This window comes from Mauremys mutica, chromosome 2, assembly GCF_020497125.1.
Source record: "Mauremys mutica isolate MM-2020 ecotype Southern chromosome 2, ASM2049712v1, whole genome shotgun sequence".
NCBI classification, from domain to species: domain Eukaryota; kingdom Metazoa; phylum Chordata; order Testudines; family Geoemydidae; genus Mauremys; species Mauremys mutica.
In genome coordinates, this window is record NC_059073.1 from 34232322 (window position 1) to 34520679 (window position 288358).

The 288358-nt window shown below is 42.8% G+C and overlaps 3 protein-coding genes across 7 annotated transcripts; 1 reads left to right on the forward strand and 2 right to left on the reverse strand.

The window, feature by feature from the left end:
- Nucleotides 1–680: 680 nt before the first annotated feature.
- On the reverse strand, nt 681–47297 carry EBAG9 (estrogen receptor binding site associated antigen 9). Of its 3 annotated transcripts, none has more exons than XM_045007154.1 (7): nt 47173–47297; nt 26450–26547; nt 17549–17627; nt 17258–17416; nt 10836–10943; nt 9066–9157; nt 681–1236 (listed from the first exon to the last, which is right to left on the reverse strand). In XM_045007154.1, the coding sequence occupies exons 2-7, from the start codon at nt 26530–26532 to the stop codon at nt 1116–1118; spliced, it is 642 nt and encodes a 213-aa protein (XP_044863089.1). In that variant the 5' UTR covers nt 26533–26547; nt 47173–47297; the 3' UTR covers nt 681–1115. The 3 variants fall into 3 exon arrangements, with proteins under 3 accessions (XP_044863089.1, XP_044863088.1, XP_044863087.1); XM_045007153.1 differs by lacking the exon at nt 47173–47297 and adding an exon at nt 46845–47047; XM_045007152.1 differs by lacking the exon at nt 47173–47297 and adding an exon at nt 33585–33745.
- Nucleotides 47298–53185: 5888 nt separating this feature from the next.
- ENY2 (ENY2 transcription and export complex 2 subunit) lies at nt 53186–63850 on the reverse strand. 3 transcript variants are annotated; one of them, XM_045005332.1, is made up of 5 exons: nt 63422–63562; nt 60679–60774; nt 58566–58636; nt 56715–56789; nt 53186–55397 (listed from the first exon to the last, which is right to left on the reverse strand). In XM_045005332.1, exons 2-5 carry the CDS (start codon nt 60744–60746, stop codon nt 55321–55323), a joined length of 291 nt encoding a protein of 96 aa, XP_044861267.1. In that variant the 5' UTR covers nt 60747–60774; nt 63422–63562; the 3' UTR covers nt 53186–55320. The 3 variants fall into 3 exon arrangements, with proteins under 3 accessions (XP_044861267.1, XP_044861268.1, XP_044861266.1); XM_045005333.1 differs by lacking the exon at nt 63422–63562 and adding an exon at nt 62464–62509; XM_045005331.1 differs by lacking the exon at nt 63422–63562 and adding an exon at nt 63697–63850 and having other exon boundaries at nt 53188–55397.
- A 115-nt stretch (nt 63851–63965) lies between these two features.
- On the forward strand, nt 63966–218871 carry NUDCD1 (NudC domain containing 1). Its single transcript, XM_045005329.1, has 10 exons — nt 63966–64270; nt 80947–81101; nt 111174–111359; nt 125638–125821; nt 141304–141489; nt 144760–144964; nt 158320–158464; nt 168800–168925; nt 209811–209970; nt 217068–218871. The coding sequence occupies exons 1-10, from the start codon at nt 64153–64155 to the stop codon at nt 217358–217360; spliced, it is 1758 nt and encodes a 585-aa protein (XP_044861264.1). The 5' UTR covers nt 63966–64152; the 3' UTR covers nt 217361–218871.
- Nucleotides 218872–288358: the final 69487 nt, after the last annotated feature.

A 288358-nucleotide genomic window follows, 5' to 3' on the forward strand; every position in this document is an offset into this window, starting at 1 on the left:
TTAAAGTTTTCAGGAGGAGAAACATCTTCCCACACCCAATAGATTTATTGGGAGAATGTTTAGGAAGACTGAATACAATTAGCCAAGTTGGAATCTGCTTAGAACAGAGTGGTTAATATCCCATTGATCATATAAATAACCAGATATAGATACAGTGTCTGAACAGCTCACCAATACAGAAAGGTGATTAAAGAACCAATCATTCTTTTTCCCCAATAACATTACATAAATAAATGTGCTCCCATAATAGCATGCAGCATCAAATCTAAACTGAGAAAAGTATGCAAGTCAGACTGATATTAAAATGTGACCGTGCCAATCTCATCCACTTGAGACATTTCTGCCTACAATTACTGTACATTCCTTCCTTGGATTGCAAGTGTGACACTACTGAAAATGGTGTCAGCAAAATATAAAACCCACTTCATTTCCACCCCTGCTGGTCCCCAACCACAGAAAGCCTGTTTGCTGCTGTTATAAAAAAGAAAACAACGGTATGGATGATGATCAGCTCAACAGAAACAGAAGCATTATTCTCTCTTCAGTATAGGTCAATATCTTACATAGGAGAATGCAAGCATATTTTTAAAGCATCTTTCCCGATATAAATAAATAAATAAAGCAATTAGGAGTAGAACAGCAAAGGTGCATTTTCTGAAATTAAGCACAGAAGCAAAGAATTCTTTAAAATTATTTAATTACACGTTTCAGGTAAGCATAATAGATAATACAGTAGATTTCCCACCACTGAATTATTTACACCCTTTTTTCTTTAAGCTTCAACCATCTGTTAGAGTTTATGTCCCCATCATCAGACTGTCACTGCAGCAATCACTGTTCTTGTATAAGGGGGGTGCTGGGATAGGGCTATTGCAGGAAACATTGTTCCATCAAGGTATGATTTGCAGGGTCGGTGTTTTATTTTTAAGATCCAACTACTAATAGTTCAAGATACTTTATGGAAGAATTCTGGCTTCCAAGATGGCCTGAAGAATGCATTAAAATCAAGCAGTGAGTTGAGTTCTAAAAATACTTAAATCAATAGAAATGATGCTTTATGTCGTAAAACTGGAATTCTCCTTCCTGCTGGTACAGTCATCCTAGAACTGCTTGTGTTAGGATAGTTTTACACCAATTTTGTTCTGTTCTTTCTTCATTAGCCTTTGTGCCTCTTTCTCCATTTTCTTCCTTTGTTGTTCTGCTGCTCTCTTTTCCCTTTCTGCTATCTTCTGCAGCCTGCAATTTGAAGGGAGAACATCAGATTCACTCCTTTAGAAAACAGTGCAAGATCCCTTTTACACTGGCTGAAGCTAGACAATTCTTATTTACATGTTTTCAATAAATACGGAACTTCTTACCTCAGGAAAAAGGTAACTGTGAGCATTAAAGTATACTGAGCCTGCAAGCCACTTTAGCAACAATGCCTGGAATTCTGTGTTATTCCTGTGCTCCTAATTAGGCAGCTATCAGTTAACCTGCTTTTTGCTCATGCTCAGATTGTTTAAGCTTTAGTTGAAAGAGGGAATATTCTGCACTTTAAGTAAGCTGATGTCCAACTTTGCTTCGGTTAGATCTCTTACACTGCATTTTCCCCAGTGAAGACAAGGGTTATAGATCGTATCTGTTGGCATCTCTGTATCAGAATCCAGTAATTGTCGTACTTTATTCTTGAGCTGTATGATATCAATCGCTCTGGCTAAGCTCTTGTGTCCCACTTTTAAAAGAGACACACTTTTTTCACTGCAGAAACTGCTTCATGGATTTGATCCAAAAAGCCTACTGAACTCAATGAAAGATTCCCACCGATTTCAAGGGCTTTGGATCAGGCCCAGTATGAACATCTTAACAAGCTGAAGAATTTCATGAGATACAGGAAGAATGTAACTGATTCACTTACACATCCGTGAGAGACCCACAAGATCACTAGGGAGATATATTTGGAATGAGTTTGGGGGGGAGGGAGGATAAAATAATGTAGCATCCAAGACTTTTGTTAAAATGTTGGTTGGTTTTGTTGTTACTTTTCCATTTTTTATGTACAGTTTTCTATCATGCTTTTAAAGATAAGCAAGACTTTGTATACAGAGCTAGTGAAATTTCTTAGATCTCATGCAGTGACCTTTCTTCTAAATGCATTTCTGCAGTTATCAGTCCTCCAAACATCCACCATACACAGGTACAACTGGAATTAACTAGGGTAAATACAGTTATACAAACAAGCTACTTAAAAAAAGTCAGTCAGCCTTAGTCTAGAATCAGAACACTCAAAATAAGGACCTGAGGTTTCTAGACTGAAGAGTTTGCTTGCTTCGAGTTTCTCTTCTCTTTTGTGCCCCAACAGGAGTTTCATTTGCCTGCCCATTCCCTCAATACAAATGCTGGAAAAGGTTTTCCTTTCAACATCCTCCCTGAGACGCAGAGAGACAGACACTCCTGCCTCGCTTCCCACACCCTCTCTATTGTCAGTCAAGTTCTCATACATTGAAAGCAGCCTAGACAAACTCCAGCTGCTGATGCAACACCACTTGTTCCTCAATAGTGTCCAAATTTGCCGCACCTCCCAGTTGGGTTTATTCTCCACCTTAAACCTGGGCATTAACCATCTTGGTCAACGAGCCAGAGTACTAAGGGCTAATCTACCTTTTTAGATTTGTTTTCAGAGTTAAAGAACTAGTTAGAAAGTTAACAGAACTCCGAGCTCACACAGTAGAGTACCTGAGGGTGTAATTTTCACATTACAATGCACAACTGGATGCTATCACATCTCCTCACTCTGTATGGAGACAGTCTAAGGACAAGTACAGACTGACTGGGAAATACACATGGCAAATCCATGATGGTAGAAAACTATTTTTGCTCTGATGTCTCAAAGCTTTGTATCAGTGTGTAATTTTAAGTTTTATAGAAACTGTAAATTAAGAACACAGTCGGTAGAGTCTACTTTTTCTCAATTGTAATTGGTTAGATTAAACACTGGGATTAAGATGTTTACCATTACCTACAATTTTAATTTTTTTTTAAAGTTAGCTATTAGGTCACATAGCAGAACATAATTCAATACCCCAGATTTCTAAAACATTTTGGGCTTGATTATGCCAAACGCTGAATGCTTAGCTTCCACTGACATTAATGAGCAAGTCCTTATTCACTTAAAAATATTATCATGTCAAATTAAAACAACAGACATTGATTGAAACCACAAACACCAGACCTGAGAACCCTCAAACTCTGGATTAGAACATCACTGCTCAGCCCATATTTAATTTAAAGTAGTATGGCCTCTGTATCAGGTTGCCACTGGGATAGAAATTAAAAAGCAAAATAAACATCAACCTATTCCACACTGTCTATCCCTGAGGCAGCGGCTTCCTGCTATCGCTTTCAGAGCCCAGGCCATCACTGTCTGAAGGATTTGTTCAAAGGGTCAGCTCTCTGGTTGCCATGAGCACACAAAAATCATGTTTCTCTAGAAAATTACAAGATAGAATTTGTTCATTTTATTTTCCCCTCTGGTTACATTTTCCCAGGAGTGGGAGGTGAGTGGCACAGTAACAGTGACTGAATCCATACTCCAGTGAGGGACTGACGCCATCTTCTGTATTTGATAAGCAATAACAGATAAAGATGTATGGAGTATCCTGGATCCAGTATTATTCCATGCTTTTGTTAATGATGGTGGCATGGAATAGGCTACTTAATATGTACACAATAAATCTGCCAGCTCTCTTGCACGTTTTCTGAAGGCTAGTATTAAAACATGAGAGTTTTGATGAACTGGAAGATAGGGTAATATCAAAAAATGAGATTCAGTGATAGCAGAGCAGTTCATGTTGGAAAGAATAATTAGAATGGGGGAGTAAGGGTTAGGCAGTGGGGAGGATGTGAGGTTTTTAGTGAATAATAAATTAATCCATTTAAATAAAGAATGCATACTCACAGAAGTCCAATGTTATATTAATTGTATAGGCAGAATCAGAGAGAAAGTTGAGAGAAGACTAGATCATCTAATCTGACCTGTATAACACAGACCATTACATTTTACCCAGTTACCCTTGTAGGGTCCAATAACATGTGTTTGGCTAAAGCGTAACTTCCAGAAAGGCAGGCAGTCTTGATCTGAAAACATCAGGAGATGGAGAATGTACCCCTTCCCGCGGTTTGTTCTAATAGTTAAATCACTCTCACTGTTAAAAATGTGTACATCATTTCTAATTTGAATTGATCTGGCTCCAGCTTCCAGCCATTGGTTCTTGTTGTGCCTTTCTCTGCCAGACTAAAGAGCCCATTAGTACCTGGTATTTCTCCCCGGGAATGTTCTTGTAGTGTCCCTCTGAAGTGTCCCTAACCTTTGTTTGCCAGAAGCTGGAAATGGGTGACAGGGGATGGATCACTTGATGATTACGTGTTCTGTTCATTCCCTCTGAAGCACTTGGCATTGGCCACTGTCAGAAGACAGGATACTGGGCTACATGGACCATTGGTCTGCCCCAGTATGACCGGTCTCGTGTTCTTATATACAGCAATAAGGTCACCTCTCAATCTTCTTTTCGATAAACTTAACAAATCAAGCTCTTTACGTCACTCACTGTAAGGCATTTTCTCCAATCTTCAAATTACTTTTTGTCTCTCTCTTCTGCATCCTTTCCAATTTTTCAACATCCTTTTAAAAATGGACACCAGAACTGTTTTCAGTATTCCAGCATCACTCTCACCAATGTCTCATATGGAGGTAAAATCACCTCCTTACTCTTACTCCCATATATACACCCAAGGAGCACATTAATCCTTTGGGGCACAGCATCACACTAGGGAGCTTGTGCTGACTTGCTTGTCCATTATAACCCCTAAATCATTTTCAGAGTCTCTGCTTTCCTTGAGGCAGTTCCCCATACTGTAGGTACAGCCTGCATTCCTTGTGCCTAGATGTAGGAATATCACAAACATGAAGGCAGCTCTTCTGTCCTACATGGGCCAGCTTAGGAATCAAGAGAATAGAGATGAACATGTGCTTCTTTGAGGAACATTATCTGCATATGTGTAAAAGATGGTTGTAAAGACGACAGGAATCCATTACTTCCAGTCACTGAGGCAGAACAACTAATGGGTTTAAGCCTCAGGAGGATTACTAACAACTATTAGGCAAACTAACTTAGATCAGCTGAACAACAGATATGATGTCAAGAGACGCTGTGGAGCTATTCACCATCAGTCTTGTAGACTAGTACTCTAAATCCCAAGGGAGTGCCAACAGCCTGCATCAAGGATCTTTATTTTAAAATCTGCAGCTTTCCCTCATCCTAGCATCCTGAATAGCAGACATGCTGCTCTGTGTTTCACAGCAACAGCCTACTACTAACCCACCAAAAGGAAATTCTGGCGCAGTGATTTTGGTGGGAGAGAGAGGGAAAACGAAAGGCTGCGTGTGACGATACCACCTATGCAAATACTTCATACATGTAAAAATAATGGTATTTATCAAAGTCATGTGGAACTAAATATTTAGCACTAACGAGAGCTAATGGCAGCACTCAAAGGCTTAGTAATCACAACTACTGCCAACAGTTCATATGCTCGCTCTTTAAACTGCAAGTTACACAGAAAATTCCTGCCTGCACTAAGATTCTTAGGTGGTTTACTGCACCCTCTGCTGGCAAACCAAGCCATTTTTGTTTTGTAGACACCACACATGCAATAACATGCATGACGAAAAGGAGCTCTCACAAAGATGCACACATCAATGGTGAATTATTGTCGCCGTTATATCTCCTGTGATATTATAGCTATATCAACTGACTTTGCTGTAGTAAGATACAACTTTTTGCTGCTGTTTCAAGTTTACAGGTCACTATCTAGAATTTTAAATATTCTCTACCAAAAGAGCTTAAATGGTGGTGAATGATCAAACTAGTATAAAACTAGATATGGTAGGTAGGGAAAAAATATTTAATGACTGGCTCTTCAATTTACCAGAGAAAAGTAGAACACGACCCAATGTCCGGAAGTTGAAGCTAGACAATTTTAGATTGGAAATAAGAAGTTTTTAATACTGAGAATAATTAATCATTGGAGCAACTTACCAATGGTCATGAGGGATTCTCCTTCACTGACAATTTTTGAATCAAGATTGGATGTTTTTTCTAAAAGACGTGTCTAAGAATTATTTTGGGGCAGTTCTATGGCCTGTGTTATATATGAGGTCAGACTATACGATCACAGTGGTCCCTTCTGGCCTTGAAATCTATGAAAAGGTTAAAGAAGAAACAGAATCTGTTCGAGGCTAAGTTTGTTCCTTTTCTCATGAATACAGTGCCCACAACCTGCCAGAACCAAATCTGGATGCCCATAGTTAGGCACCTAAACCAAAATATAGATAATAAAAACAACTCAAGTTTCTGGGCACCCGCTGCCACTGACTTCAATGGGGACTGGAGGGAGGACAGTAGAGAGGAGTCATTTATCTAGCAGTCAGATTTGGAGCTCAGTGCCTAAGAACAGGCACCGAAGTTGGCCTAGGCACTTTACAGATGGAGATGAAGTCAAGGCCTCTGCCACAAAGAGCTTACAACTTAATCTGGGCAACGCATAGATGAAGTCAGGCAAGAGAGACTCAACAAAAGCAGAAAGAATGACCAGACAGTGAAAGCAGAGCAAACCTCTGGTGAATTCCAGCATTCCCTCTTATTAATCCCTTGCAAATTAACCCAGTCCAGAGGGGAGGATTACAGTGTGCAGGATTTTGGAGAAAAGTGCATATTCAGAAGTGACTTGAAGGAGGAGGGGCAGAAGCACAAAGGACCATATCGGCCAGAGGACTGCATGGAAGAAGACCCAGAGACTAGTATGGGAGGACAGGAAAGATTTTGACATGCATGTTGAGACAAAGGATGAAAATAAAATGTTAAAAATCTCTAATACAAGTCAACATTCAGCAGTATAATTGTTCTGCATGTACTGTATATACATACAACACACAGAAATCCACCTATTAGTGCATGAAAGTACTTTCAATCTATAAGATTTTGGAAGGACATTTTGATCTTTTTGCCTGACTCAGGGAAGATGATATTCTCCTTCCAGAAACAGCACCGCAATGTAAATGAGACACTAGGACAAACGTATGAAATGTATGCAAGATTCTGAGCAGTTTCCTGACCCACTACCCCAATCTTGCAGTGCAAATGAACCAGCAGGCAGCCAGATCCTCTTAGTTGGCTTAGCTCCCTAGCTCCTACATCACCCCTCTGCAGTCCTTAGCACCCAGGCAGGGAATTATTGGAGCATGGCTGGAGTGCACTGCAGTTTGGCAACCTCTGGCTGAAGAAAAGCCCGTTTTGAGACCATAGGGCCAGCTAATATGATATACTCCACAGCAGCTCTTAAGACAGGGACTGCATACACCCTACCCCAGAATTAAGGAATTGCAACTGGTTTCTTTGCAGCTCCCCCTCTCTACTGCACCCATGGAAACTGAGCACAGTGAATGACAATACGTTTGTTACAACGTAAACAGATGTGCTGCTGCCCTGTTATGAGAGCCTAGCAAAAACTGTCTCAATAGCTGCTGCAGTCAGAGAGGTGGATTCTCTGCCCTCCACCAAGCAGAAGGTGTGACATTCAGCCTAACTGGGATAGTTAGCTTTTGCCTTTCTCCATTTTTCTTTTTTAAAACAAAGGAAAACACGTCAGTGCACTGAGAAGTTTCCCCAATTAAAAATTAAGTCAGGAAATATAAAGTATCAACAGCAATGTTAACTCAGCCACGCTACATGTACAGACAATGTTCTCGTCAATCTTTTCCAGTTAAAATGTGTAGCTTAGTATTCTTGCTTATGGTATAAAATGCAGGAGGATAAAACAGAAAGACAGAAAACAGAGCCAAGTTAACACTGCCAATGGAAACCTTTACATTCCTGACTATGATATGAACTGTGCAGCTATAATAATGTATTCAAGCTGTATTTTTACATTTATTTATATTATACTGCACAACAATTAAATTGCCAGACTAGGGGAGTGCTGAAATTATTTTATCATAATTCAATATGGACAAAATGTAATTTCCAAAATCTGAAACTGGTATTGTTCAAAAATAATGTGCTTAACCCATTCTCTCAGTTGTTAAACACATGAAAAAAAGCGTTCCAAAAACAAATACTGTGGTGATGAACACAGTACAAGAATTTAAACAGAACAGTCTTTGAGCATGATTGCGCACGGACAGCCTTCATCACAAGACTGCAAAAGGATATAAATATCCTAAAATTGTGTATATTGTACTATATGCCTTGCCATTCCAGAGCTGTCACAGTGTCCCTTCTCCCCTCTGATTTTAATAAGTGTTCAGAAATTTTAATAAAATATTAATACTGACACTGTGTAGTAAACTAGTGATGTTTACAGAAAGTCCTATTTGTTATTTTAACTAAACTAGTAAGAATATGGTTGAGTCAGTGTGGATTCAAGAATTTATGTACTTAATATTTACGCTGAATTTTCAACTAAAAAAAACAAACAAACAAAATAAAAACCACCACTGATTCCTCACATACTGTCCTAAACTGTTGTCCAACATTTCCCATCTTTGAATTTAACAGCACACTGCTATGTCTGTATTCCGTAAGTGCTTCAGGAATCATCAAGTTGAAAGATGCTATTGGTACATCAAGGTTTCTAATTGTGATTTTACTATTTGTATACTCTAGTGACTCAAATTTTTTTTTAGTTTTAATGTAGCACTGTGCAGAGTACACTTTATCTTTATTATTTCTAGAATGTAAAGTAATTAAAACTGCTCCTTGCTATATAAAATCCCATTATTCTTATTATATAAACAAGTGTTTAACATGCCAAATTCTTGGCATGTGTGAATAAAGTCTTAATGGAAGAAAAGCGTATGGTATAAAATTTGTATATATTGAAGATGGGGGGGGGGGCACGGAAGGGGGAGAGAGTGAAATCCTATGTAATGCATGTTCCGCAAATAAAGTAGGATTGCTAAATTGGCTAAAATATGATTGTGCTAAAAATTGCTCGAGCCTGGTCAGATACAGAATTGTTTAAATTACCTAAGAACTTCTTCTGCCTGCCAGGCAGCATCTTCCTCTTCTTCCCAGGCATTAGTATTTTCCTGCCAGGTATCCAAGTCTCCCAATTCAGGCTGAAAACAAAAGACCAAGAATATAATAGACGTACGCAAACCATCTCCCCACCATATTTCCAGATAAAACTATGTTGAAACTCAGAAAGCAAGGCTATTTAGTGTTAAGGGTTTTATAAATCTGCTTTATGACAATATGGAAAGATCTTCTCCTAGTACCAGCCAGGATTGTTTTGAGTTTCCCAACCATCCCCCAACTAAAAAAAAAAAAAAAAAACGCACCCCAAAATCAAAACCCCCTAACAAACCACACTGAAGAAGTGAGAAACAGCTACTGATTTGATCGCAATGAAGACAAATACTGATGGAGCTAGCCTGCTTTCTTTAGAAAGAGGTACTAAAACATCTGCCTAGATTCCAGAATTTTCTAGATTCTAGCAAAGTCCCCACCCACTGCTACTCATCCACATACTATAGATTGGAAAGTGGGGGAAGTATCAATCATTATCTATCTTAGGTACTCATATGGCCTCAATTAAGGTAACGGGAAGCAATGTGATCCCTGAATAAGCCCCTAGTGTATATGCAGTTATATCAGCAAAACTGCACTTTTACTATTATTGCTTGTTTTACCCTTTGTGGGGCTGGTTTTACTCTACTGGTGCACAGTACAACTTTGCTGGTACAGCTGTGTCCACGCCAGGAGTGCTTTGCAAGTATAGTAGTATTCCTCTACTGATAAAATACTCCTAGTGTAGACGTAGCCTAAGTGACCTGTTGAAGGTCACACAGGAAGTCTGTGGCAATGCAGGGAACTGAACTCACATCTCCTGAGTTCCAGGCTAGTGCCCTTCCACCAGACCCTCATTCCTCATGACTGATACCCTCTTTTCCCCTTCCTCTCTACGCTGAGACAGTTTCTATGACTTTCTTATTGTTCCTCAATAGATATAACAAGAACCTTGATGCTTTCACCACTTCTCTTTTACCTTTTCAAGTTAACAACAGTTTTCACACAGACTGAAATTAGAACTCAAAAGTTTCTAGCGTCAGAAACCCTACCAAATGTATGTTATCCGTGTGTACTTTTACAATTCAGTGACACAGGTTATTAGAAGCAGAAGTTATGCAAGAAATAAATTTAAATATTTATAAAAAAACCTATTCAACCATTCTAAAAAGGTATCACTCATTTATAGAGCACCTTATATCTTCAGAGTACTTTGCAAACAAGTTAATCCTACCTACACTCTGAGTTAGGCAAGTATTACCTCATTTTACATATGGTGTTATACCCCACATTTCTTGTCCTAGTACACCTCTGTTATCAAGGCAAACATGGCCAGCATAAGTGCATGAAGATCAGTGCAAATTGTTCCCCTGCCCTTTCACTGTGGGATTCACATGTATTCTCCAAAAAGCCTAGAGCGCTCTGGTTTAGGAGATATGGTAATAGTCAGGATGTATCTCAGACTAATTTCCAGCAGGCTGACTTGCATTCCTTTCTGCTCATCTCCTCTTTTCAAGAGCTAGGCAGACACCAGGCAGACAGTACTAATTCAACTAATTCACCAATTCCAATTCAGCATCGCCTGCTCAAATAGCTCTTATTCTTTATCAACAATTCAGGTACTTTATAGATACTTAATATCCCTCCTACCCCCGCCAGACCTTTCTCTCTACTGAAGAGCAGACACACGGCCATATAAATAAGAATCGAAACACATAGCATACTTACAGACTGGTGAATAAAAGGAATATCTTGTGTAGCTGCTAATCTACTAGAAAATCCTGCATTTCCATCTGGGATCCCAAAATTTAAAGGTTCTCTTTTTTTAATAACAATCTGAAAGACAACATTGAAAAGGGGGAAAGAAGAAGAGAGAGGAAGTCAGAGTTTTAGACTACCATTGAGAGCTAATAAGAGCACAATACTCTTTTTTCAGTGCTATAATAAAATATATAGGTGTAGTGTAATAGACAAAATGCCACAAAACATCCCTTTAAATAATTTAGTGTCCTTCTTTTATTTATTTTTTTTCCAATGCCTGGTAATTTCTTTGTGTGTTCCACTTTTAGCAGTACAGATAGACACACATAGAAGTTTCTTCTTCTTGAAAGGCAAGTCAGTAAATGTAACACGGTGACTAAAAACAACGAGGAGTCCTTGTGGCACCTTAGAGACTAAAATTTATTTGGGCATAAGCTTTTGTGGGACATAACCCACTTCATCAGATGCATGGAGTGGAAAATACAGTAAGCAGGTGTAAATATACAGCACATGAAAAGATGGGAGTTGCCTTACCAAGTGTGTGTGGGGGCGTCAGTGCTAAGGAGGTCAATTCAATTAGGCTGTATGTGGCCCATTCCCAACAGTTGACAAGAAGGGGTGAATCTCAACAGAGGAAAAATTATTATTATTTTTTATAGTGACCCAGCCATCCCAGTCTTTTTTCAGGCCTAATTTGATGGTGTCGAGTTTGCAAATTAATTCCAGTTCTGCAGTTTCTCGTTGAAGTTTATTTTTGAAGGTTTTTTGTTGAAGAATGGTGACTTTTAAGTCTGTTATTGAGTGTCCAGGAAGACTGAAGTGCTCTCCTACTGGTTTTTGAATGTTACAATTCTTGATGTCTGATTTGTGTTCACTTATTCTTTTGCGTAGAGACTTTTTGGTTTGGCCAAGGTACATGGCAGAAGGGCATTGCTAGCAAATGATGGCATATATCACATTGGTAGATGTGCAAGTGAATGAGCCCTTAATGGTGTGGCTGATGTGGTTGGGTCCTACGATGGTGTCCCTTGAATAGATATGCAGACAGAGTTGGCAACGGGGTTTGACTAAGAGATCATGTGCCTTTTTAGTGGCTTACCCTCATACAAGTTAAGAGCCTACACATATTCTGTTTCTAGCATCTGAAATCCACAGAAATTCAAATCCCAATACAGGCCACCACTTTGTAATAAAACCACCATGATTCATCAGCAGGGCCTGAACCTGGGAAATTCAGTACCAAATCACAAGTCTCCACCAGCCAAGTGACTCCTTTAGCACAAATGATAGAGGTCTGTGCTTTTGGGCTGGAGGTTCAAAGTTCATACCTGCTGACAATCCATGGTGGTCATTCCACAAACAATAAGAATCTCAACTTTTGAGTATGCACCTCTGCTTCACCAGCTGAAGGATTTCCACACTGAAACCAAAGTATGCATTTAACAACACTACATGTAACTACAAATATGGACCAACCAACCAACCACAGACTCATTTCCTGGTACTGCTAGACCCAGGGACAGAGAAAAGACAGAATTACCAAGTTAAAATCTTTCTGTGCTCCAGCTGTCACCAGCACAAAGCAATGGGACCCAAATACCCCAGAGATGTTAAGGAAAAGGAAAAAAAGAGGCAAGTTAAACAGATTCAAGCCAAGCTATTAAATACAATCACCAAATAAACAGAGCTAGGAACAAAAAGCATGTACTCCTCTTTTCACGTTTCTCAAGGATGTGTCAGGAAAGGCCTATCAAGATATGGGGAGTTCCCCAAGTACTGCCCAGAAGACACGTCACCATTTGCAGAAGAAAGCAAACTAAAACAACAGAACTTTGGGTATGTCTACATTCAAGCTGGTGTAATTTCCAGCTGGAGGAGACATATCTATGTTAACTCTGATCAAGCTAGCGTGCTAAAAATAGAAGTGTAGAAGCAGCACCATGAGCAGTGTGAGGGAATAGCAGCCATGAGTAGGTACTTAGTGTCCTGGAGGGATCATACTAGGGGGATCTAGCTCCTTACTCTGCTTGTGCTGCCACAGCTACACTTCTGTTTTCTTCCAGGTCGAATGTAGACATACCCTTAGAGAATGTATTGACAGTATTGTCAAGTGCAGTTTTGTGCAGTTCTTCAACTGAAACACCTCCGTTTTTATCCAGGAGACCGATGTGGATCTAGTCAAATGTTTGATGATTGGACTATAAGGTGGATAGAAAGCTGGCTAGATCATCGGGCTCAACGGGTAGTGACCAACGGCTCCATGTCTAGTTGGCAGCCCGTTTCAAGTGGAGTGCCCCAAGGATCGGTCCTGGGGCCGGTTTTGTTCAATATCTTCATTAATGATCTGGAGGATGGTGTGGACTGCACTCTCAGCAAGTTTGCAGATGACACTAAAGTTGGAGGAGTGGTAGATATGCTGGAGGGTAGGGATAGGATACAGAAGGACCTAGACAAATTAGAGGACTGGGCCAAAAGAAACCTGATGAGGTTCAACAAGGACAAGTGCAGAGTCCTGCACTTCGGACGGAAGAATCCCATTCACTGTTAGAAACTAGGGACCGAATGGCTAGGAAGAAGTTCTGCAGAAAAGGACCTAGGGGTTACAGTGGACGAGAAGCTGGATATGAGTCAACAGTGTGCCCTTGTTGCCAAGAAGGCTAACGGCATTTTGGGCTTTATAAGTAGGGACATTGCCAGCAGATCAAGGGATGTGATCATTCCCCTCTATTTGACATTGGTGAGGCCTCATCTGGAGTACTGTGACCAGTTTTGGGCCCCACACTACAAGAAGGATGTGGAATTATTGGAAAGAGTCCAGCGGAGGGCAACAAAAATGATTAGGGGACTGGAGCACATGACTTATGAGGAGAGGCTGAGGGAACTGGGATTGTTTAGTCTGCAGAAGAGAAGAATGAGGGGGGATTTGATAGCTGCTTTCAGCTACCTGAAAGGGGGTTCCAAAGAGGATGGATCTAGACTGTTCTCAGTGGTACCTGATGACAGAACAAGGAGTAATGGTCTCAAGTTGCAGTGGGGGGAGGTTTAGGTTGAATATTAGGAAAAACTTTTGCACTAGGAGGGTGGTGAAGCACTGGAATGGGTTACCTAGGGAGGTGGTGGAATCTCCTTCCTTAGAGGTTTTTATGGTCAGGCTTGACAAAGCCCTGGCTGGGATGATTTAGTTGGGAATTGGTCCTGCTTTGAGCAGGGGGTTGGTCTAGATGACCTCCTGAGGTCCCTTCCAACCCTGATATTCTATGATTCTATGAAAGTAAGAAAGGCCCAGCCAAGCTTGTATGATTTTGATATGCAGTTTTATCATATTAGGTAACAAACCTAAACACTGGGGCAGAACAGAATATTTACAAAGACGACTAATTACTCAAAATAGCAGTGCAGCCTCTTTATAGTTTATAATTAGAGTTGTCAAGCAATTAAAAAAAGTAATCGTGATTAATTGCGCTATTAAATAAACCAGAATACTATTTATATAAATATTTTTGGATGTTTTCCACATATATTGATTTCAATTACAAACACAGAACAGAAAGTATATAGTGCTCACTTTATATTTATTTTTTATTATAAATATTTGCACTGTAAAAATAAAATAAATCGTATTTTTCAATTCACTTAATACAAGTACTGCAGTGCAATCTCTTTATCAAGAAAGTTACAAAAATAACTGAATTCAAAAATAAAACAATGTAAAACTTTAGAGCCAAAAGTCCACTCAGTCCTACTGCTTGTTCAGCCAATCGCTCAGACAAGTTTGTTTACATTTGCAGGAGATAATACTGCCTGCTTCTTGTCTACGTCACCTGAAAGTGAGAATAGGCGTTTGCATAACACTGTTGTAGCCGGCGTTGCAAGACATTTATATGCCATTCTAAAGATTTGTATGTCCCTTCATGCTTTGGCCACCATTCCAGAGGACGTGTCCATGCTGATGATGGGTTCTGCTCTATAACGATCCAGAGCTGTGCAGACCAACGCATGTTCTTTTTCATCATCTGAGTCAGATGTCACCAGCAGAAGGTTGATTTTCTTTTTCGGTGGTTAGGGTTCTGTAGTTTCCACATAGGAGTGTTACTCTTTTAAGACTTCTGAAAGCATGTTCCACACCCCGTCCCTCTTAGATTTAGGAAGGCACTTCAGATTCTTAAATCTTGGGTTGAGTGCTGTGGCTATCTTTGGAAATCTCACATTGGTACCTTCTTCCCGTTTTGTCAAATCTGCAGTGAAAGTGTTCTTAAAATGAACAACATGCTGGGTCATCATGTGAGACTGCTTTAACACGAAATATATGGCAGAAGTTGGGTAAAACACAGAGCAGCAGACATATAGTTATTCCCCAAAGATTTCAGTCACAAATTTAATTAGCGCATTGTTGTTTTTTTTTTAAAACGAGCATCATCAGCATAGAGCATGTCCTCTGGAATGGTGGCTGAAGCATGAAGGGGCATATGAATCTTTAGCATGTCTGGCACTTACATACCTTGCAATGCCAGCTACAAAAATGCCATGCAAACGTCTGTTCTCACTTTCAGGTGACATTACAAATAAGAAGCAGGCAGCATTATCTCCCGTAAACGTAAACAAACTTTTTTCTCTTAGCAATTGGCTGCACAAGAATTAGGACTGAGTAGACTTGAAGGCTCTAAAGTTCTACATTGCTTTGTTTTTGAGTGCAGTTATATAACAACCCTCCCCGCCCACACACAAATCTACATTTGTAAGTTGTGCTTTCATGATAAAGAGATTGCTTTGGTACTTGTATGAGATACATTGAAAAATACTATTTCTTTTATAATTTTTATAGTATGAATAATTGTAATAAAAATAATATAAAGTAAGCACTGTACACTTTGTATTCTGTGTTGTAAGTGAAATCAATATATTTGAAAAATGTAGAAAAACATCCAAAATATTTAATAAATTTCAATTAATCGACAGCCTTATTTATAATACAACTTCTGTATTAGACAGGCATGTCTGGAACTGTATATTTTCAACACAGACACAAATCTCTCATTAATTAAAATATTTGTGCACAAATCTCTTGATACCCAGTACTGAAAAATGTATTTCAAAATTTGATTTCAGTATCACTCCACGCCACCCATGATTCCCAGAATATACTCTGATGAAGGGACTTTCAAGTCACTGCTTGAATTTAAAAACCAGTAGGACATACCCACCTGGATTTCCTTGATGGAATAAGTTTTCCCTCCCACCCCACGTTCTTTGACAAAATCAAGATTAGCCCATATCTTCCTATCCCTTCTCAGTTCCACATCAGATAGCAGAATAAAACTGATGGAGAGAAGCCCAATCCAAATAGATATCTAATACTCTGGGGGTAATTCTGCACCACTGCGCAATGCAGAATTTTACAGAAATTAATGGTGCAGAAATGGGCTGCAGAGATGTTGGCTGCCACTAGGGACCACTGTACCTGGCAGAGCCCAGCTTACAAACAGAAGACAAAAGGTGGGGGGGGAGGGGGAAGGGAACTGGAGGGTTCCCAGCAGCTGCAGTTTTCAGCACACCCTGAAGAGAAGGCAGCGGCATGTGGGAAATGCCATGCAAGTCCAGGACCCAGCATCAGACTGTTTCTCCCTCTTGATCCCTGAGCTCTAGGAGTGTAGGGGGTGTGAGTGTCTGGGCTGGGGGTGGAGGCCCTGCAGCTGATCTCTCGGTGGGGTATAGGGTGAGACTGTCTGGGCCAGGAGACCCCCCACAGCTGGGCTCTGGAAGGATGTGTGTGGGAGGGTGAGTATCTGGGTTGTGTCTCTGCTCTAGGAGAGGAGGGAGTGTGAGTGTCTGGGATGGGGGGGTGTAGCTGGACTATGGGGGAGAGGACGTGTGAATGTCTGGGTTGGAAGGGGCCCATAGCTGGGCTCTGAGAGGGAGGGGGTATGAGTGTCTGACCCCCAGTCTGGACTTGGGGGGGTGGGGGGAGGAAGAGAAGGGGCAGAGAAACAGGAACTGAGTTTCTATAACTTACTACTCCTGGGGGGGGGGGAGGGAGGGAGAGGGAGGGAGAGAGTGAGTGAGTGCGTATTGTTACAGACGAACTTGCTGACAGGAATTTTGAAATAAATTACTAAAATAATTGAAACTGGCATGATTATAGAGTGTTATTTTGACAAATAAAACTTGCAGAATTTTAAAATACCGTACACGGAATTTTAAACGTTTTGGCGCAGAATTCCCCCAGGAGTAATCTAAGTCCCCAGACATATCAGTTAGGGTATCCAAATTAGATACCAGAAATGGGGCCGCTGAATTTTTGCCTGAAAGCCCTACTATTTATAATTGACCTACAAATTATTTCAAATTTCATAAATTGATTTAATAAGCGTATTTGCATGACTGAAACCTACTTTCTGTGTTTTCCTTATAGTTGGTGTCATGTCCTTAAAATAATCGGGCTCCAGTTGATCTGAAGCATTCTGTTGTGTGGCCACGTTCCCATTACCACCTTCAATCTTCACACTGGTTGGTGCTTCTTCATCCCATGAAGTCCAATCTTCTACTTCAGACTGAATACAATTGAACAACATCACTTTAGCATTTGACGTGCAAGTGAAAGATTATAACATATTTTACTGGTTCAACAGGGTTAGTAGAATTGCTGTTTTACTCCACATCACCCAGCCCTTTAGAGACATTACCTGTTTAGGAACAGATGAATAATCCACTGTAGTTGGCAAAGTTATTTGGTCTCCACTTAACTTTCGTCCTCTTCCAGACCTGAAAGAGAAATGTAGGATTCCTCCAAGGTCTGAGAACATGAGCACTACATTAGAAAGAAAAGAGCTGCTGAAGGCTAAATGAGCTACTGGAAGAAAGGAACCTGATGAAAATCATGGCTAAATCAGTAACTAACAGAAATAACCCAAGAAGTGGTTCTAATACAATGTTGATAATAGGACTAAAAGGGGATTCACTAAACAAAGTTAATATTGAAAACAATTCTTTTTTCAGTTTAATAATTTAAGGTGATGCTAGTAAGAAAATTTTAGAAGTTCAGTTTATTTTCCACTATTTATATGCTTGCTTTACACATTTTGCATTCCTCTCAGCTTGGACAATGGAATTTATAATCAATTTCACTTTCAAATCCTCAGTGCTTCAATGTTTGAACTAACAGGCTATGTTAGTTCAAAGACAACTTTTCCCTTACAATTTTTTTTTTAATTCCTTGGAAACACTTCTGTAGCTTTTAGGTTTTATAAAAAAGTTTTGAATTTTACAAATTTATATTTTGCGCTAACAGTTTCCCTGTAATGTGATAACTTAACAGAATGCTGCTAGATTTCTAACGTGAAGGATAGTAGGACAGGATTATATAAGATTCACCGCCTCTATTCAACATGTACCACCATTTTGAGTGTTGCAATTTTATCCTTCATACCAGGAAATTTCCTTAGAAGACAGAATGAAAAACTGTGACCATTTGGGGTTCAACTCATACCAGCGAAAGATTGTGTCAGCACCTGCCCTGTAACCCTAGATGCCTTATGTGCTCTGTTGCTGTAGCTCACTGCCCAGATACCAACAGCTAGCAGACAAGCATGCAGTTCCTTGAGGGCTGTGTGCTGTGCAGCCCGAGCCCAGCAGCCCGCCTACAACACAACAGCCCTACCCTGGTCTGCACCAGCCTTGGTTACTACTTGCAAGGTGACCCCCAACACACCCCCAGTCCTGATTTTCCCCAAAACCATCAACCCCGAAGTGTCCAGTCCTCTCCTGGAACACACAGAAGTAAAAAGATTTGTTGTCCCTTTAAAGAGACAAAAGCACTGCTTATTATTTTAACTGGCATCAACAATCACCAATTCAAACACAGCACTGGAATAGTTTAAGATTAAAAGTAAAACAAGTTTATTTACTCAAAAGTGGTTTTATGTGAGTTCAAGTACAAGTAAATGAAAGTAAAACACACTCTCTAGTGACTAAGATCTAACTCAACAAGCTACAGCCTTTGTTCCAGGTAGATTTCTTACCAATCTTTCCTCCTTCCAGCCAGGGCTCTCTCTTGGTCAGGAACTTCCACAAAAGTACAAGGTGGTGGTTTCCCTTGTCTTCCTAGGTGGAAGATGCCAAAATGGCTTTCTGTCTCTGCTTATCTGTCTCAAAATTCATTGACCCTGTTCCAAGAAGCATGAAGATCTCATCCTGTTCTTCCCATCCCCCTATGTAAATGGTGTGCCCACTGTTTTGATTCCACCATTCTTAATTTACATAGAAGACAGATAGCTGCCTTCTCTCCCGTCTGGGGAAAAAACTGTTTCCTTCCCTTTGTTTGGTCAGACTTTAAAACATAATATTACTGAGTATCCATAATTCCTCATGTAGTGTTCACAATGATCTTTGTCACCAGTTCACATATGATACTTAACAGAACCCATTTTATAAACAAACAGTGAGTTGGAGTATGCTGGGCTGGTCAGGTCAGCTGAAACTCACTGCTGAATACCAGGGAATCCCTTGCCACCTGGCATTGAGGTTCTCATAGGGTCACACCTCCCCCCTTACAAAACTGCGGGAGGGTTAGCCACAGGCTGACTCAGAGGAAGCAGGTCAGAACCATCTTTCCTGGACAGAGCATCTCCCACATTTTCTCTCCCCACCCCATATAGAAAAAAAAATTTGTCTCCTTTGCCTGTTAACAGTCTCCAAGGTGTAATATCAGACAGTACCCATAATTTCACTTGCAGCGTTGTTACAAACATTACACAGTGTGTTATTAGATTTCAAATAATATATTAGACATCACCTTAAATAAATATCACAACACCAAAAGTGTGAAATGTAGTGAGTATGTCAAATCTGACGAGAGTTGCTGACACAGAGTAGTGAACCACCACTGGGCCTCTATTTCACAGGAACTAGTGCCTTACAAGAACCTAACAGGAAACTAATGTTCCAAATGCATGCCTTGCATAAACTCGCTCTTTAAGAATGCCAATAAATCAAGTTAGGACAAATATACTGTGGCTGATACAATATATGTGATACAATATTATTTGGAAGGTTTGATGTTTTGGGGTGTTTTTTGTTTGTTTTTTTAATAAAATGACTCAACTTGTCAGAAGTGTAGGAACCTCATATCTTCCAAAGGCACAATCCTCCACAGTACAATCAAATCAATAGGTCTTGTCTACACTAGGATATTACCTTCACCAGTGGAAGTTACAGTTTAGACAGAGTTCCAGCTCTTTCAACACTGTCATCTAACTCTGCTCTGATTGTCTATATGGTGATTTAATGCACAGCAAGCTGGGATGTAAGTCTATAGCACAGCAGCTGGTGTGCAGTAGCTGGGCCAAGTGGACACTGCTGTCACACACTAATATATGGAGATATACCTATCTCATAGAACTGGAAGGGACCCTGAAAGATCATTGAGTCCAGTCCCCTGACTTCACTAGCACGACCAAGTACTGATTTTGCCTGAGATCCCCCTCAAGGATAGAACTCACAACGCTGGGTTTAGCAGGCCAATGCTCAAATCACTGAGCTATCCCTCCCCCCTAAATTCCATAGTGTGCTCTGATCTACTGCTGTCTGAAACTTCTACTGCAGTGGCTCTCAGCTTTTCCAGACTACTGTACCCCTTTCAAGAATCTGATTTGTCTTGTGTACCCCCAAGTTTCACCTCACTTAAATACTTACAAAATCAGACATAAAAATACAAAAGTGTCACAGCAAACTATTACTGAAAAACTGCTTACTGTCTCATTTTTACCATATAATTATAAAACAAATCAATTGGAATATAAATATTGTACTTACAGTGTATAGTATACAGAGCAGTATTAACAAATCATTGTCTATGAAATTTAAGTTTGTACTGACTTTGTTGGTGCTTTTTATGTAGCCTGTTGTAAAACTAGGCAAATATCTAAATGAGTTGATGTACCCCCTGGAAGACCTCCCAGTACCCCCAGGGGTACACGTACCCCTGTCTGAGAACCACTGTTCTAGTGCATGGCAGCAGCATGCAGATGGTCCCTTAGTGTGCAGCAGACTGGTGTGCTATAGATTCACATCCCAGTTTATCGTGCACTAAACTGAAATACAAACAAGCCCTCCTATTTACACTACAGCCTCCACTGTTGCACACCAGTGAAGAATTACAGGTCTGAATTTTCCTCACACTGACAGTAAAACATGGGATGGTGTGGAGTATATCTTTGAGCTATACAGTTTTTTCTTCCCTTTTCCGGTTGAGAGATCAGTTTCTGAAGTCAGCTGTATAGCACCTGAAAGCTCCAGGCCATTGCTCCTTTAGAAATTCTTTTCTAGTGCTGCATGGATAAATAGTTAGGGAAAGAGACCAAAGGACTCAATGAGCATTGCTCAGTGAATCCACATATCAGTCTGAAGACCCTCACTATAATACATGACTGGCAAACTGGGCAAAGACTGAAAATCCAATGTTTGTACCGATGGCCATGAACGGATTAATTTAGCATTCTGCAGCCAATATAGAGGTCATATTAGGGAACAGTCAAAGACACAATCAAAAGGCTTATAGCCAAGGAAACTATTTGCTGCTAGCTTGAGTGCTACATGCTCAAAGTTTCTGTTTCTATCCTTTATATGCAGGGAGTATATAGGCAACATTTTAGAAGAAAATTGTGCTGTCAGTTCCCACTGTAGTGTATTAAAATGGGAGACCACCAGCTTGAAAAGTCACAATGTTTTTGGATTGAAATTTATCTATTATTGGTACATATGCTCCTGAAATTACTTTAATAGAAAGACTAGAAAATATATCTCTCTATTTTTCTCCAATTTGTTTACTTTATGCATGTGACAGCATTATGCATTTAATCAGTTCCACTATTTTGCTGATAGTCATTTGCATTACTAATGTCCTGATCTGGAGAGTTCACACGTGTACCTTTCTCTAGGCACTGCAGGAGAGCATTTACCAGTAGCAGGGCCAGGCTTAAAACTGAAGAGACCGCATCTGATGTATGAACAGCGAGAAGAGAAAAGGGTGTTGGGATGGGCCCAAATATGGTTAATACTGTTGTTCTTCAGTTTGCCCAAAAGACCCTTGTGGCCATAGCAAGAAAGCAGAAAGATCCCTTATAATTTCTTTTAAGCACTCTACTTGAAAAACCCTCTATGAGAAAAGTGACTTTGTTTTAGTCCAGTTTAAAAAAAAAAATCAAGTTGGTAGTATCCTTTTAAATATAAGCATTAACATAACTTCTTCCAATGCTCTGAGCTCTCAGACTTTACAGTTAAGGTCAAATAGCACCTCCATGAGACACACAAGCTCCTACATATTTGCAAAAGATCAATTTTTTTCTCCAGTTCCACAAGCTTTTTATTTTGGGAAAATAAGTCTGCATTTGAAAGAAAAATCTGAAGTCTTGCCAGGAGCTTCCCTGTTTAGTAGCCACCAAACATCACTACAATCTAATTTAAACACCCTTCTAGACATACTTGTAAGTGATGGAAGTGCATCCCCATTTTCCAGCTTGCGTGCATTGGATTTCCACAAGGCCCGCAGGCTCAGCACAAATCCTGAGGGTTTTTCCAATTGAAATATCACTCTTAGATTACAACACTCTTGCTGAGAAAGTAGGATGGAGCGAAGGAAGAAAACATTTAAAGTGTACTCCCACCTACACCTAATCTCAAGTAGCAACACAGTACTAAAAGGAGTGACAAAAACCAGAGCACTGGACTCTTGACTTAACAGTATTACCAATCCATCCTTAATTGTGTTAGTGCCTCTTCAACCATTAAAAAAAAAAAACTTTAAATGTTAGGAGAGTTTCTTTAAATGCTTTGGCCATCTCTACGATCATCAGTGTATGGAATAATAGTTCGGATGAATGGTGAGTGGCCAATCTAATACTGTACATCCGGGGTAATAAATAGGCAGACAGCGGGTCAAATCCGGATGCCAGATGTCTTTTATTTACTTATTATAATCATCATCATTTTTGTATTATTTTCTCTGGAATCTGGACCTTGACAAAAATAATTGACTTTTTCTAATGTATATAATTAAGCTTGGTTTATGGAACACCAACAAAAATCCCACAAAATACACTGACTCTCAGTAAAACTATGTTAGGCCTCAATACTGCAAAGACAACTGAGTGGGATGGACTTCTGTCCCCATGCAGAGCCCCACCAACTTCAAAGGGACTCTGCATAGATGCAGGGGTCCACATGCATGTTTCTCTTTGCAGAATCAAGGCCTTAGAATTTAAAATGTGTTTATTTGAACTTGTATAGGTAGCTGCTCCCTACCATTCACAGCAGTTGGGTGCCTATGATCTGGGAAAACCCAGATTTACGGCTGCAGTAGCTTTCACAGTCTATTGGGAAAAACAATCCAACCCAATGGTGAAAATCAATGCACAGGAACTGATGAAGAAAGCAACAGTGGTTTCACCCATAACAATGATTAATTAACAAAAACCAAATCAAACCCCAACAACCCAACAGAGATAAGGTTGTGATAGATCAATTTCAATGTCACAGTTACAATTTTTTTTTTTAAATCAAGCTTTTGAAAGTCAGGAAACTACAACAAAGGCTGGAACTTGATTGAGCACTTCCAGACTTTCTGATATTTAGGTGTTTTTATTTAAAGAGTACCATCTGACAGAGTTCCAACTCAATTAAAAAAACCCAAAAAACTAAGGAACATTATATTGTTTTAAAATAACTACATATCTATTTACTTCCTTAAGTAGCTTAAAAGGACACCATCAATTTAGGCCTCAATCCTACAAACAAACACGTGCTTAACTTTAAAAATATGAGTAGTTCAATCAACTTCACTACAACACATATGCTTTAGAATCAGGGCCTTGAAAATCAACTTCTCTCTGAAAGAATTGCACCTACTATTGCTACAAGTAGCTCCTAATCTTACTATAAATAAATAAATTAAAAGATGTTATTTTTCCCCCTCTATGTTGACATGTGCATGTGAAAGCATTTTTGTTTAATTTCCCTTTTTATGTGACTCCCACACAGCAAAAGGAGAGAGAAAAACACTTAACACTAAACAAGCTCTTTTTGTACTGATTTTTTTTAAATCATATAGAATATCTTCACATACAAATTAAGGAATATATAAATCATCCCCCTAATCTGGGTTAAATAATGTGATCTATGTATAGACTGAGTAGCATTACATGAATTCATACATAGCAGAAGTGAATGGAGGGATTACCCAGAAGGTAACCACTTCGATCAGGGAGAAAATGGAAGTTTCAGCAGCAGTTCTACTCCTGCAGAATTCAGAAACATTTCTAGGCAGGTATTTAGCCATTTCAGGAGTTTTATTAACTTTGCATGAACCCCAATCCTAGTGGCTCTCTGGTCCTGCTATAAACCTGGCATGTTGAGAGAAAGACATCAGAGATTGTAAACTATAGAACCAGAGACTTTTGGCTTCATTGCCCCACTCTGCTCCTGCACAGCTAAAGGTCTGCATGAACCACAGCCAGGAATCCTATGAGATTTGTGAACACAGCGTGCTTGTAAAACATCATAAGTTTATTTCTTAAAAAAGATTTATTTCCTAAAAAGATTTTTTTTTTTTACTTTCCTTGAAGTTTAAATTTGCAAACTTTTTCCAAACTATAAAAGGCTCTGCTCCAAAAGATATAGGAATATAATCATTACTCTAGCTGGAGTCCTGGACTACTATCCTGTCTCTGACAGTGACAAGCATCACATATTTCAGAAATAGATGCAAGAAGCCCTTAAGACAGTGCTCTCAGAGACCATTTCTTCCTTACCTCATTGTCAGAAGTTGCCTCATGCCTTGAAGCATGAGGGTCTCTCTCTCTTCTGGTTTTCTTTATTTTTTACGTCCTTCCTAAAATAACTCTGGTTGTTCTTGTCAGTCATACACATGTCCAATCCTTTTTTGAACCCTGCTTAACCGTTGTTCTCAATGAAATAGGGTAGGAATGCGTTCCAAAGGCTAATTTTGTGTGGTGTGAAAGTGTTTCCTTTTATCAGTTTTAAATTTGCTCCCTATCAGTTCAACTGAATGACTCTCATTCTTGTATTAGGAGAAAAGGTAAACAGAAATGTCTGATCTACCTTCTCTATACCATTTGTTCTTTTGTATACGTTTATCCTGTCCCCTCTTATTTACTTCCTCTCTAAAGCACAGCCCGTCTTTCCAATCTCTTTTATATTAAAGTTTATCCATACTTCATCATTTTTGTCATCAATCTTTGATACCCCCACCACACACTTTTCACTATATTTCTTTTTAGCTATGGTGACCAGATATGAAAACTATTCCAAGAGGGAACATACTGAATATCTTCAGAAAAGAGTAAGGGGAGATTTGATAGCAGACTTCAACTACCTGAAAGGGGGTTCCAAAGAGAATGGAGCTCAGCTGTTCTCAGTGGTGGCAGATGACAGAACAAGGAGCAATGGTCTCAAGCCGCAGTGGGGGAGGTCTAGGTTGGATATTAGGAAAAACTATTTGACTAGGAGGGTGGTGAAGCACTGGAATGGGTTACCTAGGGAGGTGGTGGAATCTCCATCTTTAGAAGTTTTTAAGGCCTGGCTTGACAAAGCCCTGTCTAGGATGATTTAGTTGGGGTTGGTCCTGGTTTGAGCAGGGGGTTGGATTAGATGACCTCCTGAGGTCTCTTCCAACCCTAATCTTCTATGATTCTAGTGAGTTTCCCCCTCCACGCTTTCTATCCCAGTGCTGAGGCATCCTAACATTTTCTTTACTTTCTTGACTGCAAATGCATATTAAGCAGAGATTTGCATTGAACTGTTCACAATGAGATAGCCAGAAAACCTAGGTGTCATGAGGACAACAGAATAAGCCAAATTTTAAGTATCTAAACCATACTTTTTCACATATGACATTTCACAAAGAAACAACATTTAGAAATTATTTGAAGAAAAATTTAAACTGATTTTTTAGGCTCATCTCTTACAGACCTGTACAATTCATCCCCAAGTTTTAAGAAAGCCCTTAGTGGGCAGAAGGCAATTTGAGGAGCTTCAGATAGACTGGTTTGGTTTGGCAAACAAAAGTGGGAGGGTCACAATTAGGTTTATAATGGAAAGCTAGTAACAAACAATTGTGGACTTGATATTGTAATTTGAAAAATATCCTGAGAGTTGGTAAGTGTATACTCTGCTCTAAGGAGGTTTTCAGCTAAAGAGTTGTTTTTTTCTTTCAGAAATTCAGAGAACAGATTTTTCAGATATGTTTTTAGGAGACGACTTTCAAAACATGCTTTTAAAAAAAAAGTTAAAAATAGGGATAAGAGACAGCCAGTATTATTGTGTTATAAACCATACTGTGTATACATAGCTGTAGAACATAGTCCAATTACTCATATTAGAGCACTACATAATTTTGAATGTCAAATGAATATCAAGATGAAAGGTCTGAGTACAGTTTAACTATCATTCACCTAGGCTTTGTTCTGCAGTTAAGAACTATGCAAATGAGTAAGGGGAGGGGAAAAGATTAGAAGAAACTTGTATTTAAACAAAAGAGTAGACAGTTTAATACATGAAACCATGTTATTTACCTGCATATTAGCCTCTTAATGAAGGACAGCACTGCTGCCAGGCAAGTACAAATTTTAAAGAGCCGGAACTGTGTGATGGCCATTGCGAGAGACTTTGCCTGTAAAAAAAAAACAAAAAAAACCCAACAAAATAAAAATAAAAATATCCCAGATGCATAATACATCTTTATATAGTTTTTAGGCCTGATTAGCTTCTCACTTACGCATGAGCAAATCAAGAGCAATGCCACTGAAGACAATGGAGTTACACCAGTGAGGAGAGAGTCAATGCACTATACACACTATGTACATACTATTTGTCATCCATTATGACATTTTATTGACTTTGTAGTAGTTATATAACAAGTCCTTCAAATATATAAACAGAAGAAAGAAAGAAAAAAAAAAAAGGTGGGGCCCATGGTACTCAGGCAAACAAAAAATATATATATAAAATAATACAATCACATAAGTATGAGTGAACATATTTGTCAGTTTTCTGTCAGTTTAAAAATAACTGTACTATAATATATGTTGGTTGTATAGACTTAGATATGATTATTATTGCTACAGGTAGCTGCAGCCAAAACATGTAACCGGTTGCTCACACAGTTCCTATGAACTGCAATAGGGACTCTAATCACAGAAGTTGGCCCTTAGAGAGCATGATGTCACTTTGAGCAATTGACTTTATCATCATAAGAACAAACGATCCTAACAGGCCCCCCATTTACACTACAGACATGGATGTCCCTCTGGTAACTGCACTGTTAAAATATGTATTGTGGACAAGACTGTGCTGTAACCAAGTCATGTAACTGGGCTAGAGCCTTGGCATTGGCTAAAACAGTTTAAAACACCTCAGAAACCGTCACTTCTCAGAAATAGTACTAATGTAAGGGGGTTCTAGTCTCTCCAAAACCTCGAGACAGAGTATTCTAAATTGATCCTAACAAATCTCTTTTCAGGAGTTGCAGAATTTGGATTGGAATGAGCCACTACAACTCTGGGTATATGAGTATTCCCTAGATCCCTCCAGTCCCCCCGAAAAAAATATATTTTTCTGAAGAAAAACAAACTCAGGCCACACTGGAAAAAAGCCACAAAGATTTTATAAAACACAAACACATACTACGTAATTTGCTTTGGAAGCATATTTAGTCCTCAAAACAGAAAACAGTACACACGTGGTCCACGATTAAAAGCTTGTAATTCGTCTACTAACTAGTTATGTCCATCATTTTACTGTATCTGCCCTAGTTATCAGTACACTATTACAGAAGAACGGCCATACTGGGTCAGACCAAGGGTCCATCCAGCCAAGTATCCTGTCTTCTGATATCGGCCAATGCCAGGTGCTTCAGAAAGAATGAACAGAAGAGATAATCACCAAGTGATCCATCCCCTGTCACCCATTGCCAGCTTCTGGCAAACAGAGCTTTCTCAGCATACAGCCTACCACCATATTTTGGCCTACCCAATCCAATGTGTGTAAAAAACCACACGTGACTGAAACTGAGCTGGGTGGATAGGTCTTTTAAAAATTAACACCACCCTCAATGCAACTGTCCTGTCTTTTGTGATTTTCCTTAAACAATTCTCCATAATTTTATGCAATCAATTGTGGCCTCTTCCAAACACACACATTTGGGGTTGAAATTTAGATCTGCAGCTGTAATTGCTAATAAACAAGGAACAAAAACTCAGGATTATAGCTCAGTTTCTTCTTCTGTTCAAGTTTCACTTTAATGGACCTTTTATAATTAGGATCAGTCAACTTGCACGTACTTGACATCGAAGAACCCTCAAAGGAAGGAAAATGGCATGTCATCTTCCTCTGCTTGTACTGGTGAGGATCTGCCAGACAGAGAGGTTTCCTGACCCAGGAAGCTTCTATCCAGGCCCTGGTACTGACTTGCTGGGAAAGTCACCTGCATGTCCCTGCCAAAGAAAGCCAGGTGGGGGAACCACTTGGCATAAGAGGTGTCCATTTGTGGAGATAAGAGGTGGCTTGTCTGCATAGCATCCAAGAGCACGAAGACTTCACTGACAGGATGCACATGGAGATGTCTGGGATGGAGGATTCTACATGTGAAAAAAGTAGATTCAGAGGAGAAGCCCTACTCTCTGGGGAGGAGACTGGCTGCTTGCCACCCTGGGTCCCCTGTCCATCGAGATCAAGAACCAGTATTCTATACTAGTAACAGGAGTTGAGGAGCAGACCCCAATGGTTGAAGAGGAACCACTTGCTCCCAAAGGCAGGGAGACTCATGAACAGCAGACACAGGGTGGTGGTGGTGGTTGGGGATCCCCTTCTGCGGGGGATGGAGGCATCCATCTACCAACCTGAGATGATATTCTGCCTACCTGGAGTCCGCATCCAAGATGTTACTGAAAGGTTGCTGAGCTCATTTATCCCTCTGACCACTACCTCATGCTGCTCATCCATGTGGGCACTAATGGTACTGCCAGGTATGACCTGAGCAGATTAGAAATGACTACAGAGCTTTGGGAGCAAGGATGAAGGAATTAGGGTGGAAGGCTGTCCTTGCCCATCCTCCCAGTTGAGGGTAAGGACAGGGACATGTGCATCCTGGAGATAAATGCACGGCTGCGTAGATACAGAAGGGGAGGGCAGCATGGCCTCACAGTGGAAGAAGTTAGATACGGGGAATGTGGAGAAATTTAGGACATAAAAGAGCAACTGTCTACACCATGCTAAAAAGGCTTTTTTTTTTTTAAATGGTGGAGGAGTTTTATTTCATATATTACTAAACTGATTTCCTTCTTTGAAAAAATAACACATTTTTAGATAAGGAGAATGGAGGCCTATCTTATGAGAGGAGACTGATCTTGTCCTGTTTAGTCAGCAAAAAGAAGGCTAAGAGGAGATATGATTGCTCTCTATAAATACATTAGCAGGATAAATACCAGTGAGGGTGAAGAGCTATTTAAGCTTACGGACAATGCCTGTCATTACATTACCATCTAAAAAGACTGTCAAACAAAGAGGGGGTGATTCCTTCTTAAACCTCTCTCCAGGAAAAGGGATGTTCTTAAAATGAAAGCCTTAATACTTTCTCTGTTTTTCCCTTATTTTCTTTATTTTGAATAAAAGGTTAAAAAATTTTAATGGTGTATTTGCCATGGTGCTAAGCAGGTCTCTGTATACCAAACCTTATTTAACAATTTAATGTGGGACAGTAGCTGGGTTATATCAACACCTTTGGCCAGTTTATTCCATTGAAATTAGTACAGCAGCTCTCAAACATTTATAACTAATCCTTTTGGAAGTGTGTTATATTTTCTAGTGAAGCAAAAAACCCTCATGTTTGGAAAAAGAGAATTTGCATAGAGGCTTATATTTGCATTTTTGTTTAAGTTCAACCATACACCGTTATTTGTTGTGACCTGTAACGATGTGAGGAATCTGTAAAATTTAGTAATTCTGGTTGATATTTTGAAGTTGTTCTTATGAAAAGTACTGTATTGTAGAATGCCTCTATGTCTATTCACCACTGTTGACAAGCCTGTAAGCACACCTGTCCCTGACTAGATATAGCGAAGAGTAGTTAACCTTAATGACTGTAGTCTGACCAGTCAGTAGTATGCTAAAGTTGGTTGGACTGGGGAGAAGCCACTTCCTTCAGCTTGTCTGTATGGGGTTCAGATTTGGAGAGTGAAAAATTACCAACAGCAGGACAAAGGAACGAGGTATTGAGATACATAAACTTGAGGGACTTGGAGCCACTCAGGTAGCTTGGGTCAGGAGGGATGCAGAGACAGAAACGCTTTTGTAGCAGGGGAGGTTTGGTTTAGCTGTGGGACTAACCAAGGTCAAAGCAAGCTGACTGGAGTGAGGGGGTGGGAAGAGAGATAGAATGATGGAAATGACAAGCCATGTGCTGCAGCTGAAGGACGGCTCCAGAAGACTCTGACCTCCAGCCCAAAGAATGCTCTGGAGTGGTGAGGAAAACAAGTCAGGGAAATACATATAGGGTTTACTATTTTTGTATAAATCTCTGTATTTATCATACAACTAAGTAAGAGAAATTGTGATTCAGAATCCACTTGTGTATTGTATGTGACACCTATCACATGCCCTTGAAGAGTTAATAGGTAGGCCCAGAACACCCGCACAACTGGAGTTCTGGGGAAAGTGTATTGAATCTACAAGGGAACCTGAGGGGTCAGCACAGGTAACAGGGGCTAAACAGTGGGACTGGGAGGTCCCAACTCTCAGGAAGGAGTGCTAGACAGATGATCTGCACCTTGAGTGTGTGACCAGGGGGGACCCCAAAACAGGGGCAGTACCTGGATTCAGTTCAAACTCCATGATTTTAAAACACACAGGACCCAATCTGGTGAGTAGCCAAGAGCGGGCACTTGACTAGATCTGCGACATGACATCAAACAGAGAATTTGAGCTATATAAATAGTTTCTAAAACAATCAGCTACAGTTAGACTAACAACTTCTCTAAATCAACTCCTGGTAAGAAGAGAAAAAGCCTTGTGATCCCTCCTTCAAACCATTAAAGAGCAAAGAACAGCTGAAATTTAAGCCTCTTTTCCTAGATTAAAGCTTTGAACGCAAGGAATATCTATTAAAACGCACAGCACTACATGAAATGATCCAATACTGTACTTAGGATGACTGTAACCTACAGTAACAATAAAGATGCCAAGTGAGACACAACATAAAGACATTCAGAAATACCAAATCCCTTAGGAACTTATGTTCAGCTGCCAGATGAATGGCATGATTGACATGACAAATTGTTTGTAGTGTTATATAAACATTGCGAGGTGCTTGCAGTATGATTTTGGATCCAATCGAAATAAAAATATGCATGGCCTTTTGAAACTTATAGGCTCCAGAAGGCCATGTATGTTGGTTCAGCAGTGGACAAACCTTTCTGAAGAAAAGGTCTGTCCATTGCTAAAGAGCAGACATGGGACACTAACGTACAAACAGAAGATAGGTCAGACTAGTGAGCTGCAGTACAGGAGAAGTGGTGCTCCGGAAGAACCTCATACTTCATTTATGGGCTTCATCTCAACTCCCTATACTGAACTTGTCCGCTTCCCTATCAACAGGGACACCACAGCCCAAGAGATCGAAAGGTCCTAGAGGGAAACAGAAGGGGGGGTGGGGAGTGCCTTTTGCTTCAACGGTGGCCTGGAACAGGTCTCTTTTCCACAATCCGGGGAGGTGTTGGGCCACCCCTATCTCATTTAACACCATTGTTTTTGAGGGAGATGTGACGCTGACAGACCAGCTCAAGCCAAAGGCCAATTCGTTTGTGTATGAATATCAAAAAAGTGTTAAGTGTATTATGTATTCAGGAAAAATCAATTGTGTCAAATAATGTTCAAAAGAGATGTTAGTTGTATTGTTTTCACTTGTCTATATCCTGTTGTTTACTATTACATGACATTTACATTATGTATGCCCTAGTAATTAAATAACCCTAGATCAAAAGGTATGTTAATGTAAGAGTATATTCAGGTATTAAAAGTAATGGAATGTTACTTGTATTGTTTTTACTTATCTATTTCTATTATAATTAAGGCTAAGTTTATGTCACAGAGGTCTCGAAAAATCACAGATGCTGTGACTTCCAAAGGCCTTCATGACATTTTCTGCTTCAGTCCCTGGGGCATCAGCAAGCAGGTCCCTGAAAGGTTTGCAGTGGCAGGTGATAGCCTCCTCAGAGTCTCCCTGCAGGGTTTCAGCAACAGCCTCCTCAGGGGGCCCTCCTCAGGGTTCCAGCGACTGGGGACAGCTGAGCGGGGAAACTCTGCAGCTCCCAGCCACCACAGTGGCAGGGGAAACTATGGAGCCGCAGCAGCAGAAGTCACAGACAGGCCACGGCTTTTGTGAATTTTTGTTTATTGCCCGTGACTTTTACTAAAAATAGCCATGATAAAATCTTAGCCTTAGTGATAATGTAATGGCAGGCATTTATATTATGTATATCACTGTAACTCAAATACCCATAAAATGCAAATGGAGCTTTGGAAGTGTGAATGAAGAAGAGTGTTAACTTCAAAGCAAAGACCATTGTGTTCAACAATGGGAATTCACAGACTCAGTTTGCATTTCCTACTCATCACCAAAGGAAAGCCCACATGGGTAAAGACATTGTTCAGATTGTTTTCTGGAGAAGAATCTAGAAATACTGATTCAAGGGATGGTCCTGTACCCCTGGACTGTTTGGATTCTAACAGGGTAGAATAACTGAACAAGAAGATGGAGATTCCCAGAATTACTCTGGGTACCGCTGAAGAGACCTTTGGGAAACTGGCAAATTACTATCTCTCCGCTATCATTTTGGACTTACAAACTTTGACTCACCTGATATTATATTTTACCTGCTTTAGCTCTCGATGACTCTCATTCTTTTTCTTAGCTAAAATCTTTAGTTAGTTTACTAGAGAATTGGCTCCCAGCATTGTCTTTGGTGAGAGATCCAAAGTACCAATTGATTTGAGATAACTGGCTGATCCTTCGGGATTGGAAGTAACCTGAGTAGTGTGACCGTTATCACTAAAATAAATCAGTCTGGGTGGTGGGATAGGCTGAGGTGCCTAAGGGGACTGTCTGTGGCTCCATGGTAAAACTGATAAAGTAATACAGGACTGCTTGTTACTGGCTTGGTGAAAAGTAACAAAATATAACACCCGTTTGGGATGTCTGCCCTTGTTTTCTGACAGTCTCCCCTGAGATAGATATTCACAGTTGTGAGCCATTCCAGACAGCCTAACAAGAGGGACAGAATATATGCTTGTGCTATTCTTGCATATTTCCCTAGTCTGCTAGGGAAAGCCGTTTTAGGGCCTTTAATGAACCAGAAGAGAAGCTGAGTAATAGGAAAATGTACCAACAGTGTCTGAGGAGAGTGGAAGTTTGTGCTGGACAAAGGGGAAGGTATGTATTGAAAGAAAAGTTATGATTCAGAAAGAAGAAGAGGTGAAGTAACAGGGATGCTAGAAGTAGTTTTATTGAGTAAGGTAAAGCAGAAAATAGAATATAGAGATACACTGATTATGAAGTGTTGGAAAAAACTGTAAATGTAAGAAGTGGTTAGTTTAATGACAGAATTAGAAACCACCCTCTACCTGAAATCCCAACAGTGAAGAACTAATGTTCACCTGAGATCCATACAGAGATGCTTTGTCTTCCATCTTACTGACGGGCTTCAACTGACATTTACTGTCTATTGGCCAGTTGGGAGGAAGGTACTGAAGCAGCTCTGGTTGTCCAGCCTCCCCAGATTGTCACAACAGAGAATTTCAGGTATTTCCACCAATCCCTAGGACACATGGTGCAGAACGCAGAACTGTTGGGTGCAGCCATTTCTTCAAAGGCTTAGCTTTAGTTAATATTATTGCATTTTTATTACTAACAATCAGATATATCTGCAGATTAGAAAGTTTTTGCTTTTAACTCCTCAATATTACCACCACGTGTGGAGGGTGGGATTGGCATGCACCTACAACACCGCACCAACACTACCTAAGGTATAATATATTGCTCTATTTAGGTCCCCTCCAGCCTCTGCCCCCTTCCTCACAAAAAGAAGTCACACTTTAGAAAGGTTTCGGAAATTTGACTAGTAAGCCAACCTCTCTCTTCTCTTACTGAACTGTTTTGGATTCGTACAGATATTAAATCAGGGCTGTGAAGCCCCTTTAATATCCCTTGCTCAATGATAGCCACTGAAAAGGCCACCCTGTGTAGAGCATCCTCAAGTCGTGTCATTGCCACACGTTGATATACCTCATTATACTTTTAACTGTTTGGACGACATTACTAGCTATTCTCTCCCTTGACAACCCCCAATTTGTCTGTTCTACTTCCTTCCCAAAAAGTGTAATGTTAACATTTCAAAATTGTAGTGGGGGCTTTTTTGTATAGCCATACACAACCTTTGCATCACTTCCTGCTTGAAAGGAGAGACTGAGAGCACTGCCACGATACAAAGACAACAGTTGTCAGAACTGATCGTGTTCCAAATGAGCCACTGAAAATAGAAGACCTTAATATTCTTTTGTTTTCCTCTTTTCCCATTCATTTTTCATTCCAATCACCATTCCTAGTTACAATAACCCCCATTCCCTCAGCAGCTGTAAGAGCCAAACCAATGCAGAGTTCTAGCAACAGAAACTACGGACAGCTAACTATTATTACTGCAGGAAAGTGAAGGCTAACATGATAAGAAACATTAAAATGGTATTTCTGACAGTGACTTTATACTGCCAATTAGATTTTTTCAAAAAAGTCCCTCAATATCACCATGCACTGTAATACATTTTTGTATAACAAAGCTGACTCCTGGGTTATATTTGATTAGTAAGGGCTGGTACTTTAGTCACGCATCCCATTCAGGTACAGCCTGCAGGTGCACATAACAGGGAAATGCTTGCTTACTTGCTCTTGGTGGGGAGGCTGCTTGCCAATCAGTTTGTGTAGATGGAAAAACAGCAGGTATTAAAAGCCCTGGGTTATTTATAGAATTTCCTTTAAACTACTTGTTTGATGCATTTTCTTGCAGGGTAACAATGGAAATTCTTCCCTTCTGAAACTGTTCTATGGATTCATATGCTCAAGCAGCATTAACTTTGATGTTTCCTGCCTTGAATATATATTTAGTTTTTATATAATATCAGGCATATTAGGGGAGTTAGAAAGTGCTCATTCTCCTTTGGGGAAGAGATTTAGAGTTTATCAGACACCTACTAGATAGAGCAATATGATGGGACAGCTCCATGGTAGGAGGAATCCTCGTATCTTAACATTGCTTAGTAGCAGTGGGAAGAGTGAAGAGAATTGATCTTGTGGTTAGAGCACTGGATTGGGACTCAAGAGGTCTGGGTTTAGTTCCCTGTAAGTACGCGGGACTCACGCCTGCGGTGCCTCCTGCTGGTCATCTCAGGGAATTAGCTTTTTCCAGCACAGAGCGCCCTCTGCCGGCCAGTGTCTCGCTATCTGCTGGCCCCGCGTCCCTCCCGGACCCCGGTGCCCTTTTATCTGGGGTGCTGCCCCATGGCAATACCCCCACACTCTGCCTATGGGTCTCCCCTCACTGGGAACCCCAACCCTCTAATCCCCACCTTGCCTCAGTCTGGGCTACTGCCAGTCAGCATCAAGCCCCGGCTCTCTGAGGCAGACTGCAGTGTAAAAGCCACTCATCATAGGCAAAGGGGTTCAGACCTGCTGCCTTCCTCTACCTCCCAGTACCTCTACGGGTCTTGGACCAGGCCCTGCAGCCTGGGGAGTTGACAGCCTGGAGGTCCCCTGCTCCTCTGGCTTTCCCCAGCCCTGCTTCACTTCCAGTACCCTTTCTGCAGGCAGCCAGGCCCTGCTCTCTCCCAGCCTGGAGAGAGACTCCTCTTGGCCTCTGGCTCACAGCCTTTTTATACAGGCCAACTGTGGCCTGATTGGGGCATGGCCCAGCTGTGGCTGCTCTGCCAATCAGCCCAGCTTTTCCCCTGCCCCAGCCCTCTTCCAGGGCTGTTTTAAGCTCTTCAGGGCAGGAGTGGGGTAACCACCTCGCTACATTCCCATACAGCAACTCCTCACTTAAAGTTGTCCCGGTTAACATTGTTCATTATTAGTTTGCTGATCTATTAGAGAACATACTCATTTAAAGTCAGGCAATGTTCCATTGTAAAGTTGTTTGGCTTGCCCCATCCATTCAGCGCACCTGGTGCTCCTGCCCTGGAGCCTGGCCTGGGGCTTGCCTGCTTCCCAGCTGGAATGCCAGGCAGGTGGAGTGGGGTAAGCCTGCATCAGGAGTGCCAAATGGGAGGAGGGGGGCAAGCCCCCGCGCCCTGACCTCACTACGCCCCTGCCTCAACCGAGCTTCACAATCACCACTGGTGTGTACAGTATTGAATTGTTTAAAATTATTTAAATCTTATACTGTGTATGTATACAATGTCTTGTGTCTGCAAAAAAAAACCCTGGAACCTAACCCTTGCCGCCCTTCCCCCTCCTTAACATTAATTCTTATGGGGAAATTGGAGTCACTTAACATCATTTCACTTAAAGTAGCATTTTTCAGGAACATAACTACAACGTAAGTGAGGAGTTACTGTATTTGTCAGTTTTCTTGTGTAACCATGGGCAAGCCACTTAATCTCTGTGCCTGGGTTCCTCATCTGTAAAATGGGGATAATATTTCCCCCCTCTTTGTCTTGTCTATTTAGATTACAAATTTTTTGGGAAAAGGACTGTTTGTTTTCTGTGTGTATATTCGGCACTTAGCACATTGAAGCCCCAATTTTAACTGGGGCCTTCAAGTATTGTTCTAATACATATAATAGCTCTCATCTGGACAGTGGCTCCCATATATTTTATATCGATCAACATTTTCACAGCATGATCCACATCTCAATAGATGATCTTGTATATTATCTTTCTACTTTCATGATCACTAGGGCCACCTCTCCTCCCATTGGTGATCAAATAGCAGCAGTGACGTAACTACATCAATTGCTTACATAGCAAAGTAGTATTAGGCAACATTTGATGTACTAGGCTTCTTTCACTGTGAGTTATTAGTTGGAAACAAGAGTCGGCTGTACGTGAACAGCCAGCTCTCTATAGACAGACACGTTGCTGGGCTAGTAGGTTTAGTCCTCTGGATGTTACAGTAGGTGTCCGGGGAAGAGTGTCCCTGGATATTTAAGTGTATAAAAAAGGACTGATGAAATACATTAGATAAATATAGTATTGAATGAATACATTGAAGGAAGAATGGAGAGAACACAATGTAGAGATATTACATAAATATGAGGGCAAAAGAAAAGACAAGACAGTGAAGACTGCAGAGCTATACAGTATACTGACCTCTACAGTAAAGGAGAGAAATGGAGCCAGGAAGGGAAAGATGGTAGGACAGCAGTGGAAGAGCCAAAGTTAAACAAACATTAAATAGAAAGTTCACTGACAGAAGTAAACCCAGTACAAAAATTGGTCAAAACTGTTTCTTTACTTGGCTTGGAAGTCATGACATCTCACTTAGTTTTCATCATGGCTAATAGAGGCAAGTAAGTTTTCCAAGCCCAATTTCTCTCAGGTTACTATACTTGTTGGCCCTATTGTAGCCAACTTAGCTGCTGTAATACATATTTGGTTAATGAAAGGAAGTCACCTGATAGGACAGGAATTACCGCATATTGAATATGTGGCTGCCCAAAACAAGCACTTCCTCTTATCACATGCATTTTTTCTACATTATTTCAAGGATGAGGCAGAGCAATGCTGAGAATCTGTCAAGTCACAGCTTTTATGGTTACATCTACCAATCTGCCTTGATGGAGGCTTAATTAATGTTTGTCAAGTGCTTTAGAATGCCTAGGTAGTAGGTAATAATTCTACTACAGCAGAATCTCAGAGTGTGTCTGTGTGTAGTTTTTTATATCTATAAATAAAACTACTAAAAGAATAAAGGAAAAGTTAAAAAAAAGATTTGACAAGGTAAGGAAATGGTTTCTGTGCTGGTTTCATTTAAATTAGGATGGTTAAAAACAGAATTTTATTTCTGCATAGTAAAGTTTCAAATTTGTATTAAGTCAATGTTCAGTTGTAAATTTTTGAAGGAACAACCATAACACTTTGTTCAGAGGTACGAACAATGTCCATTTCCAAAGTGTTCGTAACTCTGAGGTTCTTCAGTCATTGTTTAAAAAGTCACCATAATTGTACACCTTCTCCTGCAGCTGCCCTAAATGCAAAGTGGTTAACTAAAGCGTGATTAATTATGCAAAAGAAAACCACCTAAACTAAACTGCATACCTACTTAGGTGTAAAATTTCATACATGTGAGAGCAAGGAAATAACTTCATATTCCAAAAGCTTATACAGTAAGTAACTCCTCGCTTAATGTTGCAGTTATGTTCCTGAAAAATACTACTTTAAGCTAAACGATGTTAAGTGAATCCAATTTCCCCATAAGAATTAATGTAAATAGGTGGGTTTGGTTCCAGGGAAACATTTTTCACCAGACTCTCTCTCTCTCTCTCTCTCTCTCTCTCTCTATATATATATACACACACACACACACACACACACACACACTTTTAAACAAACTGTTTAATCCTGTAAACAGAAATGATGATTGTGAAGCTTGGTTAAGGTTGTGGAGTCAGAGGGTGGGATATTTCCCAGGGAATGCCTTAACTGCTAAATGATGAATTAGCACTCGGCTGAGTCCTCAAGGGTTAACACATTGTCGTTAATGTAGCCTCACACTACAAGGCAGCACAAATGGAGGGAGGAGACACAGCATGGCAGAGAGATACAGTCAGTCACACACACACACCCCCCATGTGTGTGAGAGAGAGAGAGAGAGAGACGTGCATTGCCCCTGTAAGTAAGCAGACCCCACTCTAAGTGCACTGCCTTTTTAAGTAGATCAGCAAGTTGACAGCAGCGGCTGCCAGCAAGCTCCCTCCATCTTGAGCCCTGTTGTCCCCCCTGCCCCCTCCCGCTCTATGGAGATGGGTACAGGAGCAGGGGGACACCCTGATATTAGCACCCCTCTTCTCGCCCCCGCCCCTGCACAGCAAGCAGGAGGCTCCCGGGAGCAGCTCCAAGGCAGAGGGCAGGAGCAGCACACAGCAGTGGGGGGAGGGACAGCTGAACTGCCCAGCAATTGATAGCCTGCTGGGTGGCTGCCACACAGGGAACTTAGCGTAGCTGATGGGGGGCGCCGGTCCATCCTGGTTCCAAGCCCCCACCAGCTAGCTCCAACGGGCTGCTCTTTCTGCAAGAAAGCATCTGGTGGCCCAGATCTGGCCCACAATCCACTTATTGACTACCTCTGGACTCAACAGAACAAGTTCTGCCAGAATCACCTTGGACTACTCACTCAAATTCTTCGTCTCAGTTTCCCCATCTGGAAAAAAAGGAAAAAATAGTTCTGCGACTCAGGAAGCCCTTCAATGCCAACTTGCAGAGGGCCCACCTTACCATAATTCTCATCAGGTCTCACTCTCATTGCTTCAATTTGCTGTTGTCATAATCTGGATCTAAAAGGTGTTGTGTTAGGTGTCTTATGCAAACTGGTAATACACTAGTCATTATTATTGTGTGACAGGTGGTGTATAAAGAATCAGATGTGTGCTGGAAATCTGTTTTTAAAATGTGTTTGGCAGACAGTGCCTATGCACAGCCTGTCCTAGACAAAGGAATGTTGTTTCACAGGCCTGACTGTCTCTCTAACGTAAATTAAGGAAGGTGACACCAAAGACAATGAAAAGCACATTTACAGGCAAGGTAATCAAAACCATCAGGTGAGCAAGTGGGGAAAGACAACCCCTTAAACTCAGATGGGTGATGGAGATTGCACCCACAGGATGCCTCGTGAAACAGGGACAATGCATTTTGGGAGATATAACTCAAGGCAAAGGCCATTTTGGTATCTATCATTGAAGGGACAGCACCCTTCAAGCCTATGAAAGTTGGGCCCCGTGGTCTGGAGGGCTAAGGATGCTAATAACTTCATGTAAATAAGGAAACTGCTTAGGCAAAGATCGTAACTTGCTAGAATTAAGTTTTAGTCACTAGAAAACGTGGTTTGTTTTATTTGTAATTTTTCCTCTCTCTTACACTCTTATCTGAAATAACTTAAACCAGTGTTTTGTTAATTATTATTCTTACAAAGCCATCTCACTATGTTTGTATTAAGCTGAAGTGTGGATCTCCAACCAAAATAACAGGGTGGCGTATATTCTGTCTCTTTGGAGACAATGAACTTGGATAACTTCTGTGAGGGTCCAGTGAGAAGGACTGGACACTGCAGGGGAGACGATTTTGGGGAGACTTGGGATTGGAACGGCTGTTGATTTCACTCGGCAATGAATAACTAGGCTGGTGGAAGGCACGGTAAGCCCATTGTGCTGTGAGCATGCTGTCGGTGCCAGGACTTTGAGACAAAGCTACACAGCACAGAACCACCCAGGATTACAGGGCAGGTAGTAACACAACTGGTCCGGATGTTGTGACACTTTGAGACACTTTCATCCCTTCTGCCTGCTATTGTTGAACATTGTAAATACTCTAGGACAGGAACTGCTATCTTGTACATTGCTAATTATATTGACAATCTAGAAGACAAAAATATTTTTAAAAATAAATAAGTGATAAGTCACTGAAACATCTAAAAATAGTAGTAGTTACCTTAGTCTCCAAACTTTTTACGCCCAAGATCACTTTTTGAATTTAAGAGCAACCCAGGATCTACCCTGCCACTTCTCTGAAGCCCCGCCCTGTTCACTACATCCCCACCTCTCTCCGCTGTCTGCTGTCCCCCAACCTCATTCACTTTCACCGGGCTGGGGCAGGGGATTGGGATTTGGGAGGGGGTGTGAGCTCTGGGCTGAGCCTGGGGAAAGGGCTTGAGGTGCAGGAGGGGATGAGGGGTGCAAGCTCTGGGAGCGAGTTTGGGTGCAGGAGGGGGCTCTGGGCTGCGGCAGTGTGTTGGCGTGTAGGAGGGGGTATGGGGTGCTGGCTCTGGGAGGGGGCTTAGGGCTGGGGCTTGGGGTGCAAGAAAGGGCTGGGGCTTGGGGTGCAAGAGGGGGCTTGAGGTGCTGGCTCCAGAAGGCGTTGGGGTGCAGGCTCCCACCAGGGGGCACTTACCTCGGGCACTCCCGAGCGACGGTGCAGCAGAGCTAAGGCAGGCTCCCTCCCTGTCCCAGCCCCACTCAGGCACATAGGCATCTCCTCCCCATCACGAGCCGGGCCACCCCACACCCTGACAGCCAGTAGTGCATCATATGGCTCTCAGAAGGGGCCAACGTGCCCCTTGGGGTGGGTGGGTGGGCAGGCACGTGGCTTCACATGCTGCCCCTCTCTGCAGACACCGCCCCCTGCAACTCCCATTGGCAACAGTTTCCTGTTCCTGGCCAGTGGGAGCTGTTCTTGCAGGCAGGCACAGCACATAGAGACTCCTGTTCTCCCCTTCCTCCCCCGCAAGGGCATGCTGGTTGCTTCCAGGAGCGGTGTGGGGCCGGGGAAGGCAGCCCCACTGCAGCCAGAGATCGCGATCGACTGGGAGAGTCTCCAGGATCGACCAGTCAATCACAATCAACGGGTTGGTGAACACTGCCTTATTAAAAAAAAAAAAAAGTCTGGCAGGATAAATGTATTAATATTTTTAAGCACATGGAGATTTCTGGATAGAAAATACCATATAATTTCTAAGTACTATTATTAACAACATATCAGAGCCACATGAAATACCAGTCTACAACTGCAACAGCATCCTATATAGAAGTCCCCATCATTCTTCAGAACAATGGCACAGTTTCATGATGGGAATATTGCTAAAGAGGGCTATAGCTTTTTCAGGAAGGACAGAAGGGGAAAAATGGAGGTGCTGCTGCATTATACATCAATAATCCATTCACTTATTCTAAGGCCCACAAGAAGGTGAAAGGCAGACCAGATGAAAGTCTCTGGGTGAAGCCAGAAGGGGGGAAAACATCATGGTGGGAGTCTATTACAGAACTCCAAATCAGGAGGAGGAGGAGGAGAAGGAATTTCTAAAACAAATATTAGAAATATCCACAACACAAGACCTGGAAGTAATGGGGGACGTCAGCTACCCAGACATCTGTTGGAAAAATAATACACAAAACACAACATCTTCAATGAATTCTTGGAATTGAAACAAAAAATTGTCCCCAATCTAATGGGGGAGGAAGTAACGAGACACTATTTTAGAATTAATTCTGACTAACAAGAAGGAATTGATTGCAGATCTGAAGATTGAAGGAAACTTGGGTGAAAGTGATCATGAAATGAAAGACTTTGTGATTCTAAGGAAAGGAAGGACTGAGAGCAGAAGAAAACTCTAACTAACAACTGGTATGAAGATTCCATGGGAAAAAGGAGTTCAGGAGAGCTGGCAGTTTCTCAGAGAGACAATATAAAAGGCACAACAGCACTATCCCAATGAAAAGGAAGATTAGAACAAGACCAATAAGGCTGCATCGGGGGGCTCTTTAATGACCTGACAATCAAGAAGGAGCCCTACAAAAAAATGGAAACATGGACAAATTGCTAAGAGTGACCACAAATGAAAATAGCACAAGAAAGTAAGCACAAAATCTGAAAGGCTAAGGCATAAAATGAATTACATCTATCCAGGGACATGAAAGGCAACAAGAAGTGATATGAATGCATTAGGAACAAGAGAAAAATGAAAGAAAGTGAAGGTCCATTACTTAGCAGGAAAGGAGAGCTTATAAAGGATGACACCAAGACGGCAGAGGTGTTGAATTTATAAGAACATAAGAAAGGCCGTACCGGGTCAGACCAAAGGTCCATCTAGCCCAGTATCTGTCTACCGACAGTGGCTAATACCAGGTGCCCCAGAGGGAGTGAATCTAACAGGCAATGATCAAGTGATCTCTCTCCTGCCATCCATCTCCATCCTCTGACGAACAGAGGCTAGGGACACCATTCTGGCTAATAGCCATTTATGGACTTAGCCACCATGAATTTATCCAGTTCCCTTTTAAACATTGTTATAGTCCTAGCCTTCACAACCTCCTCAGGTAAGGAGTTCCACAAGTTGACTGTGCGTGAAGAAGAACTTCCTTTTATTTGTTTTAAACCTGCTGCCTATTAATTTCATTTGGTGACCCCTAGTTCTTGTATTATGGGAATAAGTAAATAACTTTTCCTTATCCACTTTCTCAACATCACTCATGATTTTATATACCTCTATCATGTCCCCCCTTAGTCTTCTCTTTTCCAAGCTGAAGAGTCCTAGCCTCTTTAATCTTTCCTCGTATGGGACCCTCTCCAAACACCTAATCATTTTAGTTGCCCTTTTCTGAACCTTTTCTAGTGCTAGAATATCTTTTTTGAGGTGAGGAGACCACATCTGTACACAGTATTCGAGATGTGGGCGTACCATGGATTTATATAAGGGCAATAATATATTCTCAGTCTTATTCTCTATCCCCTTTTTAATGATTCCTAACATCCTGTTTGCTTTTTTGACCGCTTTTCTATTTTACTTCCTTCTTCACCAAAAAGATTAACACAATTAATATTAACAACAAGGGGAAAGGAACACAAGTCATGATAGGGAAAGAACAGATTAAAGACTATTTAGATTAATAGATTCCATGGCTGGAAGGGACCATCATGATCATCTAACCCAGGGGTCCCCAACGTCTAAGTGTGCCCGCGTACTGGCCGGTGGACGAGCATCCACCGAAATGCTGCCGACAAGTTGCGTCATCCAGAGACGTTGCCACCGAAATGCCACTGATTTTCGGCGGTATTTCGGCGGCGACGCCTCTGCATGATGCAGTTTGTCAGCAGCATTTCGGCGGCGACGCCTACTGACGTTGCCGCTTGTCAGCAGAATTTCGGAAGATGCTTGTCTGCCACCATGGTCATCCGTGGCTCGTTGTCTGGTGCCCACCAGACGAAAAAAGTTGGGGACCACTGCTCTGAAGCATCTGCCATTGGCCACTGTTGCAAGACAGGATACTAGGCTGGATGGACCATTGGTATGGCCAGTCTTATGTTAGATGAAATTACTAAGGTAAATGCACAACTGGTTAAAAAAACCACGCTCAAAAAGTAGTTATCAATGCTTTGCTGTCAAACTGGGAGGATGTATCTAGTGCAGTCTTGCAGGGGTCAGTCCTGGGTCTGGTATTATTCAATATTTTCATTAAGAAGTTGGATGATGAGTGGAGAGAATGCTTATAAAATTTGAAGATGACACTAAACTGGGTTTCAAGCACTTTGGAGGACAGGATCAGAATTCAAAATGGCCTGAATAAATTGGATAATTGGGCTGTAATCAACAAGATGAAATTAAACAAAGACAAGTGCAAAGTACTATAATTAGGGAGGGAAAAAATCCACTGCTGAAATACAAGAAGGGGAATAACTGGCTAGGCAGAAAAGGCTCTGGTGGTTATAGTGGATCACAAATTGAACACAAGTCAACAACATGATGCAGTTGCAAAAAAGGTTAAATATTCTGGAGGAGTATTAACAGGAGTGCCATACGGAAGACATGGGAGGTAATTATTCAACTCTGCTTGGTGCTAGTGAGGCCTCAGCTGGAGTACTGTGTCCAATATTGGGCACCACACTTTAAGAAACTTGTGGACAAACTGGAGAGAGTCCAGAGGAGAGCAGTAAGATTTAGATTTAGAAAACCTGACCTCTGAGGAAAGGTTAAAAAAACCTGGTCATGTTTACTCCTGAGGGGAAAAAAAGACTGAGGGGAGAAACTGATAGCATTCAAAGGATGGTGATCAATTGTTCTCCATGCCCACTGAAGGTCGGACAAGAAATAATTAGCTTAATCTGTAACCAGGAAGATTTGGGTTAAATATTAGGAAAATATTAAGCACTGGAATAGGCTTCCAAGGGAGGTTGTAGAATTCAAAACGTTGAAGGTTTCTGAGCATTGTTTGGACAAACACCCATTAGGGATGGTCTACCTTTGGTCATGCCTCAGCATAGAGCAGTGGTTCCCAAACTGGGGTTTGTGAACCCCTGGAGGTTTGCAAAATGTTACAGGTGGTTCTCAGGAAAAAATTCCCTAATGGCCGACAGAGCTGTCCCTAGGAACACCAGGCAGCATGGGGCCAGCAACCCAGAGTCCCCGGACTTCCAAGAGCTAAGCAGATCCAAAGCAAGCCTATCTATCACACTGAGAAGATTTAAACGTCAAGACTTCTTATAAGAAATGGAAAGGGAGGCAGATTTTTTTTTGCTGTTTTTTAAATTATTATGAAGAACAAGTTTAAGCTTTGTTGTAAAGTGTGTTGTTTGCCTGGACTGCTCAAGACCTGAATGCTTGTGTAGGAGGAACTCTTTGAGTTGGCTTCTTAAATACCTTCATGCTGTTTCACATCTGATACTCCTTGATGAAACATAGGAGCTAGGTTTTATAACAGGCTTAGTCAAAGTGATACAAGCTACAAAAGTGAGATCCTAGAAAAGAGTTGCTGTTTTCATAATGTAATAAAAATATGTAATGATAAATAATAACTAAGAATAAATAGCATGTAATAAGCATGTCATAGAATATCAGGGTTGGAAGGGACCTCAGGAGGTCATCTAAGTCCAACCTCCTGCTCAAACCATGACCAATCCCCAACTAAATCATCCCAGCCAGGGCTTTGTCAAGCCTGACCTTAAAAACCTCTAAGGAAGGAGATTCCAACACCTCCCTAGGTAACCCATTCCAGTGCTTCAGCACCTCCTAGTGAAAAAGTTCCTAATATCCAACCTAAACTCCCCCACTGCAACTTGAGACCATTACTCCTTGATCTGTCATAAAAACAAATTTTATATTTCCAAGATCACTGCTTTTATAATTGATAGTAGGTAAAGGAGAAAATCCCTGGAAACATTCATTTTTAGGAGGGGGTTCACAAGACTTGACATTTTAGTGAAAGGGGTTCACAGGTTGTTAAAGTTTGGGAACCACCGGCATAGAGGGTTGGACGAAATGACCTCTCGAGAGCCCTTCCAGCTCTATAATTCTACAGAAGTATCAAACACCTGACCCAGCAGCCACATAATATCACTTGAGCTCTGTACCCCATATCCCGACTCTCCAGAATCAAAGCCTTCTTTAAACCAATAAATACATTAAGTTCTCCAGTTGACATGGTTGGGAAGGAAACCTATGAAACAGAAAATGATTGTACACGGAAGAATGACTGTCTTCCTACATCGGCAAAGAGACAGCCTGAAACAAAAGCTGCAAGAGGGGTGGCCCCTTCTATCCCCCTTTATTTAACTGGGGTGTAAAGTCTGCACCCTCATCATCACTGTAGTTTACAAGTCAACATTCACTACGCAACAACCGATGCCCGGGGTTTGCGGGTGGCACAGGGAAGGAGACCGGAACAAAGCCCAACAGGCAGAAATAAAGACACTCAATAACAAAGGGTGGTGGCAACCAAACACCTCGCGGTCACACGCTCCCTTGTCTCTCCACACAAGACCCCTGGCTATGCCAGTGGGAGCCCTGCTGTGGGCCACGGACCCAAGACCCCCGCGAGTCCCCGGGCTGTGCTCGGATGGCACAGGGGTCCAGCCTGCTCCCCGGGCTGTGCCGGGCTGGCACTAGGGATGCTGAGCGGGTGTGTGTGCGGGGGGGGGGTTCCCAGCCCGGCTGCCCCCAGCCCAACAAAGGGCACGTTCACCGCTGCATCGAGCTGCCCGAAGGCTGCAGCCGTTAAGGGGCGGGGCTAATGAGGGACCAGCAACCCCCCCCCCGGAAGAGACGGGCCTAGGGGCTGAACGGGGCACGCGAGCCGGGCGCCCCCGGCAACGGACCCGGAAGAGCCCGAGGCAGCGACGGCCACGGAACCGAGGAGACTGCGCGCGCAGCGCGTTCTCTAACTCACCTGCCCAGAAGGGGAGGGGACTCCGGGGGGCGCCAGGCAGCTGGAGCCGAGGGGGCCGCGCGCTGCCGCACCCAGAGCCGCTTCCCTCTCCAAGCGCGAGCGCCCCTCATTCAAAGCTAGGCGCGCGCTCCTGCGCCGCTGCCATGGCCCCTCGTGCCCGCCACCTCGGCCTCCTGTCACCTGAGACTGTCCCGCCCCTTCCGACCACGCCCCTTCCCCAGCCTCCTCCAACCGGCGCGAGCTGAAGGCGGGGACACGGCGCGGCGAAGGGGGGCGGGAGGGGCAGGAGATGGTATTGGAGGACCCCTGGCCTAAGGCCCTAACTCACCCTGGGCAGCTCGCGAGCTGCCTGACGCGCACCGTCTGGGGACGGCAGGCGCGTGCCCCCGCCATGGGCGCCCCACGTGGGGCGGCAGAGGGGCGGGTCCTGCTCCCGCTGCGCCTCAGTGGCGGGCCGGGCTGTAGGCGGGCCGCGGAGCAGCCTCTGTATCGCCCGCTGGCCGCTACGTAACGGGGCGGGGGGGGTCAGAGGCTGGAAGAGGCCGCGCGAGCCAGAGGAGGGACGCAGCGTTCAGCTCCGTTCGCTCTTGTGCCGCGGCGTGTGCTGGGCCCTGCGCTACCCGTCACCGCCCGCGCCGGGCTTGGCCGCCACGGGTGCGCGGAGCGGAGCTGTCCCGTGCGAACTGCCCGTTCGAGCAGCGCAGCCCCCTCGTGTGAGCGCAGCCGTAGTGGTGCTGGGCCCGCGGCCGCTCGTTGCCCTCTGTTTAAGGACACTGGCTGGGCCAGTATCAGGCAACTCTAGCGGTGTAGCTGCCCCCGCTCTGGGAATTGTACTTTGACTCGAGGTGTAATTTTAGAGAGAGCGAGCGGGTGTGTAAACTTACATGCAAATCGAGGCAGGTTCCCATGCTGCCGGCTAGCCGTTTCCCATTAATAGGATTAAACATGAAGTCACTAAAAGTTACGCTAATCAGAAACCTAAATTTCTGCAGTAGATGCCTTTAACGGGCTCACCTGATCCAGCATTAGAGCTTGCTGCTGTCTCAGCGTCCTCACTCATGGATCTCAGATCCATCCCATACCCTTGTGCAAGTCACAAATATCCCCTTCCCTGATCTAGGGTATTAAAACACAGTTCAACAAAACACATGTTCCACAACCTGACTCTGAGTTGTGTTCAACCAAAGACACTGTCCAGGACCCCATCGTCTGTTGCAGTGGTTCTCAAACTTTTTTTTCTTCTGTGGCTCACTTGAAAATTGCTGAGGGTCTCAGCAAACCACTTAATGATCTTTCTGAATGTTTGTACTGTTAGCTAACTATTGTAAAGCACTCTGGTCTATTGCACCCCACCAGACTAGCAGTCTAGTAGAAGGGGTGGACTGTCTCCTACCTTCACTGGAAGTCCGAGCCTAGCACCCTAAATAAGCACAAGTATCAACTCCTTTCAACACCCATTTGCACTATGTTGTGCATGCTTCTTCCACCTACAAATATCATTGCTCAAGGCTACTTCATTTGCTCTAAAGGGATTTTGCTCCTGGCAGCCTCCTACAGGTAGTTCCAGTGCAGTTGGTATAGGGCTCCCTATCTGCCCCATCATGGACAGCTGTCATTTCCTTACAACTCCATCTCTCACCACAGCTAAATAGAATAGGCTACTTCTTATAGAAAGCACTACTTTCCCCCACCCACCTCAACCCTACCATCATATGATGACTGGTCACCTGACACAACCACTATCTCAAACCCTGAAGGTAAAAAACTAAGCACAAGACGTCTGAGCCCAATTTCCCTTAAAGGGCTACCTCACTTTGACACAGAGAAATTTGATGCCATGAATATCTATAGAACCTAAAATGAAATTTTGTTGAACTTTTTATTCTGTGCTTTTCATTTCTCACCTGTACTTCCTTTTTAAAGCACAGCTATCAGGTATCTCTAACAGATGTTTCCACTAGCTATAATTAATTGATATATATTATTGCTTTTTTGAGTAAGTTTTTCATTAAGCAAGCTCCACATTTGGCTAATCCAGTTGGTTGTAGGCATCTAGACTTACATTTATTATGTTGAAATTCTTAAATTTTTAGTACAGTCGAGGAATGGAACTGTGCTCTTTTTCCATTATTGCATTCCTTTGAATTCCATGACATGCTTAAATGTTTTGATTAATAGGACGAATTGACACACATACTTCAAGTTAATAAAATATTTACATGCTCTGATGAATCAGGGCTTGGATAGGAAGTTAGACACAACGTTTTAGAAACAAAAGGTAACAGATACAAGGAGATAAATTGGCTAAGAAACACAAAGTGGTTGTTGGCTTTTCGTTTATTGCTAATCCCCATCCCTTTAGTAAGAGTAGTCTTGCTTAATGTCTACTCATTTCTCCCTTGAAAGGAAGTAACATAGCTCCTTCAAATTTTCCTGACTGCTCTTATAAGTTAGAGCAAGAGCTTTGAATGAGAGCATAACAAAAGCTCTGCAGAGTGCTAATCTTGAAGCCTGATCTAACACCTATTGAAGTAAATGGAAAAAAAATCAGCTTCTTTGACTCTACAGCAACTATGAAGTATAACTAGAGCAAAACTACGTCAGGTGACATTTAGGGCTTTTCTACTTGGCGAGTTAGTGCGCAGCAAGCGGTCATAAATCTACAGTGCACTGATCTACTCCTTTTTCAAATGGGAGTAGATTAAAGCACACTAGCGAACCTGAATGCAGCAGCAGGGTCCACAAGGACAGTTTGCCAGTGGCACTTACACTCTTGCTTTTAGCATACTAACTCTCTGTCTAGACAAGCTCTTAGAATAATCACCAACATCCATTGCTCCTGAGACAAGCTACCACGGCAACTTTGTGGGAAATCTAAAGACTGCAGAGATCAATTAGAATCTGAACTCGAACAAGGGTAGAGGCGCACATGTAGAAGGTTGCTTTTAAAAAAAGTCCCCTTTAAAAACTCAATATAGAAAAGCTACATGACCTATAATCTAGTTTTCTGTCTTGGGAAACAGAAATAAGGGCGGGGGGGGGAGATCATTTATGTATACACACATGCTGTTATACTGATCTGTAAACTCTGAGAAATAAAGTGGGCATGCTAACTGAGTGGCAAACCAGCAAGCAGGGCATATTAGGAATTACTGGCATTATGGCATAGCCAGTAACACTTGTTAGGAGTGTACAACCACTTAATGAACATTATAATCTGTGCTTACACATAATGGGAAATAGTTCACTTTGAGGATAAATCAACACTTTAAATACATGCAAACACCCAAATATTTTATAAATACATAGGCTCACCTTCACATTTTAAAACACAGAACTGTCTGTGATTGTCATATTAATGATGAAAAATCCAGGAAGTTTTGACAAGTCTGTAATATGGAATAACTACCATCGTTAATTTAAAAAAAAATCATGCAACTTCAAATGCAACATCTATATTTCGAGAAGGAAAAAAAATAGGTAAAGATGAAGAAAATCTATTAGTATCTACAAAAAAGCATCTGTTCAAAAACACCATTAACATGCTGTTTTTAAAAGAGAGTTCCTTTGGATCATTTGGTGAATAACAGTGGTGGAAGTCTTCCTAAAGTGAAGTCTTCTGATGTTTCCAAAGCCTTATGTCTCCCATTGCTACAGCAATTGCACTACAATTGCAATAAGCAACTCAAGTTCATCAGGGAATGAACTGGAAAATGCCAATTAAGACACCTACACTGTCCCTTTGCAGGATTTCTAATGCTTTGTGCAGTGCCATTTTTACGTGTCTAAAGCAATAGGACTTATCACTTAATTCAGAAAATTGTCCCACAGCCACTGGCAGAAAGTTGTTGAGTTTTTGTTTGTTTTGCTGACATTCAGATTCAAATTTACTTTCAGTAACTTCATTCCATTTCTCATAGCTATAAAGCCTGTATCTCCCAGATCAGGACCCGCTTGTTATCAGCCCCCAAATACCCCTGGACCAGGGACCAAGTGGCACCTATGGGGGGACATAGTACTTCTCTTCTGCCTTCTTGGAGGTAGGCGAAATGGAAGAGGGGGTCTGCCACATAGACTTGGCAATTTTATGGACCCCCGGGTGGATGGGCAATATGACACGGGCTGGGGTGGAGGAAGGTATAACATTAAAGAGGTCGGACTCCTCTGCTAGCTCCTCGACCTTCAAGTTCAATTTGGCAGCCACCCTTTTGAGGACGTGGTGCTCCTTGAAGTCGTCCGGGGGTCTGCTTGTTTGTGAAGGGCTCGACACCACTTCATCTGGAGATGAAGATGACTGCACAGCAGGGGAGGGGTGGCTTCTCCTTGCTTGTCCAGGGACAGCTCCTTGGGCATTGGGGCCCACTGTCACTCGCGTCAGATTTGGCACCGTGCTCAGAGCTGGATGCTGGCTGTGCCAGGGGCAACTTGTCCAATGTTGCCTGGGAGGAACAATGGGAGTATGGGACCGGCATAATAGGTAGTCCCCACAGGTTCCAGTACTGCCGAGAGGGCCATTGCCCCTGCCCCCATGCTGCTGCTATTCGCCTTTTATAGGCCAAGGGCTGAACTCCCCTTTAGGCTCGGACCATTGCCCTGACAGTGACCAGGGCAGAGCCGTAGATGCCTGAGTCTGCCGACTGACCCTAATAGGAGACTGGTAAGGAGAGGGTGAGGACCAATGCCTGCCCAAAGAGCAGTACCGGGGAGCCGTAAACTGGTGCTACGACCAGAAAGGATCCCACACTGAGGGGAGGGATTGATGCCTGGGAGACTGCATAGGCGATGATGATCTATGCCATGGCGAACTCTGGCAAGAGGCCCGACGGTACCATGGTTATGAGGATTCATCATCACAACTTAGCTGTTGGGTGCCTTGCAGGTGGAGACCTTGGCGTCAGGGACCTGTGTCTTCTAATCGGGAACCAAGGCTACGGTGCCGGGGTCCAGGACCGCAGTGCTGGAGACCAACGTCTGCGGTCCGAGGATCAGGGACACTCCACTGCTTTACGGGCCAGTTCCATAACGAGCTTGCCCATAGATGCTGGGGCCCTGACCAGATCTGTTGCCTGGCTTGGTATCTGCGGTGCCGGTTGGCCTGCTTGCTCTTTGGCCGCCGGGCCAGCTTTGGGCACAGATGACCCTACTAGGGGCCGAGACCCCCTGCCACTCCCAGGAGTTGAAGGCGAGTCCTTGGCTGAACTAGGTGGGCTGACCGCAGTGGTACCCCTGAGCAGCTCCGGGGCAGGCATATGGCCTGACATAGGTCCTCTGCCCGAAGCCTCCTTTTTCTGCAGTGCTGGCAGGCCTGTCGACTTTGAGCGCTTCTTAGGCACCAGGGAGGAGGAATGGTGCTAGGTGCACTGCGTGCCGATACACCAGGCGTGCAGTCTGACTGAGAGGGCAACAATGTAGAACAAAGTGCAGTCTCCATGAGGAGGGCCCTCAAGGAAATATCCTGCTCCATCTGAGTTTGAGGGTGAAAGTTTTTGCAGATCCTGCACTTATCTTTTCTGTGGGACTTCCCCAAAGACTTTAAACAGCTGCTTGTGGGGGGTCACATGGTTTAAAGCTTAGGAAATGGGGCATGCCCCGCTCCAAGGCAAAGTCCCAGCCAGAACTCTCCTAAACAACTACTCTAACACTTAACTTAAAGGTCTAACTAAGTATTTATCAACTAACAACAAAGGAGACAGAACAATGGACTGTAAGAACCGCTAATGCTCTTGTGATGCAAGACAAGGTGCTCTCACCAAATGTCACAGATGGTAAGAAGGAGCTGAGAGGGCACCTGAGCGCAGCACTCAAGAGGGCACTACAGCCAAACCTATGGGGTACCGCTAAGGCAAAAATCTCTGACTGTGTATGTGGGCACGCACACACCTTGAATGGACATGAGCAAGCATTTGAAGAAGAATAAGATTACTCTGATTACTTTTTTTTCTGGACAGCACTTTTAAGTCATCACAAACTGTATATTACCAGTTCATTAAAGTGCCAGTTGTGATGGAAAGGACACTAGGAACTTTACTGAGTCTACTTCTACTTAATTTCACGTACCAGCTGCTGAATATCTAAAATGGTTGCTACTCTCTGGGATCCAGATGTTTCCATTGCCCTTAACCATTCAGCCCCAAAGGCTTCCAACCCCCATGTTTTAGGATTTTTTAAAATGTATGCAGAAATCTAAAAGGAGTGGCACACCAAACATAGCAAAGTTATTTTGTGAGTAACTGAACCTAATACTATCAAGTTGCATGACAAGGAGCAAATTATAATGAATCCTGTAGTACACTGTCAGATATTGGCTGGCTGGGGCAAAGATGAAGAAACTTTGAGATGGCAAAACAATTTTTATGAACAAAAATGACATTTAGCATTCTATTACATGTCTACAATTTATACAATTGTAGGAAGTAGCTACCATTTGTTTACTTTCCCTCATTACACATTTGAAATGTGCCCATCACCAGAGTTTAGTTTGACACACATTTCTTTTAAAACAAAACCTCAATGGTATTTCATATTTAACAGCTAATCCTACTAGGACACCATTGTTGCTGGTTGCTTTAGCAGTGACTTGAATGACAAGAATTCCTTTTTCCAGTTCTCAGATTCATGTGGCTCCTCTTTATAAAAAGGAATTTGATCAACTGCCTCATTCATCTCCTGATTGCTCCTCCTCCATTCACTCCTATCTGATTATCTCCTGACTGCACTGCTAACTCAAATTGAACCTGGTAAAAGCCAAACACTTCTTCCCTCCTGCAAACCCTCCACACCATCATCCTTGCTCACAGTCATTTTAGTGTTTTATTATTGTAAGTTTTCTCTGCACTGATTTCCATGCCGTATTTTGCGGAGGTTTCATCCAGTCGTTTCACAAGGTTGGAAAGCTACGTGATGGGATCAGCTCACATATCACTGTCAGTGGGCAAGAGCTGGAGACAGTGAAACGGTTCAAGTATTTCACCACTGATGAAGGATCCAAGGCAGAAATTTGGGCAAAAACTGCACAAACAGTAGCAGCAGTGGCAAAGCTAAAGCCAGTTTGGAGGAATAAGAACATCTCCCTGGAATCCAAACTGAAACTGCTGCAGGCATTAGTCATCTCCATTTTTCTGTATGCATGCGAGACATGGACTCTTACGGCAGAACTTGAACGTAAAATACAGATAGTAAAGATGAGATGCTTCCATAAAATCCTGGGCATCTCTCACTTTGACCACATCACTAATGAAAAGGTCCTCAACATCATCACCCAATACGCTGGGTCATATGAAGACCTTCTGATAATCATGAAGTGCAAGCTGAAGTGGTACGGTCATGTAACAAGATCATCTGGCCTATCCAAGATCATCCTCCAAGGGACAGTACATGGGAAGAGAAGAAGAGGTAGACAGAAGAAGAGATGGATTGACAACATAGAAGAGTGGACAGGAATGGACTTCACAGAGGCTCAAGCACTGACATACAATCGTCAGGGGTGGTGACAATTGGTTGATTGCTCATCAGTGGTGGTGCCCCAATGACCAATGCGGTTATGGGAGTGACGATGATGACTAAGTTATTTCAGCACAATTATTTGTTGTTTCAATTTGTGTCTGTTCTAGTCAGAATTTTAGATTCACCAGCTTGATGAAAAAGAAAAAAATTGCCAGTATGTAGTACCTTTATCCAGAAGTATATGAAATATACGGACGCATATCTGGATCTCATACACCACTGGAATGCTGCAAGGGTGAAACACTGCACTTGTTATGCAGCAGTAGAGGCATTTCTTTTTAACTAAAGAAAGAAGTTAAAGCATCTTTTGGTAAAGTTGGAATGTGGATCCAGATTCAGTTATTATCCAGAACTCCAATAAATTATATACCTAAAAAAACTCCAAAGAAAGCACCTGTTGTAACTTTCTATCACCATATGGGATATTGGTTAAGTACTTGGTGGGAAGAATGTCATCAACAAAGTGTTGTACAGAGTCCTTATTTTCCTTGGTGCTATCCAACTATTAACCATACTAAATAGGATTTATACAATAGAACACTGTGTCCTATTGTCCAGATATTTACTTTTTTTAGATCTGCATTTCTATTATATTTACACACATTTTTGGAAGAGTGAATGTGTTTGTACTTACCAGGTTGATGTATTCAAAAATCATAAAAAATGTATTGACTTAATATAATGACGTAGTACAAAGTAGCAAAAGATGCCTGAAAATTAACATATCACCAGCTTAAAAATCACTCAATATAACAGAAGATAAAAGCCTTCAAAACACACATAACCACAAAAGTTGTTTTTTTTTTAATTAAAACAGCAAGTTTAAGAAATTAATGCAGCGTAATGAAAAACTTGTAACTAATCATACAAAAATGAACTTAAATTCTAAAACATGAAAAATGTATTCCAATTCCTGGCATGACTTACATAATACAGAAACACAAAGATACGGTACTCAGAATTAATGTCAATCTTAAAGACTGGCATGCTGGGCAAGGAAGGTTCTTATTCTTTGTAGGAGTTCTTTCTTTACACTGTCCGGTACCAAGGCTGAAATACAAATAAAAAAAGCAGGTAAGAAATAGGGAAAAAAGAAAAAGATATATGCAGCGCAATACATCATAAGTTGCCCCTGCAATTCTGTTGATGCATGATAGACTTTCCTAGAACGCCACCAAGCCAATTCAGCAGTCTCCTGTTGGGGTTGGAGAGCAGTCCAAAGAAGACGGAAGGATTTACATTTGGCAGTAGGTGGGATGCAATCAGCAGCAAAGGATCTGACTCACTTTCTACCCCATAAGCTCTGTTGTGAAACTGAAGAGCTAGGGCAGAGGTCCTCAAATTTCATTGCATCCTTCTGACAACGCGACTCCTTTCTGACAACAAAAATTACTACATGACCTCAGGAGGGAGTACCGAAAGCTGAGCCTGCCAAAGCAGGCGGGAGTGGGGGGCAAGAAAGGCCGAGGCCCATTGCCCCAGGCGGGCAAGCTGGCCAAAACTGAAGCCAAGGGTTTCCCTGGGCAGGGGGCCTGTAACCTGAGCCCAGCCACCCAGGACAGAAGACCTTGGGCTTCAGCCCCAGAGCGGTGGGGCTCGGGCTTCGGCCTCTGGCCCAAGCAAGTTTAATGCCAGCGCTGGTAACCACATTAAAATGGGGTCCCAACCCACTTTGGGGTCCCGACCCAGTTTGAGAACTGCTGAGCTAGGGAATTCTATCATGGTGAATCAGGGTCCGAGAACAGGAATTCAGAAGTTTCATTTCTGAGCATACTAAATAGGCTTTGTTTGTTTGTTTTTTAGCAGCTTTATCTTCTTTAACACTAGAGGTTTCCTAGATGGCCTGACTGGCTGTGGGGCAACTGAATGGACTGCAAAAAGGAGACTGTAACACAAAGCACTTTCTTCACGAGATGCAAATTGTCTCTCTTGCTGCTGCTCTTGTTACCTCCCCCCGATATTCCACTGCCATGTTAACCCAGCCTCACAGAGGTCTCCAGCCAAAACAACAGAGATATGAACACATCTCTCCCATACACCACACACACAATTCTACTACGGTCAATGAGACCACTGGAGGCATTTAATTGTTAAGCAGATTTTTCTGTCTTTTTAAAAGGAAGTTACATATAAAAAGATTTATTTTAAATACATGAGTCAGCGCAGAAACAATAAGGCTTTCATGGCAATATGAATTTACACATGTAGCCCATTTGTGATTACTAGTTAGGCTATTATATAGTTTCCTCTATATGCAATGTGGGCAACTTACTGGTGCTTAGACAAAGTTTCTAGACTATTTAAATGTATAAGCTTAGTGTGGCATTAATGGTTATTTTTTGCATTAAGTGACATTACTTTTCTTACCTCTACCTTTGGGAGTGATTTCTGCCACCAAGTCATCAACAGTAACATGCTCTAACCCCTTTTCTTTGATTACATCTAGGGAAGACCAAGAAAACCACTTGAATAGTTAAAATCCATTCATTAGAAAAACAGGCATATTCAAATATTATAATACAAAACCTGCATTTGTAGGTTAATCATATATATGTAATCCTATATATAATCCTATAATTAATCATATATAGATTATTCTACTGTGGATTAAGTCTAATTAATATTATGGAGTTCAGATTACTATATCAGTGGGCGTGGTATAAGAACCTGAAAAGACAAGTGCACAGATCAATAAGCTCACTTGACCACCATTTAGCAAATATATCCTGTGTATACCAATGACAGGCACTGTCTGGGCATGTAGCAATGCAGCAATTATTTACAAGTCTTTGAACTGCAGCCAGAACAAGACTGTAATTTCAGTTAAATATTATATGTAACATTAACCAGAAGCACAATTGTAAAGATTTGAAGACAATTAAAGAGATAAACACACTAATACTATACTGTCAATTGCTCAGGAATATAGCAGCAATTTTGAAAGTACTCCTTTAGAAAGATCAGGTCTATCGTAAACATGTACACAGTATTCTCCCTGCTCATGTTTCAGTGTGTTCATATGCATATTAGGATTATTTTTCAGAAAATCACTTTCCTTAAATATAGTAAATACTTTTGGGAAATGCAGAACCCAATGCAGAAAGGAATTTCAACTTTGATCAGCATAGTTCTGCACTGCTGGAAAGTGCTCTGCATTTGTAAATAATGACTGTTGTAACCAATACTGTAAAATGTTTCAGTTGAGAATAGAACTGAATAATCCTAGCACTATAAGCTACTGAAAAATGTACTGTGACTGCCATCAAAAACACCATTTGGGCACAGTAAGTCTTATCAGAAGAAACTTTAAATGTCAATAGTCAAAGTTTTCTTTTTTTTGGCTCTTAACGGGAAAACAATCATGTGCTGGTTTAGAAAGCTGCTAGCCCCCCGTGGAAGCTGACCATTTTGGTAATAAGAATGTTATCTAAATTTAATACATTCACTATTTACCTTTACTATTGACACTTGAAAACAAAATTTTGGTAATTAGCAGTTAATCTGATGCTGTTTTCCTTCATCTAAATCAGTGATTTTGTTTTCATGAAAATTTTTCATAAATAGAAATAATGCACAAGCACTCCTCCCTCCCATACAAACACATCTGCAGAAAATATCTTAGTTGTCCTGGGAGGTATCAATGGTTCTTAAATAAATTTTATCTAGCACAGACTATTGTTTATGGCATACCTCTCTGCTTGCTGCTTTTGCTTTTATCCTCTTGTGACATGAAAATCACTTGTCAAAATGAAAAACTGTATCAGAAACAGTTCTTTAGACGTTAGCAATCAAGCAGTCACACATTTTAGAAGTTTAAATACAACAGACCTTGGCAACTACAATGAATTCCAAATCAGAGGAAATTTCAAAAAGATGTGAAAGATGTGAAAATGCCAAAGATGTGAAAATGCATTTTGGGCTATCCAGGTTGCCTGAGAATTGGTGAACAGAGATACATGCAAGATGATTCCAAAACCACAAAACACCAATTTGAGTACAGGTGTAGTGAGAAGGAATCCCATAAGAAAGCATTCATACCCTGCCTTCCACATTTGTCCGAGATGCTCTCTTGCCCAACAGCATCATCTCTGTCTTATTCACACTGACCTTCAGGTACTCAAGCTTTCATCTGGAACTCTTATTTGGCTAGAAGTGATGCACCTATTTTCTTACCTTAGGCAATAACTAAGGGTGTTGAATGTAGTTAACCTTAATTACCTTTACAGTGTGCCTTCAACTGATCCTTCCAGCCACATTCAATTAATTTGGCTCTCAGCAGCTCTTTAAGGCTGTAAAGATGACAAAGTAAACTTACTAGAAGAAAAAGTGTTTTTAACAGCAAAGAAAGAATATTTCACTTCAAAACACTTTATAAAAAATACATCACTGTAAGCCTTTGTAGGCACAGCTGCACACTAATTCACGCTGGGAAATAAAATAAGCTACTGTATTCAAAGGGAGCCAAGATGGCCAGGAGTAAGTGTAAGTGACTTTCAGTGTAAGTGACGTGATTTCAAAGAAACATTTGTAACTCTGAATTTGAAGTATCCAAACTATGTTTTCATTGGAGATTTAAACTGGGCATTGAATATCCTACGATATTTTTATCATCAGAGAAGTCTGGGAAAGGGGGAATGTGCCTGGTATATAACCTCCTCTCAGCACAATCAACAAGTGCAGAACAAAACTGAAAAGGATTCAAGACAGTTTCACTCTATTTTGTTCCTAGCACAGTAGTAACCCTCCTTTACTGCCAGGGAGTACACTGGATATGGGAAAGCAGCAGACTAATACTTAAAGAGGTGAAGAAAAAACAAGTTAAAATAAGATGTGGTAAACTAGCATAGTGGCTTAGTAGCAAAAATTCCAGTCCTTTACTCCATGGGCTGGGAGCGCACTTAGCCTTCGATCATCCTGCTTTGCTCAAGCCATCCCCCATTTTTGAATGAAAGAGTTGGACCAACAGTCTGAAGTGTGAACTCTGGTCCTCTTTGACCAGTAGGATATTAAGAGGCAAGATGTTTGGATGAGGAAGGACAATATAGGGGACTCTGGAAGACCAAATTAAAACCAATTGTGGTTGCTTTGCTGTTTTGGATAAATTGAATTCAAGAAAAAAATTCTACTGCTCCACCATTGTATGTAACAGAACACAATCTTGATACTGTGCTTAGATTTTATTTGTGCAATAATATTTTAGGGAAACAATTTCTCTCCACTCCTTCTGCCAAAAAAGTTGATAAAACTTATTTTACTCTGATTTAAGAGTAAACAATACCTCATTATCCTTTTAAGCATCCTAGTCACAAGTGTGCATTTTTACAAAGCACCATTCCAAAATATATAATCACAACTAGGAGGGGAATAAGCGAAAAGAAACATGGCAGTGATTCACAGAATATGATAATGGGAAGAAAAATGTCCATGAGAGAGGACCTCTCTCTTTCAAGGGTCTCAGAAAATGAAGGAGTTGGAGATCCACTGATGAAAGGGATTTTAAACTTAGAACATTCTGACAAAGAGGGAGAAACAGTGCATATAGTATGAAGGGTGAAAGAGAGGGAGGAGGAGGAAGAAGAGAGTTGAGAAAGCAAAGAAAATAAATTCTAGCTTATAAATGCTATTATCCAGTCTGTTCTGGCTACCAATTCACTGTTAACTAGATAGCTGAAAGTCTAAATGAGAGATACACCTCTACCCCAATATAACGCTGTCCTCAGGAGCCAAAAAATCTTACCGCGTTATAGGTGAAACCGCGTTATGTCAAACTTGCTTTGATCCGACGGAGTGCACAGCCCTCCCCCCCCGGACCACTGCTTTACAGCATTATATCTGAATTCATGTTATATCGGGTCACGTTATATCGCGGTAGAGGTGTATTAATATTCTTCTCCCATACAGAAGCACGGGGGGAGAAATTTGAGCACAGAAAAAGGAAACTGCAACTCTCCCTCTTTGCCCGAAAAAAGAATAAATTGCAACCTCATTGTTTAACAGTGTAATTTTAGATCCAACAAAGATGTTTTCTCCATTAACAACAACCCTGGTGTTCACTTGGGATTTATAGGCCAACTTTCCCACCTCTTATTATTTTACCAGCTTTTTTGTTTTAGTTAAAAACTGAACGAGGGGGTTTATTTTTCCTTACTTTTGAATATTTTAATTAAGTCTTCTTTACTGGTATAATACACAAGATTTTCGCAACTGTTTTGCAGCATTTAGAATTATAGAAGGGATTTCACCTTTTTTACTTTTTAGGACATCCTTCATGCTACATCATTTTATGACATTTAATGAGCATAAAAACATATAAGAAAAAAAATCTACTTACCGTTCTCGCTCTCCTGTTTCTATTAGTTTTTGGTTAATAGTTGCTCTCATCTGTGCATCTTTATTCATGTTGAAAACCTAGATTTCCACAGCAAATCTATAAAATTATTAAAAAAGATTTTAATAGCATTGTTTACTAGTCATTTGCAACATAAGAAAACATGTATGTAAACAAACAATTAAATTTCCCTTTCTCTACAGTCTGTTAGGCCTGGTCTACAGTAGAAAATTAGGTTGCCTTTACTATGTCAGTCAGAGATGTGGAAAATCCACTTCCCTGAGTAGCATTGTTAAACCAACCTAGGTCCCCATGTATTCAGAGCTAGATTGACAGAAGAATTCTTCCGGCAACCTGGCAACCACCTCAGGGAGGTGGATTACCAATAGGGGAAACCCCTTGTGTCAGCATAGGCAGCACCTACACTGAAGCACTACACTGGCGCAGCTGCAGCATTTTGAGTGTAGCCCCCCTCCGTTTTTGGCATTTGTTTAATTTACAGAGTTAGCCAAGAGAAAGATGTTAACTCAACTTACTGAAGACAGTCACACATTGTTTATATCAGAAATACTGATTAACAGAACTCAGCAAGGTGATCACATATGAATGAACCTTACTGTCCTCACATACATTCAGAAACTACTGTTCACTCCTGATGACCCAAACTGTATACAATAACCTTTGCTTCCTGATTAACTAGTATTTTCTGCACATTCACCTCCACTTTAGAATGCTGGTAAAAAGAGGAAAAAAAACCTGCCACAATTCTTAAAGTTGTGTGCAGTGGTGCTGTAGCCAGGATATTTGAGTTGCAAGGTGGGTGAGGTAATATCTTTTGTTGGATCAATTTCCATTGGTAAGAAAAGCTACAGCCAAGAAGAGCTCCATGTAAGCTCAAAAGCTTGTCTCCATCACCAACAGAAGTTGGTTCAATACAGTAGAATCTCAGAGTTATGAACACCTCAGGAATGGAGATTGTTCATAACTGTGAACAAAACGTTATGGTTGTTCTTTCAAACGTTTACAACTGAACAATGACTTAATACAGCTTTAAAACTTTAGTATTCAGAAGAAAAATGCTGCTTTTACCCATCTTAATTTAAATAAAACAAGGATTCTCAAACTGCGGGTCAGGACCCCTCAGGGAGTCACAAAGTCATTACATGGGGGGGGGAGTCGCAAGCTGTCAACCTCCATCCCAAACCCAGCTTGCCTCCAGCATTTATAATGGTGTTAAATATATTCAAAAGGGTGTTAAATTTATTGGGGGGGGTCGTACTCAGAGGCTTGTGATATGAAAGGCGTCGCCAGTAAAAAAAAGTTTGAGACCCAGTGAAATGAAAGAAGCATAGAAACACTTTCCTTTTCTTTTTTATTAGTTTATATTTAATATAGTACTATACTGTATTTGCTTCCCCCCCCCCCCCCCGTCTGCTGCTGCTGCCTGCATACTTGCAGTTCCAAATGAGGAATGTGTTTGACCCGTCAGTTCGTAACTCCAGTGTTCATAACTCTGAGGTCCTATTGTAAAAGATATTATCTCATCCACCTTGTCTCTTTACAGTTATTAAATTCATGGCTCTAATAAGAGATTGCCTGATTTTGATGAAGGTATGTAGAAAACTTTTGCTCCTAAATACCAGTGCTGCCTGTGATAATATGTACACATGATAATTTCTCCACCACTAAAGGAAAGGGAGGACAGATAAACAATTATAGTTTAATTTTCATAAAAGGACTAACAGAACTCACTTGAGCCACTTCATACCCACAACTCTACCACCTTACCTCAAGATCTGGTATTTCAGCCCTGACTTGAAGAAAGGCTGCTATCTGCCCTGAACTATGGAGTGGTTCTATGGCATGGTCAAAACTGGAGACCATCAAATTCAGCTGTGCGTCAGTCCTACTGAGCTAAGTGCTCTCACCTCCCTGTGTAATGATGCAACAGCCGGCACTGGGACTGCAGCACAGATTTAGTCAAGTGGGGGTGAGATACTATAAGTTAGAAGAGCTGAGTTTCAGATAACGTTCAACCAGAGGGCCTTTGTACTCCCCACCCACCCCCATCCCCGAGCCTCCACAGGGTAGAGACTCCATAGCACACCCGATAGAGGGAAAACCAGCACCACTCCCCAATAACCTGCCGTCTCCCCACCCCCTGGCCAGACCCCCTTCCTCCCGGCTAGTGACCTGTCTTCTCCCTCCCTCCCAACTCCCACCATCAGCCAGTGACCAGACCCCTTTCTCCCTCACTTCCCCGCCCAGTGACCTACCTTCTTCCCACCCCCCACCCAGTGATCATCCCCCCCCGCCCCGGGCAATGACCAGACCCCCCACTTCTCTCCAGCCAGTGACCTACCTTCTCCCCACCCCCCACCCAGTGATCATCCGCCCCCCCCCGGGCAATGACCAGACCCCCCACTTCTCTCCAGCCAGTGACCTACCTTCTCCCCACCCCCCACCCAGTGATCATCCCCCCCCCCCGCCCCGGGCAATGACCAGACCCCCCACTTCTCTCCAGCCAGTGACCTACCTTCTCCCCATCCCTCCCCACCCAGTGATCATCCGCCCCGCCCGACCTACCCCCCAGGCCCTGTGGGTCGGGGCTAGGGTGACAAGACAGCCACTGTGAAAAAAACGGGACAGGGGGCGGGTGATTATATAAGAAAAAGTCCCCCAAACCGGACTGCCCCTTTAAAACCAGGACATCTGGTAGCCCTAGTCCGGGCTGCGCTACACCCACCGCGGGGGAGGGGTAGCCACAGCAGCATGGCGCCAAGCCAAGCCAAGGCTCGCGGCAGCCCCAGAGCCAGGCCAGTCACTCTGGCAGCCCTCCGCCCCGCGGCGTGGGGAAGCGCGGGCCTGGCCCCAGAGCCGGGAACCCAGCCGCGCGGCGCGGGTGGGGGCGGGGACTTCAGGCCGAGCCCCGCGGCTCCCCGCCCCCTCCAAGCGCGCCCCCGGCCCCTCCTGCGGAGAGTCGAACCCCGCGACCGGTTCGCTCGGGACCCCAGGACTCACCCCCGCGGCGGCGCGCCCAGCTCTGGGGGAGGAGAAGGCGACGCCGTCTCCCAGGGAGAACCCAGCCCTGCCAAGCTCCTGCCCGCCCCCTTCGCGCGGGGGACCTTGGGAAATGGAGTCCGGGACGACGTCGTCCCTTGCTCAATTTAAAAACTACAACTCCCAGTATGCCCTAAGGTCTGGGCGCTCGGACGTGCCGATTCCCTAGGAGGCTAGAACTACAACTCCCAGCATGCCCCACGTTCTGGGCGCCCCCGTGCGGCATACAACTCCCGACATGCCTGGCGGCTGACAGCCGCGGTCCCTTGCGGTTAGAGCCCTAAAACTACCATTCCCAGGGTGCTCCACGCTCCGCCTGCTCCTTGCGTGAGCCAGTGAGGCGGCTCGCTTCACGCGCACGGTCTCCTTCCAAACTTTCTCCCTCGGCGCAGGCGGTAACTCCGGGCCTGGCCGGGGATGGAGGCGGCGGCCAACTGCTCCCTGCGCGTGAAGCGACTGCTCTTGGACCCCAAGTTCGAGGGCTACAAGCTCTCCCTGGAGCCGCTGGCCTGCTACCAGCTGGGGCTGGACTCGGGTGAGGGGCGCTGGGGAAACGTGGCGGCGGCGGCCGCGGCCGGGCGGAGGGGGGGGACTCTTGGGACTCTGCAGTGGGGAGATGCCGCTGCTGGCAGGGGAGCCCCGGCGCGGCGGCAGGGGCTGGGGCTGGGTCTCTCCTCGCAGGAGCCGGCGTTTGTTTGCCCTGGCTGAAGCCTTCTCCCCGCCGCGGGTTGCTTTGCTCTGCCCAGGTGGCTGCCCGTCATGCCCGCCCCAGGTGGCTGGAAGCTGCCGCTGTTGTGCCCGCCTGCAGGGCAGGTGTTGGGTAAACGTTCTCCGGGGCCTGGGACACCCCCTCGCCGCGGAAAGCCCCGGGCCGGCTGGGGCGCTTTTAAGATGTTTGTTCCAGGTTTGGGGCATTCGCCTCTAGAGCCATGTGTGTAGTAGAGGCAGAGGTCGCTTGTGTGGTCAGTGCCATCCTCGGCTGATAGAGCTGTGCTGGCAGAAGTCTCTAGTACTCCTGGTGCAGGCCAGCGCTTTCTCTAGCGCCTCTGTCAGTCTGCAAGTAACTTCTGAGTTTTGTTGGCTTTGGGGGTTTTAGCATTTCAGCATTAATATTTAGGTAACACATGGTTGTGGTTGTAATAGTCCCCTCTCCCCATACGCCTTCATCAGTAGTATAGTGATGTCCTCGTGTAGTGTGGTCCTTGGGGCCTGCACTGGGCTCCATCTTTTATATCAACCTCTTCCTAATAGGTGTCCTGATGAATTTGAAGCCCTCAGATCGTCTGGTTTCTGTAAGGGAAGGAGGAGCCCAGTTTTTACCTTCCCATTCTGAGACTTCTGAGTCTGTTTGTCTCCCAGACTCCTATGGGTTGAGTTTTTTCTATACTTTTCCCTCCGCCTGTAGTTTTTGGAAGTCCTTGTTCCTGGTGAACAGTGCTAGTGTCTGTCTTTATAGCCCTTAAGACATGAACAGTCGCAGGTGAAATTTACATGTTCTTTGTTAGTTTCAAAGCTGCTCACAGAACAGTAGCTCTGAAACTGACCTTGAGGTCTTTTAATTTCACTCTCTCAGCTGCTTGGGGAAATTATGAGCAGTAGCAGAGATACAGGAGCTGCCTGTATGCTGACCCTAGTATTGCCAACCTTAAGTGTTTAAAAATCATGAACTGGACCTCAGCATCATAGGATTACCTTAAAAAATCATGAGATTTTAAAACATTTTTTTTTAATTTGCCTTTTGGTTTTTGCGCTTGTGTGGGTCATGCATCTGAAGAAGTGGGGTTTTTTTTTACCCATGAGAGCTTATGCCCAAATAAATTTGTTAGTCTTTAAGGTGCCACTGGATTCCTGGTTGTTTGTGTGGTTCATGTTTTCAAGCTTTGTCTCTTCAGCCATAAGGGCTAGAGATGTACTTTTTTTTTAATGGAAGCTAAGATTTTTATAAAAAATGGCCATAAGATGGAACTTTAAGAAAAACACTAAATGTTATGAGATTTGGTGGAAAAATTAAAATTAGAATCACCAAAACTCTCCAAGAGAATGCTGCATTGGTTTATGCTTGGTTTTGCATTTGGAAGGTTACCTGCACAATGAACAGTGCTGGGGATTTTTTTTTTAAACTTAAAGCTTGAATTTTACAGAATTTGATGTTTGAGGCTTGGAAAAATTGCCAGTTGTCATTGTAATACAGTTAACAAATAGTGTCTAGAGACCCGAGTTAGGGATCAGAGTACCCTTGTGCTAAACAGCAAATAAAAATAGATCCTGCCTCAGAGAGCTCGCAGTCTAGGATTATGATTGGACTCTTCAGGTGAAGAATAGAAGAAATTGAGGCATGGAATAGGAGGACAAGATGATGGTAAAGGAACGTATTTTGCATATTTCTTTAATTTTTTTTTACTATAAATGTAGCTTAGTTGCAAAGTTTGTCTGTGGAGGTTTCAGAAAACCTTTGATTTATTTTATAAATGATAGGTAAATTACTTTTCCACCCAGGTTACAATTTCTTAGTCCTGTATATAGTAGGGTCTAATTTTTATCACTGAAGCTCAATATCTGAGCCCAACATGTGGTCAGAAAGGAAAATGGCTTATTCAACTGATAGAGTTCTATTTATAATTAAAATCAATATCATTGTTATAATGCACTGTATTGTTTCATGTTTCAGGGCATGTCTTGTAATAAAACATTAATCATATTGTCATGGGCAAGACATCTTATTGATCAGTTTTGATTCCATACTTTGTAAATCTTTTATAAATAAGATGTTTTAGGACTGTAAAGTGCTTTAACTTTAAAAGCAAGACTTTAATGTTCAGCCCATGCAAAGAGCACATTAGACATAGCTGTAGTTTTAGTTGATGGTTTTGGAGTAGCTGAAATCTAAGTCCCTGTGTAGTTTATTATTTTATATTATAGTAATAACCAAAATGTGTTAGGTGTTGTACAATAGAAAGATGGAGACCGTGTCCTGAAGAAGTTGTAGTCTGAGGACTTGATCCTGCACTGGGAACCATGAGACTGAATCCTGTGCATGTGTGGAGTCCTATTGAAGTCCTGTGGTGTAATCACAGAGTTCAATGTGCTGTACTGGAGGGACCTAAGAGTATTGCAATAGTTAAGACTTCCTGACGATGCATGCAGAGATGTTTGCAGTATTCTATTCTGGCAGCACTTCTTAGATGATGGCAGTAATAAGATCAGTAAAAGAACCTCAAACCCTGATGTGTGGAACTTTATTACATTAGTACATTAGAACCTGTGTGCTGGCCAAAATCAGAGGCAGGAAAGTGGCCTAAATAGACCAGTTGTCTGATCTGGAATTCTTGCTCTTATGTATTTGTATTTATTCTGTGTTTTGGTTTACTGTACAGACTGAACCTTGGGGTAGTTTATTTGGTAAAGTCTGTTCCATCGGAGTTTCTTGTCCACTTTTCGTTAAACACTTATAATGCAGTATCAGTTTACATTGCTGTGAAGTTATTGATACAGTTATGTTAGTACTGTTTGACTTCATCAGGGTTTTTCTTTTACAATGAGTTTGATAAGAGAAATAAATCCTATTGTATAAGCACATGAATATAAGACTGCAGATGTACCATGAGCACAAACTGTTAAGACTATTATTAAGGTTGTAAAACTAAGCACTCAGTTAGCAAAAGCCAGAATTAAGGTTGCCTGTGCAACTTTAATTGGCCTCCTTTTGTGTATGCATTCTGATGGTCACATACAATTTTTTTCCCCACAGGGACCCCTAATGTATTAACATTTGTTGTGTGTAAATTGCAAGCTAGTTTAAAAAAGTAAACTGAAAGGACAAATTCCATCACATTATATTGACACTCACATGGTTCATCAATGGGGTTGGAACCTTCAGGTCCACTGCATAGACTTCTGCTAATGGAGTAACTAATAGCATTAGTAGGTTGGCATTCTCTGTGTGGACCAGCACTAGAGGTGGGATGGGACACTTGGCCAGTTAGTTTCACAGATATTTTTCTGTCAGCAGAGGAATGGTGAGACTCAAATCTTGGATTCCATTCCAGGCTCTGGAAGGAAGTGTATTCCAGTCGGAACAGATTGTTCTGTCCTAGTTCTGTGTCTCCCCCACCTCAGGCTCCTCATCTCAGTCCCATTCTCTTTCCCTAGCTAGTCCCAGTCTCCTCTCCTTGGGTTTCTCATCCTACTCCCAATCCCTGCCCATGGCTCTTCATCTGATCTCGGTCTTCCCTCCTTCCACTTTACTGGTTCACAGTCTCCCAACTCCTCAGTCCAATCCCTCATTCCCACCTCCAGCTTCCAGTTCCAGTCTCCACACCTGGTTTTATGTCAGTGATCCAGTGCTGGTTTCCTTCTCCCCCTCCCTGCCACACCCTAGTCCTATCCACAAGTCAGTTTCCTCTCTTGTTCCCTCTGCATTCGAATCAGGCAGCTCCTTTCTCCACTTTGATTGAGCTCAGCAAGGGGGCATTAAGAATACAGAAGAGACAGGCTCCCTGCTCTCCATTCAGGTGCCCAGCCTCAGACTGGAGCATGTTCAGTGTGGATGGGATCTTTAGTGAATTGAATTGCTAAAATATAAGACATCTTTCCTGAGCATGTGTAAACTGATTTTTACAAAGGCTTTTAACTTAACCAAATGTAGGTGGATTTTCACAGGGACTGCAAAAAGCACTTCTATAATGCAAAAGTCCCACCCACTGCCAAATTTTAAATCCCTGCTCCAAAGCATAGTGGCACTAGAACTGTTCAGAAAAGGTCTCCAGAATGTTTTAATGTGTACAATAATGTATTTTTCCTAGTCTCCCTCTCCGACATGGCTGAATCATTTTAGCTGAAATTTAAAAAAAAAAAAAAAAAGGGCCGGGGGGGGGGACAGCAGCCTGAGGCAGACTCCCAGCATGAAAATATCAGCCTAAACAAGTGTCCACAAGCTGACTTAAATATGATGATCCTGTGTCCAATATGGGTGCAAAAGAAAATACATTTAATTTTGACTGTATAATTTGCACATTAAAAAATAGTTGCTAATATTTTTTTAAGTATAAATAAATGGAGGTAAACATAATGACAGACTTTTTTTTCCTCCAGAAATGTCTGAACATGGATGAAGTGTCACCTAATTAAAAACATGCATTTGACATTTTCTTGATGATCCAACTGGTGTCATCTCTGAAAAATTACTCCTGAGGGCATTCTGTGCCAAAACCCTAAAAACTATGCGCACAATATTTTAAAATTCTGCAAATTTTATTTGTCAAATAAATGTGGAGGCTCCAGGATGGCACTAGGGAGCACAGGCCACTGGCTGCACAGAGGTGGGAGACAACTCTGATGGAACAGACTTTACCAGAGGTGGGAGACAACTCTGCAGCTCCCCGCAAGGACACGGACTCACTGGTGAGGCTGCACCCAACCCTGACATGGCGCAAGTACTGGGCCTGCCCCAGAAATACCCCAAGGCCCTGTCCCTCTATGCCAGGTGCACTAGGTGTGGGCAGGCAGGCTCAGCCCGGCAGACTCCAAGTATGGAGGGGCTTACTGTGAGGGGATCCAGCTGAGAGGGTTCTTTGTGGGGCAGTCTGGATGCAGGCAGCTCTGGGGGGGGTGCAGGGGGAATCTGGATACACAGGGGCTTATTGGGGGGGATTCTGGGTGCAATGGACTCTGCAGGGGAGAGGAGGTAAAGGTCCAGAGAAGGTGATTGAGGCTCAGCAGGGGAGAGGAGGGTCTGGGTGTGGGGGGGATAGAGCTCAGCAGGGGTGTCTGGGTGTGTGAGGGCCCCAGATGCTGGGGGAGTGGGTCTCAGTGGAGATCTGGGTGCAGGTGTCTTGTCAGGGTGGTCCAGGTGCAGGGGAGTGAGGCTTGGCAGGAGGCTCTGGATGTAGTTAGGTGGATGGGGGAGCAGCTCCCTATACAGTGATCCCACCCCCTGCAGCTTAGGAGTGATGGGCACAAGAAGTGGGGTGGGGGAGAGATTGCAGAACTTCCTGCAGCCTGGGGAGAAATCTGTGGGTGGGTCTGACCTGGCCCCAGATGCCGTGCAGAAGAGGCAGTCCTGTCTTCTCCAGTCCAGCTGGGACTAGCAGCTGAGCCTGGCACAGGGTAGGAGCAACCAGCCAGGTTTTCCCCAGTCCTGCCCCACAGTGATTTACCTCTGTCAGCTGCTCTGGGCACTCAAAACATACTGCTGGGGAGAGTTGCATGACTGCTCTTTCTGACAGGGAAGCCACAAGTCATTTTCCTGCACGGAAGCAAAGAAATCTGCAGGGGACATGAATGCTGTGCATCCATAGGGGCACAGAATTCCCCCAAGAGTAAAAAATATTTAAGGAAGTTTGTATGTTGGAGAGCCTAAGGTAATGACTGCTCTCAAATGTAAAGAAATCTTCCCATCTGCTGTTACAGCTCCAGCCTAGAAAATAAAAGGATGAGTCAACTCTTTAAAATAAATCAGTGAAGTTGGGAAATAATTTAACAGTGTTATTAAATAATATGGTTATTAATTAAATGTATGTTTATAACTTTTTAAAAAATTCTTTTTGATTGTGAGTGTTTTTTGTATATTATAACCATGTATGCACATATTATAAACCAGGGGTCCCCAACCCCCGGTCCACGGCCCGGTACCGGTCCGCGGCCTCTTAGAAACCGGGCCGCGAACCGACCCAGTGGAGCTTCCACAGGCATGCCTGTGGGAGGTCCAGCTGAGCCGCGGGACGAGCGCTCCCTCCGCAGTCGTGCCTGCGGTAGGTCCGCTGCTCCCGGGGCTCAGCTGGACCTCCCGCAGGCACGACTGCGGAGGGAGCGCTCGTCCCGCGGCTCAGCTGGACCTCCCGCAGGCACGCCTGCGGAGGGTCCGGCAAACGAAACCGGTCCCTGGACCTAAAAAGGTTGGGGACACCTGTTATAAACATTCTTTAACTTTGGTGAAAAGTGTTTCATTTGTAAAGGATTTAGAAATTAAGTTTTTTCATGACATGTTCTTTCTTTACTGTGCAAATTACTCTTTCCTTCATTCTGAATTTCAACTTTAAAAACACTTTTTTTTTTTGAAGATGCCTCTGCCAAGTGTCATTGTGTGGTAGGCAACAACAAAACTGCACAATAACACAGTCCAGTTTAATGAAATTGGTGTTCCTGTTACAGGGTTCAGAGGCACTGACAACTAACTCCAGTTCAAGTTCTTAACCTTTCATTATTGCTCTGAGGAAGAGGTATAAGAGAGAGGCTGATAGGGAAACAGAGAATCAATGTCAATGAATAGGCAGGGCTCTACACCTAGACTCATAGAACTGGGTTGAACCTCAGACAGAGGCAGGGCCAGCTCCAGGCACCAGCATTCCAAGCTGGTGCTTGGGGCGGCATTCTGCAAGGGGCGGCAGTCCCTATTGTTTTGCCCCCAAGCAGCGCGCCGAATTGCAGCGGCGGGCGGAGTGGGGGGGCAGTCCGCGTTAGGGCTGCACGCGCGTTTCCACGGTGGCGGCAATTCAGAAGCAGCAGCTTCTATGTTTAGCTGTCCGGGGCGGCTTCAGCTAAACATAAAAGCTGCCGCCGAATTGCCGCCGCCGCAGAAATGCGCCTGCTGCCCTAAGGGCACATGGACTGCCCCCGCCGACCACGGCGGCAATTCGGTGTGCTGCTTGGGGCGGCGAAAACTGTAGAGCCGGCCCTGGGCAGAGGTGTATTTTTCTGTCTTTTGTGTCACTTAATTTCTTGTCACAAAAGATATTCCGGAAGGAAATACTTACTGACAAGTTTTTTCTTTTCTACTTCATAATTCCATTGGTTTACATATATTTAATGCAAATTGCTCTTGCAATAGACATAAATTATTTGTGAATTAACCCTTAACATGTTTTCTTTCTCTTGTAAATTAATATCTGCTGTATTATTTAGTCTGTTTTGTGAGTGCAGTGCACAATAGATCTCGTTTAATATCTTTTTTTAGTAACTGAATCCAGTAAATAATACTTCACCAATCGGTATGTATTTTTCAGATGACCTTTTTTTCCCCCCAGCTGTTTTGTATGTGGCGTATGAATAAAGGAATACAAAATCCTGCTTTCCTTAATGGCATGCTCATTGCAGTGATTTAATCCTTACTGTCCATTCTTTCCATGCTGCCACAATCCAGTAGTACAGTTATTAATTTAACATTTATGCTTAATTTCTTAAAGCAGGTTTTAAAACAAAAATAATTATCTAGGAAAATACCTATGGTCAATAAATAGGGACTTTGTAGCCTACTTGGATCTTGGGAGGGTGGTCCTAGGCCCGCCTGAAACTCTAAGGCCTCAAACTCCCTCAACTGAAGGAGGGGCCACAGAACCAGGACACAACTGATATATTTGGACAACAAATGAGAGCTACGCAAATTGACACCTGCAGAGAGTTAATGATCTTTTTCCAGTGCAGTATTTCAATAAGTATACATGAAGTACCAGGTTTCATCCACAGGGTGGCATTGCAAAGCAAAGAATAGCAGTATATGGGAGCATGTTAAGCACTTGTCCAAAATGAAGGCAGATTTAATAAACAGTTTAAAAAATGTTTACTAGTAGTTTTCTCAACCTAGAATGTATTGAAGACAATAAAAATCTAGAAAAGCCCATGAGACAGTTACTTTGCTGCTGCTGGTTCATTGGACAAGGCTTATGATTACAGACCTTTATCAGATTTCATTTTTAAAAAATAACTTGTGGGACAATGTCCTATCAATAAAGAAAAATAGTATCAATTAAACAAAACAAAACAACAAAAACAAATACCAAAACTTTCTAAGGAGGCCCGGTTCCTTCTGAAAGTTCTTGATACTCTTCTTAAAAGGCAAACAAAAACACACTACAGTATTTAGTGCTGATGAAGAAGCTGGTTTGAGTGTCCTGGAGGAACTTTCCCATATTTAAGCCCCTTTGCTTTCAGTTTAAACCAATTTTGTTATACTGAAAAAATCCCAGGTTTTACAAAAAATATTTATTTTTTTTTTGTTTTGTTTTGAATTATTTTTCTGTAGAAACATTTCTTTTCTGACTGATCTGGTTTAAATTCTCAATCATTTTCCTTTTAGTCTAACCCTCTGTTCCTGATTTACCTCCTTTACTCTCTTGGCTCCCTTTTATTTTTTGCCTTCAGTTCTCTTGCTTTCCTGTTCATCTCTTAGGACTGCCAAGAAAACTTGAGCCTTGAGCACTGTGGAAAGAAAGGGCTAAACGTCCTCATTGTTTAGGCCCGTCTCCTATAAACACTACCTAAGCATTTGGTAAAATGACAGCAGATGGCACTTGTGCACAGGCTTCTTTTATTTGTAGAACCTACTTCATTTTATTTACTTAGGGCTGAAGACTTTAAGCAAAACTTTTTGGTATAACCTGAAGGACACTTATTACTACGTCTGGGGGAATTCTGTACCAAAAATTAAAAATTCTGCAAAATTTTGCATATTTGTCAAAATAACACCATATAATCATGCCAGTTTCAATTATTTTGGTAATTTATTTCAAAATACCTGTCAGCAAGTATGTCTGTAACAGTACAGACAACAAAAATGATACAGCAAAGGTTTTTTGACAAATAGATTCTTATTAGGCATATTAATACAGAGCTATGAGTAATAATTCATTTAAACTACAATACAGAAATGTATTTCCTTCACTGCTCAGAAGCAGTGCAAATGCTTGGGAGAGTCAGGATTAATAGAAAAGCCAAGGGAGAGGGAAGTAATTGCTGGGAAGGAGCCTGGGAGTGACCCAGGAGTGTTGCTGAGTATGGGTGGGGAGAAGTATGGAACAAGGTTTTCTTTCTTTCTTTCTTTCTTTTTTTTCCCTTTTTTTTGGTTGACTGAGAGGGCATTGTTAGGGAGTTGACCTCGGTGATGCAGTCCCTTGCCTGACCCTTAGCCTCTCCCATTCAGTCAGGCACATCTGCCTTGTCCCCATGTGTACCTGCACTCCCACTGAGCCCCTGCCCCAGTCTGTCCCCCCACTAGCCCTTCTGAACCCCCGTCTGTGACTCCCAGCAGCCTCATGTGCCATGCTCTGTCCATATCCCATGCCTCCTCATCTGGCCCTGCAATCAGGGTGCCATGAGGAATGCAGACTCTCCTCCTCTCTATCAGCTGCTGGTCAGCGAGTGGGCTGCCCTCAGTTCTGGTGTCACAGCAGCCCCTGGCAGGTGAAAGGCATAACTGCAGTGCTTCTTTGGCAGAAAGTATTTTCTATGGAGGAAAAAAAATCTTCAGGGGACATGAATTCTGCATGTGCGCAGTGGTGCAGTATTCCCCCAGGAGTAGTTTTCCATAATCTTATTTCAGTTATTTAATATAACCATTAATTTAACATTTAAAATAAAGTACAACATGAGACCTTAATTCCCACATTTGGGACCTGTTTAATAACATCTCAATTTCATACAATACCTAGATCCCATTAATTGATTTATATAAAAGTAGTTTCAGATGTTCAGTGCTTTCTGAAATTATTTCAGGAGGGAAATAAAACAAATTAGTCCAGTCACTGAAGCACACATCCAAACCATCCAGTATCTTGAGTAACTGGTCATTCCAGATCAATATATTATCTTTTTGTATGCTGCAAGAGCTCTATCTCCCATTCTCATAAGGCTCACCCTCGTTGATATAGCATAGCTTCACAGAAGTTGTAGTTGCATCAATGGACAATAAGGGAGAGGGAGAGGGGAGAGGTGTTCCATGGAGTGCTTTGAATGTTGAGACTAAAATCTTTAATTTAATGATGTTGTTCTAGAGGGAACCAGTGCAGAGAGCAGGATGTTCATAGCGCACACTGTTGATGAACAGGCAGATTGCTGAATTTAGAGCCAAGTGGACCTTTATCAGAATTGGTGGCTTCATTCTTAGGAATGATGCATAGCAGTAATCAAATTGTGAATGAGTGAACTGCTGTGGCCATATCAAAATCTTGTAGTATGAAGCACAGACTTCTGGCCAGTTGTGTCTTAGAGTTTTTAGCAGCTGTGACTATTTGTCTAATTTGACTATTAGTATGTAAAAGTAACAAGGAGTCCCAAAAGACCCATGATGACTGAATGGCAAATTACTATGATGGAGGAGGTTTATATATATATATATATATATATAAAAAATTCGTTGTAATTCTTCTTTTTCATCCATCATGCAACCTCTATCTTGCAGCAGTTTAGTTTTTGTCCTCTATTGATAGGGTTGGCAGAATTAATTTTTTTGTATAGTTTTGGTGGATATCTGTTTTTAAGCATTTTTTTCTATTTTGGTTGATTTTAATTTTTCAGTTGTGCAATATTATGGGTTTTAAGCATTGTTTTTCAATTTTCTGTTTAAATTTTCACAGATGCGTGATGTTATGGGTGGAGGTCAGACAACTTGCTGACAGTAAATGCTGAGTTTCAAAAAGTTAAAGCACAAATTGTCAACATCATGTGAAAGTATACAAAGTAAATATCCTTAAGTCTGTTTTCAAGAATCATTTTTCTTCCAATGCATAGCTCTAAATTTTTATTATCAATGGAAATATTTTTTTTGTTGGTTTGTGTGGTAAACTTGACATTTACTGATAATTTATCGATAAAAATCTAATCCTTCTAAGCCTCATCTGAGTGCTGATGTCTCTTAAGCATCAAGATAGTAGGAGTTAATGCTGTTAGCATTTGATGCTAGCAAAATGTAGAGCTGGGTGTTGTCTATGTACTGCTGGCATTTCTGCTTATGCTATTTCAAAATCTCCCCCTTCAGCTTCATGTAGGTGTTGAATTGAGTAGAAGGGGAGGATTGAGCCTTGTAGAACTCCACAAGTGAAGGTTCTAGATGTGGAGGAATAGCGGCCTTCAACCCTGTGGATTCAGTCTGAAAGGAAGGAATGGAGCCATCTGACTGTTTTGTTCATCCCTACTTTGTCTCTGAGACACAACAGGAGTATTGATGGCCAACATGATCAAATGCCATAGAGAGATCCAGCACTATAAGTAGTAGCTTAATATTTGTATCACAGTAGTGCCCAAAAGGTCCAACGAGGATCAGGGCCTCACTGTGTTTAAAAAATATGGTCCCCTCCCCCAAGGAGCAGTCCTATGCAGAGACTCCCTTTTCAAGATAGACTAACAGAAGCAAAATATGAATGGTATTTATCTTGTTGTTCATATTCCCCTATCTAGGTGCTAACATGTTGCACAATTGTTAATCCAATGTGCCTTTCTTCCATCCTGCCCATCCCTCAGAAATAATATTGGGCTCTGTGTGTGAGTGAAGCAGCCAACCACATGTTGCTTGTAGGGTTACCTAGGGATGTGGTGGAATCTCCTTCCTTAGAGGTTTTTAAGGTCAGGCTTGACAAAGACCTGGCTGGGATGAATTAGTTGGGGATTGGTCCTGCTTTGAGAAGGAGCTGGACTAGATGACCTCCTGAGGTCCCTTCCAACCCTGATATTCTATTACAAAGGTGCTTATATTACAAAGGATGGTCTTTTCCTCATATTTAATATGAAACTTCATACTTGCAATGGGTCCTCAGCAGGATAAGTGCATTTGATAAGTTTGATGAAACTTGATTTAGAATAAGTTTTAAGTGCTGGGGAACTGTGCACAAGCAGCATGTGAATTACCATGCTTTTTAAGCAATGCACTGAAGTGAATTAATAATTACATCTCTATGGGTTACTGCAGCTTTCCTACTAGTCCTTTGTGTTCTGGCAGTAAGTCTGAAGGGAAAAGCTTCACGTTTTATCTTGTTTTATTGTTCAATTATACTTACAAAAATGGTATTGGTATCTAATCTATGGAAAATAAATGTAATTTGTGGAGGAGCCCATCAAATTAGCATAAACAAGCTATGTTATAGAAGTTGATTAGGACATATTTATTGTAAATTGTGATTTATAATCCATTCCCTGGTAAACTTACACAATAGGGCTGAAATATTGTTTAATTTCATATATAATTTCTTTCGTAGCTGAGTGAATGTTCAATAAAAGGGACACAGAAATGGTTTACTACTAACCAGTTAGTCCATTAATATGAATTAAAATGAATCACTGTTAAGATCTACCTCCTCATTCAATTCACATGTACTCTTCAAACTTCCCTTGCCACTTCCATTAGTGCCCATTTTAAAGCTTTGTAAACAGTATTTCCCAAGAATGTAAAACTTGACCATTTAAATAGCTGGATCTTTTCTGGCATGGTTATTTTGTTTCATTTTAATACCTAAACTGTTCTTTATAAATTGATTTATATGTTTCTGGAATTTAAAGTGTTCTGGAAACACTAATATTTTATCAAGAGAATAATACACTTTTTTTTCAAGGATGAAATTTCTTTTGTATTATTATTCGGTACTTTACCAACCAGAAAGCTCTATAAACCGGCATTTTTTATCTTAATTAAAAGTCTGGTTTATAGTCCGTTTCGTGTGGCAGGCTCCCTACCTGGCTCCACGTGGCTCCCTGGAAGCGGCAACATGTCCCTGCTGCTCCTAGGCAGAGGCAGGGCTAGGTGGCTTTGCAAGATTTGTGTGCTGCCCCGCCCTGAGCACTTGGCCCCGCTGCTCCTATTGTTGTGTTTTGAAAAGCTTGTTACCAAGTATGACAATACCTATTGCTTTCTAGGTAAAAATCCTTTAAATGCTTCAGTGTGTGACTCCTACTAAGCCAAAAAATATTAGTTTTGTTAATATATCAGTACATGGAGCAGATGTTATCAACTTGGTTCCACTGAAATAATTGTCTTCGACTATCTTTCCTGTTAGTTTTTAATTAATTACAATATGTTCACCCTGTTCTCTGGTCTTCTCATTTTGGGGATTATATAGGGCTGGAAGGATCCTTGAGAGGTCATACAGTCCATCCCTCTGTGCTTAGGTAGAACCAAGTATACCTAGACCATCTCTGACAGGTGTTTGTCTAACCGATTCTTGAAAACCTCCAATGACTTGGATTCCACAACCTCCCTTGGAAGCTTATTCCAGTGCTTAACTACCACTGTAGTTAGAAAGTTTTTCCTAAACTACATTTCCCTTGCTGCAGGTTATCTGTTGTCCTATCTTCAGTGCATATAGAAAACTATTGATCACTGTCCTCCTTATAACCAACCTTAACATATTTGAATACTGTTATCAGTCTTTTTTCCTCACTAAACATATCCAATTTTTAAAAACTCATTAGGTCACAATAACATCTCTTTGATAAAGCTTCATTTCACAAACACATCTAAAGTGCCATTTGGCAATAGCTGTCTTTACGTGTTAACTATTGTAAAATATTTAGTTAAAATGAACTAAAAATAAGAAAGAGGCTTACTGATTCAATCATCACTGGTACGTTTTTTTCCCCTCTTCATTTTTGATACTTTAAGGAAATCCTTTTAAAGCTTGTGGAATGGGACAGTAACTTCTTATTCACTGCAGAGAAGCTGAAATCCATTGTACAATTCTGCAAAGCCACATGATTTGGGCTGCCATGGGGTTGATACTTGCAACTTAACAATTTCAACAACTATGAAAAGCCATGCTTACACAGTCATTTTATAAAGGTTTTATGTAAGAATATGACTGGATTTTTTCCCACTAACTTTCTAGGTCTAGACTGTGCTGTGGTCTGAAACCCAATGTCATGTGATGGTGTGTGCTTGCTTGTTGCTACTTTATCAATTATTTTTGTAGGAGTGGGCAAATTAAAACACCTCATTCAGAGAAGTGAACCTGCTAAACTACCCGGGGGGGCGGAGGTGGGTGGGAATGCTGAGAGGTCTTAAGGATTGAGTTGTTGTGGCTTTTCATTTTATTTATTTTGAGGATTGGATGGATGACTGTATTTTTCAAGGCAAGTGGTAGATTTACTTACCTGAAGGAGGTGTTGGTAACTTCCATTATCCGTGAATAGTTTGGTATTTATTAGCCAAGAAGGACGTTCTCAAGACTCCTTCAGTTTCAATGAGTGTGTTGAGACCATATACCACCAAATAGTGGCATGGTGGCTAATGTGGTCAACTCTGGTTCAGAGTTTTCTGCCTTTTAGTGGCTGGTGATTTGACCCCGTGGCTGAATTATGAAGTCCAAATTTCCAGGCGGAATAACCCTGCTGGCTGTGGTTTTGCAATTGTGATGGAGGTAGACATTTTTTTATTTTCATTACTATGGTGGTGTCAGAAACCTTTATGCACTTGATCAGTGGTCGGCAACCTACAGCATGCATGCCAAAGGTGGCATGCGAGCTGATTTTTGCCTGGCACTCGGCTGCCGGCCAGGGTCCCGGCCGCCAGCCCTGCTCAGCGTCCTGGTGGCCTGGGGTTCCATTCACTCAGCCGGCAGGAGGCTGATTGGGGCTCGTGGCCGGGACTCCAGACTGGCAGCAGGCGTGCCCGCCAGCTCCCCCCTCACCGCACTCGGGTTGTGCGGCTCCTGGGAGTGTGAGCCGCTGGGGCACAGGGCCCTGAGCCTGCTGCGGGAGGGGCGGCGGCTCACACTCCTGGGAGATGCAGAACCTGAGCACGGGGAGCTGGGGGGCACATGGGGACCGGCGCCCTCATGTATCCGCTCCAGGAGCCCCCTGGGGTGGGCAGCAGGCCACAGCCTGGGCAGGCGTGCCCCCCAGCTTCTCCCTCACCGCGCTCAGGTTCTGCAGCTCCCGGAAGTGTGAGCTGCCGCTGCCCCTCCCGCAGGTCCCTCCCTCGCACTGCCTCAGCACTCCACGTAGAGTTTTGCCTCAACGTGGAGCCAGCGTCTGACCAGCATGGGCATGGTAAGGGGAGTCCCGGGGGCGGTCAGGGAGCAGGGGGAGGATTGGATGGATTGGGAGTTCTGGGGGTCTTGTCAGGGGACGGGGAATGTTTGGATAGGACGTGGGAGGCTCGGGGGTCTGTCTGGGGGCACGGGTGTGGATAAGGGTTGGGGCGGTCAGGGGACAAGTAGGGGGTAGGGCCCTAGGGGGGCAGTTAGGGTGGGGGAGTCTCAGGAGGGGCAATCGGGGGCAAGGAGCAGGGAGACTTAGGTAGGGGGTGGGGTTCTGGGGGGCAGTTAGGGGCAGGGGTCCCAGGATGGGGCAGTCAGGGGACAAGGAGCAGGGAGTGGGGTCGGGGGTTCTGACGGGGGCAGTCAGGGTGGGAAGTGGGAGAAGTGGATGGGGGCGGGGCTAGGGCAGGGCTCTCCCCTCTTTTTTATTATGGTAATCCTAGGTGAGGGAGAGCTGGGGGGGGTGCATGGGGGCTGGTGCCCGCATACATACATTGCAGCCTGCAGGAGCCCCCTGGGGGGCGCAGGGCTGCAGCCTGGGCAGGGGGGGCACGGCTGCTCCCCACTAGCGGTGCCGCTGCCTTTGCAGGGCTGCTGCCCCTCTGCACTGCGCTGGCACCTCCATGGCTGTGGCTCGCTGCTGCTGCAAGTGGGATGCTCTGGCTCTCTGGTGCCTCCGGAAGGCAACTCCTCCCTGCCGAGCTGCTGCAGTGGCCCAAGCCCAGCAAAGCCAGTGAGAGGACTCGGGGCGGGGGCCACCGGGGTGGGGTGGGGGGGCTGTGCACCCTCCAGGGGAGTTCAGAGGGTGGGGAGGGGGGAACCTGGTCTGGGGAGCAGCCCCTGGGCACGGCTAGCCCCTGAGCAGGCTGGCCCCTGGGGTCTATAAAGGCTTGTTGGGATTTGCCCCTCAATGAACCCATGTGCGGGGCGGGGGGACCCAAGGTGGAAGTTTCGCCTAGGGCTCAAAATATCTTTGCACTGGCCCTGCCCCAGGGGGTGCGTGCGCCCCAGGTTAAGAACCACTGCACTAAACTGATAAGATCTGCATTTTAATTTAATTTTAAATGACGCTTCTTAAACATTTTAAAAAACTTGTTTACTTTACATACAACAATAGTTTATAGACTTAGAGAGAAAGAGACATTCTAAAAATGTTAAAATGTATTACCGGCATGCGAAACTTTAAATTAGAGTAAATAAACGAAGACTTGGCACAGCACTTCTGAGAGGTTGCATGTGTGGGAGAGGGACAGTGAGGAGCCAAGGCATGGATGGTAGCGGTGATCACATAAACATAATTCCTCCCATCCTCAGTCTCCTTAAGCCAGTCTGCATGCAAAAAACTTTAAAATCCTTAAGCTTTCAGCACAAATGTGGAAGGCACACCACCCAGCTACAGGCTCAAAAGGCTAATAATGCAATATGATTAACTGCATTTTTTAGTTGTTAAAATAGTCTTTCTGGCTTTATTTTTCAGCTGTAGCAGAAGTGAAACTTCGAGATGATCAGTATACCCTGGACCACATGCGTGCCTTTGGCATGTATAATTACCTACATCTTGATTCTTGGTACCAGGATAATATCTACTATGTTGATCAACTTGGAAGGGTTATGAATTTATCAGTGACTCTGGTAAGAATAACATTTATTTTAAAAAAATGAAAGAGGTATGGTGGGACCAATGAAAAGAAAATGAATAGTATGCAAGCACAAAAAAACTGAAGAGGGGAAAATCCTAGGAGGAAGAGTGTAGAAAGCGGGGGTGAGAGGGGGGAATCTACAAGGGAAGTTGAGAGGGAGTTCTGTGTCCTTTGTTATACCAGAGGTCAGACTAGATAACCACCCATGGTCTCTTCTGATCTTGGTATCTGTCACTTGGAGAAAGAGAGAAGGGTGCACGGTAGGGTGTGGGGTTTGAAACAAAAACCAAGGAAGTGATGGGTTTCAGTACTGTTTTCTCCCAGATCTTCCTTTTCTGAAAAGTGTCCTATTTTATTTTCATTCAGAAAGGAGAAGAGGAGGATGCTTAGTGGCTGGATGAAGGGAAGAAAAGAGTGGGCACCCTTTTCTAGTTGGCAAAATGGTCCTCCTTAATTCTCCTTGACACATGTTCTTTTTTTAATTTGAAAATCTCTTCACTGTATAAGCATAGGAAGAGAGGTTGTGAGGGGTGGGAGTTAGTGACCAGGGCATGTATCTCTGGCATGTACAGACCAAAAACTTAATTTGGGCCAAGTAGATGGGTGAAGGACCTTTGGGTTTACTCAGTGGAATCAGAGAAAATTAGACCAGTGGTTTTCAAACTTTTTTTTCTGGGGACCCAGTTGAAGAAAATGGTTGATGTCCGTGACCCAGTGGAGCTGGGGATGATGGGTTTGGGTGTGGGAGGGGCGAGGGCTGCAGGGTGGGGCTGGGAATGAAGGGTTCAGGGTGTGGGAGGGAGTCAGGGCTCTGGTCTGGGGGTGCAGGCTCTGGGGTGGGGCCAGGAATGAGGAGTTTGGAGTGCAGGAAGGGGTTCCAGGTTGGGGGTGGGGCTCAGGGCTGGGGCAGGGGATTGGAACGTGGGGTTGAGGCACAGACTTACCTCCGGCGGCTCCCAGTTAGCAGCGCAGCCAGGGTGCAGAGGCAGCCTTCCCGCCTGTCCTGGCACCTCAGACAATGCTGCGCACCGGAAGCGGCCAGCAGCAGGTCAGGCTCCTACGCGGAGGCGCGCAAGCAGCTTCACACGATTCTCGCTCGCAGGCATTGGCCGCTCACCTAGTTCCCATTGGCCGGTTCCTGGCCAGTGGGAGTGCAGAGCCAGTGCTTGGGGTGGGGGCAGCGCGCAAAGCCCTGTGGCCCCCCTGCCTAGAAGCTGGACCCACTGCTGGCCACTTCCGGGACGCAGTGCATTATCGAAACAAGTAGGGACTAGCCTGCCTTAGCTGGGCAGCAACACTGATAGGACTTTTAATGTCCCAGTCAGCGGCACTGACCAGCGCGACCCAGTGCCTGACATGCCATGACCCAGTACTGGGTCATGACCTGAACTTTGAAAAACGCTGAATTAGACTAAACCATAAAAGATGGTGATTCTGTGGTTTTATATCAGCATTCTCCAGTAGTAGAATCTATGCTCTATTTTGAGGCTGTTTTATTTGGATTAAACAATTTCCATTATATGGTAATTCTGTATTGTGCAAGGGAAAATACTACCTGGACACAATGTTTCTGATACACATCTAGTATTGTACTTAACAATAATTGTAATAAGCAGACATTGGGATTCATGGGGAATAGGAGAACATGTTACTGGTGATACTAAAATGGCATTTTCAAAGTTAATATTTTTAGTTTCGGACATGCCTGTCCCATGTGAAGTAAGTCTATATCTCTGACAATTGAGGCTTATATTTTATCGGCCAACCTTTCCAGGTAGCGTGTAAGAACATGGCTGAAAACTTGTGATTGACTCAACACTTTTCACTTGTCAATATGGATTTAAACATTTTCTTTTGGTCAGATAAACACGTTGTTCATAATTGGATCTAGTTGTTAATTTAAACAGCGGGGGTGCCTCATGCATTTTCTTGATTTAACATTTTAGGGTCAGAGGCAAAATAAAATGCTGATACCTCATTCACATGATAAGATTTTCTCTGGTAGTGAATGACTCAGGGCAGCTAATTCTGTTTTCAAAACAGTGCTGAATTTATATAACGTGTCAGTGGAATTGTGGAACATTGTTACTGCTTGAGGATTATAGAGACTATAAGCCTATAAAATACAAATTTCTTGTTTACTATTACTTTCCTGTTCCTTTCTCATATCTGTGTTTTGGTGGTGGCCTCCTTATTGAAATGTGGGATTTTTCCCAGGCTATGTTTGGGTTTGAAATGAAGGCCGTTAAAGATTTTAGGAGGTGGGAAGGGATATCTGTAATCACTTAATTATAATCTTGTAGATGTTTTGATGATTACATATACTTTCCAATTTACCTTGATTGAAAGCAAGTTGGCTGCAATGATGAGGTTGAAGAGTGGCATCGTTAGAGATAAAAATGGAGGGGAATCCTCAGGTGACTTAACAAAGGGGATGAGGAAGGAGATAGTCTGTCTTACCAAAAGATTATCCAACTACCCTATTTCACCTATCTTCCTTCAAATGGCCTAGACGATTTGCATATTGTTTTGTCACCTTAACTTTTAGATACACAATCTTCTGCATAGTTTCTTTCAGGACCATGCAGTCTTTTTACACTGTTATCTCTGAACTCTACAGAACTTGGTTTAACCCTGCTGTCATGTATTTAAGCCACAATTACACTTAGGGTATGGCTACACTGGCGAGTTGCAGCGCTGGAAAGCCTCCATCAGCGCTGCAATTAGTAAGTGGCCACACCTGCAGGGCACTTCCAGCGCTGCAACTCCCTGGCTGCAGCGCTGGCCCTACACCTCACTCGGCATGGGGAATAAGGATTCCAGCGCTGGTGCTGCAGCGCTGGTCATCAAGTGTGGCCACACACCAGCGCTGTGATTGGCCTCCAGGGTATAAGGATGTATCCCAGAATGCTTTTATAAATTACTCTTTCTTTTGTTATGCAGCCTCTCTTTGTTTTGTTGTGAACTCCGAGCTCCGTTGATCCCGGAGCTGTTTATCTACAAACACAGCTCCTGTTTGCTGTGATCAATCTGTGAACAATCAAATGAGATAATGAGGCAGGCAGGGAGTGAGTGTAGGCTTGACAGAAACAGCGGGGGCAGAGGGGAGAAAGGGAGTCGTGTTGGCTGCAGGCTGTTTGCAGTTAAGAGTTAAGGGTAAGGGATCGGGAACATGTTCTGATTTTTCAAGTCAGGAAGCTAACACAGTGTTGGCTCCAAAAATCCACACTCTCTCTCTCCCCCCGCTCCCTGTCACACTACACCCCATCCCACCCCCCTCTTTTGAAAAGCACCGTTGCTGCCACTTGAATGCTGGGATAGCTGCCCATAATGCATCACTCCCAACAGCGCTACAAATGCTGCAAATGTGGCCACACACCAGCGCTGGCCCTGCACAGCTGGACGACCAGCGCTGCAAGTACCAGCGCTGCAGATTTGTAAGTGTAGCCATACCCTTAGTGGCAGTAATGAGATATCTGACCCTTTAAGATTGAGAATGGAGTCTCCATGGCTATGCTAATCCATTTCAGTGATTGGACTGCAAAACAAATCTGTGGGATGAAGGAAACAACCACTGAGAGATTAAGTGGATCCACGGTGGCTGTTCAAGGTTAAGAGGGAACCCAGGTTGCTCATTCTATTTAGGACTTGGAACTGTAGCATTTTAGTATGTGGATGGGTTGAGGCTCCCCTCTTTTTCTTGAGCTAAAAGTGTTTACCCAAAGCTATTGGGCATGAAATACCCCCATCGTAGGGCTTTCTGAGAAGAGTGACACTCTATAAGCTGCTTTCCCTTTATAAGGTAGGGCTATAGAAGGAGTTGAGTCTCTCCTAGAGATACAGAAATTTTATCTATGGGTTTTGGACTTTGCCAAATCTCAGGGGACAGTCAGTATTCCTAGCAGAAATGTCAGGGAGAAAGAAACCTGTCCAACGGAAGCATTTGTGAAGAGTGGGTTTGCAACAGGGCCAATTATGTGTAGTTTCACTGTATTATAGGGCTGAGAAAGGAAGGGTTTTATGGATCCCATCACACTGAAGTCTAACTTTTTCATTTGTTAAAAATAGTGAAATACTCTATCCAACTATAATTTTTTTGAGCATTTAATCAAGAACATAATTGCCCACTTCATAAGAGACAGTAGTTGGCATCTGTCATATGCAGTTAATTGAAATCATATGGATATTCTTTCATAGTACAATTCACTGTACAGAAATCCCTTGGCAACGAATAGGGAAATATCACTAAGACTCATTAATATCCTCCCATGAGTTTTTTTGTTCTATTAAAGTCTGTGATTACTTGTCACATCCTCATATTCTAAGCAGAGAAATCACTTGTTTCATGACTGTTTTGTTTGAGATGGAGAGAGAACTTTTTAAAGGTATACAAATTAATTTTCATACAGAAACTTCAATAAGAGCACTCACTATGAGCATGCTTCACCACTCATATCTATCAAATGTATATCTATACAAGATAGTTTCCAGCCAGCGATACTCATTTATATCATGTAGTTAAATAGTATCACCATTGACTTAAGTGGCAATATCTATCAAAGTAAAAAGTGAAATGAAGAACAAATATATTCTAAATCCAGATTCGTTTTCCAAGGGGATAGATCTTGTGTCCTTCCTTCATTACTTATCAGATTTTTTAAAAAGCAGGTAAATACCTTCTCTTCTGCTAGGGTCTACAAGATATCTACTTCTGTAGCAACTTTCATCTGAGGATCAAAGTGCTTTACATACATCTGCAAATGTGATGTAAATAACTATTATAACTAGCTTATCGAAGATGCCATCCACAAATATAGAGATGAGTACAAGGAAGTCTTTGCCACTTTTTCAGATAACAAACATAAAATGAAAAAGATGAGAGATGATCATGTGCAATTGTTCTAAACGGCAATATGGTGTTCAGAACACTATTTAAACCTAGTTGAGGAAGAAGTAACATCTTAGCCAAAAGCACAGTGTGGAAATGTAAAAATTCTTCCACTCTCACATTCAGCCTCATGGTGGTTAAATGAAAGGAGGACTGATGCCTCAGTTTCTCAGTGACATTCAGTGGAACTCTTGAGAGTATTCTGCTTCTACATTTGCATCCAAGTATCATATGTTGAAATTTGCGTTGAGGTTGAGAAGAACTTTATGTAAAATTCATATTCTATTTTGATCAACTAACTGTGTGGAGCATTGTAGGGTGCTGTGAGCCCTTTGCGGGACTTTCAGTTGGAGGCCCTCAAAGCTGCCACGGGCCAATAGCTTGAGCTGTGAGCCATGCTCAGGGCTTGTAGCTGGAGGCTGTCCCCACTGCCAGGGGTTGACAGCCAACAGGCAATGTAAGTAATACAGTGTCTACAAAGATACTGTATCGCCCTAACTACATCGACCGAAGAGCTACATCTGTTGTGGAGGTGGAATTATTAGATTGGCGTAGTGAACGACTTAAATCGGCAGGAGCAACGTTGTAATGTATGAAGTAAGGTCGACGTAACCTGTAGTGTAGACCAGGTCTTATTCAGAAGTAAATTGATTTTAGTTCTTCTTTGAGTGGTTGCAGATGTGTATTCCACTCAGGTGTATGATTGTCTAGTGCACAGAGAGCTGGAGACGTTTTTCTTGTAACAGGCTCTGTTGGGGCGGCATGCATGCCCTATAGGCCTTGTGGCTCCTCTCAAAGCTATACGAGGTTGGCACTGCCCTGACCGCTCTCCCTACAGTTCCTTCTTACCACCTGCAGCCTGAATCAGAACTCCCTGTGTTGGTTTTCTCCTCATGGCTTTTCTTCAGCATCATAGTTTGTGGCTCAGACCTTAGTAATGTAAATTAGCAGCAGATAGTAGTTGTAGTGGTTTTAGTGTAGTGTAATTAGTTTATGTTCTGTTTAGAGTTCATAGTTAGTTTGTGCTGCCCACCACTGTAGGTTAAGCAGCACTCCATGGGCTTCAAACATTGCCCATCACGTGGGCTGTGACCTCCTGCTTATTGTGCCTTGGCAAAGGCCATTTTAAAGAAAAGTGTTAGGTCCTTTTTCTTAAAAGAACTCATGTTGCTGGAGATCTTCACTGAGGCTGCCTCAACACTGGGACTTCTTCAGACTGTTTGGTCTATTGTCCTCAGACATTCTCTACCTCTGTCAGAATAGACCCCTGGTCTCTGATTCCTCTTTCAAGAAGGGGAATGGTTGTGCATTGCCTCTGAATGTCCATTGTTCAGAGGACTCCTAAAACAGTCCTGAGATGCCTGAGATTGGAGAGGGATTTGTCCTCCTCTTCATATAGAACGGGACCTCAGTATCAGCAAGACTCAGGTTTCCAGGGTAGAGCTTGGGTGCCAACCCCTGTCTCTGGTGTACCAAGGCAGGAGGATCCTGGCACCATAGCGTCATTTCTGAAACCATCTGCAGGGCGGTTGTTGACTGGGTACCTATGAATACCATTGCAGCACCATTACTTTTGGTGCAGTTGACCATACCAGTTTACGTGGCAGCATCAGACTTGCTTTGTCTGTCTGTCTGTATGAGCATTGGCACCGGGCTGGTACCAGCCTAATTCAGGCTCTTCATCCTCTTCAGCTTTGGGACAGATTGCCTTCAGCTCTGTTACCATTGCAGAAGCAGGCACCATCCGCAGCTCCTGTGCCAAGTGGGCAGGTATTGATCCGCCCTCCCCCTTGGCACTGTCTGTGTCCACCAGTGTCCTCTGTACTGGTGGATCCCTCAGAGTGGGAACTGAATGTGTCTGGCCCCTTGGCATTGGTTCTGTACCCATGCTCTGTATGGGCCTTGCTGCAATGCTTGCTACCTCCCAAGATGTCTTTGCAATGTCAACCATAGTTTCCTCCACAGTACCAATGTTAACTTTCCCCATTGCACAGTGGACAAGTCAGGTTATCTCATAGTCCCTCCAGGATGGGCACCTCCTGTGCCCACTGATTATTCAGACAGCACATCAAATGCTGGGTCAGAGTCTTCCACCTCAATGAAAGAAATTGAGAAGGTCATCAAAACACCTAGTGCAACACCTAGGCTAAATGAGTACTGAGCATGGAGCCGTTCTTGTAGTAAGGACAGACCATGCTGACTCACTATGTACTGGCCTCCAATGCCATGTTGCATATCACAGTGTCCGCTCTGGGACTTCTGGGGTGCTTCTATGTTCCCACAAATGCAGATGCCCATACCGATTGGATGTAAGATTCCCCCTACTCACAGCTGGCCCAAACCTCAGAGCAACCTATGCCACAAGCACAGAACAACATGAGCTATCTCTTTTGGAGAACCCTTTGCCAAAGGATCAGCATATGCCCCAAAAATAACCTTTGGTTCAAGTGATCTTGTTCTTGTCCTCTCTGAATGATACAGTGTCCCAAGTTTCAGCTTTTCCAGTCCCAGAGGATTTCGGATCCTACCAGGAATTGCGCAGGAGAATGGCTGCAGCTCTGGGAATTCACAGACAAGTGGCCAGATGACTCCAAAGAGGAGTTCAGAGCCTTCTTGATGGAGGGCCAGGTGGAGAAAACCTTGCTCCAGTCAGCCCTCTTACAGATGCTTATGCCAGGGCTATCACCTCTGCAATCATAATGAGGAGGGCATCCTAGTTATTTAATTGCAGGATAGCAGCTGATATTCAGCAATCCACTGAGTGTCTGTCTTTTGGTGGACAGTTTTTATTTTTGGACAAATCAGAGGGAGTACTGCACTCCTTTGAAGACTCTCAGGTGACGCTTTGGGAATCTATCCCCAAGCCACTCAGAAATGCTTGTATAAGCCTCTGCTGTAACAATACATCAGGCAACACTTCTATCTTCCTAGACAATGACACTTCTAGGAGGAGACAGAGGCCTCAGAAAAGGAGGGCATCTAATACCAGCTCACCCCAATCATGCTTGCCAGCTGTAGGAAAACAACTCTTTTGAATTCTCTTCAAGGACAGCGGGGCAACCAGCAGGGATCTATCTTCCCCCTCAGTTTGTGGACAAATGGTCTCACTTTCTCAGTGCTTGGAAGGCAATAACTTTGGATAAGTGGGTCTGGGATATTTGCTATAATTCCTTTCCATCCCTTCTCCCTATGCTGTCCCTTCTGAGGGACCTCTCTTGAGCCTCATTTCAAGAGGCTTGGGCTCTCCATGTCCTGGGAGCTTATAGAGGAAACTATTCCCTTTGTTTCCTGATCCTGAAGTCCAATGGGGACTGAGACCTTTTTTGGATCTTCATGTTCTCAACAGGTCCGTCAACAAGTGAGATTCCACATGGCTTACCCTAGCATTGATCCTTCTTTCCTTAGATTGCAGTGACTGGTTTGCTGTCCTCCATCTTTCGTATAACTATTTTCATATAGTGCTGTGCAGCCACAGAAAGTTCCTCCAGTTTGTCATAGGGGGTCGCTGCTGTCAGTACATGGTGCTGTTGGCTTGTCATCGTCTCCGTGCGTCTTCCCTTACCTTAATGACTGCCTGGTCTGAACGTCCTTCCAAGATCAGGTTTGTTACCATGTGGAGTACATCATTGAAAAAACTAATCTACTGGATCTCATCCTGAAAAGATAGAAGTCAACAATCATTCCCTACTCAGAAACTTGAGTTCTTTGGGGCTTCGTTAGGTTTTATGACATTGACCCCTTCTTTTTTCCAAACAAAGATTTTAGATGTTTCAAAACTTATGTCCTTCAGGTTTCCCCAATCCACCACATCTCAGTCTTGCCTGAGATTGTTAGGCCACATGGCCTCTTGTGCCTTTGTGCTCTCTTCAGACTTGGCTAAAGTCAGTCTATTGTCCGAGCAAGCACCATTTGTACAAATTAGTCTGACTGCCACTCAGCTGCTCAAAGCTTTCTAGAATGGTGGATGAGTCAGGACAATATAAGTGCTGGTGTGCCCTTCTCCCACTCGATGTCAGATGCCTCTCTAATAGGCTGTGGTGCACACTTGAAGTTGCAAATGCAAGGGTTCTGGTCAGAATGAGAATCCAATTTACATATTAGTGTCGTCGAACTCTGGAAAAATCATAGAGCTCATTAAGACATCCTCCCTTGTATCAGGTTTAGCACTCCAAATTCTGACTAACAATACAGTGACAATGTATTATCTCAACAGGTGGGGTGGGGGAGGGTTTGTTCCAACAAGCTTTGCCAAGAGGCAATGAACTTTTGGGAGTTTTGCGTCACAGAAGACATCACTCTGATAGCTGCACAGTTCCCAGCTTCCAGCACTGGCTAGCTGACTTTCTTAAGAGGAGGTTCTTTCACAACCACAAGTGGTCTCTTGAGCTGTGTGCTGAGGCCCATTTTTTGCATGTGAAACATCCCTAAAGTTCTTCTGTTTGTTACAGAAGAAAACAAGAAATGTCACTGCTTTTTTTCTTGGTGAGTGAGCCTGGACTGTGACCCTCCCAATACCTTTGTTGGACTGAATCCAGGTTCTAATGTACGTTATCCCTAATCCATCAGATCTCACAGGTCGTTCACAAGTTGAGGCGAGACCATATCAGATTCATCCTGATTGGCCCGGCCAAGACAGTACTGTTTTTTCAGACCTCCTCAGTCTCTGTTCAGCGTCCTCTCCCTCTGCCCCCTTCCAGAGCTACTCTCGCAGCAACACAGTAGAATGCTACATCCAGATTTGTGCAGAGTCCACCTCATAACATGGTTTGTGAATGGCTAGATCGGGAGCAGTGGGCTGGTTCTTTTGTGGTTCAAGAGACTGTACTCAACACCAGAAGGCAATTAACAATGGTATACTTACCTGATCAAGTGGAAAAAGTTCTCCGTTTGGCCCACTTCTCATGGGATACAACCAGCAGAACAAAGCGCACCTTTTACGCTTGAAATCCTTTGGCCTTTTATTGAGTTCTTCGAGGGTGCACCTTGCTACAATCTCTGCTCTCCATTTCTCAGTACAAGAGGGCTTGGTATTCTCTAGTCCTACGGTGCCTAGGTTTCTCAAGGGAGTCACCCACTTCTATCCATCTGTTAAAGACACTATCACCTTGGGACCTCAACACTGTATTGGTGGCACTTATGGATCTGCTGTTTGAGCTCTTGGTTTCACCGAAGTCAAAAGATTGCTTTCCTCATGGTCATTATGTTCGAGAGAAGAGGTCTGGGCTACAAGCTTTGAGGGCAGGTCCTTCTTATACAATATTCTTGAAAGACAAGGCAGCCCTCCATCCTTACCCTAAGTTTTTAACTAAAGCTTTTTATTTGAACGGAACAACTTATCTCCCACTATTCTTTCTGAAACCAGATCCTGGTATAGAGGAGGAAAGTCTACATACCTTAGATGTCAGGAGGGCACTAGCCTTTTATCTTGACAGGATTAAGCCCTTCAGGCAGATCATGAAATATTTCTTTCCTGTGGTGATCATATGAAGGACCAGACTGTATCAGCACAGGCTATTTCTAGATGAATTGCTTCCTGTAGTATTATAACTGCTTATGGAATAGCTAATACCCCTCCTCTGCAAAGTTTCTCAGTCCATTCCATGAGGGCTCAAACTGCTTGTGTTGTCTTCCTCAGAGGCATTCCTATACTGGACATTTTGTAGGGCAGCTATTTGGTCCTCAGTGCATACTTTCACTTGACATTATGTTGTTACTGCCACTTCCAGATCTGATGTGAACTCTGATATAGCAATATTGCAGTCCTGGTTTAGACTCTTAATCCACCTTCAAGTTGTAATGCTTGGGATTCACTTGAAAATACACATCTGCAACTGGTTGAAGAAAAAACAGTTACTTATTTGTTCTGTAACTGTTGTTCTTTGAGATATGAATGTAGATGTGTATTCCATGACCCACCCTCTGTCCCTTCTTCGGAGTACTGAACATCATCTTTGGTGCGAAGGAACTGAAGTGCTGGGGAAGCACTGCCCTTATATAGCCTCAGGAGGTGTTACAAGGAGTTGTAGGGCATGCATGCCACCCTAATGGATACTGCTATGTGGGGGAAGAAGGGGGAAGGAAGTGTCTCTGGCTGGTGGTACACTAGATGCCGCACATCTGAGTAGAATACAAATCTGCACCTGCATTTCCAAGAACAACCCTTACAGAAGAACAGGTAAGTGTTTTTCATTAGAGCTTTATCCTCCTTCAGCTACAGGGAACTAAGGCCACACTACTTCTGGATGAGAGTTTGCCCACAGAGGTTTAGTACACTTTAACCAGAGGTGTGACATGAAAGAACATTAATTTGTCTTAGTTTTCCTGGGTGTCCCCCTTACAGAAGCAACTGAAGGAGGCTTGGGAGGCACTTGACAGAATACAAGCAGACACTACTGTTGCAGTCTCAGTGGAAATCTGGTTTAATCTAATTAATAGCAAGAATATAGAACTACATGAGGATGAGGACACAATCTAAAAATTTGAGAAGCTGTGGAATCTTTTAAATCACTTGTTTACATGGTGCGTTAGTGCGCACAAGCTCGGGTGTAAATTGTAGTGCACACCAGCGTGTCGTGTACTAACTATGTGGGACTACATCAACACTCACTAAGGAACTTCTAGTGTGTGCCAGCAGGGTCCACACAGACCATTAGTGTGTGACATGATGGTGTGCACTGGAATATACACCCCGGTTGGCGTTTACTAATGCACTGTAAACAAGCCCTTTATCCAACAAGACTGATCCCAAATACACAGATCGTAGATGGACCAGAACGGAAGAAAAGCATCATTGTCAGGTCTCATGATTTTACTGAGAATCTTGCAATATTTACTGTATTTTTTTTGAGGCCCCAGCTCCTGAAGATGGCATTACATGAGAATCTTGACTTTCTCATAAACAAACTAGGGAAATAAAACCTAGACGGGGGTGGCCAAACTTCTTGGCCTGAGGGTCACATCTGGGTGGGGAAATTGCATGTAGGGTCATGAACATAAGGCTGGGGCAGGGGGTTGGGATGCAGGATGGAGTGTGGGAGGGGGTGCAGTGTGCAGGAAGAGGCTCAGGGCAGAGGGTTGGGGTACAGGGAGGGGTGCAGAGTGCTGGAAGGGGCTCAGGGCAGGGGGTTGGCATGCAGGAGAGGTGTGGGGTGCAGCAGGAGGCTCAGGCTAGGGGGTCGAGGTGCAGCAAGGGGCTCAGGGCAGGGGGTTGGGGTGTGGGGTTCAGGAGGGGTTCAGAGTGCGGGCTTCTGCTTGGTGCCGCTTAACTTAAGTGGCTCCAGGGTGGCAGCGGTGCACAGTGGGGCTAAGGCAGGCTCCCTGGCCCCACACCGCTCCTGGAAGTGAACAGCACCGCGTTCCTGTGGCCCCTGGGGAAGGGAGGGGCGGAGGGCTCCGCGCACCGCTCTCACCTGCGGGTACCTCCACCGAAGCTCCCATTGGCCGCAGTTCCCCGTTCGCAGCCAATGGGAGCCGTGGGGGGCAGTGCCCGCAGGCGAAGGCAGCGCGCGGAGCTCTTTGCCCCCCCTCTTCCTCCAGGGGCCATAGGAGCGTGGTGCTGGGAGCAGTGTGGGGCCAGGGCATGCAGGGAGCCTGCCTTAGCCCTGCGGCAACACAGGGGTGGCAATCCTGCGGGCCAGATCCAAAGCCCTGACAGGCCAGGTACGGCCTGTAGTTTGCCCACCTCTGACCTAGGTGGAGTTACTGTAAAGTTGGTGCATAACTGCTTGGAAAAACATTCCTAGAGAGTAACCAGTCGTTCAGTCAAGCTGGAAGGGCATATCAAGTGAGATCCTGCAGAGATCAGTTCTGGGTCTGGTTCTGTTCAATATCCTATCTTCACCAGTGATTGAGATAATGGCAGAGAGAGTACACTTACAAAGTTTGCGGATGATAGCAAGCTGGGAGGGGTTGCAAGTGCTTTGGAGGATAGGATTATAATTTAAAAAGATCTGGACAAGCTGGAGAAAGGGTCTGAAGTAAATAGGAAATTCAATAAGGACACATGCAAAGTACTCCACTGAGGAAGGAGCTATCAGTTGCACATATACAAAATGGGAAATGACTGCCTAGGAAGGAGTACTGCAGAAAGGGATTTGGGTGTCATAGTGGCTCACAAGCTAAATATGAGTCAACAGTGTAACACTGGTTTAAAAAAAAAAATCATTCTGGGATGAATTAGCGGGGGGTGTTGTAAGCAAGACACTAGAAATAATTCTTCCGCTCTACTCTGTGCTGATTAGGCCTCACCTGGAGTATTGTGTCCAGTTCTGTGCACCACGTTTCAGGAAAGATGTGGATAAATTGGAGAGAGTCCAGAGAAGAGCAACAAAAATTATTAAAAGTCTAGAAAACATGAACTACAAAGGAAGATTGAAAAAAAAAAAAAAGAAATGGGTTTGTTTAGTCTGGAAAAGAAGACTGAGGGGGGACATGAAAACTCTATCAGGGATAGCTCAGTGGTTTGAGCATTGTCCTGCTAAACCCAGGGTTGTCAGTTCAGTCCTTGAGGGGACCATTTAGGGAATCTGGGGCAAAAATCTGTCTGGGGATTGGCCCTGCTTTGAGCAGGGGGTTGGACTAGATGACCACCTGAGGTCCCTTCCAACCCTGACATTCTATGATTCTAAGTACATAAAAAGGTTTTACAAGGAGGAGGGAGAGAAATTGTTTTCTTTAATCTCAGAGGATAGGCTAAGAAGCAATGGGCTTAAATTGCAACAAGGGCAGTTTAGGTTGGACAAAATCTTCCCAACTACCAGGGTAGTAATCACTGGAATAAATTGCCTAGGGAGGTTGTGGAATCTGTCTCTGGATATTTTTAAGAGTAGGTTAGACAAGGATGGTCAGGGATGGTCTAGATAATACTTAATCCTGCTATGAGTGCAGGAAATTGGACTGAAGACCTCTTGAGATCCCTTCCAGTCCTACAGTTCTATGGTTTTTTTTTTTTTTTAAAAAGTAAGTTTCTAGTCCCCATTGATGTGGAGAAAAGCTGGAAAATGTGACCAAAGTTTAGCTTAAAGGCTCAAAAACCACAAGACAAATCCCAAATTTATTCTTTTTTAGAAAGCTCATGTTTAAGTCTTGTGATTTGTGGGGAGGAGGACGATCCTAACTCATGATATTTGAACACTTGGAGTTGGCAGTACTGGAAGTGTCTGAAATCTGGCTGATGGAACATAACCCTGAATTTCAATTTTCTTTTCTCTCTCCTTCCAGCAGTAACATTTGGGGTTAAAATCTGGGCCTCCAATTTTGTTTGAAAAGGACATTTTGTGGCAGCTCATTTTGGTTAAATGCTCCTTTTAAGATAGGTACTTCCGAGTGGGAAGATTATTTTCCAGATTTTTTGCAATCTGTTTCTTTCTTACATTAAATCTGTCAGGTGCTATTTCCCTGTTCTGGTTGGAGGACCAGATTGGTGATGTCACACAGTTCGGAAACCTGAATGAGACTATTTGGACACTTAGAGTTAAGACTCAGTATTTCCTCTCCTCTCAATTGGAGGTTGAAAGATGTATGGTCTCCTGTGACATAACCTGAGCATAGCCCTGTGTCACTGCTGTATTGTTGACGCTTTTATTTCAGTTGTAGAGTATTACAGGGGTCAGGAAAGACCTTTCTCTCACATAGTCATCAGTGCACAACTTGCTAGATATAGGCTACTTCACCCTAAAGAAAATCCTATGTTTCATTGGAAGCTTAAAAATCGAGTCAAAATAAGGGAGCTGAAATGACACTTACTTCTTACTTCTGCTCTTGCTTGCTCTTTCACTCTGCCCTCCAATAAGCTTTTTAAATGAGTGGCATAGTTCAAGTTGGGTAGTGATGCACATGTAGCAACTCAGTATATCATCGTTAGGGAATTAATTTGCAACTACTCAGTTACAGGCTTTCTAATTGCCCTGACAGCTTTGTGTAATACACTGTCATTTCTAATCTGAGTTCGAGTAGGCCCAAAAGGCAATTGAGCAATATGTTCTTACATCTGCTCATCAGCCAGTCCATTTTGCTACTGCTTATTAAAATGGTACTTACCTTAAATCCAATTTGTTTTGTATACCCATGAACATATTGTGAATGCAGGCCTAATTTTTAATATCTGCAAGATATGAGGAGTTTCAAGTACCTTCAAAAATACAGTGTGTAAAAGGCAGACAAAGTCTGGGCTTTCACAAAAAAAGTTTTGACCCATTTTAAAGACCACTCTGCATATTGTATATTTTGTGGGTTTTTTGCTTCAAGCAGGTCAAGGAGTAGGTGGTGTGGTTTGGTTTTGTTTGTTTGTTTTTAATAGTAGGAGTGGAAACACCCAAAGCTAACATTTTGTTTCTTTCTAGTGTGTGATATCAGAATAAATAATGGGCAAAGGTGATGAGGTTCCATAAGTACATTCACGTTGTTTAAATAGTGTGATTGTGACTTTAGGATCTGTAATAAGACATTTCTCATTTATCGACAGTGCACTGTTTTCTTGATCTCCTGTGGAAACTTTTTATACAAAAAGGATGAATTTGACCTTGAACACAAGTAAAATGCTGGAGAAATTGTCCTTGTTTTTATAGGTACCATACTTCCCCAGGATTTTATTAAAGTGGCTGTAGCTTCCATTGTTGCACCAGAAAATATTTTGGTGACATAAGGGCTTCTCATTTTGAAATCTAGTCCCCTCCACCATTTTCATTATAAAAATATGCAGGCACTCAGTTGGCAGTACACCTCTACTGCAATATAACGCTGTCCTCAGGAGCCAAAAAAATCTTACCACGTTATAGGTGAAACCGCATTAGATTGAACTTGGTTTGATCCGCTGGAATGTGTAGCCCCCCCCCGCCCCCCCCGAGCACTGCTTTACCGCATTATATCCGAATTCATGTTATATTGGGTTGTGTTATATCGGGGTAGAGGTGTACTTCTTTTTTCCTCAATTTTTTTACTTCTAGTTATCTCCTTATTACATTTGTCAGTTCTTCCTTCATTCTTGATTAATTTCTTTGATTCTGTGTTGCTTACTTAGCGCTAGTCTACACTAGAAGTGCTACATCAGCACAGCTGCTGAAGATGCTCTATGCCGAAAGGAGAGAGTTCTCCCATTGCCATAATTACTGCGCCTCCATGAGAGACGGAAGCTGTGTCTGCAGGCGAGCATCTCCCTCCAACTTAGTGTTTGTGTGGACAGCGCTTAGGTCACTGTAATTTGCATTGCTCACGGGGTGGCTTCTTCACACCTCCGAGCGACATAAGTTATATCAACATAAGTGGTAGTGTAGACCTGCTCTTAGTTTGATCTCCAGAATCTTTATTTTTCTCATGTTCCTCTTTGTTTTTAGTATGTATTTTATTTCCTCCTTTTTCTTTGGTGTTTTTTTTTCCTTTTTCTATCAGCAGTATAGGATGTAGCCAGAATAATGCCTCATTTGAAGTGAAGCTGCTGTGATAAAACACCAATAATTGTCTAACACTTCACAGACTGTTATATTTTTAATGACTACTGAATCAGGGCTGTCATACCATTGGGTGTTTTGGGGAGTTCATTAGTCTCACATTTATATAATGTTAATCAGTCACTGGAGTTTTAGTTATTAAACTAAAAACCACAAATACTCCAAAGCAGAATTTTAAATATAAAAATCTTTTCTGTCTTGTTTGTTTGATGTCTCTGAATTCTTTTGATGTCATAGTTTCACTAGTTCTACCTTCACTAGTCTTTCAAAATGTAAAAGACTTGAATTCCTGGGCTGTGTCTTTATAAGGAGAACAAAATCTTTAACTCAATCTGTTTAACTCGTGAAAACTACAAACTGCCTGGTCTTCATTAGGATTTTTACCTCCAGTCAGTTAAAAATACACCTATTTTCCATAATCAGCACAAAACCCTTTTTTTTTTTTTTTAACACCCTTTAGTTAAGAGATTCTGGATGCCCTCTGTAAACCCATAAGGAAGCAAAAAAGGACACAAGCCAAATATTCTCTTATCCTCCCTGTACATTCTCCTTTGAGAGGTTTTTAGCCCAAAATAACTTTGTGTTTACTATGTATTATGTCTTGCTTATAAGATTAACACATTAAGAGTAACAAATCTTTCAAATTAATCAAGGTATAATGTGTTTACGCTTACTGTGAGCAGTGGTGATTGCCAACTATAAGTTGGTTTTAATTAGGGCTGTCAATTAATCGCAGTTAACTCACACGATTAACAAAAATTGATCATGATTAATTGCACTTATAACAATAGAATACCAATTGAAATGTATTAAATATTTTTGGATGTTTTTCTATATTTTCAATATTGATTTCAATTACAGCGCAGAATTCAAAGTGTATAGTGCTCACTTTATATTTTTGATTACAAATATATGCACTGTAAAAGTGATAAACAAAAATAGTATTTTTCAATTCACCTCATACAAATACTGTAGTTCAATCTCTTTATCATGAAAATTTAACTTACAAATGTAGATTTTTTTTCCTTTTTTTGTTATGTAACTGCACTCAAAAACAAAACAGTGAAACTTTAGAGCCTAGAGGTCCACTCAGTCCTACTTCTTATTCTACCAATCGCTAAGACAAACAAATTTGTTTACATTGATGGGAGATACTGCTGCCTGCCACTTACTTACAATGTCACCTGAAAGTGAGAACAGGTTGCAAGGTATTTACATACCAGACATGCTAAACATTTGTATGCCCCTTCATGTTCGGCCACCATTCCAGAGGACATGCTTCCGTGCTGATGATGCTTGTTAAATGTGTCAATTAAATTTCTGACTATACTTCTTTGGGGGAGAATTGTATGTCTCCTGCTCTGTTTTACCCACATTCTGCATATATTTCATGTTATAGCAGTCTCGGATGATGACCCAGCACATGTTCGTTTTAAGAACACTTTCACAGCAGATTTGACAAAACGCAAAGAAGGTACCGATGTGAGATTTCTAAAAATAGCTACAGCACTCGACCCAAGGTTTAAGAATCTGAAGTGCCGTCCAAAATCTGAGAGGGATGAGGTGTGGAGCATGCTTGTAGAAGTCTTAAAAGAACAACAGTCTGATGCAGAAACTACAGAACTCAAACCACCAAAAATGAAAATCAACCTTCTGCTGGTGGCATCTGACTCAAATGATGAAAATGAACATGTCAGTCTGCACTGCTTTGGATTGTTATCAAGCAGAGCTCATCATCAGCATGGAAGTATGTCCTCTGGAATGGTGGTTGAAGCATGAAGGGACATATGAATCTTTAGGGCATCTGGCACGTAAATATCTTGCAATGCCAGTTACAATAGTCCCATGTAAATGCCTGTTCTCATTTTCAGGTCACATTGTAAACAAGAAGCAGTCAGCATTATCTCCTGCAAATTGTAACCAACCGTGTTAGTCTGAGTGATTGGCTGACCAAGAAGTAGGACTGAGTGGACTTGTAGGCTCTAAAGTTGTACATTTTTATTTTTGAATGCAGGTTTTTTGTATATAATTCTACATTTGTAAGTTCAGCTTTCATGATAGAGATTGTACTACAGTACTTGTATGAGGTGAATTGAAAAATACAATGTTTTGTTATTTATAGTGCAAATATTTGTAATAAAAAATAAAGTGAGCACTGTACACTTTGTATTCTGTGTTGTAATTGAAATATATTTGAAAATGTAGTAAACATCCAAAAATATTTAAAATAAATAGTATTCTGTTTAACAGTCTGATTAATCGCGATTATTTTTTTTAATTACTTGACAACCAGCCCTAACTTTAATATGCATTTTTATGGGATTATATAGAGGCTGCACTGCAAATTAAAACATTTGTATGTGACATTTTTCCAGCTAGCTGTTTTTATAATTGAATTAAAATTAATGAGACAACATTAGTAAGGTAGTATGAAGCTCTGTCTGTCTAATCTGCTGTTTGTGATAGATAGATATATGCAGTCTCACGCTATAGCTGACAACTATGTATTTAGTTATTACTTGTTGGTATCAGTTAATACAACAGTAGCACAGCTATGTTTAATTTATGCTTGTTTTCAAACAGTTTCTAGGACTCATTTGGAGAACTTTCCTCATTGCTGGGTGAAAAAATACCTATGTTAGTGTAGTTTTAATATGAAGACTATAATGCTAATGAGAGTGAGGTAGCCACAGTTCAAGCTTTTCTGTTGCCCCAGTATTGCAGCTCATTCATACCAACGCGACAGATAATCCATGTCTTAAGCATCGCTGCTAATTGAGTGAAAAAATCTTCCCTTAAAGATGCATATCTCTGTGTAGCTCTATCCAGACTCTATGTTCGTAAAGTCACAGATCTCCAGCTAGGGATATGAAAACATTTTGGAGGCAACATCTGAGGTATGGATCTGAGAAGTTTTTCCTTGAAGCTTGTTGAACTGTATGTGAGCTGAGACTAATGAAAGGTTCCTTCTTGCTCTCTCCTACTGTCACTCTTTTTTCTTTACAGCTCTTTTGCTTCCAAATAATTCCTCCAATCACTTCCCAGAGACCCACCCTCCCTTTTTGTGAAGTGATCACATCTGTTCTCCTTGCAAATCTGTCTCAACTTCTTTGCACTCTGTTAAGGTCTTCCATGCTGTTCTAGTGTAGGGATGCAAGATTAAAATTTAAACTGAGATGTGGGCTTCCACGCCACACTGGGGGAGGACTGAAGAGTCTGACTTGAAGTGCAGCACCACTTTTCATCTGATGGCTCACCCCACTCCATTTGTCCTACAATTTTTTTCTCCTCCTTTCCTGGGGGCTTGCTGCCGTCACTACCTGTACCATACTGATATGGTCTGTTTATTTTTATTATGGTAGCCCCTATTTATTAAGTTTATACAAAATGAAAATGTTTAAAGATCAGGGTCCTGTTGTGCTAGGCACTGTACTAACAAGAAATGAAGAAGACTGTCTGCCTGAGAGGATTTACAATCCAGTTATCTGATATGAAACAGTCATTGGGCTCAGACAGAAGTTGGGGGTAGAGTTGAGAGCATAAGGTAACAATAAAAAAGTGGAAGTCTTGGCTCACATGTTGCCTAATCAGAATTGGTGTCTTGTTAATAGTACTGTTAATCTCTATGATTGCTCTTCTCCCACAGGCCCCTCCTCCCCCCAACACATACACCTTACTGCCTTTTCCTTCCAAACATAAGCATGATACTCCTTAACAAGAATATACTCTACCTTCATTGCCTGTTCCTGGATAGATCACTGCCTCTTGGACCTGTAGATTGCATATCTGTAGGGCTTCATCAGCTCTGTGGTACTAATATTATATATTGCAAGGACTCCTAATCATCTGGACATCTTTAAGACTGTATGCTTTTGGGGGGTGGGTACTGTCTAACTGTGTGTCTTTCACTGGCAAACAATGTTGTATTTCTCATTTGTTTGTTAACAGTTGACTATGCCACATTGTCCCTTTTCCGTGGCCACATTTTTTGTGCCATTGTACTCTGGCAGTCCAAACATTTATTCACAAAAGACCACTGCAAAACTAGACCTGCTTGGATAGAGTTTTAACTGATATTAGGATGTTTTCAGTGCAATTGTGTGACTATTGACAGGAATGTTTCTCAGTTGTAGTCAGTGCAATCTGCAGCTTGCCCTATATCCCCAACATGCAAAGGCTGATGTCAACAGGAAGAACACAGCTGAGGACATGAAATCCAGGGCTAGGGGCTGAAGAGTGTGGGTGAGTTGCCAATGTAAACACGAGCCTATTGTTGCAGACACTACTGTAGCTCCCTTCAGAACCTAGCAGCCATCAGAAGTTGCTACTGGAGCAACAAGATCATTCTTCCCCTGAAACAGAGTGCAACGGTGTGGGATATGTCAGAGTTCATAATTTCACACACTCTTGTTCTGTGTGGAAATATTGGCATTGACTGCACAAGCCTGGACATGCCCACAGACAACCTGTTTTACTGCATTCCAAACAGAGCCCTCCCTAAGAAGGACTATCATTAAGAGAAATCAAAGACCACAATCTGGGGCCAGTGATTTTGAGTGTGTGTTGACTCTTGGCCTACCCCCATGAAACAATGGGTTTTGTACTAGAGGCCCTTGAGGGGAAAGGGGAAAGCGAGTGGATCTATAACTTCCTAGGACTGAGGTGACCAGACTGAGCCTGAGAAGGAGACAGAATTTATCAATGTACATTGCCAAAGAGCCACAGTAATATGTAATGATTATATATGTCTACTGGCTAGGGTCAGTTACAGCGCCCCTTGCATTCAGGTCACGTGGCCTGGCGGCCAGAGTCAATATAACACCCCCCAGACACAGGGCAGTGCGGCCTTACGACCAGTAGCCGGTGGGGCTGCCAGTAGGTCAGGACGGTGGTCTGGGTAGGAGGGCTCAGGTCCACCCGACTCCACCGGGCCCCAACCCAGGGCCCTAACAATGGCGGAGTAGTCTGCCACTGGGTCAGTGGGGACTCCCACCGAAACACGCTGACCTCACTCGGGTGGGAGATACCACTCGTTCACCCTCCCTGGGTCATTTCCTACCGTGTTTCCTGAAGCCACAGTCCGTGGGGTATCGGGGTCTCTGGGCTCCTCAGCGTGGATGATTTCTGACTCTCAGGATCTCCGGCTCCCGCAGGCAAGGACTGGGATGGCTCTTCAAGGTTCTTCCCCTCTGGAGCTGAGCTGCTTCCTTTTATACCTAGTCTCCAGCTGGAGCATGCCCAGCTGGGCCGCAGGAGCATGGCCTCCTTGGCCCAGAGAGTGGCATTAATCCTCGCAGTACCAGTTCGTGGCAAGTGTGCCCTATCACATGAACAGATTTCAATCTGTCATCTTAACAAAAATTCTGTTGTTTCCATCTGGGATGTGTGACAAAGCTCCAACCTTGTCTCAGTGGGTCCCGCACTTCCAAGCGGATTATGCTAGCCTCATTGTGACCCTCCACGTAACCCTTCTCTCTAGAGGCAAGGGTCACGGCCTACTGAGCCATTTTCATCATAAGCCAGCAAGGGAGGTGGGAAGAAGCAAACCTCCTTCACACAGTCTCTGTTGTCTCACAGTCTCTGTGATTAATCGGGGAGAGTGGAGGCAGAGGAGGGAAGCCTGGGACCACCCTCTACTCCAGGCTACAGCCCAGGGACCCTAATAGTAACAGCTGTGGCAGTGAGCGTCTGTAAAGGATAGTTTTTCTGCAACTACAAACATTAATGCCTCCTTTAAATCTTGTCTAAAGTTCTGTCCTTTAGTGACACGATATCGAGGAGTTCTTCCCTTCCCAACATAGTCGTCAGACATAGTGTGGACAAATACTGATAACTGAGGTGTATCCTATACATTGCATGACTGATCCAAAGTGATGCTCAAATACTCTCACTGCTGAAGTCATGAGTGCAGTTGCAATTTGATGTCACTTTCCAGGTCACAGATTCGGCGTTCTGTTGTGTGGTGTGAAAGCTGCAGGCCAGAAATTTTCTTCTGTAGATTCTCGTTCTCTGGTGACAGGATTGAAATCACATCAGTGAGGCACGTTATTAAAAACTCGCCTTCAGAATACGGCTTTTTCGCACGGACTGTGTGCCAGGCCACATAATAGGAGGCTAACATTACATCCTGCGATTGGTTGGCAAATCTGATGAAGAACTGGGCTTCTACATAGTTTTCAGTTTTAAAGTGTGGTGTTCAGAACCTTGTGGGAATTCTTGATCCATATGTGCATGGCTCGAAGTGAAATGGTGCTGCAAGTTTGAAGATTTGAATTGAGAGCTACGTGTCTGGCAATGAAGACACATGGTCTTACCACTATGTTCAACGAAAAAGTATTTATTCTCCCAGTCCTGTTGGAAGCCTGGATTTTCATCTGTGTATTTTCTTTTCCATTTTCACTTGCCTTCCATTGTTAGATGGTGTAAGAAAAATTTTTGCTAAAAATTTCCATAGCAGCGCACACAATGTTTACACTCCCATATCCAAGTCCAAACTGAGTTATGTGCTCACCAGGAGCAGTCGCTTAATGTCACAGGTGTGATGTGACATAACGACTATGGAAGCGGCTCACCCTGTGCTTGTGCAAAGATTCAAGGAGACAGGCGCCCACTTTCCAAAGTGCCAAGGGGTGCTCGCCCCCCATCTTTGCCCCGGTGCTGCCTCCACTCCACCCCTTCCCGCAAGTCCCCAGCTCCACCTCGCCTCTTCCTGCCCCCCCATTCTGCCTTCTCCCCTGAGCGCCGCGTCCTTGTTCCTCCTCCTCCCCCTCTCTCCCCTGAGTCTCCTGTATGCCACGAAACAACTGATCATGGCAGGTGGGAGGCATGGGGAAGGGGAGGGGAAAGCACTGATCGGCGGGGCCTCCGGAGGGCAGGAGCATTGTGGGAGAGAGGAGGGGGCTGTTAGGGCTGCTGGTGGGCACTGAGCATGGAGACGGGGGAGGGAGAGGGAGGAGTGAGGATACAGTGCACTCAGGAAAAGGGGTGGGAAGGGGAAGGAGTGGAGTGGAGGCAGAGCCTGGGGCAGAGCTGGGGGTTGAGCACTCCCCAGCACATTGGAAAATTGGTGCCTATAGCTCTAGCCCCGGGGTCGGCGCCTGTGCCAGGAGACGCATGTTAACTTCTGAAGAGCTGCATGCAGTTCTGGAGCCACTGGTTGGCCACCCATGTCCCAGGAGCACAGGGAAGACAGAGGTCTGCTTAAGAGGGGGATTCTGCCTGTCTAGGAGGATTGACCATGTGTAAGCAGGACTTGCAGGAGAGAGGAGAGGCAGACTCTGCCCACCGTGACACAGAATCTCAGAAAGAGTGAGCTGAGACTGGGTGTGTGTGTTTGAGGACTTATAATGTTTTCAAAGATTGATAACACTCAAGTGCTTTAACAAAGTCGCTGTGGTTAAGAAATTCCTTTGCTTAGGCTTAGCTCCTTGCTCCTTTCCTGCTATGTCATCCCTGAAATCCTTGACCTTCCCTAAACTAGAAGCCCGGCATACTGATAGCCAAGGTGGAGCTATGAGAGAGCATGTAAGCAACTGAGGTGCTTGGAGGTCTCAGACATTGATTTCAAGGTCTAAGGCTGCTCAACAGTGGCTCCCTACATCCCAAGTAAGCGTGTCAAACCACAGGTCTGACCCTAAGAGTGTGCCCTCCCAGAGAGAGTCCCAGAGCTAGGAGGAATGACCAAAAAAAGCTACCCAGACCAAGTTGGCCTTGGAAGCATGTGGCATCCAGAAATTGGGTCTATGCATGACAGACTGGTTATGGGGCACTGGGCAAGGTTATCTCTTTGAGCATTCCCTGGCTTTTACTCCTAGGAATAAAAGATGCTTTCACTGAAGCCCCTTTCCTCCTTGCCCCCATGTGATAGCACATGTCACTACTGATGTATCATTGAGCCTTTTCTAAAGTGTTAATACTGATCCGTTGGTGGGTGAAAAATATTTTAAATAACGACTTGCCATATTCGTAGCCTTACAGAAGAACATCTTAAAATTGTTATAGGACCAGCCCACCGATCTTTAAAATGATACACCAGTGGGCAAATCCAAAGAAAAAATAATTGCTGATTTAATATTTGGTCTGGATGGGAGGAATGTGGGACAGTTTTTTGTAATTTAGCAAGGATAGAGGTGGTTGAAAAGATGTATGTCCGTGTAAACAAGTTATTGAATCATACATCGAGAGATAAGAGAAAAATTCAGTACACTGCTGTGGAGATTTCATGATTGGCTTATAAGACTTCTCCTTCTGTGAAACTGGCAGTACCCCAAAGAAGATGTTTCTGTTTCTAATAATTGTGCTTGGATGTGCTGCTTTAGTGTATCTCTACCTCCCTTGTTTATTAATAGCACTCATAGCTGAAAGGTTAGAGTGACATACTGATCTAACTGCAAACTGATTCAGGAACCAAGTCAGGAATGTATTCAGTGTGTTTGTTGCTTTACCCATAGTAAATGCTAACCATTCAGGCATGGTTACCTTGGAGATCTTGGTTATGAAACAGACCTTTAGATTTTAAGTAAATAGAAGCTGATACAATGATGGAATTGATTTTTAAGGGAAGAACACCTTCTGACCCTTGCCACCTTCTAAGAGAGCGTCTTTGATATTTTATATTAGTTAGTTGATATGCAGATCAAACTGTATTTGAAAGAAGGCCTGGCCATACAATTGAATAATTTAGAATGCCCTTCCCAATCCTATCTATTTTGTCTAGTTGCTATATAGCACTCATCACCATGGTGTCTTGGTGCTCGAGTATAGGCATAATATAATTTAAAAAAAATAAAGGCAACATATATTTCATCTTTCAAATGGGTTATGAGCAATTTTTCTATACTACTGCAGTTGCAAGGCTTTTTATGTAATTTTAAGATATTGGTGTTTAGCTTTCTGTGCATAAAATGGACACCTGTTTGTGAAAATCGATGGTTATTTTCCTGTTAGTAATTGTGTATATATAAGAAATCCATTGTATTTGATGCTTACAATCGGTAAGAAAAAGAGGATGCATCAGATAAAATGTAGAGTATTACATATCAAGATGTAAAATCCCATTGTACTTTTTTATTATAACACAAAGCTTTTGTTTGAGTGCTTGAAATGTCCGTGTGTGTGTGTCTGCGCGCGCGCCTTGTGCACTGCTGTTGGAGAATTTTCCGTACCAGTAGAGGCAGCCATGCCTGCGACCTTATGTCCCTTGTGCTCCAAGCTGAGGGTAGAAACGGCGGTGCTGCCCTGTCCATCCTTCAGTTCCTTCTTATAGGCATGGATGCTTGATTCCTCCTGTGAAAGTGCCTTCATAGTTAGTTGTCTGTCTGGTTCTAGTTAACAGCACTTGTTTTGGGGTCCCTTTGGATCGTTTTTCATTTTCTCCCCCTTCCCCAATAGTTTGTGGGCTCCGGGCTGTGCCGTCTACTTGGGAAGCTTGTAACAAGGCCTTCCAACTTCAAGCCCTGCTCCAGATGTGTCACACTGATGTCCATAAGTGATCCTCACTCTTGCTGTTTCGTTAGCAGAAAATGAAAGACTTTGTCAAGATAGAGCAAAGGCTACACTGTAAAGAAAAGGATGCAAAGGATTTTTAGTAGAAAGGTTTATTAATCTGAAGGTTTATAGCTCTGCATAACTCACCATCAGGCCCTTTGAGCCGTTATAACTTGGATGCTGTGTACAGGTTCATCAGTAAACTGCCTGAAGACTTCAGAGGCGAATTCCAATTCCTCCTGTTGAAGGGTTGACGAGTTGTAAAGTTTGCTCTGCAGACTTCCCTGGATCCTGTAGACTCAACTGCCTAGAGTAACAGTGATGGCAGTACCCAGGAGCTGCTTGTTGTGGCACCAATTGGGGATTCTTGTGGAAGTACAAGTGATATTGAAGATCTCCCCTTCGAAAGCTGTGCTTTAGTGTCCTGAACATTACATATGTTAAAAGATTCCAAGGCAGTGTTGAAATTCCTGTATACACCAGCCAACAAAAGAGCAAAATTTTGACCTCAGTTTCAAATGAGGCAGTGGTATTCTCTGCCTAGACAAGTAGACCAGTGTAGGCAAAAACAGAGGCAATGAAGGAGGAGTGGTCATTGAAAACCAATTTAATCACGTATAGGGTCCTTCTAATCTGAAGAGATCAGTCACATAGCCAGGTTAATATGACTTAATATCTTAACCAATAATCACACTGCTGCTAATCATTTAGTAACTAAAATCTAAAGGTTGATTAATAAAAGAAAAGAGGAGAGTTAAAATGGTTAATAGATCATAACATGCAATAATTACAATGTTCTCATCAGGTTTGTAGCAGTGATGTTAGACTGCTGGCTTGTAAGGTCTCTCTGCTAACTTCAAAAGAATGGAACATCCTCAGTTCATAGTTCAGTATGCTCCTTTTAGTCGTAAATCCACAGTCCAGAGAATCAGGGCAGGAAAGAGACAAAATGGAGTAATTCCAGGGGTCTTTTAGACCCTCTGCCATTTGTCTGGAAATTATCCATTTCAAACAAAGCTCACAACGCAGTTTGTGGAAAGTTACTGGCACAAGATGGAGTCCAGGGTCACATGAGCATATCATATGTCTTTACATGTCTTGATGACTCACAAGGGGGTAGCCTTTGGAGGCTGAGAAGAGTCTCTTCTATGGCCCATTGTGAGAGCTAAGGGTCTTTAATGGGTCATCAAGCTTGAGTAGGCCATTCACTAGACTGGGTGTAAACTACCTTGGGTGTTACCCCAAGAACACACACATTTGAAATACAGATATATATTATAGCCAATATTCATAACTTCAGATACAGTGATACATGGATTTAAACAGGATAATATTATTTAGCAATTCATAACTTTCCATTGACACCTTGCATGATATACTTTGCACAAAATTTGTGGCAATTGTGTAACTGTTGTGTGGCAATATCAATGATATACATGGTCATGTTTCAATCATACAGCATCACACTTTGTAAAGGCAGAATGACATTTAGGCACATTGCTGCCTCCTTTTTGATGTAATTGATATAGAGCACTGAGTGTGGGGTTTGGTGTTTTTAAATTATTCTGAAGGTGAAGACTCATAAAGGGAAAAACAAACACAATTGCATTGATCACTGATACAGAATAGAGTTTTCACCATTAAATTTCAAATATTAAGCTATGTAATAAATACAGTTTAACAGGAACATCCAAACAGGTTACACTGATGGAATTTCTAAAATGATAGATGGCAGATTCTGAACTCAAAAATTGTTGCATCCAACCTGGACAAATTCTGTATTAGATTTCATCTTGATAAAGCGGACCTGACCAGGGAACTAAAAATCTGTGGTTGCTTAGGTGCAAGTTATCATTACTTACATTTGTTGAGCGCAAACAGAATAAAGTGTAAATCAGTAATATGTATACAAGGTGTCTTAAAAAGACCAATTTCAGAAAGTGGACAACAGTTGCGCCAGATTAGCTGGAAGAGAGCATTCAAACAAAGAAATGTGAATAATTGGGAATGATTTAAGTTTTTAATAACTGCCCAAAAATCCACAGTTCTAAAATTGACAGATGACTATACTGGTTTGGGGAGGAGGGGGAAACTGTCTTAGAGGGGAAGTGAAAGCATCTCTCTCTCTCTCTCTCTCTCTCTAACAAACGGAATAAAGTGATGTTGATAAAAACTAATACAAGTTAGAAGCTAGAAATTGTAGAAATTTGATAAAGCAAAAAGACCAAAGAAGAAAACAATGGCCAGAAGACTTTAGGACACTAAGGCCTTGGCTACACTTGCAAATTTGCAGCGCTGCAGCAAGGTGTGAAAACACACCCTCTCCAGCGCTGCAAATTGTGGCGCTGCAAAGCGCCAGTGTGGTCAAAGCCCCAGCGCTGGGAGCACGGCTCCCAGCGCTGTACGTTGTTCCCCACAGGGAGGTGGATTATGGACAGCGCTGGGAGAGCTCTCTCCCAGCACTGGCGCTTTGACTACACTTAGCGCTTCAAAGCCCTGCCGCGGCAGCACTTTGAAGCGCTAAGTGTAGTCAAAGCCTAAGTTTAAATGTGAAAACCGAAAGGAATCCTAAGAATGACACTAGTTCGTTATTCATTTGAAATGGTAGAATTGTTAATAATATAGAAGAGGCAGAAGTGATCAATAGAGATGCCCGTTCTGTATTTGGGGAAAAAAGCCAGATGTAGTCATGTTATATGATGAAATACTTTTCTTTCCAATGTTAACTGAGGAGGATATAGAACAGCAGCTACTAACGTTAGATATTTTTAAAACATTAGGTCTAGACAACTTGTATCTGAGAGTTTCAAAAGAGCTGGCCAAGAAACTCCAAAGTGTTGATGGGTTTTTTTCACTAAGTCTTGAAACAGCGGAAAAATTTCAGAGGACTAGAAGAAAGGTAATATAGTGCCAGTGTTTAAAAAGAGTAAATGGGATGACCTGGGTATCTATAGGCTGGTCAGCTTGACATTAAAAACTATATCAAAATGCATGCACAGTCCTATCCAAATCCTTTCCCCACCATGTCATGTATGAAAAGACTGATATCGGTTACTGTTTGCTTGCTTGTTTGCTAGCCATCATTTCTATTAAAGTTTAGCTTTCTGTATAAAACAACTTTTCTAGAAAGTTGAGAAACAGAATGCATTTCTTAATAGGCCAGTTAAAGTTGGTTTTAATTTCTAAATCAATTTTAAAAATAAATCTTTGAACATCTGACCAACTGGCTTTCCCATGGTGTTCTCAATCTTTAAAACTCTGAGATTCTTGATTTGGGTTAAAATCTGGATTGTTCATAATAGTTGATTCATTAATGAAGGAAAATAACTTGTTCTATCCCGAGCCCATCTGGTCTCTTCTGGCCTTAAAGTATATGAGCCTTTGCCAAAGGATGTGTGTAAGCTTCTGGAAGGGATGTGTGTGTGTGTGTGTTGTTTTTGTTTTTTAATTATTATTATTAATCCAGAGTAACCTTTCAGTATTTACAGTACCAATTTTTTTCTTTCAATAAAGACCTAGTGTCTGGATGAAGTAGAGTACCCACAATTCACTGTTGCTTTGAGCAGGCAGGCTTGATAGTACTGTATAATATTTGGAACAGCTGTGTCACTCTGTTTATTAGATCTGCATATAAAGGAGATTTTGAGACTCATTTGAAATCTGATCCCTTCTTGATCGTTAAGTATCAACACAGAGGACTAGACTTGATGACTTTCTATATTTCTCTGATTCTATCCCCTAGCGCTTCTTATGAGAATAGAGATGTTAACTTTCACACACTCCTGGTTAAATTCCAATTTGGGTTATTATATTCTAACTAAAATGTTTCTGCAGCTCTAGTTAAATATGGTTGTGGTCAGTTCACTCCTAAACAGTCTAATGTTGCTGAGAACTGAAACATGGAAGTGGCTTCATCTCAGTAGTGGATTCAGTATTCCTGTGTTTGTACTATGTCTATTTCAGTTTGTAAAGTGCTCTAAGATGAAAGATAATTTCTTAATATAAAATATTTAGCAAGTTGGTGGTGACAGATGAAAGAGCTAGCTATAAAATAGAATTAACTTGTTCTGTACCATGCAGTTAAATTTGAAATGTGGGTATACTTTGTCTGATTTAGCAGTGGTTATTAGCAGAGAAGCTGGTGGACAGGTTTCTTAATCTAAAATTGGGTGTAATAAAACAAGTATGCATGAAGTGTTTTATTCATATCTAATTCTGCCAACATCTCATTGCTTTTTGCTTATAGGACGCTGCCCTTCGAAAGCCCAGAGAAGTATTCAGGCTACCTTCAGACTTAACAGCTTGTGATAATCGCCTTTGTGCATCAATACATTTTTCATCTTCTACCTGGGTTACCATTTCAGATGGAACAGGAAGTTTGTATCTTATTAAAACGGGCAAACGTGGAGATGCTGCATCTGAAAAGTGGGAAGTAAGTTTTGCTAAAATATTAGTTTGTGTTGTTCTCATACTATTCCTGTTTTAGGATTCAATCTTGCAAAGGGCTGCACACTTTTCAGAGTAGTTCATACATTTATAAGCCCAGAAGGGACCACTGTCGTCTAGTCTGACTACCTGCATAATACAGGCCACAGAAGTTCCCTGAGTTAGTTCCTGTTTGAACTAGAGCATGTATTTTAGAAAAACATCCAATTTTGCTTTAAAAATTGCCAGTAATAGAGAATCCACCACAACCCTCAGTAAGTTGATGCAATAATAAATTACACTCATTGTTAAAAATTTGGGCATTACTTCCATTCTGAATTTGCCTCGCTTCAATATCTAGCCATTGGATCGTGTTATATTTTTTTATCTGTGCAATTAAAAAGTCCATTATCAATTTTTTTTTTGTTCCCCATGTAGGTACTTATAAATTATGAACTGTGATAAAGTTATATCTTAACTTTCTTTCAAGGGCAGCGTGTGGACACCCATTTGGGAAGGTTAGACCCTGAGCAGATCTATAGTTGGTTGGCATCCTGTGTCCAATTGATAAAGTCCTTGAACTCCCCGATGCTACGCAGATGATCCAGCTCCTCCTGCAGTTTTCTTAGCTGTTTTCTGATGACTCCACCAACAGACATCTGTCACACTGGCTGGATCCCTTTGTGCCTGCAAAAGGGGCAGAATTCTTGTTCACCCATCCTGCCCTCCCCCACTCACTAGTAGTACAAGCAGCCACGGAAGGATCCGGGCAGCAACATCTTAAGACCACCCATGCAGACAAGGGAGCTAAATTCCTTGATCTTCTGGGGAAGAAGGTGTTCACATCCACCAGCTTCCCGTTCAGAATCTTTAACTACCAGCCCATGTAAGCAAAATACGATTTTATGAACTATTTGAAGTTCAAAAATGGGTCCTGTCCTGCTAGGGGAATTTAATTCCCAGCCCTTGCTGAGGAAGGTAGACTTGCGGATAAAACCTCACTGCGCGCTGATCTATAATGACTGCAGCAGTAATACATCGAGAGTCACTGCTTCACTCTTTGGTTTCCCAGGAAGGTTCAGAACACCACTGAGGATTTGCACTTGGGTGAAACCAATCTCTTTAACAAGAAAATAAGCTAACTAACATAAGAACGGCTGTACCGGGTCAGACCAAAGGTCCATCTAGCCCAGTATCTGTCTACCGACAGTGGCCAATGCCAGGTGCCCCAGAGGAAGTGAACCTAACAGGCAATGATCAAGTGATCTCTCTCCTGCCATCCATCTCCATCCTCTGACAAACAGAGGCTAGGAACACCATTCTTACCCATCCTAGCTAATAGCCATTTATAGACTTAGCCACCATGAATTTATCCAGTTCCCTTTTAAACATTGTTATAGTCCTAGCCTTCACAACCTCCTCAGGTAAGGAGTTCCACAAGTTGACTGTGCGCTGCGTGAAGAAGAACTTCCTTTTATTTGTTTTAAACCTGCTGCCTGTTAATTTCATTTGGTGACCCCTAGTTCTTGTATTATGGGAATAAGTAAATAACTTTTCCTTATCCACTTTCTCAACATCACTCATAATTTTATATATCATATCCCCGCTTAGTCTTCTCTTTTCCAAGCTGAAGAGTCCTAGCCTCTTTAATCTTTCCTCGTATGGGACCCTCTCCAAACCCCTAATCATTTTAGTTGCCCTTTTCTGAACCTTTTCTAGTGCTAGAATATCTTTTTTGAGGTGAGGAGACCACATCTGTACACAGTATTCAAGATGTGGGCGTACCATGGATTTATATAAGGGCAATAATATATTCTCAGTCTTATTCTCTATCCCCTTTTTAATGATTCCTAACATCCTGTTTGCTTTTTTGACCGCCTCTGCACACTGCGTGGACATCTTCAGAGAACTATCCACGATGACTCCAAGATCTTTTTTCCTGGCTCATTGTAGCTAAATTAGCCCCCTCATATTTTATGTATAGTTGGGGTTATTTTTTCCAATGTGCATTACTTTACATTTATCCACATTAAATTTCATTTGCCATTTTGTTGCCCAATCACTTAGTTTTGTGAGATCTTTTTGAAGTTCTTCACAATCTGCTTTGGTCTTAACTATCTTGAGTAGTTTAGTATCATCTGCAGACTTTGCCATCTCACTGTTTACCCCTTTCTCCAGATCACTTATGAATAAATTGAATAGGATTGGTCCTAGGACTGACCCTTGGGGAACACCACTAGTTACCCCTCTCCATTCTGAGAATTTACCATTAATTCCTACCCTTTGTTCCCTGTCTTTTAACCAGTTCTCAATCCATGAAAGGACCTTCCCTTTTATCCCATGACAGCTTAATTTACGTAAGAGCCTTTGGTGAGGGACCTTGTCAAAGGCTTTCTGGAAATCTAAGTACACTATGACCACCGGATCCCCCTTGTCCACATGTTTGTTGACCCCTTCAAAGAACTCTAATAGATTAGTAAGACACGATTTCCCTTTACAGAAAGCATGTTGACTATTGCTCAACAGTTTGTTTTTCTATGTGTCTGACAATTTTATTCTTAACTATTGTTTCGACTAATTTGCCCGGTACCGACGTTAGACTTACCGGTCTGTAATTGCTGGGATCACCCCTAGAGCCCTTTTTAAATATAGGCGTTACATTAGCTAACTTCCAGTCAGTGGGTACCGAAGCCGATTTAAAGGACAGGTTACAAACCTTAGTTAATAGTTCCGCAACTTCACATTTGAGTTCTTTCAGAACTCTTGGGTGAATGCCATCTGGTCCCAGTGACTTGTTAATGTTGAGTTTATCAATTAATTCCAAAACCTCCTCTAGTGACACTTCAATCTGTGACAGTTCCTCAGATTTGTCACCTACAAAAGCCAGCTCAGGTTCAGGAATCTCCCTAACATCCTCAGCCGTGAAGACTGAAGCAAAGAATCCATTTAGTTTCTCCTCAATGACTTTATCGTCTTTAAGCGCTCCTTTTGTATTTCGATCGTCAAGGGGCCCCACTGGTTGTTTAGCAGGCTTCCTGCTTCTGATGTACTTAAAAAACATTTTGTTATTACGTTTGGAGTTTTTGGCTAGCCGTTCTTCAAACTCCTCTTTGGCTTTTCTTATTACACTCTTGCACTTAAGTTGGCAGTGTTTGTGCTCCTTTCTATTTGCCTCACTAGGATTTGACTTCCACTTTTTAAAGGAAGTCTTTTTATCTCACTGCTACTTTTACATGGTTGTTAAGTCACGGTGGCTCTTTTTTAGTTCTTTTACTGTTTTTCTTAATTTGGGGTATACATTGAAGTTGGGCCTCTATTATGGTGTCTTTAAAAAGGGCCCATGCAAATTGCAGGGATTTCACTTTAGTCACTGTACCTTTTAACTTTTGTTTAACTAACCCCCTCATTTTTGTATAGTTCCCCCTTTTGAAATTAAATGCCACAGTGTTGGGCTGTTGAGGTGTTCTTCCCACCACAGGGATGTTGAATGCTATTGTATTATGGTCACTATTTCCAAGCGGTCCTGCTATAGTTACGTCTTGGACCAGCTCCTGCGCTCCACTCAGGATTAAATCTAGAGTTGCCTCTCCCCTTGTGGGTTCCCGAACCAGCTGCTCCATGAAGCAGTCATTTAACTTTTGCACTCATTAAGATTCCAGGACATCCCTCCACACCTTGGGCATTTAAACTCCTGCCCCAAAGAGGAAGCATCGTGAATAGATTTATAAGCCAAGGCCTCTTCCATATCCTTTCTACCACCAACAGTTATGTGAACTACCACGTAAGCATCAAATGCTGCAGAGACCAAGGTATGCAGCTGTGACGTTCCCCTCTGGTGTTTATCTGGATTGGTGATCTGCTAGGTCATTCCAATCCTCAACTCTGGGAGCCAGCCTTACCCTACTCTACTGTGAGAACTCCCACTCCTGGGCTGTTCATGCACAGCCTCTGTCATGTAAGATGCTCCTTGGATTGTGCAACCAAATGACAGTAGCCAATATCTCCGGTCCTAGACACAACCCTAGGAACCACCGTCTTGGAGTGTCCAGTTATGCCCGCTGTTCGCTACAAACTTATATGAGTTTGTCAGTTTAACAAAGAAATTGATATGTATCAGGTTTGTTATCCCAAGGGGAGTCTCTGACACGCTTCAAACCAAATGCACTGCTTCAGGTAGAATAAACAAACAGATTCATTAATTACAAAGATAGATTTTTAAGTGATTTATAAGTCAAAACATAACAAGTCAGATTTAGTCAAATGAAATAAAAGTAAAACTCATTCTAAGCTGATCTTAACACCTTCGGTGCCCTTACAAATTTAGATGCTTCTCACCACAGGCTGGCTGGTTGCCCTTTAGCCAGGCTCCCCTTTGATCAGCACTTCAGTCATCTGTAGATGGAGGTGGAAGAGAGAGGAAAAGCATGGCAAACATCTCTCCCTTTTATCATGTTATTTCTTTCCTCTTGGCTTTGTCCCTCCCCCATTCACAGCCAGGTGAGCATTACCTCATTGCAGTCCCCAACTGACCAAAGGAAGGCGGGTGACTCACTCTAGAGTCCAACAGATCCTTTGTTGTTACCTAGGCCAGTGCTCTTTGTTCCTGTGAGGCTGGGCTGGGTTTGTCTGATACATGCCCTGATGAGGTGTGAACTGCCCCTCTGCTCTCAGAGTTTTTGCCTGGGCTTGCTTTAAGCCATGAGGAACATTTTCAGCTTGATAACTATATACATGAAATTGTAACCATTACTATAACATTACCATAACAACAATGCTCAGTACATCATGAGCCTTCCGAAGACACCCGACATAGCAAACTTTGCATTAGGTACCACACAATCATATATTGTAAGGATGAACATGGTGGTGTAAGGTGTTCCCACGAGGTACGGAATGTCACAGCAGCCCCATCCTTCTTGACAATAGCTACCCAACCTCATCTATTGGCTAAAAGTTACTTTTGACAAGATGCTTGAGAGTTGCACACCATTGCAAGGATGCGATCCCCACCTGTTTCCAAAGTCAGCTTTGGTGGCCAACTAGTGTATTTTGCCTACAACTCGAGAGCTACAACAATGGACAAGTGGGTACTGGATATCTTCCACTTTGGCTAAGCTATCAAGTTTTTCTCCTCCTTAAAACCTCATTCCTGACCTCCCTTCAGAGACTACTCTCACAAGGAAATCCTCTAACTGGAAGTGGAATCTCTTCTCAAGGGAGGAACTGTAGAGTGAGTGCCACCTCAACAACAAGGGAAAGGGTTCTATTCCAACTATTTCATAGTTCCCAAGAAAAAGGGAGGATGGAGGCCCCTTCTTTACCTATACCAGCTATATAAATATATATATAAATATTTTTATTTGCAAATTAAAATTTTGCATGGTTACATTGGCATCAATAATTTCCTCCTTTGGAAAAAGGTTTGCAGCTCTCAGCACAAAAGAGGCTTACTTTTGTGCAGACGTTCACCCATCCCAAAGAAGATTTCTGATAGGATAGGAACTTTACCAGTTCAGGATACTCCCATTTGGTCTGGCAATTGCATCCAGGGTCTTTACAAAGGTCTTCTCCGTGGTGACTGTAGAGATGAGATGAATGGGCTATGCCATCTCCCCATACTTTGACGACTGGTTTTAACAGGCAGATCCTGTCTAGAGGTTTAGTCAGCAACCTTGTCCTTCTCTGCCTCCTAGCATTCTTGGGTATCTGCATGAACATGGAAAAGTCTACTTTGAATGCTCTGCAGATCATAGGCCACGTCTATACTTACCCGCCGGGTCGACGCGGCGAGTTCGACTTCTCGGAGTTCGAACTATCGCGTCTGATCTAGACGCGATAGTTCGAACTCCGGAAGCGCCGCGGTCGACTCCAGTACTCCACCGCAGCAGGAGGAGTTGCCGGAGTCGACCTTGGAGCCGCGGAGTTCGCTTCCGCGGCGTCTGGACGGTAAGTCATTCGAACTAGGGTAGTTCGAATTCAGCTACGTTATTCACGTAGCTGAATTCGCGTACCCTAGTTCGAACCAGGGGCTGTGTGTAGACCAGGGCATAGACTTTATAGGGGGATTGGAGTTGCTTTCCTACCTCCCATACCTGATCTTCTGATAATCACAGATGCATCCCTCGTGCACTGGGGAACCCATATGGGCGGTCACACAGCGCAAGGCATGTGGACACCTTGAGAAGCCAAGATTCATATCAATCTCCTGGAATGAACGGTGGTCAGAAGGGCCTGCAGTACACTCTTGCCACGCGTACAATCCCGACATGTCCAGATAATTACAGACATTACGGCTGTCTTCAGTAGAACCAAGTGGGGACAAAATCCCTTCTGCTGCGCATAGAGGCTGTCAGCTGGAACTAGAGTATCTGGAACCACATCACAGTCTCTGCAACATTCCTTTCCAGATGGTTAGCATGCGCTGGCAGACAGCCTCAGCAAGCATTTCACCACTGATCAATTACTCCTGAGGGTATTTTGTGCCATTGTGCAGGCACAGAATTCATATCATCCTCAGATTTCTTTGCTTCCCCACAGAAAAATGACTTCTGAGGGGAAGGAAAGGGAAGCCGCAAGAGTGATCACTCGCTCCTCCCCGGCAGCCTAGAGCAGCTGGCAGAGATGTAAATCAGCACTGGGGGGGAGGGTAGAGGGTCTGGGCGTGTGTGTAAGGAGATGTCAGTCACTGCTCGTGGGGGTGAGGCTGAGTGGGCAAGCGGACAAGAGAGACTCTGTCCCTCTGGCTCGCTATTGCAGCACACTTGACATGGGGAGGGTCCAGGCTTTGGGATGTTTGGAGGTAGGCATGAGGCAGACTCTGTCCCCTGAGGCAGAGCATAATGTAGCAGCCTGCCTGCTTAGTTGTTGCCATTGTTGTTAATGATTTGTTCCCATTCTTAGTGAATTCCCCCAGGAGCGTACAACACGTTTTAAACATTTTAATTCTCCTTTTCATTGCCAGAGTGGTGTAAAGGACCCTTATTGTAAATGATAACGTGGCCTTATAAATGTGTTTGGTGTTTTAGTGATTATAACTGCTCTAAATTTATGGACTTCAAAATTTTCCTATCAAAATGTGCTCCATTAACTATTTTACTACTGACCTTTCTGGAGATGGTCAATAGCCAATATAAACTGTAAATTTCATTCCCCAGCCCTCACTTGCTTTTCAGTTGCCTATGATGTAATACTGAGCATGTTGTTGCATATATATTTGACTAATAACTAGAAATAAAGGATCAAACCTAGTTCATTACTTTTAGACAAAGGGGATTTGGGGATTTCTTTCAATGCTCCTCGCTCCTATTCTCAGTCCATTGTATTGTAGTTTAAATAACCAAAATAATTGAAACTGGCGTGATTATACTGGGTTATTTTTACAAATAAAATATGCAGAATTTTGAAGAATTTTAAAGTATTTGCTCAGAATTTTTAATTTTTGGCACAGAATTCCCCCAAGAGTAGATCATGAGTGGGAGTTAGACAATTCAGTGCTGAATAACATCTTCACTCAGTGGGGAAGACTATCTTGGGACCTGTTTGTCTCCCAGAGGAACAAGAAGTTCAGCATATATTCTTCCAGAGCAGCACTAGGTCAGGACTCTAGGGGCAATGCTTGCTTTCTGTTCTGAACAAGCCACTTGAAGCATGCCTTCCTTCCCATCCTGCTACTACCCCAAGTTCTATGGAAGATTCGTTTTGACAAAGCACGAGTCATTCTCATCACACCCAATTGTCCTAGACAGTTTTTCTGGACTTCCTACGAATGTCAATCCATCAGCATTCAGTCCTTCCTGAACCTGCCAATTCGGGCGAATGGTGGGATTAGACATTCCAGTCTGGACTCTCTTCACCTCATGGTGTAGTATTTGGATCAGCGTCAGATCTAGAGTGTTGATGTTTAGAAGCTGTATAAACTACACTTAATCACAGCAGGAAAGATTCTACCAGAAAATGTTATCTAGCCAAATGAGGTATTTCTCTACCTGGGCACGATAGAATCAATTATAAGGGTCAGCAGGTATTCCTGCTATTTTAAACTCTCATGATGTCAGGTCTTTCTATTAGCTCTCTGTGGATCCACCTAGTAGCAATCAGTGTATGCCATCTTCCAACACATTGTTTTTACTCACCCATTATCTACCAGATGCCCATCAGTAGTGAAGCCAACACTGCAGTGAGACCTCAGTCTTGTACTTTCAAAACTTACAGGCTACCTTTCAAACCATTGGCCGTGTACTTGATGTCCTACCTGTCTATGAAGGTCATGTTCCTGTCACAATTACATCTGCCAGTAGAGTAGGGGGCCCTCGTGGCTGACAACATATGCTATATTTTATAAAGAGCAGGTATCCTTTTGCCTCCGCCTGAAATTTATCCTGAAGGTAATTTCTGAGTTCAACATAAACCAATTGATTCACTCACTGGGATTCAGTGAGAAGAGGAGATTTCATTTTCTCAACATCAGAAGATCATTGGCATTCTACCTGCAAAGAGCAAACTGTTTAGGCTGTCATATAGATGGTTGCTCTAGTTGAGTGAGCATGGGAATAAGTGATATCTGTTCAGAGTCTCTCAAAGGGGATTTCTGTCTGTATCCTCCTTTGCTATCATTTGAAGCAGTTTCCTCCTCTGGGCAGGTTGAGGGTCCATTCCACAACAGCACAGGTGAACTTAGTAGCATCTCTTTGAAAAATGCTGATGCTGGATGTTTGTAAGATGGAAACCTGGAGTTCCATCAGGGCTTTCACAATACATTATGCTTTGATTCAAGTCTTTTCTGCTGACACAGCCTTTGGATCTTCAGTGTTACATCTATAACTCCTGCATCCTTGCGTCTCCCTCATATTTGAGTACTGTTTACTAGTCACCCACATGTGGAATACACATAGGGATCAGCACTTGAAGAAGGAATGGAGGTTATTTACTTGTGTGGTCCCTATTTGTATTCCATTACCCATTCTCCTTGCCCTCGGCTTTGGATCCTAACTTGATTCCTGGGAGAGAAGATTCCTGGGACAGGCAATCAGTCCACACCTCCTCTTATATCCTGGGTGCAGAGCACAAGGAGAGCCAGGATTCAGGCGCAGAGGTTGCAAGATTTTTCCCATCTCAAGTGCATGGTGTGCGCACATACCCACACGTGGAATACAAATAGGCACCATACATCTCGGAAAACCTCCAGTTACACATAAGTTAACCTCCATTTATCTGGGTCTTGCATGACACTTTGACAGTGTGGATAAACGATCCTTCAGAATATTCTTAGAAATGTGTTATAGTCTGGGGTCTCTCTCAAGAGGACTTGTCCTCGTTTGTTGTACTCTTTTGAAACATGCCTCCCAATACTGTTCCATAATTAGTTGCTTCCTGAAATGTGAAATCTGATTTTGTTCACAACTTACTCTCTCTGACTCTGAATTTATATAGGTAGTTAAGTTTTAATACACACAGTAGATGGGATTTGTAAACATTGTTCCAAGTAAGTAATTGCATTTAGTTTAACACTACCAATAATGTTTTTCTAACAAGTAGTTAAGCATGGAGAGGAAACTATTCAGGAATGATATGTGCAATCAAAACACTTTCCTTCCTTTACTTAAGAGGAATATTTACTTAAGAGTTTCTCAAAAAACATACATGACTACATATGTGTATAGATTTTTCTGGAAAGGCAAGGTTTCGTAGCGTAGATACTGAGCTATTTTGCCTTCCATTTCATGGCAAAAGTTGTAATAGCACTTTGGCTATCTAAAATATCGATTAAGATTTCAGGCTCTTTTGAAGTGCAATTGAAACAGCTATGTTGTATATCTAATCAGAGGCTCTTGTTGCTTTTTGTTGTCCTAAACAGTAGCCTGCTACCCTCCTCAATCCTTTGACACTTATTAAAAAATGAGGTGCAGGGAATCTTTGACCCATCTCTACCCAGATGTATCTTTGCTTGGGCAACCAGGAAGATAACTACATGCTGGTATAGCAACAGTAGTTTAGTAGTACTAGCATGTAAAGGGAGTGATGGCTATATGACAAAATGTAAAAGCAAGTGGCACGAGACCATGTAGTAGTAGGTATTATAGCCCTACTAAATCAATACCCTTCTACACCTTTGCAACTGAAACAAAGGGTTGGTGTCCTTAGAAGTAAATAACCTCTATTAAGTTCTATGCTAGTTTTCTTTAGCACCTTTTTTTCAGGTCAAACTGACTAGTAATGAGCTCAGTTTTCCTGAGAACTAGTGCTGCGTAATCACTTGAGCACTGATGTTAAATTCTGAATTACAGAATGTATCTACATGGTACATTGCTTACTGTTTATATCTAGGACAGCCACATGCTTTGTGCTTCCCAGAACATGAAGTTAAAAATATTGTCCTCAAATAAAAACATGAGGCTCTATTGGAATAACAAAACTGCAAATTGCATCACTCTTAATCATTATTTATCTTCCAGAAGGTTTGGATTCTGTTCCCCACTTAAAGGAGACTTGGCCAATTTGGGTCTATACACCTATTCTGGGAATAATACCAGCTGTATATTACTTTAAACTAGATATCTCTAAGCTTCAATATAAAAGAAACATTAAAAATCTAGCCTCTGAGTGTCCCTAGTCTTCTGGATCTTTTAGCCATCCATTTTTTGGGGGATCAAACATATGTAAGAGAATTATTTCTATTGTCCTCAAGAGTGCATGAGAAGTCTGTAAAAGGAATATAGCCTCCCCTTCCCTCCTTTCAACCTCACACTTAAGGCTAGAGGAGTGATAGCTCCTGCCTCCTCAGCTAGCTACTCTAGGCCTCTCCAACTTTTCCCTAGAGGTTGTTACCTCCAGCTTCTCCCCAATCTAACACTGCTAGTACATTAGCAAAGTAGTGTCACTTTCAAAGAATCTGAGAAGCAGCTTGTAATTTGGAAAGGAGGAGTCTAGAGTCAGAACAAGCTCTGTGAAAGCTTGCAAGTTAAATTACCTTGCATGGATCGTTAATGACACAAGATCATCCCTTTCTGAACTACTTCTCAGACTTCTTGCCGCTACTTTGCTAAAACACAACCATACTTGATTAGATTCTGGAAATATGCAACTGGGCTGCACTATTGCCTTTGGTTTATTTAAAAAAAATATATAGTGTATTACAACAACTGAGAATTAATCATGTAAGAAAGTTCTTCAGATATAACAGTGTTTTTAAAAAAAAATGTGCTTGTCAAATTGGGAAACCGGAGTGCCATTCAACTATGTTGCCAACCTGGAAAGGCACACTCAAAGACACCACCCAGAAGAGTATGCTTCATTTGCTTTAGAAAAAAAATTACAGAATAACAATCATAAATGATGACAACATGTATGCAATTCTGGTGAACCCACATCAAGAAGTCTACCATAACACAAGGTATTTTGGACTCCCGTGTTCACAACTAAGGCAACTGCAATAATAAAGTGGGTTGGTATGTATGAAATCACCCAAGCCATACATATACATACCAACCCACTTTAACAATCATAGATTTTTAAATATTCAGAGGTGTGTCTTTCTTTGATCTCTTTAAATGCTGGAGTCAGAAGAACAAATTGTCCCACAATAATATATCAAATGTTAATCCCTAAAAGGGATCAGTCAAATTTATGTGACACAATCCACTTTCAGTGAAATTAGTCGTCCCTTGATTTCTTCTTTGATCCCTTCCTGAAGGGTAGCCCATACACTGCGGCTTACAGTTGAAGACTAATTGAAGGAATGTACAATCTGACCTAATTAATAAAGCTCAATATGTCTGTATTTAAAAAACAAATAAAAAATCTGAGGAACCAGGCGATCATGTTCGTGCTTGTTGCCATAACTGCAGATTCTCCATATGTAGACTGGCGCTTTTGGAGTAACGCCTCAAGCACAGACTGGTGGGATCACATCATGTGGACCTGGGATGACCTGCAGTGGCTCCCAGAACTTTTGTATGAAGAAGTAGATATTCTGGTAATCAGCTTGCCATGACTCTTCAGCGTCCAAACACATGCATGAGGGGGCCATGCAAGCTCAGAAGTGGGTCTCTATAGCCACCAGAGAGAAGCCTCCCCAGCCTGTTACACGTCTATGGCTAACCCGTTAGGTGTTGGCATGTCAACTGATAGGGTGGTGGTTGTGGAGGCTTGTGAGGCAATCATGACTGTGATTTACCTAAACAGGATGGGCATTAATAATGTTCCTGAAATAATTGCTGGCTTTGAGAGAATGGGCTTCCCAGACTGGCCTGGAGCTATTGAGGGGACTTAAGTGCCCAGAATTTCCCCTCTGCAAGGAACACATGAGTACATAAACCACAAGTGATACTACTCCATCATTTTGCAGGCCCTGGACTACCAGAGAGGCAAGGTCATAGACACCAGCGTAGGATGTACTAGCAAGATGCATGATGCCAGTGTTTTCCAGAGATTGAGACTGTACCTTCATGGACAAACTGGGACATTGTTCCTACCAAATGACATTGTTATAAATGGAGTAACTGTCCCCACTTTATTCTAGTGGACTCTGCTTACCCCCTTTTGACATCTTTTATGAATCTGTAACCTGATTGCAGAAGGCCTGGCAAAAAGAAGATTGTTACTTGTTCAGTAGCTGTAAAATGGTGGTTGAATGTGGGATTAGTAGATTGAAATCAAGGTGGTGCGGCCTTCAGAACTGTTTGGATGCCAATGTTGTCCACATTATTGTGGCCCGATGAGCACTGCTCAATGTCTGCTAGGCCAAAGCTGAGCCATTTCACCAGGAATGGATCCAAGACACTGCTGGGCCCTGTCATTATTGGGACAGTATTCACGTGCACAACAGAACTCAGAGATGCTTTGTGTGCCCACAGAATGGGTTTATATGGTGCCATGGATGATGGGGAATGACATAGTATTTATAATTGTGCCACATTATCTCACAATTTCTAGGACTGAGGTAGTTCAAGAAGATTATACTGTGTGTGTGTGTGTGTGTGTGTGTGTGCGCGCCACTGTTACTGATAGACTAGGGACAATTGTTGCTTGTTAAAACTCAGTGACTGCTTATTCAATGTGAAGCACCATGGAACAATGGTTTTTCTCCATCTTGTAGGTAGGTGCTTAAGGAGGTAGTCATCCTGTTTTTCAAGTGTGATTTGGTGGTCTGTAGGAGGCACCAAATAGTACACTGTCTTGTGCTTTATTTGTTATGACATTGATCTATCAGCATGCAAGATCATTTTCTTCCGAGTTGTCAGTGACTTGGAAATCAGTAATCTCATTTTCCCCTTCTGTGAACTCCATTCTTCCTAAGCAGGTTATAACCATTGATTTTAACATTACAGTCATGCCAGTCTCCTCACCAGACTTCAGCCGTACCAACTAGGTTGGATTTTTGTTCATAAATGAGCAATTCTAATTCCAATTGTTTTATTACACAGGCTCCTGGTATAGATGTACAGGCAATTAAAACATTCCTATCTTCATGTCGTCCTTTGTCTTGATCAATTTTATCAACATTTTGATACTGTGCTAAATAAGTGCTTGTTTCACCAGAAACAGAATAAAAAGATATGGTCTCCAGAACCAAGGTTTCTATTACTGTAGCTCTCATCTCTGGATCAGATTAAATGACTCAAACTATTGGACTTTTTTTGTGCAACAATCCCACATTCTAATACAGTGGTTACCAGATGAATGTATCATTCAAGATTTAAACTAGATCAGACAGTACTGATCAGCTTTCATCAAAATGCAGGAGCAGATTAGGCTTCTCCACACTCCACTCACGAATTTTAATAAGGTGCTCCCCCATCTCAGCAGTTTTAAAATCATTAATTTCCTCCTCTTCCTCCATTTAATAATAGGCATTTATTGTACACAGTTTTTTACAGTTGTCTAGTAAAGGAACCCTTCAGAGTTTAATGGTAAACAACTCGTTAACCAAAGAAGGTTATTTTAAAAATCTGATTTGTTTTCCAAAATTGATTAATTATCAAAATCATCAGATCATGTATCCACTATCTTTCTGTGCTTACATAGCACAAAGTATAATGGGCCTTTTACCTGCTACTTTAATATACAAATTAATAATAAAAAGAATGTCAAAACTATCTGGGCAAAGGAGGCAGGACAAACAAACCGGAGGCGGAAGCCACTGAGTGATCTGTGTTGGCAGTGAAATCCTTGGGGTAGCTTCAGTCAACTTTCTCATTCCTTTTCTAGTGGATAGCAAAGTAGATACTATGGACTCTTCCCCCTCCAACCTGTTGCGTTTTTTTTTTCTTCTTCTTTCTGCTTTACAGATTATGTTTAATGAAGAACTTGGGAGTCCCTTTGTTATAGCCCACAGTGTTTGCTTTGTAAAGTCAGATGTGCATTCAGTAGCTGGGCTTCTGCTTCGAGTAGAAAAAGATGAACTGGATGCAAAAGGAAGTGGCTTCCATGTGTCCTTGGAATGGGTTACAATCACAGAAGTAGACAAAGAGGGTGAGTATTTTATGTTTATATTCTTGGCAGATATTTTGAAAAGCTGAAACCTCACTATTTTAAAAAATTATTGTATATAGAATATCAGCGTTAGAAGGGACCTCAAATCAGGACCAATCGCCAACTAAATCCACAAATTGCCCCCTCAAGGATTGAACTCACAATCCTGGGTTTAGCAGGCCAATGCTCAAATCACCGAGCTATCCCTCTGATTAGTCATTTCACAATTCTAGTTATTTTAATTGTTTTTCAAAACTTTAACTCAGTTTCTATCTTTTTTTTTTCCAATTTGAGTTGGGAGTGGGGAATGTGAACCTATAATTTGCTAAATATCTCTGAGGCCAAGTAATGGATAAACAATACAAATGCTCATATGATGTGGGTGACTAGAAAAACAGGTTAGTGCAGTAGCACTTTACATGTGGAGATATACAATGCAAATTCCCAGAGAGGTCCCAAATAAAAATGTTAGGTCTTCTCACCTTAGTCTTAGCAAACCTTTGTTCCAATCTCCAAACCACTGAACAATTAGGTACTATTTTCAGCTCTGGTTAAGAGGCTTGGAATTTGAATGGTAAAGGGATTTACAAATTAGGATTAGAAAATGAATATAACGGGACATAGTATAAGAATACAAATCAATGATATATTGAGAGAATATTGAATGTTCTTTAACCTTTTCTATAATAAAAAGAACAAGGAGACATTTAATTAATCTGACAGTGATTTAGTATACAGTGGTTAAACTGTGGAACTCACTGAGTTTAGTAAAATCCAGCAAAGTATATAAGTATAGATGTATATATAGCGAAATAGTTAGATGACTGAGTTAATATAAACATCCATAGTTGTATTAAATAGGATAACTTTTATAAGGCCTCTAAGACCCCATGTTTCAGGATATAAGACGACCAATAATTGATTGGGGGTAGGGCGAGAGTGCATTTTTGAAGTTTTACTAATTTAATTAATCCTGGCTTATAACTAAAGTTTAAGCAGCTAATTTACTTTTTTCTGTCATCTTGGTTCCCCCCCCTGCCCTTTCCCTGTCTTAACATGTTAACTCTTCTTTCTCCTCTCTCCGCTACCCCCTCCCCCTGCCTTTTCTCCCAGATCAAATTTCTGAGGGTCCATTGCAGCCTAAATAGCGTCTTAGTGCCTTCTGGTCCATAATAGACTTTAGACCTCTTGGATGCAGAAGATATGAGTTAACAAGACTGGACTAGTTGATTCTGCTCAGCTCTGTTACCATATATATATTATCCTAGTTCTCAGGGAATTAGACTCCATTGAACATGCTTATGAGGTCTCTAAATGTTTTAATATTGGAGCAGACTCTTTTCTAGATGACTTGTCAGTTAACAGTGAAATAAATGGCCCGAAGATGATGTTGTTGTTGTAGTTGTAGTTGTAGTTGTAGTTGTTGTAGTAGTAGTAGTAGTAGTAATAATAATTTAAAAAAAGGTCTGGGTATTGTTGAGGAGGGTTCTCCATCTCCTCCTTCCATACCACTATGCTTAAGCACTCTAAAGGATGAAGGCCCCATGCAGAAATTCAGTGGTTGCAGGAGAAGGAGCTTTTTGAATTTATAAAGAAGTATCTTAGATGATTCACCCCTCCAGTAAATCTCAGCTGGGCACTGTGGGAGGATTATTCCAGCCTAGATCTGCATTAAATCCTGTTTGCATCATTGCAGTGGGAGGTGGGGATTTTAAAGGGAGTTGAGAATCTGCAATTTGGAGCATGAGATTAAGGAAATGACTATTATGACCTCCCCTCCTCCTGGATGAGTATAACCTGCATTTGGGGTGTTGACTTTTTGTTGTTGTTGCTGCTTATGCTGAAATTTCTTTTGGCTAGATAGGCCTACTTCAGGATTTAAGGCTTGTAAAGAAAGCCTGCTATTATTTTCAGCTGCATTTAGCTCTAGTGTTGTATTGTTTATCTGTTTCAGTTGATTATACTTTTGGTTTTGTTTCCTCTTCCTTGTACTATCTTTATTTCTAGTTTAACTTCAATTTTTGTTTCTAATTTTACAAAAATGCTTTGAGATCCTCTGATAAGTTGATATAGACGTGTAAAGATTTATTCATTCCATATGTTCTAGTTAAATGACTTTTAAATTTCTTCGTATTGGCTGCTGTTTTTCTTTGTACTTTTTGGGGATAAAGATGTTTCTTGCCCCCTCTCTTTCCTGCTTATTTTAAAGTACAGCTTTAAGGAATAAAGGGAGTAATGCATAATTGTATATATCCCCTGTATTCCCATCTGTGAGACTAACTGAGCATAACTCTGCTCATCCTGAATTACATTTAGTGAAAGTATAAGAAATCATCTACTCATAAAGAGGAATTTTTCCACTATGCTGAAAATTCCACCAGTGTTAGCAGGAAAGTGCAGTGTTACCGTACCATGTTACCTACCAGCATTGACATTTAAGATGGCATATCTGCTTTAAGGCAATCTATGGAAGCAGAAGGAGCCAATTCTATTGTACTGAGCTTGAGAGAGTTTTGTACTATATTCTTTATTAAAAGTTGAGAGTCTTTAGCTTTCTCCATGGTCATTTTAAAGAACTAACGTGTAGACAGTCTGCAACTTGATGCAACAAGATATATCCACACAACCCTCTCCTAACGCAAGGCCATGGACTAAGGGCATGGCTACACTTGCAGATTTAGAGCGCTTTTGAGTTAAACCAGCCCTCATAGAGCGCAGTAGGAAAAGCGCTGTAGTCTGTCCACACTGACAGCGCACTGGCATGGCCACATTAGCAGCTTTTGCAATAGCCACAGAGAGCAGTGCATTGTGGTAGCTATCCCAGCATGCAAGTGGCTGCAACGTGCTTTTCAAATGGGGTGGGGTGGAATGTGACAGGGAGTGTGTTTGTGTGTATGTGGGGGGAGAGAGAGTGGGTTTTGGGGGGGCTGAGAGCATTTCAGCATGCTGTCTTGTAAGTTCAGACAGCAGCAGACCTACCCCTCCCCCCCCACCTCTCTCACACACAGCATTCCACAGTAATGGTTGCTTTGTCTCAGAGCAGATAAGCATGCCAGCTGTCAAACAGAGTTTTCAAAGGGCATATCCAAAACAATGACAAGAGTGGCCACTTGACTTAATTATGGGATTATGGGACGTTTCCGGAGGCTGATCAGAGCGCAGTAATGCAACACCTCGTTCACACTGCTGCTGGGACGCTCCAGCGGGGGCACATCAAACGTTATTCTACTCGCCGAGGTGGAGTACCAGGAGCGCTCTAGCCGTGGAGTCAGAGCGCTCTACATGTGAACTGGTAGTGAGCTAGTGTGCCTGGGGCTCCTTTATTGTGCTGTAACTCGCAAGTGTAGCCAAGCCCTAAGTTGAAACGCAGGTGGACTTTAATGAAGTTACAGATTCACTGTGTGTGAAATTCACACCTTCTCACGAACAGCCAGAGTAACTGGCTTTGTGCAGGGATTGGGGGTGAGTAGTCTGCTATACAGCTTCAGGGGAGGTCGCCAACAGTGTCTTTCCATGTGCCCCTGTTTAGTATGGGACTCCCCCTAAGGGTAGATCTGCAGCCTATCTACCTTTAGCCTCAGTACCCTTAACATCAAGCTGTTTGGGGCTATCATGGATACCAGTTGTGGAGGGAACCTGTGTGTCCACATTTCCTAAATTAGATTCTATGTAATGCACAGAATAAGTGGTAAAGGGGGACTTGCTTGCTCTTCCACAAAGGGTGACTTCTGGATAGTACTTGTGCATATAATTTATTTATTTATTTATTTTTGCATGGTGGTTAGCATCACATTACTAAATTTGTGCTGAGGTGACCAAGAGTAGCATTAGTGTTAAGAATGCTGCTTCATATTTTCCCTTAATCTGTTTCCCTTCTGTCGAATATCTTCCCTTCCCTTCTGACACCTACTGTCCTCAAACCCAATTTATTTTCTGTATCCTCCCCGTGTCTACCTCCAATTAATCCATGCACTGAGAACATGAGAAGGAGGCGCTTTAGACCTTTTGAGTTCTAGCCCCTGCCCATTACGTTCCTTGACAACTTCATGTGAACTGCAACATGTGAACAAGAGTGTGGAGAATAGCTTCATCTTGTTAATCAGTGATTTTGGAGCTTAGCGTGCTGTGCTGTGTGTGCTAGCTCTCCACTGAGTTGTCTCACTACCTTGTGGCCAGAGCTTTCACTGATAGCTTAGCAGGGGAGACCTCGGAATACAGTTGATAATCTTGTAAGAAGTATTCATACAGCTATACAAAGAGACTTAAATTTAGGAGCATGGTTTAGAGCAGGGTGGGCAAACTTTTTGGCCTAAGGGCCACATCTGGGTATGGAAATTGTATGGCAGGCCAAGAATCCTCATGAAATTGGGGGTTGGGATGCGGGAGGGGGTGAGGTCTCTGGCTGGAGGTGTGGAGACTCAGGTGAGTTTGGGGATGAGGAGTCTGGGACGCAGGAGGGTGTTCCAGGTTGGGACCGAGGGGTTCGGAGGGAGGGAGGGAGAGCCAGGGCTGGGGCAAGGGGGTTGGTGCATGGTGGGGGGGAGGCTCGGGGGCAGGCTCCAGGAGGCGCTTATCTCAAGCATCTCTCAGAAGCAGCGGCATGTTCCCCCTCTGGCTTCTGCGCAGAGGTGCAGCACCAGCGGTCAGTAGGAGCTGCAGAGCCGGCACTTAGGGTAGGGGCAGCATGCAGAGCCCCCTAGCTGGAGCCAGAGGGGGGACATGCCACTGCTTCTGGGAGCCACGTGGAGCCATGGCACAAACGCAGCAGGGCAAGTCTCGGACCCCGTTCCCCGGCTGGAGCTCGAGGGCCACCTCTGATCTTCACCCCAGTGTTCTATGCTGCCTTCATATGTGGATTTTCTTTTTCCATTAATAAGTTTGGTGTATGTAAAAAGAGCAAAATATTAGAGCTGAAGTCAGTTATGGAAATCCAAAATGATAATCTTACTCTAACTTTATGTACACCACTAGAAATATAGGGGAAAATAATTTTGCTTAGATAATACTTTATGGAATTGGAATAATTCATTTTACCAGGAAATAACATAGTTGTTATAATACAATCATTTGTGCTTCTCTTCCTACCCTCAGTTAAAGTTTACAGAGCAGATAACCTTGTAGAAAAGGTTCTGCAAGAGGGCTGTAGATTAAAGGCAGTTGAAAGTTTTTTTTTTTTTTGCTGAAAATGTTGGAGTTTCTTTAATTTTCTTCAAACTTCACCATAACATTTTCATGCATTTTTTTATGAGTAACTTGGGGGAAAAAAATCAGTTTCCAAAAACCAAACCTTTTTGGTTTGGTCTTGTCAGAAAACCAGAATATTGTCAAATGAATTTTTTCTGTATTTTTTTTTTTTCAAAAAGACATTTTCCACAATGTTGACCACTCGACTGTAGATGATACATGAACTATATATCTCAAATAGGTTTTGCTTCTCTTTCAAAGAGCCATTTATATTATTTACTTTAATCTAGCTGAGTAACACAAAGTATAATTGTTAATTTTCTGTGTAACAAGGTTTTTATCAATGAAAAGACAAAACAGCAAGAAGTTTATGGAGGGGATGGTATGATGGGATAGCCTAATTTTGGCAATTAATTTGGCAATTGACCTTTGATTATCAGCAGGTAAGTATGCCCAGTGGTCTGTGATGGGATGTTAGATGGGGTGAGATCTGAGTTACTACAGAGAATTCTTTCCTGGATGCTGGCTGGTGAGTCTTGCCCACATACTCAGGGTTTAACTGATGGCCATATTTGGGGTCGGGAAGGAATTTTTCTCCAGGGAAGATTGGCAGAGGCCCTGGAGGTTTTTCGCCTTCCTCTGCAGCATTGGGCACGGGTCATTTGCTGGAGGATTCTCTGCAGCTTGAGGTCTTCAAACCACAATTTGAGGACTTCAATAACTCAGACATAGGTGAGGGGTTTGTTATTGAAGTGGATGGGTGAGATTCTGTGGCCTGCATTGTGCAGGAGGTCAGACTAGATGATCATAATAGTAATCAGTCCTTTCGACTTTGAAGTTAGGCAATGTACACTTCTTCAGTAACTTAGAACTTGTATAATGCCTTATGTCTTCAAAGTGCTTTACACACACTAATTTTAAGAAACCGATACAAGAAATTTTAATGTTAGTCATAACATTATTTAAATGAAAAATTTTCAATGTCACTAGCTGGTTGTATAATTGAAAGTTTACATTACATAATTGAATGTTTACACACTTATGGCTGTAGCCTTTACTCAGTTCATTCCATCAATAGACATTCTGCATGGGGATATGGCGCTTACCTGTCAAAATGCTCAGTACCATTGTGTGCTTCTGAGCTGTGGGAATCCATGGCCCAGTTGTTGTTCCCTCTCTTTTCTATAAAATGAAAAGCCCAGTGGCAGCTTGGACTCTGAACTCCTGGGATATTAAATGAATGTCTCATTGATTTGATGAATATTTCTGCACGCCTTTAAGAATCTGAAGTTTACAAGAATGACAGATTGCCCTGCCACCTTAATGCACAGAGAGATTACATTTATGTGAAATCCTAGGGTTTTGATAAGGGAAAGCTTGCACTGGAAAAGGAAATCTTGATAAGTTTCCTTTGGTGAATAAATTTGAGTGATAAAGCAGCTGAAATTGAGACTGATATAGATAATTTGCAACTCACTGAAGAATATATCTTGTGATATTTGTTTCATTGCTGTATAACTTGATGCTGTTGATTGAAGATCCTGGTTACAGGAAACCCTTCCCATCCTTGAACATTAATGATAAATAGGCAACATTTTCTAACTACAATCAATACAAAAATAACTATGAAGTTTCAAAAAGCAAACTTAAATTATAAAGAACTAACAGTATTTCTCTTTTTAAAAAAATATTAGAATTCAAAGTGATGGATGAGCCTGACTTGTAGATTAAAATAAATAGACATCCATGTGAAGTTGAATTGAGGCAATACAAAAGCCTTAAGTAATTTTTTGATTGATGGGGGATCATGATACTTCATTTTTTATTGACACCTTTGAAGAAAATTCTGTATCACAGAAATATATGGATGAAAATATAAAAACTTTCAAGAGCGAAAGCTGGGAAGTCCTCCTTCGGAGATGGTTTTGGTCGAACAATGTCACGCTCATTTGAAAACTGTGTGCAGACCATCTGCAGTAGAAAACTTGATTTAGTTGTGAGGTATGTCCTTCAGGACAGACATGCTGCCCTTGTGCACACTGCTCAGAGGATGCATGTTCTTTTTCCAACCCTTTTCTTTTTATCTGGATGTTCCCACCTGCTGGCTGTCTCTCTTGGCCCCTTTTTCATTCTGCCTGAATTCCACTAGTTGGGATGTTTTACTTTTAGATGTGTGATCTAATGTTCTAAGATTCTGGGAAAACTAGAAATTTGTGGTCAGTGTGCTATATCCTCAAGCTACTCCCTGGCTGGCCTGTGATCCACAGGTATCTCTAGTTCCCCTGACATCCTGGGTAAGAACAATTGAGACCAATAACTGATCCCCCTTGTCCTGGTGGGAAACAGGTTGCTAGCTGCTCCTGGCAGAGGTGGATTAAGCTTTGTGGAGTTCTGGGCCTGAACAAGTGGGGCCCCTCCCCACCCCTTCTGCATGCAGTTGTCCCTCCTCCCTCCACCCCCTGCTCTCCTGCCGGGGAGAGGGATTGGGGCGCAGGGGCTTCCCCTGTTCCCCAGCAGGATCTTCGGGCAGGTGGAACAGGTCGGGGCACGGGAAAGCCCTTTTCCAGGGTCCCTGAACATGGTCCCCATTGGCCCAGTGACTAATCCGCCACTGGCTCCTGGCTGAGTTCAGATGCACCTGTACAGGGCTTATAAATTCTGTGCTGCTCTACTGGCTCTGTTAACTATGCACTTCTTTGAGTGCTGTTGTTGCACTCAAAAATTGTGCGTGCTTCATAGAGGTTAGGAAATACAGGTAGATGTTAGTTAACTTGGCCATATTACATACACTTTCCTTGTGCAACATTGTCACACTTATGTTTTTCTTACATTTTTGCATTTCCTGAATGTGTATTGCAGTAGCTTAGCATTGTTCCATCTATAACGTTGCATTAAAAATAATTTTGATATATTGTAATTATAAAGTTCAATGATGAAAAAGGTGTGATTAATCATTTGAAAACTAAATTACAATCTTCAGCATGGAGCTAAATTTAATAAGAAAAATTATAATCTTTCAACCTAATTTTTATAGTAAGCAGTTAAATTCTCTAAACCTAGAATAAATATTATAGTACTGTCCTTTTTAGAGGGAAGTATAAAACTTGATGAGTGGCAAAACTTTATTTAAGGTTTTATATCAGGAGTAACTGCTATTTAATCACATTTTTGTCCCTATATATTTCTTTTTCCCTTTATATATAGTAGGAAACTTTTTTTCTTTTTCTTATTAATTATACTGCTCATATCTGGGGTTGTCCACATTTGAAAATGTATTCATATCATTACTTAATAGACTGGATGAAATTAAGATATAAATCTAGATCTCACACACATTGAAGTGTCTAGACATAGTTACTGTTTGGTGTGTAAATTTTTTCTTGTTTGAAAATAACTTCTATATTTGTTACCTGTCAGAGGGAAAGGTGTGTTTCTATCCTTTCATAAGGAATGTTGATTCATAATCACTAAATCTGTATAAATCAGAGGATGTGAAGCCTAATAGAAACCAAAACAAAAAGTGAGGAAATGCCAAGTTTAAACTGTGAACCCTCTGTGCTTTAACTAGTTTCCAGGTATCTAATGTGTCTGGTACCTGAGTCAAAATATATCTCTAGTGCTTCTCTGTGTATCAGATGTGTCCCAGTAGAGAGAGAGAATTTGTCAGAACTCTGACCACCTTATATGCAAATGAACTATGTGTGTGCGTGTGGTTTTTTTTGTTTTTTGCTTTTGTTTTTAACACTACCAAATATCACTCGTTTATGGTCCAATTGCTTGATAGGTTTTTTTAATATTTTGTTAGACCTCTGAAACATCTTTTGGTAACCAGATGACAGCATGTTTAAGTAGTAAACCACAATACATGCTTCATAATCTATATAATAAAATTCCAGGATTGTCACTCAGAAGCCTAGAATGTACTTGGAGTCGATGTGATGGAAGCATGGTTGAGAGCTTTTTTGTTTTGTTTTGTTCAGATTATCGCCAGGTTGAATCATCGCTGCATTTTAAAGTCTATTACTATACAATTTTTAAATGCTCAGCCATTTTGGCTTTATGAATTACACCCATGTAGTGTACAGCTACAGTAAGGCATGTTCCTAGGCCATGCCAAGAGTTTTAACCATTGTGATGTCAGAGTTAACTAAGTCAATCCCCACTCTTACTCTACCGCAGTGGTTCTCAAACTGTGGGTCGGGACCCCTAAGTGGATCACAGCCCCATTTTAATAGGCTTGCCAGGGCTGGCCTTAGACTTGCCGGGTCCCGGGGCCAAAGCTCGAGCCCCACTTCCCAACTGAGTGGCAGGGCTCCGGTTACAGGTCCCCTGCCTGGGGCTGAAGCCCTTGGGCTTTGGCCCACCTCCCGCACCCTGGCCAGGGCGGCAGGGCTCAGGCGGGCTGAGGTTTCGGTGTCGCCCCTCCTGGGGTCATATAGTAATTTTTGTTGTCGGAAGGGGTCGCAATGCAATGAAGTTTGAGAACCCCTGTTCTGCAGCTAACTTTATTGCAACAGTTTCATGGGCTGTATGAGGGAGACTGCACTGATGGTAGATTATTAGCCTTAACTGCCGTACTCAGCACCCAACTATCACTCACACCAATCAGCACAAATCTCCTGGCACAATCTACTCCAGGCACAAATCAACACACCCAGCATACACAATAACCCCAAACAGCACTCTGAAGCCTAGATTATCTGAGGCTTTGTCTACCCTTGGAACACTAGAGCCGCCGTGCAGCTGTAGGGCTTCAGTGTAGTCACTACCTATGCCAATAGGAGAGGTTCTCTTGTCAGCGAAAGTAATCCACCTCCCCAAGAGGTCCTAGTTAGGTCAATGGAAGAATTCTTCTGTCAACCTAGTGCTGTCTACACCGGGGGCTAGGTCAACTTGGTTACATCACTCGGGGTATGGATTTTTCACACCACTTAGTAATATCGTTGGGTTGTCTAGCTTTTTAGTGTGGACCCAGCCTATGTCTGTGACACATGATAAAAACAGCTGTAAGCATGGTTGAGAACTCCTTTTGTTTAGAATATCACCAGGTTCAATCATCACTGGGATTCGTGGTCTGTTACAGTCCAGTTATTAAGTTCTCAGTCATTTTGGGATTTTTTACATATGGCTTTACAGATTAAACCTGTGTGACAGCATAGGCTTTCAGCTATTAGTTTAAAATGAACTAATTACTCTAGAACATCTTGGGAATGGAGGTTGTTCATAATGTCTGAAATGTTCCTAACTCTGAACAAAATGTTATGCTTGTCCTTTAAAAAGTTTACAACTGAACGTGGGACTTCATATAGTTTTGAAACTTTTCTATGCAGAAGAAAAATGTTGATTTTAACCCTCTTAATTTAAATGAAACAAGCACAGAAACAGTTTTCTTACCTTGTCAAATATTTCTAATCTTTTCCTTTTTTAGTAGTTTACATTTAACACAGTACTGTACTATATTTACCCCCCGCCTTTTGCGGGGGGGGGGGTCCTCTGCTGCTGTCTAATTGCATACTTCTGGTTCCTAATGAGTTTGTAACTCTAGTGTTTGTAACTATGAGGGTGTGGGAGGAAGCATCATTGCTAAGATCGTGTATGCTAGACTTGTATCCAGATGGGTACACACAGCCAAAAAGTACATGTGTCATTACTGGGGCAGAATTCACACCTGCAACAGAAATCAGAGATGCTTTGTGCACTCATATAATGGGTTTGCATGGACCAGTGAATTAGGGGCAATGAAATAATTTGTGTATATATATGTACAGTAATATGAGTGAATAGGGAATGAAATAGTATTTGTAACTGTGCCACAGTAATTCCCTGGGTATAGGCCAGATCTGGAAGGCGTTTTTTCTGAATTTGTATTATGCATTTTGTATACTCAAGTCGTGTACCTCATCAGACACTTTGACTGTCATAGTATGTGTGAAAATTTTCATGCTGGTCTATAAAATTTGGCCATATATTTAAACATACAGCTTAATTGTGGGATTGAAACTTTGAAATTTAAGGGTTTTTTTATGCATGTTGTTTAAACTCAAAGCACAGTTTATGGATTACTGTGTTGAAGTTCCTCCAAAGTAAATGTAATAAACCATGATAATGACATCTTGTGTGTATGTGGAACACTTTATTTGTAAGCAAGCATGTAACAGAAACTTACAATGTTAAAAAGCTGATAGGCAGACTAGCTGCCAGAAAAACTTACAACACAACTAACAGTGCAAAACCCACTGAACAGTGGATTGGTGGAAATACAGTGCGCAGTGGTGCAAAACACTTAGACACTGGCATTGAACAGAGTTTCTGTTCTCTTTGGCCCTTCTAGTGCATTTCATGTGCACAGGCTGCTACTAGACTAGAGTGAAGTGGAGGACTGTAGAGAGTATATCTGACAATTCCAACTACAGTTAATTCCTTGTGACATAAACCACCCAAGCCCAGTGTTGTCCGAAGGGTGCATGGCATGCAGGACATGGTAGCATGGGGCTACCGTAGGAAGAGGTACAGCTGGAGCCTGCAGTCTTATTGCCATGAGCATCATCTCACACAGTTCTTTCTGTGTGCTCTTTCTTCCTCCCCCAACTTGCATTCCTGCTCCAAAATCTGCACTGCCAATCTCTTCATGCCAGTCAGACTCTCTCTCTTCCCACCCCCGCCACCCGCACCACCCATGCTTTGTATTTTTGTCTCTTCGGTATTCCAGCTGCTGGTTGGCCTTCTGCAGGATTTCACCCATTACTTTGTCTCAGGCTTGCCCCCTTTGTGCCCATGCAGCACAGCTCACGCCCCAAGGCTCCTGGTTGACGATGTAGGTCTTGCCCAAATGCTCAGTGTCTAACTGATTGCCATATTTGGGATCGGTAAAGAATTTTTCCCTGGGTCAGATTGGCAAAGACTCTGAGGGGGTTTCACCTTCCTCTGCAGCATGGGGCACAGGCCACTTGCATGTTTAAATTAGTGTAAATGGTGGATTTTCTGTAACTTGAAGTCTTTAAATCATGATTTGAGGATTTCAGTAACTCAGCCAGAGGTTTTAGGTCTATTTCAGGAGTTGGGTGGATGAGGTTCTGTGGCCCACAATGTGCAGGAGGTCAGACTATATCAGCGGTTCTCAAACTGAGTCAGGACCCCAAAGTGGGTTGCAACCCCGTTTTAATGGGGTTGCCAAGGCTCTCTTAGACTTGTTGGGGCCAGGGGCCAAAGCCAAAGCCCGAGCCCCGTTATCTGAGGCTGAAGCCTGAGGGCTTCAACCTTGGGCAGTGGACCTGAGATTACAGGCCCCCTGCCTAGGGCTTAAGCCCTTGGACTTTGGCTTCCACCCTCCTTTTCCCCCCCCCCCACCAGGCAGCAGGGCTTTGGCCCCCCACCCATGGTGGCAGGCTAAGGCTTTGGTCCCCCCCTCCTGGGGTCATGTAGTAATTTTTGTTGTCACAAAGGGGTTGTGGTGCAATGAAGTTTGAGAACCCCTGGACTAGATGATCATGATATTCCCTTCTGGCCTTGAAGTCCATGAGGTAGAATGGCCTGCTGAGGCAAATGAAAACATGTTATTGGGGGGGGGAAATTACGTCGCATTTGCTGCATATGGCGGGGCTCTGGCAACCTCAGGTGAAAAGATGCTATTTTTTATCATTGGGTTTTATGTTTTTCACATGCAAAACTCCAGACTTCAAACATCATGATAAGATGCACTTGACAAATTCAATGTAAATCATTTATAAATCCCTACCATTTCCCCCTGGGGTTGTGTGGGGTGGGTGCCACTCTCTGTGCTTTACTGCCTATGGTTTTACTGTCCTTTTAGGCAGGGCAACCATGGGAGAATGTTATAGTTCTGGAGATCCCTGACTGGCAGTATAATTTTTTTATCTGATGGCTGCTGGTCTTCTCTGGTAGTTCCTCTGACTTGGGGGATTAAAAGGGTGCATTGTCATACATTATTATGGGCTCAATGCTTGCTGAAGCCCCAGAAGCTGCTCAAATGCTCATAGAAGAAGCCGTTAAGAAGCAAGTTCTCAAAGATGCTGTTACTATCCCTAAACTTGCAGTAGTTGGTTTTAAGCCACATGACTCGATCTCTGTACTGATAGGTGGTCCAGAGGATATCCCAAGCTTTTTTGAGATTTGTTTGTACACGTGATCATTTCTTGCACTCTTACTGAAGTAAATGTCTTGCTCGCCTTCCACTAAAGATTGATCAGAATTCATCTGTGTTCCTGTGACTGGCTAGCAGTGCACTTGTAGGACTTCTTCCTATCGGTGGTCATAGCTAACGTAGGAGACTGTTAAATGTGTTTCCACGGGAGTGGTGAGAGTAGAAAGGCAGAGTTAAATGCCAAGCAGCTGGATATGAACTGTATTTGAGCCAAGCGGGGATGCTTCCACTTCCTAGGAATTGAATGTAAGGGCTGAGATACACAGGCCAGGTTGATTGTAGGATAGCACTGTAGCATTGTCCAACTTTCCAGTCATGAATTTGGGGACCCAGCCTTGAGCTGCATCCATACTGCACAATGGCAGTGCTTGGATCCAAGTCCCAGCAGGACTAAGGCCTAGACCGCACCCACATTTCTTCCCCCCCCCCCCCCCCGAGGGTTTGCTAACCTGAGTCAGAAAGATTTGAGTGTAGACAATAGGGGCATTTGGGCTCAAACCTGAATCCAGGTTTACAATGCAATACAGACATATCTATACTGACTCTTAGTGAATTGTGCCACCTGTTGTACAGTGTTATTTCCTTTAATAGTATCTTAATTTTCTTTGGACATAAGAATGGCCGTAGCGGGTCAGACTAAAGGTTCATTATAGTCAAGTAGCGACCACACCTGAACTTACCTAGCTTGTCTGTCATGTATTCTAATACAGTTTTCATATGTATAAAGGTCTGTCTAGCCTTTATATTGAAATGCTGCCTTGATGTACAAAATTTGGCAGATCTGAAATATTTGCCCATATTGGTGTATTTGCTGGTCTTAAAAACAGACAACACCACTTACATTTTGAGGAATAATAATGTGTCCTTGTATAACACTTCCAGTGACTTCTAAGTTAGTCAGTTAATAGCCTACTTACAAGTACAATTGTTTCATATGAAAGGAAATAGAAGTTAAATATGGAGTATTGAAAACAACTAGAAATAAATGATCAAGTATAAATTTATGGTCTGAAGAGAATTTGAACAAGGTCTAAAATATTTAGCTAGCTTCTCTGACATCAGTGTTTGTTCAAAATAGATTAGTTACTGTTGAGCTGAGTGAATTTAGATGTTGAGGCAGAGGGGGAAATGCTGATACCAATGTCAGCATGTTATGCTTCTGTTTGTCTCAGTGTATATTGTTGGAAGCACAGCATGGGATGGATTGATAGCTGTACATTTTGTACAAATGCTGGACAAGATGAGCACTTTGCACTAAGAAGGGCCAGTTAGCATTATCCAGGATTTGTGTGGAACCTGTAAAAGGCATCAGTTAAATACAGGCCATGAATATATAACTTTCTGCAAATTATTATTGAAAATGGTATTCTGCTCTGTATTTCTCCTGGACAACTGAATTGATGACCAAACACCATGAGAAATTTAAATTTCCTTAAATTTGACAAAAACAAGAAAGCCAGAAGCCCATTTCTAAAAGCTGAAAAACAGAACTTTCCAATAGCAAGGCTGAATTCCATGTAGTAGTGGAGAAAACAAGAATTATGCTCCATTAAGAATGAGTAGGCAGTGGGCATGCTGTGATTGCTGCTCATTATAGCAAATTAGATTCACTGTTGTTCTCTCTCGTTCCATTGTTCCTCCCCACCTTTGGTTCATCATATGTTAAGATTGTAAATTGCATGGGGCAGGGACTGTCTTTCTTGCTGTTGGTTGTTGTAGTAGTACAGTGCCTAGCACACTTGGGCTCTAATCCCTGCTTGGAACTCTAGGTGATACAGAAGAACAAATGATAATTACCATACTGGAAGAAACTAATGGCCCATCTAGTCCTTTATTTATCAGGTCTCCAATAGTGGCTAATGTGGAAGGCTAGAAAAATAGGTGGGAAAACCTACAGTGTACCTGATTACAGGACTTTAATTTCAATCCTGATTAATTTCAGTCTCCTATGGCTGCTGGTTTGTGTAGCAGATCTCTGGTATCAAGAACAGAGATGAACTGCTGTTTCAGGGCTGCAATATTATGAATTGACTGATGTGGATGTAATATTATTTTTAGGTACAATCCATTTGTCACATTTATAATAGAATTTTTTCCTTCTAGAAAATATTACTTTTCTGTTTTTTTACTTTTACAGATAATCAAAGATATGAAATCTTCAAGCGCAGAATTCTTCAAGGAAAGTCAGTCCCCCATTATGCAGCTATCGAGCCAGATGGGGATGGTCTAATGATTGTCTCCTACAAACCATTCAGATTTATGCAGGATGAGGAGAATCAGCTTGAAAAAAAGGAAGATGGGAAAATAGCAGATAAAAAGAAAGGTAATATTTGTTTTGGTCCTGTTTTCCTAGACTTCAGTAACGAAACCATCCTTTATTGTAACAAAATAATAACGCTAGATTTAATGAATTTTATTCATTAAATAATATTAATAATATTAATAATATTAATAATATATTAATAATATTAATAATATTAATATATTAATAATATTAATCACTACAATATTTTTTTCACTGTTTTAAATTTCATTATAAATGTTTACTTCCTGGACAAAGAGATTTAGATATTTATATTCTTTTATGTATGTAATTTCTCTTTGTATATAGTGTTTGCCTTTCTTAATTGTAGAAGATGCCTTGTGCCTAGAGATGTGAGAAGAGTTTTGCTCTGCAGAAGACACACAAAGTTCATGCTTTCATTGCCGTTGCATGAAAAATCAGTATTGCGTATGTAGAAATAGAGATAGTAATTGAGCTGTAAGTATCTGTGGAGAGAGGACAGTCATTGAATTCTAACTTCATCATGCGCTGATAAGTGGTGTGAAGGGCAACCACTAGCTCAGCAGGAAGACAAAATCCTCCAAATGTTTTCATCATCAACATGCTGAGTGAGTGTACCAGTTAGCACAGGAGTCTTCTCCTTGACTTCTTTTAGGGTTTGGATCACGCCCATGATCATTAGATTGGCTCTTGTTTTTCTAAACTGATTGCTAGTTACTTCCTCCATCCTAAATAATCTCTAAATCATTTTCAAATCCTCAATTTTTTAATTTTTATTTTTTTTAAAAAAGAATCTCTACAGGTAGTCATATTGGTTTGCCTATTGGGTGTATCCTAATCAGGATCATTGGTGGGCTATTTTATGGAAAACACTGTTTGTGGATTATTTTCACATGAAATCATTTGCTGTGGTTCACTGATGTGTATTTCAGACCTTCCACAAAGCTGTAGCTAAAAGAAGCCAGAAATATGCATAGGCTAATTCTACTAGAAAGGTATGTGGTTTTTTGTTTTTGTAGGATCGTAGGCCTGGAAGAGACCTCAGTCATCTAGACCAAGCCTCTTCACTCATGGCTTGATTAAGCATTATCTATACTGATGTTTGTCTAACCTGCTCTTAAAAATATCTAAACGATGGAGATTCTGCAACCTCCCTAGGCAATGTATTCCAGTGATTAACAACCCTGACAGTTAGGAACTTTTTCTAATGTCCAACCTAAACTGTCCTTGCTGCAGTTTAAACCCATTGCTTCTTGGCCTATCCTCTGAGGTTAAGGAGAATAATTTTTCTCCCTCTTCCTTAGAACAAGCTTTTATATACTTGATATCAGATCCCCCCCTTGTTCTTCTCTTCTCCATACTAAACAAACTCAGTTTTTTCAGTATTCCCTCCTAGGTCATGTCTTCTAGACCGTTAATCATTTTTGTTGCTCTTATCTGGACTTTCTCAAATTTGTCCACAGCTTTCCTGAAATGTGACACTCAGAACTAGATTGATCCTCCCTCAGTGGAGTACTTTGCATTTGTCCTTATTGAATTTCATCCTATTTACTTCAGACCATTTCTTCAGTTTGTCCAGATCATTTTGAATTTTAATCCTATCCTCCAAAGTATTTGCAATCCCTCCCAGCTTGGTATCATCTGTAACCTTTTATAAGTGTACTCTCTATGCCATTATCTAAATCACTGATGAAGATATTGAAGAGAACTGGACCCAAAACTGATCCCTGTGGGACACCACTTGATGTGCCCTTTCAGCTTGACTATGAACCACTGATGATGATTCTCTGGGAATGGTTTTCTAACGAGTTATTCACTGCCGTAGTAGCTCCATCTAGGTTGTATTTCCCTATTTTATTTATAAGGAGGTCATGCTAGACAGTTTCAAATGCCTTTCTGAAGTCAAGATATATACCACATGTACTGCTTCTCCCCATCTGCAAAGCTTGCTACCCTGTCTAAGAAAGCTATCAGTTTGGTTTGACATGATTTGTTCTTGACAAATCCATGCTGACTGAAAGGTCACAAATAACCACCCAAAGGTTATTTAAATGGGTGTTGGACTGTATTAGCCTTTGCTTGCCTGGACCGTCTGCGCAGATTGGAGTCCATTCCAACAGAGCTCAAGAAGCCTCTTCCACTTCCCTAATGGACTTTTCAGTCTTTGAGATTTGTAAAGCAGCTACCTGGAGTTCAGTTCACACATCACTACTCCTTGGTAGAGGGTTCCAGATTTGATGCCCACTTTGGCAGAGCTGTCTTAGTCATGGGCTCACTAGACTCTGAGCACCCACTTCGAGGACATGAGATCTCTTCTTATGAGTCATCTGAAATGGAATCCATATGGACAACCACTCCCAAAAAAGAACTGTTATTTACAGTACAGTAACTGGTTTTTGTGATTTATTGTCATCATAGAAATGTAGGGATATAAGGGACCTCAAGAAGTCAAGTCCAACCCCTGGTGCTGAGGCAGATCACGTAAAAAGACCATCCCTGACAGGTGTTTGTTAAATCTTTTCTTAAAAACTGCCAATATTGGGGATTCCACAACCTCCTTTGGAAGACTATTTCCAGACCTTAACTACTCCTATAGTTAGATTTTTCCTAATACGGTATCTAAATGGACACATGTATTTCCACAACCCGCCCTCCTTCCTGTCTGGTTTCTGCAGTTAGGAGACTGAAGGCTAGCTACAGCTGTCCTGCCCTTTATTCCCTTGGCTACAGTATGCCAGGGGGCATACTGGGTACAGGCATGGCCCAGTAAACACTAGTATTTTAAAAGATTCAGATCTCACACACATGGGGCACATGTATCAGAAATGGAATATATGTGGACAACACATCTCAAAGAACCATTGTTACTGTGGATTCATGAAGATAACTCAAAAAGTGCTGAACCTCGATAATGGGATTTATGCTCACTGAAACATAGTGCCTTTGCTTATTTGAATTAATTTGTGTATTGATTTCATAAAGTTATGACTATTTAAAAATGCCATTTGAAACAGGTTAAATTACAAGTTCATATTTATATTGTTCAGCTGAGTGTACATCTCCATATTTAAATGTACACATGTGTAAGCAGCTCTCCATAACTGAGATTCAAGTGGACTTTGGTCAAATACCTACTGGTAGCCAGAAAATTATGTTCCTCTCTATTTTTTAATAAGTGATCAGAATATCTTTCATATGAAGTTTTCAGAGTAGAAAGTGAATACACACACTTTACCAAATTCCACCCCCCCCCATATACTTTGCATTTTGTAACTGACTGTATATTTATATGTATGTTTCCATTTGTAGACCCTGTCTATTACTGGCAACAGACTGAAGATGATTTGACAGTAACAATTCATCTTCCACAAGACATCACTAAAGATGACATACAAGTACAGTTTTCTCCTGATCATATCATTGTAGCATTGAAAAGTCAGCCTCCTTTGGTGGAAGGAAAACTCTGTTCATCTATTGACCATGAAAGCTGCACGTGGATAATTAGAGATAATAGGTATTAATAATCTATATATTGATTTTACTTTTAGTATTAATATAAAGTCAAAGTACGGTTTTATTTTTTTTAAAATCCTGTTTGTTTCTCTCCAGTCCATGCAACAGGCACCATATAAAATCCATTGTGGTTGATGTCAACTAGTGAAGGATCAGGCCTTTATTCAAAAAGGGCCTGCTCCTGCAAACACTTCTGTAAGTTACTCATGCATGAGTAGTTCAACATGCACAAGTGTCTCATGATTTTCCAGTCGTTCTTTCTCTCTGAAATGAAAATGTTTTAAAACTTTCAAAGTGACACATATGTAGAACTTTATAAGTAATCAGGTGGTTTGAAAGAAGAAAGTTTTGAAATAAAAAGCTTATTCAGTCTTCATCCCTATTCACTATATTGGCATCAGGGTCTGCAGAATTTGCATGTGCAAAGATCAATTGTGGGTGGTAGTTAGAGGCATAAGTACTCAGACTGCCACCCACAATTTATTTCTCCGCTCAAATAGTGAGAGCTCCATATGCATATGCTAAAAGGGAGGCCGGAGCTCCTGCCCTCTTAAAAATGTACCCCTTTAAAAAATTTTGTTTATAAAGCTTCAAAGACTGAAGCCTTAACTGGCTCAGCTTGTAAGCCAATTTCTTTGTTACAGTTAAAAGGAACCGTGAAACTGCCATGTATACACATTAATGTCAAGGTTTTAAGAGCTCCTTATGAATTTTTGTTGAACCAAATTACTGTGCTTTCACAGCAACCACTATTCAGAATGGTTGAATTTGATGTATTTAGATAGGTGTACAATGGAGGGCTACTTGTGGGATGGAAAATTCTTTAACGTTTTCTTTCTGGAGCAAAGGTTTGTGACATCTTAGTGGGAAATGCTCTCTGGTAGCCTCTTAGTTTGGAAAGAAGCTGTTCAATCAGACAGCTAAAGAAAGACAAATCTGGGAGCCAAATGGTTATTCCACCTGCAGCAAACTTGGCAAAAATATTCAAACATATTTTCAACCTTCTTAATATTCATATCTTCATAGACATTAAGGCCAAAAGGGACTATTATGATTATCTAGTCTGACTTTAAATGAGGAGTTGAATGAATGTACATCTTCAAAAATAATTTGTTTTTACAGTTGACAATGGTGTGGCTGCTGCTCTTCTAAAATAATTGACCTTTGGTGATTGAATGTACCATCTTGTTCTGCCCTGTTGACTGACCCTTCCAGTATTTTGTGTCGCAGTGTTCTTTCCTTGTTTTTAACATCTGATTAAGAGCATAATATGCATGGAAATTAATTTTGTTTAAATATAAAATTATACTACATTAAGTATCAGACTGCAGTGTATGTTAAGGAATTGTTGACACAAATTTTAACTTTAACACTTTTTCAAGAAGAAAGAGAAATCAAATCAATGGGGGGCCAAATAACTAGCGTTGTTAGCTACAGGTTTTGTTATATGAGCAAAAGTAGGAAGCCAAAAACATCTGTAGTGTTCTTCTGAAAGCCACTGAGTGATGTGCAGCTCATGCTGATTCAATGCCAAACATCAGATGAGATAAGAATCTGTTCTTCTGTATTCACAGTCTAATATTCTGACACCAGAGCTTCATTTTTTTTTCCAATAAGAGACCATTTATTGTTGGGTAGGTGACTGTACTGAATGTTTGGCAGCCCGAGATGCAGATACAGTTCTCAGCAGCCAGTTAACTGAAAAAATTGTTTATGATCTGAATCAGTTTTTGTATTGAGGCGTGGATTCTGTTCAAACTGGGTATGAAATTATTTCCCTTGTTGTTCGAAACATGGTCCTTTTCCTTCCAAGAGAAATTTTGAAAATGAAGAGTTCTTTGAGTAGGTACAGCCATGTATTCCACTGCAAGTGCCCAGTGCACTGGAGCCGAAGAATTTTGCCTAGCAGTACCCATAGATAGCCAGCGCTAATACTTAGTGGCCACAGCACCTCCCTTGGCTATGTGAGATGGCACTGCTCGACTGCTCCCGCCCCAGCCCCTCCATTTCTTCTTACTGCTTATGGCTGGAATGGGGCCTCTGTGTGGTTCTAACCTCACAACTTCTCTACTTCTTAGTGATTTTTCTAGTTGTACACAGCTAATTAGAACTAGGGTTGTCAAACCATTAAAAAAATTAATTGCAGTTAATCGTGAGATAAAAAGTCATGATTAATCGCAATTTTAATCGCGCTGTTAATAATAGAATTATTATAAATTATATTAAATATTTTAGGATGTTTTTCTACATTTTCAAATATATTGATTTCCATTATAACACTGCTCACTTTATATTATTTTTCATTGCAAATATTTGCACTGTAAAAAAGATAATTGAAAAATACTGTTTCTTTTAATCTCATACAAGTACTGTAGTGCAATCTCTTTATCATGTAAGTGCAGCTTACAAATGTAGAATTATCTTTTTAAAAAACTGCACTCAAAAACAAAACAATGTAAAATTTTAAAGCCTATACGTCCACTCAGTCCTACTTCTTGTTCAGCCAATCGCTGAGATAAACATGTTTGTTCTCTTTCATGGGAGAGAATCCTGCCCGCTTCTTATTTACAATGTCACCTGAAAGTGAGAACAGGCATTTGCATTGCACTGTTGTAGGTGACATGGCAAGTTGTTTGTGCCAGATATGCTGAACATTCGTGTGCCCCTTCATGCTTCGTCTTGTAGGCTCTAAAGTAAAAATAATAATTCTGCATTTGTAAGTTGCACTTTCATGATAAAAAGATTGCACTACAGAACTTGTATGAGATTAAAAGAAATAGTATTTTTCAATTATCTTTTTTACAGTGCAAATATTTGTAATAAATAATATTAAGTGAGTAGTGTACACTTTGTGTTCTGTTATAATGGAAATCAATATATTTGAAAATGTAGAAAAACATCCAAAAATATTTATAATAAATTTAAATTGGTATTTTATTATTGTTTAACAATGCAATTAAAACTGTGATAAATGACTATTTTTAAAATCTAGATAATTTGTTTTGAATTCATCTTTTGCATTAATTGCGATTAACAACGCTAATTAGTACCTTAGTGTAGTGTTAGTTAGATTTAGTATTCATTAGCTTTACTTGAAGTATTTCCTTGGTGATGCCCTCACCAATGTTTAAACATGTCCATCGTGTGGAGGAGTAATCCCCACACACATGCTTGCTGTGCTTGGTGAAGCCCATGGCAAGGACAGGTTTTTGATTTGCAAATCATTCACAAAGCGAACTTGGACGATGATGGATCTTCGTCTAAAGCAGCACCTGCTCCAACAGGCCTTACAGTCTCTGGTTCAGCTCTGAGTCCCTTGTTGGATCAGAGGTCACCCTTGGGTTTTGAGGGAGCTTCCATTTCACATCATGGAGCTTGTGCCTCTCCGAAAGGACTGAGGAGTTGCTTCCCATCAAGTGCACCGAGTAAAAGGTCACATAAGACCAATCATGGCCATTCTTGGTTGTATGGAGACTCGTCTGCCTCCTGCTGAAGGAGCATGGTCCAGCACATTGTGAATGCTGGTTTATGGATGGAGCAGGTCCCGTCTACTATTCCGCAGTACAACACAGGGAGGAAAGAGACCCCTTACCTTTGACTCCCTTTCCAGGCCCAGGGTGTCTGAGTCCTATACTGACAAGGGCAGTGCCAGTTCTGGCTGGTTTTGTGCCAGCGGTGTATCAGGACCTGTTCTCCCTTTCTGTCCTGACCTTTCCACTGGTCCAGGACCTTGCCAGGGCTTCATCTTCTAGGTCATCTTTGCAGCTTGGGGCATTCTGACGATCGATCTGTTTGCCACGAGACACAGCAGGAAATATCATTTGATCTGCTCTCAAGGGAGCCTCATCCCTGGCTCCCTGTCCGAAGCTTTCCATCTCAGCTGGCAGTTGGCTCTTCTGTGGTTCTCCAACCTTCTTGCACTGTCAGTTCAACCTCTCCCTTCCTCACCATCCTGACCTACTCACACAAAACTTACATCCCATGCTTAGCTCCCTGCATCTCACAGCATGGCTGCTTCACGGCTAAATGGGGAGGACGAATGGTGTTCAGCAGCTGTTCAACAGGTCCTACTCAACAGTAGAAAGCCCTCTACCAGAATGGCTTATTTAGCTAAATGGAAGCTGATTTTGATGTGGTTTTCACCCAATGGTGACTTCTATTCAGGACATCTTGGAATACTTGCTGTACCTTCAGTCCTTGGGATTTGCACTTAGCTCATTGAGAGTGCATCTGGCAGTGATAGTGGCGTTTCATCCCCCCTTCAGGGAATATCGGTCTTCTCCAGTACCATGATAGCAAGATTCTTAAAAGGTGTTCTTCATCTTCATTGTCCAGTCTGAGAGCTGGTTCCTCTGTGAGACTTTAACATGTTCCTAACAGCTCTAATGAGACCTCCGTTCAAGCCCCTGCATCTTGTTTGTCCCTTTCTGCTTTTGTGTCAGAAGACTGTGTTCCTGATAGCGATAATATCCACAAGAAGTGAGTGCGAGTTGCAGGCTCTACTGGTTGAGCCTTCGTATACACAGTTCTCCAAGGACCAAGTGACTTTATGACCACAAACACAATTTTTGTGTAAAGTGATATCTCAGTTTTATTTGAAGCAGGGAGTGTATTTACCTGTGTTCTTTCCTAAGCCATGTTCATCTCCAGAGGAGCAGTGTCTCTATACGTTGGATATGAGGCAATGTCTGGCCTTCTATTTGGACAGGACTAAATTGTTCTGTGCTTCACCTAGCCTGTTTGTGTCGTATGAAGGAGCAAGTGGTCTCTTCACAGATTATCTCTAAATGGTCTCCTTGGGAGCCTAAACAGTTCATAGAATCATAGAAAATTAGGGTTGGAAGAGACGTCAGGAGGTCATCTAGTCCAACCGCCTGCTCAAAGCAGGACCAACCACAATTAAATCATCCCAGCCAGAGTTTTGTCAAGCCAAGTCTTAAAAACCTCTAAGGATGGAGATTCTACCACCTCCTTAGGTATCCCATTCCAGTGCTTCACCACCCTCCTAGTGAAATAGTTTTTCCTAATATCCAACCTCGACTCCCCCACTGCAACTTGAGATCATTCCTCCTTGTTCTGTCATCTGCCACCACTGAGAACAGCCAAGCTCCATCTTCTTCAGGTAGTTGAAGGCTGCTATCAAATCCCACCTCACTTATTTCTTCTGCAGACTAAATAAGCCCAGTTCCCTCAGCTTCTCCACATAAATCATGTGCCCCAGCCCCCTGATCATTTTCATTGCCCTCTGCTGGACTCTCTCCAGTTTGTCCACATCCTTTCTGTAGTGGGGGGCCCAAAACTGGATGCAATACTCCAGATGTGGCTTCGCCAATCCTGAATAGAGGGGAATAATCACTTACCTCGATCTGCTGGCAGTGCTCCTACTAATGCAGCCTAATATGTAATTAGCCTTGTTGGCAACAAAGGCACACTAACTCATATCCAGCTTCTTGTCCACTGTAATACCCCAGGTCCTTTTCTGCTGCTTAGCCGGTCAGTCCACAGCCTGTAGCAGTGCATGTGATTCTTCTGTCTTAAGTGCAGGACTCTGCACTTGTCCTTGTTGAACCTCATCAGATTTCTCTTGACCCAATCCTCCAATTTGTCGAGGTCACTCTGGACCCTACCCTCCAGTGTATCTACCTCTCCCCTCAGCTTAGTGTCATGCGCGAACTTGCTGAGAGTGCAATCCATCCCATCATCCATATCGTTAATGAAGATGCTGAACAAAACTGGCCCCAGGACCGACCCTTGGGGCACTCTGCTTGATCCCAGCTGCCAACTAGATATCGAGCCATTGATCACTACCCATTGAGCACGACAATCTTAACCACCTTATAGTCCATTAATCCAATCCATAGTACTTGAACTTGCTGGCAAGAATACTGTGGGAGACCGTATCAAAAGCTTTGCTAAAGTTGAGGCTAGCTAGTATGTATTTGGGTCTTTGTCTTTTTTCTTTTCTTTTTTTTCTTTTTCTTTTTTGAAACCCCCCTCCCCCCCCCCGGATCAAAAACCAAGCCCAACATCTGAAACCTCCTCACAGTTCCAGAATTTTGGGAAAGTTCAGATATGGATTTGAACTTTGACTTTGGGGCCTTTCCCCCCCAAGAACGTGCAACCTAAGCTTTCGTAGGTCAGAAGTGGGTATTCACTCACGAAAGCTTATGCTCCAATACATCTGTTAGTCTATAAGATGCCACAGGACTCTGTTGCTTTTTACAGATCCAGACTAACACGGCTACACCTCTGAAACTTTATTTGAATATTTTAAGATTTTTTTCATCGTTAGGATTCAAAATTTTATTAACGAGGCAGATATTGTAAAACACTATCTTACTGTGAACTGGAATTGTCCAGTTTATCTCACTGGAAAACTGTTTAGAAACTGGTATTCTCAGAATATCTATGACTACTAGCAAGCCAATCTTTTTTCATGAGCCAAGTACAGCAGATATGATATATCTTAACTCAAGGTAGTTTTTATTGCTACCTTCACTGCGTGAGAGCTATTGTGGTTACATGTTCAGGGTGGCAGCTGGACCCTAATGCAAACTGCATAGGAGTTTAATAGGAATGAGCCTAGACCAATGTTTTTAATTATGTTTGTCATAGTATTGAATTTCTATTTTAATACAGAGGCAGAGTTAGTAGTAGTGAATTAGAGTGAAAAATAAACAATTAGGTATCAACAGCATCCTGTTTGAGAAAAATAATATATGGCTTATTGGTTTGCACCGCCATTGTGAAGTGTAAATCTTGAGCAATTACCTATTTAGAAAAACAAAACAAGACACCTTCCCCTAAATACACATTTGCCAAACACCTGAAATTCTCTCAAAGGGTAGTCTTAGCTTACTAGATCAAACTGAGAAGTTAAATAATTGGTGATTATAAATTAGATGTAGGGTTGTCAAATGATTAAAAAAAAAATCCTGATTAATCAGTTTTAATCACACTGTTACACAATAATAGAATACCATTTATTTAAATATTTTGCATGTTTTTCTACATTTTCAAATATGTTGATTTCAGTTACCACATAGAATACAAAATAAAGTGCTCACTTTATTTTTTTATTACAAATATTTTCATTATAAAAAGACAAAAGAAACAATATTCTTCCATTCAATTTTTCAATGTGATAAGCAGGTGTAGCTTATAATGTGAACTTTTATCACCAATTACGTTCTCTGAATCTGTGCCAGTTACATTCTCTGAATCCATGAAAAATTGTTTATAAATGGCATGTTCTTGCCATCAATAATACACTAGAATCTGAAGTCTCTCTGAAGTAGAGACATTAGTGTTAATCCAAAATCCATATTAAAAATCACGATTGAATAGAAAAGGAGTATTTGTCTTAAGTTTTGAAAATTAGCTTCAGCTATTACACTTCTTTTAATGAATTTTTGGCATTCTGTACAACAGGTAAATGCACTGCAGAACTGCAATATTTATTATTTGAACGGAAGCGTCCCTGGATACAGATTTCTCCTCTCTTTCTCTTCACACTTGTTAAAAATTGTAAAATCAAAATTAAAGCATAATTACTAGAGAGATTTGAATCCAGTCTAGTGGACTTTAAGATTACCATAATATATATTGAAGATGGAACCCTGAGTTTGTTTTATGACTGATAGAAGTGGGGTATAGTGCAGTTAGGTTCCCCCAGTTCATCAAAGTACTTAACCATGTGAATTGTGCTAATTCTCTGGGTTGTGTGGAGGACGAGTGAAAATTTACTCTGGGCTCATCCCTTTGACTGGTACAAGGAAGTGCATCTACCACTGTACCATACGGAAGGTTGCTTTCATCTGAGAGTTGGTGAGAGAGGAGTGTAAAATAATTAACCTCACGGCCTGTAGGATGCTCCAGTTGTGGGAGAAAAGGGAGAACATTGGTACACAATGATAAAATCACTTTGATCAACCCTTTGTTTTATATAATTATTTAAATTGTAATAACAATCTTTTATTTGGTGATAGAATTGGGCAAGGAATATAACCCAGCTGAAGTGTCTGTGCATTTTTTGCAACAGTGTCACACTGTTGGCTCATATTTAGTGTATGGTCCACTACGACCCCCCAGATCCCTTTCTGCAGTACTCCTTCTTAGGCAGTCATTTCCCATTTTGTGAGAGTGCAACTGATTGTTTCTTCCTAAGTGGAGTACTTTGCATTTCTCCTTATTGAATTTCAACCTATTTACTTCAGTTTGTCCAGATCATTTTGAATTTTAATCCTATCTTCCAAAGCACTTGCAACCTCTCCCAGCTTGGTATCATCTTCAGACTTTATAAGTGTACTCTGTATGCCATTATCTAAATCATTGATGAAGGTATTGAATTGACCCCTATGGAACCCCATGATGTGCAGTCAGCCTGTAGGTGCTTTACTTTTCATTCACCAGACAGCGTCTTAGAGCATTTTTCCATCTCAAAAACCCCTGTACAGCTTTTAGGAAATATACTAACCCATATACTATTTCAAGCCCAAAGCTGCTGCTTCAGGCCCAATTCAGCCAAGCACATACATAGTTTCATTGATGTCAATAGGACTATTCACTATCAGGGTTGGAAGGGACCTCATGTCATCTAATCCAACCCCCTGCTCAAAGCAGGACCAATCCCCAGACAGATTTTTGCCCCAGATCCCCAAATGGCCCCCTCAAGGATTGAACTCACAACCCTGGGTTTAGCAGGCCAATACTCAAACCACTGAGCTATCCCTGCCCCCATGTATATAAGTGATTGCAAGACTGAGGCCTTAAAGATGAAAGTGGGACTTTCAGAACTGAGTATTAGTTCTATTTGAATGTTTGTGTGAGTGAATGTTTTTAAATAATTACGGGTATGTACCTTAGAAAGAGGTTTGTATCAGCAGTTGCCATAAGAAAACCAAAGAATGGCATCCCGTTACAGCAGTGCTTCTGATATTTCTTTCAACAGAAGTATTTTTCTTGTTTCTTAATGGTTCCTCTCACTCCAAATACTTTTATTTAATATTAACAAAAATATTCCCCTTTCCTGAAGATGCAAATCCTATGCAGATGTTAGTTTTGGGGAGAGAAGAATAATGGAATGGCTAGGCGTTAAACTTTGAACTCACTTATACTAAAATGTGACATTTCAGTGATTAATTTGGTATTAAATGCTATGGTAAAAAATGACTCAGTGGCACTGAACTATCTATCATGTGGGTTATATTGCATGATCTGTTTCTCAGTCTTTCAGTGAACTGGGAAAGGTATAATTCTTAAATAGTAAATTGTACATTTCAATATATTAAACTGTACTTACTGTTCCTCATTTTACTAGTAACCACACTAATAGTTTTGCACTATGGTGTAGCAATCGGTCAATTATAAAATCATTTTCTATTGTTGGATACTAGATGCACATCAGACGTTATCTTATAAATTTATACAAAAACGGCCTGATTCACAGTTTCTTCATTCCAGTTTTAATAACTAACTGGAGTCCCACAATGGTGAATCAGGCCTAGTATCTCCAATTTCTTTATCTGATTATTTTTTGGGGAAAAGCGGTTATTCACAGGCTTTAGAATTCTTATTAGTATAGACTAGTATACATCCTAATTATGCAAAATATACTTTTTTTATTGGAAGGAACATTTCATGTCTTACCATATTTATCTGTACACAGTTAACACATCCTTTCTGAAAACTAATTTTATACACAGGACAGACAATTGTTCAGTGTTTTGCAGCTATATGATCTCTATCAGAAACACAAGGAATAGATGTATTAACCCCAGATGACACATTATGAAAGTGTACTTTCAAATAATTACCCAATAAACAACTCTAAATAAACATTTAGGGCTGTCAAGCAGTTAAAAAAAATTAATCACAATTAATCGTGCTGTTAATAATAAAATACCATTTATTTCAGTATTTTTGGATGTTTTCTACATTTTTCAAATATATTGATTTTAGTTACATCACAGAATACAAAATGTACAGTGCTCACTTTATAGTTATTTCTTACAAATATTTGCACTGTAAAAAAAAGAAATTGTATTTTTCAGTTCAACTAATACAAGTACTGTAATGCAATTTTTTTATTATGAAAGTTGAACTTACAAAGGTAGAATTACAAAAAAAAACTGCATTCAAAAATAAAAAGGCAAAACTTCTGAGCCTGCAAGTCCACTCAGTCCTACTTCAGCCAATTGCTCAGACAAACAAGTTTGGTTACAATTTGCAGGAGATAATGTTGCCTGTTTCTTGTTTACAATGTCACCTGAAAGTGAGAATAGGCATTCACATGGCACTGTTGTAGCCAGCGTCACAAGATATTTTCATGTCAGATGTACTAAAGATTCATATGTCCGCTACAAAAGTGCCATGCAAATGCCTGTTCTCACTTTCAGGTGACTTCGTAAATAAGAAGCAGGCAGCACTATCTCCCGTAAATGTAAACAAACTTGTTTCTTAGCAATTGGCTGAACAAGAAGTAGGACTGAGTGGACTTGTAGGGGCTAAAGTTTTATATTGTTTTGTTTGAGTCCACTTATGTAACAAAAAATCTACATTTTTTAAATTACACTTTCCTGATAAAGACATTGCACCATAGAATCATAGACTATTAGAGTTGGAATAGATGTCAGGAGGTCATCTAGTCCAATCCCCTGATCAAACCAGGACCAATACCCAACTAAATCATCCCAGCCAGGGGTTTGTCAAGCCAGGCCTTAAAAACCTCTGAGGATGGAGATTCCATCACCTCCCTAGGTAACCCATTCCAGTGCTTCACCAGCCTCCTAGTGAAATAGTGTTTCCTAATATCCAACCTGGACCTCCCCCACTGCAATTTGAGACTATTGCTGCTTGTTCTGTCATCTACCACCACTGAGAACAGCCAAGCTCCATCCTCTTTGAAACCCCCTTTCAGGTAGTTTAAGACTGCTATCAACCCCCCGCCCCACCACCACTCTTCTCTTCTCCAGACTAAATAAGCCCAGTTCCCTTAGCCTCTCCTAGTAAGTCACGTGCCCCAGCCCCCTGATAATTTTCGTTGCCCTCTGCTGGACTCTCTCAAATTTGTCCACATCCCTTCTGTAGTGGGGGGACCAAAACTGGACACAATATTCCAGGTGTGGCTTCACCAGTGCAAAATAATGGGGAATAATCACTTCCCTCGATCTGCTGGCAATGCTCCTACTAATACAGCCCAATATGCCATTGGCCTTCTTGATAAACAAGGGCATGCTGCCGACTCATATCCAGCCTCTCATCCACTGTAATCCCCAGGTCCTTTTCTGCACAACAGCTGCTTAGCCAGTTGGTCCCCAGCCTATAGCGGTGCATGGGATTCTTCCTTCCTCAGTGCAGGCCTCTGCACTTGTCCTTGTTGAACCTCATCAGATTTCTTTTGGCCCAATCCTCCAAATTGTCTAGGTCACACTGGGCCTTATCCCTACCCTCCAGCGTATCAACCTCTTCCCCCAAGCTTAGTTTCATCTGCGACACATACACTACTTGTATGAGGTTAATTGAAAAATGGTATTTCTTTTGTTTATCACTTTTACAGTGCAAATATTTGTAATAAAAAATAATAATGCAAAGTGAGTACTGTACACTTTGTATTCTGTGTTGTAATAGAAATCAATATATTTGAAAATATAGAAAACATCCAAAAATATTTAATAAATTTCAATTGGTATTCTATTAACAGTGCGATTAATCATGATTTTAATTTTTGAGTTAATTGTGATTGATGGACCTAGTATATGTATTTAAAGTAGGTATTTATATGTAAAATATACATACATACAGTTTTAATATCTACTTTAATGACACTAATTTTAAAATGAAAACTCAGGAACAATGAGAATTCACAGAAATAAGTCTTTCTGTATTTAGACTCTTAAAGTTGATTAAGATGTTGATGTAATATACGTAGACTTCTGTAAGGCATTTGACTTGGTAGTACAAGCCAACTTGATTAAAATACTAGAAAGATATAAAATTAACATGATACACATGAAGTGCTTTAAAAGCTGGCTAACTGATAGATCTCAATGTAATTTTAAAGGGGGAATCATCATTGAGTGGGTGTGTTTCTAGTGAAATCCTGCAGGCATCAGTTTTTGGTTCTAGCTATTTAACATTTTTATCAATGACCTGGAAGAAAACAAAAAATTATTGTTTATTAAGTTCGCCAATGACAAAAATTTTGGGGAAGTGGCAAATAATGAAGAGGACAGGTCACTGAGACAGAGGATTATGGGTTGCTTAAGTTGGGAAAAAATTAACTATGCATTTTAATGAGACTATATATAAATGTATACATCTAGGAATAAAGAACAGAGGCCATGCTTACAGGATGGGGAACTCTGTTAGGAAGAAGCGACTTTCTAAAAGAATTGGGGGAAGTGGTGGAGAATCAGCTGATCATGAGCTCCCAGTACAACACTGGCTAAAGAGGCTAATGGAATCCTGGGAGCTATAAAGAGGGGTTTCTCAAGCAGGAGCAGAGAGGTAATTTTACATGTGTGTTTGGCACTGGTGTTGACCACTCTAGAATACTGTCTAGTTCTGATGTCCACAGATATTGATAAATTGAAGAGGGTTCAGAGAAGAGCCACAAGAAAGATTACAGGATTAGAAAACGTGCCTTATAGTGGTAGACTCCAGGTGCTCAATCTATTTAACTCAGCAAGAGAAAGGTAAGGGGTGACTTGATTGCAGTCTATTAGAACCTACATAGGGAACAAATATTTAATAATGAGCTCATCAATCTGGGAGAGAAAGGTATAACATAATCCAATGCCTGCAAATTGAAGCTAGACAAATTATGACTGGAAATAAGGCATACATTTTTAACAGTGAGATTAATTAACCAGTGGAACAACAAACCAAGGGTCTTGGTCTATTCTCCTTCATTGACAATTTTTAAATCAAACTCGGATCTTTTTCTAAATGATATGATCTAGGAATTATTTTGGAGAAGTTATTCAGGAGATCAGACTAGATGATCACAATGGTCCCTTCTGGCCTTGGGATTTATGAAAAAACCTCTAGATGTCATAGAATCATAGAATCTCAGGGTTGGAAGGGACCTCAGGAGGTCATCTAGTCCAATCCCCTGCTCAAAGCATCTATTTTTGTTTTGACTTTCTGATGGATATCATTACTTTGGAGTAACTACAAAAGCAACTTTTTATTGCAAATTATATGAATGGCAAAAATTAGGATATAATTTTTGGATTATTAATCCTTTCCCCCCTCTAAATCCACATTTAGAGGTGGTGATTGTCATCTTGAGAAGTAGTGATATCTGTAATGTTGCATAAATTCTTACCTTCCAACCCCATATTTATCCTTTAGTTTGGAGATTTCTCTAATTAAGAAAGATGAAGGACCCATGTGGCCAGAGCTTATAGTAGGTGACACACGAGGAGAATTCATCATGGACTCTTCCCAGTGTTCTGCAGTAGCTGAACGTCTGATGCATCTTACCTCCGAAGAAATGGTAAGAAATTAAAAATAAAAATAACACTTGAAAATCCTCATAGAGATGCTCAAGTTGTACTTTCTTGGGGAGCCAGGCTCTCTCTTCCCTGACATTATGTAGTCAGTCAGGTCATTTAGGATTCTAACTTCTAACATTTCTCTTCTGGTCAGTTACAATTATCAAACCATAGTAGCACTAAGTAGCTTTCTAATCATTTTTCATAATCTACACATACAATATGAGGTTTAAATTGTAATGTAAACCACACACACATTCTGACTTAGTGTTTGCTCAACAAAGCACACAAGGATGATTGAGTGTAGTGTGTTGTGTGTTTGTTTTCCTACTATAGGTAGTCATTGGCTGCATGTGTGTTCTTTCAGTATGCTGTCCCAGCTCTGCACAGATAGCGGGCACAGCAGATCTCAGTCGAACTGCCCAGTAAAACCACAGACCCATTTCAATAGCCAAGGCACCTGGTCAGGTTTATTGTCGATGAAGCATGGTCCTGGTGGACCAGAGACTTTACAGGGCGACTAACACGTGTATGGCCGTAACAATGGACCAGCTCAGTGAATGGCGGGACTTTTTCCATCCCTCGCCTCTGTGACCCTTCTTTTCTACACTGGTACAATCAAGTTATGTATTGTCCCTCTGATGTGGTTAATTACCACCGTTTACCTTGTATATGTTGATTCGATCAGAACATCTCTATTCATCACCCTTGCAATGCCAGCCTTGTTCTTGCCAGATTCTGTGAACTTGCAAGCAGGCATGATTTGTGACAGGACCTGACTTCTGCTCATAACCTAACTTTTACTAACTGTGCTTTATATCAGCAAGGCTTGACCACTACTTTAGTTCAGGCCTCATATACCAGACCTCATGTTTCAGGCTTTCTCTTTCTACTGCACCTACCAGTTGTGAGATGGCTGTTCCAAGATGAGTTGATTAAAGTAATTTTTTGGAGGATGTTTTTCACCTGAGAGATATGTTAGTAAAACCTAATTATGAACTACAAAAAATAAATGAAAACCTAGGAGTTTAATTTTCAGCTATCTAGCCAAAACACAGAAATGTTCTGTATAGAAAGCCCAGTCTTTATAGCTGATGTGTAAGCAAAGGTAGTCATTTCCTCATATGAGCACCGAAACAAGCATATAGCTACTCAGGTACTTGTTTTGAGAGCCAGAATGCCATTTTGTGAAGCCACCATTGTAAATTGGATGCCATAATGTGAGTGCCCAAATTTAAAATGTGGGCTTCTGACTGTAAAAGACATTTTTATCTCGCTCTCAGTTGAAGGCACAGACCTTTAGGTGTCTTTTAATATCTCCATCTGCAGTGCGTGGGTCCAGTCAAGGGGTTCCCAAATTTGGTTCACGGCTTGTTCAGGTTAAGCCCTGGTGGGCCACAAGACGCTTTGTTTACCTGAGCGACCGCAGGTACAGCCACTTGCAGCTCCCAATGGCTGCAGTTCACTATTCACGGACAATGGGAGCTGTGGGAAGTGGTGGCCCGGCCCACACCGCTTTCCGCAGCTCCCATCAACCGAGAACGACGAACCGCAGCCACTGGGAGCTGCGAGCGGCCGTACCTGTGGTCGCTCAGGTAAACAAAGCGTCTTGTGGCCCACAAGGGGCTTACCCTGAACAATCCGTGAACCAAGTTTGGGAACCCCGGGTCCAGTCTGATGTGGTGGATAATGTGCAGGGTTTTTGTCAAACACTTACTTCAGACCTGAAGAGACGCTCAGATTCTCAAGTAGATGGGATGTATCTCACAGAGGTGGCCAAACTGTAACTAAGAGGCAATCTAAATTCACGGCACAATTGAAGATGTGGAACAATTACATTGTTCAAAATTTGCTCACATTTTTATGGTCAGGAAAAAGCATCTTTAGACTTCAGTCACCTCTGTGACATAAGTTCATGTGAATTCCTTATACTGCATGTGGTCTGATTCTCAGCTGGTCATTACCCCTTGGTGCTCTAGCCTTCTGCCCTTGTGCTTAAACTTGCTGGGTGTATCTGAGAACCATGGTGCTCTGTCCAGGTAATATGCTGATACATGTTTGGGGCCAATGTGTCAGCTGCGAATGGTGAGAGGTCCTGATGTTTTACCAGCACTGATTTTGGAGAAGGATAGTATTTTCCGGCATGGCGTATAGTAATCCTTACAAAGTCCATGAGCTTCAAGGGTGGCGCTGTGTGGTTCTTCCTGGTTCTAGAATCAAAGATATTGGAGAGAACTTCTCTTTTAAGGAAGTGATGATCAGGCAAGGACATGGACGTGGTTTTTACATTTTTGGTGTATCTTCTGCACTGGAGATCTATCCATGTCTGAGTGGGTGAGACCATTGCCTGCTTGAATGAGTCTCACTGTAGCTATCACGGAGATGAGACTGTTATCTTACAACATTATATCGCACGGTCTGACTGTTCACAATGATGATTATTGAATACAATTTCTGCCCTGGGTGAACATTTTCTCGAAAGGCACTTTTGCCTCACTCCCATTGAGAACGAATGGAACCTTTTTTTGAAAGAGCGAAGTTCTCAGTAATAGAACACTACTCATCAGCCCCTGCTGAAGACTTAAGTTTCAGTTTGAAAAGTGATGGCAAAAAGTTCAGTAATCATAATTAAAGAATTATAGCCTAATTATGAATTTTCAATGAGTTTTAACTATATGGGAAATTTTGAAAGGTCTTAATTATTCTATTATAAAGATTGTTCATGCCAAAAATTTGTCTGACACAGAGTGGTAAATTTCTTAAAGGACTCATTTTAAAATTAACTCCTAAATTGATTAACACATTTACTTGCAAATTCTCAGAAAATTCATTCAGTACTGAAAGTGCTGTAACTTTGGGGAGGATAAGGTGCATTTTTCATATATAACAAAGTAGTTGAATCCCTGCTTTAAGTGCCAATCTCAATGCTCTCAACTATGGAAAAGCAAGTGGCATTTTCATAATTATTCCACTGTTATATTTTATAACACAGAAAAATTAACAAGGCTGCAAAGTCAAGCACTCAAAAGGTACGAAATGCTGGAATTAACTATGCTTATACATCCTAAATTTAACCCCTTAGTGCGTATGCATTTTGATACAGACTTGAATTACACAATCAGATACTATTTTTTTCACAGGCCCCCTGCCTCATTTAGTACCTAGGATAGACAGTGTTTATCTGAATGATCAGAAGGTGAAGCATGAAGCAGAACCGATCTATCTAGGTGTGACCTTAGACCACTGAGTTACCATGTCCACCTGAAGAAGACAGCAGCTAAAGTTAAGACGCACAACAATCTTCTTAGCAAACTGGCAGGTTCATCATGGGGTACTTGTGCCCCAACTTTGTGGACGTCAGCTCTTGCCATCTCGTATTCGGTGGCGGAGTACTGCGCACCAGTTTGGAGTCGATCGTCACACACCTAACTGGTGGATACACAGTTACATGCCGCCAAGAATATCATCTCCAGCACCCTGCGTCCAACACCACTCCCGTGGCTTCCAGTTCTGAGCAATATTGCTCCTCCTCATGTCAGACGAGAGGTTGCCATTGGCAAGTTACCGGAGCAAATATGCGCCAGCTCAAGCCTGCCGCTGCACAATGACTTTTTTTTTTAAACCACCAGCTGCACGTTTGCCGTCACGTGCCCATTATGGTCTCATCCACCATGCCAGGATGTTAGAGCGGAAACACTCTGGTGAGAGGAATGGATATCTGTTATAACCCCAACCAGTGCCTTGTCGCCAACCCCCCAATTTGCCAACCTGCCCTGTCGTGAATGGTCCCTGTTGAACAGGTTCTGGACCAGCCAAGGTCTCTGTGCAGCCAACCAGTATCCTGGGGCCTTTATGACAACCCCTTGTGCAGTTGCAGCGCGACACAGACGATGACACACATTGTCGATGAGTACCGGCTGACTAGGTTCAGCAATGGCCTCGAACAACTGCACCATGTCACTGAAGATGCCATCGCTTGGCTAGACAACTATGCACATGCTAAAGAAAAATAGTTACACAGCAGCTATTCAATATTGTGTGGCCCTATGCATTATTTAGTGCACACTATTCAAATCCTGGTCTGAAGACAGAATTATTGCTTTCCTTATGGTTTATCTGTGGTGCTCATCATTATAGAATCTGAATGCTTCACAAATAATGACTGTAATAATAATGAAGGTGGTGGTATCTCCAGTTGACAAAGGGGAACACAGGCACAAAGATTAAGGTAAAAAATTTCCACTAGCTTCGTGTGTCCAAATTGAAATGCTTAGGACCTGATTTTTCAGAGAACTTTGCATGTGAAGCATTTTGTGTTCAAAGTGCAGCTCTCATTGACTTCAGCTGGAACACTAGGACTTGAGAGGCTCAAGCTGCTCGGTGGAGATGGAACCTTTGGAAATTTTAGCTGTTAAGCTCTAGCACAGGGGTCGGCAACCTGCGGCACGCGAGGCCGATTTTGGCACGCGAGGCCGATTTTGAGCGGCACGCAGCCGCCTGCCGCAGTCCTGGCCCCTAGCCCCACTCAGCCGCCCCCCCCCGCCCACTGCTCTCCCCTGCGGGGGCAGGAGGCAGAAGCTTGGTTCTGCGGCAACCAAGCTTCCCTCTCCCCCGCTTCTTCCCCCAGAGTGGTGCTTTCCTGCCCCTCCTCCTTTCCTTCCCTGCGCCAATCAGCTGATGGCCCTAGCGAGGGGGAGGGGGAAAGAGCAACAGTGTGCAGGCAGCTCCCTAGAGGGGACAGAGAGAGGTAGGGACGGAGCCTTGGGGAAGGGGTGGAACAGGGCATATCCCCTCTACCCTGAGCCGCTTAGGGCAGGGGGCTGGGAGCACCCCTATGGGCCGAGCACCCCAGCCCTCTGCCCTGATCCCCCCCCCACTGTCTTCTGTCCTACACCCCTCACGCCCCTCTGCCCTGACCCTTGAACCCTCCCTCACCCCCAGCCTTCTGCCCTGACCCCCCCACACACTCAGCTTTCTGCCATGCACCCCCACACACTCAGCCTTCTGCCATGCACCCCCCCACCCCAAGCCCTCTGCCTTGACCCCCCCACACACCCCAGCCCTCATCCCTAAACCCCCACCCCAGCCTTCTGCCCTGACCCCTGAAACCTCCCCATCCAGGTCTGGGGTCCCGGCCGCAGGCCCTGCTCAGCCCGCTGCTGGCCTAGGTGAACAGAACCCCAGGCTGGCAGCGAGCTGAGCAGGCTGGTGGCGTAAGATCAGCATTTTAATTTAATTTTAAATGATGCTTCTTAAACATTTTGAAAACCTTGTTTACTTTACATTCAATAGTTTAGTTATATAATATAGACTTATAGAAAGAGACCTTATAAAAATGTTAAAATGTATTACCGGCACGCAAAACCTTAAATTAGAGTGAATAAATGAAGACTCGGCACACTGCTTCTGAAAGGTTGCCGACCCCTGCTCTAGCAAGTCTCTACTGAACATGTGCGCACTGATTTTTTTCAAAAGTTTATAACTTGGCCAAATTTTTCATAGAGAGAGAAGAAGGCATCCCTGACAGGTTACCTTCCTACCAAATTTTGAGTCCCTGCTATAAAGCATGGGAAAGCTAGAGCTTTTCAAAGAGGTCACCAGAATTTTGTAACATGGGTAAAAGAATATATTTTTCCCCTTAGCCTCATTCTTGGAAACAGCTGAACCCTTTTTGCTGAACATTTCCAGAAAAATCAGTCTGAGGCAGACAACAGCATGGGTAATTTCAACCTAAGTGGTTAAAGTTTGGCAAAGCTATAAACCACTAAAAACAGGGTTTTTTTAGTGAGAAGTGTTGGGCAACCTTAATAGGCAGTGCAGCCATCCCCGCCTGTAATAATCTGCAGTATATATTGCAATATTGTTATGGGTGGGTTGAGAATTACATAGGTTTTTAAATGTGTTATGGTCATGGAAATATAACAAGTATAGTATATAGAAACTCAGGGCCAAATTCATCCTTGGCGTAACTCGACCTTATGAATGTTCCATCAAGGATTAGTTTGGTCCATGAATACATTAAAATAATTAAAATTCCAACCAGTATGATTTAAATTCTTGTTTTTAATAAATTAGAGTATCTTCTACGTTTTCCTCTCTGGGGAAATTGTACATAGTTTAATATTGATTGAGTGTAAATGACATTTAAAAAGAAAACTCAAAAGATAAGCTTAACTCACATTTATATGAAGCTTTCTCTTTTTTTATCATCCCGGAAGTCCTGTTTAAAACAAAAACAAAAAACCTGTCATTTTAACTGCCCCTTGGGCTTAATTAGAAAGTGGTATCTGATATAAAATCTGGGAAGTGTGACTCCCTGTGGATCCTGATGTATTGAAGTTTTGAATTAATCTTTTTTCCACCCCCAGATGGGGTTAAAGAGAAAAGTATCGGTCTTTTGGTCATTAAGTCACAATCAGCAACTTGTGATGTAATTTTTCAGTTACATCAGGTCCTAAGCATTTCAATTTGGACACACGAAGCTAGTGGAAATTTTTTACCTTAATCTTTGTGCCTGTGTTCCCCTTTGTCAACTGGAGATACCACCACCTTCATTATTATTCTCTGTAATAGGTTAGGTTTTTTTGGGTGGAGGGGTCCAGTGTTTAAGCTGTAGTTTGAACTTGCTAAGTAATTCACCTTATTTATCAGATTTCTTAAGCACATAGTAAAATATTTTTTTGAGCTTGGATTTTTATAGCTATAAATGCATTTATATAAGGCTTGATCCTGCTCAGTGCCCTCAACTGCTATTCATGGCAATGCTGATAACCTAGTAGGTGATGTAAAGTAACCAGAGGACATTTTATTAAAATCATTATTGAATTTTGCAAGTCAAATTCTGTGGTGTATAGGTGATGAGATTCAATATTTGGGTGTCTTTACAGGTAATCTTAAATTATACACCTGGTATTTTATTAATGAATCAGGACTGTTAAAATTTAATATTTACAAACAATGGATTTAGCTATTGAGATAAACAACAATGCTAGTTAATTTTAAGATTAAAAAGACATATAAACTGTTTTTAGTTAAAACCTGAAGTTTAGTATTATTATATTTTAAAACTAGTTTGTATTCAAATGATGCCAAACTACAAAGTAACAATTTATCAAAAATGCCATTGCAATTTTCAGATGTTTAAAATGTTTAAAAATAGTAAACATTTTAGAAAATCCAATAAAATATATTTTTCTAACATGCACAATACCTTGATTCTAATCTTTCAATCTGAAATGAAGGCTTGTTGTTATTCATTTCCATCTGTTTGCTAAAGAATACATTTTGTGGTAGAATAAATTGAAGTGCTCCAGGAGAGAGAGTTTTCTAATAAAAAAAAGTTTAGAAGGCAGGGTTGTGTTTTATTATGAACTTTGAAAATGGGACCTACAGCAATATTGTACTTGGTAGACTCTGCATGTTCTTAATCTGGTCTCTTAAAAAATTGTTTTAAGATTAATAGAATGCAGACCTGATTTCTGTCATTCCAAATTGTATGAAATACTTGAATGGCACTGGGCCACAAAGAGAGAGAGAGAAGATGACTCTGTAGTCTGTGGTATTTAGGGCACTCACCAGGCATGTGAGACCCTGCTCCAATCAGTTTTTAATTATTTATACAAAGAGGAGCATCTTCAACATCAGAGATTGAGACCCCCACCCCAGAATAACCAATAGCTCAGGGATTGCGGCACTAAGAGAGGGGAGACTTGGTTTCAACTCCTTGCTCCAGAGCAGGGATTTGAACCTGAATCACCCACATCCTGGGTGAATATCCTTAACCACTGGACTTTTGGGTGTAAGGATGGGTGGCCGCTCCTCCTCCTTCTCTGATTGTTTAGTGAGTGGTGCATAAGTTCCCTAGTGATCTAGCTCAAAAATTTTGTCCAAAACTATTTGGCAGATTTCTGTCAAATTCGCAAATAGTTGGGCTGACCTGAAACTACAATTTTGGCAAATAATTTATTTATCTAGTTTAGGCTTTCATTTTCTCTATGAAATGAAAAAAAGAAACTTTGTTATTTATAGCAGATCATATTTCTGTCACAGGTTTTGAGCCAGCAATAGATCTGTGGTCACACTATGTACTTCTGAACTGCCTATAGACTTTAAGGCCAGAAGAGATCATCATGATCGTCTAGTCTGACCTCCTGCAGGTTGCAGGCCACAGAACCTCACCAATCCACTCATGAAATAGACCCATAATCTCTGAGCAAATATTTTCTCTCGTCTCTCAATTTGAACAATATTATGCTGGTGGCATCCATATGCAAGCATAATAATTTTAAGAAAGACTCTCAAGAATTAATGTCCTGGAGCAGATGCTTGAGAACTAGATGTAACTGTCTTTCAGGATAAAACATCAGCTACTCTAATTCTGCACCACATCTTGGCTGTGAGCGCTTCATCTCCTAAGCAAAGCAGGTACCAATTATGAAGAGAGAAAAGGGAGAAAGGTGTTGTTTACTTGCAGTGCACCTTTCACCAAAGGAAGTAGCTTTAATAGAGATATCAAAAAACTTAACATAAATCATCCAAAAACTTGACTGGAAAAAGTTCTAACAGGCATGTGTGAAACTGAAGAACTCTAAAACAGCTCAACCAGTTAACTTGTGCTTTGGATTGTTTCCTTCCTTCATGAGGGCTGCTAAACATGACAAGATTGAAATTTCTAGCATAAACTGCTTTTCTTTTGTTCAGGATCAAAAATTTCAATCTATAGGCAAAATGCAAGAAGGAGGCAATCAATACAAAGCGTAAACAAATTCACTTTGGTCAAACTTCAAAAAACAAACATACCCACACGTGCTCACACCTTGTAATTTTGAAGGCTTCTGTTAGAAAGTGAATTTGAACTAAGTCTCTTGTCCACTAAGAAGCTCAACTTCCCTCAGAAGAAACCTTTCCTCATAACAGCCCCTCCCCCCCCAAAGTCAGGCTGCCCTCTGTTTCCTCCATCCAGATATTTGTAAAAATTGTCTGTACTATGACTAGCTGTGATTTCAGACTAATACCTTTGACCAAAGTCTCACTTTTCTTTGATTCCTAGAAATTAGAGATGGAAAATACTGTAGCTTATCAACTGTAATAAATCCCCTTTCAGTATATGACTGTTCCTCACAGTTGTAGATTGAGTACTTTATAAATGCCTAGCTAGAAAGCAAGAGAGAAATTCTAGTGCTTTATGAAGTCTAGTTTATTAAAGTGATTTTTTTTTGTTTTTAAAAAAAGGGCTGGTTATCTGCTTTCCTGAGTGCATCTCCCTTAGCACATATCCACTACATACTGTGCTCTCAATTTTTGCCTTGAGAAATGTCAGCCAAAGGCCAAGCGTGTATCCTTTTCCATTATCAGAAGGATAAGAGAGCTATAAATCTTATGTCAATTTTAAGTGATTACTAGAAGTGCTGAGAGGAGGTTTGTATTTGGAAGATAAACAGGCGCTACTACATAGTGAGTCATCCTATCACTTTCTGGCATTTCTGCTAGGTTTAAAACTGAAGGTAAAAACACCTATCTCGCTGCGATGACACTTTACTATGCAGTCAATGTAAAAAGTGTGGGAGAAGCCTAGCAACTGGTAAAAGGTGTAGACAATCCAAAGGGCCACCCACAAGTGAACAAAGTCAAAATAGAAACACTCCTTTTGTGAGTATTCTTTTGTCAGTATCCTAAGCAAATGAAAAGGCTCTACAACTTCAATCCTAATGAATGCAAAATTAACATACACATGTGAATCTAGGAGTATAGCTGTGCTATTGCAAGTAACATAACCATTAGCTGAAGGGATTACTTTAGTTTGAAATACCTAGATTGGAACCATATTTATCCCTGATGTAAATCCATTGACTTAAATTTGGCCCTGGACAAACTGAAACCTTAGTTCTCATTCCAGCAAGGTTCCCAGGCCTTTACCGGGTACAGTAGCTAAAATGATTACCATGAAGTTTATTTTGAGTTTTTTGGAAGAGACTTTTTAAATGCAAGTTTTATTTGATATACATGGACATTAAAGATTGCATGGCCCTTTCCCTAAGAGAAGGGAATTGTCCAGGTATTTCTCAACAAAAAGTTCCCCTTCCAACCCTGTTGCACATTGTGTTGCATACCAGTTATCTACTACCTTCCACTCCAGAAGTGGCTGCTTTTCTGGTAGATAAGTAAATGCATGAAATGCTTTTGGATCATTGAGTATGAAAGAAGCTGCAGAACTGTAAATTGTTATATAAATCATTGCTGTTGATCTGTAAAGCTTCATTATGAATATATAGTTTAGTATAATATTGTGTACCAGGTATTCCAGATTTTCAGTGCATTTAATTGTTTTCTGGTTTCAGAATCCAAACCCTGACAAAGAAAACCCTCCTTGTAATGCACAGGAATTGGAGGAATGTGATATTTTTCTTGAAGACAGCACAAGCTTATGCAGATTTGATGGTAACACCTTGAAAATCACTCATGTGGTAAGTGAAATATGAAATCCAATTATGCTTACCCAAGTATCTCTCCTTCATACTTCTATACTGAAAAATCTTGATTTCTGTTTTCTGTGGTGAGACGTCTTAAAAACCACACCAGACACTCAGCTGGTATAAATTGGTGTAGCTTCATTGAAATCTTGTAAATATTTTCTGTAATGAAAAACCTCAGTAATAGTTAGCTGCATATTTGCACAAATATATATGCTGTAGCAGTACACTTCTGCAAAAATGGAAAATCTCTCCCCAGCACAGGTTTTAATTGATGATCCTTATACAACCATGCTATTTTGGAAATCTAAGTTCTTCTAGTATATGTTCCTATCGGTGCTCCACTATAGGATGTGTGCATGCAATTGCAACCAGAGGCTACAATGTAGTGACCATAGGAGAGCAATGCCTCATGCTCTGAATGAGAGGTTATGGAGAGGAATGAGCATGCCACCGCACTGTTCTTTCTCAACTGCCTGTGGCTCAAGAAAGAGAGTTCTGCCGTATGCAGCTTCCTGCCTTCATTTTGTGAATTCTTTACCTTATTATTTATTTTAGTAGTTGTTCCTGCATTCTTTTGATACCTATTTATTTTATTTAACAGTGGTGTGTTAGTAGAAGAGGGGAGGGGGGCTCCTTTCCCTCCACTTCTTGGATCTTTCGGTCCTAGCTCTGGAGAAGTCCCTATCGCCCAGAGCATTGGTCATAGGCCATCTCGGTCATTGCTGCTGCTTCATTTGCAGTTCTGGACAATAAAATTCTAAAGAAGAGGAAACCTATCTCTTCAAAAAAGGAAATGAAGAAAAGAGAGAGCCCCATAAGACCCATTCTCAGGAGACCTCTCATCCCTCTAAAGTTATTGTAGCAGCTCTGACTGAGTGTGGTACTGAAGCCTTGATACAAAGGCAAAACCTCATTTGGACATAGCTATCACCAGAGCAACTACTGAGGCAGCACAGTCTGACACTTTGCAGCACTGCAAGAGACACAGGTCTATCATCAGTGTGATGGTAGCCGCATCTATCCCAGGGGTAAGCAACCTATGGCACGGATGCCGAAGGCAGCACGTGAGCGGATTTTCAGTGGCACTCACGCTACCCAGGTCCTGGCCACCATTCTGGGGGGCTCTGCATTTTAATTTAATTTTAAAATGAAGCTTCTTAAACATTTTAAAAACCTTATTTACTTTACATCCAACAATAGTTTAGTTATATATTATAGACTTATAGAAAGACCTTCTAAAAAGGTTAAAATGTATTACCGGCACGCGAAACCTTAAATCATAGTAAATAAAGAATCAGAATAAATGAAGACTCGGCACACCACTTCTGAAAGGTTGCCGACCCCTGATCTAACCATACCTCTGAAAGAGGAGATGACACCACAATTACCTCGATACCTCAACAGCCTCCATCTTGCCAATCGGAACCATCCCAAACTTCATGTAAGGCTATCAGAGCCCTCTACCTCCTTCCCAGTTCCTTTCTTCAGAGGATCTCATTCTCTCTCATGAACCCAGAGTCACCAATATGAAGAAGATCTACCAGTGCCATGTCCTCAGTACCTCTGAGAAAGTAGCAAGTTGAGACTTGCTTAAGTCTCCAGGCTTTGGTACTAGTTAAGACATTAGAGGCCATCCTGATCCTTAGCTCAGGGAAAGATTTGTTGGACTCAGATTTTGGTTTTGGGATCCGTCCTGATATTATACTACTCTAGCACCATATATTCCTTTCATGATGAGGATCTTAGGAAACCTACCAAATGTCATACGCCCAGAGATAGATTATCATTGGGATCCCTTCCCTTTCCCCCACCGTAGTGGGATTACTGGGACACATGGGGCCACTATGGCAACCAACTCCGTCGGCTGCCTAAGAGAAAGCACTGGCACCCACTGGTATCATACCATACACCAACACGTACAAACCATCCTCCAGTACTGTGCACTTCAGTACTGCACACTTCTCCAGTACTGGGTGATATACAGGAGGAGCAAGAATCTCTGGCTGAGGAGATCTCATCTCAATCTGTAAAGTCCTATTCGTGTCCAGACAAGGCACCACCCCTACTCCTACGCTGATGATTTTAAGACCTTCCAGAATGGCATAGAAAGGCTAGTGAACACTCTTCAAATTCTAGTAGAGGAAGTCCAAGAGTCAAAACATTCCTTTGTGGACATCCTGAACATCTGTCCCCAGGGAAAGGTCCCATTTATGTGATGATGTTCGTCCATTGTTTTCGAAGAAGACCTTAACATCTATCAGGTTGTGAGCTGTCCACGGTGCGTCCGCAAATGGCTGGTAAGGCCAATACGGGCACGGAATGTTCTGCCACATGTCGGGCAGACATGCATGGGCACCACTGTTACAACATTTGCAGCTCTGGCTTTACGGAGTGCTCGCTTCTCTTGTGCTAGGGTTATCCTTCTGGCTTCAGATGTCTGGCAGCCTTGGTGGATCAGCGTATGCCATGTCGATCGGTCTTGTGCCAGGGTTTCCCAGGAGGTGATGTCGATATCCAGGGACTTAAGAGAGGCTTTCAGCGTATCTTTGTATCGCTTCTTTTGTCCCCCATGCGATCGCTTTCCTTGAGACAGCTCACCATAGAAGTTTTATGTACTTGCAGTGAAAAGGCAGTATAATAGATCCCATCCCACTCACATATCAAGATCATTCCAGTGCCATCCGCACACTTTCACTAAGCCTCAGGAACCCTTCAGGAGAAAGTCCAGACCGTAGAAACGGGGGCCCCCCTCCCCTACTTCTACTCAATCAGCCACTCCCTCTAAGAGGCAATTTTGACACTTCAGTTGAGGGCATCAGGCAGCTGTTGTGCAACTACCCCTCCTTTGGAGATGATCTATCATGCTTCTTACTTGCCTGGAAGTACCTTACCTCAGATAAATGGATACTGGAGCTCATCAAAGTGGGTTACTCTATCCACTTCCATTTCATTCCTCCTCATGCCCCTACCTGACCCTTTTCAGGGACACTTTTGTTACAAGGAGCTACTAAAAAAAGTTCCTTCTCTCCTTCTCATAGGAGCAATAGAATCAGTCCCACGAGAGTTCCTCAGAAGAGGGTTCTATTCCAGTTCCCTCCTTGTTCCCAAGAAAGGTTGAGGGTGAAGACCAATCCTTGACCTGAAGAATTTGAACTGTGTGCTAGCACAACAGTTCAGAATGATGACATTAGCTACCATAATTCCATCATTCTATCTCCGTGGTAGTGGCTCAGTCAAGAATATCAGTGTTCCCATAGTTGGATGACTGGCTTCTCAGTGGTCAGTCCCATCAAGATCCCAGTCCTTTATGCTCAGAGTTGCGAAAGCTGTGGAACTAGGGCATCTCCCATCAGATAAAAATACCAGCAGTCTATCTACCAGGTGTCCAGAATACAGTTGCAGACTCCCATTGCAGATGCTTTGGATAAGATCACAAATGGGAGTTCAAAGACTGTTTTCTGCAACATCTGCCAGCGCTTGTGTAAACCAGGGGAAAACCTCTTTGCCACGTTGAACAACACAAAGTGTTGCCTGTTCTGCTCCAAGGGAGGTCATTCCCACAGCTTGATATCTGGTCACATCAGCGCAGTGCACCTAAGTGATGCTCAGGGCCTTGTGTGTGCACTCTGCAGTGGGGTGATTGTCCCCCTTGAGAATTAATAGCTATAAAATCTCTTAAGGATCAGTAAAATATAAAATTAGAAAATGGAAGTTACCATGTGATTGAGACTTGAAGAATAACCACTGGTTGGTTTTTACTGGTGGCTGTAATTATACGAGACAAGAACAGTATTAATCTTATCTTACCCATTTAATAAATGATTTAATTTAAAAACAGATATGTTTCCACTAAAAATCTAGATTGACTGACTTTAATTTAAATTTTATAATATACTTTCGTATAACTGTTTTTCCTTTGAAAGTTTTTTTCATAGGGTTTTTTTTTTTCGTCAGTAGAGGTTTTATTTCTGTGATCATGAGTTGTGAATAGTTATACACTTTTTGTGTTCGGTTCAATAGATGAGTTGGAATTCAGTTCTCAAATGTTTGATGAAATGTGGTATCTTTTAACACGAGTAAATTGTAACATTTGCTAGCAACTATTATATTTATCTTCATTTTCATGCAATATTTAAAGCTGACTACTTAGAAAAATTCACTTGCTAGGTGATTCAGCAAGTGGCACTCTCTTCCCTCTAAATTGGTACAGAACTAATGCCCCAGGGTGTTGATAGAGGATACTGTCTACTGAAAGTGCTACCTTTCAGATGAGAAATAAAACTGAGGTTCTCATTACTCATTATTAAAGAACTCATGACACTTTTCCCAAGGTAAGAGCATTTGACCAAGACGTCAGAGCTGAACTCTAATGGTAAGCCAATCTTTCATCTCTTGAAGCTAGCAGTCTGCAGAAAAATTACTTCTTGGTATTGTAGGCTGTGTTTAGAAGTGATACATTTGATATAGCGTAATACTAATTTTAAAAGAATATAGTAGCAGCAATTGGGAATAAATTCAAACTAAGGATTTAAGAAAGTAGACACCAGCCATTCTGCTGAATGCATTTGGCGTTTGCCAGAATAAAAAGTATGTTTTCCTTGTTTTCTTTCTAAACAGTACAATTGATATGTAAGAATTACTCCTTGTCATGCTGAGATAAACAGCTTAAGGTCTTGAGCTAACCTATTAAAATATGATTTCTTAGGAAGTGTTTATTTTTCATTGTAATAATGTGCGAGCAGTAGATTGAGTGTCATTACAGCTTACACAGTGATCAGTATCTTTCATCTAAGCACAGCATATGTCTGGAACTTAACATCCTACCCCAAATTTGTTAGACTTGCATAGAAGAATCATTTGTTTCAAGCTTGGTTACAATAGATGGCTGAATGATTGAGAAGCCATTTACAATGCACATCTTCATATAATCAGTGTAGGAATAATTATGTTTAAGAACATTAGAAAAAATGTATGGAGGGGAAACATTTTAATTCTTTCAAATCAATTTAATAAAGATGTTAATTTAAAAAAACAAAGTTAACCCTTTTTAACAGTGATTGCTTGAGAAGGCATGAATGCCTCCCTATGGGCTTCTTTCAGTAAAGTCCGAACTCCTTTGGATTCTCTTGTTCACAGAGCCTATGCAAGCTATTGAGGCTAGACTGTCAACAAGTGCCAGTATGTTTCAGGGAAAATAATGGAGGAAAAAATCCCTGCACTTAAGGAACTTGGAGAATCATAGGGCACAGTTATGATTCATTGTGCATCCTAATATAATTGTGGAATCTGCACAGATACTACTTACTGAACTGAGCATGTGCAGAGAGAATAGTTATGAGGTCTTGTGAGTTCCATCAGCCTAAATGATATCCCCTCATCTAATCTTCTATGTAAAAGGAAAGTGTACATTTTCTGTTTTTTCCTGCTTCACAAAGTTTTGATAACAGTCACTTTTTCCCTTCCCCTGGGCTCTCCCAGTTACATCTGTTTGTTTGGGGTAGTTGAGTAGATGGGATTCAGAGGAGCTTAGTTTATCTTTGCAAACTGTAGACAGAACAAATGTCAATATTCAAAACCCAAAATGAAATCTGTCCAGTAGTCAGAGGCAACAATATACTGCCTGTTTAGCAGTCTGTGTTATGCTCCACTTTTGTCTTGGATACTTGCTTGACTAGTAGTTATGCTGGTCTTCTGGTGTCTTTGCACCGGTATTAGGCAAGTTTAGTCATTTGCAAATAGTCTTTTATAAAAAGTGATTTTGAATTAATTTGTTCATTCTTATTAAAGTGATGTTTCAGTAGCACTTGCTATTGTTGGAAGTATTAGCAAGCAGATGTGATGCACGGTTTACAACATTGCTGTGTTTCTGACTTGCATTATATTTGCTAAATTATATGGTGCTCTAATGTGAGAAAATACACCCCATTGATTAGATTTAAGACTACCAAACTCATTTCACTTATAAACTCTACCATATATGAAAATAGATTCTGAAAAGGAGAAGTCTTATGTATCAAAAGAGTGGATGCTAAGTGCTATATCCCTGAAGATCAAACACTGCATGAAAACATCTTTCATACTAGTTGAATATTTTCAGAACTAGTAGAAAATTGTTCCAGTACTTCACAAATCTTTTTATGGTTTTATAAGAATAGGTTGCTGTTTGCTGAAAAATAATCTTCCATGACTAATCAACAAAGCACTTTCTCCAAAGTACTGTATGTGAGAGTAATAATGCATCTTGTTTGTGTCCAACCCAAGAGGCTAATATATTAACTACAATCATTGTGGGGAAGATCATTATAGAGACTGTACATATAACAAGCAAAGAGATGCTTATGAGATGAGAGAACTCCTCTTTACACTCAAAGATCAAATAATTGCCAGCTAGCTCCTAGGAAAGAACAGGCTCAATGCAAATTGTTTTTAAAATACTTTATTAAGTCCCCCTCATCCCAGTGTGTGTGTATGGTGGGTGGAGGAGGGAGTTGTATCAGATCTACAGGTGACAGACAACCCTTTGGTCCTGAGAACAAGGGGAGGGATAGGCTCAGGCTACTCACAAGCCCTCCTTTCTTTCCCCCTTCCCAGAGCACATATGTAGATCCTCCCTGAGGTGGAGAAGAGAATTTTCTGCCTCTCCCTGCTGCCATTGGCTAGGCTGTGGGGAAATGGGGGAGAGTTGAATTCTTTTTCAGCCCTCGCCCCCACACCTTCCTTGTTTTATGTGAATCCCTCAAGGCAGGGAACAGCCATTCAGCAACACTTGCTGCCCCACCCTCCTTGCCCTATAGTAGAGATATAGTCTGAACAGTGTTTCCAAGATGCTGTGGTCTGACTGACAGGTTTTAGGGTCAGGAAGGGATTTTTCCCTTAGTGCAACAGCAGCAAAGTATCTATGCCTTTCTTGCAGCAAATATGTTAAGGGCAATTAAAAAGAGGATGGTGATCAATTGTTCTCCATGTTCACTGAATGTGGGACAAGTAGTAATGGTCCTAATCTGCAGCAAGGGAGATTTAGGTTAGATGTCAGGAAAACTTTCTAACTATCAGAGTAGGTAAGCCCTGGAATGGGTTAGCAAGGGAGGTTATGTAATTCCTGTCATTGAAGATTTTTAAGAACAGGTTAGGTAAACACTGTCAGGGATAGTGTAGGTTTACTTGGTCCTGCCTTAGCACAGGAGTCTGGTATAGATGACCACTCAAGCTCCCTTCCAGCCCTGCGTTTCTATGAATCTGCGTAAGAGACCCAAAATTTGGCTTGTTGACCTTGCTCGTCTGGAGGAAGGAGGAGATTCTTTAGTTCTTCACAGACTGAGGTATCTTTTGAGTGTACCGTCATTTTGTCTTGTGAGGAGTGCAAGAGAATTCAGAGACTGGCTGAATCCTAGGGGGGTAAGCTGAAGGGGGCCAACCCTGAATGCTAGATGGAAGCCCTTTAACATCACATTGGACACAAGTAAATGCCTGGAATTTTTTCGGACAAATGGAGAGTTGGTGTCTCCCTCATTAAAGTTAAAAATATAAGAAGTTGTGGCCTTCTGCTTCAAAATCTATCTGTGTTTTGTTTCATTCTCGTGTGTCATGATCAATTGTAGATGAGCATCTGTGATCCTTTTCAAAAACGTTGTTAAATGACTGATCACTTCAGTGACTTATATTTTGTTTGCTGAAATTTGGACAGGACACTCATATAGTGACGGTGTTTAATTTTCTAATCCTATTACTTTTGAAAAATAGTCTTTGGGAATTGAAGGAAAGTTATGTAGGTTATTAAGTTAGCCAGAAGAAGAGGTCTGACATTTGGTTTACAGTTTTATGTTAGGAAACTTATCAAGACAATAAAATGGACCAAAAATACTTATAGAATTGGTTCATTATCAGTTTCAGATATCTATTGAGACAGGTAGCCTGGTAAAAGGAATTCTTGTCAGGATTAAATGGACATCCTCAGACCCACCTTGCTTGCTGTAGGCCTCTGGATTCCACTAGAAGATCCAAAAAAGCATGAGGACCTTCATAAGACCAGAGATGATTTTAAAAATCAGGTGGAACCTCTTTGTTTTCTGCTAAGGAATCAAAGCTTATCCTGTATTCTCTTGGGTATATATCCTTTCCCTTGGGCTTCTCCCACAAGGGGAAAGTTATGGCTTTCTCTGAAGGCTGACTCTCAGAGCTCATTTTCCACCTCCATCTCCTGTGGCAGAATGCAAGACTACTTTCAACAAGCAAGCTGATTCTAAAGGTTTCTAGAGTGCATAGCCCACCAGCCAGTCACTTTCTATACCCTCCTAGGATCTCTTAGTCTCTAGCCTCTGATTGTCCCTGTTCACTTTGGAGATTTGGGACCTGATCATTACGTGGTGGGGCTATGAGGTTTCATTTTCAAAAAGCCCTCTGAATTTGTTGTCCAGATAGCCTTTTCTCGGGAGGGGATGCTGTAGGCAATCCAGAAGGCCATATAGCCCTTTCACCTGATGAAAGGGGGTTTTATTTCAGGTGGTAGTAGTAGTTATTGTCTTGTAATAGGGGATACCGTGTGGTGTGTCTGACCAGCTGTTAGCGAGAGAGAGAGAGAGAGACACGTCCCTGCTCTTTTAATCTAAATGAAGTTGACTTTCAGATTTGTGGCTAAAGAAACCCTCTGGGCAAGAACAGTTAGTAAGCAGCCTCTTACTGTCTAGAAAAATTCTAAAACAAATTCTGTTCATGAACTGTGTATCTTCACTTACATTCTTTGTAGCTTAAAGTTACACATCTACTTTTCAGTTTATTCTTTTTGTTGGTGATAAAGCTAGTATAAATTAGTTTAAATGTTATGGAATGAGCACCAATGCAAATTATTTTAGCCTACAGAGTATATATGCATGATAGTGTCCAGTGTGAACTTCTTTGGGTTGGCTTTTGATATCAGAAACACTGAGCATTACATATATTTTTTTCATTCACTCTCTGCCTTCCCCTACTTGCAAGTTAACTTTTATCCATAACAGTTCTTGTGTCATGAGAAGATATAGCTGTTTTCCAAGTAAGGACTAGTTATGAGAATTATTATATCTGGGGCAGGAAAACTTAACCATTGATAAAGGAGGCAAACCTTTATGAAAGAAAATGACTGCAATAAAGGATACTGTAGGGGTGTATGTGTGTTCTCCTTACAAGCCCCCAATAATTGATGTCCAGGCATTATCAAGATTGTTCTTCCTTTTCATTTGAGAGAATAAGTGCATCCCTGGAATCAAGAAGCTAATAGCAGTTATTTTGACACGTCGTTTTGTTTGACTGTCTCTCTCTTTTTTAGACTAAAGAAAGGACAGCTGATCTTTTATCTCATATAGGTGGATACTATCATGTAAATCAAAAGAGATAACATGATTCTAATTAATGTAATTATAGTCAGAACTCTCATAATTCTTTTAATAACTGACATGGTGGCTTTATTTTAATTAGCTGTAGAATTTGATTAAATGAACTTAAAGGCATTTGGGTTTTTTCTGCTTGCTTTGCAAGAGCCGTGCGGAAAATGGTTACAGCCGTGTTATTAAATTGGCCTGAAGTGTGAATTTTCATGATAATGTTCAGATTCTAGGATTACCTAAAACTAACTCCTAATCCAATTTCTCCAACACAGTCAAAATGTTCACTTGGCTGCTGGGCCATCTGTCTTGCTCTTTATTAGGTGCTGACAATAATATTTTAATGAGTAGCTTTTGGTCAGTGTTAAAATTTTAATCTTAAAATTAGTCAAGAAGATCATTTAAAACTTCATTAAGAACCAGCCTACATGGAAAGTAACATTGTGATCTGAAGATAGCTATTTCAAGTGAGTTTTTAGCAATGGTGCATTATGTGACAGCCCATTCGTTAACCTGCGCTTCTCAGTGGAGGCATATGTTACCGATGTTCCATGTTCTTCACTGGCTGCCCATTGGCTTCTAGGTGGAGTTACAGGTGTTGGTTATGACCTAGAATCTCTAAATGCCTTGGGGCCTGCCTACTTGAGTGAATAATTTTTCTCTGTGCCGCACTGCCATCATTGAGATCAGGAGGTAATATCTTTTATTGGATCAGCTTCTGCTGGGGAGAGAGACAAGCTTTTGAGCTACACAGAGCTCTTCTTCCTGTCTGGGAAAGGTAGTCAGAGTGTCACAGCTAAATAGAAGATTGAACAGATAGTTTAGCATAAGTAGCTAACAGATGTTCTAAGGGACTATTCAAGGTGAAGTGGCCTGTTAACACCCCTGTAGTCATAGGACACAGAGGAGGGTTATTGGATTACAGATGGTTGGTGAAAACATTATCTAAAGCTATACATCCAGTGTCTTTAAGACCATGATGTTTAGTGTCTAGTAAAGTTATGAATTTAAGCTCCAAGGCTAGTCTTTTGAAAGTGGTGGTCAGGTTTCCTTTAAAAGTGAGGACCAATAATTCAGATAATAGTTGCATCCAAACATGTGGGCTGTAGCCCACGAAAGCTTATGCTCAAATAAATTTGTTAGTCTCTAAGGTGCCACAAGTATCATAGAATCATAGAATCAAGTACTCCTGTTCTTTTTTCAGATAATAGAGTGATCACTCTGTAACATATCTAAAAATTCAAATATATGATTTATTAATAGTATAGCACCAAGGAGCCCTAGTTATGGACCAGGGCCCCATTCTGCTAGGCACTGTACAAATGTAGAACAAAAGTCCCTGCACCAAAGAATTTACAATCCAAGTATTATACAAGAAACAACAGATGGAGACAGACTGAGGAAGAGTAAAAGGAAACAATTAGACACTATCAATCAGCTCATTAGGCAGTGGTCTCAGCACATCAGGAGCCTAATCATTGTCAAGTACTTTGGCAGCATCACAGAAAAAGAGTTTTAAGGAAAGTTGTGAAGGAGGATGAGTGAGCTTTGCATGCGTTTTTAGGACACATTTCCTAAGCATGAGGTGCAGCATGGGAGAAAGCACATAGGTGTTGCTTTGAATATAGAACTGGAATCTCCAATGAATGCAAGACCCAAGATTGAAAATCTACTTTAATAGATTTGAAGCAGCAATCCTATTTCACATGTAGATGAGGAAGATGCATTAGCCTCTGAACTGATAAACAAGAAAGAGAAAACAGTCAACGAAGTGAAATATAACATTCGTGGAGAGATCAAGTTGAACAGTCTTTCAAACCACAACTGCAGATATTAAAATGAAGTACTTCCATGTCAGTAGAGCAAGTCTGCACATTAAAGATGAGAACTGAAGAACTCTGTCATATTTTGAATATGTGAATGCATGAGGAAAAGAGAAGAAAGAAGGCTTATAGTTGATTTTAATTATTTGGAAAAACTGGAATGACAAAAAGTACAATAGGAGTGAGTGATAAGCCAGAGGAAACAGCTTTACTGGATTAGCTTTCTTATTTAAAACCACTCCAAAAAATTATTGCAGATTTATGATGTGAAAATGAAAAGAGCTCTCTAGCACACTCTGCAAAATACGCATAACAACTTTTTAGTTAATTTTCTTTATATATGTAATGGTATATTATGTAGAGAGCAAGAGAGAAATACGCATTACTAAGGCAGCAAGTGCTGGCTGCTTTGGCTGATGGCATTGAGGAAGGATGGGAGTTAGTGGAAACCATGACAGTCTCTTGGAGAACTCAAAATAAAATACAGATTTAGCTTCTTTAATTTTATAGTTTCATACCTCAGCAACATATTCATAAGAATAAGAAATATCTTTAAAGGAATTGGGACTTGAGATAGAGGAAATATAAAGCCTAGAGAATTTGAAATAGTGGATACTGAGACAGAGATGGGATCTGAATTCTGGCTGTTAGTAAAATGTCATTGGAGAAAGACAGAAGGGGAAAAGCCACATTTGGAGGATAAAGACATACGGGGAGGTAGAGGGGACATTTGGCCATGTAAGTAGTTGAGAATTAGGGAGAAAGCAACTCTGCATTGATAAATTATAAGAGATTCTGAGCTGAGACAGATGAGCGAAACTGGCTAGGGGACACCAGAAAAGTGTGCCTTGATCAATCAGGAATGAGGATTTTTTTTAAACACAATGTAATTTGGGAATAATGGATAGATAAAAGACAAAATATCTCCCATGGAAAAGATTTCTCCCAAAACCATCAAGATTAAATTATGCATTTGTTTGGCAACACAGAGGAAATATAAATTGGTAACAATGTGGTTGGACTCAATGGAGTTATACAAGCAGAAAATTTGTCCCTAATTGTTCAACCTTCATACTCCATTCTGCTCTTTTACTCAGTTTTATGGACATTCTTATGAGACAAGAAGACAATTTCAGTGCAGTTATGCCAGCAAACCAAGTAGAACACAGATTAGAAAACTCTTCTGGAACAGTTGGTAATAATGAATGCTCATAGGACACAGACTGTGAGCACAATCTGCGAAGCATCACAGGACATAGTCACACACTAATTTACTGGGTTACTTATTGGGAGCAATGGAGAGGAGAAGGTGTTTAATGTTTCATTTCAATGAAAGCAGATATTAGAACTATCACTGTCTAAGAAAGCACTAGTTCTTGAATAGGTCCACTCAGAAATATAGCTGTCGGAGGGTAAGGAGGGTCATACTACCTCATTCATAAGTTTGTTGACACATTAGTGATTGTGTTAACACAGAAAATCTGTAGTCTCACAGGGAAGCAAAATAGAAACTAACAGTGTACACTTCAGAACTTTGTGTAGATCTCTGTTTATTGTGCTTCATTAAAATCAAGGTCCTGCAAATAAGATTTGGGACCTTTCTGGGTTGTGCCATGATCCTTTTCACATAATAGGATCCTGTGGACACATTTAAGCTTTCCAGTCAAGGGAGCAAATATAAATTTCTGTGCCATCAATGGTGTCAAGCTGTCCTGCAGTCGCTCAAGAGCATGAGTAACGACCTCAGGACAGACTGTTAAGAAGTAGGACATAAACCCCAAATCGGTTATGAGTTCTATACTTAGATTTCACCAACCAGTGATCAAGTGTGAACTCCTCAAGTACTATAACTGCCTTAACATGGAGTCACAGAGGCCCCTTGGTTACTCTGATCTATCTTGCCATCCAGGTGAGCCTGCCTTTGTGATAGATGGTTCCTTACATCACAGATCGCATCAATATTCAGGTTACTCCCAGTCCCAAAGGACCGCTCACTTACCCAGATCAGTCACATCTTAGATCTCACACCAAAGACAATGCTTTAGATTTAGAGCTAACCTAGGCCAAGCACTGGGGATCGTTTGCTTATGCTTAGTAATCCTTGCCCCGCAGAGTCCAAGCAGCATAAAAGATATAGTTTCTCCTTATTAGGGCTTTGGATTCCCCTCCCTTCTGTTTCAAGTTCCCAATTCAGATGTTGAGAGGAAGTCAGTTGCATGTTTCCGCTCCCCTCCCTACCCATGAAGAAATCAACAAAGTCCTTGGCCTCTGATGTTGCATAATGTTTCATCCTGTGTCGTTGGGCCTTTTGTTGGGCAGGAGATAACACCTCCACTAGCAAATTAGTATTTCACACTTGTTAATGCTTTTCTCCTGTCTGGTGATTTACAGTTACAGAGCAAACACTTAAATATTACCTTCTAACATGGGTTACAGATAGTACAAGTGAGATTAATACATGCAGTAACTTACAAGAATTCCATAAAGTCTAAACACTAAGCACATTTTTATAATTCTAATACTTATTTTAACAACATTAATGCACAGGTAAGCTAGCCTTGTTCCAGACCTGTATTTATCAGTGTTCAGTTGATTCCTAGAGCTCTTGGCATGAGCTGGCAACTGGTGTGCCAGCATCACAAATGGTCCTATAAAGAGGGGAATTATGTAATTCATACCTTTTAGTATAGGTAGAGTTCCCATCTGGCCTCCTGTCTCTTTGCACTCACCTTGTTTAAACTGCCACCTTGGATCAGTTCTTGCCATTGCTGAACTCCCTATCTGACCAGCATCTTGTCTCCCTCAACATTGTTCACTTGTCCCTCATTCTGCTTCCCAGCATCCAATCCTTCTGTAAGTTCCAGTTGATCGGTATCCATGACCTCTCCTCTGCTCTAACTTCTGTGCTCTCCCCTGTCTGTTTATTTACCCTCCACATCTCTTTACTCCTTTGACCCTTTCTTGCATTGCAACACCTGCACAGCCAACTCCCAGCTCTCACTCTTCTCTCTGTCCTCCCCCTCCCTGTTTGTTTACTGTTTGCACTTGTTTTCTTTCACTGTATACTAAGATGCAGGATATATGGGGTGGAAACTGTCTTTTGTATTACACCTATGTACATTGCCTAGTACAATGGAGGCATGATCCCTCATTAGACAAGCTTTAATTGGAAGTGAGGGAAGAGAGCTGTCCTGACGTGGTCAGGGTAGGAGAAGAGAGAAGGAGTACTCCACTATGCAGCAAGGGAAGGCCAAGATTTGAACAATCCAGAGATGTGCTCAATTCCAATGAGTGATCTGTCTGCCTTTCAATAGGACATCTCAACCGTGAGTACCAAGAGCACCATGAATACCTGAATTTGGTCTCAGAGCTACCTGAAGTTAAATTTCCCACTGTCTTGCAATATTATTTTTAGTTTACATTAACCAAGACTTCAGTAATATAGTGCTGCCTTTTGTAAAAGCAGATGATTTCTGGACTTTAGCAAAGCTTTTGATACAGTCTCCCACAGTATTCTTACCAGCAAGTTAAAGAAGTATGGGCTGGATGAATGGACGGTAAGGTGGATAGAAAACTGGCTAGATGGTCGGGCTCAACGGGTAGTGATCAATGGTTCCATGTCTAGTTGGCAGCCGGTATCAAGTGGAGTGCCCCAAGGGTCAGTGCTGGGGCCGGTTTTGTTCAATATCTTCATTAACGATCTGGAGGATGGTGTGGACTGCACCCTTAGCAAGTTTGCAGATGACACTAAACTGGGAGGAGTGGTTGATACGCTGGAGGGTAGGGATAGGATACAGAGGAACCTAGACACATTAGAGGATTGGGCCAAAAGAAACCTGATGAGGTTCAACAAGGACAAGTGCAGAGTCCTGCACTTAGGACGGAAGAATCCCATGCACTGCTACAGACTAGGGACCGAATGGCTGGGCAGCAGTTCTGCAGAAAAGGACCTAGGGGTTACGGTGGACAAAAAGCTGAATATGAGTCAACAGTGTGCCCTTGTTGCCAAGAAGGCTAATGGCATTTTGGGTTGTATAAGTAGGGGCATTTCCAGCAGATCGAGGGATGTGATCATTCCCCTCTATTCAGCACTGGTGAGGCCTCATTTGGAGTACTGTGTCCAGTTTTGGGCCCCACACTACAAGAAGGATGTGGATAAATTGGAGAGAGTCCAGCAGAGGGCAACAAAAATGATTAGGGGGCTGGAGCACATGACTTATGAGGAGAGGCTGAGGGAACTGGGATTGTTTAGCCTGCAGAAGAAAAGAATGAGGGGGGATTTGATAGCTGCTTTCAACTACCTGAAAGGGGGTTCCAAAGAGGATGGATCTAGACTGTTCTCAGTGGTAGAAGATGACAGAACAAGGAGTAATGGTCTCAAGTTGCAGAGGGGGAGGTTTAGGTTGGACATTAGGAAAAACTTTTTCACTAGAAGGGTGGTGAAGAACTGGAGGTGGTGGAATCTCCGTCCTTAGAGGTTTTTAAGGTCAGGCTTGACAAAGCCCTGGCTGGGATGATTTAGTTGCTTTGAGCAGGGGGTTGGACTAGATGACCTCCTGAGGTCCCTTCCAACCCTGAGATTCTATGATTCTATGTCTGAATACTTCTGTTTTTCTTATGTTTTAAATGTCAGCCCTTCATTAGCAGTAACTTACTAATAACTGCTGTTTGACATTTTCAGTGTAAATGTGGTTTGTGTATGCAGTATACATACTACAAAGTGTGCTTTAGTTTATAGTACAGTTGAAATGAAAGAAAAGTTTCAAGAAGAAAAAGGGAAAGAAATTAAATAGATTTTATGGATTATGAAGCCAGTAAACATAATTACACATAACTAATGTTTTGCCATCTTGGTATGTTGAGCAAATTTCAGTGGTTTGTTTCAGTGGAGGAAAGAAATTTTGCTTCCTTGACCATTGGTTTCTACCTGTAGAGGAGTGAGAACTTTCTGTACAACATCCTTTAGTTGCCAGGGTTTTCGGGATAACAACACAAAGCTTCAGTATTTTTAATAGCTGTGAACTTAGATCATTTCTGGTCCTTCAGTCTTGTAGATTTATTATTTGGATTGGACCGTATTGTGCTAAATACTGTATGGACACATCAGAAAGATAGTCCCTGGCCCAAAGAGCTTACCTTTGACAGTAGTCTCCATTTCTTTTCTTTTCCTTTGAGATCTGTGAAAGATCAAATTCCTCATCCAGATAGGATGTCTTTTCAGTCAACTTTCCTGATTGTGGAATCTTGATAAACAGGGTCTAAATGTTCTGGAGATGCAACAAAGTCTCTTACAGTTACAAGCCTTTCACACAACAGAATTACAAAGCTAATTGTGATTCCATTACATTATGGAGGGTACTTTGTGTTCTCCAGTGAATCAGTTTAATGTAACATGCCACCTTTTTCCTGCTAAGCTATTCCACTGGCAGTCAGTTTTACAGCCCTATTCCTCCTTCCTCATGCAAAGGAAAGCAGACCAATATCAGGAAAAAGCACTTGAAATGTAAGGAGGGTCTTCAAATGATTCTTTATGCTCAATAATAGGAAAATTTTCAAGGAAGATTAACCTTGGCTATAGGACTAGGGATCAGGGGCATTGCGGGGGGAGGGATGCAGGGAGTTATTGCCCTCGGGGAGCCACCATCCCAGAGCTAGGCACCCGGCCAGCAGCTGCCTTTCTCTGGCCGCCCGCCTCCTGTCACTGCCATCTCTCCTTCTTTGGGAAGCTGATCCATGCCTGGGGGAGCCTGCCTGATGCAAGAGATGGCCATGCCCGGGCCATGGGTCTCAGCTGAGCTGAGGGGGGAGAGGGGGACAGGGAGCTGACTCTGACTCAGAAGTGGAAGCTGTGGCTGATGTTGTACTGAAAAAATGTTCCAGCTCCTGCGTGCTCAGCTTAAAGAGACAGCACGCTGACATGCTCATTTAGGCGCACACACCCTCTCTCTCACACACACCCTGGTGATGGTGGTATTTCTTGGTACTTCCTGTCAAAATGTGTGATGCACATATATTCTCTCTAATTTTATTCTCTCAAAGTTCATTGAGGATTACAGTATTGTTATTAGTTTTTTGACTGATCTCTGCATTTCATAATTTTATTCTCTGATGCTTAAATGTAATTCTTTGAGTAGTGAGTTCTAAAATGCCTAACCTGTCCTGGTTGGAGTAATTATCATTATTACTTTTATTACCATATTGTGCTTTGTCATTCATTATTTAAAGGGGTACAATCAAATAATAGTATCCTTGGAGAATGTAAATTTAGCTTTTACTCACCTTAGGCAGTGCCAGTTTAAAAAAAAAATTATCTAAACATGACACAGTGCAGATGAAGGTCACTTATTTTCAAATTGTATTTTTTTAATTATATCTGTCAAATAACTTAAAATTCTGAAAAGAAATGCAGTTCCAAGTTTAATACTAATAGTAATTATGGAGTCAAATGTTAGTGAGTCATGTACATGATTGTGATTGGTAAACATAAATCCCAAAATAATTAGAAAAATGAATTCCAGTTCTTAATAAAAGAGAAAAAAATCACATGTTAAAATTGAGTACATACATTTTTAGTGCAGTGAAAAACAGCTGACTAAAATAGAGTACATAATGGCAGTAACACAGAGAAAGTTAGAGAAAGTAAGCATATTTTATTTACTTTTATTTATCTCTACTCAAGATAGCATACGAAGTATCAAACTTATGTTTCTGATGCCTGATTTGGGATTGGAAATATCTTGCTGTATTATCTCCTGATTGTTCTAAACTTACATATACATTTAAAATGTGGCTTTAATTGGTGTTTCTGTGTGTGTGTGTGTGTATATATATATATATATATGTGTGTGTGTGTGTGTGTGTATATGTGTGTGTATATATATATATATATATATAATTTTTATTCTTTATATAGGAATTAGCTATTTCTAAGATGCATGCTCATCTGCAAAAAAATTAGTTTTCAGGTGCCTAAGTAGTCCCAGGAATCATGGTTAAAGTTGTCCCGTGCTGCCACAACCACCACCACCACAATCACACACACACTGAAATCTGAAATGCCCCTGCTTCCTCCATTCCCAGTTCACATCCCCAACTTTGCCATGTGCAAATGGCTAATTTTAAAATATAATATAGTACTTTTATCCGATTTAAAGTAGTTAGCTATTAATATTATTTAACAGTATTTTTTTCTAGAACTTTGCATTTATTTATTGTTTGTTGTTTGGTTGGTTGGTTGTTGACTTAGCTTTTTTTTCCTATTGATTTTCTGTGAATAAATATTGCACCGGTGACCTGCCATAGATGTGGTTTAAAACTGATCTGTCTATATATATTTTTATTCTCCTTTTGAGGATAACATAGATAAAAACACACGTTTAAGTGCATATTTTTTTTAAAAGTGATAAAAAACACAAATTTAAGTGTGTTTTTTTTAAAGTGTTCCTACAATATGCATGGTGCAGACTCCCCTCCTGTCCCGTCCCCCCCCCCCAATTTTCTCTCTAGCCTACCTCGGCCTCTCTGCTCTAGGAAGAGTTAGGAGCTGTCCATGCTAGGAGATCTTGACGGTTCTAATTAGTAAAATATAGAAGAAAAATGAGACTGTTTGTTTAAAAGGCAGCTACACATATGAAAGGCCAAACACTGGGAGAACAACACCCTACTCTCTTCTGTACAGTGGGAAGGGGCATTCTTTAGGTAGGTTGCATGTTTTGAAAGGAAATGAGTTAGTTTTGTTTGGATCTCAGCTTGTTGAGCTAGAATGACGTTTAACAGCAATGAAGTGTTTTATCCCAGCAAACAGGTTTATTTCAGACCCATTTACCGTTCAGATTCATCAGCCACTATTCTTAATGTTTCCAGGTACTGTGTTAAGAAGAGAGCAAAGTGGGAACAACAGAACTCAGTTTTGGCTTTTTTAATACCCATGTATGCTCATCTGCCCCACATGAGTCACAGAGCTCTCCTTTCTGCCAGCATAGAGGCATTGACAGAGAAGGATTTAATTTTAAAAAATGACATCCCTCTTGGTTTAAAATCGGGGTTTCTTAAATGTATTTATGTATTTATTTGACTAACTTCCAATCTGGACACAAGATTCAAAGTAAGAATGTATTGAAATGTATGATTTTAATCTGATCAATGTTCCTTTTAAGTTTTTATATTTGTGAATCATAGATTTTTTTGCTGCTTCATTCTTGGAAGAAAACCTCTCTTCCTCTTCAGCCCCTCTGAGCCTGTGCATCTCCATATGCACCAGAGGATTGTGCAACTATATGGTTAAAGCTCTCAGCACCAGTAGGATGATATTTCTTTGGGACAGAGTGCAGTATAGTAGAGCAGAAGACTAGGAGTCAGGACTCCTGAATTTTTTTCCTTGCTCAGAGAAGTCTGAATAAATATTAAATTTATTTCTTAATTGTGTTGTAAATCTTGATTTGATCCCAGTTTGAAGGCCTTTGTCTGTTTTTCCAGATCTGAAGAGATTTATACTTGATAGTGTTTTCACCAAATGTGTAGTTTTCATCAAATGGTGTAGAACATATCATCACTTTTACATACTATGCAGTTTCCAAAGATGAGATTTGCCTTTCCACTTTCCAGGTTTGATTACAGCAGTCACAACAAGCTCAAAATCTTAAATAAATAATTAAATAAATTCCTCTCTCTCATATTTCATGGCCACAAACCCCAGGCCATTCTAAGTGTTTTGGAAAATAGTGCAGTTTAGGCAAACTTTAATTAAACTGAATGCGAACAGCTGTAGTTTTTGTATGGATACTGAATCTTTTCCTCTTAAGCAAATTTTAATGCTTTAGAAAATGCCAGATTAAAATCTGAAAAAACAAGATAACTTGTTCATCCACAGAACTCAACAAGCGCATAGGCAGTGAAAAGTTTCCCTAAAGAGGCTCTTAATAAACATTAGCCCTTGACAGCAGGGACCAGCTATAGTAGTCCCTATAGGAGGAAATTTTGCCTCCCTGATCATCTGATAGATAATGTCTTTACTGATACCATTAACAAGTATTCATACCTATTGTGGTGATGGTTTTGTGATTTCAGCACCTGTCCATGAGGCAATTTAGTGATAGCACCATGTAGCTGACAGACAGAGATGACTTATGGTCATTACTGTCCTGACTTGAATTATGGGTGTTTTTAAATCAGTGACCCTGCAATTTAACGCGCGCGCACACACACACTACAGTTTTAGAAAAGGACACATTTAATTCAATGTGTAATCTTGATCACTACCTTTTAACAGTACATTTTTTCTTATAGAGTGCCTTACATAATTCATCTCCTCCTGTTGTTTTCTTCCTCTCTTTGCCCCATCTCCTTCCATTAACTAAAACAAAGTCTGAATAATTGGCCTCGGAGTAAGAGTTTCCACATCTCATTGGCTGTCCTTTGGAGCTATCCACCAAATTGTCAAGGTATATGTGACTGTTTGTATTTTAATAGTGCTCAGAGGCTCATCTGGAGCCCCATAGTGTAGAAATTGTACAGACGTGGTGACAGTCACTGCCCTGAAGAGCATATACAAGACAAAAGGTGGGAGGGGAAACAGCAGAGAGACAGAGGTGAAATGACTTGCCACAGGTCACATGGCAGGTTAACGATTAAGCAGGGATTAGAACTCAGGTCTCCTGACTCCCAGTCCTGTGCCCCATCCACAACACTGTACTGCCTTGCACTTTGAAAGTCTAATCAACTGGAATGCTAATGAACTGCACCATTTCCAAACCCTTTTGATGGGAGGGGGGAAATAAATACATGTCTATTTTTAATTCATTTTCATTTTTATCTATTATAAAAGCAATAATATCTAGTCATAGTATTCAGCCTTTTTGAAAGATGTCTTAAATGTTTTCTCTTTGCATCTAATCCATCCTACCCAAATTTAATTGTTTTATATATCTCAAAGATTACAAATCACTTGAACCATCTTTTTTAAATTTTAAAACACCAAACACTTTTTAAAATATTTTCCTTTTAATAGTTGAGTTTATAATTCCTTATTGTTAGAGTATTCCAGCATGGTAGTCCAGAAACAGATGTCTTCATGTTTTATAATGCATCTCAGTGATATAAAGAAAAATGAGGTAATTTAGTCCAATAATTTGTATGTTTAAAAATAACACTTGTCATATCTAACTCAAATGGAATTATTCAACTTCCCTTTAAGGAATTATACTGATTGCTTGCTTTAAAAGTTAGGAGGTAAAAGTTAACTGACTCTTCCATGCTCCTTTAGCTTTGTGAACAGCAATAGCCAGGGCTAGGCCAGTGGCAATCCAGTATAGCCTGGTCTACACTAGGCGTTTAAACCGGTTTTAGGAGCGTAAAACCGATTTAACGCCACACCTGTCCACACTAGGAGGCACCTTATATCGATTTTAATGGCTCTTTAAATCGGTTTCTGTACTCCTCCCCGACGAGAGGAGTAGCGCTAATATCGGGATTAACATATCGGAATAGGGTTAGTGTGGCCGCAAATCGACGGTATTGGCCTCCGGGCGGTATCCCACAGTGCACCACTGTGACCGCTCTGGACAGCATTCTGAACTCTGATGCACTGGCCAGGTAGACAGGAAAAGCCCCGCGAACTTTTGAAATTCATTTCCTGCTTCCCCAGCGTGGAGAGCTCATCAGCACAGGTGACCACGCACAGCTCATCTGCACAGGTAACAATGCAGTCTCCTGAGAATCGAAAAAGAGCCCTAGCATGGACTGCACGGGAGGTACTGGATCTGATCGCTATATGGGGAGAGGATTCAGTGCTAACAGAACTGCGTTCCAAAAGACGAAATGAAAAAGTATTTGAAAGAATTTCTAAGGCTATGACGGATAAAGGCCACAGCAGGGACTCAGTGCAGTGCAGAGTGAAAGTTAAGGAGCTCAGACAAGCCTACCAGAAATCCAAAGAAGCAAACGGAAGGTCCGGGGCAGGTCGAAAAACATGCCGCTTCTATGCTGAGCTGCATGCAATTTTAGGGGGCTGCGCCACAAGTACCCCACCCCTGACCGTGGATTCCGAGGTGGGGGTTGTAATCTCTGCCATGTCTGAGGATTATGCAGACGGGGAAGATGAAGAAGAGGAGGACGACCTAGCAGAGAGCACACAGCACTCCGTGAGCCCCAGCAGCCAGGAGCTTTTTCTCACCCTGACAGAATTACCCTCCTCCCAGCCCTCCCAAGCAACTATCCCAGACAATGACGCCATGGAAGGGACCTCTGGTGAGTGTACCTTTGCAAATAGCAAACATTGTTTTTTAAGCAAGCGTTTTTTAATGATTGATTTGCCCTGAGGACTTGGGATGCATTCGCAGACAGTATAGTTACTTAGAAAAGTTTGTTAACATGTCCGGGGATTGAGAGGAAATCCTCCAGGGACATCTCGATGAAGCACTCCTGTAGGTACTCCAGAAGCCTTTGCAGAAGGTTTCTGGGCAAGGCAGCCTTGTTCCGCCCACCATGGTAGGACACTTTACCACGCCATGCATGTAGCAAGTAATCAGGTATAATTGCATGGCAAAGCATAGCAGCGTATGGTCCCGGTGATTGCTGGCATTCAAGAAGCATCCGTTCTTTATCTCGCTGTGTTATCCTCAGCAAAGTGATATTGTTCAGGATAACCTGGTTAAAAATCAGGAATTTAAGTAAGGGGGATGGCCATTTTCCTACTGGGTTCGTGGACTGCAGCAGCTTAAAAAAAATCCTTTCCGCACGTAGCCAAGCGGGGGGAGGGGAGGAGTGAAATGCCGATGATCTTTTTTGTGTTTGGTCAGCGGGGATCTTCCCCAAGCTACCAGCCACGCAGTGGGTGGGGGGGTGGGAAGGGTGTTGATTAGCAGGGAGCTAGTGTGGTATTAGCCATGCGTTGGGGGGAGGGGTAAATCACTACAGAAGCCGAAAGACAGTAGCCGCATGCAAGCTGAATTCTGATGCCCGGACCTGTGTCTGTGAGATCTGTAACTCCAGAGCTGCAGGCACTCAGTATTAAGATGAAAAATGCGACCTTGTAGGGAAATCACATGTGCTATGTAAGGTGAATAGTGCTGTTCACGGTGAAAGAGTATAACCATTGTTCTGTAAAATGTATCTTTTAAAATATTTCTCTCCCTCATGCTGAGAGCTGCAAATTTTTCAAGCGTCCCTCCTCCATCCCAAAGGCTAGCACAGATAAGGCAGAGGAAAAAGAAGACGCGAGATGAAATGTTCTCGGATATTATGGAAGTTACACGCAAGGAAAGAGCTCATCTGAATGAGTGGAAGGACGTGGTATCAAATTACAGGAAAGATGCCAGTGAACGTGAGGAGAGGAGGGACACCCGAGATGAGAAGTGGCGGCAGGAAGATCAGCGGTGGCGGGATGCAACTCTGGGGCTGCTGCGTGATCAAACTGACATGCTCCGGCGTCTGGTGGAGCTTCAGGAACGGCAGCAGGATCACAGAGTGCCGCTGCAGCCCCTGTATAACCACCCTCAACCCTCACCATGTTCCACATCCTCCTCACCCAGACGTGTAAGAACGCGTGGGGGGAGGCTCCGTGCACCCGCCCACTCCACCCCCGTGGACAGCCCAACCAGAAGGCTGTCGTTACTGTGAAATTTTTTTAATGGCCTTCTCCATCCCTCCTATCCTCCTCCCAAACCACACCCTTACTTCTCTCCCTCTTTTTATAATGAATTAATAAAGAATTCATGATTTTTAAATGAGTGACTTTATTTGCATAAGTAAGCTGTACTCGAAGGGGGAGGGTGAGTTGCTTACAGGGAATGAGTCAATCAAGGGGGTTGGGTGTTCATCAACAAACACAGCAGTCACACTGTACCCTGGCCATTGATGAAGCTCGTTTTCAAAGCTTCTCTGATGCGCACCGCTTCCTGGTGTGCTCTTCTAATCTCCCTGGTGTCTGGCTGCGCGTAATCAGTGGCCAGGTGATTTGCCTCAGCCTCCCACCCCGCCATAAAGGTCTCCCCCTTACTCTCACAGAGATTGTGGAGAATACAGCAAGCAGCAATAACATAGGGGACATGGGTTTGGCTGAGGTCTGAGCGAGTCAGTAATGTGCACCAGTGCGCCTTTAAACGGCCAAATGCACATTCCACCACCATTCTGCACTTGCTCAGCCTGTAATTGAACAGATCCTGACCACTGTCCAGGCTGCCTGTGTATGGCTTCATGAGCCATGGCATCAAGGGGTAGGCTGGGTCCCCCAGGATAATGACAGGCATTTCAACATCCCCAACTGTTATTTTCTGGTCTGGGAAGTAATTCCCTTGCTGCAGCCGTTTAAACAGACTAGTGCTTCTGAATACGCGAGCGTCATGAACCCTCCCTGGCCATCCCACGTGGATGTTGGTGAAACGTCCCTTGTGATCCACCAGTGCTTGCAGCACCATTGAAAAATATCCCTTCCGGTTTACATACTGGGTGCCCTGGTGCTGCGGTGCCAAGATAGGGATATGGGTTCCATCTATCGCCCCCCCACAGTTAGGGAATCCCAGTGCAGCAAAGCCATCCACTATGGCCTGCACGTTTCCCAGAGTCACAACCTTTTGTAGCAGCAGCTTAGTGATTGCTTTGGCTACTTGCATCACAGCAGCCCCCACAGTAGATTTTCCAACTCCAAATTGATTCCTGACTGAACGGTAGCTGTCTGGCGTTGCAAGCTTCCACAGGGCTATCGCCACTCACTTCTCTACTGTGAGGGCTGCTCTCATCTTGGTATTATGGCGTTTCAGGGCAGGGGCAAGCAAGTCACAAAGTTCCATGAAAGTGCCCTTACGCATGCGAAAGTTTCGCAGCCACTGGGAATCGTCCCACACCTGCAACACAATGCGGTCCCACCAGTCAGTGCTTGTTTCCCAGGCCCAAAATCGGCGTTCAATGGATAGAATCTGCCCCTTTACCATCAGGATCTCCAAAGCGCAGGGGCCCGCGGTTTGAGAGAATTCTGTGTCTACGTCCTCATCACTGTCATCGCCGCGCTGCCGTATCCGCCTCCTCCTCGCCTCGGTTTGAAGGTCCTGGTTCACCATATACTGCACGAGAGTGCGCGAGGTGTTTAAAACATGCACGATTGCGGTATTGAGCTGAGCAGGGTCCATGCTTGCTGTGCTATGGCGTCTGCACAGTTCACCAAGCAAAAAAGGCGCGAAACGGTTGTCTGCTGCTTTCAGGGAGGGAGGGGTGAGGCTGTACCCAGAACCACCAGCGACAATGATTTTTGCCCCGTCAGGCACTGGGATCTCAACCCGGAAATTCCAACGGGCGGGGGAGGCTGTGGGAACTATGGGATAGCTACGGGATAGCTATCCACAGTGCAACGCTCCAGAAATCGACACTAGCCTCGGACCGTGGATGCACACCACCGATTTAATGTGTTTAGTGTGGCCGCGCGCAATCGATTTTATACAATCTATTTTGCTAAACCGGTTTATGTAAATTTGGAATAATCCCGTAGTGTAGACGTACCCTATGTTATCACAAATCAGGGCTGGAAACTTCCGTTTGTTTTATTCCCAAATCAACAGAGATTGGTTTTGCTATGAAAGGCAGGGCTATTTGCTGTGGAGGGAGTAGCTGTGTCAGAACAGGACTGGCACTGATGGGCTTTGGACACACTATGTGACCTGGATACTTTGAAAATAGTTGATTAGTGTGGAGTGAAGGAAGAAAAAGGAATTTTTTTGGATTGATGAAGATACGAAAAGATTTCCCAGCACGGGCTCCTTACATCTAGAATCACTGTGTGGTTCCTGTCACTTCCTCTCTTTCTCCACCATGAAGGAGAGGTCACAGCTGCCAAATTTTGTGCAAATTATTTGCAAATATGTTGTATAATAAATATAAAATTATAGAATTAAAGTAACTGTGTGGTTAAAAGAATGTGCTTTAAAGAAAGACCCTAACTAGCAAATAAAAGAGAGCCCTTGAACGTAACGAGTTGTAAGGCCAGAAGGAATAAAATAAGGAGGCTGTCTGGTTCACAAGAATAACACATGAAATAAAGGAAAGTTTCTAAAAAAGCGGCCTCTGACCAATAGGGGTGACTGCAGATGGTTTTAAGTAAGACGAAAAAAATTGTCTTAGATTGAGTCTATATGGGCCTTCCCACCTCACATACCAGTGCTGTCTCAAAAATTAGGGCCTATATGAACCCAGTTCCAATGGAAAAACTGTTGGGCAGCAAGAAGGAGGGGAAGAGATAAAGAGAAAAGGCCTTGGAGAGAGGAGGTTGAAAATCTTATCTGATTAAGACTGGAAATAAGGATGAACGGTCTCAAATTGTTTTTTTTAGCTCATGTCAGTAATTGGCAATGACATCACTTGTGTGTTAAAGGGTATATAAAAAAGTAATCTCTTATAGGGTTCATTGCTAATACCTGTCTGGTCAACTTGGAGCCAACCAATATGGGTCTAAACATCTCTGGGTTTAGCCCATTTGTAAGTATCTTGATCAAATGCTTATAAATGTTTTGTTTCTATCTGGATGTAGAAAATTGCTTATTTATTAGGTTTGTTAGGCATGTTTAGGGAAATTGTATAAATACCATTCAGCCTTTGAATTTAATACAGAAATTTATGGTTAAATTAGTGTTGTGGTAAAACCCTGTATTAATAATAATTCCAACATATGTAATTAGCTCACTGAATTATTTGTGTATTTGCAAATGTTATAGGATCAGAGGATGATCAGGCAATATTCTACGTAACTGTTACATTCCGTTTCTTCTTGTATCTCAACTTAACTTCTTACTGAAGCACAGTTCTGACTTTTCAGGTCTTTTTGAAAACTATTATGCACTGTTAATCCTCAGGGCTATTGTAAGTTAATCCTTGATAAATAAGTGTTAATACCTCCCAGTCAATTTCAAATAGTACTATAGACTTTTGTAGTAACACATTTAATGTACACAGAACACATTTTAATAATAATACTTTGAATACTATGACTAACTTTGAGGAAAAGCTATTGGACAATAAATCTACTGGTGTTCCTAATACAGACTGCTCCACCTTTGTTTCTGTTACATATATTCAAATATAAGGTTTCAACATAACATTTTCTATACTGTAGCACACATCTCAAAACAGACTTCCCCTCTGATCTTCTCTGAGATGATTTCTCAGTCTTCACTCTGTGACCATAGTATGTAGTGTGTGACCTGGACTCATCAGAGCTTGAGAAATGGCAGCATCTCAGGCCTTTCAAACACTTCAGAACCCTGTCAGCAAATAAGCAGTCTGCAGATTTCCACAGCTAGCAGCATTCCAGACCTTGGGTTAGCAGCTGTCTGGTCTTCTCAGGTATTGGCGAAACACAGATCTGCACCCTGAACAGGTATAGTTCTTCTTCGAGTGATTGCTCCTATGCATTCCATGTAGGTGTGCGCGCCATGCGTGCACGGCTTCTCCGGAACATTTTTTACCCTAGCAACTCCGGCGGACCGGCTGGGCGGCCCCTGGAGTGGCGCCGGTATGGCGCTGGATATATACCCCAGCCGGCCCGTCCGCTCCTCAGTTCCTTCTTCCCGCCCGTGACGGCCAGTAGGAACAGTGGAGTGCTCCTTACCTCCACAGCCCTAGCGTTCTCCATAGTTATAGTGTACATAGTTGTTAGTAGTTAGTTAAGTTAATTGTTCTAGTTGTGTATATATAGTGTATAGTATAGTTTCGTAGGGAATTAGAGGGGTTAGCCCTCTTCTTCCGCTCCCGGTGCGGGCTTATGCCCGGGGCACCAGGATTCAAGCCCTGCGCGGCTTGCCAGCGGCCCATGCCAGTGAGTGACCCGCACGACTCCTGCCTCCGCTGCCTCGGGGAGTCGCACAGGACTGACAAGTGCCCGATCTGCGTGGCCTTCAAACCCCGAACGAGGAAGGAGCGGGACTCTCGCCTGAAGCAGCTGCTGATGGAGGCTTCGCTCCAGCCTCCGGCGCCAACTCCACCGGCGCCGAAGCCTTCCTCGGCGAGCAGCGCACCGGCAGCACCGAGCCGCTCCGGTGCCGCGGAGGGTCCTCGGCACCCAGCACCGAAGTCCCGGCACCGCTCCCTCTCCCCAGGAAGGAAGCATAAGGCGCCGAAGACGGCCTCTGCAAAGCAGTCACAGAAGCCGTTAGCCCAGCCGCCGACGACAAAAACGGTTCAGGCTGAGGCAGTGCACAGGCAGTGCACCGTGCCGTCGACTCCGGCGCCGCAAGGGCCGTCAAGTCCGGCACCCCCCAGCTCCCCGGTACCCACCGAGGAGGAGCTGCGGATCCTCTCCACGCCTGAGGCGTTTGCGACGGCGAGGGAGCTGATTGAGCTCACGGAAGCTCAGAGCCTCTGGCCCCCGGCACCGCCGGTGCAGGCGCCCAAGTCAATAGGCAAACCGCTGATGATGCGGCCTCCTTCCTCGGCTGAGCGAGACGGTCGGCGCTCCAGGCTTCGGTCTCGATCCCGGTCCCACTCTCGGAGGCGGTCGCCGCTGCACCGGTCCCGGTCCGGAAGGCGGTCTACATCGCGACGACGCTCCCCGTCTCGGCACCGGTCGCACTCCCGGCGACGGTCCCGGTCACCGAGTCACCGGCACCGCAGCAGGTCCGGTTCCAAGTATCGCTCTCGGCACCGAGACTCCCGGAGCCGCTCACGACGACGCCGCTCGCGCTCAAGATCAAGCTCCAGGCATCGCCGGTCGAGCTCCCGGTACCGCGCCTCGCGCAGGTCCCGCTCTCCGCTGACGTCTCACGACCGGCACCGACCTTCGGCACCGGCGAGACACGTGACGCCGGCGTCGGCCGTCCGCTCGGGGACCTCCACGGCTCCTCCCTGGCCTTCGCGGGAACCCTCCATTGCTTCCGCTGAGGGCAGTGTGGTGGACTTCAGGGCAGAGTCTCTTCCACGGGACCATGGACCCCAGCAGTGGGGATTTTGGGTACCCTGGGCCCAGCATGAGCAAGGGCCCCCCCTTCCACCGAGACAGGCGAGTGCGGCGCGTTCCGTGCCGGAGGCCACTATCAGCAGGCCCCCTCCGTCTCCAACGGGACAGACCACCTCCCCTCGAGGCCCGCCATTGGGGCAGGAGACACTGGCGGCTGATCGCCCGGGGGCAGAGCAAATGCCTGAGGAGGTGCTGCCAGGCCAATCCTCGTCCTCCTCCCCTGACGAGGCGGTGGCGGGGGCATCACCATCCGAACCCCCGCCTATTGACCTGAAAGCGCATCAGGACCTTCTCCGACGGGTAGCTAAGGCCATTAACCTGCCCATTGAGGAGGTCCAAGAGGTCGATGACCCAGTTACCGATGTCGTGGGAGCGGAGGCCCCCGTGAGAGTAGCACTGCCATTTATCCGCACAATCCAGCGGAATAATGCTACCATCTGGCAGTCGCCTTCCTCCGTTCCCCCCACGGCGCGAGGGGTGGAGAGAAAATATTCCATTCCGCCCAAGGGGTACGAATACTTGTATGTGCACCCAGCCCCGGACTCTCTGGTTGTCCAGTCCGTGAACGACTGGGAAAGGCACGGGCAGCCGGCCGCTGCGCCAAAGTCCAAGGAGTCGCGGCGCATGGACCTCTTGGGGCGAAAAATCTATTCAGCGGGAGGCCTTCAGCTCCACATTGCGAACCAAATGGCCCTCCTTTCCCGGTACACTTTCAACATCTTGGGGTGCCTGGGTAAATTTGCAGAGCTGACCCCGCAGGACTCTCGCCGGGAATTCTCGGCGCTCCTGGACGAGGGCAAGACAGCCTCCCGGACCTTGATTCGAGCGGCCGTGGACTCTGCGGACTCGGGAGCCAGAACCATGGCTTCCGGGATAACAATGCGGTGTATTGCGTGGCTGCAATCCTCCACCTTGCCGCCGGAGGTACAATACACCCTCCAGGACCTCCCCTTTGAGACTCAGGGTCTCTTCTCTGAAAAGATGGACACGAGAATCCAGACCCTGAAGGATGGGAGGGTTGCTATTCGGACTTTGGGAATGCACACCCCGGCTACCCAAAGACGATCGTTCCGGCAACAGCCCTACCGGCCCTTCACCCAGGCCAGGTCCCGGCCATTTAATAATCGCCGAGCGGCCCCTTTCCGCCGCATACCATCGGGGGGTCGGCGTAACCAGGCCCAGAGCTCCTCCAAGGCTCCTCAAGGCCCAAAACCGGCCTTTTGATGGGACACCCGAGGACGGCCCACCACTCTCCCCCCCCCCGGATCCATCCCTATTGTTTTCAAGTTGCCTTTCCCGATTCCTCCAGGCGTGGCGTTCCATAACGTCGGACAGCTGGGTCCTCAACACCGTCCAGCACGGCTACCGCCTGCAGTTTATTTCGCCCCCTCCCTCCCACCCACCTTCCCCGTCCCTCTTCAGGGACCCCTCTTACGAGCAAGTCCTCTTACAGGAGGTCGAGACTCTGTTGAGCGTGGGTGCTATCGAGGAGGTGCCTCGCAGCAGGCGGGGCAGGGGATTCTACTCCAGGTACTTTCTAATCTCCAAGGCGAAAGGAGGCCTTCGTCCCATCTTAGACCTCCGAGAGCTCAACAGACACTTGTGCAAGCTCAAGTTTCGTATGGTGACCTTGGGGACCATTATTCCTTCCTTGGATCCGGGAGACTGGTTTGCCGCCCTCGACATGAAGGATGCATACTTTCATGTGGCAATTTACCCCCCCCCCACAGACGCTACCTGCGCTTCGTGGTCAACGAAGCCCACTACCAGTTTGCGGTACTACCCTTTGGCCTCTCCACCGCACCGAGAGTGTTCACCAAGTGTATGGCGGTCGTGGCCGCAGCCCTCCGCCGTCGTCGAATTCACGTGTACCCGTATCTCGACGACTGGCTGATTCGCGGTCCCTCCCAACAGCTGGTAGCGGCTCAGGTGACCGAGATACTGCACCTGTTCCGGTCTCTAGGCCTGCTTATCAACGCGGAAAAGTCCAGCTTAGTTCCAACACAAAGGGTGGAGTTCATAGGAGCGGTCCTCGACTCCAATTTGGCCAGAGCCTGCCTACCCCGTCCTCGGCACGAGACGATGGTCTCGCTCATACGGACACTGCAGGCTTTCCCTACAACAACGGTGCGATCCTGCCTGCGCCTGCTGGGTCACATGGCAGCGTGCACATTTGTGACCGCACACGCAAGGCTGCAACTTCGCCCGTTCCAAATGTGGCTGTCATCGGTGTACCGCCCCCATCGCGACCCCATAGATATGGTGGTGACGGTGGCACAGCCCACTCTCCAGACGCTCGCTTGGTGGCTGGATCCGGAGGTTGTCTGCGCGGGGGTCCCATTCCGCCCTCCTCGCCCGTCGGTCACCCTGACCACAGACGCCTCGGCGCTTGGATGGGGGGCTCACATAGGAGACCTGCACACCCAGGGTCGCTGGTCAGCCCAGGAGCTCTCCCTCCACATCAACGTCCGGGAGCTGAGAGCGATCCGTTTGGCGTGTCTCGCCTTTCGGACCCACCTCCAGGACCGCTGTGTAGCGGTGTACACGGACAACACCACATGTTCTATGTCAACAAGCAGGGCGGAGCCCGATCCTCCCCGCTTTGCAAAGAGGCGATGCTCCTCTGGGATCTTTGCGTGACCCACTCGATTCGCCTCGAAGCGTTTTTTCTGCCAGGGGTGCAGAACACGTTGGCCGACCATCTGAGCAGGTCCTTCGCCTCCCACGAGTGGTCCCTTCGCCCAGATGTGGCTTACACAATCTTCCAGAGGTGGGGGTTTCCCCAGATAGACCTGTTTGCCTCCCGGGCCAACAGGAAATGCCACAGGTTCTGCTCCTACCAGGGTCAAGCTCCGGGCTCCCTCTCGGATGCGTTCCTCCTGCCATGGACAGATCCCCTCCTCTACGCTTTCCCCCCGTTTCCGCTCGTCCACCGAGTGTTGCTCAAGCTTCGGAGGGACAGGGCCCGCGTAATACTCGTCGCTCCGGCCTGGCCGAGACAGCACTGGTACACCCTGCTGCTCGAGCTGTCAGTTTGGGATCCCATTCCCCTCCCGTTATGGCCGGACCTCATCACTCAGGACCTCGGCAGGCTTTGTCACCCGAACCTGCAGTCGCTGCATCTTACAGCTTGGTTCCTGAGTGGTTGACCGACGCAGAGAGAGGTTGTTCGCTGCCGGTACAACAAGTGCTGCTCGAAAGCAGGAAGCCTTCGACGCGCTCTACCTACCTCGCGAAGTGGAAACGCTTCGCACTCTGGTGCGACCATCGACGTCTTAACCCATTCATGGCCCCCATCCAGACCATCCTCGACTACCTCTGGTACCTGAAAGGTCAAGGTCTCACGATCTCTTCCCTAAAAGTGCACCTGGCGGCTCTGTCAGCCTTCCGGCCCGCCATAGCAGGTCGGTCTGTCTTCTCTAACCCAATGGTTGCCCGCTTCCTTAAAGGGCTAGACCGTCTATACCCGCCGGTACGTCCTCCTGCCCCGACCTGGGACCTGAACCTGGTTCTCGCTCAGCTGATGAGACCACCCTTCGAGCCCCTGGCCACGTGCTCTCTGCTTCATCTCACCTGGAAGACGGCCTTCCTCGTGGCCATTACATCCGCCAGACGAGTCTCGGAACTCCGCGCCCTGACGGCAGGTCCCCCGTATACTGTCTTCCATGGGGACAAGGTGCAACTTCGACCGCACCCGGCCTTTCTCCCCAAGGTGGTGTCGGCCTTCCATCTCAACCAAGAGATCTTCCTCCCGGTCTTCTTTCCGAAGCCGCACGCCTCACCTCGTGAGCAGCAGCTCCACACCCTGGACGTCCGCAGAGCCCTCGCCTTTTACATCGACCGGACGATCGTCCCAGCTCTTTGTGGCGATCGCCGACCACATGAAAGGCGAGCCGGTCTCCTCGCAGCGGATTTCATCCTGGGTGACGTCATGCATACGAACATGCTACGAGCTTGCTCGCGTCCCCCCGTGCCGACTCACCGCACACTCGACGAGGGCGCACGCCTCGTCGGCCGCCTTCCTGGCCCATGTCCCCATCCAGGACATCTGTAGAGCGGCCACCTGGTCTTCGGTACACACCTTCGCTTCCCACTACGCGTTGGTGCAGCAGTCTCGAGACGATGCAGCCTTCGGCTCAGCAGTCCTACACTCGGCCACGTCTCACTCCGACCCCACCGCCTAGGTAAGGCTTGGGAATCACCTACATGGAATGCATAGGAGCAATCACTCGAAGAAGAAAAGACTGTTACTCACCGTAGTAACTGTTGTTCTTCGAGATGTGTTGCTCCTATCCATTCCAGACCCGCCCTCCTTCCCCACTGTCGGAGTAGCCGGCAAGAAGGAACTGAGGAGCGGACGGGCCGGCTGGGGTATATATCCAGCGCCATACCGGCGCCACTCCAGGGGGCGCCCAGCCGGCCCGCCGGAGTTGCTAGGTTAAAAAATGTTCCGGAGAAGCCGTGCACGCGCGGCGCTCACACCTACATGGAATGGATAGGAGCAACACATCTCGAAGAACAACAGTTACTACGGTGAGTAACCATCTTTTATTGGGACCCAGCCCTCACAGCAAACACAATTATTGGTCCTGAATCAATCTAAAGAGCTATTTTTAACCTTTTCCCCTTTGCTGTCTGGCTCAGCTTTCAGAAGGTAATTAAGGTATGACGGTAGGTTTCCCACAATGAAAATTTGCCATACCCCCTCCGAAGAGCTACTGAGCATGTCTGGTAAACTACTGTTGACTTCCTGTATTTGCAATTTCTGGTCTTTCTGAGTTGCCCTACCTTGCTCTTCATACGTGTGCAAAGACACAATGTCCAACTAAGATTAATGTTTCTTCCCCCATTGCTTCACTTCCCCTCCCCTGGAGAAACAAAGTCAAATGTTGCAAGATAACGCATCTGTGTTACCCAATTAATTTGTATCTAACCATATACTTCAGCTTACGGTCAACACATCCTGCCCCAAGCAGTGGTGGGAATAGGACATAGAGCTGCAGAAAACTTGGCAGGTGAATAGATGGTGAAGCATGTCTGGGACATAGATGGGTACTGGATAGGGGCTCTCTGGAGTGGGAAAGCCAGGGCAGCTGGGTTTCTGGTAGTGTGGAAGTGGAAATTTGGAATGACTAGGATTGTCCACTGGGAAAGATGAGAACAGGCTCAGCAATTGGGAGAGCAGGTTGGGCAGAGGTCTGGGGATAAGGAAAGTGAAAGTTTGAGACAGCTGGGTTTGTGGGGCTGTTCACAGGGGAGCTGGGCAGTGATGAGCGTGGTTGGAGGTAGAGTTCATGGAGCTGGAAGGTAGCTGGGTATAGTGGCTGAGGGCTGGGTGGAAGCTGGGGATTGTGTTGGGGGGTGCTGGCTGATTTGCAGAATGGGTAAACGGTGGCAGCACTCAACCCTACCTCTCGACTTTCTGTCCCTGCTCCCACTTGGTGGCTCCTCCCAACCTTCCCCCCCCCCCACACACACACACTCATATCCAGCAGGATACCATATGGCCTCTGATGTCCATGAGCCACACATGCAGGCCACTTGTTCCTAACTGAACACACAATATTCAATCTGGACTACAAAGTGTGGCCTGCATGATTGAATGTCATGTGAGATGTCTTGCATAGATTTTTGAGAGGAAAGCCAGTTGAACAGGGTTGTGTGAGGGAAGAGGCAGAGGGCTCTGTCCTAGATTCATCTGATTCCTGCTGCTGCAAACCCATGATGGCTTCAAACTTGCATAGTTCTTCACTCTGTTTGGTTGTTTCTGCTTCTTTTGGATAATAGTGTAAGATAATCCTTTTGCAAAGTAGCTGGTTGCAGTATACACCGTGAATCCAAATGATCTGTTCATAGAAATGTCAATTCCATGCAAAATATATGCTTGTTATATCTTGCCATTTGCAATGCTGAAATACAATAATATGTCTAACCATCTTAAACATCACTGATCACGTCTTTCAAAATACTACAGTTACTTCTGGAAAAAAGACAGGGCCAATTCAATCAGGGTGGATGTAGTCCACTCCCAATAATTGATGAGGAGGTGTCAATGCCGGGAGAGCGAAAGTTGCTTTTGTAGTGAGCCAGCCAGAGTTGTCATAGAAAGCCAGGTAGGTGTGGAGTGCATCTGTATTATTACAGAAATCTTCTGATTTTAGGGCTGTGGAGACTAACTGTATTTGTACTAAAAAGCAGTGGTTAAAAAACAGAGCCCCATAATGGATTCTGAAACCCTTTCAGTGTGGGCCACTTCCTGAGAGAGCATTTCATGGATCTTGATCCCATTTGTGATCCCACAATATCTCTGGTGATTGTAGCTCTAAGATACCATGGGGATAGGGATCCTAGAAATTGCAAAGATACAGTTAAAGTGCTAGGTTAATCTGTACATGTATAGGTAAAGTTAAAATCAAACCATATCTCTGATTACGTGAAATGAAGTTTACAGTTAGTAAAACCTGAAAAATCTAATTTATTTTCCCCAAAACCCCTCACTCCCATTTTCTTCCCTTCATTTCAGTCCCCACTTCCTACACACATCTCTCTGTGACACTCTGCTGTGCTCCTCGATGTCCACTCCGGCTGGTCTGCTTGTTTCTGCTTTACTACTTGGAACCCTTCCGTCTGATAGATTGTAAACTTTTTTGGCGCATAGACTATTTGGACTTTCCATCTTGCCCAGTGTTGAGCATATTTTCAGCCTTTAGTAAAAATATAATTTCTTACATCTCACTGCCCACTCTCCATAAAGTACCTGATTGATGCTCTTGACTCCAGCCATACTGGCAGCTCTTTGCCTGCTGATGGCTAGGAAATCTGTCCTTGCTGTTCTCCTTGTTCCAGTAAGCCCCTATTGACTGCTGGAGTTACTTCACATCTTTTACAACTGCTATTACATCTGAAGAACCTGGATGCTTGTGGAAGCTGCTGTAGAGGAGGAGGAGCTGCTGTCCAAAGAATCATAGACTTCAAGGTCAGAAGGGACCATTATGATCATCTAGTCTGACCTGCATAATGCAGGCAACAGAATCTCACCCACCCACTCCTGAATCAAACCTATGTCTGAGCCATTGAAGTCCTCAAATCATGGTTTAAAGATTTCAAGGTGCAGAGAATCTTCCAGCAAGTGACCAGTGCCGCACACTGCAGAGGAATGCGAAAAACCACCAGGGCCTCTGCCAATCTGCCCTGGAGGAAAATTCCTTCCCAACCTCAAATATGGCGATCCGCTAAACCCTGAGCATGTGGGCAAGACTCACCAGCCAGACACCCAGGAAAGAATTCTCTGTAGTAACTCAGATCTCACCCCATCTAACATCCCATCACAGACCACTGGGCATATTTACCGCTAATAGTCAAAGACCAATTAATTGCCGAAATTAGGCTATCCCATCGTGCCATCCCCTCCATAAACTTATCAAGCTTAGTCTTGAAGCCAGAAATGTCTTTTGCCCCCACTGCTCCCCTTGGAAGGCTGTTCCAGAACTTCACTCCTCTGGTGGTTAGAAACCTTCGTCTGATTTCAAGTCTAAACTTCCTGATGGCCAGTTAATATACATTTGTTCTTGTGTACACATTGGTACTGAATTTAAATAATTCCTCTCCCTCCCTGGTATTTATCCCTCTGATATATTAATAGAGAGCAATCCTATCTCCCCTCAGCCTTCTTTTGGTTCGGCTAAACAAGCTAAGCTCTTTGAGTCTCCTTTCATAAGACAGGTTTTCCATTCCTCGGATCATCCTAGTAGCCCTTCTCTGTACCTGTTCCAGTTTGAATTCATTCTTAAACATGGGAGACCAGAACTGCACACAATATTCCAGATGAGGTCTCACCAGTGCCTTGTATAACGGTACTAACACCTCCTTATCTCTACTGGAAATACCTCACCTGATGCATCCCAAGACCGCATTAGCTTTTTTCACGGCCATATCACATTGGCGGCTCATGGTCAACCAATACTCCAAAGTCCTTCTCCTCCTCTGTTACTTTCAACTAATGCGTCCCCAGCTTATAACAATAATTCTTGTTGTTAATCCCTAAATGCATAACCTTTCACTTTTCACTATTAAATTTCATCCTATTACTATTACTCCAGTTTACAAGGTCATCCAGATCTTCTTATATGATATCCCGGTCCTTCTCTGCAGGGCCAAAGTGGGGGCCTGGGGTCTTCGGCGGCGGGAGGCCCCCGCTTTGGCAGTAATTCGGCTGCAGGGGGTTCTTCCGCCCTGGAGTGGAAGGACCCCCCCCGCCACCGAAGACCCGGAGCGGAAGAAGCTCCGGGGGCCTAGGCCCCACGAGGGTTTTCCGGGGCCCCTGGAGCGACTGAAGGACCCCGCTCCAGGGGCCCCGAAAAACTCTCGTGGGGGCCCCTGCGGGGCCTGGGGCAAATTACCCCACTCCCCTGGGCGGCCCTGCTTCTCTGTATTGGCAATACCTCCTAGCTTTGTGTCATCCACAAACTTTATTAGCGCATTCCCACTTTTTGTGCCAAGGTCAGTAATAAAAAGATTAAATAAGATTGGTTCCAAAACCGATCCCTGAGGAACTCCACTAGTAACCTCCTTCCAGCCTGACAGTTCACTTTTCAGTATGACCCATTGTAGTCTCCCCTTTAACCAGTTCCTTATCCACCTTTCAATTTTCATACTGATCCCAATCTTTTCCAATTTAAGTAATAATTCCTTATGTGGAACCGTATCAAGTGCCTTACTGAAATCGAGGTAAATTAGATCCACTGTGTTTCCTTTGTCTAAAAAAATCTGTTACCTTCTCAAAGAAGGAGATCAGATTGGTTTGGCATGATCTACCTTTTGTAAAACCATGTTGTATTTTGTCCCAATTACCATTAACCTCAATGTTCTTAACTACTTTCTCCTTCAAATTTTTTTCCAAGACCTTGCATACTACAGATGTCAAATTTATAGGCCTGTAGTTGCCCGGATCACTTTTTTTCCCTTTCTTAAAGATAGAAGCTATGTTAGCAATTCTCCAGTACAACCCCTGAGTTTACAGATTAATTAAAAAATCTTGCTAATGGGATTGCAATTTCATGTGCCAGTTCCTTTAATATTCTTGGATGAAGATTATCTGGGCCCCCTGATCTAGTCTCATTAAGCTTGTCAAGTTTGGCTTCTACCTCAGATGTAGTAATATCTTCCTCCATATCCTCATTCCCATTGTCATCCTACCATTATCCCTCAGCTCCTCATTAAAGACTGAGGCAAAGTATTTGTTTAGATATAGGGCCATGCCTAGATTATCCAACCTGCACTCCATCCTCAATGTTTAGCGGTCCCACTTCTTTCTTTGTTTTCTTGTTCTTTATATGGCTATAGACTCTTTTACTATTGGTTTTAATTCCCTTTGCAAGGTCCAACTCTACATGGCTTTTGGCCTTTCTCACTTTATCCCTACATGTTTTGATCTCAATAAGGTAGCCTTCCTTGCTGATCCATACCCATCTTCCACTCCTTGTAGGCTTTCTGCTTTTTCTTAATCACCTCTCTGAGATGCTTGCTCATCCAGCTTGGTCTACAATTCCTGCCTTTGGATTTTTTCCCCTTTCTTGGGATGCAGGCTTCTGATAGTTTCTGCAACTTTGACTTGAAGTAATTCCAGGCCTCCTCCGCCTTTAGATCCACAAGTTCTTCAGTCTAATCCTCTTCCCTAACTAATGTACTTAATTTTTTAAAGTTAGCCCTTATGAAATCAAAAACCCTAATCCCAGATCTATTTTTGTTTATCCTTCCATTTAGTTTGAACTGAATTAGCTCATGGATCACTCGAACCAAAGTTGTCCCCTACAACCATTTCTTCTATGATGTCCTCATACTCACCAAAACTAAATCTAAAATGGCATCCCCTCTTGTTGGTTCAGCAACTACTTGGTGAACATGCATCTGACGAAGTGGGTATTCACCCACGAAAGCTTATGCTCCAATACTTCTGTTAGTCTATAAGGTGCCACAGGACTCTTTGTCGCTTTCTACAGATCCAGACTAACACGGCTACCCCTCTGATACTTAGCTGATGGATTCCTTCACCATCGCATCTAGGAAAATCTGAGCCCTGTGATTATTACTAGCACTTGTCCTCCAGTCTATATCTGCGAAGTTAGTGTCCCATGATCACACAATTCCCATTAGTATTTACTTCATTAAAATCATTAAAAAGGTCTCTATCCATATCAAAATCAGATCCCTGTGGTCTATAGCACACCCCAAGCACTATCTCAGGGGAGGCTGTAGTGGCTTTCTTCCCCAATGGGATTTTTGCCCAGACAGACTGTCTTATCCATTCCATCCCTTCTTATTTCTTTACAGTCTACCTCATGATTGATATACAATGCTACTCCACCACCTTTGCCTTTATTTCTGTCTTTCCTAAACAGCACATACCCTTCAATACCTGTACTCTAGATGCTTTGTAGCTGAGGCTTGACTTTGCAAAAGGATTATCTCACACTATTATAGCTGAGGCTAGATTTACAAGATTTGGGTTCAGTTCCAAGCTCTACTGCAGACTCCCTGCATAACTTTGGGCAAATAATTTAATCTCTGTGTCTGTTCTCCATCTGCTGTATCTACGTGCTGTCTTTCATATTATCCTTAGAATGTAAGGTTTTTTGGGGGGAATGGACCATCTCTATTATATTTTTGTACAGTGCCCAGCATAATGGGGCTGTGGCCTCTAGGTACTACACAATACAAATAATTAACAATCAATATAAAAATCCAAGTACTGGGGGGACTACCCTTACCAAAGTACTGATCTACAAGATTCAATATCCTACAGAACCTACTTAGAGGAGTAATAATACTAATAAACTTGTAGCATGATCTGAAACCAGGTGTAGCAATCTCACATCTCCATCACCTGCTTCAAATTACAATAATTCAGAGTATCTTAATTTAGCAACAACTGCTATACTCTTGGCATGTGAGAACATTTTCAGGTGTAAAGGAGATCTCAGGTACATTTATTCCTCTAGAAAATATAGTTGTGATCTGAGCATCAAACTGGGAACTAGGAACTCCTGACTGCTAATCCTTCAGTGGCCTTGGCCACGCCACTTAATTACTTTCCCGTTTTCATATAATACTAACCACCTTCTTGAGCATTTGGTAGCTACAGTGCTACATAAACGTATTGTTGTTAATTATCCAAGAAGACTGTTTCATAGTAAATTAAAGTGATATGTGACATTTAATTGTGTGTTGTGTTTAGATAGGATACTGGGGTGAATCCTTCTAGCTTTTCCCATATAAGATGTCTTACAGCAGTCAGTGGGAATCACTCAATGTGGAAAGTGAATAGAATTTGTCCTGATAGTTAGGGCTGTGGTCTGAAACCCAATCATTATGATCAAACGGAGTCAATAAAATTAAATGGCTAGAAACCTTTTTGTGACCCCATCCTGGGTGCCTCAACACCCAGCTGGAGAACCCATATCCTAGAGACCATCAAGCTGTAGAGCTCTGCAAAGCTTGTAAGCTTCTCTTCCACCAACAGAAGTTGGTCTATTAAATTATATTACTTCACCCACCTTGTCTCTCTCATATTCTGGGCCCAACATGGCTACAACAACATTGCAAACAAATGTTTCAGTAATACAATATTGCAAAAAAACATTCCCAGGTCCTAAAATTATACCAAGTCTCTTAACTGTATATATGACAGAAAATCTGCTGCTATTTATATTGTGAGTACTTTGCAATTTTTGAATTCATCTTCAAGATTTATTTAATTTCTTTTTTAGGTAAATCTTGGAAGCAACCAGTATCTCTTCTCAGCAGTGATGGATCCCAAAGAAATGCCTTGCTTCTGTTTGCGGCATGATATTGATGCTCTTCTCTGGCAGCCACGATCTGACCAACCAGACAGTATGTGGGAGCACATTGCAACTTTCAATGCTTTAGGTATGGAATGAACTGTTCAGTGGCCTGTCTCTTTCTAACAAATGTTACTCAAGGTTTTGGCATCTTATTTCCATTAGATCTATGTTTTGTTCATGAGTTACTCTAATTAAATTTTGATTGATTAGTACATTAATTCTATTGATGAGAGAATGTTGGATTAATTTTAGAAATACTAGAACAGAAGGTATAGGTAATGTTTGTGCCTTGACAGAAGATCAGCTTAGAAGTTAGAAAGGTTATCTAATCACAAGAACGTTGAGGTCAGTGCATCATTCTTCATAACTAAATGTTTATAAATATGTGAACAAGAGGTTTAAGAATACTTGACATAATATCAGGGAGAAGAGATGTACCTTAAATGTCAACAGACTTGGGCTATTTCAGATCATGGAGGGGAGCTCAACGGTCAGAGAAAGCTCCCTTTTATAATGAGGGGTTTCAGCTTGAGTACCACTGCTGGCCTCAGCTGTGGCCATATGACCCAGGAAAAGAGAGTGTCTCTTGGGTAAGTAGGCCCCAGGCAATTTCAAGCTTTTTAGCTCACAGCAAGCATCTTAAAGTCTACCAGAAACCAGCAGGCATTTAGTGCAGGGCATAGAGTACAGGTGTAGTGTGTTCATGGCAAGGTACATTTTTAATAAGTGGTCTTCAGAGTCTGGTGACTCTTTAAGTTCCAGGTGACAGGCCAAGTAGCCCCACATTCACATTTTGTATTTTTCAGCTTTTCACATTTAAAATGAAGGCTCATCTTAGTAACTATCATGTAATTTTCTTTTAAATAATTAACCTTGGCAGCAAGGAGACTGATATTGTTCATCTTTTACACCTTGGCTATTTTTATCTAGCTGCTGGTCTGTAGACATCATGGTCATAGAGTTCAAAGCCAAAAGGTACCACCAGGTCATCTAGCCTGACCTGTGATTCATGGGCCATCAACACCACCCAGCAGCTGAAATTAGACCAAAGTATTACAGCCCACAGGAGACTAGACATATTATGTGCCACAGGCAGAAATAGGAAGGAACAAGGTGCACAAGTGCACAAGACCCCACATGGCAGGAAACTGATTAAGTGAGATATACTCCGATCATCCTGGCAAGTGACCTGCGCTCCAGGCTCCAGAGGAAGGCAAAACCCCTCCCTAAGGTGACTGCCAATCTGACCTGGGGCAGAATTGCTTCCCGAACCCACATATGGCGATCATTTAGGCCTTGATCATGTGAGCAAGAATCCCAGCGAACCAGGCACCTGCTTGGTGCCACCTTAGAGCTTTGGCCCTCCCCATCCTACGTCCCATCTCCATCCTTAGCCAATCCTGATGCATCACAGAGAGAGATTTAAAAAAAAAATCTCAGAATACACTGCGGGAGAGAAACATCCCTTCTTTACTCCTGCAGATGGCCAGCTGAAACGTGCACTTTTAGGAACATAAGACATAAACCAGAAGTGATCCCCAGGGCTGCTGAACGCTACCCCTGTACCATCAAAAACAATCAAATCACACAGTTGCACTAATAAATTTGTCTAGTTCTCTTTCTTAAAACTAATTACATTGTTTGCCCCCACAACTCCTATTAGAAGACTATTCTAGAACCTCACTCCTCTGATGGTTAGCAGCTTTCTTCTGTTTCCAGCTTGAATGTGTTCATGACCAGTTTATATCCATTTGCTCTTATGCCAGTATTGTCCTTTAGTTTATTAACCAGTTATTAATAAAATATCTCTTCTTTTATTTCAGCCTTTTGAATCTGGTTTCTATTTCTGAATCTAAGGTTGTAGCTCTGAGATCTGTATCTTATTTCCATCAAAATCAGTCAAGCACAAGATTTCACATACACTGTGATAACTATAAGGTCCCTCCCCGTGGTCTCTAGAACTTATTTTCTGCCTCAGTGAGTGTGCTGGAGCCACAGTAAAAACGCCTAACTGTCATCCCAGCGCCTCCAGTTAGAGGCAGACATAACTGTTGTTGCATGCTTGCAAGTTTATGAATCCCATAGATTTCCAGGACTTGCAGCTCAGAAACAATGAACTGCCTGACTAGGATATTGATAAGCTAGTAGAATGCAACAGACCACAGAACACTGCTCTCGTGGTGGCCCCTTGTCTTCACCTTGTTTGTCCTAGTCATCATGACTCATGAATGACTTCCAACAGATGAAATAGGAGGGCAGAAAAGACTAGATCTCAGTCCAGTAAACACTGGTCATTGGTACAAGCCCACATTAAATCAATGAGAGAAGCTAAGAAATCCTTCACTTCTATTATAACTTCAGCAAAGTCTGAGAACACACTTGTTCTGGATAGTGGCCTGCCTAATCAAACCAGACTGTTTGCCGTCTGCTTTGGGATTTGAACTCTCATACCTGATTTTCTTTTCCTTTTGTATTTGTTGTTTTATTTTGTACTTGAACTATCTTATTATCAGCTTCTTACCTTGATCTAATGTCACCTTAGGCTTCAAGTACCTTTAAAATCTGCTATCATTTCTCAGTCTTTGTATATTTGTCATTATTTTTGTATGCAAACTGGTTTTATAATGCTTTAAAAAAAGACAAGGCAAATCTTTTTCTAAACTAGTAGTAATTAATTTTAAGCATCTTACAATTAATCATTAATACTCGTTTAAGACTTTAGGTGCACCAATATTTCTATAATTTTGGAAATCAATGGAAGAAAATTAAAATTCCTCTTCAAGCTTTCTGTGCTTGTGGGGGTAAAAACATCATTGTTCCTCCATGTTTTCCTCCTTACTGTACTATCATTTACAGTACCGTGTTGAAGTTTACACTTCTGTGCTAATCTAGTTACCTTTTATTTGCCAGAAAAGACATACGTCACCACCTTGTTTATCTACAACCAAACATTAGAAATATCATGCTAGAGCCAGTCAGTGGTAGTAAGTGAGCATCTTGTGGGGTAAAGAAGGTAGTTTTACAGAATCCACAGTGCTCATTTTATTCACTAACACAATGCCTCTAGTCCTGTTCTCTTCTTTTCCCTATTTTCATTGCTGGTCTGAAATCAGTCCCACAGTACATAGAGAGTGATTGGAGAATTGTGATCATTTGGGACCAAATCCTCCTCTTTGTGTGAAGTAGAGCCAAAAGAACAGTGCCTTCGCTCCCTTTCCTGGCAGTAGTCACCATTGTATGTGTGAGAGAGATGAGGTAAAGATTTTCCATGTTGCATCCCTAATAAAGCACACATTTTTCAGTGAGGGTGATTAACCATTGGAGCAAACTACCAAGGGAAGCGGTGGATTCTCCATCTCTGGATGCCTTTCTGAAAGTTATGTTTTAACCAAACACAAGTTATTGGTCTGGACACAGGGGTAATTGGGTGAAATGTAATGGTTTGTGAGATGCAGGAGGTCAAACTAGATGATCTAATGGTCCCTTCTGGCTTTGAGCTCCATGAATCTGTAAAGGAAAAGTTGGTTTTTGAGGGTCCCCCACTTACGCCTGGGCTACACTAGCGGGGGGTTTCGAACTAAGATACGCAACTTCAGTTACGCTATTCGCGTAGCTGAAGTCAAAGTATCTTAGTTCGACTTACCTGGCCATCTTCACGGCAGCAAGTTGACTGCCGCGGCACCCCCGTCAGCTGAGCTTACTCCTCCTGCCGAGGTGGAGTATAGGCATCGATTAACAGATCGATTTATCACTTCCAGACGAGACGTGATAAATGGATCCCCGATGCATCGAACACTACCCGACGATCCGGCGGGTAGTATAGACGTACCTTTCCAAATAACTTTACAGGGGTTTTATTCCCCTCTCATTACTGCAGCTGGTTGGAAGGATGGGAGTGTTGGTCTTTCCCCTTCTAAGTCCCTGACTGACTTGAAATCTTCCTTGTCTTCCGGCTGCTCAGCAGTCTGTATTCTGCTACCAACCCAATGTTGCTGCCATGGCTATGTCTAGACTAAGAAAATAAGACATTTAAAAATTAATTAAAACACGTTCATTTACTTTTAAGCCGCAATGTAAACAGGTCAAGACGTATTTCAACATATCATATGGTAGCGATTGGCTCTAGACTCCCTTACCCCCAGGATTGTTTTTAAACCCGACGTACCTTGTCTACACTAGGATTTAAAAATATGTGAATTAAATGTATTAGCTAGCACTCTTTATAAAAACTTTTCCTGGGCTGGGCTAGATTACCTCTTAGAGCAACCTTCAGTCCTTATCTGTGCCATTGGCTGTCTAGCTTAGTAGTAACAAGTTATTTCCAGATAAAACTGTGTTAAACTGGAGTTAAGGTTGAGCAAATATCAGTAACTTAAGAATACAGACATTGCAGGAATGTTGTATTTATTCCAAAAACAAGCATTTACAAACTTAGGAAGTTTAGAGTTAGGTTTAAACATAAAATAAATCTCAACATGTTAAGGTATGGACAGCTAAGGTACCCAAAAAACCTAAGTTCAGCCCTGTAATGACACCCTAGGGCAGGCCTGCACAACTCGTAAAGCGGCGAGGGCCACATTCCTCCAAAGAAAACAGCTGAGGGCCGAAACCTCCCGGCCCGGCAGAAACACCCCGCCCCAGAGCCGCCCAGCCCTGCGGAAACAAACCCTCCTTCCTCAGCACCGCCCCACCAAAACAGCTGTGGGCCAAAAAGGAAGGTTGGGGGTGGGGAGGTGATACTTGATTTTAAATCAACCAGGGGCTCCCAGCTAGAGAGGTGGCTGGGAGCCCTCAGGGTCAAATTAAAGGGCCTGGGGCTCCGGCAGCTGGGGGAACCCGGCAGGGCTGGCTCTAGGTTTTTTGCTGCCCCAAGCAAAAAAAAATTTGGCTGTCCCCCTTCCCAGCCCTGGGCTCCCCCCTGTACCCTCCTGCTGCCCCAGTCCTGGGCTCTCCTCCCACCCACACACACACCCTGCCGCCCCAGCGCTGGGCTTCCCCCTTTCCTCCCCACCAGTGCTCTCCCTCCAACCTGCTGCTGCCCCAGCCCTGGGCTCCCCCCTCCTTCCCTCACCTCCTGCCGCCCCAGCCCTGGATCACTGGTAACTCGCTCCCAGGGCGGGTCATTCATCAGGAATTTTGGATGTGCACAAAACACAGACAGGATTGGTTCCCGTATGGTTACAGAGCTGCAGTAAAGTGGAACAATTTTCAGCTTGTGTGATTGGAGGATATCTGGATGCATATTATAAGACTGTCCTCCATAAATGAGGAAACGTTGAGGTGCCTTTATTATTCTTTTGTTCCACTCTTTCTTTCTATGGGGAATTTGCCAATGCAATATCACTGTCTTCCGTTCAAACAAACAAAAAGGCAATGGCTGTTGAAAATAGCAATTCCAGTCCTAATAAGCATTTCTTGCTCAATTTTATCCTACTTTTTCTACAGCAAGTTACAGTGGATCAGTATATTTGATTTGGGAGAAATGAAGTAAAAGCTGCCCAAACTGAGCTTGAGCACTCCTGAATTTTGAGGTGTTCAAATCTGGAAGGCAGGTGCTGGGGGGGGAGGGGGCTGTGGGCTCCGTGGGGGAGCATGGCAGCAACTGTCTGGAGCTGCACGGAGCCGGACACGCTGGTCTGAGTGGCACGGTAAGGGGGCTGGGGGTTGGAGAAGGGGTATGGGGTTCTGGGGGGCAGTCAAGGGACAGGGAGCAGGGGGGTTGGATGGGGCAGAGGTTCAGAGGGGCAGTCAGGGGACAGGCAGCAATTGGATAGGCATGGGAGTCCCAGAGGTTTATCAGGGGACAGGTAGGGGGTGGGGTCCTGGGGGGAAGTTAGGGGCAGGAGTCCCGGGAGAGGGGTATCAGGGGACAAGGACCAGCGGTGCTTAGATAGGGGGTAGGAGTCCTGGGGGGGCAGTTGGGGCAGGGGTCCGGGGAGGGGGCAATCAGCGGCCGTGGGCTGGGATTCAAAGGTCTCTGGGCTGCCAGCAGCCGCGGGTAGCCCTGAGCCCTTTAAATCCCAGCCACGGCTGGGAATCTCTCCGGGCAGCCCAGAGCCCTCTGATTCCCAGCCGCGGCTGGGATTTAAAGGGCTGTGGGCTCCCCGCGGCTGCTAGCAGCCCAGAGCCCTCTGATTCCCGGCTAGCTAGCCCAGAGCTCTCTGATTCCCGGCCGTGGCTGGGATTTAAAGGGCTCTGGGCTCCCTGCCCCTGCGGGCAGCCCAGAGCCCTTTGATTCCCTGCTGCGGCCGGGATTCAAAGGGCTCTGGGCTGCCTGCAGAGCGCCATGTGTGGGGGATTTAGAATCCCCCCGCGGGCCGCATGTTGTGCAGGCCTGCCCTAGGGGAACAGGAAGAAATAGAATGTCTCTGCTACTAACAGAGATGTCTTTTTCAAAATGGCCACATAGTTTTCAATGAGAGTGAAGCCAAACTACCCTTGGAAGATGGTAGCCCATTTTACTAATATCGGCCCTATAGCCTCACTCCCATTTGACACAATATTGGATGGCAATCAGTTTGAAAGAGGACAGTTGTCTAATGTTATTCAGTGATGGAAAATATTTATTCTTCAGCCCCTGATGTTGCCTATGCATAATAATTCAGTGAGTTATAACTCTATGAGGAATTTGATGGATCTGTGTTTTACTGTTAGGATGTGTTGGGACAAAAACGATGTGTACAGGGTGCTACGTTTCTTAAAGAACGGACTTAATTTAACTTCTGGTTTTGAAGAATAAAAATTCTTCAAATGTAGCCTATAGACATTTCAGTGAGTATTCAGAGAGTAAGTGCTGTATGTTTTTTGAAGAATACGGTGTGTGGTGTTTAGAGTTTTGCTAATAGCTGTTTTGTTCTCGCTTCTTTGGGAATTGGTACCAGGCCTCATAGTTCTCACTGAAGAAATATGTTCTGAGGAAGAGAGAGTGGAAGAATGTCTCTGTCAAGAAGGGGTCTTCAGGCATAGAGAGGGGCATGCATAGAGGTGTCAGAGATAAGTGTTAAGAGGACAAAGGGAGCCATTGGTACTAAATTGTCCTTTATGTGTATTTTTATCTTTTTGTGATCTTTTTGTGTATTAATTTTAAAATATAAGCACAGGATTCTGAAATGGCAATATAAAGCACAGTTGAAATATATATTGACTTTCTTTCTTGCCTCTGTATATCTGTATGCTTTGCAGGTTATGTCCAAGCATCAAAGCAAGACAAGAAATTCACCGCTTGTCCTCCAAATTATTCCTATGCTGCTATTTGTGAGTGCCTGCGTCGAGTGTTCATCTATCGACAGCCCACTCCTCTATCCACTGTTCTCTACAACAGGAAGGAGGGAAGACAAGTAGGGCAGGTTGCTAAGCAGCTGGTAGCAACCCTGGAAGCCAGTGATCCTATCTTGGGCTTTCAAGCTACAAATGAGAGATTATTTGTTCTCACAACAAAATCCTTGTTTTTAATAAAGGTAAACACTGAAAATTAATTATCCAATATGTCATGTTGACTTGGATGTATTCACAATTGGTCTGAGAAATGATGAGATATTAGCTAAAGTTCATTCACATACTACTGAAGTTGAAGTGAAATATCATATGTAGTCTGTTTAATTTTTGAAAGGACAACCAAAATATGTTCACTGGACCTTGTCTCTGTGCCCAGTTGGATAAAGCTTTTCAACTCCATTGTCACTGAAGTTTGTGGGAACTTCCAATTCTATGGAAAAATGCAAGAAAAGTGTCCGTGCTAGCAGCATTTTAATCAGTTACCAGAGTCATGTGTGAAATGATCCATCCATGCATTGCTTTTTTCATATAGTTTTTCCACCACACTTCTGCCATTCAAGAAGATCTTGAGTATTCACTTATTTCTATTTTGTATAATTGCCACAGTTTCTCTCTCTGGGTATTATTCAGATAAATAAAACAAAGCCTTGTTTTATTACAAGCTTATATAAACACAAGGCAAAGATCACACTTTACCCAAATAATAGATATTTTACAGAGCCATTTAAATTATTTTTGAAAATTTTAGTCTCAATTTATGTTAAATGTCTTTGCTTAGTATTAGCAAATCATGGCTCATTTGCTAAATGATGGTGTGTTGGGGCATCTGCTTTTCTCAGGCATATTTTTTATTCAGGTTGAATAACCCCATTATATACCAGTACATGCAATTGTAGTAATCTGAGACACATTTGTGCTTCCCATTAAATCTTCAAACATTTTAAAAACTTAAAAACTAAAATGGTTTTGGTAGTTTTCTCTTGGGGGCAGAGGAAGAGAGAAGAAAACATTTGTCTGATGAAATTTAAAATGGTACAGGTTGAAGTACAGTTGTGAGGTTCTAAGTTAGTATATCAGTTACTTCCACATGAAATCTGATCCTTTACCACTAAATCATGGGCATATTACCTGGCAGTCAAACTTAACCTGAGATACGAAACTCAAGCTGTGCTGCTTCTGCCTTATACTTCATCACCATGAATATAGATTCTGCAATTAGGGTTTAATTAACCATTATCTCATATTCCTATAACTGTGCTGTATATGCTCAGCTTATAGGAGTAAGGCTTAAGAAAGAGGTGCTGCTTTTACATAGTGGCCTTGCTGACCATAACAATGTAAGGTTCTGTTTAACAAATATATATATTTGTCAGAAGTTCGATCTACAGAATTTTTTAACATCTTTAAAGAGACATTGCCAACATGGTTAAGATGAAAAACTGGCTGCTCTCGAACTCCTCCTGATTTAGATTTTTGCTTAAGATTCCTAAGTAAAGTATCTCTTTCAGCTGATACTTTTAAACTTCATGAAAGATAAAGTAAAAACATGACTTCTATAAACTGAACAGTGAATTTGTGTTATGTCGTCCTCCATGTTGTTGCATATCTTTTTCTACATTATTTCAGATTATAGCAAATATTAGAAGGAAATGTCTCAGCTTGGTAGGTAACAGACACTTCTAGGCATCAACAAAGAGTCCTGTAGCACCTTATAGACCAGGGGTCTCAAACATGCGGCCCGCGGGCCGCATGCGGCCCGCGGAGCTCTTCCCTGCGGCCCGCGGAGCTCCCCAGGGGAGCTCCGCAGGGGCCCCCAAGAGAAAAGCGGAGGCTCCCGCCTCCGCCCCTCTCCTGGAGCCTCGGCGCATAGAGCGCCGAGTCTCCGTCCGAGCGCCTGAGCCCAGGCTTCCCTTACCCTGAGCCTCTCCAAACCGCACCCTAATCCTCTTCCCCAGCCCTGAGCGCCCGCATCATGAACCCCTCATCCCCCCGCACCCTAATCCTCTGCCCCAGCCCTGAGCGCCCCCACATCATGAACCCCTCATCCACAGCCCTCACCCCACACTCCAAACCTCTTCCCTAGCCCTGAGCCCCCTCGCATCATGAACCCCTCATCCACAGCCCTCACCCCACAGCCCAACCCTCTTCCCTAGCCCTGAGCCCCCTCGCATCATGAACCCCTCATCCACAGCCCTCACCCCACAGCCCAACCCTCTTCCCTAGCCCTGAGCCCCCTCGCATCATGAACCCCTCATCCACAGCCCTCACCCCACAGCCCAACCCTCTTCCCTAGCCCTGAGCCCCCTCCTGCATCATGTACCCCTCATCCTCAGCCCCACAGCCCTCACCCCTGCACTCCCTCCTATCCCCAAACTCCGTCCCAAAGCCTGCACCCCCACCCCCTGCCGCAGCCTGGAGCCTGCATCGAGCACAGAGCCTGCATCCAGACCCCCTCCCCCACCCAAACTCCCTCCCAGAGCCTTAGGCAGTAAATCTAAGTGCGTGTTTTGTCCTTTGAGTGAGGTGCATTACTGAGTGTATATATTTATTAAACGCGCTTAGGGGAGGAGGTGGAGAAGAGACAGGGCAGCCTCATGGAAGGGATTGGGGGTGGGGCCAGGGGCAGCAAGGGGGCGTGTCAGTGATGCGGCCCTCGGGCCAATGCACTAGTCCTCATGCGGCCCTCGGGGTCATTTGAGTTTGAGACCCCTGTTATAGACTAACAGATGTATTGGAGCATAAGCTTTTGTGGGTGAATATCCACTTCGTCAGATGCATGTAATGGAAATTTCCAGAGGCAGGTATAAATATGCAGGCAAGAATCAGTCTAGAGATAATGAGGTTAGTTCAATCAGGGAGGATGAGGCCCTCTTCTAGCAATTGAGGTGTGAACACCAAGGGAGGAGAAACTGGTTCTGTAGTTGGCAAGCCATTCAGTCTTTGTTTAATCCTGAGCTGATGGTGTCAAATTTGCAAAAAAAACTGAAGCTGAGCAGTTTCTCTTTGAAGTCTGGTCCTATGCCACTGACACCATCACAGGACCTAACCAGATCAACTACATCATCACCGATTCATTCACCTGCACATCCACCAATGTTATATACGCCATCATGTGCCAGCAATGCCCCTCTACTATGTACATCGGCCAAACTGGTCAGTCTCTACGTAAAAGGATAAATGGACACAAGTCGGATATTAGGAATGGCAATATACAAAAACCTGTAGGAGAACACTTCAACCTCCCTGGACACGCAATAGCAGATTTAAAGGTAGCCATCCTACAGCAAAAAAACTTCAGGACCAGACTAAGAGAACACAATTGGGCCCAACCTCCATGATGTCTCTTTACTTTTACTATCTATAAAACAGAAAAAAATCTTTAATATTCTGTTATCTAGATTTATGTAGTTTCGTGTGTGTCCTACTTCTGAATTTTTACTGAGTAAATAAGCAATGTCAAAAACAATATAGTAGGACACTTATTATAATCTTTTAAACAGCTTTGCTTTATACTAACTCCAAGTGCATGCGGCAAAGAATAGTTAGGCTGAGAAGAAACGAATCAAAGTGAAGTTGAGATTTGTACACATCTGAGTTCAGATCTAAAACATAACCAGCTGGAATACATAATGCAGAAAGAGTCAGCTCGTGGGGGAAAATGTATCAGTCAGATCAACTGTGAAACTGGATTTCTTCAGTGGAGGGAAGCTCAGTTATAAATAACGAATAACGAATAATAATTCAACTATTCCATATAAAATTACACTTACTAAGGTTTAAATAGCTAAAAGCTAATTTCCATTATCTTCTGGGACAGATTAAACAAAGTCAAGTACAATTGTCAACACCTTCATAGCCTTAGTTATAACAAATAGTAAGGGAAAGGATGCTGCTAGAATGTTCTGAGCTTCAAACAAGGTCACATTTACTCAGGAGCAAAACTGACTAAAGTGGAAAAAGTGTTCCTCCTTTTTCTGAATACTCTGCTCACTTGTTAACAATGGGAATGGACCCTGAAATGTATTCTGCTAAAAAAAACTTGCGTAGAATAGTATGTTTTCATGTCCTTCTAAAGAGTTGAGTATTTTTTATTTAAAAGATCAATTGCCTTGATGAGCCATACATGCTGATATAAATGCTGATACAAATCAACCTACTTTTCTGCTCAAAAAATCCATAATTAAATGGTTGCCAGTGCAGAGCCATATTTGGTTGGGTTTTTTTGTTTTTTGTTTTTTTTTTTACTTTTACATTCCCATTTTACATTAATTTTATTTTGAGGCTTTTATCTGTCATATGCTACCAGAGACTCAGACATAGTAGAATGTGATTATTCAAAATGTGTGGGTTGCGGTCACCTGATTTTGTGCAAGGTTTTTGTTTTGGCTGAGAATCTGCAACTACCATGGAGTGCTCTCATGTTGTAAGGTACAGCTCTTTATGAATGCCCCAGCCTGCAAGCAAATGTGATGGATGCTATTTACAAAATGTCGGGGAACCCATTTGGCTGTTATAGGTGCAAATAATCTATTTCAAATGCTCTTTTTGTAATGTTCCCTCTGCCTGGATGTGTATAACTGAAACATGTATTACTCTGCAAGTTAAAAATAATTGAAATATTCATAAATAAAACTTTTTAAAAAAAAAACCTGTTTAAAATTACTTTTTATACCTTCAGTTTATCATTTCAAATGTGTGCCTTTTCTTTTGCTAAAACTATAATAAACCATTGTAACTTTTTTCTGAAAGTTATAATACACAAATACCAAAGGATATTCAATACCTGGGCCAAATTCTGGCTGATGTTTGCACTGCAGCAGAAGGACTTCTGCCACAAGCAGTGGTACTGTGCTCAGAGATCCTTGTTATGATAAACCTTATATGCACTTTCCCATGGATAGCCTCTTTCTGGAAGCAATAGGAATAATTTGCAAGGGGTCATAGCTCAATTTGCATGGAGCAGTCATTGTATAGTCAGGGAATCAAATATGCATATGCCCCTAAACATGCACATTGCATCGTCTTACTCTCTGGCTGTGTCTTGTTGCATCTCTGTGCACTATAAGTCACGGAGGACCTGCAGAGCAGTTCCTCACTTTTTCCCGGAGGAAGAACTGGAGTGGTCAGCATTGTTCCACTGCACAGTGCTGCTGACTTATTTTATTTTCTGGCCTGCATGTATGCACTGTGCCAGCCAGAATCTGGATCTAGGTTTGTGAAATGACAAATGCAACAAGATTAGTAGTTGAGGCTAAAACTCTTCTTTGACTTCTACTTCTGTGGCTGGTTTGAATAATGGACATTATTGCACCTATAACTTTGAATTTTTCTGGCTTTTGTCAGTTTGTGTCTTGCTCTTCACATTATGCAGATCTAATGTTTGTATTGGGTGGAAATAAAGGCTGCAGTCGATTGTGCGTTAGTATATATTTAGTAAACATTTATATACAAATGGTTGTTTTCTGGTTCCATCATATAAGTAGATTTTGAATAGCTTTTTGAGTAAAACTATGAATCTTTATTATCCCAAAGTCTGAGATGTAGAGAACCAGGTGCAGATTGCCTCACTTACTAGCCATATTAATGTAATTGCAATGGCATTAGTCCAATTCCTACTTAGCTCTAGACTAAGTTCTCTTATCTTCTGTGAGAGATCTAATTGCTATGATAAATGTAGGTATAAACATTTACATATAGACTAGCATTTTTATTTTTATACTGTGGCCCAACTACAGTTTGCCATTCATTTTTTCAGTAATACTAATGGCACTCCAACTTGTTAAATAGAGTAGACATGCACAGTTTAAATTCAAATGAGCATTTTGGGGTCTGATTTTTTTCAATGCAGCCTTATTTTGGAATTATGTATATTGGGGAGTACAAATACCTACATCTGTGCTTTTCAAACACAAATAACTACACTTTGGACAAATGGGATTTGTGTGTGTGCAAACTGTTTAGTTTCTGCAAGGTTAGTGTTTTAGAAGTATGTGCAGATGTTTGCCTTTGCAATTGGTAACTGCTTCCTGAACCCTGTTTGTATGTATTTATTTGTATATAAAAACGATATACCTTGTATGTGCGAGCAGTAGAAAAAGTTAAATTCTGAATGTATATTTAACATATGAAAAATCCTAGGTACAAAGAACTGGATATAAACAAAGATTTTTTCCAGTTGTCATGTTTTGTTTAATATTTCAAAATCAAAGCTATTCTGATTAATTATTTATTTGATGGAGAGTCTTTTAATTAATTTAAACAATTTCAAAACAATCTGAATCTATTTGCAAATATTGAATATCTTTTATTAATGTGATCTTTCGTAATGAGGTGAGAAATGTGATCAGTAAGAGTTGCAGTTGAGACCTGCAAAAGACATTTTCTAATCTTTACTGGTATAATGTTATAGGTAAAATAAAATGTATAATCCATTTAAACAGATGGTAAAAGAATGTTGAAATGAACACTTCTGGGGAATGATCAGGAACAATACAAAATACACTCTTAATGTAACAAAATAAGTAATTGTACAGTGTGTAATCTTTGCTACACAAAGTATACATTACCATGCATAGTTTAGCATATAAAAGAAGTTCTCCATATTGTCCATATGCCATCCACTCCCGTTGGTGCTCTTACATGCATTCTGGACATGTCTCCAGTTGGAGATGTATTCATAAGCAGTAAGACACAATTTATTACATATAGAAATTTCATCTTGACGTCAATTGTGCTTGTTATGGACTGTGAAGGATGTCACAATGGATTTATACAAAGAGGTCTCTTCATTTAACATTGCTGATGGCAAAGTATCAAATCCCCATTAACTGGAAACCTCTCCAAGCAATCAGGGACTGCTGATGTATCTAAAGGACATTAAAGCACTGGAGAATACGTGTTCAAAGAGCCAACAGTCTGCCCAACTTTGAGTGAAAAACTTTCATCGAGTGCAAAATACGGGACTTGGACCTAGAAATAAGTACATGGATGTGAAAGACTTGAGATTGTTAGCTCAGTGGCCACTATGAATGTACTTTTTTTTTTACTGCTTTGATTTCCAGTTTTTTCCCTTTACCTGTTTGTACCAATATTCCTGCCCTCATGGTTGTCATTTCTAGTCCTTCAACAAAATGAAAAAATCTTTGTAACCTTTAAAATTTGTTTTTACAAAATTGTAAATGTGCTTCTGTCAGGGTTCCTTCCCCACTCTGAACTTTAGAGTACAGATGTAGGGACCCGCATGAAAGACCCACTAAGCTTACTTTTACCAGCTTAGGTTAAATTTTAATACTCTGCCACCACCAAGTGCTTTAACAAGGAAAGAACCATTTGGAGTTCCTCTTCCCCCAAAATATCCCCCCAAGTCCTTACACCCCTTTTCCTGGGTAGGCTTGAGAAATATTCCCCAAACCCCTACACCCCTTTCCCTGGGAAGGCTTGGTAATCCCTTCACCAATAGTCCTGGTGAACACAGATCCAAACCCTGGGATCTTAAAACAATGAAAAATCAATCATGTTCTTAAAAGAAGAATTTTATGAAAAGAAAAGGTAAAGTTCATCTCTGTAAAATCAGGATGGAAATAACTTTACAGGGTAATCAGATTCAAAGAGCCCAGAGGAACCCCTTCTAGCCTTAGGTTCAAAGTTACAGCAAACAGAGGTAAACCCTCTAGCAAAAGGAACATTTAGAAGTTAAGAAAACAAGATAAAACTAACACGCCTTGCCTGGCTGATACTTACAGGTTTGAAATATGAGAGACTTGTGCAGAAAGATTTGGAGAACATGGATTGATGTCCGGTCCCTCTTAGTCCCAACAGCAAACACACCCAAAAACAAAGAGCACAAACAAAAGCCTCCCTCAATATTTGAAAGTATCTTGTCCCCTTATTGGTCCTTTGGGTCAGGTGTCAGTCAGGTTACCTGAGCTCCTTAACCCTTTACAGGTAAAAGGATTTTGGTGCCTCTGGCCAGGAGGGATTTTATAGAATTGTATACAGGAGGGTTGTTACCCTTCCCTTTGTAGTTATGACAGCTTGTGTAATTTTAGTGACGTGGGAGGAGGTGCATTGTAATGCCAGTCATGACACCTGACTGGATAGAAAACATCACCTATGGAGGTTTTCAGCTATACAAAACTGTCTGCACTTATTAGGTATAGTATCTTCGGGTCCTATGCTGATTACAAGTAATGTAGCCTCTAAGGTTCATAGGCCCAAAAGGCCATGTATGATACGTAGACTTTGGCTCAACCATTGAGTAGACACGGTGTAAAACAAAGGCTAAGAAAGTAGTAAACGTTTATTTTTGGTAGAAAACTAAGCTGTTTTGACTGGGAAAGGGATAAGATCTGTTGAACTACCAGTTGACAGGAGAAGGGCAAACATAAAATCATAGTGTTAGAAGGGACCGCAAGGGTCATCTAGTCTAACTCTCTGCCAAGATGCAGGATTTGTTGTGTCTAAACCATCCAAGAGACATGGTTATCCAGCCTCCTTTTGAAAATCTCCTGGAAAGGTGCTTCCACAACCTCTCTAGGCAGTCTGTTTCATTGTCCTACTGTTCTTACAATTAAGCTTTTCCTGAGATTTAATCTAGGGCTGTCATTTAATCACAATTAACTCGCATTATGAATTCAAAAAAATTTCATTGTGATTAATCGCACTGTTAAACAATAGAATACCAATTGAAATTTATTAAATATTTTTGGATGTTTTCAACCTTTTCAAATTGATTTCAATTACAGCACAATTTTTAAACAATTGTTTAACAGGGCAATTAATCACAGCTAATTTTTTTAATTAGGCAATTAATTTTTTTAATCGCTTGACAGTCCTAATTTAATCTAAATATGCTATGCTGTAATTTGAACCCATTGCCTCTTGTCCTGCCCTCTGTGACAAAAGAGAACAACTTTTCTCCATCTTTTTTTATGGTAGCCTTACAAGTATTTGAAGACCATTATCATGATCCCTCCCTCAATCTCCTCTTTTTCAAACTAAACATACCCATTTCCTTCAGACTTTGTTCATATGGCTTGCATTCCATCTCTTTGATCATCTTTCTAGAATGTAGAAAAATGAACAAAATGATTAATTTTAAAATATATATTCATGTAGACAAACACTGAATCCTTTGTGACAAGTCATGTGATGCAATGAATATGGATACAATATAAAAGATTCTGCCAGACTTACATTAATCCCATTGATTTCAATATGACTGTTTGTAAAGTTAAGATGCAACTCAGAGGAAGATTTCAGGCTGGAGTCTGTCAATTTATTCTTGTCTACAGATAAACACCACCTAAAGAAAAATGCAGCAAAAAGGTTTGCAGAGGATAAGATTTAACAAAGTATTAGAGAAGGGTTGCAAAAGTACTAACGGACTGTAGTTTTTAAAAAATGGCTGCTGTTTTTATAGGTGAAAAGTCTAGAGTGGGGTTCTCAAACTGGGGGTGGTGACGTTCTGAGGTTATTACATTTCTGTCGTAATGTAGTGTGTGCAGATTGTGAGTACATGCACAGAACCCCCAACCCCTTACTATGGAAAAATACCAGCATTTCAAGATGGTATCCGTACCAGGTGACATGATCACCTGACCCGGCAGTGTCAAAGCAGCCAAGGAAACTTTTCAGGAAGGAGATTAGTATCTTCAAAGTCCTATTGTCCTTCCTAATGGCTCATCCAGGCTGTTTGCATACTGTCTGGTGGGTGTTTCCCCAGGTACACCTAGCAGCTATTACAGCCTTTCACCACAAGGTGGAGGGAATGTCAGTCTTTGCTCACCCAACCACTAGATGCTTCCTTTTTGGTATACAGAACATGTACCCGAAAGTCCGACAACTTATACCCCCATGGGATTTGAATCTTGTACTCAAATGCCTCACCAGAGCACCTTTTTAACCATTGGCAACTTGTTCACTCCTTCATATGTCTGTGAAAGTCGAGTTTTTAGTAGCGATCACCTCAGTTAGATAAGTCAGTGAAATCGAGGCACTTATAGCCGAGCCCTCTTACACTGTGCTCACTAAAGACATGGATGGCTTTCAAGAATCCCTGGGAGATCAATGCTGATTCAGGGAGACTCCAGGCCAATCCTGGAGGGTTGGCAACCCTATATGCAGGCTGCCACATGGGCATCATAGCACACCTTTCCAAAACACTATGCCATCACTCAGTGGTCTTTGTCAGATGCTATACTAGGCCTTACTGTGCTCTCGGCCACAACACATACAACTCCGAAGTCCCTACTGTCCACAGTAGGGCACTGCTCTACAGACACCTAAAGTGGAGCACCCACAGGGACACTACTCGAAGAAGCTACTCATCTTGTGCAGAAATGATGGTTCTTCGAGAGTGCACCACTACTCAACCTCCTCTCCTCTGCTTCAGAGTTCATTCATCGAGCTCTGCGGTAGAGAAGGAACTGAAGGGTCGGGTCATGTGCGCTACATGAGGTGCCAACAGCACCGCAAGACGACTACTGTGCATGCGTACCCCGACTTAGCACTGCTACCGGCAATCTCTGATCTGCAGTGCAGGGACACCCCAACACCTAAAGTGTTCCCCCTGTGGCTGCTTCACATCTTGAAGAATTGTCGTTATTGTGGAAGGTGAATAACTTCTCACCACAATCTACCCTCATCCACCATCATGAGAAATTCATCTCATGTCATCTGGCATCTGTTTTTTAAATTTTAATATACTCTGACAGAGGCTAAAGTCAGTGCCCAGCAATGCCTGCTGGTTAGCAATCCTGAGCTGTAGGCCAGAGTCAGAGAAAGCTTTCTGCCAAATGTATAGTATGTTTTAGCGTCCTTTGATTTCAGGTTAAATGCCTGTTACTCCTGATGTTTTCTTTCATTGGCAACTGAGACCACCAGTGATCCTGTAGGGCAATGGGTGTAAAAATGCTCAACCCCTGAGAGAGTAGACAATACCTATGCTCAACCTGCTTTGATGTGGGGGGAAGGGAGGACAGAGCTTGCCACTTTATTTTGGTGTGCTCCAGGATAGCTTCATTAATTGCTGCACTACCCAAGAAGATCCTACCGCAGTTGAAATGTCAATCAGCCTGTCAGATGACTCCTGAACCTCTTCTACTGGATATCCAAGGCAGAAGCCACCCTCTTTCAAAGGTCTTGATGGGCCCTGTATTCATCAGGCTGGAGTGAGGAATCTTCTGACACCAGTGCCTCGCCAGGTGAAGAAGAGGATGAAGCCAAAATGGCTACGGTGGAGCTGTTACCTGGGATTTTCAGAACCTAAAGCAGTGGCAACTAAACTGTTTCTCTCCAGGTGGTGTCAGGAATAAATCAATGGGAACACAGTGCTTCCATTTCATAAATGATTGATACAAGCAAGCATGCTCTTATCTAAAACACACACACAGAGGCAACAAGTTTAGGACATCCCAGATATAGTTACTGTCTGAGATGATTTCGAGTGATCACCAGCCAGGCTTCCAGGGCCCTCTTTCCATCCAGCTGATGAGGAGTTAAGATGTCAGCTCCTTTGGACTGCTCCGAGGTATTTACTTTTACCTAATCTTGTATAGCTAACTCTAACAAAGCACATAACCTATAGTGACTCCTAGTGGGTCAGCATAATAACCTCTCCTGGGTCACCAATTCTTCTAATTTCAACAAACTGTTTATTATCTCAAAACATTTCTAGTATTTTTAGCCAAAACAACATGTCAGGGGCATCGAAAACCAAGGTTGCTATTCACTCACTCTTCCATAATTCTCTATCCCATCCTTCCATTCTGATTAGCAAACTGCAAGCATGCAGCTGTCTGACCTTGCCTCACAAAGGCCTAAGATTATTTCTAGCTCTGTGGTATTTGGTTTTCAGCTGGCAGTGGCTGAACATACAAAATTGCTGACTGCAGTACTGTCAAGTTCTGGGGTAAATACCGGAATGTCAAATTCTGGGGTAACAGAGTCACTTCCAAGGGGAGCAACCTGAGCAACATCCTTTTGTTCAATACCAATCCACCTACGGTTGGAAGCTCCAAGTCCCAGATGTCAAAAAGTGTGGGAAACAAAGTATCTGTAAGAAATTTTCCAATCACTGACCAAGAGGATCAATGAAACTGTCTCTTTTGAGATACATTTACATTTGGACTCAATAGATTTAATCAGTACAAGTTATTCCTTCATTACCTGTGGAGAATTATTTCCTGGTTAGATTATTGACAGTGGCTTTACAGGTCTGTTGCATTTAAAAGTGGTGCCAAGATTTTTGAGTCAAAACATTTATTGTTCATGCTCAGTTTTTCCTAACCAAAAATAGCTTCATCATTCTCATCCCATGAGGGGCCCTAGCTCACCCTCTCGGTGGGTTGATGTGATAACTACTAAGATGCTACCTTAATTGATAGATACATCAGAGAACATGTTACTAAGGGTTCAAATGGGGGCCCAGTGAGGCAGTGTAGTACTAATTTCAAATCCCAAGGTTGGGTAGGTAAATGTTTCTGATACCCTTAAGGTGATTGGATGGGCAAATATCAATATCCTGTTGATCTTATGGTGAAAGTGGTAATAGCTGCAACATGTACTTTGATTGAGCTAATGGATAATTTAGATGTCTTTAGCCCCAGTATATATACCAATAGCAAGTGCAGGGGGACAGAAATAGCCCTAGATTGTTTGTTTATTTTGACACCATATATTGAATCTCTTCCATTTGTGCAGGTAAGGTATTACGCATGGCTGTCCCTCTGCTGTTTAGTAATGTGTCTTTCACCTGTTCCAAGCAGGTTAGTTCGTCATGATGGAACCATGTAGGAGCCATTCTCTCAGGTGAACCCTCTCCAGGTTCAGAAGAGTGTGTGGTGAACATAATACCATCCACAACAGGTATGAGTACCAATTCTGTCTGGGCCATGTTGGGGCTACCAAGATGACTTTGGCCTTCTTAGTTCGTATTTTGTGTATAACCCTCAATAGCAAGGGAATTAGGGGAAACATGAATAGGAGGAAAGCATCCCCCAGAGATTGGGGCCCCAACCCTGCTCTTGAACACAATTGAGGGCATTTGTAGTTCTGGGATGTTGCAAAGAGGTCGATAGATGGGTGACCCTAGTGTTTGAATATGTTCTATAGGACCATGTTTTTTAGTTCCCACTTGTGATTCTGAGAGAATTCTCTGCTCAGCATATCCACTGTAGTGTTTTGACAAACTGGCAGGTACGAGGCTGAGATGCTGACATTGTCCTAGATCCACCAGTTCCATAGTTTCATGGCTTTGGTGCATAGGGAGTGCAACCTTGCCCCTCCCTGCCCATTTATATAAAACACACAGGCAATGTGGTCTGTCATTACCCATATAGTCTCATTCCTGATCAATGGCAGGAAGTGCAAGCATGCATTGCAAATTGCACACAGTTAGGAAGATTTATATGTAACGGTGTCTCGGAGGGAGACTACTTGCCCTGAATTGTTTGGTGTTGTAGATGGGCTCCCTAGCCTATCAGGGAGGCATCAGCTGTGAGAATCATTAAAGGTGGAGTCTGTATGAAATGGACTCCCACACACACATTGTGGGGTTTGTCCACCCATGTAGAGAGTCTTTGACTTTGAGTGACATTGTGATGCATCTGTTCAGTCTGTCAGGGAGGCATCAGCTGTGAGAATCATTAAAGTTGCATCCGAAGAAGTGGGTATTCACCCACGAAAGCTCATGCTACAAAACGTCTGTTAGTCTATAAGGTGCCACAGGATTCTTTGCTGCTTCTACAGAACCAGACTAACACGGCTACCCCTCTGATACCTGTTCAGTCTGTGTTTGTGTGGTATGTAGACGGTTCTTAGCCAACCCTGAAGGCAGTACATGTGAAGACGCATGTGTCATACCACGAATGTGGTGGCTTCCATATGGCCTAGTAGTTGGAGGCAGGTCCATGTCAATATGTGTGGATTGTTCAGTACCGAGGAGATCAGCTTGATTATAGTGATGAATCTGTTCGGTGGTAGTGAAGCTTTGGCCTCCAGATAGTTGAGATGGGCCTCTGATGAAGTTAAATTTCTATATGAGTGGTAGAGTTGATTTTTGTATATTTAGTTGTAATTCTAGTCGCAAAAAGAGAGTGATTGGCCTGTGAGTAACATTGAGGGCAAGAGCTTTTAGTAGACAATCGTCCAGATGGGGGATGCCTCTTGTATCCCTCAGGTAAGAGATCCCCTTGCTAGCGGAGATGCACTGCCACTACAGCAAGAATTTTGGACAACACCCACGATGCTGTTAAAAGACCAAAAGGTAGAACTTTGTATTGGTAATGTTCTCTTCCCAGGATAAATCTGAGGAACCTCTTGTGAGTGGGATGTATGGTATGTGAAAATAGGCGTCTTGGATGTCAAGGGCTGAGAACTACCGGTACTCCCCCTGTTCCAGTGCTGATATTATTGTTGCTAGTATGGCCATCCAAAATTGTTGGATTCTTATGAATTTGTTAAGTTTCCTGAGGTCTAGAATAGGCCTCCATAGTCCATTCTCTTTCTGGTTTAAGAAGTAGCGGGAGTAAAAACCCTTGTCTCTGTGTCGCGGTGGTACCTGTTCCACGGCACCCAGATGTAGAAGGTGGTTCACCTCTTGGCATACAAGGGGCAGGGAGGGAGGGTGAGTAGGGGGGATGGAGGTAAATAGTATCGAGTAGCCTGTGTTGATTATTTGTAGGATCCATTTGTCCAAAGTGATGGAGTGTCACGCTGAATAGAAAGGGCTCAAGGATAGTTGGTGATGATGTCAGCATTGATGGATGGGGAAGGTCGCTCAGGCCCTCAACCAAAAACTCAAAATTATTGTTTCACAGAGGATGGTTGGGACACTGATGATTGAGGTGGAGGTGGTCAACACCTTGGAGGTTCCTGTCTCTGCTGTTGTGTATCATAGTGTCTCTGTTGTTGTACCTATGGGGTAGATCTTGTGCGCTGGAAGGGATAATATTTACCCTGTTTTCTTCTGGTTGCAGGTGTGTATATCCCCAAGGTGCAGAGAGTCGCCTGAGAATCCTTCAGGGTATGAAGGACTTAATCTGTTTTTGAGGCAAACAGGTTCTGGCCATCAAAGGGGAGATCCCCCACTGTGGACTGTGCTTCCCTGGGGAAACTAGACAGGTGGAGCCATGCCATTAGGCGCATAACTATACTGGTGGCCATAGAGCATGCTGCCATGTCTGATGCATTTAGGGATGCCTGTAAGGTGGCTCAAGCTAGAAAATGGCCCTCAGCTATGATGGCTTTTAATTGGTCCATTTCGTCTTCCGGGATGTAATCAATAAAATCTGTGAGTTTGGAGTAGTTTATGTGGCCATATTTATCCATCAATGCAGCATGGTTGGCAATCTGAAATTGTAGAGTGGCTGATGAGTAGGCCTTGTGACCAAAAAGATCTCGTCGTTTCCACTCTTTGTCATATGGGGTAGATTTAAATTGGTGTTGTCTACCATGCTGGTGTCTGTGTCAATGATTATAGAGTTCGGCGTGGGGTGAGAAAATTAAAAGTTCATCCCTTTTTGAGAGGACATAATACTTGTTTATCCACTTTCTTCCAAGTTGGTGGTACTTTTGCTGGTGTCTGCAATATCATAGAATCACAGAATATCAGGGTTGGAAGGGACCTCAGAAGGTCATCTACTCCAACCCCCTGCTCAAAGCAGGACCTAATCCCCAACTAAATCATCCCAACCAGGACTTTGTCGAGCCTAACCTCAAAAACCTCTAAGGAAGGAAATTCCCCCACCTTCCTAGGTAACCCATTCCAGTGCTTCACCACCCTCCTAGTGAAAAAGTTTTTCCCAATATCCAACCTAAACGTCCCCCACTGCAACTTGAGACCATTACTCTTTTTTCTGTGTGATAAACTCAGGACAGACAGTTGCCGGAGGGGGGGGGGAGGAGTCAGTCCCAGAGGGTTAAAAGGCCCTCCTCCTTATCAACTGAGAGGCAACTACAGGTCAAGCAGGTTCAGCTGAGAAAGGGTTACCAAGGTAGCAAATTAGAATCAGCTGAGGGGAGCTACCTGAGGGTAATTAGGATCAGCTGGTTCCAACTTGGAGCTGCCTGAGACCTTTTTTAAACCCCTTCCTGGGAGGAAGGAGGGAGGGGGGAAAGCAGAGAGAGAGAAGGAGCCTGGCTACCAGGAGTGTTGAAGCAGCAAGCCTCCCCAGGCAGAGCGGCAGGACGCTCTCCTACAAGGCAGGGTAAAAAATACTTTAATTAAGACTGGTGAGAAGACAGGGAACGGACTTCCCCTGAGCCCTAAGGGGGACTGCATTACCCTAGCCGGTCTCACCAGAGCTAAAAACAGCAGAGGCTGGGGAGACTGAGACGGGACTTTGCCACACGTGGTGTCAGGAGTGGGATGTGAGTGAGACTTTGCGGCAAACCGTCTCGGGGCAGGGTAAAAGCACCCCAAAAAAAAAAAAAAAAAAAAAAAAAGAGAAAAAAATGGAAGATGTAGTGAAGGCATTGGTGCAGGCCACTGCGGCCCAGCAAGAAGCTACCAGGGGGCAGATGGCTGCCCAGCAGGAGGCGGTACGAATGCAGCAGGAGACAAATCAACTCCTGATGAGCCAGGCGGCTCAGGATCGAGCCACCTTGCATGAGGTTGTGAACCAGCTAAAGGCCCTGACCACCCTCACACACGGCCCCCATGGGACTCGGCCCCTGCACGCCAGCCGCTACTTACAGAAGATGACAGTGGATGATGACGTGGAGGCGTATCTCCTTGCGTTTGAGAGGACGGCCCGGCGGGAGGCCTGGCCCCAAGAGCAGTGGGCCAGTATCCTGGCACCTTTTCTGTGTGGGGAGGCACAGAAAGCGTATTTTGATATGGCAACAGAAGCAGCTTCCGATTACTCCCAGCTAAAGGCGGAGATCCTGGCAAGGTCTGGCGTGACGACAGCTATAAGGGCGCAGAGGTTCCATGAGTGGAAATACCGAGCCAACAAAGCCCCGAGGTCCCAGCTGTTTGACCTGATCCATCTGGCCCGGAAGTGGCTGTGCCCCGAGACCCGCCGGCCGGAGGAAGTCGTGGAAACCATAGTTGTGGACAGGTACATGAGAGGGCTACCGCCGGACATACGAGGATGGGTCAGTCAAAATGATCCCTCCTCCTATGATGAGATAGTTGCCCTTGTAGAGCGACGTTTAGCAGCACAGGAACTCTCTCGGACCATTGGGGAAGCGAGGCGCCAGGATAGGAGGCAAGGCTACGCACCAAGGGCCCGAGTTGCCATAGCTCCAGGCCGAACTATGGCAGGGAAGAAGGAGGACGAAGAGCAGCCAAAGTACTCGGGGGGACCTGGGGACTGGGAGAGAGAGACTCGGGGGGTAAGGCCCCACAGCCCAAAAATTAAGGGGCTGCCCCGAGGAGGGTACCGATGCTATGCATGTGGGGAGATAGGGCATATAGCTGCCCAATGCCCAAACCTAGAGGAGCCCATGCAATGCGACCTGGGAAATCTAGAAGAGTCATGTGACCTGATAAGCCTAGTGGGAGTAGCGATGGTCCCTCATAGATATACTAGGCAAGTTAAAATGAACGGTATAAAGACCACCGCGTTAGTAGACTCAGGAAGTGCAGTCACGCTGGTCTCGGGAAAGCTGGTCGGGTATGATCAACTATCCCGGGCCAAGCGCACAGGGATATCCTGTGTCCACGGGGATGTAAATTACTATCCGACCATCCGAGTGAAGATAGAGGTCCAAGGAAACCCATGAAGGTGATGGCGGGGGTGGTCCCGAAACTCCCCTACCCAGTCCTCATAGGACGAGACTTCCCAGGGTTTGGCAGTCTACTTCCTGGAGAGGAGTCAGAAGAAGATAACACCCCAGAGAGTAATGGGGTGGCCTCAGTAGTTAGCAACCCCCCAGCCTTCCAAGAATTTGCCCAGGACTTATTCTCGCCCCCTGGGAAAACCAGGAAGACTCGGCGAGAAAGGAGGGCAGATAAGAGGAGGGGAACGAGCATCTTGGCCCAGAATCAGAAGCCTATACTCGTAGGGGAGAGAGTTGGCCCAACGGACGAGGGGACTAGGCAGGAGGTTGGGGAGCCAGTAGCCGGGCCCAGTTCCCCAGGGACCTCCCTTGAAGGGGAGGGGGAGATAGAACCCTCTGAGTTGGGGCAACTTGGAACTTCACTAGAGAATTTTGGACAGGATCAGGCCAATGATCCAGTATACCAGAACATTCGCAAAGAAGTCGTGGAGGTGAATGGGGTCCCTGTGGAAGGGAGAGCCAAGGGCCCAGGGCCGTATTATATGATCAAGAAGGATCTGCTGTACCGTGTTGTCCGTATCCAAGAGCAAGTCGTGGAACAGCTCCTAGTACCACAGAAACATCAGAGGGGCGTGATGGAGCTAGCTCACAGCCATTTGTTCGGGGGACATCTAGGGGTAGATAAAACCCTGGACCGAATTCTACAGAGGTTTTTTTGGCCTGGAATATATGCAGCGGTCCGACGATATTGTGCCTCCTGCCCAGAATGCCAGTTACATGGGCCCCGACCCGCTTAAGGGCACCTTTGGTTCCTCTCCGATTATTGAAGTCCCCTTTGAGCGGATAGCTATGGACCTAGTAGGGCCGTTAGAAAGATCAGCCCGGGGCCATCAGCACATACTGGTGGTGCTAGATTACGCCACCCGATACCCCGAGGCTATTCCCCTACGGAACACTACGTCCAAGACCATAGCTAAAGAATTAATCCAAATTTTCGCTAGAGTGGGAATACCCAAAGAGATCCTGACAGATCAAGGAACTCCCTTTGTGTCTAAATTAATGAAGGATCTATGTGCAATGCTCCACATAAGGACCCTAAGGACATCAGTCTATCATCCGCAGACTGATGGCCTCGTCGAGCGTTTTAATAGGACGTTGAAGAACATGATACAAAAGGTGGTGAGCCGGGATGGGAGGAACTGGGACACCCTGCTACCGTACCTAATGTTTGCGATCAGGGAGGTGCCTCAGACTTCGACTGGGTTTTCCCCGTTCGAACTGTTATATGGTCGCCACCCCCGCGGCATACTGGACATTGCCAAAGAAAATTGGGAAGAACAGCCGAACCCAGGGAGAAATGTCATCGAGCATGTGTTGCAGATGAAAGACAGGATAGCCCAAGTCACTCCCATAGTGCGGGAACACATGGAGAGAGCACAAGGGGCCCAACAAACATATTACAATCGCCAGGCGACGACCCGAAAATTCCAGGTGGGAGATCGGGTGATGGTACTCGTACCCACAGCAGAGAGCAAGCTCCTGGCCAGATGGCAGGGGCCATACGAGGTAATAGAAGCCGTTGGAGAGGTCGATTACAAAGTCCAACAGCCCGGACGCCAGAAGCTGGAACAAATCTATCATGTGAACCTGTTGAAACCTTGGCAAGACAGAGAAGCGCATGTGGTCACTATAGGGTCACCCCCTCCCGAGAGCAACCTGCCTGGCCAAGTGGGAATATCCCCAGAATTGACCTCTGACCAACGAGCGGAGGTGATCCACATGATTGAACGCAACCAGGACGTGTTCTCAGAAAAGCCAGGCAGGACTACTGAGGTTCACCATCACATCCTCACAGAGCCTGGAGTGAAGGTGAATGTAAAGCCATACCGGATCCCGGAGGCGAAAAGAGAAGAGATCAAGTCAGAAGTCAGGAAAAGGTTGAAGTTAGGGGTCATTGAAGAGTCCCATAGCCAATGGTCAAGCCCAGTGGTCCTAGTACCTAAGCCGGATGGCAGTATGAGGTTTTGCAATGACTTCCGGAAACTGAATGAGGTGTCCCAATTTGATGCGTACCCTATACCCCGGATAGATGAGCTAATTGACCGACTGGGGAAAGCACGATTTTTGTCCACCCTTGACCTGACTAAGGGTTATTGGCAAATTCCCTTGGCCAGGGCCGACAAAGAGAAGACGGCCTTTTCAACTCCAGAGGGACTGTATCAATACACTGTCCTCCCGTTCGGTTTACATGGGGCTCCTGCCACCTTCCAACGACTCATGGACAAACTGTTACGCCCACATGGCAGGTATGCGGCCGCCTATCTTGATGACGTCATTATACATAGTCCGGATTGGGAGACGCACTTGGGGAAGGTGGAAGCAGTCCTGGACACCTTGAGGAAGGCAGGGCTGACTGCAAATCCCTCCAAATGCGCAATTGGGCTAGCAGAAGCCAAATACCTTGGATATATAGTGGGGAGAGGTGTGGTAAAGCCCCAACTCAACAAGTTAGAGGCAATACAGAATTGGCCCCGACCTGTCCGGAAGAAACAGGTCAGAGCATTCCTGGGGCTGGTGGGGTACTACAGGCGGTTCATCCCCCACTTCGCCACCAGGGCATGCCCGCTAACTGACCTAACGAAAGCCCGTGGCCCAGATATAGTGAAATGGTCTAGCGCGGCTGAGGAGGCATTTGCAGATCTGCGGACCGTGCTCTGCACTGACCCAGTGCTGGTAGCTCCAGACTGGGAGAAGGAGTTTATCTTGCAAACGGATGCCTCAGAAGTTGGGTTGGGAGCGGTGCTTTCACAACTGGTTGGAGCGGAAGAACACCCCGTCCTGTTCCTCAGTAGGAAACTCCTGCCCAGGGAACGGAAATATGCCGTAGTTGAAAAGGAATGCCTGGCGTAAAGTGGGCCATTGAAAGTCTTCGCTATTACCTACTCGGACGGAAGTTTACCCTTGTCACGGACCATGCTCCCCTGAAGTGGATGCACCAAAACAAAGAGAAAAATGCGAGAGTGACCAGGTGGTTCCTGTCGCTACAACCCTTCCACTTCAGAGTGCAACATAGATCTGGAATCAAGCATGGCAACGCGGATGGCCTTTCAAGGGTACACTGTTTTGCCGACCCAAGTAGCCCAACCCTGTAGTGTTGAGCAGGGGGGGGGATGTGTGATAAACTCAGGACAGACAGTTGCCGGAGGGGGGGGGGAGGAGTCAGTCCCAGAGGGTTAAAAGGCCCTCCTCCTTATCAACTGAGAGGCAACTACAGGTCAAGCAGGTTCAGCTGAGAAAGGGTTACCAAGGTAGCAAATTAGAATCAGCTGAGGGGAGCTACCTGAGGGTAATTAGGATCAGCTGGTTCCAACTTGGAGCTGCCTGAGACCTTTTTTAAACCCCTTCCTGGGAGGAAGGAGGGAGGGGGGAAAGCAGAGAGAGAGAAGGAGCCTGGCTACCAGGAGTGTTGAAGCAGCAAGCCTCCCCAGGCAGAGCGGCAGGACGCTCTCCTACAAGGCAGGGTAAAAAATACTTTAATTAAGACTGGTGAGAAGACAGGGAACGGACTTCCCCTGAGCCCTAAGGGGGACTGCATTACCCTAGCCGGTCTCACCAGAGCTAAAAACAGCAGAGGCTGGGGAGACTGAGACGGGACTTTGCCACATCTGTCATCTGCTACCACTGAGAACAGTCTAGATCCATCCTCTTTAAAACCCCCTTTCAGGTAGTTGAAAGCAGCTATCAAATTCCCCCCTCATTCTCCTCTTCTGCACACCAAATAATCCCAGTTCCCTCAGCTTCTTCTCATAAATCATGTACTCCAGCCCCCTAATCATTTTTGTTGCCCTCCGCTGGACTCTTTCCAATTTTTCCACATCCTTCTTGTAGTGGGGGGCCCAAAACTGGACACAGTACTCCAGATGAGGCCTCACCAATGTCAAATAGAGGGGAATGATCATGTCCTTCGATCTGCTGGTAATGCTCCTACTTATACAGCCCAAAATGCTGTTAGCCTTCTTGGCAACAAGGGGACACTGTTGACTCATATCCAGCTTCTTGTCCACTGTAGCCCCTAGGTCCTTTTCTGCAGAACTGCTGACTAGCCACTCGGTCCCTAGTCTGTAGCATATCTTTTTGTCTGTCTCCAAAGTGCTTGGTTTATTGGAAATACTATTTTTGATGCTGATGAGGTTTTCAGAATGTCCAGTAACTTATGTTGGAACTCTGGGACCGCCTCTAGAGGGATCTCCAGGGAGTCTTCAGGAGCTCTTCAAGAGAGTTGCAAATGTTTGAAGTCAGCAGCAGCTGTGAGTGGTGGAGGCATTATAGCCTCATCTGGGGAAGAGGAGGAAATGTTGGCTGTTGATGTCGTGTCCTGTTCCAGGGCCATTTCCTGTTCCTTAAAATTTTCCTCAGGGTGCTCTGATGGTGCAGCTGATGAGGGTGCTGGGGGAAATCTAAACCTCTCCTATAGGAATTTGGGGGCCTGCAGTATTGTCTCCTGTATACTGCCCAAGGGTCACAATAAAGCCATTGAGTGGGATATAGCATAGAGGTCTGGGTATCAATCCTGTGACGAGGTTTAGGCTGTACAGGTGGTCCTAAGGTTGCAGTCATTTCTTTGGGAGAGGAGTGGTGTGATGAAAAAACACCCTCTTCCTCCTTGTTATCTTCCTTCTTGCTAGAAAATAGAGGGGCCAGCAGTGAAACAGGTTGACATGGTACCATGAGTGCCAGAGATACATCAGTACCGAAGAGTGGAGATTCAGGCAACAATGAGACAAGTAAGTCCTTGTGCTGCAGGAAATGGCACGGTGCCAACGCTTTCGGCGCTGAAGTGGTTGGTGCCAAAGATGTAGTGTCGGGCCTCAGTGCCAATATCTGAGTGCTGTGCACTATCGGAGAAGGTGGTGGTGCCACAGCCTGCAGGGAGCATCTCTATGTCATGTCTTTGAGCGGTTCCATTGGAGGTGGGCTTTTGTTTTCCTCTCAACTCTGGGCCTGCCCCCTTGGGGTCATTGGCTGTCACTGTACACACGGTACCAGAGGATCCTGGTGCCTCATTTGTACTCAGCTGGGTGCAGTCGGTACAGAGGACACAGAGTGAGCCGGAGACCATTTCTTTTTCCATGTCTCTTTCAGGGAAGAAGTTGATGTTCTTTTGCTCACTGCCTTTTTGGAGGAATGAGCCTTCCACTGTGACGAGGATGAAGTGTCTGGAGATCATTGTCCAGAGGGGGTCTGGTGGCCAGGATCAAATGCTGGGCACAGAGACTTCTCCATAAATATACTGATCTCTGTTCTTCCTGGACCGAGCCTTTAGATTACTGCAATGAGACCACTTTTGTGGAATGTGTGTCTGATCTAAGCATTGGACGCACTGAGAGTGACCATCTGATACCGGTACAGCCTCCTGGCAGGAAAGCCAGCACTTGAAGCCTGGTGAACTGGGCATGACTTGAACTATGGTGGTTCAGCCATGAGGATGAACACAAACTATTCGAAGGGGTAAGAAAATATATGATTTTTTAATGAGAAAATAAACAGGGAAGAAAAGGATAAGTAAAGCAAACTGGTATACTAAAACTACTCTAAAAACTATTCTAAACACTAAATAAGGCAATGGGTTTTCACACTGCTGGGAGCTCCGTCTCAGGCCAAGGGTGCTTGAGAAGGAACTGAGGAGGGGTCTGGTCATGTGCACTAGATAGACACTGACAATGGTGTGAGATGGGGACAGCGTGTGCGTTACCCAGACAAGCACTGCTGCCGAAATTCTCCAATCAAGGGTGCAGGGACACACATTCACCAGGGACACTCCTTGGAGAAGAATCTGTAGTTTTTACCGCAATGTAGCTAGGCCAGGTCAACTGGAGAGGGGCGGGATAGTATACTGTTGACCTCCCGTAGTTATGTTGTGGTAAAAACTACCTGCACCTTGTCTCCACTAGGATTTTACACCAGGATGGCTAATATGCATTAGTTATTTTGCTGTAAAAAAAAATCACATTTTTTTGACAGTGAAAGACATGGTAAATTCTAGGCTCTATATTAGGAATTTTAAAAACTGCCTTTTTCCTGGGGTGGACAAGCTCTATAGCTGTCTGCACTAGCATGTTTTTGAAAATCTCTCACTGCTGTATCACTGGTGACACTAGTGGTGATAATACTAATAGAGACATGTCCCTGGGTGTTTTTACCACCATGTCATCTCACCCTGACTGGAGCAGGTCTAGACAATCTGGCAGTAAAAAATACCTCTACCCTCTCTTCACTTGTACTCCAACTGCTGCTTCCACTGGTGAAGCAGCACCAGTGGTAACATAATGGTGGGTGATTTCTCCCCAAAATGCTAGTGCAGAGAGGCCTTTTAAGTGGAGTCCACTGAAATTTATTGAAGCAACTTTCAGTCCACATTAGTGTAAGCAAAATTTCACTAACAAAGTTTGCTATAAGTGGGTTCCATTAAATTGGAGAAGCCTCAGAACATGTGGGTGGTGTTAGGGAAAGCATGACTATATGGCATTCAAAGATTATGGTATAGACAGCATTTGACATCTATCCTGTAGCATTCTACATTACACTATCTATATTCTACAACCTCTAACTTCAGACTACACAACAGTTCAAGAATGAAATCAGAGAAGATATCTTACAAAGTCCTAAAATATATATCTTAAATATGAGTTGTTTTATATTTTCCCTGAAAACGTATGGGAGAAATACGTATGGGAGAAATATTATTGCAAATTTTCACCAAAAGCAAAGAATGTGGTAGCAAGTTGGTTTATTTTTAATTGATCAAGTATCATATCTGTCTGATATGTCATGTCTGTCAGAACAAGAACAGAAAAAGCAAGCCATGTCTGAGAAAATCAAAGAAAATCATAACACAGAGCACTAATATATGGGAGTCTCCTGGAGTTCAGATGTGCATTTGCTCAATGTGCCTCAAGCAACTAGACATATCAAGAGCTAAGCAGATAAAAAGAAAATTGCATTCACTGTCCAACATAGGGACTTGGAAAATAAGTCCTTAACAACAAGCTTGAAAGAGATTCTTTCACACACAAAAAAAAGACTGTATATAAGAAGTCCTATTGGGAGGTACAAACAGGAGTCCATGCAGCTTGTTTATTTTTGAATTTCTGTTTTTTCCCTGTTCGCTAATCAGTGTTCATTGTCCAATAGTTAGTCTTTCTCAAATGCTCTAAATGTAATGTTAACTAATACTTTTTTTTAAAAAATTGCCTTTCTCTTAGTATTTTATTCTTTAATTTTCAAGGCAGTGCCATCAAAAGATCCCTTTGGTGCTAGCATCTCCGTCACATGGATTTCAAAAGGAATATTTTCCTTTCAAAAAAGCACAAAGCATCTTAAGACAAGATTCCTCCCTTCCCTCTGCGACTTGTCATCGTGAGAGAGCGCAGCAGACTGTGTCTAAGGGATCTGTGAAACATTGTCATTACCATAGAACAGTGGTTTTCAACCTATGGCTGCAGACCCCTGTGGGTCCACAGACTATGTCTAAGATTTCCAAAGGGGTCTGCACCTTCATTTGAAATTTTTTAGGAGCTCACAAATGAAAAAAAGGTTGAAAACCACTGCTTTAGTGAGATAAACTAACTGCACTGGGACCAGCAGGCATCAAGATCTCTAGCAGCCATGCCCAAGCAAGTACGGTTAGCAGGTGCCTGTATAGTGCTTGCCACCTACCATCCTAAAGGCAAAGTTCTTTCTCATGTGTGATCAGTGAGAATGGATATGCCTAGCCACAAACACAGACTCTGGTACGGAGTTGATTTCAGCTGACCCTAAGCCATGTTACTAGACTTACATTGCCTCAACAGTGAGGCTACTTTGTGTTGGGCTGCAGAGTTAAAAAGCAAACACACGCAGCTGTACTGGGAGAAGCCACAATAAGTGGGGGAGTGCTGCTGCTGGTTGGCTGGAAAGGTTCAAACACTACAGCTGGTGCTGTAATTCTGAAAGTGGAGCTACGTCTGGGAATTGCAAGCTGTGCTTTTCCTTTTTGACATCCGGATCCCTGATTAGGATTGTAAAAACCTGTGAGTAACACAAACTAAGAATATGGTGTTCTGTGTCCACTCATTTCTTCTCCACAGAAGGGATAACACATGCAAGGGGCCCTTCCTTCCCTGGCTGCTCAGAATCCATGATAATATGTTTATTTTCAGGGTAGTCCTATTGCATTTCAGTGAAAATTACATGGATGGTAAGAGAGGATCATGCATTTAATGACTCTCTTTTTGAAGTTTTATTCTCCTTGTTATAGACATTTTGAAAAAGGTCCAGCTTTTTGGCCACAAACCTTGTGCCTTGGTTATTAATTTTCTTTCTGTTTCCCACTGTCTGTGCAATGTGACTTTTTTAGGTCCTGATCCAAGTCTCATTGAAATCAATGGGAGTCTTTACGTTGGCTTCAGTGGAAAAAGTCCAGCAAAACCCATCAGAAATTTGCCCCACTGAGGGCTTATGCTTGTCTAGTGCTGGATTTCACTCAGAATGCCCTCCCAATTCTGATCCACGTCTCTCTCTTTATTCCAATTCTCCTTAAAGCTCACTTATTTAATTCTGAGTCAATTAAAATAGTTTTTATAAAAAAAAATTACTTGTAATTGAATCATCAAGATGCATATTATAGTGGGACAGTAGCACTTTCTGGTTAACACTGATGTGCCATAAATTAGTAACTGTGATCTTGGTGCTCTAACTCTTGTTTTATCTTACCCCGTCCCTTCCTCCTATGCTTTAATTTTGCTCATTTCATGGCATGTAAATTTATAAGCTGGGGTAGGGATCTCTATTTACACTATAAAACATCCAACACATGTGCGGATGCTGTGAAAATAAGAAAGAAAAACTGCCTCAAATGGTGAAGGCTCCCTGGAGTCTGACTCCAAAGCATAAGGATGAGTTCACACTAGAACATTGACACTGAGCGCCATTAAGAATTGGGTATTTGCATATTGTGGTTTTTATTACTACTTAGATACTTACGATAAACCCTGCTCTGCGAGTGGGAAACACCACACATGCTGCTAAGAATGAAACTTCTGTGGGAGGTGGACTTCCAGTTCTTCATGGTGCCCAGCAAATAAACGGCAAGTATGCTTTTGTGCAAACTGTCCAGGACTAATCCTGAACTGGTATGAATTAAGGTATGTCTGTGCTGCTCTCTTTTTTTTTGCCAGCAGAGTACATACATAGGTAGCCCCTCTAGCATGGATATAAATAGCTGTGTAGACTGTGAGGAATGGCTTAGGTGAGTAGAGTACAGACGTGGCTGAAGGGTGTGGGTATTACCAGAGTATATGCCCTACACGGCTTTTTACTTGCCCAAACTGTGCCTCCCTGTCTACACAGTTTTTACATGTGTAGCGTCCCTCTGCAGGAAAAGGCTTTAGCAGGGGGGAGATAGTGGGGGAAAGAGCTGAACACCAGTATCCATGATGAAAAATAATTTAGAGCTAAAATGTCTATCTTCTGAAAGGCCCTGGGCATTTTTAAACCTCTGATTGGAATAATAATCACGTATTGATTTCCCCCCCACCCAATCCTGTTTTTTTCATGCTGTTTAATCTTTAATCTCCTATGCAAAAATCTGTATCCCCTTTTTCCTCCCTTTGTACTGTATCAATAGATGTTGCACCAAGGAGCACTCATTCACTAACCTGTTCCTACCCTGTTGAACTTGGCAGCTACGCAATTATAAAATAATGATTTCCTTTTTCTATGATTATATAGAATTGTGAGTCAGAGTGTATTACCTTCCATTTGAGAAACCTAGTTAAGTGAAACAGGACACCTACCAATAAGATAAATAAATGGGCTTATGTCAGAGCGTGTGGGCTGAAAAATTAAAATCAAGTTAACTATGTACAGACTAGAAATTAAAGCAAAAACCACTGTAGGCAATTATTTTACATAACTAGCTAGCTGCTGCCGCTCGGGATGAAATAGCTCAAACTGCCGTATTACCAAGCAGCCAACACTACCTGCAGTGTGAAATCATTGCAGTGCTCCAGGCCTTCATGTGGGACCTGGACACCAGTGCAATATAGACTCCATGCCACATCAGACTAATCATACCATTATTAGAGAGAATTACGTCTGAACAAGTGGGCCTAATGGCCGTTCAGCATAGTGTATGGTGGAGGGCTTCATTGTGTTCGTGCCTCACCGTCCTCAGAATACCTGTTCCCAATTCCTTGCTCGGGTATTGCAAAAGGAGGCTTGGACAACCACCTTCTATCGTACTTTTCACATTTAATAAAACCTTAACTCAATTCTTCTCTGGAAGAATTAAAAACAAAACCTTTGAAACCCTTTTTTTTCTTTTAAAACAAATATACATTCCCAACCCCACTACCATGTTTGCACCCCAAATATTGCATGATTGTCCTAATTGCATAAAAATCAACAGTTCAAAGAAAATCACTATAAACAAAAGCAAAATTGACTAGTTTGTTTTCCTTGTCCAAGTTGAGAAAAATGCAAAAGGAAAACTGGCATAAACAGTTAAAAGTAAACTAGATTTTTAAATTATTCTAATTTCAGTAAACTAAAGTGTTACAAGTAACAGATTTTTAAAAGATTTTTTTTAAAATACATTCTTTTTCAGCTGATGTTTTCCTTTTTAAGACAGTAGAGAGAGAACAGAAATAACCCTAGCATGAATTTGGAAAGACAGTGTATATCACAGTACAACTGAATAGGGAAAAAGGCACAAAGGAGAGAATAGAAAAATTTAAACTTATGAGAAGACAGTAGAAAAAAATCTATAATTATATTTACCATTCTTCAGAGATTGTGACAGGGATTGAGGCAAACAATTGCTCTCTGTGTGAATGGATACTTTAGTGACTTGAATTACGTGTTGCTAGGCAAAGGGAAATCAGTTAGTCATAATGGGAAATAAACTGAGGCAACTATAGATTTAGAGTAATCCCCCCGTTAAATGGATGAAAATTGTTCCCTTTACGTGCTTGGTAGGTCCTTCTAGTGCATAGATTGTAAACTCTTTGGGGCAGAGACTGTCCCACTTTGCACACAGCATGTAGCACAATGGGACCTGGATCCTGACGGAGGCCTCTGGGCACCAGGCTAAGGAAAAATAACGGATTGCTTGTCCACAAGCAGATAAGACTTCAAATTTGGTTGTCTGACAAGCAAATGTGTTTTGTCCCATTTTGGGGGCTGTGGTCATTCTCTCGAGTAAATAAAAATAAAATATTGCTGCTGTGATTGTTTACAGAAATTTCTCAGCTTTCTGCTTATTCTCCTCTGGACTATTGAGACAGCTTTTCTCATTTGTATTCTCTTGTCTTGGTTGTCTGGCTCGCCATCTCTCTTATGTCTAATTTTGTCCTTGTTATAATATCAATTAAAATGCCACAGGCACTGCCAGTCTGATTGTGAGTCACAACTGAGATTTCCATTTAAAAACAAAAACTCTATTGTCTCAGTGATATTGTGGGTAATCTCCACCTGGTTTGAAATCCAGTTCAGCTCATGCAGATCAGTACTGGCCTCTGCTAGTGCTGCTGGCTGTTGCTGTTGAGCACAGACTGTGAGTGCATTCATTACTATGCATTGTTCCTGGTCCCCCTTTCAAGCCAGGATGGAATAGCCTAATGGGTTGGAGAACAGTTGAACTTGGGATAGTCATTCACTTTGCTTTACTGCACAGGTGCATGCATGGAATTCTTTTGATTGTTTTTATTATAGAAAATCCGTCTTACCACTGCAGTGCTACAGGACAGTAAGAGCAATGTTTCCACCACGAGCAATATGTCCTAAAAGGCAGATGGCTTGGTGGTTAAAAGCTTTGTCTGCTGTATTTTAATAAACCTTTAAAATTTAGACACTTGATGTGCCTTGTCATCTCCTCCCCAGAAAAGATCCTGTGGCCCAGCCTGATCAATTCTGGCCCAGGCAGATCGGTAACAAAAATCTGTCACAAGAATCACCTTTTGTGGGCGAGTTCTGAACTATTAAGCTGCATCCAGACTCTGTCCTCTTTGCACCGCTCAGGGGAAACGAAGGGGACAGAACTGGGGCTAACAATCTGGCTCATTAATTTATATGCCAGCAGCATTAACTGATGTAATTAAACTCTAGAATTAATCATTGTCTCTGTATGTGAAAGAGCATAAAGAATTACTTGGCAGACCCCACAGAAAGTAAGTACTGGATTGCCTTCTGAGTGATCGATTTAAAAAGAAAAGGGTATTTAGAATTCCAAGCATTTCTCTGTCTACTCCATGTCTGACTGTCTTCACAGTGGGGCCTTTCCCATCTCTGCGGCAACTGGAGGCCCACACATCTTTTCTGTAAACCTGGGCTTAGGACTGCCCAGAATTCTCTGCTTCCTCGTGGCTCCTACAGCAGAGTCCAGGTAGTCTTCTTTTGATAATGATAGCAACCTCCTTTGTGACTAGGGTTGCCAGGCATCCGGTTTTCAACCAGAACATCCAGTCAAAAAGGGATCCTGGTGGCTCTGGTCAGCACTGCTGACTGGGCCGTTAAAAGTCCAGTCGGTGGTGCAATGGGGGCCCAGGACTAAGACAGGCTCCCTGCCTACCCTGGCTCCGTGTGGCTCCCAGAAGCGGCCGCCAGGTCCTTGTGGCCCCTGGGTGCATGGGCAGCCAGGGAGACTCCACATGCTGCCCCCACCTCGAGTGCCAGCTCCGCAGCTACCATTTGCCAGGAACCGTGACCAATGGGAGCTGTGGGGGTGGTGCCTGGTCACTCATGCACCTCGGGGCTGCAGTGACCTGGCAGCTGCTTCCTGGGAGCTGTGGTAAGCACCACCAGGACCCAGCACCCCGAACCACCTCCTGCAACCCAATCTTCTGCCCCAGCCTGGAGTCCCCTTCCACACCCAAATTCCCTCCTGGAGCCCGCACCCCCACAACACTCCAACTCACTGCCCCAACCATGAGCCCCCTCCTGCACCCCAAACCCCTCATCCCCAGCCACTCCCCAGAGCCCACACCCCTAGCCAGAGCCTTCATCCTCCTCCCTCACCCCAACCCCCTGCCCCAACCTAGCGAAAGTGAGTGAGGGTGGGGGAGAGTGAGTGACAGAGGGGGGGGGATGGAGTGAGCGGGGGGCAAGACCTCGGAGAAGGGGCAGGACAGATGGCGATCAACAGATGGCTCAGGCAGTGGTGCTATAAGGAGGGCTTTGGGATGTATTGTCACTGGGAAGCATTCATGGACAGAGGACTGTTCTCTCAGGATGGACTTCACCTGAGTAAGGAGGGAAATAGACTTCTATGATGGAGGCTGGCACAACTGATTAAGAGAGCTTTAAACTAGGAATTTGGGGGAGATTGATGGGAGATGTCCAGGTAATCTCCACACCAGAATTTGAAATTGCAAGCCCATTAGCAAGAATTTTTAATGAATCAGTAAACTCAGGGGTTGTACCATACGACTGGAGAATTGTTAACATAATTCCTATTTTTAAGAAAGGGGGAAAAAAATGATCCGAGTAACTATAGGCCTGTTAGTTTGATATCTGTAGTATGCAAGGTCTTGGAAAAATTTTTGAAGGAGAAAGTAGTTAAGGACATTGAGGTCAATGGTAATTGGGACAAAAAACAACATGGTTTTACAAAAGGTAGATCGTGCCAAACCAACTGGATCTCCTTCTTTGAGAAGGTAACATTTTTTTAGACAAAGGAAACGCAGTGGATCTAATTTACTTGGATTTCAGTAAGGCATTTGATACAGTTCCACATGAGGAATTATTAGTTAAATTGGAAAAGATTGGGATCAGTATGAAAATTGAAAGGTGGATAAGGAACTGGTTAAAGGGGAGACTACAATGGGTCGTACGGGTGAACTGTCAGGCTGGAAGGAGGTTACTAGTGGAGTTCCTCAGGGATCGGTTTTGGGACCAATCTTATTTAATCTTTTTATTACTGACCTTGGCACAAAAAGTGGGAATGTGCTAATAAAGTTTGTGGATGACACAAAGCTGGGAGGTATTGCCAATACAGAGAAGGACCAGGATATCATACAGAAAGATCTGGATGACCTTGTAAACTGAAGTAGTAATAATAGGATGAAATTTAATAGTGAAAAGTGAAAGGTCACGCATTTACGGATTAATAACAAGAATTTTGATTATAAATTGGGGACACATCAGTTGGAAGTAACAGAGGAGAAGGACCTTGGAGTATTGGTTGATCACAGGATGACTATGAGCTGCCAATGTGATATGGCCGTGAAAAAAGCTAATGCGGTCTTGAGATGCATCAGGCGAGGTGTTTCCAGTAAAGATAAGGAGGTGTTAGTACTGTTATACAAGGCACTGGTGAGACCTCATCTGGAATATTGTGTGCAGTTCTAGTCTCCCATGTTTAAGAAGGATGAATTCAAACTGGAACAGGTACAGAGAAGAGCTACTAGGATGATCCGAGGAATGGAAAATCTGTCTTATAAAAGGAGACTCAAAGAGCTTGGCTTGTTTAGCCTAACCAAAAGAAGGTTGAGGGGAGATATGATTGCTCTCTATAAATATATCAGAGGGATAAATATCAGGGAGGGAGAGGAATTATTTAAGCTTAGTACCAGTGTGGACACAAGAACAAATGGATATAAACTGGACACTAGGAAGTTTAGACTTGAAATTAGATGAAGGTTTCTAACCATTAGAGGTGTGAAGTTCTGCAACAGCCTTCCAAGGGGAGCAGTGGGGGAAAAAGACATATCTGGCTTCAAGACTAAGCTTGATAAGTTTACGGAGGGGATGGTATGATGGGATAGCCTAATTTTGGCAATTAATTGATCTTTGATTATTAGCAGGTAAATATGCCCTATGTTCTGTGATGGGATGTTAGATGGGGTGGGATCTGAGTTACTACAGAGAATTCTTTCCTGTGTGCTGGCTGGTGAGTCTTGCCCAGATGCTCAGGTTTTAACTGATTGCCATATTTGGGGTTGGGAAGGAATTTTCCTCCAGGGCAGATTGGCAGAGGCCCTGGAGGTTTTTCACCTTCCTCTGCAGCGTGAGGCACGGGTCACTTGCTGGAGGATTCTCTGCACCTTGAGATCTTTAAACTATGATTTGAGGACTTCAATAACTCACACATAAGATAGGGGCTTATTACAGGAGTGGGTGGGTGAGATTCTGTGGCCTGCATTGTGCAGGAGGTCAGACTAGATGACCATAATGGTCCCTTCTGACCTTAAAGTCATGAGTCTACGACAGGGCCCTGGCCTTGGGAAGGGGCGGGGCAGGGGTGTTCGGTTTTGTGCAATTAGAAAGTTGGCAACCATGTTTGTGAAGCACCTCAAGTTCTGCTATTACAAGTGCTATGTATGAGCTAGCAGAGCTTTCACTGGTTTCTAAAAAGATTTTTAACTAAATGCCTTTAACTGTTTCTTCACTGGCTTTGAGGTTTTTCAACACTATATATATAAGCTTTCTGAGGAGGGTTTGAAGGACAGCAGCTCTCCTCCCTGTCCCCCTCAGAAATGGCACATGGGCAGCAGACCACAGGAGCTCAGCTCTCAGCCAGCATAGGGGTTGAGGTCCATGCTGTAACCATGTGCTTTATACTGCAGCATTTGACTTTGGCCCAGAGAAAGGAAGAGAGGAGTGGACATGGATTTTAATCAGAATATTCTGTATCTCTAACCATGCCCAGGACAGGCAATTTAAGTAGAAGGAACCAGAACCATCCAGAATAAGGCTGTGGCAGTTACTGGACATGCTCAGTAACTGTTTCTGAAGCTGAATAGGAAGTTTTCAGGATGGCCAATCTGCCATCTGGGTCACACCCAGTTACACTCTGAGAGGTGAGTCAAGGGTGCTGCTTGGTGGAGTGTGTGTTTATGGGAGGTTATAAATATAGGAGTTAAACAACCTGTGGACTCAGCAGCTGATCCATACAGATGTCTGCCGGGAGGGCTGGGTCCCAGTTCCTGCACCACTTTGGGTAGTGATTACAGATCTCAGTTCTTGGTGAAACTGCAAAGAGAGGTCAACTATTAACCCAAGGGCTGGAATCAGACTGACTCAGTCACCCGCTATGTCAAGGAGATCCCTGTTTACAAGAAAAATCTGCCAATGTAATGTTATCTCCCACAACAGCAATGATCCCTCTCCAGCTCGGCCCCTGCCACTCCAGTCTATTGCTTTGGGCTGGGAAGAGGAAGGGGGTGTGTGTCAATTTGCTGGGCATGTCAGCCTGGTGCTGCTGAAGCCAGAAGGTTGGGATGTGTGGAGCCAGGTGCTGGGTGAGAAATGGACTCTCCACACATTGTGCCTGGCTCTCCAGGGGGTCTTGGCTGCTGTCTCGGGGGGAAGGGAACCTGGTGGGGGCAGGGGAAATGAGTCTGACACCAAACTTCCAGCCCTGGGGGCAAGGAGAACACAGAGGGATCCCTGCAGAGTGGGGGGGGCGGGTAGGGGAAGTCTAGGGGTATGTGCACTAGGTGCAGGGAGAAGATCCCTGGGAGAACAGGGGGGTCCCTGAGAGCCACTCAAGAGGTGGGGGGGACCAGAAAAGGGGAACTTGGGGATACAGCTGACTGGGAGGGGCAACTCTCAGGCTGTGGGGGAGCCAGACCTGATTGGGGTGTCAGGGATAGAGTGGGTTAGGGGAGCCCAGGGTTGCACTCCTTGGGGGGACCCATCTTGACTGAGGCAGCAGCAGCATCTAGGAGGAAGGGAGTACTGCTCCAAAATACTGCCCCTGTGCTAGGGGTGTGGGGGGAGGAGATAGCTTTTTTTGCTCTGCTGTCCCCTTCTGGGACCCCAGAATTTAGGGTCTGGCCTGACTGGGGAGGGAGTGACACCCTCTAGGGCCTGCCATTAAGCAGTGCTTGCCGGGAAGCACTGTAGCACTCCATCCCTCCCCCCACAAAACAAACTGTGATGGTGCCTCCTGTGGAATGCCCTCCTGAGTACCAGACCCTGGGAACAGGGAAATGTCCCAGCTACCCTCCATGCATTCAGATCCTGCTGCTGGAAGGCACCCTGTTCCTAAATACTGTGACCACAGCCCCCTATACTCAGCTCAGATCCTGCAAACAGGAGGAACACCACCTGCAAACCATATAGTGTGACCCAACCCTAGAGGGGAACACCCATGCGTTCTCTGAGCCAGACCCACATGGGGAGGGAGAGGGGGGGGGACTGCCCCCAGTACTCAGAATTTTGACATAAACTCCGTAGGTTTTCTCTCCCCTGCTATTACAACACGGCCTCAATACACACTAATGGTGTGTTTGTGTGTGTGTGTGTGTGTGGGTTCTTCAGATTATTAAAGAGGTTTCTAGCTAGTCCCCGTCCCAAAAGGGAGGTCATGATGCAGCTGGGACTTTCCTTCCTTCTTGGATTTATTAGCAATCTAAGTACCACCACAATTCTCCTTCAGATTAATTGCAAAATGTTGGTCAGTGTGGCTGGAATGCGGCTAGCTGTGGAAATTTCCAGACTCTTTGCAGACAGGGTTTCAAAATGTTTGAAAGGACTGAGATGCTGCCATTCTTCTCAAGCTCCGAAGAGCCTGCATGTCACAGGCTACATATTAGGACCACGGTACAAAGACAGAGGGCTTCTCTACACAAACATCCAGTTTGCAGCAAGCGGGAGTGTGAATCTACCCCGCATTAGCCTGCTGCAAAGTGTCTGGGTAGAGCCTGCTGACATGCAGTAACGGTTCATTAATGTGCTTTGATCTAATTTTAAAAAAAACTGTTAATGCGCATCAGCAGGGTCCACATGGACAGTTAGCTTGCAGCCGGCTAGTGTGGGGTAGTTTCACACTCCACCTCGTCTTGGACTAAAGTGTTTGGTGTATGGAAGTCGTGAGAAATCATCTCTGAAAGGGGATCAGAAAGGAATGTGACTGTGTGCACACTCAAATATATAAGTATAGAATGTTACGTTGAACCATTATATTTGAATATATATAATAGCAACAAAATGGGAAAGTATCTGAGGAACACTAGTAGATTTACTGTCTAATAGGTCTTGTTTAAAGGTGGTTTATAGTATTCTAAATGCTATTTACAATATTTTACATACAAGAATATTTTGTGTGTATTAAATGTTTGTTTTACTAAGAAAGTGTATGGATCTCTCTCTCTTTGAAGCTAATTTGGAACTATTAATATCTATTTACCAGGCTTTCACATATAATAGCCCTAAAGTTTTAACTCTGTGTAATGCTTCTGAAAAGACAGAACTCTGGCATGTGCTTCAGCAAATGATTAAGCTGAGGTGCAGGAAGAAGAGGAGTGTAACACTTATGTGTAACATTGCCTCAGTATTCCCCTACCCAATTTTACACCCAACACAGAAGCTCCTTTCATTGAGAGCAGCACAGAATCAGTAGCAAGGAGCAGGGGTAAGTTTGTAACCTTCCCCTCCCACCTATCTCCTAGGCATTGGACACTTCTTCCCAGAGCTTGCAGAGCAAGCAGGAAAGTTCCAATGGAGCCTCCTGAATCTCCGGGCAATGCAATGTCCCCAAAGTGTTGGGGAGGAAGAAATTAGACATTCCTGTTCTCAGCCACCATTCACCACGCTGGAGGGTAGGGATAGGATACAGAGGGACCTAGACAAATTAGAGGATTGGGCCAAAAGAAATCTGATGAGGTTCAACAAGGACAAGTGCAGAGTCCTGCACTTAGGACAGAAGAATCCCATGCACTGCTACAGAGTAGGGACCGAGTGGCTAGGCAGCAGTTCTGCAGAAAAGGACCTAGGGGTTACAGTGGATGAAAAGCTGGATATGAGTCAACAGTGTGCCCTTGTTGCCAAGAAGGCTAATGGCATTTTGGGCTGTATAAGTAGGAGCATTGCCAGCAGATTGAGGGACATGATCATTCTCCTCTATTCAACATTGGTGAGGCCTCATCTGGAGTACTGTGTCCAGTTTTGGGCCCCTCACTACAAGAATGATGTGGAAAAATTGGAAAGAGTCCAGCGGAAGGACAAAAATGATTAGGGGGCTGGAGCACATGATTTATGAGGAGAGGCTGAGGGAACTGGGACTATTTAGTCTGCAGAAGAGAAGTGGGGGGATTTGATAGCTGCTTTTAACTACCTGAAAGGGGTTTCCAAAGAGGATGGATCTAGACTTTTCACAGAGGTAGCAGGTGACAGAACAAGGAGTAATGGTCTCAAGTTGCAATGGGGGAGGTTTAGGTTGGATATTGGGAAAAACTTTTTCACTAGGAGATTGGTGAAGCCCTGGAATGGATTACCTAGGGAGGTGGTGGAATCTCCTTCCTTAGAGGTTTTTAAGGCCCGGTTTGACACAGCCCTGGTTGAGATGATTTAGTTGGTGTTGGTCCTGCTTTGAGCAGGGGGTTGGACTAGATGACCTCCTGAGGTCCCTTCCAACCCTGATATTCTATGAGTCTATGATTCAGGCAAGGTCTGTGCTGAGGTGGTTGAAGAAGGAAACCATTCTCTTACCCCAGGCTCTTTTACCTGCAAGGCTTCAGTGGACATGAAAGGTGGCAGGTCCTGTGAGAGCTCTGATATCAATGAGTCACAATGAGTCTGATGGCTCCAGCTTACTCATTCTGTGCAGTTGATCCCTGCTCAGCCTGGACCCAGCGGGAGGGAGCGTAGAATGATAAAATCATAAAAACGTAGGCTGGAAGGAACCTTGCTAGGTGTAACTCATTTTAGCCTTTAGCCTTTCTGATGTTGTCCCTATATGCTTGTGCTATTTTGTAGTTATCCTTAGCCATTTCTCCATGTTTCCACTTTCTGTAGGATTTCTTTTTGATTTTTAGGTTATTAAAGAGCTCCTGATGGAATCATATTGGCCTCTTACTATTTTTCTTTTTCTCCTTCAAACTGGGACAGTGCACTGTTGTGCCTTTAATATTGTCTCTTGGAGAAACTGTCAGCTCTCCTGAACTCCTTTTTCCCTTGGATTTTCTTCCCATAGTAGGTTTGAGTTGAATAGCACTTAGAATTTTTTATATAATTAGTGTTTTTAAGCTTTGGAAATTATTATTCTGGAGAGCTCTTCCTGTGGGGGCAGTCTTAAGTCCAGGTGCTGAGAAAAAGAACTGGCCTGTCCCCCATTGCCACAGAGATGAGGAAGAGCCCATTGTGAAGCCTGTCTGAGATGGAGGGTCCTAGAATGAAAACTCACAGGTAACACCAAATTTTGCCTTTCTCCTATTAGAGCATAACAATTTTAAGGAAGGTCAAATTTGGAGTATAAAACTTTTGTGTCCTGTTACTAGCAACAAACCAAGCTATGGAAAGTTTTTTTTTGTAAGGCTGAAGGCATCTTTTGTTATTGATCATAAATTATTTCATTTGCCTAGGAAGACTTTTTGTTCCTGGTATGGAGTGCCAAAAAACCCTAAGGGCACAGGCAGAAGGAGATCAATCTAGACCTGAAAGGAAGCACAAAGGAGAGAGCTTTGTGAGCAAAGATCTTTCATCTCCTAGAAGCATCAGATTTGTAGTCATCCTTTTGTGGCTCTACTAAAGGTCCTTGTGGGCTGTTTTCCTTTTGTTAAAACGAAAAGGGGAAACTGAGCCTTAGCTTTTGTGTTTTGTAGCAATGAAAGGAAAACAGAATTGATTTCTATTGCATGTGTTGTGATCCAAAGGATATAGCTGCAGTGTTGTACCTCAGCCCTTCATTTGTGTGAAAGAAACCTTTCGTTTTCAGGTACTAGATGGCTTTAGAGCAGAATTTATATTACTGTTCATTCAATTCTTAGCAGATGTTTTTCAAAATGAGTAGCGGTAACATGATGACCCACTAAGCTAAAATTAACACAGATAGATTGTGACTGAATACATTTTTTAAGGAGGGATTGAGTGGTTGTTGGGATCTGAAAAAGGAAGGTATATGGTATTTGTTTGCAGCTTCAAAAGCATGAGTAAGTGGCAGAAGAAGTTTGAAGATATAAGAAAGTAGAAAGGACGCTGAGCTATTGAATAAGGACCATCAGGATTTGAGAAGAGATTTTAGAATGAGTATAATAGGAACACATAAGTATAATTAAGCTATAAATGGGACTCAGTGTCTGTGTAATGTGACACATTTTAAAATTAACAATTACTAAAAAAATTATAAAATGTAATAGATCTGTTGAACAACACTCCACAGTTGTACCAATGTAACAATGTTGGTTAGGAGTAGAATTTTTTTAAACTGATATAGTAATACTTGTACAAGCCCTCATGTGGACGCAGTTATATCGATACAAAGGTGCTTATACAGGTATAGCTTGTTTCCCTTCCAGTAAGCCCTGGTCTACATAATAGAGTTAGGTCAACATAAGCTACCTTGTGTTGACCTATGTAAGTGTCTACACTAAAATGTAACTCCACTGTTGTAACTCACCCACTCCACCGACTTCATAATTCCACCTTCACAAAAGTTGTAGAATTAATGTTAATGTAGTTAGGTTGATGTAGTGTCAATGTAGACACTGCGGGTAAGTTTACATTACAAGTTGACATACATTACATCAACGTACAGCAACCACACTAATTAAATTGTTTTTGCACATCCATGCTATTCTTCTGACACTGGCCTACAGCTCAGGATTGCTAACCAGCAGGCATTGCTGGGCACTATAACTTTAGCCTTTGGGACAGTATATTAAAATTTAAAGACACTGCAAGAGGATACGAGACGTGAATTTCTCATGATGGTAGATGAAGGTAAATTAGTGTTAAGAACCTCTCTTCAAGTGGGTTTGGATGCTGCTAACTCTGCAGCTAGAACCGTGGCATTGGCCATTACAATAGTACATGTTCATGCCTTCACTCATTAGGTCTCCCTCCAGAGGTCCAACAGACCATATGGGACCTGCCCTTTGGGAGGTCATCTATCGTCTCTGAGCAAACTAATGACAAATCACAGCCTGAAGGAATACAGAGTGACACGTAACTCTTTGGGCATTTATACACTTGCCCCAAAGGAGAAAGCAGTTTTGTTCTCTGCAGCCACACTGCTATCCTGCTCTCATGCCTTCTCACCAGGACCTAGTGAGAAAAAATCAGAGATTATAGAAGAAGTCCAACTCCTCCTTTTTTCTGCTGTAGCTCCTAGTTCATCTAGACAATCTGAGAGTGCTAAGTAAACCTTTTGATGTGTTCGTCAATGACAGCATGCCAGCTTCTGCAATGCCAGCCTTTCCAGTCCCTCTGTTTGCCAGCCAGCTATCCCATTTCCTAAATGCCTGGTCCCTCATCACTTCAGACCAGTGGGTCCTAAGCACAGTGGTATTGGTATACACCCTTCAATTTATTTCTATCCCTCATTCCCACCTCCCTTTCCCGTCCCTCCTCAGGGACCACTCTCATGAGGAGGTTCTCCTTCAGGAGGTGCAATCTCTTCTCCTGTTGGGAACCATAGAGGGTGTTCCTCATTATACAGAGAGAAGGGATTACTCTCTAATCCTCAAAACAAAAGGAGGTCTCAGACCTATGTAGACCTGCAACAGCTCAACAAACATCTGAAGAAAATAAAGTTTTAGTTGAAGACACTGTCTTCCTCTATTCCTTCTCTGGATTATGGAGACTGGCATGCTGACCTTGACTTGAAAGTTGTGTATTTCCATGTGGCAATTCACCAAAACTACAGCTCCATGGATTTTCACAAAGTGCCGCTCCTCCAGCCGACCCGTGAGCCACTCCAGCCATCCCCGCGGTGATAGCAGCTTTCCTGAGGAAGTCAGAAGTACAAGTATTTCCCTACCTGGACGACTGGCTGATAAGAAGCTGATCCCAGACCAAGTGCTGTCCAGCGTGTCTCTCCCTACAATCCACCTTCACGCTCTAGGACTGCTTATCACCAGTGAAGTCTAGCCTGTCTCCTGTGTCAAAGATGGAATTTATAGGAGTGGTCATGGATGCTATGGAAGCCAAGGCATCCTCAGTCAAGGATGGATGATACTTGGCATTACTTTAGACCTCAAGAGTGTAACCCTTTTGCCTCTCTGAGTTGGCAGCAACAAGGGCCAGGTTCAGTATCCAGGGGTTCCGTGTCAATAACACAATGCAAAACCGGCTCGAGTCCTCACCCAGTGACCTGGGACAATTACATACCACCCCCCTGGGCGCCTCTAGCAGGCAATACTTCCCCACTCACAAGCACGGAGTCTGAGTGTAGCAAAATCCTTTTAATAAAGGAGGGAAACAATGCGGCATCACGTTGGAGAAACACCACAAACAGGATTATAACACAAACCATAAGCAAAAAACCCACCTCCAAGTATGTTTGGCAATGTCCTTTCCCCCTTAGGGTCTTAAGTCCAATCATCCCAAAGTCCAACAACCCAAAAGTCTCTGTCTCTGGTCAGTGCCACCCCAGAGTACAAAATCTGTAGAGTTTTACCGCCCCCCAGCCTGGGTGGAAATGGGGGGGCACACACAGGGTGTTAAGGGGCACCTTACGTGGGCTGGGGCCATCTGCTCCGCCTCTCCATGGAGTTCTGCTGCAGCCTTCACCACGACCGGCTCTACTCCACCAGCTGTGCCGCTCCTCCAGCCGACCCGTGAGCCGCTCCAGCCATCCCCGCAAACCGCTCCATTTGACTGGCTCTGCTCACTTGCTCCATGGGCTGCTCCAACGTGCTGCAAACTGCTCCGCTCTGCCAGCCGCTTAGCAATAGAACTTCAGGCTCCCGCCCCCACCCCCCACTAGTTAACATAGCACTCAGTGATCTCAGCTCAGTAAGTTTAGCTCTTTGTGATTTCAGCTTGTAGTAGGGGAGCCCCAGTGCTGGTGCACCATTGGCCCAACGTGAATTCAGCTCAGCAGCCTCTAGATGGACTCTTAATGGATTCAAAATTAGCTCTGCTCTTCAACAGTGGAGAGAGGAGGATGTGCAATTGGTGTTCCAGGCCCTCAAAAGAGGCCCATACCATCAGGTACACATACCAATCCCCACCTTCTCTCAATTCACAGAGTTTTGGCACCCATATCCCTTGTCTAGCAAGTGCTACATAATTGATAGTGAGACATCTCTGTCATAAAGCAGTCTCATAGTTCCTCATTCACATAATCAGGGTGACAACACTTTATTTCTCCTGCCCCAATAACAAAGAAATTGGGGATCCCAGAGCTGTCAAAATAACCATCCCAGGCTGCCATGGGCCATGCTAGGCGGGGTGGGTGTGCCAATGCAAATACCTGAAATTCCTTTCCACACTCCCCATAATTCACCACCAGATGTCAGGGTAGAGCTCATCCTGACTCTGCTTACAAGAGTTATCGTATCATGATAGTGTGAAATTGCCTCCAGCTTTTGTGGCATTTGGCCTCATGCACTTGTACAGTCTGGTACGCCAGGCTGTATCTCAGCAAGCTGTGAGGATGGCTAGCTTCAGTGTACTTTCAGATCTTAGCCTCTCTAGACTGGTGGACAAACTCTTAAAGTGTGTGTATGTGTGGGGGGGTTCATTTGCTCCTCCTCAGCCATCTTTAAGCCTAGGTACAGATGCTTCTCCCCTAAATTGGGGAACTCACCTGGGTTCTCTGCAGATGAAAGGTTTATGGTATACACAGAGTTTGATAGTTAGGTGCATGTTTGCACTCTATGTATGCTATCCCAGCCCTGTACAGATAGTTGGTTCAGCAGACCTCAATAGTACTACCCAGAAAGAAGGACCACCATCACGGTTTGGTGACAAAGGCACTTGGCCAGTTTATTACCCTCAAGACACAATCCTAGCACCCCATAGGAGCTACAGATAGGCTAACACTGAGTGCCCTGTGGCAAAGAATGGCTCAGGCAGCAGTGGGAATTTCTGCTGTCCCCAATGCCACACAAAGAGTTAAAGTGAGGCACCCCAATATTTATAGATGGAGACAATCAATTCTCATATTTTATGAATTTCATGACATCTGCTTGTTACCTCCCCTTGTTTCATGATCCAGGTATCTCAACATCCCTATTCATTACTTCTAGTAGACCCTCTTATCTGGCGTTAGGCCAGGATGTCCCCCACCTAATCTTTTGCAGTGTGTTCTCACACATTCCCAGTATCTGTTGCTTCTTAGGAGTGCCTGTGCTTTAGCCACACTAGCAATACTTTTGCCAAGGTCATATAGTGAACTTGTAAACATCTACTTTAATACATGGCCTAACTTTGGTTCACTGCCTGTGGTTCAAGGCTCAGCTCTCAGGCCCAGTGCTCCAGGCTCTCTCTTTTTCCTAGAGAGTTAACTGTGCATAGAAATGGCAGTGAGATGCAGTCATTTGACTGGCTTGTCAAGCCTTCCTATCCCATGTCAAAGGAAGAAATCTGCTTGTGCTTACAGATAATACCCAGCCACATTCTTTGTGAACAGACAAGGACAGGCTTGGTTGACTCTGTTAAGAGGCAGTCAGGCAGCAGGACTCTTGCCTTGCCAATTCAATCAACCTCAAAGCCTCTTGCCTTCCATGCATGCAAACAGGGGCGGCTCCAGGCCCCAGCATGCCAAGCGTGTGCTTGGGGCGGCATGCCGCGGGGGGCGCTTTGCCGGTCGCCGAGAGGGCGGCAGGCGGCTCCGGCGGACCTCCCGCAGGCGTCCCTGTGGAGGGTCCGCTGGTCCCGCAGGTTCGGTGGCGCATCCGCAGGCATGCCTGCGGGAGGTCCACCGGAGCCGCGGGACCAGCGACTGGCAGAGCGCCCCCCGCGGCGTGCTGCCGTGCTTGAGGCGACGAAATGGCTAGAGCCGCCCCTGCATGCAGAACAATCTGGAAGACTATGTAAGCAGATCTTTCGCTGGTTATCCAAGTGGTCTCTGTGCCAGATTCATTTTCCAGTTAGGGTGACTCCCATATAGACCTGTTGGCAATAAAAGACAGCAGGATGTGTCATCAGTTTTACTCTCAAGCAGGTCAGAGCCCAGGAACTCTCACAGACACTTTCCTGTTTCCTGGGTCAGACAAGCTCCTGTATTCAATTCCTCCAATTCTCCTCGTATCCAGAGTGTTGTGGAAAATCAGGCGGGACCATGTTCGAGTCATACTCATAGCCTCAGCATAGCATCAACAACATTGATTTTCCACTATGCTATCCCTCTTGAACAGAGCTCCACTGCCACCAGACCCAGAGCTAATCTCTCAGGACCATGGTTGTCTCCTCCACTGCAGCCTGCAGACCCTCTGCCTGACAGCCTGGATGCTCCGAGGCTAACAGGAAGAGTTTTTTTCCAGGGGGGTTCAAAATGTACTTTTAAACAGTAGAAAGCCATATAATAGGTCTCCTTACTTGGAGAAGTGGAAGAGATTATCCACCTGGTCCCAGGAGAAAGGGGTTGCCCCAGTCCAGTCTCCAATACAACATATTCTGTACTATCTGGTATTCTTAAAATAACAAGATCTGGCCATTAGTTCCATCAAGGTCCATTTGGCAGCTCTCTCTGCTTTCCACTCTTCAACTGATAGTCATTCTATTTTTTTCCAGTTCTGTATCAATCAGGTTTTTGAAGGATCTGGAAGAGTTATATTTTCAGGTAGAGTATCCTATTCCCCCATGGGACTTAAACCTGGTGTAGTCAAAACTAATGGGTCCTCCCTTTGAACCTCTAACTACTAGTTCCTTGCTACATCCTACAATGTAGCTTTTTGGTGGCAATTACTTCAGCCAGGAGAGCAGATGAACTATGTGCTCTTATGTCTGGACCTCCGTATATGGTCTTCTTTAAGGACAAGGTTTAGTTGTGTCCCCATCAGAAGTTTCTCACAAAAGTGGTGTCTCACTGTCATGTCAATTAGGCAATACACATACCTTCTTTCTTCCCAAAGCCTCATGCCCATCAGGATGAGGAAAAACTCCACACTTTGAAAGACTGGAGAAAAATTCTACATTTCACTCCTCCTCATTTTATTCCTACTGATTTTGACCTCCAGGAGAAAACCAGTAATGAAATCAGCACAGATATTGTACTTCAAAATTCAGTCTCAATGCATTTAATAACACATCTTTTAAATTTTATTTAACTGGAGTATTCATCATAGGTAATGTATTGTCTTAAGTGGCAGTAGTAAAAGTACGTGGCTCTGAATGTGAAGATAGCATGTTATGCTTTTACAAGTATTTCCCTAAGGGATATTTTTATTAGCAGCACTAAGAGCATAGCATTTCAGAGGAAATCTAAGATTGGTATCAGAGACTGGGTACAGCTGCATCAACATTATTACCAGAAGGAATAACAACTCACCATCCTCATAATTGATGGCCTGGCTGATTTCATTAGGGAGAGACACAGCCATGCTACTGCAAGCTTTGATCTCCTCTGTTCTCATAAACTATGGAGGGCGTTTAGATGGGTGACCTCTTGGGAAAAAAATGGGTGCTGTAGGAAGAGGTTAAAGTAGATTGCCCTCTTCCTTCTGAATCAGTGAACTAACATCCCAGAATTGTGCTAAGAAATGTTTACCACTAAACGGGCTGTCTTTTGTAGGTAATGTAAAACCTTAGTCATGCTGACTTGTGGTCATTATAAACATCTCACAGCACTTTTGGCAAGATTAAAGATATTAATCTCATTGTTCTGGACAGATTCCAGTTTGGCTAATTGAAGTACAATTCCCCCTACCCCCTCTATTTCCACTTTAGTTTCATTTGGAAACAGAAGTCTTCACTTGCTCTACACTGTTGAATAGCATTGCTCTACACGGTTGAACGTTTTCTATTGTCCTCCCCAATGGTGGCTACATTTCACTGGTGGGTGAGGTGATTCATATATCCTGTAACAAGTGCATTACCTCACTTCGGGGTCGGTCTGAGTGAAAGTACTATGTAAGTTTAAGATCAAAGAGCCATGGTGTAATGTCAGTTTTTAAGCAGAGCTCCTCATTTGTATGGCATAAGGCCATTAACACAGAGAACTCTCAAAAGTAGTTTTATTTTCCTGGCTTCTGTTTCTACTTTTCCATTTTTTGTAATAGTGGGAGGAAAAAATTAAACATAACAAAAATGTAAGAGGAGAAGACAGAGATAAGACAATTCTTGATAACAGAAATATGATCATAAAAAGGAAAGCTACAATGAAAGCAATTTCCTAAATAACGCTCATAATAACAAAATGTATTTTAATAGCATTTACTTAAAATAAATGCTTATCTTTTCTAATGTCATGGCATGATATTGCCCATCTCAGAGAATGCAAATGCAAGTTCTGCAAAGAGGGATTTATCAGGCAAAGTAACCATGTGAAAGCAGTGCTAATACATTAGAGAGGCTGAGAGAGAGAGAGAGATGGAAGTGTGCCAGTTGCCTAGTTACATAAAAATTTAATAGTAGAGCAAGTAGATCGCAAAGTATATATTTTCCAAGACGCAAATGAAAATTGTTTAGAACTATAGGTGTCTGAAATTTGAAAAGTTAGCCCATCTCTATTAAAACAAAAGAAGCAGATTCACTTTAAAGTTCAACTATTTTAAGAAAATGAATGCTCTAATTCTCTGAATACCTCAACTAATTTAAAACTATTTCTTTTCAAATAAAAAACATTAGATAGATGCTAAAACTCCAGAAAGATGTTTATTTTTTCTGTGTACCTACATTATTGCAAAGGATTTAGTGATACTGATTCAAATTCACCCCTAGTTTTGAAGTAGAGCAACTTTTGGTATCTTCCATGAAAGCTGCTTCCTCTTGAGCCTGAAATGAATTTGTGTCCACTATGTCTAGTTGCTGTCCTCTGGTGTCCGTGCCTTGTCATGGCGGGACAGCTTGCATGCTCTAATGATCCCCAGAGTCTGTGTCAGCGGAGGCTTTTTGCTCCTGGTAGGTTCAACCATGCTGGATTAGTCTGTGGGCGAGGGGCCAGACAAAACAGACACCCTGGTCCTCCAGGTTGGGGGTTAGGCACAGGGCTAACAACCCTGTCCTGTAAAAAACAAAATATGTTATGGAAACAGCAACGGAGAAATTGACCATTACTGTGTGTGATGACCTTCAGGAGTCAATGACCCATATGCCTGCCAGTGGTGAAAGCCAAAAGGTAGCAACTGGCATGAAGACTGAAGTGCTCAACACCAAGACAAAAACTTGGTTTTTGGAATGTACGGACAATGTATGAAGCAGGGAAGCTAGCTCAGGTCACAGCAGAGATGACACGCTACAGCTTACACATCCTGGGTGTCAGCAAGAGCAGATGGACAGGATCAGAAAAATTAACAATAGCCTCAGGAAAAACTTTGCTGTTTTCTGGATGGGATGATGGACAACACCATGAGGTGTTGCCATCCTTTTGAAAAAGGGAGTGGAACATTCCCTGCTTGAATGGAAATCCAGCAGCAGCAGACTTTTGAGAGCCAGACTGAAAGGAAAACATAATATCACCCTGATTCAGTGCTCTGCTCCGGCAAATGACAGTGATGAAGAAGTAAAGGACAAATTTTACCTTACCCTACAGGCGGAGTTAGAGAAAGTACCATGCCACCACCTAACTATTGTCATGGGAGACCTGAATGCCAAGATTGGTAAGGACAACACAAACAATGACAGAGCAATGGGATGACATGGGTGTGGCACTATGAATGAAAATGGAGAAAGACTTGTTGATTTCTGTAATATGAATGGCCTAGTCATTGGTGGAACCCTATGTGAACATCGTGAAATTCACAAGCTGACATGGTGTTCTCCAAAAGGCAGAGATAAGAACTAGATTGAACATATCGTGATCAATGGCAAATGGCGACGCTCACTGACAGATGTGAAAGTGAGAAGGGGTGCAGATGTTGGCAGCGACCACCACCTTGTGGCAGCCTCCATCAAGCTAAAAATGAGAAGTGTGGGTCCACCAAACAAGGGACATAGATGTTATGATATTGACAAGCTAAAGTCTCTTGAAGTACAGAAAGCCTTCGTTCTGCAGTTAAAGAACAGGTTTCAAGCACTTGCAGATCTTGATGAAGAGGAGGGGAGTGCAGATGAGGAGATCAACAAGAAGTGGGGGGTTGGACCAGGGCCGCCCAGAGGGGGGGGCAAGAGGGGCAATTTGCCCCAGGCCCCGAGCCCCACGGGGGCCCCCACCAGAGTTTTTCAGGGCCCCTGGAGCGGGGTCCCTCACTCGCTCCGGGGTGTCCGGCAAACTCTTGTGCGGCCGGGCGCAGGAGCTTCTGCCGCTCCCGGTCTTCGCCGGCGGGGGGGGGTGTCCTTCTGCTCCGGAGCGGAAGGACCCCCTGCCAGCGAATTACCGCCGAAGACGGAGCGGGACCCGCCGCCGAAGTTCAGCTCGGTCTTCGGCGGTAATTCGGCGGCGGGGGACCCTTCCATTCCGGGACCCGCCACCGAAGTGCCCCGAAGACCCGCGGCGGGGCACCCCGCCGCCGAATTACCACCGAAGACCGGGCTGCGCTTCGGCGGCGGGTCCCGCTTCGGCGGTAATTCGGCGGCGGAGGGGCCCCCGCCGCTGGTCTTCGGGGCACTTCGGCAGCGGTTCCAGGAACAGAAGGGCCCCCCTGCTGCCGAAGACCCCGGGCCCCCGGAATCCTCTGGGTGGCCCTGGGTTGGACTAGATGACCTTCTGAGGTCCCTTCCAACCCTGAGATTCTATGATTCTATGATTCTAAGTGGGACAATGTAACAGCAATTTATAAACAGAGCAGTGAAGCCTGGCTAGGCTACAGGCAGAAGAGAAGAAAGGATTGGATTACACCCAGCACATGGAATGCTGTAGAAACCAGACGAGCCCTGAAGAAAAAAGTTTTAGACACAAAATCCCAGAAGCTAAAGGACAAATACCACGAGCAGTATAGCAAGGCACATTGGGAGGTCAAACATAATAGAACAGTGCTTAGAATGGCAAGGGCAACTCTACATAAATTTCACAGACTTTGTGAAGGTTTTGATAGCATTCACAGGACCGGCCTGTGGGCGTATGGAATTCCTTTCCATATAATCAACGTCATCAAAAGCTTCTATTTCAACTTTACATGCACGTTGATCACAGTGAACTCAGCTTTGAAGTCAAAACAGAATACATAAGGGGTGTGTCATGTCTGCAATCCTCTTCAACATTGCCATCGACTGGGTAATGCAGCGTACAACAGAAAACGTGCCAAGAGGCATTAAATGGACGCTCTTCTCATCCCTTGAAGACCTGGACTTTGCAGATGATGTCACTCTCCTATCACATACCCAACACCATATACAAGAAAAAACAACTCGACTCAACACATTCAGCCAGCAAATTGGACTGAAAATCAACCACAATAAGACAGATATCATGACCTTTAATATTGCCTCACTATCACCAGTACGGATAGAGGATCGTGTTCTCACTAATGTAGAAACATTCACATACATGGGCAGCACCATCAGCCATGATGGTGGAACAAGCCAAGAGATCTGGAACAAAATCAGTAAAGCCAGGAACATCTTCTGGAGCTTAAATACAGTCGGGAAATCATCAAAATACAACACCAAAACCAAACTCAAGATTTGTCAGAGGTGCGTACTTTCAACACTACTTTATAGTGCAGAATGCTGGGGAATAAGAAAGTCTGACATGTCCAAACTATCTTCATTCCATACAACCTGCCTCAGAAAAATCCTCCGTATCTTTTGGCCCTGACAATCTCAAACACAGTGCAGCCAAGAGGATCTGAACACCATCATTGCCAGGAGGCGTTGGAGATGGATCTGTCATGTGCTTCGGATGGAAACTGATTCCATCACCAAAGTAGCAATAAGATGGACAGCTGAAGGCAAGTGAAAATGAGGCCGCGTGAAAACAACATGGCAAAGAGCTGTGGAAGCCAAGCTGAAAAACCTGGGGCATAGCGGGGAACTCTTGAAAGACTTGCCAGAAACAGACAGGAGTGGAGGAGCTTCGTCACTGCCCTAAACGCCAGAGGCGTAATAGGAACATGATGATGATGTCGTCTAGTTGACTAGCACAGTGGCCCAACTTTCCAAAGCATGTCTTAAAGGACCTCTGGATCTCACATTCAGACATTCCCATTGGCACATGGATATGTAAATGAATAGTTACAAGCTAGTCTAAGTGCCAAAAAGGGTGTCCAAATGGGCATACCCACGCTGAAAAATGCGCTCTCTCTCTCTCTCTGTACACACACTCACAAACACGTATTCATATATATGTACACACTCAGAATGGTTTTATTTTGTAACATGTTAGAAGAGTAACAAATGAGATAATGTGAAAAGAGTAAATTCATTGCAGTCCACCTGATTTGAAATGCCCGTGTCTCTCTGAGAGTAGGTTTATTAGTTCTCAAAGGTCCTCCATTTCCTCTTACGTGCAACTGTAATGAGTAGTTTATCAGCTGACATGTCAGTTCTTGTGCTCATTAAACTCAAGGGAGTTTTGGTCTTACGTGTTGCAGAGCAGATGAACAAAGGAAACCCAGGCCACACCCCAAGCAACATGGCCAAAGCGTGCTCTTGGGAGTGAGAGGTTTTGCACAGCAGTTGGAGTCAGATTATGTGTGAAAGAAGAATTTGCTGAAATAAGCAAGCAAACAGGCAGTAGGATCAAGCTGGATTCCTTATTTCAGTTAACTCAGAATAGGTACTAACTTTCCACCATCTTGTCATTCTCTTTTCTCTTCCTAGTGATCTTTCCCAGGCTCCCTCTTGTATTCCTAAGTTTGTATTGCATTTATTGATGCTTCTATTCAATTCACAATAGATACAACAACCAGTTGTTGGGGGGAGGGATAGCTCAGTGGTTTGAGCATTGGCCTACTAAACCCAGGGTTGTGAGTTCAATCCTTGAGGAGACCACTTAGGGATCTGGGGCAAAAATTGGTCCTGCTAGTGAAGGCAGGGGGCTGGACTTGATGACCTTTCAAGGTCCCTTCCAGTTCTAGGAGATTGGTATATCTCCAATTATTACCTTTTTCCTTCCTTAGAGGTTTTTAAGGTCAGTCTCGACAAAGCCCTGGCTGGGATGATTTAGTTGGGTTTGGTCCTGCTTTGAGCAGGGGGTTGGACTAGATGACCTCCTGAGGTCCCTTCCAACCCTGAGATTCTATGATTCTATGATTCAGTCTGGCTGGAATTGGAAGAGGTGTTTCTTGCTGGAGTGCTGAAAGTGTTACTCCTTGCTCAAAACATTAATTGGAGCGATGGGCTTAAATTATAGAGAGCTGAGCACCTACAGCTTCCACTGAGGTCACTAGGTGTATGTTAGAAAAAAACTAGATCATACACTTTGTTGCTTCTGTAGGCCAAACAAATAGCACAACCAGGGACTCCTTGCTTTCCTCCATCACCCCACAAGCTCACGACGTGCCCCTCTCCCATCCCCTTCTATTTCAGGGACTCCTGCAGCCCAGTCTGTCCTCTTCAACCTGATACCAGGGACTCTACGTGGCTCCACATTTCCCTCCACCGATACCAGCCTCCCCCATTCTCCCACCCCATACAAGGGACTCTGTGTGCATCCCTTCTCCCATGCTAAGGACTCCATTTTACCCTTCTCCACCATGTTAGGGGATGTATTTCTCCCATGTCCTCACCCAACCCATACCATTGTCCCTCATTCTCCCCACCAGGCCAGGGGCTCTGAAAACAACACTCCCCTGACAGACATAGCTGTGCTGACCTAAACCTCAATGTAGACACAGCTATGTTGACAGAAAAATGCTTCCATCAATGCAGATAACTTTGTTTGGGGAGGTAGTGTTTCTGCACCAATGGAGAAAACCCTTCCATTGGGATAGGATGCATCTGTACTATGGGGTTATACTGGCATAGTCTCTGTAGTAGACACAGCCTATCCTTATTCAGTTATTTCTCTCCTAAGGAGAAATTAATCCACTGCTGAAGTTTACTTGTACACTCTGAAGCCAGGACAGATGCAGGAACATGATGTTAAGGTATTCTGCTAAAATACAATCCATTTTACAGGCCAAGTCTGAACAAAACTGGGGTAGTGTGTGTGGAATAGAGCTATCTGCTCAATGGATAATATTTTCGCTGTAATAGGACCAGCACTCAGTGATACTGCCTTAGCACAAACTTTATAAAGCAAAGCGTCATGATCCACAGCTGCAAGGTTCATGAGTGCAGCCATGCTCCCTCCTGCCACCTGGCAACCTGCTGACAATTGCTTACCTGGGACCATGAAGCTTAGTCCCAGTGCAGCGATTGGCCTACTGGCCCTAGTGTAGCCAGCAGCAGAAACAGGAAGTTATCTGAACAACTGGGCTCCATTCTGCTCTGGACTGTGTGCTTCCTGCTTCTGTGACTTGCTATCCTGACATGGCGTGACTCCTAGCATCTGACTTGTGGTTCTGGTCTCCAGTCTGTCTCCTGTCTCTGACTTCCTGGTATCCTGACCAGGCCTGGCCCTGTCACATAGTTCTGATCTTCAGTTTGTCTCTTGCTTCTGACATCTGGGTATCCTGGCCCAGCTGACTGTGACTCCTGTCTCATGACTGCAGACTCTGGGTCTGTCTGCTCACCACCTGGCCATCACACAAAGGAAGAAGCAATTATTTTCTGTGTGTACACACTGTTGGTGTTCTTTCTTTCTGAAGATATTGTGTGTGTGCACATACAATGCCTGCATGATCTCTGGTTGTATCTAACATAAAGTAGCAGCTGCCTCTATAGCAGGGAAGATCACTTAAAGGGGATGAACCCAGAAAACAAGTACTCATGGGTACAAGTGACTCACATGCTAGTTTTGACAAGACAGAAATTAGTTTTAATAGGGAAACTCCTATTTGGTATTTTTGCAAAGCAAAGTGGATGGACATTAACTTCTGTTTGGTGTATATATAGAACAATGGAGAACGGAAGGAGCCACAGGCTTGTTCTGGACAAACAGCCAATATTGCTTCACTTGCCCACCTTGAATGATTCCTTAAGGGAAGGAAACAATTGCTACACAATAACGGCACTATTACATTCCCAAAGCTCAGAGCCATAGTATATTGCAATAATATTGCATTTTGCGATAATACAATATGGCACTGGGTGTTGGCTGATCTGACATCCAATATCATGCAGTATTATTCCAACCTTTTGCCCCTGCAATATACTGAAATTTTAATGAAACAGCAGATAGTTGAAAACATCTACTGTTTCAACTGCAGTTTAACATCTTCTATTCAGAATCATTGGCTGTGCTTCATACAGGTTCGATCTATTCCACAGATGCTGAATTAACAGATATCCAGATGTACATTTTGCTTAGAGCATCAGACATCAGCAATTAATTGTACTGAGCATCCCAACCCAGGAAATAATAAAATCAAATGGGATTTGCCACGCAGGTGTTTGCTAGTTATAGCATGAAGTTGAGATGCTCTCTGTAGACTCTAGCCAAAATTTGAAAACTTTAGGCAACTAAGTCTATAGTTAGGCATCTAAATTAGTAGCCTGATTAGTAGGTGCTGAGTAACCCAACTTTCACCAAGAACTGAGGATGCTGTCAGCACTTCTGAAAATCAAGCCATTAGGTTAGAAGCTTAGCTGTGGATTAAGGTACCTAATTTGGCACCTACATTTAAAGATTTGGCATTTTGCTTTTTTTCATCTCTCACCAGTGTAAGTAACAGGTAGAAATTGTTTGCTTCAAAATCATATATATTCACAATAAAAGCTTTCAGACTAGACATATTTTCTGTCTGAGGAGCTCAAATATTTTCTTGCCACTGGCATTTTGATACTGAAGAAATAAGGAATAAAGTTCCCTCAAGGGCTCACCTGCTTACCTACAGCTAGTTCAGATCCCCGTTGGTAGTTCAGCTATCGTTATGATTTTTCTTCTTTGAGATTACAGCAGTTGTGTAATTAACTGAGGAGGGGGAAGAAAGCAGAGAGGATCATCCCTTGGAAAAACACAACAAAAAGGAGTTACAACCACTAGCCTTGCACCCTTAGAGAAGCCCTGGTCAAAATTTGATTTACAATAGCATAAATGTCTTCGTTTTAAAATTAATCTAGAGCAAATGTTTTTCCATAACACAACTACACCACCCGGATTGCAATATGTGATAGTTCCCAATCATATGAGGTGCAGGATTGGAATAAAAGCGGATGCTGCAAGTTAAAACTGAAGTTCAGTGCTAAATATGTCTTCCCCCCAGCCTTTATTTTAAAGATTGAACTTCTTTAATGTGACTATACCACCATTGGCTATTCAGGAATCCCAGACATTGTGTGCAGTGATGGACAAATTTGCATCCATCATCATAAATTCCATTACTTCCACATTCATTTATAGAGCCCTTGAGTCCAATTCTGCACTCTGTTACGCTGTGGTGACTCTGAGAACAGAATTAACACCGTGGGTGAAATCCCAGCCCCACTGAAGCCAATGGTAGTACTGCCGTTGACTTTAGTGCAGCTAGGATTTCATCCCTTCTGTTTCGATAAAGACACATTCGGTATCTAAATAGATCCCTGTGTTTTAAACTCCACACTTAGATATGATGGGACTTAGGTCCCAAATCAGCTTCGTCTGGCTTTCAAAAGCACTCATGGATTGTGCAGTCCTTCTGTCTCAGGGACGTGAATTCCAAAGGGGAAGGGCATATTCTTGGCCTCCAGAACATTACTTGGAAACTCTCAGAATCTCAGCGTACTAGAGTTGCCACATGGGTGTAACAATTCCAGCCTGGGAAAAGTATGCAAGTCCATGTGCTAACATTCTAAGGGCCGTTTCTGTTCTGTGTTTTGTTAGTCTCTGCAACCTGCAAAGTTTGTATTATTTAATTGAAAGCCTAGAGGGCAGAGTGATGGAAGCCCTATAGTTACATAAGGTTGGCTGGTGAATAGATTAGATTACAGAAAAATGTACCTCCTGCAGAGAGCAGTGATCCATCACTATACCCCGACCCCATCCCTAACACAGGAAGGGTGGCCTGCCCAGGTCCAGGAGTCTGGCATGTCAGTGTTCTAATCATGGCTCTCAAATGGATTCCTTCCTTGGCCTTGAACAGGTCATGCAAACTCTACCTGCTTTAGAGAAGCAGACGTTTAAATGACATACATGCTGAAGCCCTAAAAGAGAGCTATTTTTAGACGTCCATCTAGAACGTTTTTTGTTTTGGGGTTTAACCAGAGACTCCACCGAAACAGGGACTTCCTTTCGGCTTTGATCCCTGTTTGTCATATTTGGCATCTCTGGCTGACTACCCACGATTTTGTGAATTTCTGGAGATTTGATTGACGTAGAATTGGAGGAGGTGAACGATTTTAAATATCTTGGTAGTTACATATCGGCTGATGGTAATATTCAGAAGGAGATATCTACCAGAATCGGTCTTGCAGCAACTGCATTCTATAGACTTCAGAACATTTGGAGGTCGGCCATCTTGCAAATGAAAACCAAGGTAGAGATCTACAGGTCGAACGTCCGCTCTGTGTTGCTTTATGCGGCGGAAACATGGAGGACCAACAAGAAGATAGAAAGTCGGCTTCGGGGTTTTGAAGGAAGGTGTCTTAGGCGAATTCTTAACATACACTGGCTGCAGCGTATCACCAATGTTGAAGTGAGCCGATTAACGGGCATTAACAACATAGTGGATGAAGCCAAACAACGAAGATGGAGATGGTTGGGGCATGTGTTGAGAATGGGTGCTGATAGACACCCTCATATTGCTCTACGATGGACACCACAAGGAAGAAGGAGGAGAGGTAGACCATTGGGGACATGGCGAAGGACCATTGAAGAGGAAATGAAAAGCATGGGAATGAAGTGGGATGAAATTTGCTGCCTCGCTCAAGAACGAAATGAATGGAGGAGAATGGTTGACGCCTTATGCTCCACTGGGAGTGAATAAGAGGAAGAATCTAGAACGTGGTGATATTCCCTTCCTCATCAGAGTGTAGTGAGGACAAATTAGTTAATACTTGCCAAGTGCTTTGAAGATGAAATGCACTACACAAGTCCTACATATTCATGCTAAAGCTGGCTTTCTTTGAGCTGCTGAAGTTTTCCTTACTCTATCTATTATGATTGAGGCAAGTGCACCTGTGCTTATGGATTTGTTTTTAATCTTTCTGGCTGAAACAGATGGACTCTCTGTGGAGCACAGCCAGTATTTAAGAGACATCTCCCTCACAACTTTGATTAATTTAAAAGGTTAAACTTCAGCAACAGGGGTGTGGGAAATTCAGAGCTCCAGAGCTTGACAGTGCCTTCAAGCTTCCAATCTTTAAATGTTTTGTAAATTAGGACCTGAGTATCTCGTGTTTCACAGGAAAACATTCGATTCTAATTATTCAGCCAAACATGAAAGCGTGCCTAGCTCTAAGCAACCAGACAGTTTGCAGCACTGATTAGCCACCCAAGCATAACCATCCTGAAGCTTTGATTGTTCATCCAGTTGGGAAAAGAGCTTCTAGCGCTAATAAAAACAAAAGCAATAAAATGCAAAAAACACTATATATTGCTGCAGAGTTAGGATACCGTTCTGATTTGAGAATTAAAGCGACTGGGAACTGCATCTCAAGAGTAGGGGAGCTGATGCGCTATAGTCCATCAGTCACTATCACAGAGAATTAAGTGCATTAAAGCTGTGCTAAAGAAAGTTGCAACAGTTTTGCTGAGAGTAGGAAATTCACTTGATAAGGGCCGCTTTGCCATAAATAATCTGTGAATTGCTGATACGATGCTGGTTGCTGGTAACTAGACCAGCATTTCACCAAGTGTTGAAAGCTAAGTCCCCTTTCAGGAAAAATGAAATAAATTCCATCCCCCTTCAACCTCACCATATATTATTAATAGCCTACACAAAATGAGTCATCACATATGGCAGATTGTATAATTTTCCATAATATAATAATTTGTTGCTTTTCTTACATACTTTGATGGGCAATGAAATAGTTAACATTTACATTTCAAGTATTGTCAATGGCATCTGAGTTAGCACCAGTTGCGTCAGGATCTCTGCAAACTCAGGCCATCATTGCTGCATCGGTAATTACACTCAGGTGACCATTTGAATGTTTTCTTCACAACCACAACAGCTACTGCCATTTATTTAAAACTGAAAGTTGACATGCTGGAGAACAATTGAGGCCTATCTATGCCTCCTTGCTAGACCTTCCCAACAGCAATCAGGCACCCCCACCCCTACAGCTTGGAAAATGCTGAGGTAGGTGATAACCTCACTTATAGCTAATAGCAAGTTAATAGAACTACAGCAATTCTTTAAAGCCATTAATAGCCAGAGGCTTGGGAGGCACTTTGTTTGCCATTGCATTGTATCCTCAGGCCCTTGAGACACAATTATACAATGAGGTTTTCTTGGAATGAATAATAAACTCAGTAATCCAAGATCCATAGTTTGATTTCACCTTCTTTCTTTTTGTTTACTTACAAATCATAATTCATAGATTCTAAGGCCAGAAGGGATCATTGTGATTGTCTGGTCTGCTCTCCTGTATAGGTCAAGCCACAGAACTTCCCCAAAATAACTCCTAGAGCATATATTTTAGAAAGACATCCAATCTTGATTTAAAAATTGTCACTGATGGAGAATCCATCTCAACCCTTTGGTAAATTGTTCCAATGGTTAATTATTCTCACCATTAAATATGTATGTCTTATTTCCAGTCTGAATTTGACTAGCTTCAACTTCTAGCCATTGGATCACGTTATACCTCTCTCTGCTAAACTGAAGAGCCTGTTATTAAGTATTTGTTCTCCAGGTAGGTATTTATAAACTATAATCAAGTGACCCCTTGTCCTTCTCTTTGTTAAGATAAGTAGATTGAACTCCTTAAGTCTTACACTATAAGGCATATTTTCTAATAGTTTAATCATTCTCATGGCTCTTCTCTGAACCCCTGCTCGGGGAGATTTTGGTGGACAGTAAAAGGCCAGGGGCCACTACTAAGAGTGAAATATTGATTAACATACTTGTTGCTAACAGCAGATAAATTAGTGAGCCTTTTTGCAGGCCTGTGCAGCACTGTTAGCCTTAGCATGACTAAGACAGTAGGGAAGGGGGTTTGGTTGACCAGGGAAAGGGAAACTCTTGATCAGCCTTTGTCTGACCCTGAGCACCTCTCTGATGAAGTCTCTGTTGGACATGCTGGGGTTTGTGTTTTGGGAGAAAAACAAGAACCTTATTTATATTTGCTTACTGGGAAGTGTTTGTTAGGGCCTCAAGAAATGCAGACTCTGCAGGAACATATCTGGCTAATTAGTAATCTGAGGAGACCTTTTGTTTAGCTTTTGAAATTGCTTGCCTAACAAGTTTTTGATTGATGTGTTGTTGTTTGGGTTAGCTGGATCTCTTCGTGGACGCATCTTAGGGTTCCCATTGGCAGACAGAAGAATGGCCATCGGAAGGCTGCTGCTGTACCACTTGAGAGCCACACCAAACTTTGGTATTTATTGAGGGTTCGGGGTGTTGTACTAACCTGCTGAGGACTTGTGTAAGTGCTTGAGACTAAGAAAAGTATATCTTTAAGTCAGAGCACTCTTGTGTTCCATTGTTTGGGCTAGCCATCTATCAGTTGAATGACCAGGTCTCCATTGATTTATTTCCTCACACCACCTCGCACAGAGAAAAGTTAGCAAGAGCTTTGGGTTGACAGAACCCCAGGTAACACCCTCCCCAATTTATGAACATCTTTCTGGAATTGTGGGCATCAGAAATGGACATAGTATTCCAGCAGCAGTGGCACCAGTTCTAAATGCAGAGTAAAATAGCCTTGCGCTGTTACTCAGGATTCCCTTGTTTATGCAGCCCAGCATGCATTAGCTCCTTTGGGCACAGTGTCACACTGGGAGCTCATATTCAGTTGATTCTCCACCACAATCCCCAAATCATTTTCAGAGTCACTGCTTCCTAGAATAGAGTCCCCCATCTGGTAAGTATGGTCCACGTTCTTTGTTCCGAGTAAGAACTAAACATCCAGTCCTGTGAAGTGGTGAGGCCTTCAACATTCATAAACTTCAGTGGACATTGAGAGCATCACAAAGGATCAGACTGGAAATCATTGACTCAATATGCCTGATTCTCAACCATATTGCGAGGTTTTATGAGGTACAATAATTCCTATATAAGGAAAAATGTATGGAGCATCCAGCATTCAGCGGGTTTCAGTATTACACAGTATACAATATTATCACAAAACACACTGTTATTGCAAGTACTTCACGGCTTCAACTGCTGATGTAATATTATCTTTATTCTATGGCAATTGTTTCTAACCTTGGAAAGTGCTTTAAGGGCCAGATCCTGAAAACAAATACTACTGAACCTAATGCTTGCTTCTAGAATATATTCATTGATTTCTATGGGTGTGCTCACCTCAGTTACAACTGCACTTGGTGGTAAGTTGTTTGCATGATTTGGCTTTCCAGACAGTAATTATTACTGTAAAATTCCAATTTATATTGATTTCATTGAAAGTTATTAAGATAAATGAAAAAGATTTATGTGAAGAAAGTCCATAGCTGCACAGACATTTTGCAAACAGCATCTCTCTCCTAAAGGGTAGGTGCTATATTTACATTACCATCCTTGCTGTTGTTGTGTCTCAGCTATTTTTTAGGGCCAGTGTGAACCACTCATAATGGTGAGAACTTACTCACATGCATAGTCCCATTTACTTCAATGGGACTATGCATGTGAGTTTGAGAGTCATGACATTAATATATGGCCTTAAATTAGTTTTTGTAACTCCAGAAAACCTTTTGCCAATTTTTTTCTCTGGCTATATCCATGGAACCCTGATGACAGAATTTGGCCTCTTCTAAGCAGAAGTATGTTTTGCCTTATTTTATGTTTTTTCCCCTCTGCTTAACACATTTCTCTAATTTTTGGCTAAGGGCTCTGACATAACCTGAAGAGAGGGACTATGCAGAATTACATAGGTGGATTGTAATAAGGCTGGATTAGGTTTGCACAGTTCTCAGTCATCATGGCAGGCAATGATTCATGTGACATTTTCTCTTCTTATTACAATATTTGTCACAAAAAATAGGTTTTAAATTCTTTAGTCATTCTGCAGAAGAAAGCACTTTGATTTTTACAAGGTTTTATAAATTAATTAGAGAAAATTCTCCCCAGTTTCCCCACCCCTTGTTCCTCTTTTACAGACTCACTACCTAATGAGAAGGAAGTAGAAGGGAAAACTGCACTTACATAGCTCCTTTCCAAAAGGCTTCTATACACTTTAATTCTGAAACCTCATAAGGGCATAATTATATAGTCCCTGCTCATGCAAAACTCCTATTGATTACAGTGACTTCAAAGGGAGTTTTGCAGGAGTCAGAACAGCAAGACCTCACCCTCATCATCCTTTTTTACAGATGGCCAAAATAGAACCCAGAGTGGTGTGCAGACGGATTTTCAAAGGGGACGATGCAGGTGCGCAGCCAGGAGTCTGAGCAGTCAGCTTTGGACACTGTAGAAATCACCGTAGGAATCACAGGTGAGGGTGGACTGTACTGCAATAATGAAAATGTTAGTGCTAATGTGATCCTGGGATGCATAAACAGGGGAGTCTTGGTAGGAGTAGAGGGGTTATTTTGCCTCTGTATTTGGTGTGACTGATGCTGGAATGCCATGTCTAGTTTTGGTTCCCACAATTCAAGAAGGATGGTGATAAGTTGAAGAAAGTTCAGAGAAGAGCCATGAGAAAGATTAAAAGATTTAAAAACATGCCTTATACTGATAGACTTAAGAAGCTCAATCAATTAAGCTTAGCAACAAAAAGGTTAAGGAGTGACTTGATTACAGTCTATAAGCATTTACATGGGGAACAAATACTTAATAATGGGCTCTTCAGTTTAGCAGAGAGAGGTATACTATGATCCAATGACTGAAAGTTGAAGCTAGTCGAATTCAGACTGGAAATAAGGCATATATTTTGAATGGTGAGACTAATTAAGCATTGGAACAATTTACCAAGAGTCATAGTGGATTCTCCATCACTGACCATTTTAAGATCAAGATAGGATGTTTTTTCTAAAAGATCTGCTCTAGGGATTATTTTGGGGAAGTTCTATGGCCTGTGTTATGCAGGAGGTCAGACCAGATGCTCATAATGGTTCCTTCTATGAATTTCATAGAATCTATGAAAAATTCAGTTCCTGCTCTGGGCCTGAAAGTTGCATGCACAGCCATCAACATTTTCCAAAGCCAGCTGTCAGACTTTCTTCCTTCCTTCCTGCTTTACACTGCTGCCCATCACTGCAGCATCTGAGTGCCTTCCACATAAATTGATAGCACTAGCAAAGTCCCTAAGTTGACATCATGGAGTCTCTAGCACTTCTTCTTTACTGGGGTAAAAATGAGGGGGTAGGGTATGTGCTTTTGAGGTGTTACAATTTTTTAGTTTCTTTTTTGCTTGTTATGTGAGGTTATGGTACCCAGGTACTGCTAACCACATATCACTTCATCCTTCTCCTGCTCTGGGCTCCAAACCCTGTGCAAGGAGCTACACCAGATCTGTTTGGTGACCTCCAAATAATAAAGACCCTGGAACAATAGAGGAGACATAGAGATGGAAAAGGTATTTTAGAGACAAGAGTAAACTTTCATGTAGCTCATATTATGCTAGCTCAGGTCGGGCACAAGAAAAATGTTGGAGACAAGGGATAGATACCAGATACCCAGCTGCTATAGCATATTTTGACCCCAAAATGATACATTGCTATAAAAATGGAAAGCCACCTTAGGCAGTATCTTTTGCCCACTGCACCCCCCGAAGACAGAACTCCACGCTGTTCCAGGGCGCACAATGATCCACTGTGTAGTAGGTTCTGCCCTGTGAGCTGCAAATGGGAATCCATATGGGAAAATCTGAGTGGCGCTGCAGCCCCATGCATCATGTTGTAATTCCTCTCCTTGTTGCCAACTCATCATGACAGAGGGCTGGCAGGGCCAAACCTAAGTTGGCAGTGGGGTGGCCATTGTGGCTGCTCCTCACTGCTGCTAGAGATACGCGCCGTGAGTAACATGCATAGAGCTGCAGGCACCGCTGGTTCTGTTTCCACCAGCCTCACCTCTGCTCCTCTTGCTGCTGCTGTGCATCTTCATCCCCCGTCCCTCTCCCAGGCCTGGGTTATGGACTGAGGAGGTAGCTTTTCATGCCCTCTGCTGGGTGTGGCTGGGAGAGGAAGAGGAGCAGAGGAGCCATTGAATTGCTAACAAGAGGGGAGGAGGGAGAAGGGCTGCCTTGCGCTCCTGGGCTCTTTCTGTTCCCTCCTTTCTCCAGACCTCTCCCGTGAGAGTGCTGCAAGTCCTGAGGGTAGGGGAGGGTAGAGAGAGCTCTGCCTGCTTCCTGCAGCAGCTCTGATTGGCTTTTCTTCTGCAGTAGGTGGGGCAGTCAGGAAGACAGCCAATCAGATAGGGTTTTCCCATAGTCAGAGGTGTAATTTGGAAGAGCTCTGGAGTGATGTATGTTATTTGGAGACTGGCTTCAGCCGTGGCCAAACTCAGATGACTCATGAAAAAAGTCATGTGTTGGCAACACTAAGTGAGTTAGGAGCACAAGTCCCATTGCCTTTTAAGAGAACTTGTGTTCCTAAGCTTCTTCAGCACTTTTGAAAACCCTACCTTTTATATTCTTTTTCAAAGGCACCCAGCTCCCATTTAGACCCTAAAACTGGCTAAAAGTTTCCCAGTGTAAGCTGCAGGGTGCTGAGCCCTTGAAAAATCCAACCCTGTGCTTTTGAAAAAAATCTTGTCTTGAGTTAGATTTTCAGTCCAGCCTCAATGGGGTTACTATTTTTGAAGATGCAGAGTTGCAAGTACGAGTAAGTATGCTCACAGTTTTGTTCCTGTGATTATTTGCTCCATGACTGTACTCATGAATCAGGGACTTTAGATAGTTAGGCATAATTAATGCCTGGAAATCTGCTCCTCAGTCCTCTTACTTATAAAGCCCAAGGGAAGGAAAAGTCTTGACATTAACATTAACAATAAAAGCAGGCAAAATCTCCCTCATAAATAAGGTTGACTGTTAAGAAAAGAAAAATGAAAACTGTAGGATAGAGTCTAGCAAAATCATGATGGAATCCCAAACACTGAAGAGGATAGGAGCAGAGATGAATTATACCTCCAGAGTCCACTGCCATCTGTTCAGAATAAGCATCTCTGGAAAAGGGATAAAATATCAGTTCCCAAGATAGTTTTCAGTGTTTACACAGCCTTCCTTGGAAAATGCAAACAATGAAAGTACAAACCAGGAAAAATCCTTTGTGAAATAGAATCTGAGAACAGAAATAAGTCAGAAAACTTGTATAAAGAACACACAAAAATAAATCTTCTGAATTCAAAGAAATCCTTTGGGAAATTAAAACTTTCTTCAATATTTGAGGGATGTACAGGTCACATTGAATAACAATGGCACTGCTGCTCTTTCCCAAAGTCAAACTTTCCCAAAGTCTTGGGGGGAGCTGTAGTTTTTTGTTTGCAGTTTCTCATGGAGACATGGGCCTTTGAGTTCAGAACTGAAATCCTGATACAAATTTCTCAAAAGTTTACAGGTGTTGGAACTGTGGTTTTGGTTCAGGTGTATCTCTAGAAATGTAACTTGCATCAGCTCCACTAGAAAACATGCATCCTGAATGTTTTTGTTTCTATCAATCTTGTGTCCTGCACAAGGGAAGACTTGTATAAAGTCCAGTCAAATTCTTAAAATTGCAACTTTACTAGTAGCTAGAAAAACTGCAACTGGTAGTAAACTCTGATATACTAGTTTATACAGATTCTAAGATTAACATAATTTGGTTACCAGTCAACCTATTCAACTGGGAAAGCCAATTGAATAAAAAAAAATCCAACTTAAAATTCTTGATTTGTATTATCTACAGGTCAATGGGGAGAAGAAAATGAATTGACCATAGACAAAGAGTAACAAATCACAGAGAGACTATCACTTCCAGGTAAATATTGAAAATCACTCAACACTCACAGTTTTACCAGGAAACAGAGTTTGAATCCACTGCAGAACTCCACTCCACTGTAAAAGTTACTTGACTGGCTTGAAAAAAAACATGTTGGAACAAACTGTAAGAGGCAAAAGGGTAGAGAGAGTGATCAGGCTGTACTGTACGCCTTGTACATGATATGTTGCATAGCTGCTATTAGCAGGTCAGACTTCTGTATCAGATATGGACTGGCTGCAGAGCTTCCATGAAGAGAGATACAGCAGGTGTGTTTAAAATACTTTAATGCAGTGGAAAATATGGCTGTTACCAGCTCAGGCAAAGTATGTCACACTTTGCTTCACCTAGTGGCTGAAAATTAAAATACAATTTTAGCATTCTATTACCTCTCTCCCTTTTAGTTTTATATTCCTACCATTTACAAAATTTACACTATCATGCTGTTGTTAAAATGTGGTACGCATCAGTCTGTTAAGCATCTCTAAATCAAACTGGTTTTCTAATTACATGACCGCAATGCGTAACAACGTGGTCATCTAGCCAGGGCCGGCTCTAGGTTTTTTGCTGCCCCAAGCAAAAAAAATTTTGGCTGTCCTGTCCCAGCCCTGGGCTCTTCGCACCTCCCTGCCGCCCCAGCCATGGGCTCCCCCTCTACCTGCACCCAATTTCCGCTGCAGCCCTAGGTCACTGGTAACTTGCTCCCAGGGCAGGTCATTCAGCAGGAATTTTAGATGTGCACAGAACACACAGGATTGGTTCCCATATGGTTACAGAACTGCAGTAACGTGGGACAATTTTCAGCTTGTGTGATTGGAGGATATCTGGATGCATATTATAAGACTGTCCTCCATAAATGAGGAAAAGTTGAGGTGCCTTTATTATTCTTTTGTTAGAAAATAAGAACGGCCGAACCGAGTCAGACCATAGGTCCATCTAGCCCAGTATCTGTCTACCGACAGTGGCCAATGCCAGGTGCCCCTGAGGGAGTGAACCTAACAGGCAATGATCAAGTGATCTCTCTCCTGCCATCCATCTCCACCCTCTGACAAACAGAGATTAGGGACACCATTCCTTACCCATCCTAGCCAATAGCCATTTATAGACTTAACCACCATGAATTTATCCAGTTCTCTTTTAAATGCTCTTATAGTCCTAGCCTTCACAACCTCCTCAGGTAAGGAGTTCCACAAGTTGACTGTGCGCTGCGTGAAGAACTTCCTTGTATTTGTTTTAAACCTGCCTGCCCATTAATTTAATTTGGTGACCCCTAGTTCTTGTATTATGGGAATAAGTAAATAACTTTTCCTTATCCACTTTCTCCACATCACTCATGATTTTATATACCTCTATCATATCCCCCCTTAGTCTCCTCGTTTCCAAGCTGAAGAGTCCTAGCCTCTTTAATCTTTCCTCATGTGGGACCCGTTCCAACCTCCTAATCATTTTAGTTGTCCTTTTCTGAACCTTTTCTAGTGCCAGTATATCTTTTTTGAGATGAGGAGACGACATCTGTACGCAGTATTCGAGATGTGGGCGTACCATGGATTTATATAAGGGCAATAATATATTCTCAGTCTTATTCTCTATCCCCTTTTTAATGACTCCTAACATCCGGTTTGCTTTTTTGACTGCTGCTGCACACTGCATGGACATCTTCAGAGAACTATCCACAATGACTCCAAGATCTTTTTCCTGACTCGTAGCTAAATTAGCCCCCATCATATTGTATGTATAGTTGGGGTTATTTCTTCCAATGTGCATTACTTTACATTTATCCACATTAAATTTAATTTGCCATTTTGTTGCCCAATCACTTAGTTTTGTGAGATCTTTTTGAAGTTCTTCACAGTCTGCTTTGGTCTTAACTATCTTGAGCAGTTTAGTATCCACTCTTTCTTTCTATGGGGAATTTGCCAATGCAATATCACTGTCTTCCTTTTAAACAAACAAGCAAACAAACAGGTAATGGCTGTTGAAAATAGTGATTCCAGTCCTAAAAACCACTGGGAAGCATTTCTTTCTCAATTTTATCCTACTTTTTCTACAGCAAGTTACAGTGGACCAGTATATTTGATTTTCGAGAAATGAAGTAACAGCTGCCCAAACTGAGCTTGAGCACTCCTGAATTTTGAGGTGTTCAAATCGGGAAGGCAGGTGCTGTGAGGGGGGGAGGGGACACTGTGGCTCCATGGGGGAGCACGGCAGCATGTATGCAGTAGCGTGTCTGGCTGGGTGAGGAATTCTTTTTCTTTTGTGACAGCTGGAGTTCTTCATCATTTTTCTCCATCTAGTTTGACACAAACATGGTCAACAGGCTCTAGATCTGGCAGTTCGCTAACTGACTGATGTCAGTTATAAAAGTCTTTGTAAGTTCCTTTTGCCCTTTTATCTGATTTAACTACTCTCTTCATGTCTGTCCACTTCAGAAATAGATTCTTTTCCAAAGTCAGAACAATAGTTCTGAGTTGTCTTCCCATGAACAGTTTGCTGGACTATATCCAGTAACTGCTATTGGTGTTGATCTGTAGCTCAAAAGAGCAAGGAATGGATTATCCTGCTGTAGGATTTTCTTGGCTGTCTGTACAGCTCTATCAGCCTTTCCATTCACTGTGGGTAATGCGGGCTGCTAGTAATATGATCAAATGTTTGTTTGAAATGACTTAAATCTGCTGTGGTGAATTGTGGTCTGTTGTCTGTCACTAGTTGATATGGAATGCTGAAGTGAGCAAAAGTGGACTTCAGTTTCTTGATAACACTGTGACATGCATGTAGAAAAAATAGTCCACTATGGCCAGGTAATGATGTCCTCTGAATTTGCATAAAAAGTTTTGTCTGGTAGAGATGTTGTTATTAAAGATTGTTTGTGTTGTCTCTGTCTATTAGTTCTTCAATTTTCACATGCAGATACTTTATTCTTTAACTAAACTGACTGGTTAGCCCATTCACAGAGCTTAGTTAGTCCTTGATGTCTTTTATAAATAAGATTTAGGATTTCTCCTCTCATTGCATTTGGAATTATGATGCAGTGTCCTTTAATCGTGAGTCCATTTGACTCGCTTTATTGTCCACCTACTGCAAAGTAGTCTCTTTTTGCATCTCTAGTGTCTTTTAGGTATGTGGGCCAGATGGCCCTGTCATAATTTAGAACTTCTTGAAGTTGTGTGTCTGCTAAGGTTGCTTTTTGTAGCTGGTGTAGTCTCTCTTCTGACACTGGTCTGTATATATCCACATATACCTTTACGTCATGTGTGAGCTCACAGGGCGTTGTGTGTGATGCTAGGCTCTATGACAGAGTGTCCGCTACCACCAGATTTCCTCTGCCCCAGTAACATATTTAAAAATTGGGCTCAATCACATTGATCTTATCAAAAGACAATGGCAACTCAGAAGTACCTGATCAAAGTCTTTTCTGTTGATAAGGATTACAAGCAGTTTATGGGTTGTTAGCAGGGTAAATGAACACAATCCACAAATATATCTGTAAAAGTTCTTACAAGCCCATATGTTGTTTCTGAGAGTGTGAGAGAGCAAAATGCAACTGGCTTCCACTCAGATCCATGTTATTGCAACAATACACCACCTAGGTCATAGCTGCTTGCATCATGCTGACCATTGTGGGTTTGTTCATATCATAGTACTTGAAAACTAGAGCTTTTGAGATCATTTATTTTACCTTTTAGAAGCCATTTTCTCAATCTGGCCCACATTGCCACAATGTATTGGATTTTAAGAATTCAGTCAGTGGTTTTGTCACTGTAGAAAGGTCTTGTAGATTTTGATCAAGGTAATTCACCATCCCCAGTACACATCTTAGTTCTGGTACATTCATTGATGCATTCAATTATTGAATTCCTTTTACTTTCTCAGGGCTAGAACTGATTCCATCTTTGTTTATTGTCTGTCCCAAAACCTCAGTTTGGCAGAGGTACAAAATGCACTTTTCCTTGTTTAGCTTCAGTCCAAACTAAATGATTAAGCTTAGAACTTTGTTGAGGATTTTGTTGTGTTCTTCCATCGATGACCCTTATATCAAAATAATGTTCATGAAAACTACAGCTCCATTTGTACTTAACAGTTCTGCCATATTTCTTTGGAAAATTTCAGGTACACTGGTAATCCCAAAAGGTAATCTTTGAAAATAAAATCTCCCAAGGAGTGTGCTAAAGCACGCTCTTTTTCTAAAGGAATTTGCCAGAATCTGTTTGAGGCATGCAGCTTGGAGAATACTACTCCTTTCACTATGGGAAGGAAGTCATCCAATTTTGGGAGGATATATATTTTTTTCACAACTGCTTCATAAAGTCTTTTAAGATCCACACAGATTCTTATTTTTCCATTTGTCTTTGTACAATTGGAGAAAACCATAGTGTTGACTCAGATTTTCTCAATTATGTCAACGTGTTCCATTCTGTTTCCACTTTATGAAGTAATGGGATAGTAATATTGTGTAAGTAATATTGTGAGGTGTATGTATATGATATGATTCAGCATTGTCTCTAAGGGTTATTTGTATCACATCTCCTTTCAAAAGTCCAATACCACCATATATGCCACCAGGTTCTTCCATCTTTCTCACTAGGCCCATCATGGCTGTCATACTGTCATACTGTGGCTGAGAAGGTTGTTCATCTTTGATCATATGCACTCGGAATGCAAAACTTTTGCCTTTGTAAATTATTTCTGTGGTGAACTGGCCACAGTTTGGAATACTTCTAGGGCTAGTCAGGGCTGTGTCTGGTGATTTCAGCTTTGGAAGGGGTAGAAGGTGATTATATGTCCCTTCTAATATGGCTGCTGACTGTTTGTAGTAGTCTGTTGCCTGAATGCCTAAGTGCAGCAAACAGCTGCAAAATATCCATATTTTGTGCATTTACTAAATCTTGCATCTTTAGCTGGACACACATCACTTGACTATGACATTTCCCACATCTTGTATGGTTAGTCTGAAAGGTTTTGTAGTACTTCTCCCTTTTTGCCTTAGGGGTTTTATGATAATTACTTGTAGCAGTCATGTAGTATCTCTTTATAGCTTCTAAATTAGTTTCTCGTTCTTCAGGTTTTGCAAGTTGCTTCTGCCTTTTGTTTTGCTGCTTCACTAGCTCAATATTCTTTGTTATTTGGATGACTGTGTTTAGGCTTATACCTGTCTTTAATTGTAGCTTCTGTGAGAGGCTTTCCTGGTATGCCAAATAACCAGTCTATTTCTGATATTTACATATTTTACTGTCCTCAAATCACAATTTTCTTCTAAGGCATGCAAAGCTCTTATAAAAGATTCAACAGATTCCCCAGGTTCTTGAATTCTATGGTGAAAACACACCTTTTCACAAATCTCAGGGGTCCCCAACCCCCGGTCCGCGGCCCGGTACCGGTCCGCGGCCTCTTAGAAACCGGGCCGTGAACCGACCCAGTGGAGCTTCCGCAGGCATGCCTGCGGGAGGTCCAGCTGAGCCGCGGGACGAGCGCTCCCTCCGCAGTCGTGCCTGCGGGAGGTCCGCTGCTCCCGGGGCTCAGCTGGAGCTTCCGCAGGCACGCCTGCGGAAGCTCCACTGGAGCCAGTGGACCTCCCGCAGGCGTGCCTGCGGAAGCTCCAGCTGAGCCCCGAGAGCAGCGGACCTCCCGCAGGCACGACTGCGGAGGGAGCGCTCGTCCCGCGGCTCAGCTGGACCTCCTGCAGGCACGCCTGCGGAGGGTCCGGCAAATGAAACCGGTCCCTGGACCTAAAAAGGTTGGGGACCCCTGAACTACATTTCTCTGAGGTTTAAAGTAGGCCTCAAACATAGCCAGGACTCTTTCAAAAAGTCATCTTTGTGACTGTCATCAGTAAAGGCAAAGGATTTAAATATGTGCTCTGCTTGCTTCCCTATAGCATAAATTAAAGACAATACTTGAATGTCTCCAGTTTCCTGGTAAGAGTTTAGTAGCATTGCAAAGCCTTGCAAAGACTCTCTACTTCCAATCTGTCCATTCTGAAGGTCTGTCAGGTCTGAAGTTCTCTGGGGCATTGAAGAGTAGCATGTTTATGAGATTGATCCTGCAACCTTTGTGGTTTTTCTTTCTCTTCTGTTAGCTGTTTTCCTTCTATTTCTCTTCTCCTCCGGGGCTACTGGCTCCCTTTACTTCTGACACCATATCATGTTCTCCTTGTACATGGTGTGTTGCAGGGCTGTTACCAGAAGGTCAGGCTTCTGTATCTAATTTGGACTGGCTATCTTGCTTCCATCATGGAGAGAGCTACAAGAGGTGTGTTCTCTTTAAGATAGTTTAATGCACTGCCAGGTATGGCTGATACCAGCTCAGGTAAGACATGTCACACATGGTGCCACCTACTGGCTGAACATTATAATATACTTTTAAGATTCCGTCACACAGGGGAGTCCTGGAATATGGGAGGATAACTGTGGGAGTACTGAGAAAAAGGGAGTGTCAGATTAATTTATTGGAGTATTGGAGAGGCCTTCAAATTTGGAAGCAAAACTGATCATGAAAATGCCTAGACCACAGACAATTTTTTGTTTATTTCTACGATATGCACTTCTGTTTGCCCAACAAAATTATTTTGCTACAAGAAATGCATAGTAGTTATCCTTCTGAGATGCCCTACATGGACATTCAGACCGTGCCTTCATTTCTTGCAAAGATTTTTCTTTGTCCCTGTTTGTGCATCTGCTTTTTCTATCTGCCTGGGAATGGAACCAACATCTCTGAAATCCTGAACAACCGCCTAGTCATTTAGCTGAATCAGAAGACTGTATGAATCTCCCTACTTATTGCTCCCATTAACCAGGGAGAGCAAATTAGTTCCAGTGTCTTCTCTCATTGCAATATTTGTCAGCAGAATCAGATTGTAATTTGAATCACAGAACACATCAGGCATGAAAATTCTATAATAATTCATTACTGGAATAAGAACAGAAAATAAAAGCTTTATTCAGGATTTTGATGTCAGATGTTAACACAATATTAGTTTATATTTGTAACAATTACTTTTTTCATGTATTCTTTGCTGTAGGCATCTCATTAACATTACTGTGATTCCTAATGGTATCACAATCCCGTTGTTTATACTGTTATGTTGAAAGAGGCTATGGATGCTCCCTGCTCACCCCTTGCTGCCCAGTGTGGCACTGTGGGTGACTTGACTTAATTTCCCTGCCAGTTCATAAGGTCCTCCCTCAGGAACCTGGTTCAGAGCTCTCAAACATAAAGCACATAACACCAACTCTCTGAGACTATTTAGTATGGTCTCCAGGAATCTGAGGCCTAGTCTACACTTAAAAATTAGATCAATCTAGCTACACCAATCAGGGCTGTGAAAAATTTTGTGCCTAGTTTATCACTTTTACCTGTCTTTGTCTTAAACATGTTCTAGTAACATTATATAGAGGGAATTCATAACTACACTTGTAAAATGCATGTCTTAATCTTATAATGATATTAATGGCCGGTGTGGTGTTAGTTTGGAAATGATACTTTGCAAGGCATATTTTGTACAAACATCATTGCAGTAGTGTTTGGATGTGAATACATGGGTGTTCAGAGTCACACCACGTGACCACCATGGGATTTAATCAGGTTCATGAGTGAGCTGTAAGAGGATTGAGTTCTTGACCTCCAAGCAGAAAGGCAAACTAAGACTGTTGGG

Excerpts from the sequence above, each read along its gene's own strand:
- EBAG9 (XM_045007152.1), bottom strand. The coding sequence starts at position 33,617 with ATGGAAGACAAAGCATCTCTGTATGGATCTCAG. Across the intron at positions 17,628-26,449 it reads ATTAAGAGGCTAATATGCAG|GTCTGGAAGAGGACGAAAGT; the intron begins GTAAATAACATG and ends TTTCTCTTTCAG. Across the intron at positions 1,237-9,065 it reads CAGGCAGAAGAAGTTCTTAG|GCTGCAGAAGATAGCAGAAA; the intron begins GTAATTTAAACA and ends TTCAAATTGCAG.
- ENY2 (XM_045005332.1), bottom strand. The coding sequence starts at position 60,746 with ATGAATAAAGATGCACAGATGAGAGCAACTATTAACCAAAAACTAATA. Across the intron at positions 58,637-60,678 it reads GAAACAGGAGAGCGAGAACG|CCTTAAAGAGCTGCTGAGAG; the intron begins GTAAGTAGATTT and ends TCATCTTTACAG. Across the intron at positions 56,790-58,565 it reads GTTGAAGGCACACTGTAAAG|ATGTAATCAAAGAAAAGGGG; the intron begins GTAATTAAGGTT and ends GGTCTTCCCTAG.
- NUDCD1 (XM_045005329.1), top strand. The coding sequence starts at position 64,153 with ATGGAGGCGGCGGCCAACTGCTCCCTGCGCGTGAAGCGACTGCTCTTG. Across the intron at positions 141,490-144,759 it reads AATAGCAGATAAAAAGAAAG|ACCCTGTCTATTACTGGCAA; the intron begins GTAATATTTGTT and ends TTCCATTTGTAG. Across the intron at positions 144,965-158,319 it reads TGGATAATTAGAGATAATAG|TTTGGAGATTTCTCTAATTA; the intron begins GTATTAATAATC and ends TTTATCCTTTAG.